Source organism: Cyprinodon tularosa, unplaced genomic scaffold (assembly GCF_016077235.1).
Source record: "Cyprinodon tularosa strain WSP-4 unplaced genomic scaffold, ASM1607723v1 ctg623, whole genome shotgun sequence".
Taxonomy (NCBI): domain Eukaryota; kingdom Metazoa; phylum Chordata; class Actinopteri; order Cyprinodontiformes; family Cyprinodontidae; genus Cyprinodon; species Cyprinodon tularosa.
In genome coordinates this window covers 164,751-453,108 of record NW_024039367.1, presented here as the reverse complement: position 1 = coordinate 453,108, position 288,358 = coordinate 164,751, and the positions used below count along the sequence as shown (strand labels likewise).

General features: G+C 38.2%; 12 protein-coding genes and 1 long non-coding RNA gene across 34 annotated transcripts; 7 read left to right on the top strand and 6 right to left on the bottom strand.

Annotated features, from left to right (window-relative positions):
• Window positions 1-12,415: 12,415 nt before the first annotated feature.
• On the top strand, window positions 12,416-20,831 carry rdh12l (retinol dehydrogenase 12, like). 2 transcript variants are annotated; one of them, XM_038307875.1, is made up of 7 exons: window positions 12,416-12,577; window positions 12,816-12,931; window positions 17,560-17,715; window positions 17,818-17,922; window positions 18,857-19,066; window positions 20,303-20,495; window positions 20,673-20,831. In XM_038307875.1, exons 1-7 carry the CDS (start codon window positions 12,564-12,566, stop codon window positions 20,770-20,772), a joined length of 894 nt encoding a protein of 297 aa, XP_038163803.1. In that variant the 5' UTR covers window positions 12,416-12,563; the 3' UTR covers window positions 20,773-20,831. The 2 variants fall into 2 exon arrangements, with proteins under 2 accessions (XP_038163803.1, XP_038163804.1); XM_038307876.1 differs by lacking the exon at window positions 12,816-12,931 and having other exon boundaries at window positions 12,417-12,577.
• A 15,041-nt stretch (window positions 20,832-35,872) lies between these two features.
• Window positions 35,873-36,934, bottom strand: LOC119798444. Its single transcript, XR_005282720.1, has 3 exons — window positions 36,670-36,934; window positions 36,094-36,275; window positions 35,873-35,988 (listed from the first exon to the last, which is right to left on the bottom strand). It is a non-coding gene; the product is annotated as an uncharacterized LOC119798444 (long non-coding RNA).
• A 1,906-nt stretch (window positions 36,935-38,840) lies between these two features.
• Window positions 38,841-40,806, bottom strand: LOC119798432 (serine/threonine-protein kinase pim-2-like). The gene is made up of 4 exons (XM_038307912.1): window positions 40,600-40,806; window positions 39,363-39,537; window positions 39,079-39,249; window positions 38,841-38,995 (listed from the first exon to the last, which is right to left on the bottom strand). Exons 1-4 carry the CDS (start codon window positions 40,804-40,806, stop codon window positions 38,841-38,843), a joined length of 708 nt encoding a protein of 235 aa, XP_038163840.1.
• Window positions 40,807-62,271: 21,465 nt separating this feature from the next.
• LOC119798425 (highly reducing polyketide synthase cm3B-like) lies at window positions 62,272-74,140 on the top strand. The gene is made up of 6 exons (XM_038307902.1): window positions 62,272-62,329; window positions 64,661-64,814; window positions 66,586-66,746; window positions 66,859-67,065; window positions 67,184-67,365; window positions 68,591-74,140. Exons 1-6 carry the CDS (start codon window positions 62,272-62,274, stop codon window positions 74,138-74,140), a joined length of 6,312 nt encoding a protein of 2,103 aa, XP_038163830.1.
• A 1,353-nt stretch (window positions 74,141-75,493) lies between these two features.
• LOC119798426 (highly reducing polyketide synthase cm3B-like) lies at window positions 75,494-87,863 on the bottom strand. The gene is made up of 6 exons (XM_038307903.1): window positions 87,729-87,863; window positions 87,496-87,649; window positions 86,843-87,003; window positions 86,561-86,764; window positions 82,825-83,006; window positions 75,494-82,085 (listed from the first exon to the last, which is right to left on the bottom strand). Exons 1-6 carry the CDS (start codon window positions 87,784-87,786, stop codon window positions 76,629-76,631), a joined length of 6,216 nt encoding a protein of 2,071 aa, XP_038163831.1. The 5' UTR covers window positions 87,787-87,863; the 3' UTR covers window positions 75,494-76,628.
• A 3,087-nt stretch (window positions 87,864-90,950) lies between these two features.
• Window positions 90,951-101,830, top strand: LOC119798438 (ATP-dependent zinc metalloprotease YME1L1-like). Of its 2 annotated transcripts, none has more exons than XM_038307921.1 (18): window positions 90,951-91,197; window positions 91,733-91,852; window positions 94,122-94,290; window positions 94,380-94,481; window positions 94,579-94,688; window positions 94,887-95,037; window positions 95,167-95,274; window positions 97,345-97,518; window positions 97,606-97,758; window positions 97,839-97,971; window positions 98,107-98,169; window positions 99,360-99,472; window positions 99,597-99,752; window positions 100,038-100,189; window positions 100,298-100,424; window positions 100,547-100,620; window positions 101,319-101,405; window positions 101,483-101,830. In XM_038307921.1, the coding sequence occupies exons 1-18, from the start codon at window positions 91,162-91,164 to the stop codon at window positions 101,621-101,623; spliced, it is 2,169 nt and encodes a 722-aa protein (XP_038163849.1). In that variant the 5' UTR covers window positions 90,951-91,161; the 3' UTR covers window positions 101,624-101,830. The 2 variants fall into 2 exon arrangements, with proteins under 2 accessions (XP_038163849.1, XP_038163850.1); XM_038307922.1 differs by having other exon boundaries at window positions 95,167-95,250; window positions 101,483-101,623.
• A 4,101-nt stretch (window positions 101,831-105,931) lies between these two features.
• Window positions 105,932-119,103, top strand: mastl (microtubule associated serine/threonine kinase-like). Of its 2 annotated transcripts, XM_038307905.1 has the most exons (13): window positions 105,932-106,226; window positions 106,326-106,463; window positions 109,337-109,476; window positions 109,558-109,646; window positions 109,742-109,848; window positions 109,931-110,090; window positions 112,404-112,552; window positions 112,640-113,671; window positions 114,238-114,379; window positions 114,494-114,514; window positions 115,684-115,797; window positions 115,883-115,984; window positions 118,530-119,103. In XM_038307905.1, the coding sequence occupies exons 1-13, from the start codon at window positions 106,059-106,061 to the stop codon at window positions 118,685-118,687; spliced, it is 2,520 nt and encodes an 839-aa protein (XP_038163833.1). In that variant the 5' UTR covers window positions 105,932-106,058; the 3' UTR covers window positions 118,688-119,103. The 2 variants fall into 2 exon arrangements, with proteins under 2 accessions (XP_038163833.1, XP_038163834.1); XM_038307906.1 differs by lacking the exon at window positions 114,494-114,514.
• An 858-nt stretch (window positions 119,104-119,961) lies between these two features.
• On the bottom strand, window positions 119,962-130,802 carry acbd5a (acyl-CoA binding domain containing 5a). Of its 4 annotated transcripts, none has more exons than XM_038307907.1 (14): window positions 130,647-130,802; window positions 130,303-130,435; window positions 127,697-127,817; window positions 126,968-127,040; window positions 125,783-125,900; window positions 125,652-125,684; window positions 125,148-125,360; window positions 124,896-125,060; window positions 124,489-124,568; window positions 124,214-124,409; window positions 123,692-123,888; window positions 121,334-121,390; window positions 121,151-121,260; window positions 119,962-121,051 (listed from the first exon to the last, which is right to left on the bottom strand). In XM_038307907.1, the coding sequence occupies exons 2-14, from the start codon at window positions 130,397-130,399 to the stop codon at window positions 121,039-121,041; spliced, it is 1,473 nt and encodes a 490-aa protein (XP_038163835.1). In that variant the 5' UTR covers window positions 130,400-130,435; window positions 130,647-130,802; the 3' UTR covers window positions 119,962-121,038. The 4 variants fall into 4 exon arrangements, with proteins under 4 accessions (XP_038163835.1, XP_038163836.1, XP_038163837.1 ...); XM_038307908.1 differs by having other exon boundaries at window positions 124,896-125,057; XM_038307909.1 differs by lacking the exon at window positions 125,652-125,684.
• A 2,891-nt stretch (window positions 130,803-133,693) lies between these two features.
• On the top strand, window positions 133,694-203,327 carry abi1a (abl-interactor 1a). 15 transcript variants are annotated; one of them, XM_038307878.1, is made up of 12 exons: window positions 133,694-133,975; window positions 156,293-156,460; window positions 176,799-176,975; window positions 184,795-184,809; window positions 186,732-186,835; window positions 188,330-188,482; window positions 191,666-191,763; window positions 193,297-193,440; window positions 196,764-197,015; window positions 198,816-198,902; window positions 200,814-200,996; window positions 201,378-203,327. In XM_038307878.1, the coding sequence occupies exons 1-12, from the start codon at window positions 133,859-133,861 to the stop codon at window positions 201,551-201,553; spliced, it is 1,674 nt and encodes a 557-aa protein (XP_038163806.1). In that variant the 5' UTR covers window positions 133,694-133,858; the 3' UTR covers window positions 201,554-203,327. The 15 variants fall into 15 exon arrangements, with proteins under 15 accessions (XP_038163806.1, XP_038163805.1, XP_038163807.1 ...); XM_038307877.1 differs by having other exon boundaries at window positions 133,695-133,975; window positions 196,761-197,015; XM_038307879.1 differs by lacking the exon at window positions 184,795-184,809 and having other exon boundaries at window positions 133,695-133,975; window positions 196,761-197,015.
• Window positions 203,328-203,376: 49 nt separating this feature from the next.
• Window positions 203,377-211,182, bottom strand: pdss1 (prenyl (decaprenyl) diphosphate synthase, subunit 1). Its single transcript, XM_038307892.1, has 11 exons — window positions 210,967-211,182; window positions 207,491-207,555; window positions 207,258-207,390; window positions 206,386-206,516; window positions 206,034-206,175; window positions 205,775-205,886; window positions 205,585-205,694; window positions 205,411-205,491; window positions 205,208-205,321; window positions 205,039-205,119; window positions 203,377-204,000 (listed from the first exon to the last, which is right to left on the bottom strand). The coding sequence occupies exons 1-11, from the start codon at window positions 211,120-211,122 to the stop codon at window positions 203,860-203,862; spliced, it is 1,266 nt and encodes a 421-aa protein (XP_038163820.1). The 5' UTR covers window positions 211,123-211,182; the 3' UTR covers window positions 203,377-203,859.
• A 122-nt stretch (window positions 211,183-211,304) lies between these two features.
• LOC119798418 (protein adenylyltransferase SelO-like) lies at window positions 211,305-222,608 on the top strand. Of its 2 annotated transcripts, none has more exons than XM_038307894.1 (20): window positions 211,305-211,586; window positions 212,765-213,020; window positions 213,105-213,223; window positions 213,293-213,421; window positions 213,682-213,746; window positions 213,832-213,888; window positions 215,988-216,086; window positions 216,343-216,410; window positions 216,481-216,568; window positions 216,665-216,734; window positions 216,816-216,888; window positions 216,954-217,037; window positions 217,135-217,243; window positions 218,820-218,864; window positions 221,457-221,538; window positions 221,618-221,710; window positions 221,907-221,983; window positions 222,055-222,098; window positions 222,173-222,252; window positions 222,339-222,608. In XM_038307894.1, exons 2-20 carry the CDS (start codon window positions 212,792-212,794, stop codon window positions 222,459-222,461), a joined length of 1,734 nt encoding a protein of 577 aa, XP_038163822.1. In that variant the 5' UTR covers window positions 211,305-211,586; window positions 212,765-212,791; the 3' UTR covers window positions 222,462-222,608. The 2 variants fall into 2 exon arrangements, with proteins under 2 accessions (XP_038163822.1, XP_038163821.1); XM_038307893.1 differs by having other exon boundaries at window positions 211,306-211,586; window positions 217,114-217,243; window positions 222,339-222,607.
• A 2,201-nt stretch (window positions 222,609-224,809) lies between these two features.
• On the bottom strand, window positions 224,810-259,641 carry LOC119798443 (amyloid beta (A4) precursor protein-binding, family B, member 1 interacting protein). The gene is made up of 15 exons (XM_038307928.1): window positions 259,391-259,641; window positions 250,325-250,384; window positions 249,338-249,425; window positions 247,751-248,049; window positions 244,036-244,113; window positions 240,996-241,155; window positions 236,081-236,202; window positions 233,879-233,953; window positions 233,653-233,796; window positions 232,349-232,459; window positions 226,888-226,986; window positions 226,687-226,813; window positions 226,460-226,590; window positions 225,926-225,931; window positions 224,810-225,762 (listed from the first exon to the last, which is right to left on the bottom strand). Exons 2-15 carry the CDS (start codon window positions 250,382-250,384, stop codon window positions 225,244-225,246), a joined length of 2,019 nt encoding a protein of 672 aa, XP_038163856.1. The 5' UTR covers window positions 259,391-259,641; the 3' UTR covers window positions 224,810-225,243.
• A 5,640-nt stretch (window positions 259,642-265,281) lies between these two features.
• On the top strand, window positions 265,282-271,581 carry si:ch211-37e10.2. Its single transcript, XM_038307916.1, has 4 exons — window positions 265,282-266,088; window positions 267,698-268,257; window positions 269,390-269,456; window positions 269,560-271,581. The coding sequence occupies exons 1-4, from the start codon at window positions 265,491-265,493 to the stop codon at window positions 271,089-271,091; spliced, it is 2,757 nt and encodes a 918-aa protein (XP_038163844.1). The 5' UTR covers window positions 265,282-265,490; the 3' UTR covers window positions 271,092-271,581.
• Window positions 271,582-288,358: the final 16,777 nt, after the last annotated feature.

The window sequence follows — 288,358 nt, the reverse complement described above, 5'->3', positions numbered from 1 at the left end:
GCAACAATACTCAGGTAGGCTGTGGCGTTGCAACGATGCTCAATTGGTACCAAGGGGCCCAAAGAGTGCCAAGAAAATATTCCCCACACCATGACACCACCACCACCAGCCTGAACCAATGATACAAGGCAGGATGGATCCATGCTTTCATGTTGTAGACGCCAAATTCTGACCCTACCATCCGAATGTCGCAGCAGAAATCGAGACTCATCAGACCAGGCAACGTTTTTCCAATCTTCTATTGTCCAATTTCAATGAGCAAATTGTAGCCTCAGTTTCCTGTTCTTAGCTGAAAGGAGTGGCACCCGGTGTGGTCTTCTGCTGCTGTAGCCCATCTGCCTCAAAGTTCGACGTACTGTGCGTTCAGAGATGCTCTTCTGCCCACCTTGGTTGTAAAGGATGGTTTTTTGAGTCACTGTTGCCCTTCTATCAGCTAGAAACCAGTCTGGCCATTCTTCTCTGACCTCTGGCATCAACAAGGCATTCTGGCCCACAGAACTGCCGCTCACTGGATGTTTTTTCTTTTTCGGACCATTCTCTGTAAACCCTAGAGATGGTTGTGCGTGAAAATCCCAGTAGATCAGCAATTTCTGAAATACTCAGACCAGCCCTTCTGGCACCAACAATCATGCCACGCTCAAGTCACTCAAATCACCTTTCTTCCCCATACTGATGCTCGGTTTGAACTGCAGGAGATTGTCTTGACCATGTCTACATGCCTAAATGCACTGAGTTGCCGCCATGTGATTGGATGCTTAGAAATTAAGTGTTAACGAGCAGTTGGACAGGTGTACCTAATAAAGTGGCCGGTGAGTGTAAGGTAACATCTACTTAACAAAGTGCTTCCCACCAGGGGGTACTCATACCCATAGTGGCCCACGAGTCATCGCAAGGGGTACATAAAAAATATTTAATTTATCAGGTAATAAAATAGGGCTTGGATCTGTCTTGAGGACTGTTTTTCTCTGAGGACCAAATTGAAAAATTAAACAAGCTTTTATCAACCAAGAAGTTTTTCTTATATGTTGGAGTTCATCTTCAGCTTTGAAACACATCCAAACCAAGCAGAGGAACAGACTGGATGTAGAGAACAGCCTGCTATCAGCTGTATAGGAGCTCAGTTGTTGTGATAAAAAAAAAGTAAAACTAAGTCAGTCTGACTATAATTTTGGTTCTGTATTTTGCCCCCAATTCATCAAGTTTAAATGTGATTATAAGGGAGTTACTTAGACGTGCTCAAGTTTTATAAATCCAGGTTTACAGTATGATTTTATTTTGTATTTATTTCGATTCCTTACTAACTTCTTTACTATTTAGGCATGGTTCTTACTAACTTAATTTTTTTATTTGAGATGGAAAGCACAAAATAATGAAAATTAAATGCTCAAATTAAAAGATTAAGTAAAATAGCATTTATTTCAGTTATTGTCTTTTCCACTCTTGATCAATCAAACCATTCCTTGACTGAGAGGGGTACTCATGGTATGAATAATGCCAAAAGGGGAACACAAGTCAAACAAGACGGGGAAACACTGACTTAACACTATAAACGTATAGATATTTAACACAGAAAGTCCTCAGGCTTGGATCAGAGCACTGATCTCAAAGCTGCAAGGCAGCAGCATTAGTCTTTGCTGGCGTCCAGGTTTCTTTTCTGACCTTTAGACAGTCAGAGCCACTGTATATTTGATGGGGCTGCACAATTAGTAAAAAAAATTGCCAGATTTGGAACTGAAAAATAAGAGAAAATAATTATGGTGGTTGGAGAACTCATTTTGAAACATCACACTGTTTACTTCTAGCAATAGTCTGTGATTCTCAATGGTTCAGAAGAGCAGTTACTTCCTAGCACATGCGCAAATTCCAATAAGCATTGTTTTTAGATTTTTTTTTACTTTCATTTTCTACTGTTAACATAAAAATTCAAATTATTTGCATTGATTCTATTTACCATTCAACCAGAATTATTTCTTGGAGATCAGGTCTACCCATCCCCATTTATTTTTATTATTATATTCTTCTTTCCAATGTGTTTATTTTGAAGCCATGGGGTCATTAAGGCCATTATTGAGTCATCAGCAGCAGAAGCAGCATCTATTTCTTTTACCCCCTGCCTCCTGCATAAAAACAATAACAGCATCCTCTTGCCTTCCATCTGCTATGGTAATATTAATACTCCCAATATTTCTAATCAACCATTTACATTGTTCATGCAGTGCATCCTCCTGCTCGCTATTGTCTTTGGCTTTCAGGAAGCTGCTACTGTGGCGCCGGTGGGGACTTAGGTAAACTGTGTTGTCCAATGATACGGCCAGCTGCAAACAAAAACAGCAAACACCAATGGGAAGTTGACATGTGAATAATAAACAAGTGCAGTTTTGGAATCAGAGGCTAATAAATGCTGGAACTGAAGTATTTTTTAGAGAATATAATTCTTTTAGTTCAGTGAGACATCTCTAACAATACCACTGTAACCTTTTGCTTTAAAACATACATTGAAGGCTTAAACTGGTGGTCAGGAGGGAGACTAGAAGAATAAATTTACATTTGGGCTCCAAATTTGAACAAACACAACAGCATAGGACTGTTCATATTACTTATTTACAAAATTAAAATCTGACGATTTACATGCATGTCCACCCTTGGTAAAAAGTAGTTTATTCAAGTATACTAAAAGTGCACAAATTTCATACTTAAAATCAGGCAGTGCACTTAGAGTTTACTTATTCTAAACTTTATTTCATATACTTAACAATTGTTTACTTTATTGTTTACTAAAGTATAGTTTAAGTATACTTTAGTAAACTTAAAAATGACCCAATTTAGTTCGAAGAAGTATTAGTTTAGTAATACTTCAAGTACAATAAAAGTACATTGTTTGGTATACTTTCTAAACTTATACTTAAGCATTCTTAATAGAATTGACTTCAAGTATACTACTTTTTGCTAAGTGCAGGGATGCAACCGAGTTTATTTTGTAACAGGAAAAAAATTATGTAAAAGAAAACATACATATATGTATACATATATTTACATATGCAGGAGTAACAAAAATAAAGTAATAATATATAACAAAATAAAATATCAAACAACAGATTTTGTAAACAGATCTAAAGATGTTCATATTGGAGCAAGAAGAAGTAATTCCTTATCCAGTCCTGCCCCTTTAACATTATAGAAGTTCTTAATCTAAACTAGTTCAATTATAACACATATGCATATGTGTGTGTACAGGTATATGCATGTATGGCAACAATATCAACACGTATCAAAATACCAGCAAATACAGAACACTCAGTCCTGTAACCACTTACTATGAAAATGTAATGTGCATATCAGATTTCTTCATCTGGACATGCAGATGAGACGCACAACCACCATTTTGCTTACTGATCTTGCAGGAAGAAAAGGGAAGGAAATGTTTGCTTTTGCACAACGATGAGCAGCATTTTTTATGTCCTGCTCTAATCACCCTGTGTCTGCAGCCCCCTATTACTGCTGCCAACAGTGTCTGAAGCTCATGAATGAGCCATTCATGACGTTTATTGGGATCTTTTTGAACAGAACTAATGAATAATTAGGCCTCATGCAAATCGGTGGCTGGAAGAAATTGGGGATCTGCGCCAAGGACACGATTTACCCAAATACCAACGTGTTAATCTGTCTAAAGACACAACACAAGGACAGAGCTAGCGGTGCGAAAGCAAAATAACCTTCCTCCGGTGGTTTAGACCGGTTAGTAGTGTTTTGCTGCCACCTGGTGGACAGATACTGCAGCACCTCTGGGTTTGTTTTAACACTTCATTATGAGCAAATTGCATTATGATGGAAGTGTTAGCTTAGACTCTTACAATCTAAAAGCATTTCTAACAATTCTATTGGAATTATGCAAGAAAAGCAAACAAAAACTAATAGCAGAATTACTTTGTAATGTTGCATGCATTGTCATTTAAAATCATATATGCTTTTATTTTTAATAGCTTAGATTAGTGTCATAGTGTCTTACTGGATTCTAAATGGCCTTTAGTATAAATGCATGCATGCTTGTATTTTCACTGATGCTCTAATGGGCTAGAAACCTTTTGAGAGCCAACAACCTCTTAACTAGTCGAGCCTTGTACCCTGATGACCCTGCAAAGATATGCAGGTATAGACTATAGATGGGTGGATTTTTTGCTTACTTTAACAAAATAAATCAACAACTGGAGATTTGATCACATTATTATACCACCATTTATTGGGACTTTTTTTTTTTTTAAGAAATGAATCATTGGTGTGTAAGCCACACAATGGGCTTTGGTTTAAACACATTTCAGATTGATTAATTAGGTATTAATCATACTGAACCCTTCAGGTTATGAACAGGTTCTGCTCTCCAGATGGTATCTAAGGTCAGTGCCTAAGGTATAAGATAAGTGACAATATATACAGATGTATTTAAGATTTGTATTTGTAGATTTTACATCTGTGAAAATATAAGTTCAGAAGTTACATAACAACTTATACATTTACAAAGGTTGTTCGTAACTGCCATCATTGCAGAGGGGGTGAGGAAGACGGAAATAATGGAATGAGCATTTTATCTTTGCTGGAAGGTTGTCTTCAATATATGTGCACTTTAAATGTTTGAGAGATGTATTTTTCTTGTTTTATTCTTCTTTTTTATTGTTTAAAGAATGTATTGGTGAATAACTTTCATATGTGTTACTATCACTAACTGGTAAGGAGTGTAATACCTTCATCCAAGGCTGTAGATTCATACAAAGTAGTGATTTGTACTTGTATTATTGTATCATTGCAAAGGTGTGACTTGTGTTTTATAACTTATAAACTTGTATTCTCACAGATTAAACCTTTTCTGTAACATGACTTACCAACAAGGAACACATACAAATCTTAAATATATTCACATCTGTTGCTTTATTTTTACAGATTTAGATGGCTATGCATATGATTTTATTGGCATTTACCTTGCCCCCTCTATAATTCTTCAATCTGGAACCAATGGCCTATAAACAGATACTACTGTTTCATATGAGGACAAAAAAAAAATGGTAATGTAATGTTGTCATTACTGGACTTTTTAAAGTGAGGATAGAAAATACTACTGCTTACTGTAGCTAATGGAAAAATAATCTCAATAATGAATCGTTTGGCCAACTTTGAATGAATGATAAGTATGACTGATGACAGCACTGCTCTTAGTAATAAGATGATAATAATAATAATAATAATAATAATAATAATAATAATAATAATAATAATAATAATAATAATAATAATAATAATAATAATAATAATAATAATAATATTTTTTTCTTTATTAGAGCCAGCATATAGACATACGTTTTAACATTGTTTGTTTCATAAATGCTCTTTATGTTTCCCAAACATCTTATTCCAAAGCCACTATGCCTGATGAGAGAATTTTGGTGGGGAGAGGATAAGAGTGGACTAAAATCTTTAAAAATTTAGAAGAAACTAAACTTAGTTTGCTGGGATAAGCTCTAAGTTTCAGATTGAAAATAGTTCTGAAATGTTCTTTAGATTATCCATGAATTAAATGTGTGAGTGTTTAAAACAGGGTTTAATGTTTTCAAAATATCTATAGGTTACAGCTTCAATAAAGGTCTTTAAATGAGATTAAGCCATATTAGTTGCGGTTATTTGAGCTTCTATGCACAAAATAATGAGCTGAAACATCCATAGGATGTTCAGACTGAATACATTCTGATGCAGATAACTTTCAACTGCAAGGCATTAAAAGTTGAGACATGTTTGATGTTTTCTGATTAGAACCTGAAACAATCTTTGAAAAAACATTCAGACAACAAATCATTTAAATGTAACAATTTTAATGCAGACTTTAGAGCTAAAATGAAAGTAATTTTGGATAAGAATATCTGGTTGTGATTGCACTTATGTTTTGAGTAAATGATTAATTAGTCAGTAAAGACGGTGCTAATCCTGATGAGAATAGGATTTGCTCTTTGTTGTGTGGCGAAGGATCTTTGAGAAACGGCTTGCTGGACTGTGATTTGAACACACCATGATGATAAAGCATCGAACTGCCATCAGACAACATGGAAACCTAAGGGGCTGTGGAGGAGACCATACGAGAATAATTGATAAATTATCTTGATGATTGATAGAGACTCTGAAATAATTTTGGGAACAATCAGTTTAAAGCTCAGCTATGTTCATCAGTTTCCTTTAACTCAGACCAGGATAATTCTTGATTTTTAACTCATTGTGATTTATGTCTTTGATTCATTTTGATTTGTTTTTATGAAGAACATGGAAACATTTTGCTCCAGACCCTCCAAGATTAGGATTTATGTAACATTTTGTTTTGATATAGAAAGACTCAGAACCGAATTGACTTAAGGGTTCTTAAATTAGATCTAATGATAATTATTGGATTTCAAAAGCAGTCTTCTAGCTCAGATTGCCCGAGAGCAGGATTTCCCTGGGGTCACCCCGGTTTTTGCTACCTTTTAGAGAAGGTAGGGCTTTCTGGTGAACGGCCTGGCCTGTCCTGTGATGTCCCCTTCTGTGACTGAATGATTGGTAAATGTGGACGGATGGTTGATCCATGATGAGCAGTAATGTTAAGATAAGGTGCGCATGATAAACTAAAACAGCCTTAATTTATTTGGATGAAATCAAAATTGTATTTAAATGCTGTAACTGTGGTCTTGAGTGAAAACACTTGGTCTGTCAAGTTTTGATCGTGATTACTTTCGATCCCTGATTGCTAAATCATCAGGGGGACTTTTGATTGTTTATTCCATGATTCTATGATGAAAGAAACAGCGCCTAACGTTTTTCTACTATCTTAATATCCTGGTCATGAACAGACATTAATGGGTTTGCAGACATACAAGAGTTTATTTAAAAGTGACTTTAAAAACGTCATCTTTTCAGTGGGAATTGTTACGATAATTACCATTGGTGATGTGTGAGTTTCTTAAGTTTGTGTGTCAGAACTAATGTTTTCCCCAATAGTTAATTATTCTATATACAATTATCATCTTCAATCTGCACGTGGCAAAGATTTGGGAGTGGTACGAGAAAGGTGTCCTTGATCTAAGAACATAGTGAAAAATTTTGATAAGGCTGAAGTCAGGGATGTCTCCTTATCTGCTAACATGTATGATGTAATGATGTGATGATGTGGCATACAGGAGTTGTATAAAATGCTTCTCTAACTGTAAATTGTGGCCACTTCACAAGATGTGAGCCCGGTTGGTAAGCAGCAACCTCCTGTAACTCTAAACAACTTCTCTGATCTGAGTAAGATTACAATTTCTATCAAAATCTGTTGCCATGTCTCCTGGTTATTTGTATACATATACGTTATGAAGTGTTATTTAAAGAGTTTTTCCCGAGTGATCTCTTCTCGGGCAAAGAACTGGAGAGAGAAAGCTTCAAGGTGCAGACACAGAGTTTTCCATAAGAATAAGTGGAATAAATTTAAACAATTCTGTCAGATCAAGTATTGCATCTTCCATAATAAATCCCAACCCATCTACAACGCTAAAAAGTGAGGTATAAAATAGGCATGGAAGGTGTGAAAGTCTTAAGATGTATAGATGGGTCAGAGTATGTCAAACATTTGTACAAACTTGAATGCTTTAATGATCTTTCTAAATGTATTTGGTACGTAAAAACAGAATAAGAACAGCTTCAAAATTACTGGCTACTGACAGTTACAAAGTAATTTCTTTAAACATCTTTACAGTTTAAACAACTTTTGATAAAATTTCAGCAACTTTTAAACAGCTTGAAAACATCAATCAAGGCTCACATTCTGAGGTTGCGACAAACAAATGTAACAACCAAGTAAAACAATCAAGTTTTAGTATAAAATATTATATATATTGAAGGGATAGTTAAAAGTTTTACAAAGTGAAACCGTGCGCCTAGTCAGTGTAGTCAAAATGTATGCGATATCTGAAATATTTTCAGCTCTTCACCTTCTCATCGGTCTTATGTTTTGACATTAAATGAAGACCAACATTGTGCAACAGACACAGGTGTGTTTTGAGATGAACAGAAATATAATGCCCAGAGTAAAACGGTTAATAACAAAAAATTGCCACAAGGTCAAGCATTACAAAATTGGTAATATGGTGAACAGTTAACATGACGTCTTCATGTTAGGTGGGGCTATTTAATTGACTAAAAGTATATTTTGTTGATGACCCTCTGCACAAAATAGATAGAACGTGCTACAGCATTAACAAAAGGAAAACATAGTTTACAAGGAGCTGTCATCATCCTTCATGTTAATGGTTACATTACTACATACACCCAATCCGTTACCCACACTGAGCTTGTGAGAATGTGTGCAGAAAATCTTTGGTTTCCATGAACTCAATTAGTATGGCTTTATCCAAGACATCAGATCCTGTACAGGAAAAACTGAACCCTGAAACAACTACCCTTTCAAGTGATGATAAAACTGTTGACTGGGCTGCTGTCAACACCTCTGGAAAGATAAGAAGTTCCTTCACTGTTGTTGCAGTTGTTGTTTTTTTTGTTTTGTTTTGTTTTTTTGCAATGAATTGATGCAGTCATTCTGGTGGTAACTACAGAAAGCATAATAGGACACCAGCACTCAATTACATACATTGGGACCTGAATTAATACTTGGTAGGGACTTTCTTGCATTCATGTGCATCAAGTACATCTAGCAATTCAGCTTCGCTCACAGAATCAAAGTCCTCCAAAGCTTTCAGGAGAACAGCTCTTTCCTCATGTGATACGTAGAGCCAAAGGGAGTTCTTTAAACTACTGAATGCTGAGATGTACAGCACCTCATCCTGGAAAGGTATTGCAAGTTTCCCTGTAAAGTAACCTGCCTCTTTCCATCCTGCAACAGCCTGCCATTCCTCCTGCTGAAAGTTATGCCTTATGAACGGAACTTTCATTTCCACTCCCAGTGTGCAGCTATTATATAAACATAGACTCAGAAAGTCTCTCAAAACATCACCTCCTTCCGCCTTTTTTTTTTAGTCTCTCCATTTTGTAAATGTATTTTGATGTAAACCTAAAATGCCATAATTTTTGGGTCCTTGAAGGCATTGATGAAGTCAATGAGACAGTGAACTCGTCTTACAACCAGTGTTACAGGAGCAGACTGGGGTTCAGGAAGTGCATGGGAAATATATGCCTCCGCTGCAAGCATTGGAACAGGGTGTGACTGCTATACAATTCGAAAAAGTCCATCCTCTATTTAAGGAGTGATTATTTACAGATTAGCTTCATCTTCAGTTACCTTCAGCCTGTCCTTACCCAACAAAATAACAACAGTATCAGAATCTTTGTTTTCACCCAGGGTTAACAGGCAATCTCATGGTAATGCGTCATTCAATCCCCAATCTCTACTTGTGGAAGCTCCACCATTTATCACATTGTGTCTGGTTAATTTTGCATTTCGGTGTTCCACCAACATATCCTCAGCAGCCTGATTTTGTTCATTGTCACTGAGATGTACCACTGAGGACCGGCCTGTTGCAGGCTGTTGTTCTGCTTTTTGGTTCTGTTTGTTTTTTTGTGGTGCATAGATAAAGTCTAAGCATTTTGACTTTGCTTTCACTATACAGCTTATCTACTGTAGTTACATCTTGATATGTATCTGTGAGCTTTCAATATGAGTTGAATAGTGTGAAGGACTTTTGGTATTTTTGGAACCACCTTTCGGGGGGAAAAAAAACATTTTCAGACAAAACTATGGTATCTGCCACAGTATCTTATTTATCAATTGTTCCTTTACCATTTACAGAATTCACTTGTTTGTATCTTTCCTCATCAAAATCCATCCAACCAACCTCAATTTGTCTCTTTTTACCTTTGGCATTTGTATTCCGTGCCCACTTAGAATATCTTTTTTTAAGTATTCCCTCAGTTCCAGACAGTCTTTGTTTTAGCCTTAAAAGTCTGGATTCTTTCCTGGATGTAGATGTTTTAGATAGTGTGGCTTGTCTGCAGAAGGCCTCCGTGGAGACTCTCTCTCCAACTTTGGGGATGTACTTTGTCAGGTCACCGTCTGTCATTAATGAAAGGACAGTTTCATCAATCTGAAAAATAAAAGATACTCCAGTCAGTGAATAAATTAATTCATGTACCTGTTGGAGCTATATTTAAGCATATTTAGTTGCTTTAACACTGTTGTTTCATATCCTGCTGTTTCATATCCTGCTGACATGAAACAACAGTGTTAAAATAATTAAATTAACTTTTATAAATCCTACAAATGCAAATACTTTTCCAAATTAAGATTACTAAAAATCATTTTGATTTTATGGGTTAATGTATAAAATGCATTTTTATTTAATGTTCTGGTGTGACCATGTTGTAAACAAATGTCCAATGAATAATAATCTTATGAGCGCATACACACACACACACACACACACACACACACACACACACACACACACACACACACACACACACACACAGCATTTAAAGGCATTACTTACATTTTCATGTTCAAGTTTCTGTACTGCATCTTGCAGTTGGAGCTCCATCAGAAATTCTTGCAGCTCAGTATCCACAGAAAAACACAGAACACAGAAAGCAACATTAATAGTTTCACAGCCTTAAAAAGTAACAGACTTTCCAGGTTCTCAATCTGAATCCAAATAACACTAAACCATCTTCTTGATTTTATTATTATTATATTTTATAAAGCACTCACTGTTACTGCAAATGTAGTATCATATTTCGTGTGATCGAATTAGTATTTTATGCGCATGCTGAATCTCTTTTCTCTCTCATGGTATTTCAGGGGTTCCATAATTTTGTAATTCAGATATCTAAAAATATAATTTTGTCAAGTCAGAATTACGTTTGAGATATCTTGATTGTAATTCCGGATGTGTGACACTTTAAATAAATAATCAGGCAAAGTAAATGAGATATCTCAAAATGCATTTTGACTCTCCAAAATGTAATTGAAGATATCTTGAATTGTTATTTTTACTAGTCATAATATAATTTCACATATTTAGTTTTTCCTAATCAAACTTTTTCTTTGATATCTTAAAAGTAATTACAGGTAGTCAGAAGAAGTTGATTTTATGATAATACGGCTTGCCGTTGAGGACTTTGTGTCGCAGATATCTAATCATGATAATTCAAGACATCTGAAGTACAAAGTCCAGATATCTTGAATCATCATTCTGACTCGTCGAAATGACATAGCAATTTGGGGGAAAGGTTAAGACGCCTTTATGGTGTTTGCTAGTTAGCGGTCTGCAAAGATATATTCAACGTGAACGACCTTTAGTGCTGTAGCTTATGTTGGAACTGGTTCAGAATTACAGAAAATCTGCATTTCACCTTGGGATTGTGTTGACAATAGCATATTTGGCTAGCTTTAAACTGTATATAGGATATTCAAGCACAGCTATGTCATTTTTATTCCATTTTAAGCCTTTTCATAATTTTTAGGATTTTTAATCATTCCAAATTTAGCACTATTCCTGTTTATCTTTCAGGTAATGTCTCCTGAAAGGTTTATGTTTTTGTTTATTTTATACAACAAATAAAAGTTGACACTATTAAATTGATTTGAAATGTGTGCTGGAAATGAAAAGAATGAAAAAATAAAAGACACTTATTAGAAAAGATTACATAATATATCCCACATATAAACCTTGTTCTGTGTTTTACACTACATATCAGAGTGATGTTGATGTCAATTATTTGATCAACTTAAGCACAAAATATTGATATCGTAAATCCTCTTAAGATATTTTAGATTATCATTCAAGATATTCAGAATTTATTTTTCCTAGTCAACTTTTTCTTTGATATCTTAAAATTAATTACTGATACTCAGAAAAAGTTGGTTTTAGTAGTAACCTAATTTTGTGTTTAGCAAAATTCTTCATTCATAAACAAAGAGTGTTGAGATCATCCCCAATCTTTAAAGTTTTCTTATCTGAATTCAAGTTATATTTGAAATCTCTAAAATATATTGAATCATATGAATACCTGACTGAAATACTGATGGGTTTGTCCACCAATGTTCATCAGTCCTAACATGAATCCCATTTTTGCCATGTTAATAATTATTTTATTATTACAGTAATTCCTTTTATTTTTATTTTTTCTTCCTTATCAATAATGCCTCGTAACCCACATTTTTTTTTTTATCTGCCTCTACTATGCCTTCCACAGATTTGTGCTGTTGCTATTGCCTTACTTGTTTGTACTTACTTCTTTTTAATAAAGTTCAAAACAAAATACAAAAATGAAGTTGGTTTTATGATAAAAGGGCTTGCCACACCCCTATTGAAGCGAGCAATTCAAGAGTTCAACCAATCGACTGTCTCTAAAAATGACTATGCCGCATCTGATTGGTTAGAACGCCTGTCTGTTTAGGATAAGTTCCCTGTCACAGCTGCGTTTTGGTTTTTAATTCACGAGCGCTCTGTTGGAAGCTGTAGAAGAAGAGGCGTCAGTTTGTCAAGTTTTTCGGGTTTTCCTGAAAGTTTTTCGGGTTTTACTGATCATTTAATCTCATCTGCCGACGGTGTGGAAGTAATATGCAAGCTATGAGGTGAGAGGAAGTATTCCTAATCCTTATTAGAGCATGTCTTTTAGTGTTTTAGTCTTAGTTGCTAAATGTTAGCGAGTTAATTTACACTAAACTTAAGGCTTAGGTTTGTAAGCTAAGTGCTACTAGCGTTTATTTTACATCATGTAAGCTCGAGTGCTAACTGTCATAGTTTAGTTTAGAGTCCGTTTTGTAATGGCTCACGCCCATTTGGTTGATTGAGATTTCTTAACCTCCTCAGAAACCTTTTCCGGGCTCCCTGGTCCTCTGACGTGAGGCTCGATGGTCAAACTGCGGTGATTACAGGCGCCAACTCCGGCATCGGCAAAGAGACAGCCATCGACCTGGCCAAGAGGGGTAACCGCTTCATCTAACTTTGTTTACCCCTTATTTTAAATATCATATTAAAATGGTTAAATTACAGCCACTCCCTGATTTGAAGGAAGGCCAACAGGGCCATCATCTAATACATAAATGTGCACATGTCATTATATAAATAAATGTAGGTTTTTGCTGTATTCAACTTGGCAAGACAAGACTGCTTTAATCAGAATCAGAAATACTTTAATAATCCCAGAGGGAGATTACTTTTGTCACACGCTCCAGTTACACTTTTACATGATATATACACACATCCAACTATACAATATAATAAAGATAAAAAATAAGTATAAAAAGAGATAAAATATATACACATATAGCTCTTCTGTATATATATCTGTACGTATATCTATGCTATATCTATATCTAATAAAGTATCAATACCTTTATCAGTCTGTCATCTAAATTACCCCCATCTAATAAGTTCAATAAAGTAATTCAACCTTGTTTAAATTGCAATAAAATATGGGAAACGATTGCCTCTATGGAGGACCAGGAGAGTCACTGAAAAAGGGAAAAACAGCCAAATTCAGTATTTAAATCCTACAAAAATCCAACTTGAAAAGCATTTTCTTATTGCACATTTTAAATGAGGTGTAATTATATTTATTTATCCATTATTAAATACTGGTATTTGACTGTGTTTTCGAATGATTTTCCTAAATGGTGATTTAAAATCTGACTTGAAATGCCTTTCCTAATCACACATTTAAAAATGTAAATGTTTCATTTTATGTGTCATCTTGCGTTTTTAATGAGAGCTGGTTACATGTCGGGAGAAACTGTGATTGGTTTAAATGTTCTGGTTGGCACAGGGACAAAAAAGGTAAAGGTCATGGAACAGGAGAGAGAGTAAAAAGGAAACTCGACTGCAAATGGATTTGACAATGGGGATAAGGAATAGGGCTGGGTTAGGGTTAATTGCATTTGCAATATAATCACAATTTACCAAAGTGCAATTTTATTTTTTATATACAGAGGAACATGTTTTTTTTTGCTAGTTGCAGCTAGCAGCAGATCCATGCAAGTAGACGTTAACACTTTGTCACACAAATATAGTTAAGTCCTGCAACAATGGATTCTGGGCAAGCAAGCTCTCACAAATTGAATGCTTGGAGTGAAACGTCTACAAATTTGGGGTTGGTGCAAAGGAAAATTGAAATAAAATCGCAATTGTGGTTCAATATAATCACTATTTTGATCTTTGGGTAAAATTGTTTAGCCCTAATAAAGAATTACCTTTTTAAGTGTTATTAGGAAAGGCATACCAATTCAGAAATGGGAATTGCTGTATTTAATAGTGCATTGATACATAGAAATTACAATTCCTCTTGGATAATTCAGTTAAAATGTACAATTGGAAAACATTTTTCGAATTGGATTTATGATTATGTGATTGTGTTGGGTTTTAACTTTTTCAGTGACTCTCCCAGTTCTCCATTGAATCCAGGTGTCAATAAGAAAAACCAAACCTGGGCAGCCAAGTTTTAAGCAGTCCACATGTTTTATATAATATTTGGAACCATTAACTTTTTTATTTTATTTTTTATCTTGATTAATTCAAGCAAGGTGATTGGAAAAAAGAAAACTTAGCTTGGAACTAAACCCAGTCTATCAGAAAAGAAATAAAAGAAGCACTGTTGTACCTTAGTGTGGTTTCACACATGGACACGGTTACTTACTGTTTCTGTTGATGAATATAATCAGCTGCCTTGATTTAGCTCAGCTGTGACGCCAGAGAGGAAGTGGCATCAAAAATGTCTGAGGAATGATGTTTCAAGATGAAAGGAACACTTGTTTGTTGACATTTGGGCAGTGTTGAATAACCTAAGCTTAAGAAGTCATCTGTGTGCTTTTCAGAGCTGAAGTTGTTTAACGAGCTGCAGATAACCACCAAGCTAAGATTATGTCATCCTTATCTGTGCATTTCTGACATTTCACACAAGCTTATGCATCTGTTGTGTGCTTTACATAAGTAGACTGACTTAGTTATGACTTATCAGTGTCTTAAAAAGGTAATAATTGATCTTTATTGATCTCTCATTGGAGAAATGTACCTCTTCATTTAACCTATCCCCTTGGGGAGCAGTGGGCTGCCATTGTGGGGCGCCCGTGGAGCAATCGGAGGTTAGGGGTCTTGCACAGACACCCAGAGTGGCAGTCTGTGGCAGTGGGGCTCGAACTCAGAACCTCAGGATTCCAAGCTCTATGCCCTAACCACGAGGCCACCCCTCCCCTTAAGAGCTGTTTTTTTTCTGTTAGGTGTGAAACGGTCTTCAAGAAGCTGTAATAAATTGCAAGAAAATATTCCCCCTTAGGGACTAGAAAAAACAAGTCTTATGAAGTTCTGTTTTTCTCAGAGTTGGTTTGTTCATACTTGTGATCTTTCAGTTATTTGGGTTAGGGTTATTCACGCAGCAGTCTCAGCAGAAATGCTCAAACTTTCCTCACCTGAGGTGCTTTGGACCAGCTGAGAGAAGAGTTGTACTCGCATGGAACTTTCTATTTAAAAAAAAAAAAATTTAAACCATTAAGTTTTAAAAACAAAACCAGTTTTGTTTTGTTTGTTTTTATTTCACCCTGAGAGAGTTTACATCCTTGGCATCATTTACTGCACCTCATTTCCACTCTAGCAGGCATGGAAGTAGTGATGTTTTACTTTTATGGGCAGAGGAATGATCAGATTTCATACTCGTATATCCATCCACAAGTTATTTGAATTATTTTGAGATTTTATTTCAAGAAACGTAAGTAATTAAGTTTCGCAGATTGACATTAAAGTACTTATTCCATCCAGAATGTGTAGGAAATGAGGCAGATATCTCTAAAGACTTGAGGTGCAAAAGGTCTCCCTCTGGAAGGTGAGCTACAAATTAAGAGAAGGAACAAGTTCCGTTAGGGGGGGGGTGCCTACATTACAACATGGGTGCAGCAGGTCAAAGATGAGGCCGTCATCCTCAGTCTGATGGTCTTCAGTTATGTCGGATGGACTCCCAGATGGTTGGACACAGCTTCCGTTTCCTGACTGGGTATTATATCCTATTAGCTTTTAATGATTCCTGGAGAACTGAAAGTTTGGAACCAGATCCTATCATATGTATTCAGTCCCAACCCTACGCATGAACTAGGTCCTGAGATACCCAAAAGTCCTCCACTTGAAGCAGGAACTCTCCTCTGACCAGAAAGGAGACAGAAGTAGATGCACAAAAAAGCAGATATAAAAAAGGTAATGGTTTTGTAATGGATTGGGCCTTTCACTCCATCTCCCTACTTCTACATACCCATCCTACTCTCATTTGGCCATGGATCAGTTCCACAGGCAGTAAAACCGCCTGATGGCAAGATGTCGACTACACCATCAGTGCTTAGCGGTATAACATTCTTTGTCTTTAGAAGAGTTTGTGTTGTCTGTGTACATGGTAACCTAAAGTTGTGGATAGATTTCAATGGAATTTTTACCAGAGGGGTGCCTCATACTAATGATAAATTCATAAAAATTTCGTAATGATCCATATCAATATGTTTAAGTTATAAGTGTAAGCCCCAATTTGAGGCTAAATTTGCTGCATGGCGAAGATGTGCACTCAATGGGTGCTTTTCTGGTTGTCAATAATAATCGCAGAACTTCATTAAACCTTTGGCATGTAAATGTGGCCAGCAGAGTCGTACCTGAGGCTTGTTAATGCTTCAAAACTTGGGTAATTTGTCTGCAACTGTCTAGGCAAAATGATGACGATGACTGCTGGGTTTCCTTATATGGGGAAAACGCCTTTAACCAATCTGTCTGTATAATTTGATTAAATTGTCTTTGTAATGTACCTTGAGGTAATGTGCTGTGAATTTTTGGTATATATGCAAACTACAATTAAATGTTTTCTTTACACTGTTTCAGGGGAGTTCAAATGTAGAAATTTAAAATGACTTCTTCGAGAGATACTTTTGCTTGATACGTTTATATTTGGCTTAATCTGTAAAAGATCTTTCATCCTGGAGCTTCTCTGTTTTTCCTCTAACTCAGCTGAAGAACCTGTTTGTCTAGATCTGACGACTTGTCATGCTTTAATTGTCGGAGGTTCTACCTGGTTGGCTTCATCCAACAACCAAATCCTAAGAGGATATTCTACAACAGTGGAGCGGCAGGTCATATCTTTGATCACAAGAGGGCGCTCTTCACTCTGTAGTAATTTTCTCCCAGTTATAATTGAACTTTGCCATAACAAAGTACAATCAGCTGACTGCACAAAATCTGGAAAGCCTAAGAGATTTGATATCTTTGCCTTTTTTGCATCAAATGTGTTGAGCCATGGCTGAAAATATTAATGCATGAAAAAAATCTTATTCAAATCAAGAACTTTGTGTGAGAAGTATTGAGAGGCTTGAAGGTGTCCAGCGACCAACAGAACCAGCTTACTGAATGCTGGCTGAATTCATTACACAAAGGGTAGGGGGGACTTGTGAAAAATGTGCTTGTGGCCGATTAAAATTCTGCATTAAGTCAACGGGTGGACGGCAGAAGTTATTTGCTCTAAGCAATCTCCTTCTGGTTATTCAGGTGGAAAAGATTATTGTCCAAATGAAATTTATCTGTTTTTTTTCCTGTTTAGGAGCCAGAGTGATCTTGGCATGTCGAGATATGGAGAAGGCACAGGCAGCTGTAACTGAAATCATCGAAAGCTCTGGCAGTGACAGTGTTCTCTGCATGAAACTCGATTTATCAGACAGCAAATCTATCAGAGAGTTTGCTGAAGCTATCAATAAAGGTAAACCTACCTGATTATATTGGATAATGAGAAAGTAATGCCTTAACTGCTATTGGAGCTGAAGATGTGACATGTTTGTGATTCCTTTTTTTTATCCTGCAGATGAGCAAAAACTTAACCTCCTCATCAACAATGCAGGTGTGATGGTTTGTCCGTATGGGAAAACTGCAGATGGCTTCGAAATGCAGATTGGAGTCAATCACTTTGGTAAGTTGAACTAATCAGGGATCAATCCTTAGTTCTGTTCAGATCTGGTTTTAACAGGAGTCCCCACTAATTCAATCAAATGTTAACGGCCCAGTGGCAAGAATTCAAGTGAACATCATGATATAGGATCCAATTGAACCCAAATTTATGTTTTAATTTTTAAATGCCTCATCAAACTAAATAAGTCATAACATAATGTTTATGGCCTACTCCGGAAGTCTTCAACAGGGGGTCTGTGGCCCCTAGGGCGTCCATGGGGGTACTGCATTGGGGTTGCGAAAGTTTTGGTTGATTAGGTTTTTTTTAAACGTATTCCTCCTGCAATTTTTTCCACTAATTGAAATATCTTTAAATGCACATTAACATGAATTCAACACACTGTAGTAAACGGATAAATGGAGGCAGAAGATGTCTTTCAGTCATCAATGCAAACATTCAGCAACACACAGGAGCTCTTTCAAGCTGGGCACCGTTTCATTTACAACACCTGTCCCATCAACCAGGAATCTATGCAAATATGATAAGGGATATCGCAACTGCTCCACCTTTACAGGTACTTGCCCCTGCACCATCTGTGGGCCAGTGGCATTGCTCTCTCTCTCCTTCCCTCATGGCACCACTAGGTCTCTCTGACTGGAATAGGAGTTGATTTAAGCCCACAAAACCTGGGAGGGGCTCAACGGCAGATCCAGCATCCTGGACCCACCCCCACTGAATACCACCCAACTCTGTCTTCAGTTCTTCCTTCACTCAGTGCTTCAGTTCTGCCAGCGCACCTCGCGTTGCATCCAAAATCCAGCGAGATGCCTCCTCCGCCCACTACTACTATACTTTAATAATCCCAGGGAGAAATTACTTTCTTTACATGACTCCATATGTAATAGAGTGACTATAGGACCAGTTTGATATAACACAAATGTTCTTTTTCCTTCAGGACATTTCCTGCTGACATACTTGTTGCTTGATCTAATCAAAAGATCAGCCCCGGCCAGAATCATAAACGTGTCTTCGATGGCTCATTCCTGGGGCTCCATCAATCTGGAGGACATCAACAGTGAGAAGAGCTACAACAAGAACAAAGCTTACGCTCAGAGTAAACTTGCTAACGTGCTCTTCACCCGCTCACTGGCTAAAAGATTAGAAGGTACGGGTCACAACCTCCTCTTTTTCTTTGTTTTTTCTAGTTATCCTTATAGTAATGGTTTGCAGCTATATGGACAGTTGCGTACAGCTAATTGGTTTAGTTCAATATGACCACTAAATCAGTGGTTTGTAAAAGTGAGAATTAAAAGAACAAATTTCAGGTTGTGCTTTTTCTCCAATCCAGAGGGTCAGAATAAAAAAAAACAATTGGGTTAAATATTAGTTTGCACGTTCAAGTTCAGCTCTGATTTTTTTTATAGGCATTATTGGCTTTCTGTCTAGAAACAGCCCCACAGCATGATGCTGCCACCACCCGGTGTTGCTATGAAACTAAGAATTCTGTACAGTTTAATAACTGTAGGTGTACTATTTCAGTTCCCTCTATTTTTATTTTTAAGATGTCATTATGGGCTGACGTCCTGCTACATTTAGGTGCTCCCCTGCTTCAACAAACTGACCCAAACATTAGCTGGTTAGCAGAGCTTCACTGCATGCTGATGAGGAAGTTTAGTCATTTGGTTCCGGGTGTATAAAGCTACTCTTTGTTTTGTTTTTCAGAGATCAGCATATTGCTGCCTGTTTTAAGGATAAGGTTGCTTGGAGAGTCAGACCTAGTTCTAGAATGAACTGCAAAGAACATGCACACATTTTTTATTTCTGCCAAATAAGCACTTGAATATATTTAACATATAGAAATTATGGTTTCAAAATATTTGTAATAGTTCATCAAAGAATTTAATTCTTAGTCTGTGAACCCCCTTTTTACTCTGTAAAAATTCCTCAAATAAGCCGGATCCATGTTTGTTTTAAACACACTATAAGTTATACAAGTATAGAAAATGCACAATTTGTTGGGTAGTATGATTGCAATAGTAAATGATTAAATAATCCTGGAAATGAATTAAATATGTATAAACTCCATAATTCTACTGCTTTGCTGAAAATTGGAGCATCAGTCACTAAACTACTGCTTGACTGTACCCCTACTTTTTGCTTTATCATATTGACTGTTTTTTGTAGTATTTGTTCCTACACATAATGAGATAAAAAAAAAAAATCTGCATGTTTATGATATTATCCTATTTAATCTTAGCTGGTGTAAGGAGATATTGGTGGCATTTTAATTTATTCTTAATGTTTAATATTTGCTCATTGGGGGCTGTTAACATCCTACCTATGATGGATGCTTGTAAATCTCTGAAGTTTCGTTTTTACAAAGATACCTGTTCCCTTCTAGGTACCGGTGTGACCACGTACTCCCTCCATCCTGGGGTCGTTCGGACAGATTTGTGGCGCCACCTGAGCGCTCCTGAGCGGTTCTTCATAAATCTAGCCAAACCTTTCACCAAAGACTCGACCCAGGGAGCTCAGACTACCATTTACTGTGCAGTGGAGCCGTCTCTGGAGAAGGAGAGTGGTGGATATTACAGGTACAGTTTGTTCCTGTTAAGCTGCTCGTTTGTTCAAAGTTGGACAGTTACAGTAGTAGTTAATGACTTCTGGGTTGGTCTCTGTAGGGTCTTATCTCCCCAAGTGATCCTACTTTAATTAGAAAGCTTGGACATAGTAAGTTAGAGAAGCTTATTTTAACCTTTGGTTGTTTGCAGTGACTGTGCTCCTGCCAACACCTCCGCTGCTGGGAAAGACGAGCTGGCAGAGAAGCTGTGGGAGCTGAGCTGCAAGATGCTCTCCTTGACATGGGAATAAGGCCTTCCCTCTGTTGCTTTACTGATTGTTACTTCATTCCTTTAATAACGCACACTAACTAAAATCATGATCTTATTATTTAACTGCTCCCTGTTGCACAGCATTTTCCCTGCTGGGTTTGTATATGTGTTTAATATGTTAATATGAGGTTTTACTAACCCCTCCCCGCCCCCACTTTGATGAATGATTTTAATATTTGCAGCGATAAAGTTTATAAAGTAATTCAGTCTTTTTTTGTTGGTCTTCCATGTTTCAGGGTTAGACTACATCCAGGTTTATAAAAGGAGCATCCTTTTATCCATGAGTTTGGTTATTACAGGTTTATCCAGTCACTTTGTGAAAATTGATTTCCTGTCATTTTGAATGCTTTTCTAAATTAAAGATTTGAATTTGCAAATGAGTCCAAATTAGAAAGCTATGAGATATTCACCTTGTTTATACTTTATTAGCTTCTCTGCACGTTGAGCTACATTCACTTAACCTATTCAGATGGGCAGGAGAGTATTTTTTTCATTTATCAAAATTAAAAGCTGAAAACACTGAAATATTTATTTTTCAAAAATACAATGTGTTTTATGTGCTGGACCAACACAAGAAGCATATGAGAGACATTTCCTTATTGCCCCTGCAGTGGTTAAATTCACATCTCACACAAGACTAAGATGACCGACTTCCAATCCTTTTTCTAAGTTATTCATCAGAGCTCATGTCAATTTGCAGCATCAAGTCTTCTCCTGTGGTCCAAGCCCCAAATAACTTATATAATGTCAATAAAAATCTTTATAATTGCAACTTTTTTGTGTGAGTCTCTTCAGGTTGGAATGCAACAGTATTAAGGGGTTTTTCAAAAAAAGGCAGAAATCCTGCAATGCTGCACAATTTAAAATAATTTTGATGCTGAGGAATAAAGCTAAACAGTTAAAAGTTAAGTATACTTTAAAGCAAATGAAGAAAAGGTCTCCAAAAATTTTGGATCTAAAAATAGCTTACTTTTTCATACGGTTGATGGTGACTCCTGTAAATAGTGGGTTTCCAATTTGACTCCTCGCTCCACTCGCCTTGATTGTCTCAAGCTTGAGCAAGAAACATATCCAGTTTTGCCTGTTAGTGGTCAGCAAGCCCAGTGGCTCAGACTGAATCACTGCCTTGCTTCCATCAGTTTGCCCCAGCACAGCTATGGCACAATGTAGCTCATCAGGATGTGCTGTAAAGTTATTTGGAGTCCTTGGGCTTGATAAAGCCTCGTAAGTAGAGGCCATCAGCAAGACAAGTTTAAATTATTTTAATTTTGTATCTGGGAAAAAACCTAAAATCGGGGATAAATTTTACGAGAAAGCATGCGTACTTCTGGTAAAATCTTTAATTTCAACACCAGAACAGAGATGCAAAGTATAAACAAAATCCAACACTACAGAAGAATCCAAGGCCACCAAAGCACGGCTTAGAATACGTTGATCCAACAGGATCTGACCAGTTTACTATGAACGTATCAGACGGTGGCTGAGGATCATTTGAAGCCTTATGGGAAAACTTCATATCTTGATCTAATCGAGATGTTTGGTGACTTGAAATGACGAAAGTAAAAGAATTGCTTAAAGGAATAGTACACCCAAAACATGATTGGCCTTCATTTTCTACTCACCCCCATGCTGAACAACACTCTGGAGTACTTTTTTGATATCTCAAATGCATCTGGAGATCTGGGAGGCTTCTTGCTGTCTGCTGACATTCAAATAATGGAGGTCTATGGCGCCCGAGGTAGAAAGGTCCATAAAAGTCCACAAAAAACGTGTCAATATTCCTCCATACTGCTTGTCCAATGTATTCCAAGTGTCCTGAGTGGGTAGCATCCAGAATTTACTCGAAACAAAGTCATTTAGAATGTTTTTAGAGCATAAACAGTAGTGTATAGGATTTCCTGAAAGCGCGCACATCCGCGTTCACGACACTACGGAAGCCGGCAGACCAAACCAGCGCATTCAGCTCGGCAAAGAACTCATGCTCTTCCTCAACACTGAAGTCCTCAGACATTTTTCTTTCGTTGTTTCTTTCTTTGCATAGGTAAACAGCACATTTCTTCTTCTACGCTTGCATTATTGGCAGAGCAGACGCTGAATGCGCACTTTCATCTGGTTTGGTCTGCCGGCTTCCGTAGCGTCGTGAACGCGCATGTGCGCGCTTTCAGGAAATCCTATACACTACTGTTTATGCTCTAAAAACATTCTAAATGACTTCGTTTCGAGTAAATTCTGGATGCTACCCACTCAGGACACTTGGAATACATTGGACGAGCAGTATGGAGGAATATTGACACGTTTTTTGTGGACTTTTATGGACCTTTCTGTCTCGGGCACCATAGACCTCCATTATTTGAATGTCAGCAGACAGCAAGAAGCCTCCCAGATCTCCAGATGCATTTGAGATATCAAAAAAGTACTCCAGAGTGTTGTTCAGCATTGGGGTGAGTAGAAAATGAAGGCTAATCATGTTTTGGGTGTACTATTCCTTTAAGCATCTCATGGTGTGGCATGGGTTTGAAACGGTGTGCGAAATACCTGTCAATATTTGGGGGGGGTCCCCATCTCCCGATTGTTGCGCAATACCGATCTAAATTTTCTCACTATGTAGTAGGCCTATGACATTTCAAAGACAGTCACCTTTAATGTCAATTCTTCACTTTCACCAGACATACAAGGACTCGAGAGAACGTTTCTCATTCACCAACAGTGAAACCGATAAAGTGCACGGGCACAACAGATAAGATCAGTTCCTAATACTAAAATTTAAACATTCAATTTCACAAAATATAACATGTACAAAAATATAAAATATGCAAAACTTATGCTAGTGCAAAAGAACAGTAAATAAATCTAGTATTAATAAGGCTCGGGCACATGACGTCACACATTGCGCGGCAGCCATATTGATAGCTGGTCAGCCCACTGTTTACACTTTGACTTCGCGCCTGTAAGGACTAGCTTTCTTCTGCTAGTAGTTTGCTTAGTTTTTTGCCGTTTCATTTTACCTCTGCTGTCGTTATGGTCGCCCGTTGCTGTGTCGTAGGGTGTAGTAGCGCAAGCTGTGACTGGACGGGGAAAAAAAATCCCAAATGGATTGTCTTTTTACCATTTTCCAACCTGGAGGCGTCTCAATGGAAAACAAATGTCCTCCATAACAAAGAGTCGCCGGCTAGCATGGGTCGCTGCTGTAAGACGGCCAAATATAACTTTCAACTCAATCCCTGCGTCCATGAGAGTGTGTTCCAGGCATTTTCATTCTGGTAAGTTACAGAACATACTGTTTTTATTCATGTATCATTTCAAGTTAACCGTTGTTGGCTGATCTAACCCTGCGTGGTAGTACGATGCTAGGACAGTCATATATCATCAGAATGTAACTACATTATCCCTGGACACGTACAGTCAGCACAAGATTTATTTAGATACATTTTTGATGTTTTACGTTAGTGCCAGCACCTAGTCTTATCACCACAACAAACACCACACCATGTTGAGACGGTAGCTTACCTTGGCTCTGATGACTGTGTTCTCATTCGGCTTGATAACTTCCATGTCATTAACTTTTCCATCTGTCAGCTGTTTGTAAGCCTCTAGCGACTTGTAGCAGCGAAACTCTTCATGTGTGTAGGCACTGACGCCACACACTAGATACGAAAATATGTCCTCCCTCGCAAACGGCGGTAGAAATTCTTCCCCAACGCACCACTCCTTGCTTTCTACTTCGTAGGGATCAAGTCCGTTTATGAAGCCCATCTTTTGCAGATAACGGTCCCTGGCTTCCCTCTGCAGTGTGTCTCGGTATATTCCGCATCCTTTCTTCGCTTTTAACATCGCTGTTTACTCTGTTTCTGCTCTGTCTCTATGCTGTTTTAGGTCTTTGTTTACCGTAGCAACTAGCTACCAATATGGCGGCGTACCCAGAATGCAACGCGCTGTGCCCGAGCCTTATAGTAGTGCATGGGGGCTCAGCTTCCTGACAGCTTGGTGGATGAAGCTTTCTGTGAATCTGGTGGAGCGGCAAGAGCCTGAACAGACAGTCTATGAAAACACCCACATGCACAAAGAGTGTCTCTCTTTCTGTCTGTGTCTCTTTCATGCGTGCACATGTCCTGCTTTAATCCAGTTTCTGACGAATGGAAATGGGTCGAATTTGTCCAGAGGAGGTCCGTTAAGGTCCACAAACAGCAGTGAAGACCTTATGTCTTAACGCAATCTGTTCTGCGTTGCCCGTGTTATTAACTGCGGAAAAGCACATGGCTAATTTGCATATGCGAACAGGATTGGCTGGCTCCACTTCGCAAAAAATAGAGCAAATCATTTCCAATAACCACACTGTAAGCCTTTTCTTTGGATTTATTGGCTGGATGAATGAATGGTAAAACTGCAACAAAGAAATAATGTGCGTAAGTCTTTGTGTAAACAGGCACAATTCTCCTAAATAATAAACTCAACATATTCCCTGAATATTCACAGAAACACATGACATGTTAACATTAGCCGCTAGCTAGCGGCATCGCTAACGGCTAGTTAGCGCGTATGCTAGCGTCTTTTTAAAGTTATCTTCTCTGTGACCTTTCTTGCAATAAACCTCCAAACACAACATGAAACATAGTACTATGTGTACATAAACGAAATACACCCTTCACATCAAATTACATGCTGTACTGGCCACAAACGCAGCACAGAGAGAACAGATGTAGCTATGCAGTGTTTACTCATTAAACAGAAAGATGCCACTGCTCAACTTCCGGTGCTTTCAAAATAAGACTATATCAAATATTGTAAATAAGAAAGCTTATAGTATATAACTTAGAAACAATATGCAAATATGAGCAATGGCTTCCTAAGGAGCCAGAACATTTTATTTAAATTTTTTTTGACACAATTTAAGGGGGTCTCATGGGTTAATTGGGGGATTCGAGCTCCCCCGGCACCCCCCCGTATTTCGCACTCTGCAATTATGCCAATTCTGACTGATAATTTTTAATCTAGGGTTATCTGGGTGGTATCTGGCGGAAAATCTCGCGGCTTTTTCAAATCACGCGAGAATGTGTACAAAACAACAAAAATGGCGCCGGTGTAGGTACCAATTGGGCGTTTCTCAATATGCGTTCTTGAGCGTTCTCGTGTGCTCGTGTACTCTTGACACGTCATCAGCCTCAGCCCGAGTACCGTTCCAATTCTCGAGAACGCCAGATCGAGAACGCATCAAATCCTCGGATGTTGTTCTCGCCCCGCCCTCTTTATCGAGCATGCATCAGAGCAGACTTGAGCGTTCTTCAGACTGACCGCTTCCCCAGAATGCCCCGCAGCCGCAGCTTGATTCGAGACAGCGCTCACAGTGTTAAGTTAAACATTCCCTTTTCTGCTGCTGTTGTTCTTCAAAAGTACGTTTTGAAATCGTTTGAGGCGATAACATTATACATTTAAGCCTCCCTGTGTGGTCTGTTTACAGAGTTAGTGCGAAATTTAAAAAAAAAAGTCCGACGTTGAGCGGACCAGAGTGACCAGCAGACCTCCGAGGGTAACTGCAGCCAGGGCTAAATTTACCCCGTCTGTAGTGCACTTCTCTCGGTATAGTTATGTGTGAACTACCGCTCGTTCTGATGGCGGTTTTTTGCGGTTCGGTAATTTTTTTTAATGTTTTTTAAGCTTTAGAAATTAAAAATATTGTTTTCAAAACAATATTGCGCCTGCGCCTTTTGATGACGTCATAATATGGCAACTCCGCCCGTCACTATATGGCAACTCCATTCAAACAAACTACATTGCGCCCGCGGTCTCTATTTGTCACAAATCTATTTTATTTAGCCAATAAACGGTAATCGTTTGGCACTGCCCGTTAATTGACCAAATACCTATAATACATTAAAACATTAATTTTTCATTATTTTTTTTTACAGATTACAGGAAATGGGTATATATTTTTTTCAGTTCAAACTTTATTCTCATGTAAACACAAACATTTAAACAAAAGAGCTGGTAAAAAATCCCACAGTGTCCTGGTGTTTTCTCCTCTGGACAGGCAGATCCATGGATGACATCCTGGAGATTTAGGAAGGAGAGGAACAATAAACATAGGTGTAATATCTTCATTACACTTGTATCTGATATGTCCATACCCTGTTTGACATTTGTAAAAAAAAAAAAAAAAAAAATATATATATATATATATATATATATATATATATATATATATATATATATATATATATACTAATTACATAACTATATGATCAAGAAAAGTAAAGTAAAACATTAATGACCATAATTTGATTTATGTTCAAGGTATTGTGGGCAACTTGCACATGCACAACAGCATCCCACTTCTGCTCAGAGGGATTGCTTTAAAGAATCTCCCAGTTACAAGGCTTTTCTAATAAATAACATTACTCAGTTCCTTTATATTTTACACTTTAATCCTTCTGGATAAACTTCAGTAAGCCAATTGAGTCTAGGCCAGGTATCTAACTTATGTTTACCTATTGCATTTGGCTGCAAAAGTGACTGCAGTATCCAGGGTTACCCCCAGATTCCACATACTCCGTCAGCGCTCCGCTCCGCTCCGCCCCGCTGACGTACGTCGTGCGGAGCGCTTGTCTTTCATGGAAATCAATGAGAGCTGTTCCACATCCACCGCTACTCCTCCGCACGTCTCCGTCCACGTACGTCTTCTCCGTCTGTCACCGACAAATTACGGAGCCGAGCTATTTTTTGCTCCGCTCCGGTCCGGCCAGGTCAAGATCCGCAATTGCAATCGCACCAAACAGGAAAAAGAACATCGACAAATTCCGGTTCCTCAAATTAAAATATAGCAGCAACAGATCGTGACTAGAAATTATAGCACAATTCTAATATATAAAAAAAAAAACTAACACCGTTTATTTAAATGATTGGATCCAAACTATTGGTTATTCACCAACGAGGAAGCAGATTTCTCATCTCCATCAAAATATTTATTTTATACCGAGGGACTTAAACTTTAATCAAATCCATTCAAAAGAAACTTCTTATTACAGGAATGAAAAGAGATGCTGAGTTGTAGAGAACAAGTTCATTAAAAAAAAGCAGTATTGAATTATCCTTATCTCTGTTACAAAAATCTACAAATATATATATATATATTTGGGCAGAAACTGAACATATGCTGGATGATGGTGGGATTTTTTTAATATGTCATATTAAATTAAGCGCTCACAGGGTTCATACAGGAATGAGGGACTCTAATTTATTGCTATTAGAAATGATTTTAATGCCATCAACAAGAACCATGTACACAAATTATTAGTGTACATGAAATATGAAGGAGCTGCAAGCAGAGTTCCATGACTCCTGTATGTATGTAAACACACACACACACATATATACGTACATATATATCCTCTAGCTTTTTCTCCGCCTCGAGCTTCCTTTCCGAACATACGGCTTTATAAACAGTTCCACGCAAATTAATAGCGATATAATATATCTGACGAAATTGTTTTTAGAAGCATTTTTATTTAAGAATCATAAATGCAACGATAAACATATTTAATTAATTTTAGTGCCAATTAAGGCCTTGATTAAAAAAAGAATTATGAATTGTAATTATTTTTAATGATCCGCGGAAACCCTGGTTCATCTGGCGCATGCCCTCTACGATCTCCAAGGAACTCAGAGCGGAGGGGACGGAGCAACAGCGGCGGCTGTAGGCTTTGCTTTGTGCAGGCGGTCTGGAGCGCAGCGGGGCGGAGCGGAGCGGAGCGCAGACGGAGTATGTGGGATTTCAGGGTTAGGGTCTTCAGAGTGAATACCTTGCAGCACTCCCCTTTTTCCTTTCCCAACATATCCTGTAGAAAAAAATGAAATAACAACAAAAAAACGAAACAAAACAAAAAGCACACTGATCAATGGCAATTACACTCTGTGTTAAATTACGAATTACAACAATACCGTTTGGCTCTATATAGATTCAAGACTATAAAGTCTGAAATATATATACCAGGTGTGTTTTATTTGTACAGAGTTCTGCATTCGCAGCATGTCTCAATGCTCTACATGGTGTAGAACTCCTCCTTGTATGACTACGAAAACCTGCCCCAATTAGCAACACCTGTAAAAAACAAATTATACACAAACAGTGAACATTTCCAAAGAGCTGGTGAAAATATGCATAACGATACCACTGTACCCTTAATTACAGCACTTACTGTCAAGCCACTGAAAATGCACCCGTCTCCTGAAACCTACAGTGGACATGATGTCTCTGAAGGTGGTGCAGACGAGCCCCAGTGTCATGTAAGCTTGATCTCCTTCCAGGAGTACCACTTCCCCGAGGATCTCAGAGAGCAGACATGCTGACAACTGTGAAATGTAAGTTAGGCAAAACAAAATATATTAAAAGATAATCATTCTGATCATCAAGGCATAAATTGGGAGAAATGAGAGCATGGAAAATTAATGACAACAAACATATTGTATTTCCCTTATGTTTTAATTCATCTGGTGTGTTGTATTCAGTGTTGTATTCAGCAGTGTTATGTGCGTGGAGTTTAAGAAAGTTATTAATAGATTACCTCCAATATGAAACATCTGTCATCTTTGGGAAACACAACCTTTTAGGGGAGAAAGGGAAGAAATATGTATGTTTATATGAAATAATCTGGATTTCTTTAATGAGTCGATCATAAACAGAAGAATAGCACTTGGGACCGTCACCAAGATCACCTCATGTTTCCTCTTTCTGGACTTTGGGATCCTGTATATTGGCTCCAGCGACCCTTTCAGTAATGCTGTAGCCTCGCTAGTCCAGTGTGCAAACCTCTGCCCATTGCTGTACATTCATGACAGAATAAAAGAGATTAAAGTAATGTGGAATTAATTTTGTTGTTTTGGGAACTATATTTACAATTGTTTTACCCTTCAATTTGGAATCGTTCCATCAGACTAATGCACCACCACTTCCGAATGTGTACCATGTCCCTCTAAAAGAAATTATTTTAATTACTCAAACAAATGGTAAAGCATGTTCTAGCTTATACTTAGCCTTGTAGAAATTGCAAACAAGTGGTATAGGAAATTTTATTTAAGATCCAAATAAAACATTAATTTAGATACTGCTCTAGAAACACAGTTTAATTCATATTTTTGCACATTTGTCAGTCACACTGGTACTTACTTTTAACAGTATAATGTTTTGATGTCTTATGAATGGTTGCCTTTCTGGTATCAGGACTTGAACAGGATGTAGTTAGGCTGTGGTAAGTCCCTTTTGAAAGATAATGAAGAATTTCTTCGTAAAAATGATCCATGGTTAATAAACCGCAAAACCGCTCTCGAAGAATACCTACAATACCTACAATACCGCTATAATTACGTCAGTAAATTGTCCGGACCAATCACAATGTTTTGCATGTCCGCGCAAACCACAGACATTATATGACGTAGACGCGTCATTGGGCGGGATCTGCCTATGCTGAGATGCGTCAGAGCGTCCGCCATCTTAAATGTGGCAAATCTGCAGTTTCCCAGTCACTTAAACAGTATCAGAGGGACTTTAATCTCTGAATATACTTTGTATTCGTAGTATTTTTGTTTTTGTAATATTACAAGTTTATTTTTTGTATCCCTTTAGCTTTATTCTCCTGAATTTATTCTCGTTACAAATGCAGACCGCGGGCTCAATGTAGTTTGTTTGAGTGGCGTTGCCATAATGTGACGTCATCGGGAGGCGCAAGGCCCATGGCGAATTCGGTGACGTCATCGGAAGGCGCAGGGACCATGGAGAATTTCTTCGTAAAATTGTCCGTTTACAAACCGCAATCCCGCTTTCGAATAAAACCTACACCCCGCTATAATTACTTTAGTAAGCTGTCCAGACCAATCAAAATGTTTTGCGCAATTGTGCAAACGTTAAAACAATTATGTATTGTGACGTCATCAAAAGGCGCACCCCCCCGAGTCAATCTGGCAGCCCGAGTCAATCTGGTAATCTACACCGGCAACGCATGTGGGTTTTTAAGCGAATGACGGTGATTTAAAAGTAATTTTCAGTGATAAATAATATATATTTTTTATCATTGCATTTGCCCGCCGGGTAAAAATTTATAAATTTGTACTCTCCCGACAATAAAAACTACTTGCCCCGGGCGATCGGGCGATGGTTAAAATCTAGCCCTTTCCCCCCTTTTGCACTAAACGATGGCCGTTTCTCAATATGCGTTCTTGAGCGTTCTCGTGTGCTTGTGTACTCCTGATACGTCATCAGCCTCAGCCCGAGTACCGTTCCAATTCTCGAGAACGCCAGATCGAGAACGCATCAAATCCCCGGATGTTGTTCTCACCTCGCCCTCTTTATCGAGCATGCATCAGAGCAGACTTGTGCGTTCTTCAGACTGACCGCTTCCCCAGAATGCCCCGCGGCCGCAGCTTGATTCGAGACAGCGCTCACAGTGTTAAGTTAAACATTCCCTTTTCTGCTGCTGTTGTTCTTCAAAAGTACGTTTTGAAATCGTTTGAGGCGATAACATTATACATTTAAGCCTCCCTGTGTGGTCTGTTTACAGAGTTAGTGCGAAATTTTAAAAAAAAGTCCGACGTTGAGCGGACCAGAGTGACCAGCAGACCTCCGAGGGTAACCGCAGCCAGGGCTAAATTTACCCCGTCTGTAGTGCACTTCTCTCGGTCTAGTTATGTGTGAACTACCGCTCGTTCTGATGGCGGTTTTTTGCGGTTCGGTAATTTTTTTTTATGTTTTTTAAGCTTTAGAAATTAAAAATATTGTTTTCAAAATGTTTTGTGTAGGGAAAAAATAGTTTTGACTGTTAAAGAAATGCTAAACAATGTTGCCTGTGATGACGTCACGAGTACGCTTCTGCTCCAATACACATACGTGCTTGCGTTCTCGTCAAGTCCGATCTTCCTGCGTTCTCGCCAAGAACGGACTTGAGAAACGCCGGATGTCATTTTTTATATGGACCATCTTCCCCAGCCTTTTTCTTATACTATTAATAACCTCCTGCTGTTGGGTAAATATCATATCCACTGTGCTAAATGGAGAAATGCTAAACATTCCTTTCATTCATTTATTAATTACTTTAAAACCTTTTTTTCATTATCTTAAAAAGATTTTAAAAAAAAGAAAAAAAAAAAGCCAAAAAATTGAGACTTGATTTTTCCAAACATCGGCTGTTCTAGGTGCGTTCACCTTTTTGTTTTTATTATTTCTATGGCTCTGTCTATGTTTGATTTAAATGTTTGCTGAGATAAATCCCCTGATAGTTGTCTTACTTTTTTGTATTTCGTTTATCGTAATTGATCTTCATCTCTTCATGTACACCCTTGTACGGAGCCCCCTAGGGGACATGGGGAATTTTTTTTCTTTTGCGTTACCTCGCAAAACTTTTGCGTTCCCTCGCAATACTTTTGCGTTCCCTCGCAATACTTTTGCGTTACCTCGCAATACTTTTGCGTTCCCTCGCAAAAACTTTTGCGTTCCCTCGCAAAATCTTTTGCGTTACCTCGCAATAGGGCTTGGTCGTCGTGACCATGTTGACGGCGCACTTTACGGCTTCCTTAGACTATTGCCTGTGTTCTCCCTCTCAGCCGTGTTTTATTTCGTTTAATTTCACCGTAACTTGATTTCAACCATGGTAAACCGTTGCTGTATTGTGGGCTGTAACAGCGCATCACATGATCGCCGAGGGAAAAACCTACAAAATGGGATAACTTTCCACCGCTGTCCTGCCTGGAGACGCAAACACGGAGACCAAGTTTCACAGATAACATAAAGTCGTCGGCTAGCTTGGATCGCGGCTGTAAGACGACAGAACAGAACTTTCCACAGTATCCTGATGTCAATGCGAGTGTGTTCCCTGCATTTTCATTCTGGTAAGTTAAAGATGCACGGTTTTATTTTATAGCCTACAGTGTTTCCTTCCTTCATCCGTGGCACCACATGAACGCGCGCCCAGTGACTGTTGATATAGCATTTTCATCCTCGTTGGTTGATATAGCATTTTATCCTCTTTGGTAGAACACACTGCCAGTTCCTACAAGGACAGGGACATCCCTCTCCATTTTCAAAAAAAACCCTGAGGTTGACAGCTGTCATAGCACCACTTATAAATTTTGCTGATCCTAGCGCTTACCAGCCGTCTTGTAATGTAATGTAATCATATAATACAATATAATAATGTGTATATTGAGGATCATTGATAACATTATGGTTCTATATGTGTTCAACACTGCTGCTGTGGATAATAATTTTAAATTGTGTCACCAGGAAAACCAGCAAATGAAATGTACACCTCGCATCCGGATTGGGCACCATCACTACACTTGGGCCACACTGAGATAAAGGCAACACAGACTGCACGCTATGAGAGACAGGAAAAGAGAAAACGGCAAAGGACTGACAGTACACCTGCGATGGATGAGACAGCTATTGATGACCTTGTTCCGCCCGGTAAGCCTTACAGAGCCAGCAGATTCAACACCGTATGTTGCTTCTGTGGCTTTTTCAGCTGCATGATGCACATTTAGCTAAAAGATGTCCTTATTTTATCCATAGTGGAGACACCAGCACCAGCTGAGGATGGAGCTGAGCAGACACCGCTGACAGAATGTGACTTCTGTCAGCGCCGGCGTGCTGAAATCAACCGGCTGCTGGAGGAGAACAGGACCCTGAAACGTGAGCTTGGCCAGAGAAAAATGGATGAAGATTTCCTGAAGGAAGACACCGTCAAAGTGAAATACTACACTGGACTTCCACACCTTAAAGTCAACCACTTTATTCTGGTGTTTATGAATTACTGTATTAAAGAAAAGATTGATGCTCAATATGGAATTGACAATTTCTTTTTATCAACAATACACTCTAAGCAAACATTTAACAAGTGGGTTGTTTTTTAGCCATAGGTGTGTTTTGCATCCATACCCAAAAGCAAGAGGTCTCAAACGATCAGATCCTTTTCAGTGTTTATTTGCAAGTAGTGAAACTTGAGAACACAGTGTAGCGCAGAACAGTGCAGTGCAGTTTGAATGCTTGTAGGTAAATGGTTACAAATAAAAAATGGACGCGATGAAAATGCAGTGCAATTACTTACAATAACATAGTATGTATTTATACAAAATGTTCAATCCTATTAATAAGTCGGTCTTAATGAAACATCAATGGAGAAATGGAAAGTGGAGGTATTGCAAATTATTATTATACAAATTGTAGTTATAGTAAACATTAACAGTTAAACACTGTTAGTGCAAATTCTTATATAAGTATTTATAATAATATGCATTACTCAAATTGTATAAATAAAGGCTGCGATGCAATATGTCATGATATACAATAATATAATCTATAATTGTATAATATAACAACGTGCAATAATATGCAAATATAACAATACAATCTAATAATACAAAATACTAATACTAATAAAAAATGTCTATGTATAAAAAAAATTCCAAAGTAATAAAAAATACGTATTTATGAAACATCAATTACAAACATAAAAATTGGAGGTAGATCAAATTAAGTAATAACAGATATCAATAACATTTGAAGTAGTGCAAATTATTACCGGTACTATAGTACACATTAAAAAACAATGTTAGTGCAATGTCTTATATAATTACTTTTAACAATATGCATTTCTTAAATTGTATAAATAAAGGCTGCGATGCAATATGTCATGATATACAATAATATAATCTATAATTGTATTGTAATATAACGACGTGCAATAATATGCAGCTGCAATGTCTTTCACTGTCTCACAGTGCTGGAGAAGGACAGCTGGTGGAGCATTTTCAAACTTTGGGTCGCGCAGACGGTCTTGCAGGGGTTTTGGGATCACAGCTGGCTGGACAGGAGCAGCATAGTTGTGAAAGTAGGGCTTCACTGTGGACATACAAACTGACCTATGGTTCTGAAGAACAGGGAACATTGACGATAAGTCGTCCAATGTGGCTTGGGCAGTGCGTCTGCTGGCCCGTGTCCGTAGGCCAGGCATGGGAATGTTGTCATCGATGACTCTGTCCAGAGCAATCCTCTGCGCTTTGGATGAAGTGAAGTCCATCTTGTGGGCGACTTCACCGCTGACTTTGTTGATACCTGCTGGTATTTTCCAATAAGCTGGCACATCTGTCACAGTCTTTTTCCCACGGATGCGGACTGCTGCCTCAATCATAAACAGCAGAGCCCCAACATGTGTACATGCCTCTGCAATTCCAGCCATGCATGTACAGTGTGCACAGCAAACCTGCCCATCGTCAGCAATGATGACCCATGGCTTCAGGGGAGTCTCATTAATGCGCTGAGAGTGCAAGACCTGAGGAGAAAAAAAATAGACATAAATTATGCAGGTAAGGACACCATTATATTTCATTCTATGCAGGAAAGCAAACGTTAACCTCAACCCCTCATGCATGTGTATACATATCATATAAATCACAGTTATACAACAGTAAAGTATAACAACCACGCTGTTATATTGTTATATCACTTAAAAGAAAAAGAAATGAAATGAGCACAGGACATTTAAACCTGCATAATACCTCTGACTGAATGATTTAAGCTCAAAGTTACCCGTTACAGTGTTTTATGAGGTCAGATTTAATAACCCGCAGTCAATACTGCACTCATTTTTCTAAATAGTTCACTTTGAAAGACTCTGATTCAAACTAGGAGTTAACTTGAATGGCCACAGCACTGCACTATTGTTTATTTTTTTATATTTTGCGGATCTTTGACTATTTAATCTGTTCCTTAAAATTTTATTAATAACAATGTTCAATAAATGATTTTCAACAAAATACAGATGTAACACCTATCCAGTTTCTGAATGATGGTAAAAAAATCTTGTTTCTACCAGCAGCTGGGGGAGACTAGATTAGAAATTTGGTTCAGAAAACCTGTCAGGACACATTTTTTTCTAACACTAAGTATCAAACAAATGCTGATTTCTATTTCAGCAAATTATTCTTAAAATTTTTTTTAATATTTTGAATAAATGTTTTGATGAAGATTTGAGATTCCTTTCACTGAATGAATGGTCACAAAGCTAGTGTTAAGCTTGAAGTCTCTGGCCAAGCTCACGTTTCAGGATCCTGTTCTCCTCCAGCAGCCGGTTGATTTCAGCACGCCGGCGCTGACAGAAGTCACATTCTGTCAGCGGTGTCTGCTCAGCTCCATCCTCAGCTGGTGCTGGTGTCTCCACTATGGATAAAATAAGGACATCTTTTAGCTAAATGTGCATCATGCAGCTGAAAAAGCCACAAAAGCAACATACGGTGTTGAATCTGCTGGCTCTGTAAGGCTTACCGGGCGGAACAAGGTCATCAATAGCTGTCTCATCCTCGCAGGTGTACTGTCAGTCCTTTGCCGTTTTCTCTTTTCCTGTCTCTCATAGCGTGCAGTCTGTGTGGCCTTTATCTCAGTGTGGCCCAAGTGTAGTGATGGTGCCCAATCCGGATGCGAGGTGTACATTTCATTTGCTGGTTTTCCTGGTGACACAATTTAAAATTATTATCCACAGCAGCAGTGTTGAACACATATAGAACCATAATGTTATCAATGATCCTCAATATACACATTATTATATTGTATTATATGATTACATTACATTACAAGACGGCTGGTAAGCGCTAGGATCAGCAAAATTTATAAGTGGTGCTATGACAGCTGTCAACCTCAGGGTTTTTTTTGAAAATGGAGAGGGATGTCCCTGTCCTTGTAGGAACTGGTAGTGTGTTCTACCAAAGAGGATAAAATGCTATATCAACCAACAAGGATGAAAATGCTATATCAACAGTCACTGGGCGCGCGTTCATGTGGTGCCACGGATGAAGGAAGGAAACACTGTAGGCTATAAAATAAAACCGTGCATCTTTAACTTACCAGAATGAAAATGCAGGGAACACACTCGCATTGACATCAGGATACTGTGGAAAGTTCTGTTCTGTCGTCTTACAGCCGCGATCCAAGCTAGCCGACGACTTTATGTTATCTGTGAAACTTGGTCTCCGTGTTTGCGTCTCCAGGCAGGACAGCGGTGGAAAGTTATCCCATTTTGTAGGTTTTTCCCTCGGCGATCATGTGATGCGCTGTTACAGCCCACAATACAGCAACGGTTTACCATGGTTGAAATCAAGTTACGGTGAAATTAAACGAAATAAAACACGGCTGAGAGGGAGAACACAGGCAATAGTCTAAGGAAGCCGTAAAGTGCGCCGTCAACATGGTCACGACGACCAAGCCCTATTGCGAGGGAACGCAAAAGTTTTTGCGAGGGAACGCAAAAGTTTTTGCGAGGGAACGCAAAAGTATTGCGAGGTAACGCAAAAGTATTGCGAGGGAACGCAAAAGTATTGCGAGGGAACGCAAAAGTTTTGCGAGGTAACGCAAAAGAAAAAAAATTCCCCATGTCCCCTAGGGGGCTCCGTACCCTCTCAGAGAGTATTTTTTTTATGTAAATGTTTTTGACTCAATAATAAAAAAATAAAAATAAAAAAAAGTATTCAGGTTTTATCCAAAAGTAAAAGAAGTAAAATATAAAATTATAAATAGTTATTATCCAACAGCAGAAACTCCTAAGAAAAGATTTGGATTTGAAGAAGACTTTTTTTTTTACTTTTAAAAACACTTTATTTACAAAATTCAAACATATAAACAATTGAAAAACAGTGATTGACTGAAAAGATTTGGCAACAAAATAGTCCAGGAAACCAACCATTTTAGTCCAGGCATCTTTTTAATCATTCTGTTGAAACATGGTTGGAAATTTATATCTGAATTTAATTTATTTATTTTTTTCATAGAATTCTTTATTATTTTTGTGAGACTGAAGTTATTTTTTTTATTATTATTTTTTCTTTCATCAAACGTAGGGGGGACAAGTATTTTTTTCCACCTACTTTGTAATTAATTTATGGAAATATTTATCTTTCATTTATTTTAAGATATATTTATGTGTTTGTTCATTTATTCATTCATGAATTTATTTCTAAATCTTTCCCTTTTTTATCTTTTATATTGTAAATCTAATATGATTTAATATTTTTTTATTGGCTAATTTGCAACACAAGTCATCTCAAGGCACTATACAGATAAAAATTTAGGATAGTATTACTGCTTAACCCCTTCTTTTTTTCAGGACTTTTTTATATCATCTTATGTTGTTATATTGAAATGCGGGGGCAGTTTTCTCATTAGGGCTGGTGCAGCTTATAGCTTTAACCACCATATAGATCATGTTTATCCATTCTAAATATTTAGTTTTCTGTAATATAAAAATACTGTTAGACATTTTGCACAAAGCTGATTTTTCCAGTTGAGTTTATCATCAATAATAAATCCAGAAAAATCTAATTTGATATCTCCAATTAAAGAGTTTTAGGATATAGGCTGCTCAGTGGCACAGTGTGTTGCACTGCTGCCTTGCATCAGGAAGGTTCTGGGTTCTATTCCCAGTTACTCCAGCTTCCTCCCACAGTCCAAAAACATGACTGTTAGGTTAATTGGCTAAATAAACTAAGTAAGTCTCTAAATTCTCCTTAGGTATAAATTATTATTTGTTTGTCTCTGTGATGGAGTGGTGACCTGTTCAGGGTGTACCCCGCCTCTCGCCCATAGACAGCTGGAGATAGGCACCAGCACCCCTCGCAACCCCCACTTGGGATTAAGCATGTTAGAAGATGGATAGTTTTAGGATTATAATATGATGGTTATGTACAGGAAGGTTGAGATCCTCAACAATAACCTGGTTTTGAACTGTAAACCCAGCTTTATCTTAATAACTTGTAAACAAAATCTTCTTGGTGCTAAAAGAAGCAAAAAATGCAACCAGCTTTATAAAAGATGAAAGTGGGATTTCCTCAAACACATAAAGTCGACTTATAGTTCCAGAAAATAATGAAGGATGTGGTTGTCAGGGTGCTAGACTGAGCTACAAACACGCACACAACAGTCAGAGAGAAATTTAAATATATATATATATTGAAATAATATAAAAAAATATTTTTTTATCATGTTTACAAAGGCCCAGTGGATCCATGAGGGATGGGGCTCAGTCACAGGATGGATCCCTGAGGGACGGGGCTCAGTGACAGGAGGGTTTGAGGGACGGGCCTCAGTGGCAGGAGCCAGGAATGAAAACGGAGATCCTCCAGGGAGGGTCGTCTCCTACTGTCCTCCTCCAAACACTGGTGCAGAAAAGCCAGGCACTCTGGAAAGAGAAGCCAAGGGTTAATGGTCAGAAGCACAGGCGGGCGGTAACTAGCAAGGCACTTGCTGGTTATGTTCCTATACCTTTCGAAAGTTTTCTGTTGAACTTAATGAGGCCCTGTGTGAAAAGTTTGGTGTCAAAGTGATGCCTGTTCAGCATTTGATACAGGATGACGCCCAGCTGCCAAACCGTGGTCGGAGAAGGTCTGTATTTTCTACAGCTGAACCACTCTGGGGGGGCGAATACAAGAGTACCTGGAATACAGGCATAGTCAGAGCAGACTGTTATGCTTTGTTCGTCCATTTGCTTTCTAAAGGAAATGACTCAAAGAGGATCTCAGTTAATGTTTAATAAAGAAGAAACCCACCACTAAAACGTTTGTAGACTTTCTTCATCTGGAAGCTTCCACAGCCGAAGTCAATAATTCGGATGCGAGGCTCCGGCCCCATTTCCACCAGTGTGTTTTCACACTTCAGGTCTCTATGGAAAATCTCCTTATTTTGGAGGTCTATGGCAGCGTCCACTATCTGTTTCATAAGAATCTGGAATAAATCAATGAAAAACGTGTCTTTATCATTAAAGATCTCATCTTCAGTTGTTGAGATTAAATAAAACTTTAACAAATTTATTCTCTCCTTAAAGATTTCTTTGGTTTTTATTTATTTATTAATTTTTTTACACATTAATGATTCAGATCATTAAGCAAAATGTATTATTAGAAAAAGATAAACTGAGTTATAAACAAAATGCATTTTCCATTGATCAGAGACAGAGAGAGAAGGTATCTAAACCCAGATGGATTATTTTCCCCTGAACCTAAAGACTGATGGTTGATTCTCTGTTTGTGGCGACAGCTGACATCAAGCCTTCATGATAAGAGGCGTTAATCTTTTGTATCGGCGCACAGGAATTTTATGGAGGGGATGTTGTTCCATTATTGTTGTAAGAAAAACAGATTTTTGCTAATTGAAATTGGGAGAAAAAAAAGCAATGCAGGGATGAAACTGAAAAACGTTTTAAGAAAAGGTTTTGAGGAAAAAACTAAGTTGTTTTCTTATATTCTTGTATTTGTTTTTTTTTTTTTCAAAGTTATATTTCAGATGTAATTTTTTTTAAATGTTTTATTTCAATTTTTTAAGATTTTGTGTTACTTAAGGGACGCATTATACAGGTCCGACTGTAATGAGCCCTGGGTAAGAAAATTAAAGGTGAAGTCCAAAAAATAGACTTAATAACAATACATTCTTTCACTCAGTATTAATACAATTATTGTCATTTTGGAAAATGCCTTTTGTATTTAATCAGGTTTCCTTTGTTTGATTGTACAATTTATTTCCTAATCTAAAAGGTTTGCAGAATAAAATAAAAACTGAATCTTCAAGTCAAACTAGGAAAGAAGTTTCCATCACATTTCCTCACTGTTAAGAACTCATTTAGTTATTATTAGTGGCTCCTTTTTATTATGTTACACATTTATTTAAGAAATGATGGTTTAACAAAGATAAAAGTTGTTGCTGCAGCTGTTAAATAGAAAATGCAGAAAAGCTCTTAGTCTGCCAGCGAATGCAGACGTAGCAAAAACATCCAACATCCAGCCTCCCTACCCTAGCCACGTCTTCCTCCAGGCGACCTCCTCTGCAGGACACGTATTCCAGAAGATTCATGGATGCTGGGGGCCTTTCCATCACAATGAGCAGGTCCTGATCCATAAGGTACCAGTCCAGGAGGGTGACGGCAGCAAACACCCCCACTGCGTTTGGCTCACCTCCGGCCTTCTGCATGAGAGCCACCTCCAGGGGAACACCGTCCATCTTAAAAAAACCCACAATGACCTGATTGTGTAACTAACAGCAAAGGACAAATACTGTCTACTAACATGACTGGGAGGCCGGCTGCTTCTAAACCAGTTCACTCACTTCACTCTGTCTGATGTGACCTGTCCTCATGTCCATTTACTTGATGGCCACCTGTTGGACACAAGCACAAGTGTTATCCTTTCTGCAGACATCGGCAGTGATGCTTTCAGGCTGTCTGCTTAGATTTGAGTCAAAGACAGACAGAAGGCCAAGAACACAATATAATACCAACCGGTAATGAATCCTCCAGGCGAAGGCCAGCGTAGACGGACCCGAAGCCCCCTCTGCCAATCAGTCCAAGCTGCTTATATTTTCTCTCAAACTCAGCTAAGAGTGAACAGAGAAATCACCTGATTATAATAAAGCTGTGAATACTGTCAGATTATTGATGTTAATTATGAACAACAGCAATCAGAGATGCAGACATCATGTCTGTTGCTTTCAATGAACCTCCAAACTCTTTGTTTCTGTTTGGGTTTTTCAAGGATCAGAAAATGTCTGCAGTTCCTTCTGTTTACATTCCTGTCAGGGGTTAAAATATTTTCCTTTTATATTTTTAGGATGGATAAAATTATTGTTGTGATTTCTTCAAATTTTAGTAAGCTAAACCTTCTTAAAAAATAAGACTAATATCTATGCTGACGACCTGATTGAATTAGAAATACTTTCATAAATATTGAAAAATTTTCAAGTTCTTAAACTGAGTTGAATTTAACTTTGACCATTTGAACCATTTGTGCAGGAACTCTGTTATTTTAACCTGATTATAGCAGCAATTATTCTCTGATAGTGAGCATTAGAAATGTCCAGAGGCTGTCAATGATTCAGAATCAACTTCTTTATTCATATGAAGATCATTTTCCCATAAATGGTTCATTAATACTGGATCAAGCGAAACTTTTCCCTCTTCTGGAACTTTTCACCTTCATTTACTCTCTAATCACCAACCAATGAGTTTTCCAGCTTCCCTGTGCCTGCTAAAGAGGAACAGTCCCACAGCATGACACTGCCACCATCCTGCTTTACACTGCGAATGGTTGATTAAGGGGGTTATTACTGTTAGCTCTAGCTTTGCTATTAAAAGCTGTCTGGCTTTGAATTACACCTTTAAACATAGAAGTTATAACATTTCCTCTCTTAACACTAAAACTGAGAAGGAGTAAAATAGCTTGTCTTTACCCTAAGCAGAAAAAGGAAGGATGTTTGTGTTCCCACTTCAGGAGTTGCTGAGGTGCATTTATTTCAGTGTTGGGCTCACATTTGTCAGAAACTGAGCTGCTGGTGCCTTGCTCTGGCTCAGAGACTCTCTGCCTCTTCTTAGAGGACTCTTCAGGGACATCGGCCTTCCTCTTCCTCTCCCTAATGGGTTCCAGCTCTTCCTCTGGCTCCCTGAGGCTGATACTGGGGCTGCTTATCTCTATTATGCTGGCTGGTGCCTGTCCACTAGAATTGCTCTTTCCCTTTTCACAATCAGAATCAGAAATACTTTAATAATCCCAGAGGGAAATTACTTTTGTTACACGCTCCACTTACAGTTTTATATATATATATACACACATCAAACAACACAAATAAAGATATATATATATATGTATTTTGGTACTTTTGGTATTTATTTTGGTACCTTTTGGTACTCTCTCACAAACTCTACGGACACAGACTGATCTTGTCCAGCGGTGAGGTGGCTGAAGTTGTTGCAACTCTGTTTGCATAACTTCTTGTTGTCCAAGTCTGTGACAGCCTCCGCCTTTCTCTTCCTGCAGCTTGGTTCATCCAGACGGCTGCTGGGTCCAACAGAGACGCTCTGGTTATCTGAAAGAGTTAATTGGACACATGTTTACACTCTATAGCAGATCTATTTAGGAAGCAATGGAAGAGGATGCAGACTGAGAGAAATCTAAAACCCCTCTTTTTAGTTATAAAACATGAACCACCAAATACTTTGACAAGAAAAAATGACACTTTCCCATGAATCCACTGATCCTGCATCACCAAAGATTTGATAGAATAAAAGCTTTGCACCAAGGAATTAGGTTTTTGCAATTTTTGGAGGAAAAATAATCAAAATAAATAATAACATTTTTACTTAAAGGTAACTACAAACCTTTAATTTTCAACTGATTTAATGTTTTTCCATTAAATGTAGTTAAACAAGTTTTTTGGATTTTACAATTTAATGAACGTTCATCAAATAACAGGATCATCAATGTGTTACTCAAACACGTCTAATGTTAGTATATTAATATAACACCTCTGCAACGTTTGGTTCCCTAAAATTTAACTCTGAATTTGAATTCCTATTTCTTTTTCATATATCTTAAACATCACCTTGTTTTCCAGAGACAAGAGCAGGGGTCTCCATGTTGCTGAACGAGTTTAAAGGCCTCAGATTTAAAAAACTCAAATTACGGTGAGACTTTCTGGGGATTTATACCAACGATATCGATCTAGAAGTGATCTGCACTCAGGTACAATGAAGTTCTTGCAGTAAAACCACAGAATATTTGTGTTTTAAAAAAACATCGTCATGGTGCCCAGCTGTTCCATCCTAAAAATGTTGACATTTGAGAATTTGGCAGTTATCCCAGCTGTGAAAAAAATAAATCATAAAAAAATCGGAGAAAACAGAAAAGTTACTCTCAAAACTTTTTCTAAATTAGCTTTTTAAAGTTTTATTCTTGGTTTGCATTTCTTTTTGATGTTTTTTAGCATTCCCATTTATGAAAGAGTTAATTGGACAAATGTTTACACTCTATAGCAGATCTATTTAGGAAGCACTAAAAGAGGATGCAGACGGAGAGAAATCTAAAACCCTCTTTTTAGTTATAAAACATCATCCACCAAATACTTTGACAAGAAAAAATGACACTTTCTCATGAATCCACTGATCCTGCATCAGCAAAGATTCGATAGAATAAAAACTTGGCAGCAAGGAATTAGGTTTTTGCAATTTCTGGAGGAAAAATGCATAATTATCATACTTTTTACATAAAAGGTAACTGCAAACCTTTTATTGTCAAACCATGTCATGTTTTTCCAGTAAATGTAGCATAACAATCTTTTGGGATTTTATAATTTAATGAACATTCATCAAATCACAAGAGGAAATGAACTGATTGTGTTTCTCAAACACATCTAATCTTAGTACATTAAAGGTACAGTGGTGGATTTTTGCATATTTTTAAAAAGACCTGCCCTCTGCACTTAAAAAAAAAATGCACATGCACAACCCTGAACTCAAAGGGGAACAACTATTAAACACATGCGAGAGCGTGCACGAGCCCATTTCTCCTCGCGCACGCCCTGTTTAAAAGTTTGCATCCCTCATACAAGCTCACTTTCCAAAAGAAGATTTGCAATTTTTCCACTATGTTAGACTGAAAATAATTGGAAATGGGTTCCAGCACGCAAGATGGCCCAACTTAAACATATCACCAGAATGATCAACAATTAGGAGGACCACTAACTTTGATGATCCACCTTGAAAAAGAAAATCCTCCACTATACCTTTAATATAAGGTAACATTTCTGCAACATTTGGTTCCCTAAAATTTAACTCTGAATTTGCATTCCTGGTTCTTTTTTATATACTTTAAACATCACCTTGTTTTCCAGCGACAAGAGCAGGGGTCTCCATGTTGCTGAACGTGTTTAAAGTCCTCAGTTGTCAAAAAAACTCAAATCACGGTGAGATTTTCTGAAGATTTATACCAACGATATCGATCTAGATGCGATCTGCACTCAGGTACAATGAAGTTCTGGCAGTCAAACCACAACATATTTCTGTTTAAAAAAAACCATCGTCATGGTGCCCAGCTGTCCATCCTAAAAATGTTGACATTTGAGAATTTTGCAGTTATCCCAGCTGTGATTCCAGGTAGCTGCCAAATTCTCAAAGCTGTATTATTGGGCTTGAAGTGAAATGAATGGGGTCTGTGACATGTGATTAGAGAAGAATGCAATTGATTCAAGTATAGCTGAAAAGGACAAATGTTAAAATTTGAAATCTGTTTAAAAAAAAATTAGAAAAAATGGGTGAAATATAAATTTTGAAAAAATAAATCATAAAAAAATCGGAGAAAACAGCAAAGTTACTCTCAAAACTTTTGCTAAATTAGCTTTTTAAAGTTTTTTTCTTGCTTTGCATTTCTTTTTTATATTTTTTAGCATTCCCATTTATGAAAGAGTTAATTGGACAAATGTTTACACTCTATAGCCGATCTATTTAGGAAGCACTAAAAGAGGATACAGACTGAGAGAAATCCATAACCCTCTTTTTAGTTATAAAACATGAACCACCAAATATGCAGGATCCACTGATCCTGCATCACCAAAGATTCGATAGAATAAAAACTTGGCAGCAAGGAATTAGGTTTTTGCATTTTCTGGGGGAAAAATGCATAATTATCATATTTTTTACATACAAGGTAACTGCAAACCTTTTATTGTCAAACCATGTCATGTTTTTCCAGTAAATGTAGCATAACAATCTTTTGAGATTTTATAATTTAATGAACATTCATCAAATCACAAGAGGAAATGAACTGATTGTGTTTCTCAAACACATCTAATCTTAGTACATTAAAGGTATAGCGGTGGATTTTTGCATATTTTTAAAAAAGACCTGCCCTCTGCACTTAAAAAAAAAATGAACATGCACAACCCTGAACTCAAAGGGGAACAACTATTAAACACATGCGAGAGCGTGCACGAGCCCATTTCTCCCCGCGCACGCTCAGTTTAAAAGTTTGCATCCCTCATACAAGCTCACTGTATGAGGGTGGAGGGTAAAATAGGTGGTGGGTGTGTAACCCTACTGACATATTTTTGCTTTGTTGTTGTTTTTTAGCCTGCCAAGTCAAAAAAAATGTGTCTGATTCACGCCGGACAAAAATCACGCCATCTGGCGGAAAATCGCGCGGCTTTTTGAAATCACGCAAGAATGTGTAAAAAGAACAACAAAATGGCGCCGGCAACGTTTCTGGAGAAGCATCCCGCTGCAGCCTGCGGGAAGGACCCACATCAGGGACAGCCATATTGGAAATGCTGACGTAACAGGGCAGGGAAGCACATAGACATATAAGAAGATATATATAAAGGTCAGTGTGCGAAATACCTGTCAATATTTGGGGGGTCCCCATCTCCCGATTCGATCTAAATTTTCTCAATATGCAGTAGGCCTATAACATTTCACAGTCAAAGTCAGCTTTAATGTCAATTCTTCAGATTCACCAGACATACAAGGACTCGAGAGGACGTTTGTTTCTCATTCACCAACAGTGAAACCGATAAAGTGCACAGGCACAACAGATAAGATCAGTTCCTAATACTAAAATTTAAACATTCAATTTCACAATAAAATATAAAATGTACAATAATGTAAAATATGCAATACTTATGCTAGTGCAAAAAGGCAGATGGTAATGGCAGCAGAAAAATTATTATTATTATTACCAATTATGTAAGATATAGCATTTGTAACAGTAACAGTGCAAAATAACAGTAAATAAATCTAGTATTAATAGTAGTGCAGGAGACAGTTTGTCCGGAGTGATTTATTTTTTTTGAGGGGGAGTCAGCTTCCTGACAGCTTGGTGGATGAAGCTTTCTGTGAATCTGGTGGAGCGGGCAAGAGCCTGAACAGACAGTCAATGAAAACATACACATGCATAAAGACTCTCAGTCTGTCTGTTTGTCTGTCTGTCTGTCTGTCTGTCTGTCTGTCTGTCTCTCTCCTTCATGCACGCACATGTCCTGCTTTAATCCAGTTTCTCACGAATGGAAATGGGTCGAATTTGTCCAGAGGAGGTCCGTTGAGGTCCACAAACAGGAGTGAAGACCTGCTGTCTTCACACAATCTGTTCCGCATTGCCCGTGTTATTAACTGCGGAAAAGCACATGGCTAATTTGCATACGCCAACAGGATTTGCTGGCTCCACTTCGCAAAAAACTGAGCATATTTGTGAATAAAGGTTTTGAATTTTAATACTGGACATGTTGAGCTTAAAAACATTTTAGTGACCATTAGTGACAAAAAAAAATATTTTTGTCCTGCCCTCACTCTAAGCTTAGCAGGTAGATAACCATCATTTAAAATAACCACACCGTATGCCTTTTCTTTGGATTTATTGGCTGGATGAATTTCATAGGGTGACCAGACGTCCGTATTTCCCGGGACATATCCGTATTTCACATCCTGTCCCGGGTGTCCCGGGTTTTTTTTAGAAAGTGAGGAAATGTCCTGATTTTTTATTTTTATTTTTTTGGAAAGTCCTGATTTCACTGTGCACGACGCTCTGTTCTTAATCAGAGGCTCTGTTCGAAAACCTGGGCTGCATCCTCCAAGGACGCGGTCTACCTAGGCTCTGTTCGAAAACCTAGGACGCATCCTTAGACCGGATTCGAAGGCCGATTACGTCATAGCGCGGCGCCGAGGTCTGGTTGGATTCCAAGAGTCCTCGTTATGCGGTCTTAAAATGCGTCCTTCTTTTTGCCCGATTTGAAGGACGGGTTCGATGTATCCTCGGTATTCTTGGATATCCCAGGATTCATTGCGAGACCAAGCAAGCCTTGATCAGAGGAAATGTTACTTGGCGCCGAACAGTGGTGAAAATTGGAAGTTCAGTTTAATATAATAAAACTCTGTGAATAGTTCCGTCTGAAATTAATGAAAATAGTTGTTTTAATGGTTATTGAGTCAGATATGTGGCGGTAATGTTTGGTTTATCAAAAGGTTTTAATCTGTTACTGTGTAAATGGGTTTGGCTGTAATTTAAGGACAGATTCTAATATATTTGCAGGGTGGGGACTATAAATCTGATAGGATTTTCATCTTTTTATTGCTATTTTGCACAATATGCTTAACTTCCTATTTTTTGTTGTTGAATATTAGAGATTGGGGAATAAATAACCAATATGCAACTATGGACATTTTTCCAGTCATGGATATTTGAAAATAGCAGCAACATCAGAGATATGCAAAATGACAGCAGCATGTTATTTAACTGACTAAGGTTTCTATCTTTACATTTGATTTTATTTGTTCCTGCTCCAGGTGGTTGGCACCTTTATTCCACTCTGGATTCTTGTGAGTGTAGTCTTTGTTCACTTCACAATAAAAAAGAAATATATAAACAGTTTTGAAAACTTCTGTATTCATTCTTTTCCTGCTTTGTGTGTCAACGTTCACGGTTGCTAAGCAACAGAGCATACGGCGGTAAAACCCGCCAAAGGGTAGACCTGGTCGAATTCACAGCCAAAACTCTTCCGGTCTCCTTATTTTCAAGGATTTCGAAGGATCCAGTCTAGGTAGACCGCGTCCTTGGAGGACCCGTCCTAGGTTTTCGAACAGAGCCCTAGACTGGATCCTTCGAAGTCCTTGAAAATAAGGAGGCCGGAAGAGTTCTGTCTGTAAATTCGAACAGGTCCTCCCTTCGGCGGGTACCGCCGTATGCTCTGTTGCTTAGCAACCGTGACACACAAAGCAGGAAAAGAATGAATACCGAGGTTTTCAAAATTGTTTGTTTATTTATTTATTTTTTAAAAAGTTAAAGTGAACAAAGACTACACTCACAAGAATCCAGAGTGGAATAAATGTTCCAACCACCGGGAGCAGGAACAAATAAAATCAAATGAAAAGATAAAAACCTTAGTCATTTAAATAACCTGCAGCTGTCATTTTGCACATCTCTGATGTTGCTGCTATTTTCAAATATCCATTACTCAAAAAATGTCCATAGCTGCATATTGGTTATTTATTCTCCAGTTTTATATTGTTAAAACACTTTACAGAATTTTATTTTTTATATTTTAACTCTTCCCTATTATGTTATTCTTATACATTTTTCTAAGGTCCTCATTTGTGTGACCATTTTCAATAATCTTTCTGCTGCTGTAAATGTGCCCATTGTGGGACAATAAAGGGATTTTCTATTCTATTCTATAAAAGGGTTAGAAATATATAAGTAAATCTAAACAATGTATCTACAAAATATATCTGCAAAATCTCTAATATTCAACAACAAAAAATACTTAGTTAAGCATATTGTGCAAAACAACAATAAAAAAATGAAACTCCTATCAGATTTATAGTTCCCACTCTGCAGATCTATTAGAATCTGTCCTTAAATTCCAGCCAAACTCATTTACACAGTAACAGATAAAAACCAAAAAAATCTAACATTACCGCCAAATATCTGACTCAATAACCATTAAAACAACTATTTTCATTCATTTCAGACGGAACTATTCACAGAGTTGTATTATATTAAACTGAACTTCCACCAACTTCCAGAACCACTGTTCTGCGCCAAGTAACATTTCCTCTGATCACGGAGCAAATCCCGATGATGAGACGTTTGTTCTTTCAATAAGGATGATAGCTACAACCAAATCCTCTGGTACAGGCAATCAAACGGAGACCTTCAGCTCCTGGGATACATGTATGCAGGGAAAGCAACTTTAGAGAAAGATGTGAATGTGGAAATCAATGGAAATGCAAATAAAAATGACATTTGCAAATTAAAAATTAAAGATCTCAACATCAAAAGTAGTGCAATGTACTTCTGTGCTGCTAGATACCACAGTGCTGCATACCTCTGCTCCTTAATACAAAAACCTCCTGCTTTCACAGCTGTGTGTTTTTTATACCGTGGAGGTGCATTCTCACCAACATTTAATCAGGGATTCAAATGGGAGGTTCCTACTACATGTACAGAGCAGTAGCTTAAATCCTCCTACCATCTTCTGTAAAAATTAAAATTACCATTTAGAATAACTCCCATATAAGTTCTCTTATAGGCATAGAACTGTTATTGTGGCACACTGGTTCAAGAGATAGACACTAATATATGTTTTTTATTCAACAATCGTCTCATGAAAACCACAATTCTCCTTTGTTATATATATTATTCAATGCTTGAAAAGGAAATGCCACACAACTGACTGTTAAATTGATTTAGCATTATTTAAGGTAACCTTCCTGAAGCAAACCTAACACAATAAGTACTTCATAAGTTACATATATCATGGTTTTTGTCATTCTAATGTGCCCCTTCAAGACTCGCCATTATCTTTTGTGCCAGCTTGATATAACCAGTGTTGGGCATGTTACTTTGAAAAAGTAATTAGTTATAGTTACTAGTTACTTCTTCCAAAAAGTAACCGAGTTAGTAACTGAGTTACTCCACAATAAAAGTAACTAGTTACTAGTAAAAGTAACTATTGCGTTACTTTTGTGTTTCTCGCCCCCGTAACCCTCACCACCCGGCCCCCACCTTCTCGCAGTGTGTTACAAAAGCCAGCTGGATGACAAAGACAAGTATCTGCAGAGAGTTTTGCATTTATTGCAACTAAACGTAAATGACATCAGGGGGGAAACGCTATCTGATGGGCCTCTAAACCCCGTCAGATAGCGTTCCTCCTGTTTAACATGGGGGGAACGCTATCTGCGCTGTGTGGAGATGCCGGTGGAGATGCTGAAGCCTTCCTCACTCTCCAACTCTCTGTGTGTGCTGTACGTTATCACCCGTAACAGCCAATCTCATCCTCCCTTCTCTAAGGACAAGGCGCGCACGAGTCCTATCATGAAAAAAAGGTTCATTGTGCGACCTGAGTAACGTGCAGTAACGGGTTGTCGGCAATGGGAACTGCGTTATAGTTACAGTCAAAGTAATTAGTTAGATAACTCGTTACTAAAAAAAGGTAACGCCGTTGGTGACGCCGTTACTATCAACGCTGTTAGTCCCATCACTGCTTAAGAAATAACGTTAAACAAAAAACAGAACACTAAATGTAAACAAAACATGGTCTCTACCCAGTAAGTATTTTCTAGTAAACAAGGTTAAAGAGGGTTCCTTTAAGATTATTCACCTTTGTTACACAGTTCATTTTTGATTAAAACTAGAAAGGATATTGATACCACCTGCACTTTCTGTAACAGTTACTCTGAATCTGTCTCTCACCTGTTTTGGTCCTCTGAGTACGCCAGGCGACAAATTTGAACTTTATTTTCAGGATGTTTTATTTGGAATTACAGAATATAGAAAAAACTCTCTGACCATTTCTTTTTATGTAATCTTTTGCTTCTATTGGCATAATTTTATATCCATTAATGTAAAATTTCTATGACTAAACTCATGTATCTCTTTTTTAAAGGAAGCAACAATTTATTTCTCTACATTATGCTCTTCCAATAACAAAAAGTCTGTTAAAACTTTATCTCTATGCTCTTAAATATTTATGTAATCCCCTTATATGCTTTTATGTCTTCTATGTGTAGCTTTATCCAATCACTTTACTATTTTTATGTTCGTTCAGTAATTTTTTATTTATAATTACTATTTTTGTTCAAACTAGTTGAAACTTCTGGCGACTGTTCTTTGGAAAATGTACCTATAAATTCTTGTAGTACAAAAATATTTTACTAAAGCTTAAAAAAAACAAAAAAAAAAACTTAATTTGGAGCTTCCTAAGGACACATAACTCCGCCCTCATAGAATGTGGGCGGAGTTATGCATAGACCTTCCCTTTGTGATGACATAGCCCCCATTCCATTGTGATGTCATAGCATATGATATCAATAGAATAGAACAGCCCAGCCATAAGCACATTTGTGGATTCCCAGTGGTTTGATCAAGAGCTCCACGCATTTCAAGTGGTGTTAACAGGAAAACCTCTTTGGAAAAACATTTTAGAGACTCATTTTAATTCTTCAAAATATTCTTCAACATTTTTTTAGAACAAGATATGGAAGATATGAAGAATTATTATTTTTTAGAATCCAAAACAAGCAAATACTGCATTGTAGAATATCTTGGCTTAGGAGGAACAGCAGAAGTTATGGAGTATAGAAACAAAGAAACTGGAGAGATTGTTGCAATAAAAACAGCAATAGATAACAATGAACTCCGTATACATGAGGAAAAAAAGGTCTTAAGGAAAATCAAGGCGCTTGGATCGGAAAACTACAACATAGTCAAGTTTTATGAAGATTTTTACTACAAAACAAAACAATTCCTTGTGTTTGAAAAGCTGGATATCGATTTAGAAAGTTTTACAGAAGACATTGTAGATGATGGGCTACATTTGAGTGATATTCGTGTTATTGCTCAACAGGTTCTGGTTGCATTAAATTTTCTACATAGTAATGGAATGGCACATAGAGATCTAAAGCCTAATAACATAATGCTGGTAGACCGCTCGTCACTAAAAGTAAAATTAATCGATATGGGTTTCACTGAGGAGATAAAAACAATGGAAAATAGTAGGTGTAATCCTCTGCTTTACATACCTCCAGAGGAAATTTTGCTCATAAAGCCAGATGCAAGTGTGGATATGTGGTGTCTAGCCCTCACTTTGATCTATCTCTACATTGGAGAAAACCTGTTCGACTATAACACCATGGAAGAAACATTGGCAGCAATTGTTAAAATGTTGGGTGAACCACATTGTAGTTATAAATGTTCCTCTTCTTGTCAAAATGATTTCAGGGATTATGATCCAGTGTTGAAGCTGAAGTCTTTGGATGACCTGCTGAAAATCCGACCACCAACACAAGACCCCATTGAAAGGGAGGATTTACTAAGTTTCATCGATCTTCTAAAACAAATGCTAGTTACTACACCGCAGGAACGTATTACATCAGCAGCCGCACTTAAACACAGCTTTATTACAATGAACCATTTTTCTGACTTTTCTGACAGCAACAGTTCTTATTATTCTGAGGCCTGTGAGGCGATGATAAATCACAAATCTTTGACGGCAGAAAGGTTGGGACCCGAATCATTATATCCCAAAGGAGTTGTATCCAATTCTGATGAATCTTCGACCCACAGCTCTGAAACTCAAAGCTCCCCTTCTGACAACAGTTACAGTGTCACTTCAGGCAACTACGACCCACCCAAAGGGGATTTGTTTCATGCTAAGACTGGAAAAACCCCAGAAAGCTTGTCAGTGCGCTCATATGACAGGACCTCATCAAGTTGGTACAGCAGGACCCTCTCTCTTCAAAGACACCCAGAATCCCTTGCTGTGACATCCCAACTCTCCTCTAAAACCTCTGATCTGGTAGATGAATCAATGACCTCCTTAAATCCTGATGGTCAACAGCAAACCGATTGTGGGAGATTTTTTACAAAATTATTCTTGGAGAATAACTTTGTTTTGGAATCTGAAACAAGCAAATACTGCATTGTAGCAAATCTGGGCTTAGGAGGAACAGCAGAAGTTTTCCAGTGTGTAAACCAACAAACTGGAGAGATTGTTGCAATAAAAACAGCAACAGATAACATGGAAATCAATTTACATGAGGAAAAAAAGGTCTTACGGAAAATTAAAGCGCGTGGATCGGACAACTACAACATAGTCAAGTTTTATGAAGATTTTTACTACAAAAGAAAACAATTCCTTGTCTTTGAAAAGCTGGATATCGATTTACGAAGTTTTACAGAATACATTGTAGGTGGTGGGCTACATTTGAGTGATATTCGTGTTATTGCTCAACAGGTTCTGGTTGCATTAAATTTTCTACATAGTAATGGAATGGCACATAGAGATCTCAAGCCTGACAACATAATGCTGGTAGACCGCTCGTCATTAAAAGTAAAATTAATCGATATGGGTTTCACTGAGGAGATAAATAGAATGGAAAATATTAGGTGTAATCCTCTGCTTTACATACCTCCAGAGGAAATTTTGCTCATAAAGCCAGATGCAAGTGTGGATATGTGGTGTCTAGCCCTCACTTTGATCTATCTCTACATTGGAGAAAACCTGTTTACTTATAACAGCATGGAAGAAACATTGGCAGCAATTGTTAAAATGTTGGGTGAACCACATTGTAGTTATAAATGTTCCTCTTCTTGTCAAAATGATTTCAGGGATTATGATCCAGTGTTGAAGCTGAAGTCTTTGGATGACCTGCTGAAAATCCGACCACCAACACAAGACCCCATTGAAAGGGAGGATTTACTAAGTTTCATCGATCTTCTAAAACAAATGCTAGTTACTACACCGCAGGAACGTATTACATCAGCAGCCGCACTTAAACACAGCTTTATTACAATGAACCATTTTTCTGACTTTTCTGACAGCAACAGTTCTTATTATTCTGAGGCCTGTGAGGCGATGATAAATCACAAATCTTTGACGGCAGAAAGGTTGGGACCCGAATCATTATATCCCAAAGGAGTTGTATCCAATTCTGATGAATCTTTGTCCTACAGCTCTGAAACTCAAAGCTCCCCTTCTGACAACAGTTACAGTGTCACTTCAGGCAACTACGACCCACCCAAAGGGGATTTGTTTCATGCTAAGACTGGAAAAACCCCAGAAAGCTTGTCAGTGCGCTCATATGACAGGACCTCATCAAGTTGGTACAGCAGGACCCTCTCTCTTCAAAGACACCCAGAATCCCTTGCTGTGACATCCCAACTCTCCTCTAAAACCTCTGATCTGGTAGATGAATCAATGACCTCCTTAAATCCTGATGGTCAACAGCAAACCGATTGTGGGAGATTTTTTACAAAATTATTCTTGGAGAATAACTTTGTTTTAGAATCTGAAACAAGCAAATACTGCATTGTAGCAAATCTGGGCTTAGGAGGAACAGCAGAAGTTTTCCAGTGTGTAAACCAACAAACTGGAGAGATTGTTGCAATAAAAACAGCAACAGATAACATGGAAATCAATTTACATGAGGAAAAAAAGGTCTTACGGAAAATTAAAGCGCGTGGATCGGACAACTACAACATAGTCAAGTTTTATGAAGATTTTTACTACAAAAGAAAACAATTCCTTGTCTTTGAAAAGCTGGATATCGATTTACGAAGTTTTACAGAAGACACTGTAGGTGGTGGGCTACATTTGGGTGATATTCGCGTTATTGCTCAACAGGTTCTGGTTGCATTAAATTTTCTACATAGTAATGGAATGGCACATAGAGATCTCAAGCCTGACAACATAATGCTGGTAGACCGCTTGTCATTAAAAGTAAAATTAATCGATATGGGTTTCACTGAGGAGATAAAAAGAATGGAAAATATTAGGTGTAATCCTCTGCTTTACATACCTCCAGAGGAAATTTTGCTCATAAAGCCAGATGCAAGTGTGGATATGTGGTGTCTAGCCCTCACCTTGATCTATCTCTACATTGGAGAAAACCTGTTCACTTATAACAGCATGGAAGAAACATTGGCAGCAATTGTTAAAATGTTGGGTGAACCACATTGTAGTTATAAATGTTCCTCTTCTTGTCAAAATGATTTCAGGGATTATGATCCAGTGTTGAAGCTGAAGTCTTTGGATGACCTGCTGAAAATCCGACCACCAACACAAGACCCCATTGAAAGGGAGGATTTACTAAGTTTCATCGATCTTCTAAAACAAATGCTAGTTACTACACCGCAGGAACGTATTACATCAGCAGCCGCGCTTAAACACAGCTTTATTACAATGAACCATTTTTCTGACTTTTCTGACAGCAACGGTTCTTATTATTCTGAGGCCTGTGAGGCGATGATAAATCACAAATCTTTGACGGCAGAAAGGTTGGGACCCGAATCATTATATCCCAAAGGAGTTGTATCCAATTCTGATGAATCTTCGACCCACAGCTCTGAAACTCAAAGCTCCCCTTCTGACAACAGTTACAGTGTCACTTCAGGCAACTACGACCCACCCAAAGGGGATTTGTTTCATGCTAAGACTGGAAAAACCCCAGAAAGCTTGTCAGTGTATTCATATGAAAGGGCCCCATCAAGTTGGTACAGCAGGACCCTCTCTCCTCAAAGACAACCAGACATTTGCTACAACTTATACCCAGAATCCCCTACTGTGACACCTCAACAGGCATCAGTTAGTGTCTCTGACCAGAAACAAGCATCGCCACCAAGTTCCACATATAAGGTGATAAATAAACAAGGCAATTCTGAGGAACTGCTCCTAAAAGGATCTGAAGACACCAAATCGCCTGGCTTATACCCAGAATCCCCTACTGTGACACCCCAACAGGCATCAGTTAGTGTCTCTGACCAGAAACAAGCATCGCCACCAAGTTCCACATATAAGGTGATAAATAAACAAGGCAATTCTGAGGAACTGCTCCTAAAAGGATCTGAAGACACCAAATTGCCTGGCTTATACCCAGAATCCCCGACTGTGACATCCCAACCGGCATCAGTTAGTGTCTCTGACCAGAAACATGCCTTGTCACCCAGTTCCAGTTATATGGTGATAAACAAACAAGGCAATTCTGAGGAACCGCTCCTAAAAGGACCTGAAGACACCAAATTGCCTGGCTTATACCCAGAATCCCCGACTGTGACATCCCAACCGCCATCAGTTAGTGTCCCTGACCAGAAACAAGCATTGTCACCAAGTTCCATACATAAGGTGATAAACAAACAAGGCAATTCTGAGGAACCGCTCCTAAAAGGACCTGAAGACACCAAATCGTCATTTCAAGATATCAACATCTTAACAACCTTTGATGATCCCTCACAGCTAGCTAAAGATAAAACCCAAAATAGTTGTTGGGAGAGAGTAAAGACATTTTTCTCCAACATGAACTGGTGTTGCCTTCGTTCCCAAGAATAAAATAATATCAGCAGCCTTACTGGAAATTAAATGAAGTTAATGGATTAACTTACGTCTGTGGACTTAAGTTAATCCATTTACTCAGTCTCTTCCTCCCTACATCCCCTCATTCCTTTCTCCATTTATCCCTCATCTCTCATCCCTACCTCCCTTCATCCCCTCACCCTTTCCCCCCTAATCGCCTCATCTCTTCCTCCCTTCACCCCTCTTTCCTTCCTCGCTTAATCAACTGATTTTAAGTTTTGCCATATTCCTTTCCATGTGTGGGTTTTCTCTGGGTATCCCAGTTTCCTTCCCACGTAAAAAAAAAAAAATTCAAAATTAATATCAAACATTTTACTGAACAAGTTTTCCCCTTGTTCTGGTCTGTATGCAAGATACCAATTTTATTTTATTTATTTCTATTTTATATTATTTTATTTTATGTTTTGCCCTATTCCTCTCCATGTGTGGGTTTTCTCTGGGTACCCCAGTTTCCTTCCCACCTAAAAAAAAAAAAAAAAAAATTCAAAATTAAAATCAAACATTTTACTGAACATTTTTTTTAAATAAAAAAACGACTTAAATTATGCTTAATTTATAAGAAATGCTAAACTAGTAGTGATAGATGATGGGATAACATGATAACTTGGAATATGTACCCCAGGTATATCCATGTATAAGAAAGAAATGTCTGGGTTATTTTGCATTTCAGAATTTGAAAGCTGCACTTTACATTTAACAAATAAGGATACTACAAACCTTCAACGCAAGAAAGGGAGTTGTTCTCCCATCCACAAACATTAACCTGCCTTTAGAATGGGTTCTTTCATTTCCAATTCCTTGATTAAGTCTTGCATTGATAGATTGTCCCGTATTGTTAGGAGATCAGGCAACAGTTATGTAGGAGATTAGATCTGCAGAGGTGGAAGTAAAGACATGCAGGTGAAGGCTTAATCTCTCTTTATTTCAAAAAAAAGTATTAAAGAAATCTTACATCACATCACTAGATGTGATGTGATGTAATGTGATGTAATTTTGATGCCTATCTTGGCCAGGTCTCCCTTGCAAAAGAGATTTTTAATGGGTATTACCTGGTTAAATAAAGGATAAATACATTAGAACATTAAGTCAATTTTTTTTTAAAAGACACTGATCCATTTAAAAATGTTTTACAGTTTCATACTATCCAACGTGTTGATTAGGAGCTAAGTTGTAGCAATTTCTAGTCAAAGGAAGAAAACTGTGTAGCATTCAAGTGACCTTAGTAGAATCACATTTGAAAGACAAAGAAAGCAGTGAAGAAACTCGTGGATACACTCTTATATGTTTCTCTATTAGTTTTCTATTTATTGCTGTGATTATTAATGTTTATGATGTTAAAGTTAAAACTTTAACTCAAACCCGATGGCCCATTCCTAATTTCAGCATGTGAGGGCCGGCCCTCCTTAAATTATACTGGCACCAAAACTTACTCTCCGGTCGAAGCACCTAACTATGACAGTAAATAACTCAAGGAGCTCAAGAAGTAATACAAGGTTAACTATTTAAATGATGCATGCACTATATGTAGCCCTTCCTTGTTATTCCCAAAAGCACTAATATTGACATACCTCGACTATTGCCCAGCAATTTTGTCCAATGCCACTGAGGAATATATAAATAAATTACAACTTATATGGAATAGAGCTGCTCGTGTAGCACTCAGGTGCAGCTACAGGCGAAATATAACATTAATGCACAAAGATCTTAATTGGTTGTTGGTCAAAGATAGATTGTTGTATTCATTGTTAATTTTCATAAGAAATATTTCTAATTCCAAATTTCCTTCTGTTTTGTTCAAGCATCTTTCTTTCAGTGTAGTAAATCATCAGTACAGTACTAGACATGCAACTAAAGGTAATTTCACTTTACCCATAGTGAGAACAAATGCCATAAAAAAATACTGTTGTGTTTAGAGGTATGAAAGAATGGAATAATCTGCCAAAACATATCCTACTTGCTAATAAAGTCAATAAATTCAAATTATATGTAAAACAGCATGTATCAAAATAATATAACTGAATGTTTATATTTATATATGTGTGTGAATATGTATGTATATGTGTATGTATGTTTACAGGTGTAAGTGTAGAATGTTTTTTATATTTGTCATATATCACACCCGCATGAGGGTACATATGTACGTTAACATGTGTATATATTGTATATGTATTTGTATATGTGTTTGTGTATTTCCTTTTTCTTTCAAATATTGGTTGTATTCTTGGTTTTGTTTTTAATGTATATATTTTTTCAGGACCCCAGGAAGAATAGCTGCAGCATAGCTGTAGCTAATGGGGATCCTTTCAATGAAACTAAAAAACTAATCCACAATGTGTATTCGTGTTGTGTTTCACATTTGAGACGCACGCCTTTGACTGTGTTTCTATTTGTTTTTTGGGGAGGGGGGGTCATAAGTGGGCCTTACTCAGAGTGTCCTCTGTCTCCGCTCTCCTTAGATAGGGTGACCAAACGTCCGTATTTCCCAGGACATATCCGTATTTCACGTCCTGTCCCGGGCATCCCGGGTTTTTTTTTTTTTTTAATGAGGAAATGTCCTGTTTTTTTAATTACCTTAATTGGACCATTAAATTTACAGGCACTAGGGCACTGCGCACGGGGCTGCGTGTGACGTAATCCCTGAGCCGCGTCAGTGCGGGCAGCCCTGTTCTTAATCAGAATATAGATTGCGTGGCTGTCAGTACACCAGAAACATGCCAAAACGCAAATGTATGTTTACCTACGATTTACAAAAGAGTTTCCCCGCTTTCACACCGGGTCGAGAAAAACGGGAGGCCTTGTGCACAGTGTGCAAAGCAGGCACATATGTCTCTGTGTCCAATGGAGGTGCAAGGGATCTGAAAACACACCTGGACACCAAAAGTAAAGATAGTCTATTGATATGTTTGTTCGTTTTTTAGTACATTTTGGAGTTTTTATTGCTACATAAGAGGTATTTTTTGTTAATTAGTTTATTTGTTAATTTATTTTTTCCAATAGCCTACAGAACAGACATTATTTAGTTCATTGCTGAGGCTGAGTATCATCTGTTATTGGGAGTTGAGAGTTATTGTTAACTTTTATTGTTAAGTGAGGGATGTTTAGATGAAACATTATTTGTTTCATTGTGCTATTCATTCATTACAGGAATTGTTAAGCATTATTAATAAATACATTTTGAATAAAATTATCATTTGTTATTGGAGTTATTGCTTTTGACTTTTACTGAAAAGCATGTTTTAATAAACCAACTGTAAATATCATGTTATTGTAGGATTACGTGGGCCTATCTTAAGTGAGTGCAAGTCAGAGACATCTTTATGCATGGGAACAGAGATCTCCCCTGCCGCCGTTCTCCCGCTCCAAGGTGTCCTGGTTTTACCAAATGAAAATATGGTCACCCTAGGATGAATGAATGGTAAATATGCAACAACAAAATATTGTGCATAAGTCTTTGTGTAAACAGGCACAATTCCAAATAAACAGGCACAATTCTCCTAAATAATAAAGTCAACATATTCCCTGAATATGTACAGAAACACATAATGACACAAACAACATGTTAACATTAGCCGCTAGCTAGCGGCTAGTTAGCGTGTATGCTAGTGGCTAGTTAGCGCGTATGCTAGCGTCTTTTTAAACTTCTCTTCTCGGTGACCTTTCTTGCAATAAACCTCCAAACACAACATGAAACATAGTACTATGTGTACATAAACGAAATACACCCTTCACATCAAATTCCATGCTGTACTGGCCAAAAACGCAGCACAGTGAGAACAGATTCAGCTATGCAGCGTATACTCGTTAAACAGGAACTAACTATATCAAATATTATACATAAGAAAGCTTATAGTATATAACTTAGAAACAATATGCAAATATGAACAATGGCTTCCTAAGGAACCAGAACATTTTATTTAATTTTTTTTGACACAATTTCAGACCCCCCTTAAATTTTGCTTTTGATGCTTTCAGGGGGGCTCATGGGTTAATCGGGGGGAGTCGAGCCCCCCCGGACCCCCCTGTATTTCGCACTCTGGTTTGAAATTTAGTATATATTGGCTTTTCTCCGAGGATATTTTATTTATAAAAACCTGTTTCGGTAACAAAACCATTTAAAGTGTTGCCCGTGAACAGAAAAGAACATGGCATTGCCATGAAAGAGGCAGGTAAATAAAAGTGCTACGTCTGTGTTTTTATCTGCAATTAAATCAATCTGTGCAATAGCTATATAAATACCAGTTTATGTAAATAATCATTTAATACCTTGCCCAATAAATCTGAGTAATGATCATTTTAAATAAGAGACTTCAGCTGTTATATATACATATATGTGGACCACTATATATATCCCCCAAGCACCTTTTCCCCCTTTTGGCACCTCCTTTCTGATTATGGAGCTGTCGTGTTAAGTAAATTTCTCAACTGTGAGATCAATAAAGTCAATCAAATCAATGATATGAAAGGAAAGTTAGACTCTTTAATATCTGGAAAGTCTTATAAATGAGGTGTTTTAATAGTTTAACATGACTGTTTTTGTCTTTTCCGTGACTGTTCTGTTAATGTTTGCATTATCGTGCAGCATGACACATGTTTGCAATGCTCCCTGTTATGTATGGCAGAGATGATGCAACCTAAATAAGTTAGAACAATCTTTGTTCACAACATTTGCAGATGTTTCTGGTGACCTGAGTCTGTCTAACTATTTATAGGGAGGTGTAGCTTCTCCACCCACATTTCCACTCTTATCGCCCTAATCACAGCTTCTGACGCCTATCGTGAGGTTGTAACATAATTTTATCCAACTGACCTGTGATTGTTTCATTGTTTGGTAAAGACCTGAAACTTGCATATTTGCTGTTATTCAGGCAGCCACTAGATTTGTTTTTGTTTTTTGAAAAGACTAACATACAAATCTGGTTTAATGCCCTGATGTGAGTAATTTTGATATATATTGCTAATAAAAAAATCAGTAATTTCATCAATACTGCATGTTTCTATGTATAAAAGTAATCATTGTTTTGTTGTTAGTTCCAGAAGAAAAGCAAAGAGGTCAATAACTAAATTTATCCAGCTTTTATTTAATAACTCAACTCAATACTGGCTCTTAATCTTTTATGTACTTGACTTGAAGTTTATTTTCTTTGTTTTTCTAAATTATTAGGAAATATGATAATTTCACACTGCATGTTTGCAAGGTGTGGTTTCATAATTTATTCAAAAAATTCTGATTGCATTAAAATAAACCTTTTAAAGCTTGAGTTCTGCTTTCAGTGCCACAAATTGTTTTCAATGAAAGCACCCATCACTCTGTGTGGGAATCATCAATAACTGGTTTATAAAGCTTTACTTAAATTACCAGACTTGAAACTGTTTAATTCATCAATTTAAAAACAATATTCTTTATATACAATTTGTACATTTAAATACAAGTGGCCTATTCACCTTTCTTATCGTATAACATATTGATTAAACACGGGTTAATTACTTGCAAGCTGTCATAAATGTGAGCACTGGAGTAATTCATCTCCATGGCCACATATACAATCAATCATTAATGTTTAATAATCAGAAGAGGCTGCCTATAAGAAGGGTCTGTGAGTCTGGTGGGCAGTGATAACATCTGAGGGATGGATGCTGCGATGCACTGAGGCATTACTAAACGGGTCTGTACAGTTTACAGGTGGGTTCAAATGCAAAGGAGAAGCTAAAATTAACATCTCTGGTTTTAATGCAGTCAAGATGCAAAATAGTTATGCAAACATGTGATAGGTTTTAGTTCTATTTTTGTTTAAATAGTTTAAGATGGACGAATCAGAAGATGAAGTTGCTGTGGTGGGGATTGGATGCAACTTTCCAGGAGGTAACAAGAATTTTTCAGCTCTTTTACCTTTTGTTTGCTTTTTTTTTTCTTTTTTTTTTATCCGATCCATGATAACATTAAGTTTTTTAGACAGAAAGGTACAGAAACATTTACAAAATCAAGGAAGGTTTTTACTAATTTTTTATGGTGTGATCTTGGAACATTTAATGTTGTTCTTATTTTTGAATCACTTGCTCCATAAGGACCCAGCATGATGTTTGATTTAGAGGAATCAAACTATTTACTGTGAATATAATATATTTCAATTGATTAATGCAGGGTTTTTCTTTTTTTTGAGAGATAAAAATGAAATTCTTTTGATGCAGCTTTTTACATATCTAGAATATTTTTTTGGAAAACTTGTAAATTTATTTTGGGGCTTTCTCACACAGGAATATGCTTTAATCCAGTCCAGTCAAATGTAGTTCAGGCTATTTGCTTAGATGGACTAGATAGACTTATTATATTGTTCTCATTTTTCATGTTAAAGGAAACTAAAATGAGTCTACTCTAAAGCATGTTTCAATGATTTCAATATATACTGCTCAAAAAAATTAAACTCTTTGAAAACATCAGATCTCAATGGGGAAAAAATCATGCTGTTTATTTATACTGATATGTACTGGGTGATGTGTTAGGAACAAAAGGATGACACATCATTTGATGGAAATAAAAATTATCAACCTACAAAGGGCTGAATTCAAAGACACCCCAAAAATTAGAAGAAAAATTAGAAAAAGAATGATGCAGCAGACTAGTCCATTTTGCTGAAATTTCATTGCAGCAACTCAAAATGGTATTCAGTAATTTGTATGGCCCCCACATGCTCCTAATGAGATTAACGGATGGCGTCCTGGGGTATCTCCCCCCAAATCTGGACCAGGGCATCACTGAGCTCCTGGACAGTCTGAGGTGCAACCTGGCCGCGTCGGATGGATGAAAACATAAATCCCAGAGGTGTTCTATTTGATTTAGGTCAGGCGAGCGTGGGGGCTAATCAATGGTATCAATTCCATCATCCTCCAGGAACTGCCTGCATACTCTCGCCACATGAGGCCGGGCATTGTCCTGCACCAGGAGGAACCCAGGACCCACTGCACCAGCATAGGGTCTGACAATGGGTGCAAGGATTTCATTGTGATACCTAATGGCAGTCAGGGTGCCGTTGTCTAGCCTGTATAGGTCTGTATGTCACTCCATGGATATGCCTCCCCAGACCATCACTGACCCACCACCAAACCGGTCATGCTGAACGACGTTACAGGCAGCATAACATTCTCCACAGCTTCGCCAGACCCTTTCACGTCTGTCACGTGCTCAGGGTGAAACTGCTCTCATCTGTGAAAAGCACAGGGTGCCAGTGGCAGACTTGTCAATTCCGGTGTTCTGTGGCAAATGCCAATCGAGCTCCACGGTGCCAGGCAGTGAGTACAGGGCCCACTAGAGGACGTCGGGCCCTCAGGCCACCCTCGTGAAGTCTGTTTCTGATTGTTTGGTCAAAGACATTCACACCAGTGGCCTGCTGGAGGTCATTTTGTAGGGCTCTGGCAGTGCTCCTCCTGCTCCTCCTTGCACAAAGGAGCAGATACTGGTCCTGCTGATGGGTTGTAGACCTTCTACGGCCCTGTCCAGCTCTCCTGGAGTAACTGCCTGTCTCCTGGACTCTCCTTCATTCTCTTAAGATTGTGCTGGGAGACAACGCAAACCTTCTGGCAATGGTATGTATTGATGTGCCATCCTGGAGGAGTTGGACTGCCTGTGCAACCTCTGTTGGATCCAGGTAGCACCTCATGCTAACAGTAGTGACAGTGACCCTAGCCAAATGCAAAACTGGTGAAAAAGAGTCAGAAAAGATGAGGAGGGGAAAAAATGTCAGCGGCCTCCACCTGTAAAACCATTCCTGTTTTGATGGTCATCTTGTTGTTGCCCCTCTAGTGAACCTACTGTTAATTTCATTAACACCAAAGCAGCTGAAACTGATTAGCAACCCCCTCTGGTACCTACCTGACCAAATCAATATCGTAGAAGTTTATTTAACCTGATGCTATACTCTGATTACAAAATGTTCCTTTAATTTTTTTTTTGAGTAGTGTAGTTTCACAAAATGAGCCCCATGTTAAGGACAACTTAAACTCTGTAATAAATAACCTGAATGAGGGCCTATAAGACCTCTTCTCCTTCAATCACCCAAAAACTCAGTTGAACATTTTACTCTTCATATTTAAAACTCTCTTTGACTGTCAACCTCTTGCATATCACTAGGTAAATAATCACCTTTGCCAAAACAATATATATATATTTTCTCCCCCATATATTGTTTTATACCTACAGGAGAGGGACTTGACAATTTCTGGAAGGTTCTGGTGGAGGGGAGAAACTGCTCTGTTTCAATTCCCCGAGAGAGGTTCGACATTGCAAGCTGGTGTGACCCAGATGAGACCAAACTGGGAAAATCCTGCACAGCCAAGGCCGCTCTCATTGATGGGTATGAACATAATAATGTTGTGGTCCAGATATGAGCCTGTTCATGTTTTCTCCTTCCAAATAGGTTTGATGTTAATGCAGCTCTAAATCTTACCAAATTTAAAGTGCTACTATAAATATAACTCTCGGGAGTTGGTTTCCTTTTATAAATGCCATATTGGTACTATAGTAAGGTAAGGCGATCGATTGTTCCTCATTGCTGCTTCCTCAGAGTAAGTTTCCTTATCTCCATAAATGGTACAGCAGCCCTTCACAGTCTGACAGGGAAATTTAATAAAGCAGCTGGAAAATTAAGATTTTTAACAAAAAGGCATCATAAACCTTCCACACCACTAAATTGATGTTATATTACCTGTAGCTTGCAACATAGTATTCTGAATGTCCACTTTAATGGTTCTTATCTAATGTTGTGTATCAAGCTATCTAGCTGTACTGTAGATATACCAATAGATTACAGGTAAAATGGTAAAGTTTAGGGGGTTTTTTTTGTTTGTTTCTCGCCTTTATTAAATGTAGATTTTTGTGTTTTATTTGTTTCAATTAAAAGTGTCACTTGAGTAACCTTACATTTGCCCCTTTATTTGGTACTCAACCAAGCTTTTTCTGACATATATAGAGGCTTTGTTCCCAACCTGGGCTACTAGTACCCCTAGTGGTCCACCAATGCGTGGCAGGGGGTACGTGAAAATATTTTACTTCCCAGATAAAGAAATACAATTAAATTGGGCAGTAATGGGTTATGCTTTGTAAGGACCAAAAAGCAAAATAAGCTAAGATTTTTATAAACCAAAAAATTTTGATTGATTTAAAAAAAATAAATAAAACAATCCACATTTACATGAAAGACATGAACAACATCCCACTGCTGGGGATTCAGGAGAAGGTCAGGTTTTTCATTAACTCAGTGAAGGATGAAAACAAATCCAAAAGGACAGTGAATCTTAATATTAATTTGTTACCGTAATTTTGATTTCCTTATTTGTCAAGTTTAGATGTGTGTATAGGGGACTTATTCAGAAAAGCTCCGTTCTTTGTTAGAAAACGTAGATTTGTAAGTTAATTTGAGTTTGTATTTAATTCAGTACTTTTAGTCACTTTCCAGGTAACATATTTATGTTTTTTTAATTCTAATTAAAAGGAATGACATATCTGAGCATTAAATGTTCAAATTAAGGAAATTAAATAGATGTTTTTCATTTTATAAACATTTATACTTTCTATTTTTGGAAAAAAAACACATTTGGCCAAACGGGGTACACAAGTCAAAAAAGGTTAGGAAGCACTGCTCTAAGGAATACAGTAGAACAGTTTATTATAAGTGCCATTAATAACCTCTCCATTTATCACAAACATGCAAGAATGTTTTGTTTTTTTGAAACTTCTTCCCTTTTAACTGTTGAGGTTCTTTTTCTTTCATTATGTAAATTGGAACAATAGAGTACAAGAGAAAATATCTTTAGTGCAAAATATTAAAACATGATATTTCTAAAGCTTTAATAAAATGGGAATGGGGTTAATATCACAGCAATACTCCTAATTGGACATTGTTGAAAATACAGCAGGATAGACACGCTAGCCTAATTATGTGCCTTTTGCATCAACGCAACTAAAGTGGTGAAGAAATAAAATGTAAAAATATATATAAAGTTTTTCATTAATTGTAATGGCATCATAAAAAATGTGCTGTACATTTTTACAGTAGAACCACCTTACATAAAAAAGTAATGTTATGTATGAAAATGTGTTTTATAAAATTCTATATATTTTTACAGGTTCAATGAATTTGACCATAAGTTTTTTGGCATCAGTGACAGTGAAGTGGAACAAATGGATCCTCAACAGAAACAGCTCCTTCAGTGTGTCTATAGAGCTTTGGAAAATGCTGGAATTCCCATGGAGAAAGCCAGCGGAACCAGGACAGGAGTGTTTTTTGGTAATCCAGGAAAAAATATTGACATTGTTCATTTTGAAGGTTCTTCTTTAAAACTATTAAAACAACCAGAGGCATAGCCTTAATATAATTTCATGTTTTATCTCAATTGTAGGCATAATGAACAGAGACTATGAGACAAATGCTGCGCATGTGCACCCATCTGTGATCAACCACTGGACTGGGACTGGGCTCGCCATGAGCATTGCAGCAAACAGAGTTTCCTATGTCTTCAACTTCACAGGACCTTCTCTTTCCATTGACTCTGCCTGTTCATCATCACTTGTAGCTCTTCATCTCGCCTGCCAGTCCATAAAGCAAGGTCTGAGCAGCATTTTCATATTACCTCTGTGACATACATGATTTGAATGCTGTAGAAAAAAAGGCAATTTTACAACTTTTATGTCATTAAAATTATAACAGCTTTTTATCTAATGTAGGTGATTGCGAAATGGCTGTTTGTGGGGGTGTAAATTGCATCATTGAGCCAAGAGTATTTGTGGCGCTTAGCAGAGCGAAGATGATTTCACCTGAAGGGACAAGCAAGCCTTTCTCCAGCAGAGCAGATGGTTATGGGAGAGGGGAAGGTTGTGGAGTAGTTCTCCTGAAGCCATTGAAAAAGGTCAGACACTAAAAGAGTGCCGAATGGAAAAACTAAAAAAAGATTTCCTGTTTCTAATCTATTTCTACATTATCTATCAATAATTAAATGTTATATTTATATGTAAATCTCAAACTTATATGTACATATCTAAATGTATTTTTATAAAAAAAAATACATTTAAAAAAATACATACAAATTTATTTTATTAAAAGGTATATCAAAATATTGCTATGAAATCTAAATTTAAATCTTATATGTAAATGTTAAATTTAAACATACATCTTAAAGTAATGTTAAATGCCTACCTACCTGCCTGCCTGCCTGCCAGCCAGCCAGCCAGCCAGCCAGCCAGCCAGCCAGCCAGCCAGCGAGCCAGCCAGCCAGCCAGCCAGCCAATGTGCGGTGCCCGGGGAGCAGTGTGGGGTTAAGGGTCTTTGCACAGGGACCCAGAGTAGCAGTCAGTGGGAGTGGGGCTCAAACTCTGAACCTCAGGATTCCAAACTCTATGCCCTAACCACTAGGCCGCCACATTCATATATATATATATATATATATATATATATATATATATATATATATATATATATATATATATATATATATATATATATATATATATCCATTCAAATCATACAATGAATTTTATTATTCTACTAACATAAAGTAAGCTTGGCATTCCCTTAAAATTTGAATTTAGAATTTAATCAGTAATGAATCTTTTAATTTATGCCTAAGCCATCAAATTAGATTTAATATTATTCCTATTCTCAATAAAGATATTGTAGCATTTAAGGTCTATGAAGTGTGATGATGAAATGTAAGCGTTCTTGGGAGGCCCCTGAGCACTGCTTTATTTTGCTTATGCCCGAGGCTAGCATTGTTGAAAGAGCTTTAGAGGCTTTAGAACAAAAAACAAAAAGGAGAAATAACATTTAAAATAGGATAAAGACACTGTTTATTTATTCAAAAAAGGATCATTCTGAAGATCTAAATCTTTAAAGCTACATTTACATATTTGATGAAAGCTTTTGGCTATAATGTGATTGGATTTGAACATTAAAGGAAAGGAAAAGAGGGGTGAAAATAAAAAAGGAAGGTCGCCTTACTCACTTTATCCTGTTTATATTGTTAATTTCAGACAGAAACTTTGTATCACCCAAAACTAAGTTTTTCTAACTAATCCCGCGTATCCTATATATGTTTTACCAAAAATTATCTTCTTTTTCTTATTTTGCATTTGTAGGCTCTTCAAGACCATGACCACGTTTGGGGGATTGTCAGCAAAACTGCAGTCAATCAAGATGGACACTCAGTCACTCCAATTACAAAACCCTCAATGACTCAACAAGAGGAACTGCTACACAGAATCTACTCAGACAACGAAATTGCAAGAGTCCAGTACATCGAGGCCCATGGGACTGGGACCCCAGTTGGAGATCCAACAGAGGCAAGAAGCATCTCAAACATCATTGCGAAAGCCAAACCTCCAGGGTCAGAGACTCTTCGGATCGGCTCAGTGAAGAGCAACATAGGACACACAGAGTCAGCAGCCGGAGTGGCCGGACTCATTAAAGTTCTGCTGATGATGAAACATGAAACCATCGTGCCCTCTGTCTTCTACTCCGATGAAACCTCCAGTATTGATACCAAATGCTTGAGCTTTAGAATTCCTAAGGACATTGAAAAATGGGAATCTAACATTGCAAGAGTTGCAGGGGTGAATAACTTTGGTTTTGGGGGAACAAATGCACATGCAATAGTCAAACAGTACATCCAGGCCTGTTCAAGAAAGCAGAGCAGTGAAAAGCAGTTGAAATATTTTATCCTCTCTGCAAATTCACCAAAGTCTCTAACTATGATGTTAGAAGACACCATACAACAGCTTGAGACTGATACCACTGTAGATCTTGATTCTGTTTTATACACATCAGCCTGTAGAAGAAGTCACCAAAGGCATAAATATAGAAGAGCCATTGCTGTTTCATCTCTTGGGGATCTTAAGGGGAAACTACTGATCAGTGTTGGGAACAAGGTGAGCCCAGCCCTCTCTGATCCAAGATTAGTGTTTGTCTTCTGTGGAAGTGGTGTGACTTACCATGGCATGTGCAAACAGCTGTTGAAAAACCATCCTGTATTCAGAAAGAAGATTGATGAAATTGCCCAAATGTTTCAAAAGATGAGCTCCTTAAACATCCTAAGCACACTTGAGAGTGAGTTTGAAAGCAGTGACTTCAAAAACCCAGATGTTGTCCAACCTCTACTCTTTGCCATTCAGGTTGGCATTACAACCCTTCTAAGGTATTGCGGCATCAAACCTGATGCTGTGCTTGGACACTCTGTTGGTGAAGTGGCTGCTGCTCACTGCTCGGGCCTCTTGTCTCTTAAAGATGCGGTGAAAGTGATATTTTTCCGCAGCACCCTTCAAAGGAAAGTTGCCGGTGGTAAAATGCTTGTGGTCAGCAACATGGCTGTGTCAGAGATGGCTTCTCTCCTCCATAAATATTCTGGAAGACTTTGCATTGCAGCTTTCAACAGCCCACAGTCCTGTACCCTTTCAGGGGAAGCAGATGCAATTGACAGTCTCCTTAAGGAACTAAACAGCTCCTCAATTAGTCAAAATCTCTTTCTCCATGTGCTTGATGTTCCTGCTGCTTACCACAGCCACATGATGGACCCAATTCTGCATAAAATCAAGGACAGAATAGGCAAAATACAGAGGAATTACCTTGATACTGAGTTGTTCTCAACAGTTACTGGAAAAGAGGCTGAAATTGGAAATTTCTGCACAGGTAAATACTGGGCAAGAAACATCCGTGAACCAGTTGCCTTTGAGCAAGCTTTGAGGTCAGCAGCAAAGGGAAAGAAAAGCATAGTCTTTGTAGAAATAGGGCCAAGAAGAGCTCTGCAGAGAAACATAATGGAAACTCTTGGAAACAACATTGAAGTTGTTGCCTCAGTAGAACCCAAGAAAGAGGATGAATCAGTCATCCTAGCTGTTTCAAAATTGTTCGAACTTGGGATTCAGGTAGATTGGAATATCTTTTACAAAGGATACGAGACAACACCTCTGTTTTTCCCAAGGTACCAGTTTGAATGCTCTGACAGAGATGTGATCATTGGAGCTGCCCACAACAATAAAGCATGCTCTCATCCTGTACTCTGTAAGACTGGAAGTGAAAGCAACATTTTCAGCTGTAACTTAACATCTGATGCAACATTTTACTTGAAGGAGCACAAGCACAATAACATACCCATCATCCCTGGTGCCTTCTACGCAGAGCTGGGTTTGGCGTCGTTCCTGGCTAGCACTAAACCAAAAGTGCCACTGAACTCGCTGCAGCTCAGTGTCAAGTTTCATAGTCCATTCATATTGACACCGAACTCTGTTGAAATGAAGGTCCAATTAGAGCAAAAAGAAAAAGAGAATAGCTTCAAGGTGTTCTCCTCAACTGCTACATACGCTTCAGGTACTGTGATTTCAAAGACAGAAAGACAGATTGAGGAGAAATTAGTCTCTTTAGGATCCATCTCTAAGCGATGCAAATCTGTCGTGAGCTTTCAGGAGTTTTATGGATATCTTTCTCAAGGTGGCTTCCAGTATGGTGATGTTTTTCAGAATAAAGCAAATGTTCACTATGGGGAGGATCTAAAGGAAGCCTTTGCAGCTGTTTCTGTTCCAGAAGAGCTGCAACCTCAATTGCATGACTACTGTTTTCATCCTGTAGTGTTGGATTATCTAATGCAACTTCTACCCGTCACGGTTGAGCACATATTTGCAGGCAGGCCAGGGTTTCCTGCCAAAATAGGAAGTCTTTCTGTGTTTGAACCCTTGCAGAATGAGATGATTATCTACCTGAGAGCAACTGATGTGGGTTTAGATCACTTTGAGGTTTGCGGGTGCTTTACAGATAAGGAAGGCAGAGTGTTGGCTGAGGTGAAGCATGTAATAATCCAGTACCTCGGCAGTCGGTGTCATGTGGTGGAACAGTACTTCTACCATAATGACTTTACTGCTGTCAGTGGAAGTTCCACATCTTGTAAGTCTCCAAAGGCTTTGGTCTTCTCGGATCGCTTGGGGATCTCAAAAGCTCTTCAACAGCATTTAGACCCAAGATCTAGGTATGTTTCCTTCATAGAAGCAAAATATATCTTAAGTCATGGATTTTCTTTTCTTCTTTCAATTCATGGTATCACAGATATTAAGGAAAACTTTGATGAGGTTATATTTGTGTGGGGGAAAGAAGATCTTACATCACAATCAGCTGATGTTATCATGCAAAACCTTGCAAGCTGTTGTGAGATTTTCCGCCAAGTAGTTCTGGAGCTAAAGTGGATTCAGTTCCCTACAGCCATCAGAGCAGTGACCTTTCGCTCATCAGAAATCACTGTTGACCACATAAGTCCAGGTTTTGCTCTTGCTGGTATGGTGAGATCATTTGCAGCAGAGATCCCAGATCTTTCTTTTCAGCTGATTGACATAGGATCCATCTCTACTGAAGACATTAAAGCTCTATCTGAGATCCTGACTTCACATCCTTGTGAAAAGTACCCAGAGTTAGTCATAAAAGATGGGCTGATCTTAAAGCCGTCAATTTGCCGAACTCCACTGGAAATCATTGACCATTCAGAAGGTAGATGCACCTTCACAGGTCCTAAACATTTTGCCTTTCAGACAGCTGATGCATACAAGGTGACTCAATTGAGTGCCATTTCTCTACCAGAAGAAGCATATCCACTCTATGACACATCAATTGAAATTCAACTTAGCAAGATATGTGTTCATTCATCTGATTACTTTCCAGTCAGTGCTTCACATCTAAACTTTGGTCAGACACTCTACTGGAACAAGTACTCCTCTCAGAATCATAAGCTAATCGCGCTTGATCTTAGCGGTATTGTTACTGCAGTTGGAAAAGATGTAAGGAAACTAAAAGTTGGGGACCAGATTGCTTGTTGTTATCCTGTTACAGCTAATAGTAGAATTCAAGTGCCAGAGGATGTGTGCTACAGCCTAAAAAAGCTGCCATTCTTTCAAGAAACACCATGTGTTTCCTATTTTGTGCTGGCATGGGAGATGCTTCATCGTGTCTTTCCAAAACCCAAACAGAACTTGGGAATAATTAGCCCAGCTCATGATTCAGCTCTTGTAAAAGTTTTGGCACTTACTGCAAACAAATCTGGTTGGAACGTGATTCTAAGCACAAAGTGCAATGCATCATTTGTAGATGTCAATCATCTGGATGCGTTCGTCGTCCTACCCCCATTCGATCAGTCCCTCATCCTGAAAACTTGCGATTTCCCTGCTGCTCAGCATGTTGTAGTCCTCTGTGAATCTCAAACGCAAACTTTGCTTGTTCAGGACCTGAGCCGATACATAAAGGAAACTGTTCATGTACAAACTGTTCAGATGCAAGCTGTTTTGCAAAAGGGTTATCTGAGAGCACAGACACCTCACATTTATCACTGGCTGAAGTCACTGAATTTCAGCAGAAAATTTGTTCTTGAAAACTTCACTTTTCAGTGTGGGAAATCTGAAAGCACTGGTGTAGAAGCAGAGAAAATATTTTCATATTTCAGCTCAAAGAAGCTTGCTGTGATCGTTTTGGGGGAAAATGATAAGACCAGATTGTCTGAAATTCAGCTGCTGCCAAGCAAAAGGCAGTTGTTCAGAAAGAGGGCGGTGTACATTGTGGCTGGTGGTCTCTCTGGCCTGGGCTTTGAAACAGTCAAGTTTATCTCACAAAGAGGAGGAGAATACATAATGATTCTTTCTAGGAGCAAGCCCACAGCAGATGTGCAACAAGAAATACTTAATATTCAGCAGCAGTGTGGGAACAGAATTACCAGTATGGAGTGTGACATTTCTGTACATGAGCAAGTAAAAAAGGCCATTGCTGAAATCGGGCAGAAGTTTAGAGGTTGTTCCATCAGAGGGGTGTTTCACAGCGCAGTTGTCCTGCATGACGGTCTGATTGAGACCCTTAACAGAACCCTTTATGAGAAGGTTTTTAAACCTAAAGTTAATGGAGTAATAAATTTGCACCATGCAACAAAGCACTGTCAACTGGACTACTTTGTGTGCTTCTCTTCCATCTCAGCGTTTCTTGGGAATGCATCCCAAACAAACTATGCAGCAGCCAACTCTTTTCTCGACTTATTCTGCCAGTACAGGCGCAAACTTGGGCTGCCTGGACAGTCCATCAACTGGGGAGCTCTGAACCTAGGTCTACTTCTCAACAAGGAACACTTCCATCGCTTTCTAGAGGCCAAGGGTATGATGGTGTTAGATGTTGCAGAAATTCATAAAAGCCTGGAGCAGTGCCTGGTCTTGAACCGTCCCCAACAAGCTGTTTGCAAGTTTCACTTCAGGAACATCAGATACAATATACTCTCTCAAAATAAAGCCTTGACCTTACGTCTTTCTGCATTAGTCAATGAGGCGTTCCAAAAATCCAAAGAGGAAGAGGCAACAATTGGACAAACTGAGTCAGTGTCACCAAAAGAATATGTCTTGTCACTGCTCAGCGAGACTATTGGCATTGATGAAAGTGAGCTGAGTGAAGACTCCCTTCTTTCATCTTTAGGCATGGACTCCATGCAGGCAATGACCCTGCAGAACATGCTGTTTCAGGAGAGAGGGGTGAATGTGCCTCTGGTGAAGTTGTTGGACCCCAATGCCACATTATCAACAGTGATAACCATACTGAGTGAGGAACCCTTGGGGAAAAATGACCTTGAAAACTCTCCTATGAATGAAAACCTGAGTGACTCTGATGTTTTAACAAGATTATAAAAAAATAATTTAAAGGTTAATATTAACAATAAAGGATTGTGTTTATGTCCAATGATTATGCTGCATTATTTGCTTTTTGAACCATTTCCTATGGAAAATCCATGTATTAATAGTAACCCTTGATAGTTACAGTGCTGTGTTAAAGATTTCCTCTCTGTGTTTTTTTTTTGTGTGAAAAACTTCAGATTGTCACACAAATATCAGTATCAGATATAAAGTGAGTCATCAATTCCCTGTTGGAGTTCCCTTGGTAGGCCACCAACTTCAACGATATTTTTTACCACTTTTCCTTGTTTTCTCAAATGTTATTATTCATAATTTTGTTGTGTTTCACTAGAATGAAAGGCAAGGCTCTCTAAATTAATGATTTTGTTTTTTATCTGTTGTTGAATTTCCCTAAATTGAGGTATGATGTGTGCTGTCCCTTTTTAGATATTTTGTTGATTCTTCAGCAGGTGTTTTAAAGTGATTGATTATTTTGATTATCTGCTTGTATTTATTTCAATTTTCTTTGTGAATATTTTGAATTTGTGTTTGAAACCTGCACTTTATTCACACTTACACAGGTGATATATGTCTAATTAAAAAAAGTATTTCTCCTCTTAATCATTTAAGAATGACCAAAAAGGAAAAAAGAAGTAAAATGTTTTTATACCTTGTCAAACTATTTGAAGATAATTTGTGCAGCAAAACACCACTGACTTAGCAATTTAACACATTTTAAAGTATAATATGAAAACAAAAACATTTGTAAATAGAAATATTTTGAAATTTTACACTTTTGCTGTATATGTGTGCCTTTCAGTACTATTTTATTGCATTTCAGCAAATGATATATTGTAAAGCTAAAAGTCTCCATAGATAGCCTTTTATGTACCTGTCTGTCTTACATGAAGCCTCCTCCACAGGTCATGATCATTTCTTATCACTGATCAATTAATTATTTATTCTGATTACTGGATTACTGGAAAAAATATGATATTGTGATCTAGTATGCTCCATAAATCATCTGTTGGCAGCAAGAAGGCGTCTTTAGTCTTTTTGCTATTTAAGTCATTGATTTATTAGATTGGAGAAAATCACGCTTTTTGTACCTCTACATATCTAAAAAAAAAAAAAAATCATGTAAAGGTTAACATCATGTTGCATGCAAGCAAAAAATTATAAGCAAATATTAACAAAAGATAAATGATATGAAAAATTTGTATAAATAAAAAAAAAATATTTGTAAAAATTTTGTATTCATCAAGGAAGGTCGTTTTGGGGGAATTTTTACAAACTAAACAATTTCACAGCAATTGCAAAAAGGGATTTTTATACATCAAGCCAAGGTGCATATTTTTTTAAGGGAATTCAGAAAGTTTCATTCATCATTTGTCGTTTCCACTACTGTCGTGTCTTCTTTAGTCTCAAATATTAAAGAAACACGTGAAAAGAAACGCACATTTTTTATCACAACAACTGAATTTTGCAATGATTTTATTTACATTTTACATTATAAAATAAACAGGAAACAAAAAGAAAGTAGACATAGTTCAATAATTGGGTTATTTCTCTTGGGTGATTCTTGTATAAAAAAGAAAAAAAAAATGAGAAAGAAAATAATAAATCATCCCAAACCCCACAACATGGTATTACTACATAATGACGATAACAGGTGATCTGCTACTGTTGAGCAAAGTCCTTGTTTAAGACAGAAATAAGCAACACATCTACTTAACTAAACAAGAGCAATATCAGTGTAACAAACGTAGTAAGATTATTCAAATCAACCTGAAATATATGTCCATAATGTTTACCTTACCACCAAAATCTTGAATCACCTAGAAATGTGATATGGAAAACCTTCTCACTTGAAATAAATACAAATAAATACGGCAAGAAAGAAAAAAAGATTTAAGTAAAACTTTATGCAAGAGCTACCATTGGCACAGTAGCTAGCTTTATTAACAAACATGATCTGACTGTCATATGCTTTTCACTATTTTCTACAGCTGGAATATTTATATTTTAAATCTCATTAGAGGAAAGAAGTGCTTTTGGTTTGCTCAATTGCAGTCTTATTTGTACATTCCTCAACTCATCTAGCAAAATCAATTTTAAAAAAACAACATACTTGTAGATTCAACGAAATGTCACACTTTATTTCAATATGTTTTATAGAAAAACTTCAAAGTCTGTAAAAATCAAATAAGTCCCAGAATATAGGACAGCAAATAATGAAATTTGTAATGCAGATCTGCTTGATCCCTTTTTGTTCATGAGCTAGCATTTGAGCTGTTGAAAAAGCTAAAGAAGCCTCTAACTATTTTCACTGAAAGTCAGGAATTCCACAATCAACAGAGGTCATTTTTACCAATCCTGACCGCTGAAACAGGGATTATGGTGAAACACTGTAATTGTTTTAGAAAGGCTCTGCAGTGAAACTTGAACAGCATTTCAGTTGTTTTCATCTTTTCGCAGATGACAAGAAGGCACAGGTAATAAATTAAATGTGGTTTTGTACAAAACTGACTAAAGTGTCAAGTGTGGTGTTGGGGTCTAGGATTGTAATCAAAGGTACATTTATTTCTGTCTCCTGGTAGATTTTATTCTGCAAAGTCATTGCTAACATTGAATCAATGCCCAGTGCTGAAAGAGAGGAGTCATCTTCCACTTTGCCAACATTTAAATTCAGCATTTCACTGACTATTATCCTTACTGTGTCATAAGTTGTAAATGATCGCTGAACTTTATTAGGTCTTTCAAGGATTTCATCTGTCAGTGCTGTTTCCACTAAAGCTCCCATTCGCTCTCTGAGAGACGGATTTTGTGAAAGGACATGTGAGCTGAGGTTCTTGAAGTTGAATTTGCAAATTACTTGCTGTGGCCTGTTAATTAACAGACACTTTTTAAGTGTCTCGTGAACTTCATGCACAGCCATCGTCATCATCCCCTTGGCCTCCAAGAACTTCTGAAAGTGGTCTTTGTGAAGTAGCAGACCAAGGTTTAAAGGACCCCAGTTGATGGACTGTCCAGCGAGCCCAAGGTTTCTCCGGTAATGACAGAATGTATCAAGAAAGGAATTGGCTGCTGCATAGTTACACTGTGAGGCATTTCCTATGAAGGATGAGATGGAGGAGTAGCAAACAAAGAAGTCTAACTTGTTGTGGAATGTTGCAAAGTGGAGATTCAGAGCACCACAAACTTTGGGTTTTAGCACTTTTCTGAAAAGAGACTCATCAAGAGATTCAATGAGTGCATCATGCAGGACTGCAGCACTATGAAACACTCCTTTAATTGGATTAGATGGAAATCTTTTTCCAATTTTGCTGATGGCATCCACCACCTGCATTGACACAGAGACATCACACTGGATGTTAAGGACAGTGACCCCGTTTATTTTCTGGAGAAGATCTAACTGAAAGCGAATTTCATCTGACGGAACACCTCTTGACAGTATTGCAATGCAGCCTCCACCATTTTGTGCGATGAACTTAACCGTCTCAAAGCCCAAACCAGACAAACCTCCAGTTACAATGTAAACACATCCCTTTTTAAAAAGTGCAGGTTTCATAGGCAAAGAGCTTTGACTACATATCAGCCCCTTGAATCGTTCTTTGTTGATAATGATATTCTGTACTGTTGCTGTTGTGAAAGAGGACTCAGTTTTAGCCTCTTTTTCATGAAATAGCTCCTTTCTATAACGAAGACAATCTGCATCAAGGCCTAGCGACTGAAGCCACTTGGAGACATTTCTGGTTTGTGCTTGTAGATTAGCTTTCTGGAGAACATAAGCCACATCAAGATGGTGCACATGAATGTTTTTATCCTTAAATGTAACATTGTTTGTGGAGGGTGACATGTGACTGCTAAAGACAAAAATTACATGCTTTACAGGGTCACCAATGTCGAATATTCTTTCAATTGATTGATCAAATGGAGGAAGAAAAAGCAAAGCATCAAAATGAATCAATTCCTTAGAGATATTAGCTTGACAGGAAACGGCCCAGCCTGACCTGTTTGCTGTAACGGCAAGAACTTGTATTAGGACAGCGGCTGAATCAGAGGAGATTATTGCCAACTTTTTCTGCCTTCTCCTAACTTCACACAGCAGCCTCTGCAGGATTTCCCATGCCAGGATGAAATAGGATACGCATGGTGTTTCTCGGAAGAAGGGCAGAGCTTTTGTACTGTAGCACACTGCTTCGGGAATCAAGATCTCTGATGCTGCAGGAACTGGATAACATGAAGCAATATGGTCTCCCACTCTTAGTGTTTTTACGTCTCTACCAACGGTTGAGACAATACCACTAAAATCTAAAGCCAGGAGGTCATGATTCTGTGCCACATATTTGTTCCAGTAGAATGTTCTGCCAAATTTGAAATGGGAAGTACTGACTGGAAAGTAGTCTGAGGTGTGCACACAGACATTATTTACTTGAATTTTTACTGAACTTTCCGGGACAGGATTTCTATCGGTGTTAATGGTAGATATTGGATACAAATTGGTTGTTCGATATGGATCAGTAGTCTGTAGGACAAAGTCTCTAAGCTGGCTGGCTTTTATTGGCTCTACACATAAGTCACAGTCTTTAACAGGAGTTTGAACTATTCTCGTTGTTGATGCCTGCCCTTTGCTGATCCTTATTTCGTGTTGATGGTTAGCTTTAATTACATGAACCAGGGTTTGGATGTCTTCCTCTGTCCCTGAAGCCAGATCAATATGCTGGAAATGAATATCTGCAATCTCAGCTGAGCAGGACCTCATTATGCCAGAGAGGACAAAACCAGGACTAACATGGTCTACTGTCATTTCTGTGGCTCTGTATGTGATGACCTTGAGGGTACACAAACGTTTGCTCTCTTTGACAGCCAAAACAATCTGACGAAATACCTCACAACAAGTCACAAATCTCTCCAGGATCTTTTCGGAGGACAAATGAGTAAGGTTCTCCACACCCCAAATGAAGAGAACTGTGTTCAAATGGAAATCGCTATTCAGTGATTGAAACACAAGGTTTTTAACTTCAAAAGGTCTTAACGTCTTTCTGATCCCTACAAACACTGAATCAGGGCTTATGTAAGGTTTTAGTCCTTTACCAATGCCAAGTTGATCTTCAAAAATAATTGCTTTTATTCCAAAGCCTTCAACATCTACCTGTTTTGCCAATTTATCTGTTTCATTGTGAAAAAACAATGACTGAGAGACTTCTGGATGAGGGGACAAAAATGTAATTCTTACACCCTTAAATTCTACTAAAACCTTCCCCTCTGTGGTTGCAAAGCATCCACAAACCTCAAGGAAATCTTCAGTTTGTTGGGCTATACAAAGGTACATGGTCATTGTCTCCTGCAGGGGTTCTGATATAGCAACACTTGCGATTTGTGATGGAAATCCCTTCTTGGCTCCATGTTGTCCCATTGCTACCACTGCAGCCATTTGGATAAAATAATCCAGCAGCACAGGGTGAATGTAATGATCATGGAGACTTGTCCAAAGTTCACCAGGAACCTGAAAAGTAGTCACAGCTTCCTTGTATTTCTTCCCAAAACAAACATCATCCAAATGCTTAAAAAGTGGCCCATATTCAAATCCAGCTTGATAGAGAACTGAATATATTTCCTGTCGTGTCAGAACCAATTGGCACCTTTGGTGAATCACATCAAGACAAATGGTTTCTTCCTCTAAAATTGGTGTTTGATTGTTGTACCTGCATGTGCCAGAGGCGTGTGTAGCAACCGACGACTGTATTTTAAACATGGCCTCTGTTTCTGATTGCTCAAGCATCATCGTCAGCTTCCTGGAATTTGAGTTTAGAGTAAGAACACTCTCAAATTTTATACCTAGATTGAGCAGTGAGACAGGCTTCTTTGGCTTCAGGTTTGCTATCACCAAGGCATAGGCTAAGTCAACATAAAATGCCCCTGGGACAACTGCAACGTTGTTGTTTTTGTGCTCCCAAAGATAGGGCACAGTCTTCAAAGAAAGTTCATATGAGAATTCTTTGTTGTCCTGCTTTATTTGGAACTCAAATCCATTGCAAAAAAAAGAAGAGTGTTCATTACCTCCTCTCAAGACTTCAAAATTCACTTCGCTCTTTGTGTTGTCAAACTGGTAGACTGGTACAGTACTAGGTATTGTCTCGCAACCCCTAAAGACCTCCTCCCAGAGTATGTTAATGCCAAGTTCAAACAGTTGCGTCAGAGTCGAGGAGATAGACTCACAGTCTTTCTTTCGGTGGACAGAGGGGAGAACCTTTGTTTCATCTCCAAGAGTTTCATATATGTACCTCTGGAGAGCTATTCGAGGACCTACTTCAACAAAGACCACATTTTCTTTAGCCTGTTTCTCCTTTAGGACAGACAAAAGAGTTTTCTTGAATAAAACAGGCTCCCTAATGTTCTTTGCCCAGTAGGCACCAGAACTGAAATCACCATTTGAAAATCTCTCTCCAGAAACTGTGGAAAATAATTGACAGTCCATGCTTCCAGTATTCAAAAGACCTATGCTCCTTTCAATATTGTCTAGAACTGGTTCCATCATATGGCTATGGTAAGCAGCAGGGACATCCAAGATGTGAAGGAACACATTTTTATCTGCAAATTTGAACCTCAGCCTCTCATGGAGGTCATCAACTGAATCTGCATCTCCTGACAAAGTGCATGACTGAGGGCTGTTGAAAGCAGCAACACAGATCTTTCCAACAAAGTCTGGTATCATTTCTAAGATCCTTTCTACAGCTATATTGCTGACAACAAGCATTTTTCCTCCTGTGACAGAACTCTGAAAAGTACTGCGATGGTGCAACACTTTCACTGCATCGTCAAGAGACAAAAGACCTGAACAGTGAGCTGCAGCGACCTCTCCAACAGAGTGGCCAAGCATGGCCTTGGGTTTAATACCCCAGTGCTTCAGCAGAGTCGCAATCCCAACTTGAATTGCAAAAAGAATAGGCTGGATAATACTAGGCTGACTAATATCAATATCCTGAAATTCACACTCAAGCAATTCGCTGATTCTGATGGGAGTGTGTTTCTGAAAGGCAAATTCAACTTCTTTGATCTTCTCTTTGAAAGCAGGAACTTGCTCCATGAGCTGCCTGCACATACCTTTGTAACAAACCCCATTTCCACAAAATACAAAGACCACCTGGAGGTTAGACTGTACCGATTGTACCTCTGTTTTTTGTGCAGATTTTAGCTGTTGTTGTAAATTTGAGGGGGAAGATGTTAAAAAGGCTTTTCGATATTTGTGTTTGAAGTGACTCCTCCCACATGCTGAGGTGTACGAAATTGCATGGAAGTCAAGCATAGGACTACTGCACAGTCTTTGGTAGGTGTCAATTGTGGTCAGTATCAGTGATTTCTCAGAAGCAGCTGACAAAACAAAGAGTTTCTGCCAAGCCTTTGTGGGAACTACTTGATGATTATCATCTCTTAAGATGACATGTGCATTTGTTCCCCCAAACCCAAAACTGTTGACCCCAGCTACCCTTCCCGATGGTTGATTTGCATCCCATCTTTCTATTTCCTTTGGAATTTTTAACTTAAGAGTTTTTGTATCTACACTTGAACTGTCACCAGAGTAGAAAACTGAGGGAACAATAGTTTGGTGCTTCATCATTAGGAGTACCTTGATCAATCCAGCGATCCCAGCTGCAGACTCAGTGTGTCCTATGTTGCCCTTCACCGAGCCTATCCGCAGCATCTCAGCGCCTGGAGGTCTGGTTTGGGCAATAACATTTGAGAGGCTTTCTGCCTCTGTTGGGTCACCAACTGGAGTCCCAGTCCCATGAGCTTCGATGTATTGGACATTTTTTATGTCACTGTCAGAGTATATTGTTCTGAGCAACTCCTCTTGTTGTGTCACTGAGGGTTTGGTGATAGGAGTCACTGAATGTCCGTCTTGGTTAACTGCAGTCTTTAAGATCACACCCCATATTTTGTTGTTTTCTTTTAAGGCCTGCAAGTATAAAGTTTGCAGTTAAAAGAAAAAGTAATTAACATTTTATACAAACTATATAAATGATGAAGACTTAAGTTACTCCAAGAGACACAATTACATCAAGGAAAGAAACAATCAAATGGAAGAATCAACAACTTTAAGGTTTTCAAGACTTAAACCCATCAAGGTTATAGTTCAGTTGTATGAAATAGCGATAAAACCTCATTTAAAATCTTAGAAAAACCGATTTGGTATTTTGATTACATCCAATTATTTACAGTTTTTGTAGGTTTCACCAATTTTCCTTTTTTTCACATTTTACAGATTAAAAATCCAGAATATTGTTTTATTGGAAATTTAAAAAATAAAATTAGGGAATACCCAACTAATTGTTTTCATTTTTAAAGGTCCCTCCCAAAACCAATATATACTGTTTATATCAACTAGCTGTAATATAAATGTGGATTTGCTGATCGGGTTTTGTTTTTCAAACAGTCTTAATGATGCTATAGATAGAAAACATCTTTTGTAATCAACAATAAAGAGTAAAATTAGTTAGTTTCATTTGCAAGATATTTGTGCTTGAAATCCTCCACGTTTTCCAGATATTTCACCCAAAATGTTCTATAAAGGTACTTAAAAAATAAACTGGTAGGTATAAGGGAGGTGTTTTTGCATGAATTCTATCTTAAAAATCAATCATTGTCCTATCAAAGAAACTACTGATAACGGTCGGGCAAAAAGGCCATGAAAATACCTTTTTTAGAGGCTTTAGGAGCACAACACCACAGCCTTCTCCTCTTCCATAGCCGTCTGCTCTGATGGAGAAAGGTTTACTGGTTCCCTCAGGTGAGATCATCCTTGCTTTGCTGAGAGCAACAAACACTCTGGGCTCTATTATACAGTTGACTCCCCCACAGAGGGCCATCTCACAGTCTCCTGTGGAAAAAAAAAAAAAGTTACAATTGAAATTTAGAAGAAAAATGAACTTAATTGTTAAACAATCCTAACTTTGATCCTTATTTAGCCCAGATCTTCTTTGAAATGCTTGTCATTATATGATCTACAGGAGTTTTAAAGGAGAATTCCGGTTTTTAACACTTTTAGCCCATTTTCTGTAGTGTCCAGGATGAAATCGAATGATCGACACCAAAATTTTGACAATTGGTCCTGTCTCTGCTTTTTGGCTCATGCAGAATCCCCCCCTGGCTGCTTCAGAATGGCTTCCATTGTGCATGTCCGATATTGTCCTTAAAACAACCTTAAACGTTCTTTTTTTTAAATATGCTACTCACCGGGTCGTCAGCGCTGTTCAATGACGTTCCAAAAAAAGTTTCGTAAAGAAAAAACGTTCCTGTAGTGTTTTATTTAGCATTTTGTAAATCCCATTGAGTTCTGTTGGAATAGTCAATATTCCCCTGCCACCGGAAACGGAAATGGGGCCTGTTTACACAGTTGTAGTCTTTTCGCTTCACTCTGTGTACTCCGACGTCGAGAATCAAGAATCCACCTTTCGTATTCCATTTTCAGAGTTTTTTAAAGTGTTTAACAGCAGTGATGGGACTAACGGCGTTGAAACTAACGGCGTTACTAACGCCGTTACCTTGTTTTAGTAACGAGTAATCTAACTAATTACTTTGACTGTAACTATAACGCAGTTACCATTGCAGACACCCCGTTACTGCGCGTTACTCAGGTCGCACAATGAACCTTTTTTCATGATGGGACTCGTGCGCAGCTGCGTGAAGCTGACACCCCACCCACGTCAAAAAACTCTGCAAATACACTGAATGGTTAGTGCAACGTTAATGCAGATTTGTGCAGAAAAAAATATTGTTTGTGCTACTTTTGTTTAAGAGATATTAAAGATAATTTTTTAGGTCATCCAGAGGTGCGCGCCTTGTCATGAGAGAGGGGAGGATGAGATTCCGTCTGTCAGTTGAATAGGTGGGTGTTTCTGCTGGTGGGTGTTAACGTACAGCACACACAGAGAGATGGAGAGTGAGGCAGACATGTTCACAAGTCATTTTTTGCAAGTCCAAGTCAAGTCTCAAGTCTTGAGAGCTCAAGTCCAAGTCAAGTCTCAAGTCTTGAGAAGGCCTGTCGCAATAATCAATTAATCGCACAAAAAATTCTAATCACTTGATTCATTTAAAAAAGTGCAATAATTTTCGTGCTTGCTTGTTTCTCCTTGTGTTTTCATCTCCGTCACTGAGACGGTAGCTTAAAGGTCGCTATTATATCTATGGAATTATCATTATCTTGAACTGCTAAATGAAAAATACAATTAAAAAAAGCACACGCAAAAAAAAAAGTTTCCAGATAAATTTTGCATTTTCTTACAGTATTTACCTGACATTTGTGGTTACAACTTTTTCTAGTTTTAGCAGTAAATGTCTGCTCTTTTTTTGAAAATGAGGACTGTGGGAAAAAAAAGCAATCACAATCCTGCCGTCCACGTACTGTTGCGTCAGTGACGTCAGTGTGTTGCACAGGGAAAAATATGGTTTATGGTTTTCTTTCATTTAAATGTTAGTTTTATGCTTTGCATGTTTGGAGAGGAAGATATGATTTGTTTTTCTTTGTATTTTCTTCTTGAGCTTTGCATGTTTTGATGTTTATTTTTTATATGATTGTTTTCCTTTATTTTAGACTTTTGAATTTTTCCTGCATGTTGGGTTGTTTTGGTTTGTTTTTCCCTTGTGACAATCCATGCGCACTGGACTGAAGTAGTTGTCTGAGGAGGCGGAGTGCATTAATTGCGCTGCGTAATTGCTGCGCTCAGGTGTGAGCAAGGGCTGATTAAAGCCGACATAAAAGGAGTCTGAAGGAAAGGAGAAGGAGAACGGAATCTGCAGGTGACAGAGACGGACGCGCTGCCAGGGGAGATGCAGGTGGGATCCGTGCGCCAGGAGGGCGCACAGATGGCCCAATTGTCAAAATTTTGGTTTCGATCATTCGATTTCATCCTGGACACTACAGAAAATGGGCTAAAAGTGTTAAAAACCGGAATTCTCCTTTAAATATCTTAAAAATTTTTTGTAAATTAAATCTATTTTATTTCCTACTTATTTTGGTGCAATATCTGACAATTTTCAGATTCAGAAGTCAATTAACTCTGGCATAAAATCAAGAAAATAAGCTATTTATCCCGAAGGATCACTAACTCCACATAACAAACAATATATACCATAAATTGGACACGGAAATCTTTTTCCCAAATGTCCCACATCACACGATGATAGTTTTGTAAATGCTACGGCTGCAGTGGGTTTCTCCACTTTTCCTTGCAGGGTTCTGGATGCAGGCCTTCTGCAGGTGTTCTGTTTTGCCCTAATTGGTGCTCATCTGCTTTAAAAGCTGTCATGCAAGCAGCAGACAAGAGGCTTCTCTCTCTTACCTCCTCAGAACCCTGTTTGGCTTGGTTTGGTTTGTATCCTGTCCTAAGGTTGGGTTTTGTTAGGTTTGGTTGCATTTGCTTATTTCTGTTTAGTTATTGGTTTTGCATTAAGCCATTTTCTGTTTCCTATTTTATTAATCCATTTTCAGGTATTGTTTCTTTAGTATAATTTAATAAATTCAATTTTCACTTTAAAGAAAATCCTTGTGTGGTCTCCTTTAATGTTACCCCCACCAAACAAGCCTGGTGGACATAACATAAAAAAATAGATTCTATTTTGGTTTACATATTTAACTAAAACTTTAAGCCAATTCAGTGTTTTGCTCAAGATGTCTATATTAATCTGTAACGCATGGTGAGGGTCCTACTATGGTTTGGGCCTGGGTTTCAATTAACCAACTTTAAAGTTTAATATAGTCATAAAGTTATTTTGTTCTGGCAGATACAATAAAAGGTACAGCGCTTGTTGTTTGTCCTACAGAGACAGCAGTGCTACCCAGTGGTGAATGGAGAGACAGAAATGGCAGCTTCTAAAGATTTGTTGGACAGTTAGTCTTATGCACAGAGGAGGATTAGAACCACTAAAACAGTTCACTCAAAATAAAAAAAGGCTGTTGAATTCTGACTTTATTCACAGAATTCTTACTTTAATTTCCGACATCTGATCTTAAATCTCAGAATTATAATAAAGACTCTTTACCAAATCCCAAGATTATCATCTCCATAATGTAGGAATGTTACAAGTAGTCCTAATTCTATGAGAATAATTCAGGGATTAAGGTCACAATTCTGAGAATAAACTCAGAATTTTGAGATAAACATCAGAAATCAATTGCCTGTTTTGTTTTACTTAGTGGCCATTTTTATGGCCCTAATCTTCTCCCACTTATTTTAGATTAATTTAAGACATGATTTGATTAATTAAAAACTTTTCAGAGATCAATTCAGTAAAAGACACTCAAATGGATTCAAGGGAATTCTTATCAAAGTGCAGAACATCTGAATACAATGTGTTTGGGATGTCCTACAAAAAGTATGGAAAGCTGATTCTAAACACAGACTAATTAGTTATTTAGAACCAAAGCATTCCTACCTTGCTTTATGGCCTGACAGGCTACATGCAAAGCCACCAGTGAGGAGGAACAGGCACTATCAATAGCCAGGGAAGGGCCGGTGAGGTTAAAGATGAAGGAAATCCTGTTTGCTGCAACACTCATGGATGTCCCCGTGGCATTGTAGTGGCTTATCGTCGCTGGATTGTTATTTCTGATCATCTCATAGTCTCTGTTCATCAAACCTGTATTATTAAATCAGAGGGGGTTATGACATAATTCATCATCTCTGGATTCAAAACGCCATATATCAGAGGAATTACCAATGTAAACGCCAGTTCTGCTTCCACTGATGCTCTCCATCGATAACCCTGCATCCTCTAAGGCCCTGAATGTGCACTGCAGGAGAAGCTTCTGTTGAGGATCCATGTTGTCTGCTTCTACTTCAGGGATCCCAAAAAATCTGGCATCAAACTCGTTAAACCTAAAAAAACAAATTCAAAATAGTTTTGTCATAACTCAGTCATGAGAAAACAGTGCCCTATAAAAATATCTGGTTCCTTTTCCCACTGTTGTCATGTTAGAACAGCAAACACGGTGGAATTCATTGCAAGTTTTTAAGAACTTAATGTTTTAAATGAAATTCAAAAAGTTCACATTCACTTGCATGGTGCTCTATTGCCTGCGTTCTTTAGGGGTGGTACTCTAAATGGATTGGAACAGATGATTTTAATTGAAATATGTTTATATCTAATAAGACTTAAAGAAAAATTAAAAAATTGTATAATTAACTAGTGTTGATTCCCCTTCGGTCTATTACCTTTTAATAAACAGAAGGAGCAGTGACTTTACAACACATATTTGTTACACAATACCCTGAAAACATCATCCTCACCACAAAACATGGTGTTTGAAGCGTCATGCTGGGGAACTGCTTTTCGTCTGACACTGTAACAGACCTGATTAGCTGCCTCACCCCTCTATAAGAGCTGCTTTTGCTGTTTGGCTCTTTCCAGGCTTGTTGACGTCCGAGTCCTGCCAGAAGGTCCCATCGAACCTATCAGCTGGAATATCCACCACACAGTTCCTTCCCTCCTTTAAGACCTTCCAGAAATTATCCAGCCCTTCACCTGACATAAAGTGCAAGGAGATAACATCAATTTATCCTTTACAATTGAATGAAACCTTGTGCAACCAGAAAAGTCTTACCTCCTGGGAAATTACATCCTATTCCGATAACAGCTACATCTCCATCTGTGTCCTCCATTACTTTGACACAAAAATGTTGTTTAAAAGAAGTTAAATGAAAGCATTTTCATATTAATGCTTCTTGGTTTCCAGTCAGATCTGAACCTTCTGCAGCTTTTCTTAAACCTGGTGCCGGCTTATAAATACTGGGACAAGTCAATGGAAAAAAACAAGGGGACATTGTTCTGGCTCAGTGTGTCTAACCTGGAACCAAATCCCTTAATTGCAGGTTAAAATGGTAGCAAGCAGAAATTACCTTTGACAAAGGGTCTTTTATTTAATATAAGCATTTAGTGTTTATTTAGAAACTTTGAAGTCGGCTTTTATTTTCTATGTTTTACTTTGTGTAGTAAATAGAAATAACATTTCTATTTATGAAAAACGATTGATTTTTCCTTCAAATAGGTTAACTCATCACCTAAACAGATTCAGTTAAATGTTTATGTGTTATACATTATAATATAGCTTATAATATTCAATGTAAAAGAAAGCAAAACATCGATGCATCCCCGCTATTTAATATTACTGTGGTTATGGGGTCGATTAGTTAAGGAGCCGTTTTTTTTTGTTTTTGTTTTTTTTTTAGCTATTTGGTGAATATTAACATAAATGCACATTTGTTTTCACTTAATGGTAACTTTTTCCTTACTCTTTAAGAGAACAGAGCATCTGTGTCAAGTTATATTAATGCACACAGGAAACAAAAAGTCATTAGGTATCAACTGAAAAAAAATAATTCAAAATAGAAAAGTGTTGCTCCAAATCATGAGTCGACTTTACAAAAAGTTTGAAATTTGAATAAAAAGTTGACTGGAGAGGGAAAAGCCTGTAAAGATGGTGCAGAAAAAGGAATTCTGTAAATTAATTAGTTGGGTTTTTTTCTTATGGCTTAAGCACAATTGTTATAACTATTTGCAATTTTTGCAAAACTCTAGACACAAATAAGAAAACCTTTCACCAAATCAGCAAAACATTTTAGGTTTCTTGCTAAAGCTAACGAACCTTGCTTAACTCTTTATACCTTAAAAAATATATATATATATATTTTCGTATCAGTTAACACAACCAGCTTTGGGTCCGGCCACAAGACTTCATGTCTTATCCAAGGCACCGGGGAAAATATCTCCTTGAATGCTGCATCCAGGCCTGACATGCTTCCTCCGCTGCCTGTAAAATGATGGGGATGATGGTCATAGACCTTCCAGCGCCAGGTAGAGAAGAACTCTTCAATAAGATTCCAGAATGGAGAGTATGGAGGGAGGTTGAATGCAGTGAAGAGTGGGGGATCTGTAAACCAGCTGTGGACCAAAGCAGCCCCGTGGAAACTAACATTTCCTCACATGATATCTGGTCTCCTCTTCTTCCCCTCCACATCCTCCTTCTTCTTGCTCCTCCATTGTACTCCAGACAGACAGCTCACCTGTGGCTTATTTATACAGGTGCTGGTCATAAAATTAGAATATCATGAAAAAGTAGATTGATTTCAGTAATTCCATTTAAAAAGTGAAACTTGTATATTATATTCATACATTACATACAAACTCATATATTTCAGATGTTTATTTTGTTTAATTTTGATGATTACAAATGACAACAAATGAAAATCTCAAATTCATCATATCAGAAAATTAGAATATTGTGAAAAGGTTCAAAATTGATGGCCCCTGGTGCCACACTCTAATCAGCTAATTAACTCAAACCACCTGCAAAAGCCTTTAAATGGTCTTTCAGTCTAGTTCTAGATCAGGTTTGTCATATTTTTACAGATGGATAATTAAAAGATCCTAAATAGTGGAAGGACGGGTTTTTGGGTTTATATTATGAGTAAGTAAGGTTCCAAAGTTAAAAAGTGATCTTCTGTGTATTCTGCAGTCATCTGCAATTTTGGTGCGCTTTTGGAATAGGTTCAAGTTAACAAATCACTTGTATGTCACAAATATTATGTTTTACAGCCATTGACAAGGGAATTCAAAAGGGGCATGTCCAGATCTTGGGTTAAATAGCTTGTGTTGTCTATGTATAATTGAGCTTGCTAGTTGTAAGGTTATCCTGTCCGGGACTCCTGGTCATTCTTGTATTTAAAAAATGAAATTACCGACAAATTGGCAAAAGATTCTTTATTGAAAAATAAAATATTTGTTAACATTCCTTAAGGTAAGCTTGAATTCATGAACTGATTTTTTTACATCCTTCCAGAGGAATTTCCTACTACCTTTCTTTGTAGAATTATTTGAAAGCAGCAAGGGTGGAGAATTTCACAGCATGATTGGTCTTTTTAAGGTAAAATCACAACACCTGGAATGGGATTCTCTTTCAGGTTTTTTTTCTCCATTGCATAATATTTTTATTCTATCAAAATCGGCAAATTCTCCAAGTCTCTACCTCAGAGCCTGCTATCTTTATTATAATATATACCAGTATATATATTATTGTTGATTCCTTAGCACCAATAGGGTTAATAGCAATGCTTTAGATGTTGTAGTTCTGTAGTCCTTCATGACCACGTAGAGGAGCCACCGATGCACCGTTGGAATAATTTTAATATGCCATCCAGCACTGGTAACTTTCACAGGTGTTCCATAACTAGTTAGCAGCAGAGCGTTTCATTGGTTCCCAAAGTCTAAGAAATATCACTCCTTGTATTTTGATAGATACAAGCATCTCTTTTTGTCCTTAAAATATGGAATTATCTGTAATTTTGTTTCATACCTATTTGATGATGTCAGAGTCTACTTAAGTGTGTTTTTTCTTTCTTCTGTTACTAGTGAAATTCAACCCAATGTTAATAATCCAATTTAATTCATGACTTAAAAAGAAGAAAAATGATGTCCATAGATTTGGCTATGTTAATCCAAATTTATTTTCCACTTAAAAAAAACACATCCTGGAATTAATTTCAGTATACATAATTGGCCAAATGCAACAACATGCCACTCACAATATGGCGACTACACTTGGGTAATATCTATATATGCCTGAGACGCTGCAGAAACCCATTTCTGCAGCAAAATTTGCTATGTAAAAAAGTCAGTCAAGAAGTAGGATATATTCAGGGGACACGTTCTAAAATATTTTAGCCGAACATTAAAAAACCGAATGTTAATTAAGCAGGCTTGATATAAAAATAAAAAAAAATCAATCAGGCGATGCAAGGATGCCACTTCTCTGTACCTGCGTCATTTTGTAGTCCATTTGACCTCAGAAGCCGGGGGGAGAATCCATTTGCCGATGTTAGCTAAAAGAAAAGTTGTGTAACTGTCGACAGTTGTGTAACGACAGAATCAAAAAGGACATCTCTGCGAGCAGGACTCGGTCGCCAACCTTTCATTGTGATTCTGTCCACACATCTAACCTCCCTAAAAGGCAAATTCTGGCTTATATTTGCGGGAGAAAAATGTTTTCTCTGTCGGCATCATTTCAGCTTCAGCAGGTATGTAAGCCGACTAAATGGGGATATATTGCGAACTTATCTAGCTTGTCTGCGTTTTTTCGACATTTTTTAACGTTTTTTTTATTTTAAATTGTTGACTTTATATTCAGAATATAACCAATAAGAGTCACATATTCGAGTACCGGTTGTTTTAGTTGTGTTTTTTGTTCTAATGCTAATGCTAACGGTGTAGCTTGTCAACGTTAGATTACGTCCAGATGAGCAGATGCTTACGTCATTTTGACCCTTTACAGCTTTAGGTTTTAATTTTTGTTTTAGTTATTATACTAACATATGGCAATATTAAAATCTATTTATTGAGATGTTATACAACTTGTCCATTACCTACAAGAAAAAATAAATAAAACGGGTGTAGTGACCTGCGGTCCTGTTTACAGGACCTATTTTAAGATTATTACACATTAACTAATATGAACGATTAATGGATATAAATTGCCTCGGGGTTAACCGTGTCACATTGAATCATCGTATGGTGAGAGTTGTTATTCAACCTCCTGTCTTCATGCTCTCACAGATGGTAGTGCCTATCAGCCAGGTCGTCAACGCCCTCCACTCGCTGAAGACCTCTGCTACAGCTTCTGTTCACTCTCTGCACAAAGACTTCAGGCAGGAGCACAGTTCATACCTGAAAGAGGTGAGCTGGGTGGTACACATTCACTTTGCACGGATATGTTTTGGGGTTTTACATTAATGGTTAGGATGATGCAATAAAATGTTGTTTATATAACATGGTTTATAATCAAAATGACAGAAAGGACTTCAAATACAAGTTTCAAACTAAAAAAAACAAAACAGAATATAGGTGATAGGCATATATTCAGGTGCTTCACAGTCATTTAACTTTGTAAAAACATCAGATTCAGTTCAAAAAGCTAACATTTGTATTTTTTAATCATTAGCATCACTCTACTTCAGTTATAATTGCTGGATAGTATGTCCTGCTGGCAGTTCAAAACAAAGTAGCAGAGTTGATTAAACTTTGTAACAGCAGGATGAGGGAAGAAAATTATTTAAAACAATCTTTTAAAGAGAAATTATCTTAGAAATCTAGCTACATTAAACCCTAAGTAATAAAGATTTTTCTCCATCTCTTGGACCTTGATTTTGGGCATCTGCATCGCTTACTGGATGATCAGAGCTCAATTTGGCAATGCATGGTGTCCAGTAGAGAGTGTCTTTAGGTTTTTGTGTTTCTCTTGTCAGATTTTGCCTGCGGCTTTGGTCATTTGGTTCTTTTTGTCTTCTGCTGAAAGGCACATTGATGTTTATGTATTTAGCATATGCATTAGCGTGAAGGGTCTTGCCTAAGGATTCACACTGGCAGCTCATTCCCCAGGGCCTCCTGTCTGCGAGTCAGGTGACTTCCACTTGAGCTAGCCAGCCGTGTTTTAAATGTTGTCTCACAGGTAAAAAAAAGATATTCAGTTTCTGAGGAAATTAGAATATTACACAACACTGTTGATACAAAAATATCAGATTAGTGCCGTTTGCTAGGGGCTTTTCTGTAATGCTTAACTGCTCAGTGGAACGGAGGCGGTCAGTCTGTGGGTGTCATGAGTTTTAACGGAGTACAGGTTGCTTCAATCTTTATGGAGTTAAGGTCAAGTGAGTTTGCTGGCCATTCAGGCTCAGTGATGCCGAGGTCATTAAAGCTGGCGAAGTACCTTTGGCAGTGAGGGCAGGCACCAATGATTATCAGCTTTTCAATAAAGCCTGTCAGCAGAGGTAAGCTGGCAGTTCTCTGCAGTTCCCTGGTTGACGGCTGACCCCACTTGGCTGTTGACTAAGCTTAAAACAGACCAACACCTGCAGATCTAATGGCTCCAAAAATGTCACTCCAAACCTCAGATTTCCCGTCTTGTTTTCCTCAACACTTTTTTTTCCTGATTCTGAGACATTCATTTCTAAATGTGATACAAAATATACTTCTAGGTGGCTTTTTCTGGTTTTTATGATTGAAAACCAAACTTTGCACCACTGAACAACATTCCTGTCCATTTTCTCCGTCTCTGTTCAAGACATTTTTGATGAGGTTTCAGTTTAAAAGAGGAAAATAAATGTCATAGTTGTACTTTCCCTGAAGATCCCTTTCTACTCCTCAGCTGTTTGGATGTAGCACTCTGAGAGAAGGGAGATTTTTTAGCAATGACCTTTGGTAACTTACCCTCACTGACACTGCTTATCAGTGGCTGTCTGCTGGACAGCGGCCAACTCAGCAGTCTTTGTTATTATTGTGCTATCACTTATAATAATGATATTATAGTGTATTTATATGCACTGTTCCGGACACTTCCGTCACCGCTCAAAAGAACTAGGGCTGCAACTAAGTTATTATTTTATGAATCGATTAATCTGTTGATTATTTTCCGATTAATAATTGGATAGCCAAAGCTTCCTTAAATAAGATTTTTTACTAAATTAAACCAGTTGAAACTAAAACCTTTTCACTTCAGGAGTTTTAAATAGAGTATATTTACATATGACATTTTTTTTTCTAATCTTAAATACAAAATGTTTATATATTTTATTCAATTTTGATATAACTACTGTTTTAAGTGGGTCGCTCTGTGAGCTAAGGCATGTTTTAGAGTCTCTATGCCCCAGTTAACGATTTACCAAACAGGAATAAATGCTTGAAATAGATCAACCTGTGTCCATTAATCTATAATATGTGTCTCATGTTTCCATTGAGTTCTAAAACTAAGTTTTTAATTATTTTGAATATATATAAGTCAGCAGATGTACGAGAGATTTATCAATTAGAAAATTGAACTGACATTCCAACTCGTATCCTTAGGAAACAGGGTAAGCTGTGGTCAGCTACCCATAAGACATATCAAAGCTATACACCCTGCCTCTTTGCGCCCCTGTTTAATCAGTTTTCTGCTCCTGTTTGTTTCCAGCCTAGTGTCAGTCTGAGGGATCTTGGTCTTTCAGAGATCCAGGGGAGTCAGCTGAATGAGCTGGTTAGCAGTTTACTGCCCACACCGAGTCCTGAAGAACCTCCTACGGTTACCTCTATATGGAAGACCAGTCACGTTTCCGCAGACAACTTCTTTCAAAACAAACATGGTGAGAATCTCCACTGATTGGTCTGCTGTTTTAGTTCAGTATTATTTGTGAAAAGAAGCCCTAAAACCTTTTTTTTCCTCCTTACAAAGGTTATTCACAAAGAAGATTATTAGGTTCTGGCTCTCAGTTATTCCACCGTCGCTACCATAGCCCTCTCCAGGAGGTTTGCTCTGACCTGCAGTTCTTGCCTGGTGAGAAATATTCATAAAGTGGTTCAAGATTTATTCTACATTGAAGGGATCCATTAAAGGTCATTACATCTGTCTTGTATTATTTTATTCCTTGTAGTGTTGCTTCAGAGCCGGGGGTTCAAAACTCTTAGAACAAAGACCAGACGAGTTGATTCTGGTTATGATGGTCCAGTGGAATCCGAGGCTTACACCCCAGCCTTCATGAAGGTATGCTTGGTATTAAACAGATGATTTGAACCTTTTTTTTTAAGCAGTGTTTGCACTTTTTTAAAAACACTCTTATTACAGCAGTGTTATATATTTTTTATTTTATTATTAGAGGTTAGGTTATTTCAGCCAAGAGTTCTTACAGACTTTCTGGCTGGAAAATCAAAGCGATTGACTTACTCTACTGCCTTTTTTCAGGGTTTGCTCCTGAGGGAAAAGGGGGCAGACATCCAGTCTTTGGACCAAGTGGTTAAACTGAGGAACCTTCCCGAAAACCAGCAGGAGGCGTTCAAGACAGGTTTCACTGACGGGTTCATGAGGTCTCAAGCTTTAACTCAGAGAACACAAGGTGTGTGGATTATTGAGCCAAATGAGAGTAACAAGAAGCACAGTATGTTCCGATGTCTGCTCTCTTTTTATTGAACTGAATGATGGCAATAAGAGCTGTTCTTCTTTGCTTTTTTTTTCTTTCTGACAGACTCATTGAGGAGAACCAGGCTGGTCCTGCTGGTTCTTCTCCTTATCGGCATTTATGGCCTCTCCAGAACCCCGTTTGTCTCCGGTAAAGCCCCCTTTTCTGACGCCGGTTTGTTTCGGTTTTCTTTCTTTCCTATGTATACAAATGGAAAAAGTGGCCTACATGCACACTGTTTATAAAAGCATTGCAATCCAACTAGTTGGTACAAAATAACAATGTTTATACATGTTGAATCTTTTCTATTACCTCATGTTTAACATTTTTCGGGCTTCTGTGAAAGGGACCAAAACAAATTAGAGAATAGTTGTGAAGAGGACATTAAGAGATGTTATTAGCAATATTAAAAGAAAAATTAAAAAACCAGAGGTCTGCAGAGTCAGTTCCTCTAGAGCACAGGTGTCAAACTGGTTCCAGAAAGGGCCATGTGGCTTTCCAACCAAACAATAGCACAACAGACTCCATTCATATCATCATGTTCAGATTGGACTCCCTTGATGAGTTGACTGGAGTCTGGTGTGCTATTGCTTGGTTGGAAAGAAAACCTGCAGCCACACAGCCCTTTCTGGAACCAGTTTGACACCCCTGCTCCAGAGGAACTGGAGGTCTTCAACAGGGGGTCCTCGGAGGTACTGCATGGGGGTCGCAAAAGTTGATTAGACTTTTTTTATATATTCCCTCCTACAATTTTTTTCTACTAATTGCAATGTCTTTAAATACAAATTAACATGAATTCAACACACTGTAGTAAACAGATAAATGGAGGCAGAAGATGTCTTTCAGTCTTCAATGCATTCAGCGACACACAGGAGCTCTTTCAAGCTGGGCACCGTTTCATTCACAACACCTGTCCCATCAACCAGGAATCACAATCAGAAATACTTCAATAATCCCAGGGAGAAATTACTTTTCGTTACATTACTCCATCTGTAATAGAGTGACTATAGGACCAGTTTGATGTAACACAACTTCATATAATCAGTGTAATTAGGGGGTCCCCGCTCCATATCGCAATCAGTTTGGGGATCCTTGGCCTGAAAAATTTTGAAGACCCCTAATCTAGAAGCTACAAGGCAAGATTTATGTAAATAACTGCAGCTCAGTCACTATCAGTGGAGAATATCAGTCTTTTAGTCTTGCTGCAGATTTAGGTTTGGACTTTGACTGGGCCATTCAAAGACACAAAGATCTTTGATCTTAGCAGTCCAGTGCAGCTTCTGCTGTATGTTTAGGGTTGTTTTCGTGTTGAGAATTGAGTCATGAACTTTCTCAAAATTAATGCCTACTATCAGATACATGCTTATTGAGCCTCTAACAGTTTTCATTTTAGGATTTTCCTAACTTTTGCTCCATCCATCTTCTCATAAGCTTTGACCAGCTACCCTGTCGCTGTAGCAGAAACTAATGACGCAACCAGCATTTTTCTTTAACAATGGTGTTCTTTTTGTTACTCTTGCATTAAGGCAACAGTTGCCCCACCAACACTTCTTCCCTCCTCCAGTTTGTTACTATAGGTTCATCATGTCTTGTTATTTTCCCAGTTATTTTCCTGTTTTTCAGTTTTTGAATCTTTGTGTACCTTTTTATAACCTAAGAGTGCTTTAAACATCCACATAACCCTATCCTGGACCCGTCTGCTGTGTCCCTTTGTTTTCATAACACTATCCTTTAAGAAAACCACTGCGTCCTTTAGAGAAAAGCTTAATTTATACTGATATAAAATGTCCTTCAAACGGCTCCAATTACAAATTAGAGAACATCTGATTGGTTGCAGTGGATTTGATTTATGGTTATCAAAGTAAAAGAGCAAGAATACACATATGGTGTTAATAAATATCCTTTTTAGATTCTAAAAAAAGTGTTTAAAATCCTATATTTCCATTTATAATTATGCTCTACATTTGGTTGGTCTTCTCATAAAATCCCCCAAAACAGGAAACAATATATGTAGTTTGACATGATCCATGTGCTGTAGTGTGCAAGTAGAGTCTGTTTATCTTGCTGCATGCTTGTCTCTGCTGAAAATGTGCATTTCTAAAGCAGGTCTTCTAGTTTTATGGCAGAATAGAAGCTAAAAGAGTAAATGTGGGAAATGTTGTTTGAAAGTAGCATAAGTTTGTATTTTCAGAGAATCCTCCTCTGGGAAGCTTAATGTTTTGGGTTTTTCCCGGGTTCCCACAGTGAGATTTCGCACCACATCTGGCCTTGACTCTGCAGTTGACCCGATCCAGATGAAGAATGTGACATTCGATCACGTCAAGGGAGTGGAGGAGGCAAAGAACGAGTTGCAAGACGTTGTAGACTTTCTCAAGAATCCACAGAAGTTCACAGTCTTGGGTGGGAAGCTGCCTAAAGGTATCAGCTCCTTTTCCTCCTGATGAGCCGTGTTGATGTGAATAGAAATGAGCCCCACTTGTTATTATAATGTCTGTTGTTCCGCAGGGATCCTTCTCATCGGTCCTCCCGGCACCGGGAAGACTTTGTTGGCGCGAGCTGTAGCTGGAGAAGCTGACGTTCCTTTCTACTACGCCTCTGGGTCAGAATTTGATGAGATGTTTGTGGGCGTTGGCGCAAGTCGCATCAGGAACCTGTTCAGTACGTTTACAGAATGAGTGAAAACGTGAGCGACAACGCGAAGAGGCCTTCAAGTAAAAACTCTCTTTTGGTATTTGCAGAAGAGGCCAAAGCAAATGCTCCCTGCGTCATCTTCATCGACGAGTTGGACAGCGTGGGAGGAAAGAGGATCGAGTCTCCGATGCATCCCTACTCCAGGCAAACCATCAACCAGCTGCTGGCTGAAATGGATGGGTACGTTTCAGCAGCAGGCTCTTGGAATAATTCACAAGATGGAGAAAATATTCACTTTAACCTCTTCAAAAATTTGATCTTAAGGGGCTATCCATTCAATTTCAAATAATCAAACACTACTTTGATGCTTTACAGGTTCAAACCTAATGAAGGCGTCATTGTCATCGGTGCTACAAACTTTGCTGAAGCTCTGGATAAGTATGTTTTTTAATTTTTTAAGTACGATGTTGAAACTGTGGTTCATAAAATACATGTAGCAGTAAATCATAACTCCAAATACTAAAAAGAAAAAAAGCCTGAAGGATAATTTAGATATATGCCGGAGCCTCAAACCACCAGTGTTTCTGGACTTGTTGTGGATTTCATGTCAAATGGTTTTCTATTATGCCAGTTCTCATCACGTTATCTAAAGGCACTTGGTTAAGTCAGTTCAGTTAAATCTCACAGAAAGATTGGTAAAAAGTTTTCCATCTAGGTAAATCTAGCAAATCAAGTCACTGACTCTGCAGGATGTGGAGATGTTGGACAGCTGCCTGCATCAGTTTGACTTTACAGCATACTGAGCATGCTTGTTGCAAACACCCTGCATGTTCTAGGTGTTTTCCTTCGGCTACACACACGGCCCCAATGAACAGGGTATTTTCAGTTTCGTTTAGCGCTCTATGGCTCTCTGAGAAGGAAATACAGTCATTTGGATCAGGTGGGGTCCGGCAGAGAAAATTCTAAAACATGAATAGATGTGGGTACTGAGAAAAAAAGGCTCCTGTAGCTGCACAAAACATCACATTCATGCTAGATAATCTTAGCTTCAGGTAGAATCATATATTCCAAATATCTCTAATAGAAATGAGCTATGACATCAACAAAGCAGCTAGGATGAAAGATGCTCTTTCTATTAGCTATCGCTAAAGTTAGCTTCTGATTCGAAAAAAGTTTAGGATTACTTTTTACACTTTTCCATCAATATGCAAAATTGAGTGTGGAATCACTTATATTCATTTATGAGCTAAAATGTAAGGCAAAACAGTGTGCTCTTTATATCGATTTAAAATCTCCTCCTTTATCTCTACTTTACCACATTTCCAGTTTCAGTCAGTATTAGTGGTCACTACTTTGGTCAGTATCTCAGAAAACGTTAGTTAGCTAAGAGCTTGATGAGGACCAAAGAACAGCAGGTCTGAACTAAGTAATGCATCTTTTAAATATGCAATAAAAAAAATATGTATTTTATTTTTTTTTTTTTAGGCTTTCTATTATGTTTATAGAAATATCTATAATTATGACTTTTTTTTTAGTCTTTTTTTTTCTCCATTTTTGATTTATTTCATGTCATAGAAACGATCAGCAGAATGTATGAACTCTAAGTGCTACCTGCTGCTGTTTTTCAGCGCTCTGGTCAGGCCTGGAAGGTTCGACATGCAGGTGACCGTCCCCCGCCCTGATGTCAAAGGTCGCAAAGAGATCCTCAACTGGTACCTCTCCAAGATCAAAGTGGACCCTGGTAGGTCCTTCTAATCATACTCAAGGGTATCTGATGTTGGTCATTAAATCTCTAAGCTACAAAGGACATTGTCTCTAAAAGTGAAGTGTAGAGTGCTTTAAAAGGTTTGCTTGTTCTCGCTCAGACATTGATGCTGAGGTCATTGCCCGAGGAACGGTGGGTTTTTCCGGTGCAGAGCTGGAGAACCTGGTGAACCAGGCTGCCCTGAAGGCAGCTGTGGACGGGAAGGAGATGGTCACAATAAAAGACCTGGAGTTTGCAAAGGACAAGATCCTCATGGGTGTGTTTACACACAGAACTCTGATCCGCTCATTTATCCATGAGGCACACAAACTTTCAGGCTGGATTTATCTCATCCATCTGCTATCTATCCTTCCTTCTGTTTGTTTTCAGTTATCCATCCACTGGTCCTTCCTTCCTGTTTTTTTCTGTCTTTTTACTTAAATTTTACTCCTATAGATCTGACAGAATATTAATTAACTTTTTATTCATTGATTAAAAAGAACTGGAACCAATTTATTTTGGCAATAAAATATTTCTTTATTTTGTGCTTATTTCCTGTTAGGTCCTGAGAGGCGGAGTGTTGAAATAGACAAACAGAACAAGACCATAACAGCATACCATGAGTCCGGGCACGCTATTGTTGCCTATTACACCAAAGATGCAATGCCCATCAACAAGGCCACCATCATGCCCAGAGGACCAACCCTCGGCCATGTGCGTTTGTATTTTGTTGTTTTTTTTTTTTATCTTGATGTGAATAAAATCTGCCTTAATTTAGATTGCCTGCATCAGAATCTGCTCTGAATTGTCATTGTGCTCCAGGTGTCCATGCTTCCAGAGAATGACCGCTGGAGCGAGACCAGAGCCCAGCTGCTGGCTCAGATGGACGTCAGCATGGGCGGCCGAGTCGCAGAGGAGCTCATCTTTGGAGACAACTACATCACCACGGGTAAAATGCTGCAACATCATCCAGCTTAATGCATCTAACTTAGCTCATGTTTACTGTGACAACATTGCGTGCTTAGCTTTTATAGAGCTGATTTATTCTCCTCTTCCTGTTGTGATTCTCAGGGGCTTCCAGTGACTTTGACGGTGCGACAAAAATAGCTAAACTGATGGTAACCAGGTTCGGCATGAGTGACAAGGTGAGTTATGCTTTAAGAGCATCTGGAGTTTGCTTTGATTACATGCATGCATAAAGTTCCCTATTTAACAAAATAAATTCTAAAACAACAAATTTACTCAGGCAGACTTTTTACACAGACCAGCTCTAAACAATCCTACCCACATGTGATAATGTTCCAGTTTTCAGCTTCTGGACATGCCCCCTATCGTTCATATTTTATGCACATATAGTTAAAAACATCTGAAACTCTCAAAAGTGGATTGTTAATGATTTTATGTTACTCATGGGATGAAAAACAGAAATGGTCAAAGTAGTAGAGTTAATCTAATGAGAACAGCAGCCATTTCGAATGAGGAACTACTCTTTGTAGAATTGCTCTGACTTTCCGACAGCGTTGAGCATTTATTTCCTACTTGGAGGCGGCAAATTCTGACTTTCTTTTCCATTAAATATGTTTCCATGTAAAACATTTATAGGTGTTGAAACTAAAGCAACAAGAAATCTGTAAGGGAGTAAACAGTTCTTCAGGTTTCTCTCTTTGTTTATGGCTTCAGAGCAGAGACAAAGCTGCCTTTTAAAGTAATGATTGTTCTCTGTAATTACACACATGAAAAGTCTTTTAATTCTGACCTCAACCAGATCAGAGAACTTTAACTGAAGCTCACAAAGGCCTCATTGTCGCTTTAACCTAAGGTTGTAATTTGTGTTTCTGTGCAGCTCGGAGTCATGACCTACACAGACATTACCAAGCAGAGCCCTGAGACACAAGCTGCTGTCGAGCAGGAAGTCAGAGCTCTCCTGAAGGTCAGATGATCAGCATCACTCAGTGGACATTTTCACCATCATTAAAAGTTCAGCTGTTAACAGTTTATTCTCTGCAGGAATCCTATGAACGGGCTAAGAACATCCTGAAGACCTACAGCAAGGAGCATGAGAAGCTAGCAGATGCTTTGCTACGATATGAAACCCTGGATGCCAAAGAGATCCAGATGGTGCTGGAAGGAAAATCTCTGGATCACTAGGACATTCATAGACTCCTGCATTCTGTAAATAAGCTGTTCAATTGCGCACTTTTATCTGTTTTTATTCCTTCTTTCTACCATGTGAAAAGCTGGATGAAATGTTTCAAACATGTAGCCTGTTTTTCTTCCACATGACTTTATTTTACAGGTAAATTATCACAACTCCATGTTTCAGTCCTCAATTTAAATTCTAGAAAAGTGTATTCATCAGAGTGATGTTTGTGGTCTCACTTCATCTCAATAAAGATGATGGTTAGCTGCAGGTTGTTAACCGACCCCAGGGACACCTTGAGGTTCCTCCATCCAGAATGTACCCATCTGCAATAATGCAGGTCTGCTTCTGTTGCTCACTGTGAAAATCACAGCTGAAAACTTGTGTATTTTATGTTTTCACCCACAGATTTCGTTGTTTTTAAGTTATTTAAGTGCCCAAAGGTGTTTGTTCTTTTTTTTTTTTTCAGGGAAATGAATAATGGGTCCTCTTATCAAAGAAAAAAAACTGTAACCTTTAATAGACAAGGCAGTTTTGCGTTTGTGTAAATATTCTGTAAAGAGTCTGAAAGGACTGATTCGGTGCTTCTGTTACTTTAGACAACGGCCTTTTTGAAGCTCCAATAAAGATTACTCTCTCAGGAAACGGATGTTTTGAATTATTTCTGTGCTAAAGGAGTACAGACATTTGCTGTTTTCTATGAAAGCTTGGATACATGTTTGATAAAGATTGGAAATGTGCAATCCGAAGGAAGTGCCTCCAAGATTTGGATTGGTGGGGAAAAATAATCGAATGCGTCGACTTTCCTGTTCTGAAAAGACAGGAAACTCCAGAAATGTTATCACTGCTTTTCCACACACACACATTATTTAGGTCAAATTAAAATGAGTGTATGAAATCTGTTCTTGTCCAATAGAGGGAGGGAAATAAATATTTTGTCTTTAAAAAAAGACAAAATTAAAATGAAATTGATTCAAATGAAAATGATTTAGTTGTGAATCACCAAATTAATACCTAGAACTTCTTTAGATCAGTGCTGCAAGGAGTCAATAACCTCTGGCTCATCATTCTAGGAAGATCAGAGCTTATTCCATCCATCCATTTTCTAACACGCTTATACCAAGTGGGATTGTGAGGGATTCTGATCCCTATCTCCAGCTGTCTATGGGCGAGAAGCAGGGTACACCCTGGACAGGTCACCAGTCCAATCAAAGGGCAACACAGAGACAACCATCCATTCACACACACTCACCTAAGGGGACTTTAAAGAAGCCAATTAACCTAACAGTCAAGTTTTTGGACTGTGGGAGGAAGCCGGAGTACCCAGAGAGAACCCACATGCACAAAGATGCCAGGAGAATTTCAATTGCAATAGGTTTATCATTAAATGTTTAATATTAAATTTTTATCATCCACAAGTTTTCTTTTGATTTAGGCTCCATAACTTTTTCCAGATGCTCTTTGCTTACTGGTGTGTTTAGGGCTATCATCCATTTAAAACTCCCATTTTTTTGATAGGTTTTTCCTCCTCAGTATAATGCAAAATTATTGCGTCCTCCCCTCATATGCTGTTTTCAAACTCAAAAGCTGCTTTGCCCTCAGTTTGCAATTTTGTAACACCCCATTTATCAAACTGTAGCTATCCATTGCACAGCACTCTATTTGTGGAACTGTAAACACACCCCTAGCAAAAAATATACACATATGGATATTATTGACACTATTTTGCCACCTGTCTGGCATGCTGTCAAGTGTTTAAACTGTTTTAGATAATTGGTTCACTTTGCAATCAGCCTAAGCATTACAGGTGCTGGTCATAAAATTAGAATATCATGAAAAAGTAGATTGATTTCAGTAATTCCATTTAAAAAGTGAAACTTGTATATTATATTCATACATTACATACAAACTCATATATTTCAGATGTTTATTTTGTTTAATTTTGATGATTACAAATGACAACAAATGAAAATCTCAAATTCATCATATCAGAAAATTAGAATATTACTGAAGACCAATAAAAACAAAGGATTTATAGAAATGTTGGCCAACTGAAAAGTATGAACATGAAAAGTATGAGCATGTACAGCACTCAGTATTTAGTTGGGCCTCCTTTGGCCTGTATTACTGCAGCAATGCGGCGTGGCATGGAGTCGATCAGTCTGTGGCACTGCTCAGGTGTTATGATAGCCCAGGTTGCTCTAATAGTGGCTTTTAGCTCTTCTGAATTGTTGGGTCTGGTGTATTGCATCTTCTTCTTCACAATACCCCATAGATTTTCTATGGGGTTAAGGTCAGGAGAGTTTGCTGGCCAATTAAGAACAGGGATACCATGGTCCTTCAACCAGGTACTGGTAGCTTTGGCACTGTGTGCAGGTGCCAAGTCCTGTTGGAAAATGAAATCTGCATCTCCAAAAAGTTGGTCAGCTGCAGGAAGCATGAAGTGCTCTAAAACTTCCTGGTATGTGGCTGCGTTGACCCTGGACCTCAGAAAACACAATGGACCAACACCAGCAGATGACATGGCACCCCAAACCATCACTGACTGTGGAAACTTTACACTGGACTTCAAGCAACGTGGATGAAGTGCCTCTCTTCTTTTCCTCCAGACTCTGGGACCTTGATTTCCAAAGGAAATGCAAAATTTACTTTCATCAGAGAACATGACTTTGAACCACTCACCAGCAGTCCAGTCCTGTTTCTCTTTAGCCCAGGCAAGACGCTTCTGACGCTGTCTGTGGTTCAAGAGTGGCTTGACACAAGGAATGCGACAGCAGAAACCCATGTCTTTCATACGTCTGTGTGTGGTGGTTCTTGAAGCACTCACTCCAGCTGCAGTCCACTCTTTGTGAATCTCCCCCACATTTTTGAATGGGTTTTGTTTCACAATCCTCTCCAGGGTGCGGTTATCTCTCTTGCTTGTACACTTTTTTCGACCACATCTTTTCCTTCCCTTCGCCTCTCTATTAATGTGCTTGGACACTGAGCTCTGTGAACAGCCAGCCTCTTTAGCGATGACCTTTTGTGTCTTGCCCTCCTTGTGCAAGGTGTCGATGGTCGTCTTTTGGACAACTGTCAAGTCAGCAGTCTTCCCCATGATTGTGTAGCCTATAGAACTAGACTGAAAGACCATTTAAAGGCTTTTGCAGGTGGTTTGAGTTAATTAGCTGATTAGAGTGTGGCACCAGGGGCCATCAATTTTGAACCTTTTCACAATATTCTAATTTTCTGATATGATGAATTTGAGATTTTCATTTGTTGTCATTTGTAATAATCAAAATTAAACAAAATAAACATCTGAAATATATGAGTTTGTATGTAATGTATGAATATAATATACAAGTTCCACTTTTTAAATGGAATTACTGAAATCAATCTACTTTTTCATGATATTCTAATTTTATGACCAGCACCTGTATATCCTGATATAAAAACTCACTGACTTGCCAACTGGCAATACCCTGATCCTTCCCTGATAAACGTAAATCCAATTCAAGCCATTGCAAAGTCAATAAGGCACAGGAGACAACACTGACCCTATGATCTTATTTCTCCAAATCCCCTTTTTGCAATTAACTAAACCTTAAACAGAAAATGTGATTTGTCCTTCCTTTTGATACATTTATAATAACCTTCCAAAAGACAGCTGCTGAGTGGTAGATAATCCCTGCTAACCAAGCCCAAAACTGCATTCCCTTCAAGCTTAAGAATTATTTTCCTTGCAGCATCAAACACAAAACATTCCTCTATAAATCATATACAAAGTTAGTCTTTCAGCTCCCCAACCTCTGCCAACTAGACTGCAAAATCCATTATTAAACTTTTTAAACCTTGCAACAACTTTTCATCCATCCATAAACCTAAACATTTAAAAACTCAAACTTCAAATTATTCGGAGCAACAAGATTGACAGTTGTGGGTCCTCAGAAGGACGTCTGCAGCTTTCGCCTGTCAAAAATGACCAAGTTCCGGCCGTTTTTCTGTTTTTTCCATGTTGAATTATACCGTTTGATCAAACTGATAAAAAGTACCTTCGTCAAATGGGAGGGGAAAAAAAGCCACAAAGGAGCTAACATCCTAGTATATATTTTACTTCGTTACTGGCGTTTTATTTTATGACTTTCTATCGTGGTAAAGTTGAATTACATCAAGTACAATTATGTTTAATTAAATAGGAGCATTTATAAATTGTATGATGCACATATATCTGGATACATTTGGCTTGTAGATAATATGTACGTTTTTTCTAAATTGCAGAAATGTAGCCTCTTTTATAACAGTTTTCATTCAGGCATTTATTCAAGCACCCATAAAAGTCACAGGACCCCGTGACAAGGCAGGGAATTCAAAAATTCAAAACAAACAGCGAGCTGTTGTTGTTCAGTTATGGTAATGTTTACTCTCGGCATACCTACGGATAAGTGACAATATTGTCTCTTTATAATGGAGGTAGGGGACAAACACGAAGCTGGTTCAAATGTGAAGTCAGTGGAGAAACCTAAGCCTCCTTCGATCGATGATTTCATCGTTTTGAAACCCATCAGCCGTGGCGCCTTTGGAAAAGTCTACCTCGCTCGGAAGAAGAGCAATGCCCGTTTATATGCTATTAAGGTGAGACGTTTCGCTTTGAATGAGGTTAATTTAAATTAAAATTACATTTTTTTTTGTATTTGAGTTTGGGTTTGTATTTTGTTGTTTGTTTTGCTTTAGGTCATGAAGAAGGCAGACATGGTGGATAAAAACATGGCGAACCAGATGAAGGCGGAGAGAGATGCCCTCGCTCTCAGCAAAAGTCCCTTCGTTGTCCACCTGTTTTACTCTCTCCAGACTGCAGCCAAGATCTTTCTGGTAATGCACAGTGAATGGGTGGTTATACCTACAAATTATACTATATATCAAGGCCGTTTTTGTGCCAAATAAATAAATGATAGATGCAAAAATGAGACAAGACTGTTTGTTAAAAAAGCTGAAATTTTTACCTATTTTAGAGTGGGTTTCTTTAGCTTTACTTGATGAGGATTGCACAGCAGTGTTTGACACTGACAGAAGGCTGTGGAGGGGATTCCAGGCTATTTTTATAATGCCTGAAAGCCCCCCAACATTTCCTAGTCTTTAATTGATCAACAGGGCCAATAGCTGCTGTTTTGTGTAAAGAGGACCAGGATGCTCCATGCAGTGACCTCCAGCGGGTCAGGGACCCGGACGTCTCTGACCACTTGAAGCAGACTCCTTAACATCCTCTTCTAGGTGCTGCGCTCCATGCCTGGCATCGTGCTGGATTTCTCAGAGAACATCAGAATTTTTGTGGTTCGGCATTGGAGCCTTGTCAGTTCCCCCAAACTGGAGCAGATTCACTCACTGCTTTCATAAAAGACTCAAACAAGTCTGGTGAAATGGGAAAGAACATTATGCTGCCTTCATCAGTTTGATTTTCATTCAATGTTGGTCTGGAGAAGCAGTCCAATGACAGCATTCTGTAATTGGGTATAAATGAAGTACTAAATGTTTACGTGATATAGACGTTTTGCTATTAAATTGTACAGGTTTGTTTCAGGTGTTATCAGGGTGGGGTGGTTAATCCATTTTTATCCAATCAAAGTTTTGGTTCATGGGGTTATCTTTTTTGAATATGTGGATTATTATCCTTCATTCACCAACATCCGCTCATCACCTTTTTTTCTTGGATGTCTGTTCGTAACTAATACAAAAAACTAAAAAGATCTTACTGTGTGATACCACTACCTGCAAACATTGAGAGTTCTATTTTCATTGTTTGGTGTGAAACATGATCAAGTCTTTAGCTAGGAATATTTCAGAGGGTGTACACCTTGGTGTATCACATCTTTAGGCTTTGCGCGCCATGTCCGGGGGTGTCCTATCCCAGAACATTTTGAAATTTAGATTCTGAAGCACTATTTCCTGCATTTTGAGGTGGAATGCAGCTAACCTTTTGTCTTTGTTACAACACTGCTTTTGTCCTGATCTTGGGAAGTATGTGTGTTATACTAGAGGTGGAAATTTCATAAAGACGATATGAGATCATTTTCAGGTACAATGTTATATTCCGTAGGTCAATTCAAACAATCAAAGAGTGTAATGCTACATCCACACTGCGATTAGAGGAGCAAAAAAAGAGCCTGCTGCCTCATTTTTGAATCTTGTACATTTTAAGGTTAGATGTGCCTCAGGCGCATCAAGTAAAGTGTGTCCAGATGCCTTTGATGCTTCTGCTGCTCCTGTGTTCAATGGTAGAGAGCGGCTTTGCTATGTTTGCTGTAATAAGCTGGTAAAAAGTAGTTTTAATATTTGCTTTATGTGAAAGTTCACCTCAAAACGTCTGTGCAGTCAGTTCATCAAGATTGTGATCCTTCCTTATGATATTTTTTTGCTGTCGAAGCCGTTAAGACCCCCACATAACGGCGGTGCTCTGTCACTGGGAATCCCCAGCGGCAGCTGCCCCAGGCACGGTCACCTCTAGGGGATTTTCAGCAACTGTTCATGGCCACTAGAAGCAGATGTTAGCATTTTTCAGGTATGTGGTAGAAACTTCAGGCATCAGAATAATAACAGTGAACACATTTTGCCGGCAGGTTTGAACATTTTAAGTTAATTTAGGCATTAATAGACTGTTTCAGGGGAGTGATCATAGCGATCTGCATCAGCAGTGCTGCGTCTGTCTCCCTGACGACCTCGGATCAGCTTCTCTGATTGGTTGTTGTGGCACGTTGAGAAGCAAAAGTTCAGCTTTTCCAATTGCTGCTGCTGCTTGTGAAATATTTAACATTTGAGTGAAGATTCCAGGCGGAATATTAAAGCCCTGCTTCCCAAAAACAAGGCATACAATTTCTAATATTTTTAGTAAAGAGCACACAATATACACCTGTGCACCTTGCTGGCTAAAAGCCTGAACATGATCATTTTACAGCCTTTAAACCTCCCAGAGGTGATGATGGAACTCAAAGCTAGTTTCGAAAACACTGATTTGTCATTTTTCTATAAAACTACAGTGGAGAAAAAAAAAAACAGAAAAAAAAAACGATTAATCAGATTTGGTTGGAAATAAATCAGAGCTTCGATGTTTAATCCCTATCACCCAGCCCTAGGTGTTCTTCACAGCATTTACAATTGTCCAAGTAGAAAATAATGCTAAATCTTCAGGATCTATGCATCCCTCCTCAGGTGAATATCTCTTCGCTTGTCCTCATGTTGATTAGGACACCTCCTTCAATCATTAAAATCAGTTGCTCCAGTCGCTTTTATTGTCATTGATGTAAGAAAAAAAGTCGGAGTGTGTAGCCTGTTTTAGTTAGAAAAGTATCAGTGTTTAGATCCCATAATTAAAAAACGTTTCATTGCCTAGCAGCTGCATTCAAGCCTGCCATCTATGTGTATTATTTGCATCTTTAAGGTCTGGTTTTAGAATAAAAAATACTCCTTTGCGCTTGGAGTTTATTTCCAGCATGCAGGTTTAGTGTATATACATTAGTGAAGGGATAAAGCTTTATGCTTAATGATATAATAACTGTTAGAGCAGGGTTTTCTAGTTGACTGACTGAGGATTTGCCTGTTGGCTTCTGGGTAAGTCATCTAGTTTTGCTGTGGTGTGATTCTACTTCTCAAGGCTGTTTCACCTTTTAATGCTAATTTCAACGCTCAATCAAAACCTCTAGATAGATTCTAGTATTTATTCTAACCATATATTTTAAAAAAATGTTTTAAAGGTGATGGAATACCTGATCGGCGGGGATGTGAAGTCTCTCCTTCATATTTATGGGTACTTTGAGGAGGACATGGCTGCAAAGTACATCTCTGAGGTTGCGCTGGCTTTGGACTACCTCCACCGCCACGGTATAATCCACAGGTACGCAACGTCATGCAGAGAGATGTTAGATTATTATCCAAGCAAGCGATCTGTGCTCAACATTTGCTCTGATGTGTTCAGGGACCTGAAGCCAGACAACATGCTTATATCCAATGAAGGTCACATCAAGCTGACAGACTTTGGCCTTTCAAAAGTCAAGCTTGACAGAGGTAGTGTGTCCTGTGAGATGAAATGAATCTGTAACCATCAACACTTTGTGTTTGCTTGCCTTCTTTTTAATATGTGTGCTTTCTGTTTGAAGCAGAGCTGAGTCTTATGGATATCCTCATGACTCCATCTTTGGCTAAACAACAAAAAGACTTCTTCCGCACACCGGGTCAAGTTCTCTCTTTGATCAGCTCCTTTGGATTCGTAAGCAGCGTTTATTAGGTTTTTGAAGTGTGCAGGATGTCCTTGTGCTTCAATCCCTGCCTCTTTGTGTTTGGATCTGCAGAACACACCTGCAGGAGAAAGCAGGCGGCACTGCAGCGCCTCAGCTGCGTCCAGAACGATGTCCTGCGACAAAGTCAAGCAGAAGAACAACTCGCTTAACTCTCCTTTGAAGAACAACTCTGATCAGCCGTTTTCCACAGCCGAATACCTTTTTAAACAGAGTATGTAGCTCTAGAATATACACTTGGACATCAATGTCATAGAAATATAGCGTCTTGAAGGATTCCTAGAAATGAAAAGACTATATCAAACATCAGTGAATCAACACACGATAATCAATGGCACAAATTTAGATTTCTGGTGGATTTTCTTTCTAATCCAGATTGGGTCAAAGTATACAAAAAGGCTCAAATACACTATATTGCCAAAAGTATTTGCTCACCTGCCTTGACTCACATATGAGCTTAAGTGACATCCCGTTCCTAATCCATAGGGTTCAATATGACGTCGGTCCACCCTTTGCAGCTAGAACAGCTTCAACTCTTCTGGGAAGGCTGTCCACAAGGTTTAGGAGTGTGTTTATGGGAATTTTGGACCATTCTTCCAGAAGCGCATTTGTGAGGTCGCACACTGATGTTGGACGAGAAGGCCTGGCTCTCAGTCTCCGCTCTAATTCATCCCAAAGGTGTTCTATCGGGTTGAGGTCAGGACTCTGTGCAGGCCAGTCAAGTTCATCCACACCAGACTCTGTCATCCATGTCTTTATGGACCTTGCTTTGTGCACTGGTGCACAGTCATGTTGGAAGAGGAAGGGGCCAGCTCCAAACTGTTCCCACAAAGTTGGGAGCATGGAATTGTCCAAAATGTCTTGGTATGCTGAAGCATTCAGAGTTCCTTTCACTGGAACTAAGGGGCCAAGCCCAGCTCCTGAAAAACAACCCCACACCATAATCCCCCCTCCACCAAACTTTACACTTGGCACAATGCAGTCAGACAAGTACCGTTCTCCTGGCAACCGCCAAACCCAGACCCGTCCATCAGATTGCCAGATGGAGAAGCGCGATTCGTCACTCCAGAGAACGCGTCTCCACTGCTCTAGAGTCCAGTGGCGGCGTGCTTTACACCACCGCATCCGACGCTTTGCATTGCACTTGGTGATGTATGGCTTGGATGCAGCTGCTCGACCATGGAAACCCATTCCATGAAGCTCTCTGCGCACTGTTCTTGAGCTAATCTGAAGGCCACATGAAGTTTGGAGGTCTGTAGTGATTGGCTCTGCAGAAAGTTGGCGACCTCTTCGCACTATGCGCGTCAGCATCCGCTGACCCCGCTCCGTCAGTTTACGTGGCCTACCACTTCGTGGCTGAGTTGCTGTCGTTCCCAAACACTTCCATTTTCTTATAATACAGCTGACAGTTGACTGTGGAATATTTAGGAGCGAGGAAATTTCACGACTGGATTTGTTGCACAGGTGGCATCCTATCACAGTTCCACGCTGGAATTCACTGAGCTCCTGAGAGCGACCCATTCTTTCACAAATGTTTGTAAAAACAGTCTGCATGCCTAGGTGCTTGAATTTATACACCTGTGGCCATGGAAGTGATTGGAACACCTGATTCCAATAATTTGGATGGGTGAGCAAATACTTTTGGCAATATAGTGTATATACATACAGCCCGACAAAACCCTTTAACTTTATCAGTGCAATTGGATGAACAGGCATATGATCTTTATTGTAACTTAGCTGGAGTCAGACAAGATGGTTTGCTTGTAATATTCAGTATGAAATTGGACAGTAACTGCCTGATCTGTTTTCAGTTGCTAAGATGCTGAAGAGGATGGGAGCTGTAAGACTCTGGGTTAATTGGAGCTGTTACTGACATCCCATCATCTCTAGAGTCTCAGTTAACGCCACGCCTGACAGTCGATTCTGTCTTCTCAGCTTCAAAAGGCTTACATTGACCTATTCTGTCTTTAATTGGGATTTATCTTTGTTGAAATCTTTGATAATATTTTCCTGATTTAATGTTTAATTTTAATTCAAATCTTGAATATTTTATTATTATTTTAGAAAGTTAATTTAGTTCACTCCTCTATTGAAATATAGTCACACAGGCTCAAGTTTTAAAGCCTTTATTTCAGTTATATATATATATATTTAATTTGAAAAAAAGCAATTTAAAAGCTTGAAGCTTTATAGCTGGAATATTGCTTCAAACCAATTTAGAAAAACATTCAGTACAGCAATGTTGGCTGAATGAAAAGAATGAGTAAACGCTGCTTAAAATGCTTTAAAAAGCTACTCTTGAATTGAGAAATGAGCCTCATCCAAACACTTATTCTAAATTACTGAGGTGTAATTCTCTACATCTTTATTATTCCTGTTTTCATTGGCCAAGAATTTGACTTTGCTTCCAAATGTTCTTGGCATATAGAGATTTAAACAGAAATATGTCAACCTTAGAGGAGAGATGTTTCCTTGAATATTAGCTGTAACTGTTGAATTCAAATGAATTTTTTTTAAATCCTTACAGGACCTAAATCCATTGTCTTTAATCCTCATAAACTGGAAAAAAACCTGACTCCCAGGTTACTGAGGACTAGGAAGAGGTTTGAGACAATGAGTGCAGGAAGCACCACCGACACAGAGTGCGGTATCAGTCCCATGTGGGAGTGTGAGGAGGTCAGTGATGGTGAAGCAGGAGCAGCCGCTACAAATAAGACTTTTTGAAAAATAATTTGTTGTTTTTTTGTGTTATTTATTATTTAGAAAGAAAATTATCACCAGAATGAGCAGAGGTCTAGAGGGCAGTCTGAGCTTAAAGGACCCCAACAGACCTGTGGAGGTTCTGCCAAAGCTCCCCACAATATGACTAAAATGTCTAATTATGACAGACTTATAGGGGAATGTTCCCCTCGACCTTTCTCCACAGCTGGGCTTGATGTTTGTCCAACAGTGAAGGAGAACTGCCAGCTAACAGTTCACTCATCTGTAAAGAGGACATTCTCAGAGTTGGATATAAGTCCAGAGCTACTGGAAACCAGAGCCAAGAAGACAAACGCAGACTACAAGAGATCCTTTGAGATTCCGGAGGAGAGCTCTCAGAGTCACACTGGTCTCACTGGGACATTCTCCACCTTCCAAATAGACAACTTCCTGCGCTCCACTAAAGGGAATGTAGCCGCTGAGCATCGGAGTCCCAGGCGCTCCAGTCCCATTCCTGTTAGCGTAGCGAAGACTCTGTTCAATGACCTGGAAGATGTGTTTGAAGATGGAGCTGAAGAGTTCCCACAGTCCACTTTCATGTCCCCGCCCCCTGGCAAAGCTGACATTTGCAGGAGCTTGAGCCTGGACTCTGACGGGTCCATGCATGAAACATCGCCCACCACCGACTGCAGCTCCGCTCCTCCATTGAGCAAGACGTCAGAAAGTAGGAATTTAGTATCATCAACGGAAAAGAAGAGAACAGATTCTCTGTTCCAGACCCCTACTGTTTCCACAGCAACACCTAAACCTGTTCAGAGTGAGCAGAGAGGCGGGTCCCAGTGTTCCTACGCTAATAAACTCCACAACGTCTCCGCTGGCGTCTCACAGTCGCCGTCTTTCCTGAAGCCACGGAACGCCGTCGTTTTCCGCAGCTACTGCAGCTCCATCAACCGCTCCAATGTTTCAGGGGTGTCCAGACTCAGCTGTGGATCTGTGGAGGTCATGGAGGTCACCTCCTCCTCTCTGAATCAGTCTGCGTGCGGCGCGGCGACGCCCGTGCAGAGGAGGAGACACTCCAACAATTCTCTTTTTCAGGTGGGTTTATAGGGATGAGGAACCAAGGCTGTTGTTTGCATCAGCTGTTCTGGTAGTGTTTCGAATTTTGTCTACCTACCGAATTTTATTTTGTGATTAATCTTTTTTCAAGTTATTTAATCTTTTTCTATTCTGATCACTTTTTAAATTAGCTTAATATCTTTCTTAATTTCTTTTTTATGCTCTTCCCTTTTTACTTTGATTTTTGTTTTAATATACTTTATAAAGCTTTTTTGTCACTTATCCTTTAGGTAAAGTTTTTAGATTTTGCTTGCATCCTTATTTTTAATCATGTTCGAAAATGTTTGTTTTATCTTTGACTTTTTATCTTCGTATTGTTTTTATGTGTATTTTTTGTTTATTTTTATTTTCCTTATGTTAATTTTTCTTAATGTTTGGTTTCGATCAGATTTGATCACATTTTTTTGATTACATATTAATGTTTGTCTTTCATAATTTTTTATTTCAGATTGATGGACACGCTGCAGATACTGACTATAATTATTACTGCTTATCCACTGTCCATATTTTTAACATTTCTCTTTTGAATGCTCCCCTTTTATCAGACTCCTCAGCCCATGTCGACCTGCCACACCCCTTACCGGACTCCAAAGAGTGTTCGAAGGGGTGCGCTGCCAGTTGAAGGTGCTCCGATTTTGGGAACCCCTGATTATTTGGCTCCGGAGCTGCTGCTCGGGAAACTTCACGGTAAATAAGGGGAAGCGCTTAATGTCACACATATCCTCCTGTCCGATCTGGTGCTGATAAAATAAACAGCCTGCTGATTCTCACTCGGGCTCTTGTGACGACATTCTCTTTTAGTTTCAGGATGGGCTCAGTTTGGTAAGTTTATAATAACGTTGTTCCTTGCAAGTAAGCTTGCATGTTTCCCCTGCCCGGCTGCTAATACTTTGTAGAAAGAAAGCTGATTCTTCCCCATATTTTCCATTCCCTCTGTTTCTGCGCTATGGATCTGGGAACAAACTGGGACTGATAATGGAGCAAGGAGAAGTTTCCAATTAAAACAGCAGGGGAATCTGGAGCCTGATGTGCTTTTAACTGAACAAACTGGTATCTGCTTCTAAGATCTGTAGGTTTTATGGGGAAAATACGTTGCAAAATGGTAAACAAAGTCAGTTTCACAGTCCAGTTTATTTTTAGCCTGATTTTATTATTTTTAAATTACTATCATTATATGAAATATTCAGAGTTGTAATAATTTTTAACTCAATTGATAAATGATCAAAGTTTTAATTCCGCAAACAAATGATTTATCTGCTGTAGAAGCTGAATTTTCAGTTATCCACACCTTTAGTTATCCTGTTGATACATTTGCATGTTAAAGTGAATAATTGTTGTGATTATTCTCCTCTTAATGTTAAAGTTAAGGCAGGGGCCTGCAACCTGCAGCTCTTTGGAACCTCTATAATGGCTCTTAATAGTGGCCTAAAATGCTATTTAAAACAACTCATGTAGTATAATAAAGCATAACAGATTTGGATTGAATTTTCACAACAGAATGACATTAAAATACCGGAAAAAAAAATGTTTTTAGAACTACTTTTTTTTTATTACATACAATAGTATCCTTTAGAGGAAAAGGGAAAATCTAAGCTTCATCTTTATGAAACGTTTTTTGGTTTTCCTAATTTTAAAGCTAGAAAATACTAAAAAAGATGTTGGTCGTTTGAAATGGAAACTGCAGTTATTTGAAAAAAATTTTAAGTTTTGTTTTATTTATATGGTCATAATTAGTCAAAAAATCTTCCATATTTGCAGCTCTTACCAACTTTTAATCAACCTGACTCGGGACAAAACGGATTTGGATATTAAAGGTTGCAGACCCCTGAGTTAAGGTGACCCTCACCATGCTCAGTCTAACATAGGCCTTCCTGCTTCAGCCACTGCAGTGCAGTCAGGTCACACTAACAGGAGTCACAGGGGAAGATGGTGGATGGTCTCAGTCTGCAGCTCATTAAAAAGCTCAATCCTTTCTGCTTGTTTCTGGCCAGACTGCATGGTGGATTGGTGGGCGCTCGGCGTGTGTCTGTTTGAGTTCCTCACGGGAGTGCCGCCTTTTAACGACGAGACGCCTCAGCTGGTTTTCCAGAATATCATCAACAGAAGTCAGTACACCAAAACAAAGCCTTTATGCTCATGGTTCTTTGTTTCCAGCCAGTTGAAGAGATTTCCTTTACCTCCTGTTTACAGACATCCCCTGGCCTGAAGGAGAGGAGGCACTGTCTGCAGAGTCAAGGAACGCCATTGAAATCCTGCTCACCATGGACGTGACGAAGCGTGCTGGCCTGAAGGGTAAGAATCAAACCTGGAAAACTGCAGCATGTCATGACCTGTATCTATCTGCTTGTTTTGGGGTTTTTTAGGGCTGAAAGAGGATTTACTAACAGACTATCTAAAAACATTTTTAAAAACTTTTTTTTTTCTTCCATTGTCAATAAATATTTTCTATCCAGAAGTTTTTAAGTTGTATAATTTTACCTACACCTTTTTTAAATTTGGTGTAAAACCCTTTTTAAGGCGCCGGTTTCTAAGCTACGACATAGTATTAGGGCCAAGCTAGACATTTTTTTTTCTTCCTATTTTGAGAATAAAGTCGTAATATCACGAGAATAAAGTTGCAACAAGAATAGTCATAAAATTACGAGAGTAAAGTCGCAATGTTACGAGAGTAAAGTCGCAATGTTACGAGAGTAAAGTCGCAATGTTACGAGAGTAAAATCTCAACGTTACGAGAATGAAGTCGCAACGTTACGAGATTGAAGTCATCATACCACGACCCGTTACAGAAAGAAAGCTTCGAGCTCTGACCAGCATATGACAGCTGACCAGCGCCAACAAACAGTAACCCAAGTCCACTTTGACCTGCTGCCCAATTTGATGCTGATGTACTAAAAGATTTCCTTATTTGTCAAACTAGAGCCAATATATAACTTCACATTATGCTTGACATTACTCATTTTAGAGAAGAAAGGGCTTCTTGTAGGAGTTGTCATTAAATACAACTTGTTTCTCGTAATTTTAGGACTTTATTCTCTTATATTACGACTTTATTCTCTTATATTACGACTTTATTCTCTTATATTACGACTTTATTCTAGTAATTTTATGACTATTCTCATTGTCTCTTTTTTTTCTCGTAATATTAGGACTTTATTCTCATAATGTTACGACTTTATCCTTGTAATGTTACGACTTAATTCTCGTTGTGACTTTATTCCTGTAATTTTACTTTATTCTCGAAATAGAAGAAAAACAAATCTCTAGCCTGGCCCTAACACTCCGTCGTACTAAGCCGATTGCGAATCGATTTATTTAAAAGATAATTAATAGATTAATCACCTAGTAATATAATCACTGCAGCTCTAGTTTGTCGAACCTAAAAGATTATCAGTGCAGCACGGCTGGGGTCTACAGGAAGTTTGAACATTAAACCCTCTGTGGATCCTTGCCTCAGTGCTTATGCTAATATGGATAAAAGCATTTGGGGAGAAAAGGTCCAACTAGAATAAAATGACTAACGTAAAAATTGTAAGATTATCAGACTGGAATGAATTTGTATTCTGAACGAGAGGGATGGTCATAGCATTTCTAGTTCTATAATGATCTCATAGTGGAGATACACTGATGACAATTTCAGACCCCTCCATGATTTCTAGGCAGGAGAACTTGCAAAATAAATGGGTTTTCAAATATTTATCTTCCTCACTGTATGAAAGACCTTATTTTCTAACATGTAGGATCAGCTTAATTAGTTCTGCAAATCTCTCAAGGTGGCCTTTGAGTTTTGATGCCTAAACTCTATGGTGATATTTAGAATGTCTAAACTTAGCCTAAAATATTTGAATATGTTGAGAAGAGCATGCAGTGTAGATTTTTTTCCCCATTTTGTTTTCCTGTGTTAATTTTTAAGCCTCAACAAGTCCAAACATTTTAATTTTATTTATGAGCTTATCAATTCTATTCTTTAACTTTATATACATCATTTCCATAAATGCTTTGAAATTCTTACTGATCATCATTTAAAAAAGGGAAAACAATCAACAGTGACATCTTTATAATGAATATGATGAAACCAACCTGAAAAGAGGAATTAGATTCAATGACTAGTGAACGTTAACCCTGGTTTATTTATAGCCTGTTTTTCTTTGATTTTCCACATTTGACCTCACTTTTAACATTTCACCCATTAGTATGACTTGGTCAGGAATCAAGGGGGGATTTCACAACCTGTTTGCTCACTAAACTTCAAATTCAGGTTGAGCTGGACCTTAGTTCTGGCCTAAAGCCAAACAAAACACTAAAACTGCTATTTATGGAAAATTTTAAACAGGATTAAAGATACCAAAGTTCACAAACAGCGCTTTTAGGAAGCTGCATTCAGCCTGAGATATGTTGCACCTCATTTGACAAGAGTCATAGATATGTTTAAAAGATTTTAAAAAGCAACTTACCTAAACCAGTCTTTTAAGGGCAGAAACTACATATTACGGTACTAAATGAGGAAGGTCATTCTAATGTTGAGTTTTTGTTTTTTAATCGTGGAACCCGTAGATATTAAGGGTCCTTCACTATTTTCCTCATTGTCACAAGTGTACAAAACTCCCACTTGAAGGGGCTCATGTTAACACATGTTCACTTTTATTTGATGATTTATTTCGAACATGTTTTTAAGATTGCAAAGTATTCAGCAACAATAGGTCTACCTAAAAGCACCCACACATGTCCAAATGGAGTAGGTCTGGAGTAACGAAGCTCAAAGGCCAGACTGATGCTTTGTTGTTGCCTTCTTCAATAACAATGATTTTGTGTCTCATTGTTCACATTTAACCTCGTCCAGAACTGAAGCAGCACCCTTTGTTTGAGGGGCTGGACTGGGACAACCTGCAGAACCAGCCGATGCCTTTCATACCTCAGCCGGAGGATGAAACCGACACCTCGTACTTTGAGGCGAGAAACGACGCTCAGCATATATCTGTGTCTGGCTTCAGTCTATAGCCTCTGGCCTAAACTGCACTGATTTAAATAAATAAATGTTCTGTTAACTGGTTCTATTTGAAAATAAAAAAATGTTGATGCATGTGCAATCACTGTTTATAGGAGCTGGTTGTAGAAAGTATTTTAAAACTTTGTTTATTTGCTGATTCAAGAAGTTTTAAATTATAATTTTTGCTTGTTAACTTTATCATCTGCAGGTTAAGGTGTTACTTTTGCATGTAGATCTGTTCTCTCTTCTGCCGCCATGTTTTTCTCTAAAATAATCACCAACTTATCTGTGACTTGGCAGGCGGGCCCCTCTCTATTCAGAGGTTTAATAAAACGAAGGAAGACTTATTATTATATAGTGCACATGTTGATTATATTGTCTGATTTGTTTTTAAGTGGGACTTCAAATTAAACAGGAATTTCCCGCTTTTATGTCTTTTGATCTTTATTTCTTTGCTCCCTGCACTACTGATTCACCCTCAGGCGGGTTTGATTTTATTTGCTTTATTAAACAGGGGAAAATACAAATAAAATGTTTATGTGTGTTTGTTATTTTTCCCTGAAACAAAAGAATTTTAATAAACTCTTAAAACTTTAAATGTTTCTGTTTTTTCCAAAAACATATTTTTATGAAAGATTGATCGAAAAGGACAGACAATCCAAATATTACCATTTAGGAGATGACAGAATTCTTAAAGGTCAATTTAGGATTAGCAGTCAGGCTAATTAGAACTTAATTACAGTCAGCATTAGCTGAACAAAAGACTTGAAATTAATTTAGTTAGCATCTAATAATTGTATTCTTTTAGTAGGAAACTAGTGAAATAATTGAAAGGTTGTTGGTTTTATACAATGCAGGCATTAATGATGTAGCACGGCTAGTTGCTGCAGGATGTAGAATAGGATGTTTAAATTTCTGAGGTACAGCTGCAAAGTTGTATGATATGTTCTAATTTCTTGAAATATCAGGAAAAAATTTTTCTAAACTTATTGATGCTACTGCAGATCTGTGAAGTGTCTAATTACTCTGTTTTGAGCTGTGGAAAAATCCCTGATAAACCATTTCAAAATGGTTTCTAAGTGAGTTATTTACAATTCAACTCACTTTAGAGGAGGATATTGGAAAACTTAAATACAAATTTTATACATAAAAAGTGTAGCAGTCATGGTAATAGGGGTGCTAGCATGGCAGTATCATGATTAGAGCCAGAATTAACTTTCTTGTATGAAATTATCTGGATGATCCAAATCAATGGAATAAAATTGATTCATCTGCAATCGAAACATTTCCTTCACACACTCAAACTGCTTGGTCAAAACTTTATTTCAGGCTGTGATTATCACATGCATACACCTCTGCACAAGCAGAAGGGGTGAGAAATTTTTCAGTACATTATAATAGAAAGGTAAACCAATTTTCTCGTTATGAAAACATATTTTCTCTGAAAAGATCAGCTTTAATTAGTGCGCCAATCTCTGTAAATATTACATATTAATCTACAATTAGTACATAAATGCAATTAAAATATTGCATTAAAGGTCTGAACTGTACAGCTACTGTATATAATTAGTTTTCACTGCTTTGCAAACAGAGGATTCAATCCAAATCTTTAGACAACAATTAAACACAACCATAAAAACGATGCTGCATTTTATAAATGATTAGAAATCAGAGTGGAAGATTCTCTTGTTTAACGTTAATTTGGCCCATACCCGGAAGAGCTAACTTGTAATGTAACGCCATCTACTACATGATGATGAGGCACTTTTTTCTAGAGAAAATGAAAAGTGGAACATAAACTGGCTTCTGATATAAAGCAGTGCACATGAGACAAATTTAGATCAGTTTACAACAAAGTTATACATTTTTTACAGATAAAATCTTGTCTGTTGAAAGTAATTAAAAGCAATAAATATTACCTGGAAACACTCACATCTCAATGCGATTTTACATTCAGCATATATATTCTACAGTTATTATCACACATTTTAATATAGCAGCATCACCTGGGCAGCTAATGAAATAACCAAACTTTTGTGCAACAAAGCCTAAGATAGGGAAATAATCAAGTAGCTACGGTAGTTGGTCTACATCCATACAACCGTTTCGTCACAGACCGTTATATTTGAAAGACAGATTCTAGTACAGTTTCACGACTAAATCAAAAGCCCGTTCAACATTTCCCTTCCACGACGTAGCCGGAGTGCGGCTCACTGCATACTTCAATGCTCCACTCATCCTTTGCTCCACGGTTTCCTTCTTCGAAGTGCAAAAGCTAATTACTGGCTGTTGAGTTTAATTAGGATGATGAGGCTGCAGCCGGACTGGATTGAAGACAGTTCAACTCCTGTCCTTAGCTGGATCAGTTGATGCGTCTGGCAATAAAAAAAAGAGACAAAAAATACATAAAACTAGTTAGTCCGGCAAAAAAAAAAAAAAACTCCAAAGAGTGCATGTGGATGCAAAGGTAATACCTTCCTCTCCTCTGCAAGAACAGACGGATAAGCCACTGAACCACAAAAGGCCAGACAATGGCGAAGGCCAGACTGGTTGGTGAAATGTTAAAAGGCCACCATGATGGGTTCTAGGAGAAGAACACACAGATGTTTCAAGAAGAGCATTCCGTTAATAAAGCACCCATGCAGTCTAAACTCTACCCGATTCTTCTTGTTGGTCTGAGGCGATCCATAGGTAGGCAGAGTCACTGATCTCGTCTGCAAAAAACAGGGAAAAAAAGAAGGATTTTTAAAAGCAGTCCAATTTATCTTGTTCATATGAAGCAGTCTGACAGAGAGAAATGTACCATTCCATCAGGTTTCTCCTTTCTGTGCAGAGGTTGCTGACATTTACCACCATTGTTGTTTTTTTTATCTTTTTAATTTAACATTATCTGAATAATCTAAAAGATCATCTATAAAATGTTTTTTTTTTCCAGAGGACTTGAAATTAAAATGTCCTGAAAAAGGCTGCTTATCTTTTCATTACCTTTTATTATTCATATTAAAATTTTATTTTTAGTTATGGATACACTTAGGATGTTCCCAGCGTCGTGAAAGATTGAGTGTTTGCTCTTTAATGTAAACAACCACATTGGTTCCTAATCTGAACAAATAGATTGATTTTAATCACATTTTTCAGTGTTTGGTCAGATAGCCCAACGGTTTAAATGTAGCATTAATTCATCTACAATTATATAAACATCAATTCAATACTGAAATATTGTGTCCATCAGTTATTAGATATATCAAACTGAAGTAGCTGTTGCCAACACCTCAATATTTAGAGATAAAAATAATTCAGATTAATAAGGGTGCCCAAACTTTTTCATATGAATGTATCTCCACCCTGATCGTCTATTTTCATCGTTCGAAGTGTTATTTTTTTCGCCTGTTAAAGCTACTTGATAAAGACGGTTTTATTTCTATTGGAAGGTTTTTTTTTCTGAGATATTTTGGGAGTTTTCCCCACTGAAAATAAAATTGTTTAATATTCTTTGCTACATGCCCTAATAATTGCATGATATGTTACATGAGGTTTCCTTTATTTACCCCCAGTAGCATCTATAGGATCTATTAATTGATGAGGCAGTGATTTAGGCTGAATTCTCGGGCAGCGTCTTTGGGTGTTAGCTGTTGTGCTGCTTTGTTGGGTCTCCACCTTAGCGAGAGAACAAGGGTGGGGTATGTGAAGATGGATAACAAAAGACAAGCAACTAGTGCACCCCAAACCCCATCACAAGTAAGAGAATAAAACTAATGAACAAACAGACCTCTCTGCCCTGGAAAGGAGTTAAATGCAGTTAGCCTTCTTTTTGCTAAAATGGTGGTATCTGTTCAAACCACTTTAATATTTATACTTTTTTTTTTTACCCCAGCTGATATAAGTCCTCTAAACTAAAGCCCTTTCCAGCTGCAGACTGCTGGGCTTTTTCTTCTTCTCCCATGTGTGAGCACAACACTGCAGTCATCACCAGTGAAGGAAAAAGGTCTGGAAAAACTCTGGAACTTGCACTAAGCTAAAACAGATATTGGGGCCCATAAATAGATAATGTGTTAAGGAAATAATTCCTTTCTGGAAACGCAAACATTTTCTTTATAAAAATAGCCTAAATGTTTGTGGCCTGTATCTGTATTCTGCCCCAAATAAAATAAAACCCAGCATATTAAATTTAGATGTCAACTTATAGGTAATCACCCCTGTTCTGGAAAAAGGCCTCGGAGGTTAGTTAGAGAACATCAGTGAGCAAACAGCCTCATGATGTCAGTCACCTTCAGCCCATGATCTACACAGTGAAACATAGTGGTGGAAGTATTATGCTGCGAGGTTTTCCTTAAGCAGACAAAGGAGGGTGAATGGAGATGAATACAGCTTGGGTTATTTTTTGGGTACGGAGAAGCAGAGCTTTGGCTGCTCATCAGAGCAGAGTGAATCCTGGGGGAGGTGTGTTAACGCACATATTTAAGTTTGGATTGTAGGCGGTTGCGACATCTTTTCTGGGGCACTCTGTGTCTGTTAGAGGGAAAATGTGTTCTTGTGTGAGCTTGTCAAGTCAGAAATCCGCACAAACAACACAAATAAAATGGTTTAGTCTGTTTCATAATAGGACAACATGAAGAACTGCAAAAAACTGCTGTTTTCAATATTATGGCATCCCGCTTATATAACGACAAATCTTTTTGTTGAAGACAAAAACATATAAGATAAGATTTTCTATTTTTGGACACAAAAAAAATTCAGATAAACTCTGAAAGTAGTTATTAACCTGGAAATTCACAATAATCTATTTTGGCTAGACTAGTAATAAGAGCAGATGAATAGAGCATGTTGGAGGTTAGTAGGGAACTAAAATTATATTTATGATTTATTTAACCAGTTAAAAATAAAGCCTGAAAGGCTGGAAATGTTTGCAAATATTCTGTTTGATGAAATGAAATAAAAGCTAACAGTAAGAACCAGTATTCCTGTCTAACATTGTTGTTGTGAGGCAAGGAACCGACAGGACTGGCTGGTCTGACCTGGTTGGCTGTTAGAGCCTCCAAGGTTCTTAGTCTTTCCAGAACACTCTGCATGTCTTCCTGCAGTCTGGCCAGCGCCACCACAATTTGCTCGTTCAGGCTCACTGCGGGTGTAACAGCGCCTCCCCAGCGCTCCCCGTCTCCATCCCCACTGCTGTGCATGGGGACCTGAGGTCCTGGACCTGGGGACCTAGAACCTGGAAAGCAGAAAAGGATTTTATCAGCTGTTTTTTTTTTTATCTTAATTAGGCTCATATGGTTTGTATTTCATAACTTTAAACTGATTATCCAGTTTAGTCTTGAAAAACCCAACAAAAATACTTAAAGAGATAAAGCTGCTTTCATTACTTAAACTTGAAGACATTTCATAAATATCTTTTGTATCATTTAAAAAAATCTCATTTGGGACAAATGTGCGAGGCTTTAATGGCTCAACTATTTCTTTTAAATAAACTGCCTTAAAGGCCTTTTTTTAAAGCTTTATATAATAGAAGCTTTAACATCCTGGAGGTTGGTCCTCACCTTTTCCCCTTCTGGCTGAAGCACCATCTGGCATTTCCACGTCCAGCCTCTGTCTCTGTGACCCCGTCCCACCCGTCTCCCCCTCTTCTCCTCCACACCTGACGGCCTGTGGAGGATCCCGAACGTCCTCCTCTGCGTGTCGTAGTTGACTCTCCTCTTCTTCCAGGTCATCCAGAGAGCGGTTATGCTCCGAGTTCTGGAGTAAAAGGAGACATCTTTAGGGGAGTGATTTAGAAAATCTGATCCAGGCTCATGTTTGTGAGGCTCTGACTTGCCTCTTCTTGGCCAAACTGGTCCACAGAATCACAGTAGACTTCACTGTCTGAGTCACTGGTAACCAGATTGGGTCTTGCATCTAAAATAAATACAAAGAGACATCATATTTTTTTGTGCGGCTTGTTTATGGTTTTCAGACTTTCTACACAGAAGGAACAGAGAATTAATGGCTGCCTGTCCTGTTTATTCTGACTGATCCAAACCGGCCCAGTAGCAGCCAAGGTGTGAATCTTTACTGGTTCAGTGCGTGCAGATTTGCTGCAGCTCTGAGAATAAAGCTTAGCAGATTATCTGGTCACATGCTGCTCTTAAACCCCAAGCAGGGGCAGGCAATGTTGGAGGAGTCCTCATCACGCTGCAGTTCTAAATGCAGCAGAGCCAATATGGAGGTTTGAGGTTTTCCTACCTGCATGGTGTCCATTCAGCAGAGGCTCCCCGGCTGAGACCTCCTGCACATCGCCGTCTCTGGGATGACCCCCGTTGACCACATGGGAGCCGCCATTAGACAATTTACCGTTCTGGAGGGACACTCTGTGTCTTCTGGTGGAACTTTTCTTCTTGGGCTGTGCTGCTAAAGTAAAACACAACAGTAGCAGTGATAAGAAAAAAAATCAGCAATACAAGGGATAATCGTCTCACAATAGGGAGAAATATCAACCTTTTCTGATTTCTACTATGTCCTCCTTCTCTTCTTCCTCATTATTATCATCATCCTCCTCATCATCATCATCATCGTTGTCTTCCTCTTCGACTTCTTCACTCTCTCTGAGCCTGGCAGGCCGAGTCTCCAGAGTGCCGTTCATCTCCATGTTTCTTATTACGCTTTTTGCAATACTTTTTGATCCCACTGTGTCCAGCATCGTTCCAAACCCTGAACAAAAAAAAAAAAAATAATAATAATAATAATACTGGGAAACTCCACACAAAACTAAACTTTACTTAAACTCCATCTTTATCTCGTTTCTGTACTTTAAGAGGAATAACAAAGGAATAACTTTATGAAATAATCAGCAGCTAGAAAAAACGATTTCTTTATCCTAAAACCAGCCTAAAACGTGTGCGTAACAGAGGGAACAGTGCCGCCAACTAACACTAAAAGCAGCTGATCTGAAGCAGCACACAGACACTACTCTATGTCATGAGAGCACAGTCAGATACTTGCCTTCCAGTTGCCTAGCAAACTTGGTTAAACGGGCTGAGCAGATAAGAGGCAGAGAGAGTTAAGCTTGGTCGTCCCGTTTCTGTCACCAGGAAGTAGAAGGTAGAGTCGGCGCCGTGGGCCACAGACCTTACCTGTACTCAAGTCTGATATCTGCGTGACTTTTTTCTTCTCATCAATCAGCTCATAGAAGGGTCCGAGGACGCGCAGCAGCTCCTCCACCTCGTCAGTCATGGGCATTCCCTCCAGGATCTGCAAACGAAAACCAATAAACCTTAAGGATTGTTCCCAATGGAAAATAATAATAACCTTCACAATAAATGTACGAAGCAAATAGAATATTTTACTTCATTGTGTTTTCTAAAGCAAGTGAACATTTTAAAATCCTTCTTTGTCAGCAGGAAATGAGTGAACTTTAAGGGGAAAAAAGAAAAGACTTGAGGAGGAAGAATTTATCTTCACTGCATTTTACAAAAATAACTCAATCGTAATGTGAAGAAGACCACAAAGGAAACCAATAGTTGTTTGTGTGCCATAAATGGTAGCCAGAAAGAACTGCTTCCTTAAAGTGTAGTTTTCAATTGTGTCTTTTGTTTCCCGAAAACTACATGATGTCTGCAGATGACCTTAACTGCCACTTAAAGATTACCCTGAATGGACATGTTTGCTTTTATTTTGGTATTTGCTTTATTATTGACCCTAGAGAAGCATATGCCTGAAAACATATCAGTATTTTAACTTCTGTTAGACTTACTACATGTGCAGCATTAGCTTGAAGAAATCACCTTGGACCAATCACTGTGTTCTTGCAGTAAACTAAGAAGAATGAGTGCTATAAGGGGCTTTTCCCTTATAACATGAAAACTATTTTGCTGTCGTTAAACACACATAATGAAAACAGGCTGGTTATGTGGTTTAATTGAATACAGAAGGATTATGAGGCAAGTTGTGTGTCAGGGCATCTAAAAATAAAAATGCTGATCAGAGCTGGAGCAGAAGAGACATCAAACTGAGCATTCTTGTGCTTTGAAATCCTCCCATAGTGTGCTGGTTTGTTAGGTCTCTAAATCCCACCTCTCAGCAGCATTCTAACGAGGACCCTAAATGGAAGTTGTAGACTTTTCTGTGGGTCAGACCTGCTGTAATGCTCCAGCTCAGGTTCGAAACATTGTTCTAACTCTCCCTCAACTTTCAGAAAACACCTTAGCTTTTTTTAGTATTTGCTTATCCTAATGTTACAAATGAAAACAACCATCATCAGCTACAACACCGAACAGACAAGTCTTGATCACAAAATTTGAAAAATCAAGAAGACCAACCAGCTTCATTTGGTCGACATAGGCTGCCATAGCTTCTTCTTCAGGCATCTCTCCAAGGGAATTCCACGCATCCCTATTAAAATTAACGTAAAAAGGAATTTTTTTTTTTATTAAGAATCAAAGTGATTAAACTAAAAGATAAGTATCAATCTAATTAGAATGTTTTTACATAAGACATAAATATTTAAACAATATCCCCCCCGTTATGTTTGGTAGATGGATATCATGCTTCTGTTACTCGTCAGCCTTTAGCACAGTCAAAGTTCAAAGTCTGAACAGAGTCTGGCATTGAACATGTTTACTTAAATGTGTATTTTTTTTTCTTCACATCTCCAATAAAACATATTTATTAAATAGGATCTATGTCACCTTTGTGCTAGTTCCCTGCATTTCAAACAGACCCAGTTTACCCAAGGTCAATGTGTTCCCTGCAAGCCTTCGGCTCAAAGGTTGAGTAAAACCCCACCCGCTGTCGGTAGCTATGATTTCAAACATTTTCAAGCAAGACCCAACAGAGAAAGCTGTCCGGCTCTGTGGGTAAGAGGTCACATTCCAGACCCAGTCCAGAGAGCATAACTTAAGAAAAGACACAAAAAGATCATTCCTCTGCCTTCAGTCTGGTTTTACATGAAAATGAATCTAATATTTATAAAATACATTAATGTAAAGAGTTGAAATATCTAAACACAGCAGAAACAACATAAATGGAGATGAGAGAAATCTACAAACCATTTAGCTTTACCAACTACATCCCAGAACCCAGGTCGTGGGATATTACATGGTCCAACAGTGGCCTGTTTATAGTAGCTGTAGAACTTGAGCATCATGTCATTTGAAGGCTGAAAGGGACCTGAAGAAAAACAGACACAAACACTGTATGCAAAATGTCTGCTTTATTCAACAACAGGGTAGGAATCTACACACTGGATGGGGCCACATGAACAGACCGATTCTGCTGGTGTCTGCAGCTAAAGCTGATAAAATCACTCAAGCTGCTGCGTTTCACCTGGCACCAGCTGAAGTTGGCATCTGATAGGGTACTGAGCTTAAGAGCCATTTCAGAGCTTTTAAAGAATAAAGTTTCAGATCTAAAACACTTAGATGAGTTGGCTTCTCCAAATTATTTTCTACTTCCACCTCCCACTTTTCAAATAGTTCTGATTGGACTCATCTCTCTAACCAGGTTACTTTTTTTCCATAAGAAAGGTAACTTTTTTTTCTTTGGGGCATTGCTCATCAATCCTGTGTATTACATTTTATAAAAACTGCTGGGCGCTTAAATCTAGGTTACAGAGTTGCAAGGTTTATGATTTTATTATTTTTTTTATTTAAAAAAACTCAGAAAAAGAGGACTATGGTAACTCTTTGGTGATAAGGTTGAATCTGTGGCTGCTCCTTTTAACAGGCTGACTAACAGAAAATGTGTCTTTTTTAAATTTTATTCTGCTATTGTAAAATCTCTAAACTCTAATAAAGCCATTACTGTTTTTGACAAATCAAAAGTATTAAGACCTCAGAGGTTAATGAACAGCAGTGAAAAAACAAAACACTAGGATGAAGTTTTCTAAGGTGTACATTGTGTGACCACTTCTGCTATAACCTTTTGCTGCTGTAACGCCACAATTTTCCCATTGTGGGACAATAAAGGGATTTTCTATTCCATTATATTTCACATAAACTACAACCCCAACCTGCAGAAAAGTCCCCCAGTCACTGCTTAAAACAAAAAAATTAATACACACACTGAAGTGTGTGACAGTATTTAAAAATATATGTATATATACACTCACCGGCCACTTTATTAGGTACCCCATGCTAATAACGGGTTGGACCCCCTTTTGCCTTCAGAACTGCCTCAATTCTTTCTGGCATAGATTCAACAAGGTGCTGGAAGGATTCCTTAGGGAGTTTGGTCCATATTGACATGATGGCATCACACAGTTGCCGCAGATTTGTCGGCTGCACATCCATGATGGGAATCTCCCGTTCCACCACATCCCAAAGATGCTCTATTGGATTGAGATCTGGTGACTGTGGAGGCCATTTGAGTACAGTGAACTCATTGTCATGTTCAAGAAACCAGTCTGAGATAATTCCAGCTTAATGACATGGCGCATTATCCTGCTGAAAGTAGCCATCAGAAGTTGGGTACATTGTGGTCATAAAGGGATGGACATGGTCAGCAACAATACTCAGGTAGGCTGTGGCGTTGCAACGATGCTCAATTGGTACCAAGGGGCCCAAAGAGAGCCAAGAAAATATTCCCCACACCATGACACCACCACCACCAGCCTGAACCGTTGATACAAGGCAGGATGGATCCATGCTTTCATGTTGTAGACGCCAAATTCTGACCCTACCATCCGAATGTCGCAGCAGAAATCGAGACTCATCAGACCAGGCAACGTTTTTCCAATCTTCTATTGTCCAATTTCCATGAGCTTGTGCAAATTGTAGCCTCAGTTTCCTGTTCTTAGCTGAAAGGAGTGGCACCCGGTGTGGTCTTCTGCTGCTGTAGCCCAGCTGCCTCAAAGTTCGACGTACTGTGCGTTCAAAGATGCTCTTCTGCCCACCTTGGTTGTAACGGGTGGTTATTTGAGTCACTGTTGCCCTTCTATCAGCTCGAACCAGTCTGGCCATTCCCCTCTGATCTCTGGCATCAACAAGGCATTTCCGCCCACAGAACTGCCACTCACTGGATGTTTTTTCTTTTTCGGACCATTCTCTGTAAACCCTAGAGATGGTTGTGCGTGAAAATCCCAGTAGATCAGCAGTTTCTGAAATACTCAGACCAGCCCTTCTGGCACCAACAATCATGCCACGTTCAAAGTCACTCAAATCACCTTTCTTCCCCATACTGATGCTCGCTTTGAACTGCAGGAGATTGTCTTGACCATGTCTACATGCCTAAATGCACTGAGTTGCCGCCATGTGATTGGCTGTTAAGTGTTAACGAGCAGTTGGACAGGTGTACCTAATAAAGTGGCCGGGGAGTGTATATATATATATATACGTAGGAAAACCTTATAAACTAACCATATTTATTTAACATGAACAAGAGCTAATTTGTTAGAACTGTAAATTTACAGTCATATTACTGTTTTTATATATATATTTAAGATGAAATTGTTCAGAGAGCTGTTCCAAACGAAATTTCTTTTTGCTTTACACTTGTGTAAACAAAATGACTAATAAATTAGCCTACGTCTAACCTGATGACATGTGTGCAATATCCCTTTAATTGAGCAGTATATCAGATGTAAAGTGAACGTGGTTCATGTGAAGCAGTTGCTGAGGCTGTCAGTGTCTCCCAGGAAGTGATGGGTCTTACTAACCGTTGGGGGGTAAACTCTTGATGACTTTAACCGCTGCCTCGAACCTTTTCTGGGTCAGACGTGTCTGTTCCTGTGCGCTGACACTCTCCACCTCCATAATGCCAATCTGGAGACAGCTAGCAGGAATATCCGCCTAACCAGAAGTAGAAGAAACATAAAACAGACGCTGGTCTTTGGGTTCGCAGTTTGTGTTTTGACCGACAGTAAGAGGATTGAACCAGCTGAGAATGTAGGACACAATAAGTGCCCTGCCGCACAGGGTTAGCTGCGGCCAGCATTTACGCCAAGTTACACAAATGTGTGAAAATATTCAAAGTAAAAACACTAAAAAAGACATTACTCACCTTTAAACTATTTGTTTATCTATCGGTCAGAGCGTAACTTGCCCTTAGCTCTGAGACTGACGCCATAAACAGCAGATGAAGCTAAACAATAATGCATCATGGGAGATGAAGTTTTCTCCTAACGGTAAGTCCTACAGACTCCACCACCTTTGGGGTTTGACCCCCAAAAAAGTAACTGAAAGGGCAGTTTGAAGGGGTGTTATGAGACGATTTCATAGCTCTTAAATTTATTATTTCTGTGAATTAAAAACATGGTTAAATATACATGGTCGCTAGAGTTTACTAAGCATGGAACTACAATTCCCAGCATGCGTTATCACTTATCCCACTTTTTCAGAAAAAACCGTAGGCGAATTTATGAGCAGTGAGAGTTCTTACTCTGTCTATTTTAGACTTGCCGAATTCGTTGTGACATGCAGAAATATTGACACAGATATAAAACAATTAACAAATTGCACACGTGCATGCCTAAGCAATGCACACTTTGATATTTAATTATTTTAAACATATCGCTGTTTAGAATGTTTAGAATTTCTCTATGATAATCAAAAAACAACAACAACAATAACAATAACTTAATGTTATTATTATTATTGGATTGATGAATGAATGGTTGGGATTATAGCATTAGGACAGTATTGATTTTAGTCTGTATTTAATGTTAGTCTAATTATTTTTTATTCATATCAGTTTGCATATGAATATAAATATTAATCTGGGTATTCTATTGAAATTGTAAATATAATTTCTCTGTTATATTAAACTATTATTCAATTCATAAAGTTCCATATTTAAATTTCACATATTTCACATTAAAATGACATTTAACCTAATATTTCATCAAATAAAAAAATTACACTGATGGTATTCCACTGTAAAAGTTAAGAACCTGTACAAGAACATTTAATTTAAAATATATATATATTATTTAGAGATTAAAAGATGGAACAAGTAGTTGTTAACTGTTAAAAGGAGTCCATAAATATATCTATAATTGGAAAAAAGCATAATATTATCTAAATAAATGATAAAAACACGTTTAAAAAAAAAAAAGCAGTACTCGAAACCTTGACTCTAGGTGGCACTCTTTCTTTGTGTTTGGTTTTCTTTTAACCACACTGTAAACAGGACTGAATAAACAAATAGATACATAAATAAACTAGCAATACTCCAAACATTTTTAACGAAAATCAAAATAATTCTCTAAGTTTTTATTTCACTGCAAACACATTAAAACTTCAGAAACGTCACAGAAAAAAGCCATTCATTAAAACAATATACAGGTGCTGGTCATAAAATTAGAATATCATGAAAAAGTAGATTGATTTCAGTAATTCCATTTAAAAAGTGAAACTTGTATATTATATTCATACATTACATACAAACTCATATATTTCAGATGTTTATTTTGTTTAATTTTGATGATTACAAATGACAACAAATGAAAATCTCAAATTCATCATATCAGAAAATTAGAATATTACTGAAGACCAATAAAAACAAAGGATTTATAGAAATGTTGGCCAACTGAAAAGTATGAACATGAAAAGTATGAGCATGTACAGCACTCAGTATTTAGTTGGGCCTCCTTTGGCCTGTATTACTGCAGCAATGCGGCGTGGCATGGAGTCGATCAGTCTGTGGCACTGCTCAGGTGTTATGATAGCCCAGGTTGCTCTAATAGTGGCTTTTAGCTCTTCTGAATTGTTGGGTCTGGTGTATTGCATCTTCTTCTTCACAATACCCCATAGATTTTCTATGGGGTTAAGGTCAGGAGAGTTTGCTGGCCAATTAAGAACAGGGATACCATGGTCCTTCAACCAGGTACTGGTAGCTTTGGCACTGTGTGCAGGTGCCAAGTCCTGTTGGAAAATGAAATCTGCATCTCCAAAAAGTTGGTCAGCTGCAGGAAGCATGAAGTGCTCTAAAACTTCCTGGTATGTGGCTGCGTTGACCCTGGACCTCAGAAAACACAATGGACCAACACCAGCAGATGACATGGCACCCCAAACCATCACTGACTGTGGAAACTTTACACTGGACTTCAAGCAACGTGGATGAAGTGCCTCTCTTCTTTTCCTCCAGACTCTGGGACCTTGATTTCCAAAGGAAATGCAAAATTTACTTTCATCAGAGAACATGACTTTGGTCCTGTTTCTCTTTAGCCCAGGCAAGACGCTTCTGACGCTGTCTGTGGTTCAAGAGTGGCTTGACACAAGGAATGCGACAGCAGAAACCCATGTCTTTCATACGTCTGTGTGTGGTGGTTCTTGAAGCACTCACTCCAGCTGCAGTCCACTCTTTGTGAATCTCCCCCACATTTTTGAATGGGTTTTGTTTCACAATCCTCTCCAGGGTGCGGTTATCTCTCTTGCTTGTACACTTTTTTCGACCACATCTTTTCCTTCCCTTCGCCTCTCTATTAATGTGCTTGGACACTGAGCTCTGTGAACAGCCAGCCTCTTTAGCGATGACCTTTTGTGTCTTGCCCTCCTTGTGCAAGGTGTCGATGGTCGTCTTTTGGACAACTGTCAAGTCAGCAGTCTTCCCCATGATTGTGTAGCCTATAGAACTAGACTGAAAGACCATTTAAAGGCTTTTGCAGGTGGTTTGAGTTAATTAGCTGATTAGAGTGTGGCACCAGGGGCCATCAATTTTGAACCTTTTCACAATATTCTAATTTTCTGATATGATGAATTTGAGATTTTCATTTGTTGTCATTTGTAATCATCAAAATTAAACAAAATAAACATCTGAAATATATGAGTTTGTATGTAATGTATGAATATAATATACAAGTTTCACTTTTTAAATGGAATTACTGAAATCAATCTACTTTTTCATGATATTCTAATTTTATGACCAGCACCTGTATTTTCTCTACTTTTCTTGGCCAGAATATATTTTAATTTTTTTTTGACTACTTATGTTTAAAGCTAGTTTCTGATGCGAGAAGTGAACCACTAATAAGTTCACGGACAGCGTGTGCAAAACCTAAGCGAGTTTTTAACGGGTTAGTGAAACATCTTCGTTTTATCAGACGATCTTCGGTTTGAGTTCAAGCGAAATCGGGGCCAGGAATCCCACAATAGCAGGCGGAGGAAGATAGTTTCTTTTTCTTTTTTTTCCTGTCAGTGCTGTGGGCTGGTAGCTGCTTCAATCATAGGGAAGGCAGAGAGAGGGAAGGGAGGCTCTGCAGGGAGAGATGTAAGATGGCAGAGCTACAAATGTTGTTGGAGGAAGAGATTCCAGCCGGGAAGAGAGCGCTTGTGGAGAGTTACCAAAACCTGACGAGAGTAGCCGACTACTGCGAGAACAATTATGTCCAGGTAAGAAAGTTTATTTAAAAAACGGACCTATTGGATTTGGAAAACACTTTTAGAGCACTCCCCCGCGGTGTGTGAGGTTGTTGGGACAGGAAATATGGATCTACTAACTACTCTCTGGAGCGAATTATATCTTGAAAAGCTTTGAGTTCAGTTAAGAAATCTAAAGGTGGTGCATTTAGGACCGTGGGACATTCGAGCTCTTTGTGATTCTTGAGAATAAATGTTCTCAGTTTAGGCACGGGGTGTGTCTACTTTTTTTTCTTCTTGTCATTGAACCGGTTGAGTAAAAAAACTGCCACCACTCTCACCATGGACGAGGCCCGTTTGTTTTAACAAATCTTACAGGCACGGTTTTCTAAACGCCTCTTCCCGACATGTTAAAGTGTTTGACATATTTTATCTCTAGTGGATGTAGTGGTGAATATTTCACTAGTCAGCAAAATTACGAGCTTGCATGTCAGCTCTTTTTAGGGTCATTAAACACACCATTTAATACCGCAAAAACAGTTAAAGTGTCCACAGGGAACCCATTACAGCAGTGGCATGATAATAATGTCTGCACTACTCGTGGCTTTTTTTTTGTTGCTGCATTATTTTAATGTGAATTTTAAAGATGTTTGTTTGACTTTACTGCAAAATCAACCACAAAATCCTCACATGGAAAAGACCACTTTCTAATTTTTTTATTTTTGTTGGAATTATTTTATTTATTTATTTATTTTTAGTATACCTTTTCTAAGAAAACAAGACTTCTAGAATTATGTGGTGACATGACATAAGACAAGATGGGAACTTATTTCAATACAGCCATTGGTGAAATTCCTTATTTTTGGTTTTTTATTTTTTTTAGTATATTTTTAATTAAATCTCGCCTTATGGCGTATGTTGTTGTCCCTTCTATTAGAGGCTATAAAAGGTTTGACAATTGATTCCTGAGTAAAAAATGTCTGCCCTTCCCACACCTGTTGCTGTTCACTGAGACTTTGCTCTTTTTACCAAGCTGGTGCTTCCACTTTCTTACCCAATACTGCTTGCCGTAAATCAGTTGAATCAAAGATGGTTATTGCTTTTTTCTTATTGATTCAAGGAACAAAAAGACAAACAAAAAAAACAAAATAAATTAGCCTCTTCATTACAAATAATATAGACATAGGAATAACCCCATCATCAGCCAGAGATCTAAATTAACCAATTGGAGCAATCTCAGCTCTAATTGGTAAAGAGCAATTTGGTTAAATGTAAATAAATAAGTAAAAAATTACCCTCTCTATCCTCTGTTCTTTTAAAATATCTAAGAGCTGCAAACATTTTTGGTCTGCAATGCCTTAACTAGGGCTGAAACAATGAATCGGATTAATCGATTGAAATAATCGTCAACTAACTTAGTAATTGATTAATCCTTAACTTGAGTTTAGAGACTCTAAAACAGGCCTTTAGCTGACAGAGCGACCCACTTGGAGCCGTCATTGTTAAAAATTGTCAAGAAAATATTTAAACATATTGCATTTGAGGTATGAAAACCTTTTGGTCTGTCAATATTCTCTATCCAGAACTTCTCAGACGTAAAAGCTTTAGTTTGAAGTGGTTTGATTTTGTAAAAAGTCTTCTTTAAGGAACATGCGATTAATTGAAGAAATAATTAAAGGATTTGCAAAGTAATTGTTAGTTGGTTAATGTTGAAGGATTTTTTTCCTCTATAAAAATCAGAGAAAGTTAATATTTTTATGCATAACAAGGGATAATCTTGTAATAATTCCTCAAAATAGTCAAATTTCAAACCAAAATTTTTAAAAATTCTCCTTTTTTACATCGTCACCATGGCCATGTGTTTTATTATAAAAACATTAAACCTGGCACAGTTTTTTCGTCAATGACTGCTGATTTCTGTGATCTAAAATGGTTTCTATATATTTTACACTTTTTGATGTATTAATCAAAGTTCAACACAAAGTTTTACACATCCTTTACAGTTTGAATGTTTTTTTCTCTTTCTTTAAAAAAGGACTGCGTCTTTAAAAAAATATTCACAGTTCAACATCTGTCAACTTCCAGGTTAAGAAAAGCTTTTAGACTTTTTTTCAGGTTCATTTCAGGAAATGTTCTGCTTTTAGGTCGAGTGTGTTTCTGCCATAATTCTGCCAAATGATTCTACCCTAAAAAATCTTCAGATGATTCAATTGTTTTCTGTGGTTTGAAGTTTCAGATTACTTCATATCACATTTTCACTCAGCAGAAAAAAGCATTCTTACTACCATTATTGTTATTATTGTTTGTTTTACTTCTGGCTTAACTGGTCAGACCTCCAATTTAACCAAATGTTAGTAAAACCACGGCAGACTGGAAAGGACAGACTTTATTATCAAGGATGTTTGGTGATATTTTAAGCATAGTTATTATGAAACCCTCAGCATTTGGTCAATAGATCAAATCCAGACAAAGTTAGCAGCAGAACTGCTGCATTACTTCCCCTTATAATCAGCCTACCAGTAAGCCCCAGTGGGCATGACCCCACTCTGCAGCCTGCACAGTTCTAACCATTCCTGACAATCCTGGAGGGAAGAACTGAGTGTGGGGGGAAAAAAAACAGACTGGTTGTTTGGGTGAACTAGTTTACTTTTAGACTAGAGATCAACAGATATTTTTGGCTGATATTAGTGATTTTTCTTTTGTTATTTTGTTTATTACATCAGCTAATGTGTGCTCGGTTTTCTTATTCATCAGTGCATTCATTACCAGGTCATCGTGTAAATTAAAACTTCTGTAACATTTAATATCATTGCGTTAGGAAAATCCAGCTTTAAGAATAGGTCCCAAAAAAAATCAGCATAAAAAAAACAACCTTGGATTGTTTGATCTCTAATTTAGACTGCCCTCAGTGCCAGTTAGGGGAAAATCATACAACTATATATAAGCCTATGAAATCGGAATATATCATTTACTTGTTTTAGGAGTGGAGAAAATGTGCAGAAGCCAATCAGATGGAAAAATTGAAAGAAAAAAAAGAAAAAGCCTGGTCTATGTTTAGTTTTGTGACCGTCAGCCTAATTTTTGCCATCTTTTTTTTTTTCCATAAAGCTTCCTTAAAACATGTAAGACTGAAGCTCCCTTAAAATGTGACTCTCAGCATTTCAGAATCTAATCAAATAGATAGAAAATATTAGATATTTTCTTAACGGCCTTGATTCTTGTACATGCTGTGATATTTGGTGCCAAATACAAGCAGAGAAGTTTAAGTTGGCTTTTAAAGACCGGTTTCATTCAGTCCTGCGGTGGAGGCATTTTGTTGGAAAAAGATAAAACTCTGGATCTAGTTTTAATGCATTTTGAAGATATGGATTTGTTCTGTCAGCTCTCAATTTTTATTTTATTTATTAATGTAAACCCACATATAGATATTTTTACTTTATATTAATTATAGAAATCTTGTTAAACCAAAACATTTCATTTACTTCAGTAGATTTTTTATCTAGGTTTCAAAAAAATCTCTGTTATATACTTTGTTCATGAAATCTTGGACTTAAACTCAAGCTATTGCTAGTTGAAGGGCATTAATTGGGGATCTGAATTGACTCTCAGGGTTTTGGGATGGCAATATGAAACAGGAAGGAGTGTAAAACATCTCTGTTTGGTTTATAAAAGGTTTTTATCTTCCCTCATTTATCCAGGCGAAAAAATTTTTTCTCCCCCTGTGAAAAAGTTTGAGTTAATGAGTCTGTACTTTTAATTTTATTGCAAATCTGAGGCCTAATTTAGTGGTTTTAATGTTGATCTATCAGTCGGCTGACTTTTGGTACTGCGTTAAACTTTTCATTCCAAACAGGAACCCAACATATCGGCTACAGAGGGAGTGTCCATTCCAGCGGTAGTCCCCAAGGACTCCCTGTAATTTAGTTTCCTTCCTCGTCCTCGGATCGTCTTTTGTTTTGTTTTTCTCTATTTGCAATTTTTGCCCCATCCATGCCTCGCAGGACAAACCTGAAACAGTTTTCTCCACATTTTCCAACAGAAAATTTCTTGTTCAAGCTGACTGTAACGTGAAACTCAGACGCCTCTCTCTGAATTTCCCACAATTATTACACAACTGTGGGAAAACAGGCGTGTGTTTTGACTCCCTGTTGGGATTGTTTGTCACTGGCTTGCTTCACGTTTAACAGGGAGTGTTATCTTGTGCTATATGCTGCCTAAATAATCTGTTGATTTACTGTGAGTTTAAAATCAAATTTTTCTTTTTTTACTATATCTGCAAAACCCTGAACTCTTGTTTTGTCAAGTTATTTATGAGGATCTGAATTTTTTTTTTAATTAAGGGAATTAAAGGGAATTATTTTCTCCTTTCTTTTCTCTTATTACAGTAAGAATTGTTTTAAATGAAAGTATATAAAAATATCTTAAACAGAGGTATATTCATTAGCAGTGTTAAAAATGAAATAATTTTTTTAAAGAGACAGGAACTTTTTTACTAAAATGTGTTTAAAATGGCTTTTTTATTTGACCATTTAGGATCAGAACATTGTTTAATGAGCAGACACACCTTAGTAGTTCATCTTTGATCCACCTATAAGGCTGAAGCCTATTTGTCCCACCTAGCAAAATATTGAAGCAGCATATTAAAGATGGGCTTTGTGGATACTCAGAAGAGACCGGCATACAGCTCGACTCAGACACTGATGGCAACTAAGATGAAAAAAAAAAAAAGTAAAAAAAACAAACTAACGTGAACGAGCAGAAGAGTACTGTAGTTCTGTGTTTTGACCACAGGTGGCAGTGTCAATAGAAAACTCAGTAATGTCTCTTTAAAGGCACACTATGTAACTTTTGGCCACTAGGGGCACTAGACCTGTAACTTTCTCTTCTAGTGGCCTCAAGCTTGGCATCACTGTCGCAAAAGTAAAAAAAACAGCCAGCCAGCCTCCTGTGTCTTTTGATGGCGGATGGCGCTAGGCGTCTAGCTACAGCTCGGAGGGCGTGAGAAACGCTGCTCTTTGGAGAGCGCCGCCAGGACAGATCCAGGGGAAAACCACTGGGTTGGACGGGGTGTCTCTGTTAGCTTTTGTTTGTAGCCTGCTTTCTTTCTCTGAATGTATTTTGCTTCTAATAAACATCGAAAATAATAAAAAAGATATAAATGTATACTAGGAGCAAAGTTTTAACTTACCAGTCTAATAATAAAGTTGAGAAAAGCAAATCGGTTTTACATCCGGCTTCTTTCAGCCTGCACCAACGAACAGATTCCTTTCCAAGATCGACTCTTGTTTTTCCACGTAAACGATCCTCTTCGTGTTTTCACTTTTTAGCGTCCTCAGATGGTTTAAACTTTTTCCTTGCCTCAGCCACGACTAGCAGCCGAGCAGGTGGAAAGATAGTAGAGCAAAAACTTTAGCTCAATTATTTTATAAGAGCCTGCTGCCATGAAGAGATACCTTGTTCCATGTCACATGACCTGGCCAACAACGGTACGTCTTCTCCCAAGTAACTTCTCCCAACTTACGTGGTCAAGATTTCAAGAGGGCTGCCCCGCTCGTAGCATCAATAGTGTCAAGCGCTGTATATTGGCCTGAGGAATCATTTAAAATAACTCGTTTGCGTCAATTATTTAGGGCACAAAGTCCACAGTGTGCCTTTAAGTAAAAGGGGGATCAGACACTCAAACCTGTAAAAATATTGAAAGTATATCAATTGAATTTATTTATGAAACCTAATTTAAAAAATGCAATCGATTTAAATATATATGGTTCATTTAGCTTTTATCAGCATTCCCTGACTTTGTGTTTCCCTGAAGTGTGCATGGCGTGAGACACAGACCTGTTTCTATCTGCTTATCAAAATGGGTAAAGGCAAGAGCACAGGCCTACCATGTCGCCACGACCTTTAGACACCATCTACGCTGCTGGTTGCTGAAAAGTAAAGGCAGAAAAACACACCTTGAGTCTTACCATCACAAACGTAAACTAAATATGAAATTTAACTGGAACTGAGAACTTCAAATTCAGCTCTTAGCAGCAAATGGTTTAGTTGAGTCGGCAATCAAACAAAGGATGAACCTATGTTTTATTACGGTGAAGATATGAGATGCTGTTGGCCTGTTAGTAGCTTTGGAGAATCTTACTTTTTATCATTAAATTTACAAAATAATTGTCCATGAAAAAAAAAAAGAAGAAGAAAATTGGCACTTCTAAAGGTTAAAATCTAATACAGAGAAGTCTGCTGGCTTTGTTAGTCGCCTACTTGGAATAAGAGAATCATAAAGCAATAAAAGGTTGAACGTACTCGTCATAAACCTGCATATTGTTTGTATTCCTGGATGTTCGGTAGGAGTTTACATTTCGCTCTTTTTTTAGAGTTGGCTCAGAGTCAGAGACCGGGTTTTATTCTCTAAATGTCACCACTTAGATCCTGCTGCAGTTTTGGTCCAGGAATAGAAAACCCAGATCTCCCCAGAGAGCTCCTGTCGGAGCTGAGAAATATAAAAAAACTCGTCTCTTGCTGGCTTCAAATGGAGCCCAGGATCAAGTGCAGAGCAGGAGGGGATCTTGTTCCAACTGATGTATATTTAGGTGCAACTTTTAGTTTATTTACATATATACATTTTTTTTTATTTTTTGCAGAGCTCCTTGTTGCAAACTGACGGTTAAAAGCAGTATTTGGAGCTCACTGTGTGTCAGTCTGCTGAAACTCCGCTCTGATCTACATGTCTCAGCTTGAATCAGTGCACGTTCAGCTAACCCCTCCCTCCAGTGTTCCCATCCCTTTCCTGTCATGGATGCTCAGGTGCAACGTTAGCAAACCTGTTCTGCTCCTCAGCTGAATCTCGTGGGTTTAGTTCTACTGGGGGCAGATGTGTGTGAGAGGGACGTATGACACACAGACTGGTCAGAGTTCTGTTTCCTGTTTGGCTCCCTGGAAATGCCTCCTGTCTTTGTCAGGAAGTGGTTTAATAATAGAGACAGACACACTGGCCTGCTTTGAGGCTCTGGCACTTGGCTGTTCTGAGTTTAGGACGTGTGTGACACAGACGAGCAGACGGCATGCAAAGTGGGCCACTGGGCTCTGTTGGCCAGACAAACTGAGGACTTGTTTAAATTCAAAGCAGAGTTTTTTTTTTCTGAATTAATGTGAGAGGCGTTTTAACCAGCGTCCTGACGGGGCTTCCTTCTGTACCCTTCCTCCTAAGTCCCTGTGTTTGACATTCTTACCCCCTTCTATTCCCTTTGCTTGTGTTTATTTCTTCCCTGTGCCTCTGCTTTCTTTCCTCCTTGTCTTTCCTTTCTTTCTTGTGTTCTGCCTCGAATTATCTCTCGTCTCCTATTGATCTTTTTTCATTACTTACATTACTATCCTTCAGCCCTTCTAAACCTTCAGTCCTCTATTTCTTGAATTTTTCTTCTGTTTCCCCATTTTCAATTTTCCCCTCCTTTCTTCAATTTTATCCTGCCTTCTGTCCATCCTTTCCTAAGGCCTACCTTCCTTTTTCTTTTTTCTTTCCCTCTTTCCTTCCTATTGTTTACTTCTAACTGTTAATTTTCCTTCCTAAAGCTCTTCACCTTTATTTTCTGTCCAATTCTTAACTTCTGTCCCTCTTCCTATCCCCTCCTTTAGTTTTTCTTCTTCTGTGCTGGTTTTATGCCTGTACTTTCCCATCATTAAAGCATTGATCACTTAATATAAAGCTTATGTATCTTTTTTCAGTTTTTTTTTTGTTTTTAAATGAACATGAAGTAAAGAGCCCGATTGATTCATTCAGGCTCCACATACTTCGAGCATGAATCAGTGCTGTTGTCACATTACAAAAACACTCATCAAAGGCCTTGGGGAAAAATATGATCCCATAGCTGTGCTTCAGGGTTCCTACTGGGGACACGTATGAGAGTCTAAAAGGATTATTGAAGTAAGATATAAAGACGATTAAAGTTAGATTTGGAAAATCTACTTTAGGGTTACAAAAAATATGCTGCACATTAAGATTTCTTCATTGATTACCCTTTTTTTTTAACATGGCGATCACATTAAAGGAATCTGTCCCTAAAAGACAGAATAAATGCACCCTTTTGTTTGATCATCAATTAGATATTACTAGGCCTGTTTTCTAATTGCTGAAATCCATTTTACTTAACACGCCCTGACCTGTAAAATCCAGAAATCACTTCAATTGAACAACGTCGTATGTCGTACACGTCGCTGCATTTATTAGTCAGAAACATTTCTGTTTCGAGGCTAAAGCTTCTGCTGGTTTTTGGCAACATGTATTTTCAGGCGTTTGTTAATTCACAAATCTCAAAACAATTCGTCTTCCTTGCAAGGAAAGATGATTTTGTGCAGTTCCAGTGTTTATTTCTAGCTTTATGCACAGAACAGAAAACAGTCAGTTCTGCTGTTGAAGGGTTTTTAAATCCACAAGAAAAATAGAATATTTACAGTATTATCAATTTATAGCCTTTTATCAATTTCTTTTTATCAAACTCCTGGTGGTTCAAAGTAGCACTGCAACTAACTATTATTTTGCAAATCGATTAATAACTGGATAGGCAAAGGTTCCTTAAAGGAATAGTACACCCAAAACATGATTAGCCTTCATTTTCTACTCACCCCCATGCTGAACAACACTCTGGAGTACTTCTTTGATACACTATATTGCCAAAAGTATTTGCTCACCCATCCAAATTATTGGAATCAGGTGTTCCAATCACTTCCATGGCCACAGGTGTATAAATTCAAGCACCTAGGCATGCAGACTGTTTTTACAAACATTTGTGAAAGAATGGGTCGCTCTCAGGAGCTCAGTGAATTCCAGCGTGGAACTGTGATAGGATGCCACCTGTGCAACAAATCCAGTCGTGAAATTTCCTCGCTCCTAAATATTCCACAGTCAACTGTCAGCTGTATTATAAGAAAATGGAAGTGTTTGGGAACGACAGCAACTCAGCCACGAAGTGGTAGGCCACGTAAACTGACGGAGCGGGGTCAGCGGATGCTGACGCGCATAGTGCGAAGAGGTCGCCAACTTTCTGCAGAGTCAATCACTACAGACCTCCAAACTTAATGTGGCCTTCAGATTAGCTCAAGAACAGTGCGCAGAGAGCTTCATGGAATGGGTTTCCATGGTCGAGCAGCTGCATCCAAGCCATACATCACCAAGTGCAATGCAAAGCGTCGGATGCGGTGGTGTAAAGCACGCCGCCACTGGACTCTAGAGCAGTGGAGACGCGTTCTCTGGAGTGACGAATCGCGCTTCTCCATCTGGCAATCTGATGGACGGGTCTGGGTTTGGCGGTTGCCAGGAGAACGGTACTTGTCTGACTGCATTGTGCCAAGTGTAAAGTTTGGTGGAGGGGGGATTATGGTGTGGGGTTGTTTTTCAGGAGCTGGGCTTGGCCCCTTAGTTCCAGTGAAAGGAACTCTGAATGCTTCAGCATACCAAGACATTTTGGACAATTCCATGCTCCCAACTTTGTGGGAACAGTTTGGAGCTGGCCCCTTCCTCTTCCAACATGACTGTGCACCAGTGCACAAAGCAAGGTCCATAAAGACATGGATGACAGAGTCTGGTGTGGATGAACTTGACTGGCCTGCACAGAGTCCTGACCTCAACCCGATAGAACACCTTTGGGATGAATTAGAGCGGAGACTGAGAGCCAGGCCTTCTCGTCCAACATCAGTGTGCAACCTCACAAATGCGCTTCTGGAAGAATGGTCAAAAATTCCCATAAACACACTCCTAAACCTTGTGGACAGCCTTCCCAGAAGAGTTGAAGCTGTTCTAGCTGCAAAGGGTGGACCGATGTCATATTGAACCCTATGGATTAGGAACGGGATGTCACTTAAGCTCATATGTGAGTCAAGGCAGGTGAGCAAATACTTTTGGCAATATAGTGTATCTCAAATGCATCTGGAGATCTGGGAGGCTTCTTGCTGTCTGCTGACATTCAAATAATGGAGGTCTATGGTGCCCGAGGCAGAAAGGTCCATAAAAGTCCACAAAAAACGTGTCAATATTCCTCCATACTGCTCGTCCAATGTATTCCAAGTGTCCTGAGTGGGTAGCATCCAGAATTTACTCGAAACGAAGTCATTTAGAATGTTTTTAGAGCATAAACAGTAGTGTATAGGGTTTCCTAAAAGCGCGTTCACGAGTCTACGGAAACCGCGGCAGACCAAACCAGATGAAAGTGCGCAATCAGCGTCTGCTCTGCCAATAATGCAAGCGTAGAAGAAGAAATGTGCTGTTTACCTGTGCAAAGAAAGAAACAACGAAAGAAAAATGTCTGAGGACTTCAGTGTTGAGGAAGGGCATGAGTTCTTTGCCGAGCTGAATGCGCACTTTCATCTGGTTTGGTCTGCCGCGGTTTCCGTAGACTCGTGAACGCGCTTTTAGGAAATCCTATACACTACTGTTTATGCTCTAAAAACATTCTAAATGACTTCGTTTCGAGTAAATTATGGACGCTACCCACTCAGGACACTTGGAATACATTGGACGAGCAGTATGGAGGAATATTGATCTTAAATGCAAAATGTTAACATATTTTTTTTAAATTTTTTTATATTATTACTGCTCTAAGTGGGTCGCTTTATTAGCTAAAGACATATTTTAGAGTATTTTTTTCTAAGCTAACGATTAAGCGATTACTGAATAAGTTGATGAATATTTCGATAATCGATTAATCAGATTAATTGTTTCTGCCATAGTTTAAAGACTAACTTTTTTTTATTTTTTATTTCTTTTACATTAATACCGCAGTATTCTGTAGTTTATCAGATTACTATTGCTAAATTTAGCTAATGAGTAAAAACAACAAAAGTCTTTGGCTTTTCAAAGAAGTGTTCATCTTATTACTAATGAACTATCATTAGATACTTTTGTGTGTTTATACATGACGTTTATCTGTTTTTATTATATCTAGAGACTGATCTCAGTCTTTTTCATTTCAAGCTTAGGAATGAGTGCAGTGTGTCTGATGTGGGATGAGCGTTTAGCGGGTAAGGTGGAGGAATGGGGAAATGGAAGTGTGATGTGGTAACTAGAAGGTCATAAGCCTCCGGGGCACGTGACTTCGCCGAAGAAGCAGGATGGTCGGGATTTGTTTGCCCAATTTGAGCAGAGCAGTTTAAAGCCGTCTCTGCATCATTGTTGCTGATCTGATTTTTCCATATCATGTTTTTCTGAGATCTTTAATTTAATGCAGATGAGTTTGACCAACTTTGGTGATTGTTATTCATCTCAGTGGAATCCCCTTTGTGAAACGCAGCAGAACACCCCCACCCTCAATTTTTCTTATTATTGATAAATATTTAAAACTACTGTGGAACAGGACACGCTTGTTTTAAAAGAAACCTGCCCTCTCAATGAATGAGGAGTTTAAAGCATTAGGAGAATGAGGCTGATCAGTTGGTTCAACCCTACTAGAATCAATTAATTTATGAAAGAACTAATATTTTCATGGAGATTGTTTGATCAGATAATCTCCTAGTTTGATGTTTCGAAAATGAAGACTTCACACACTTGAACGAATTAGCAGTTTCTTGGATATTCTCAGTGATGTGTTGTTGAATCCAGCGAGTCTTGTTCAGGTGGGCTGAAAAACATCCTTATTTGCTCTTTTCTACAAACAGCATTTTTATTTCTGTCTGCAGTCAAAGTCTGGATTAGTTTGACCTCTTCTCCTTCCTGATCAGGATCTCCTTGCTGTACCCATTTAGGGCAGTTTTCCCAGTAGATTTCATGCAAGATTTCAAACTTGGAAATGTGCTAGAGTTGCCTAAACCTTACACATGTAGCCTCTTCCCTTTTTTCTCTCTTTTTTTAATCCTTGCTCCTCCTATCTTATTTGCCCTCAGCTCTTTATTTGTCCTTCCTTAGTCTCTTTCTGCAGAGTGGCCTGTTTTTCTTATTGAGCCCTGCGGCTCTTGGCTGACCGTTCAGAGCCATCCGTCTTTTCTGCCCCCACCCCCTCCGCAGCCACCTACAGTTGGTTTGGTCCAACCTGATCCATTGCTGCCTAGTTAAATGGTACTTGTGTGAGCCTGTAGTTGTTTCATTTCTTACTAGAGTGGAAGTCCACAATAAAATCTGCAGCGCTCATTTTAATACAGTCGCTTTCAGCTTTGTTGAACCAATTACCGAGTCATTTAGTAGAGGTTAATGAGCAGGCTCCACGTCCAAACGTCCCCTTTGTGTGTCCTCCTTGACACAATGAAGGGATTTTTAATGCCGTCAGGTTGAGCTGGACCTTATGGCCTTTCACTGAGCCGCCATCTGCCCAGGAAGCGACTCCTGAATTAATGTCTTTCTCAGGACAAGGTTGAACTGAAGTTGTTTTATCTTTATAGAGTAACTTTTCTCTATCTCACCCCCTCAGGCAGTTTGTGTGGGTGTCAGCAGTCCCACAGTCTGATGTTTTTTTTTTCTCTCTTTACCTTCACCTTGCCTGTTCTTCAGATTGAAAAGGCAGAAGGGAAAGGTAGTTAAGAGGCGTTCCATTGACACGTCTTGAGGGTAAATTATACCTACTGAATCTATATATAAGAAAAATGTATTCGTATTAAAAACGCATACTGACACAACTGTAAGTAAACCAACTAAGAATCAATATATGAAATTGAGGTTCATGCGGCTTTTTTGAATTCACTTTTTGGTCATAAGCTGCATTATCTTTTGATGGATCAGCTTCAGTGGGCGGGGCTAGCTCAGCTGTACCTGCTTTAATTACTTTATGCTGCACTATACACAGTATATGCAGCATGAATCTAAGGCTAAAAACATTTTGAATGGATTTTTCCCACATTGTGACACATTGAATTATATATGGAGTTTATGAATTATTCCCTCTTTAAATTATAAATACATTTATCTATTCTTTTAATATTTAATTCATGATATTAACTATTTATTTCCCACTGTATTTTTTACATGCATATTCCATCAGCATTTTTATATTCTATATGGGCAACTTTACTATTGTTCAGTCCTTTTATTGTGAAAAATGGCTCAGCTTGATTAATTGGCTGGCCTATATGATGACTTAAGTTTGAGGTTTAAGCAGGGAGAATATAAACACCATGTAAGCCAGAGGCCATCACTGCTCCTATACACAGCACTCCACACCACAGCAATGCAAATTTGCTAGTAATAATTAGGGCTGAAACAATTGATTTGATTAATCGTGATTAATCCATAATTGAAATAATCGTCAACTAATTTAGAATTGGATTAATCGTTAACTGGAGTATAGAGACTCTAAAATATGCCTTTATCTGACAGAGCGACCCAATTAGAAGATTAACTATATCAAGATATAGTTTTTAAGATGAAAAAAAAAACTTTTTCGTCTGTCAATATACTCTATCCAGAATTCCTCAAGTGGAAACATTTTAGTTTCTCCAGGTTTAATTTGGTAAGATTAATCGAAAAGATAAATCGACAAATGATTTAATCTTGATAAATAATCCTTAGCTGCAGCCCCTAATAATAATATTTAGAGACATTCTGTAAGCCTACAGTTCCACTGTGTTGTTTTGAACACTTTCCAAACTTTTAGTGGGAGCTTTTTATCACTGATCGTCAATTATAAATTACAGTTTTTGACTTTATTAGGTGAATAAATTAACTTTATTAAATTTGTAGTTTATATCCTTAAGATTTCTGGAGCAAGAGAATCAGTTAACGGCTTGTCCAACCCTTGGTCAGATCATTAACACGTCTGTCTTGTAATCTCATTAGTTGGCTCCACCTCTCAGGCTGGCGGATGGGTGAATGTTTGACTTCCATGTCGATAAATCTGAACTGTGGCTGTCTGCTGCCTCCTAATCCCCCCCTCCGGACGGGATTGATGCATAACAGGCGGCCTAGTGCCGTGTGAGCCTTTCTGCAGGATTCATACTCCGTCTGAAGCTTGGCGCTCTGCGTGTCACTTATCTGACTCCTCTTCCATCCACGATGGTTGATCTCTGCATGAACATTTCTTAACGCCTCTTATGTAAAAATCATATTGAAGGGTTCCAAAGGTTTCTCCCCTTTTTGAGAAATAGGAGCGAAAGAACATGTTCAGCAGCTGATCAAGTCCAGCCAGACTGAATATCAGAAACACAAACTGCATTTTTCATAACTTACTCGGTTCTTTTACTTGGCTCCAAGTTTTTCTTGTTTTTTTTTTTTTATTTTATTTTTTACTTGTACTGTAACGTCTCAGGTGGAACTGCTTCTTTGACACAGCTTTCACCAAAGAAACCCGCATGAGAGAGCTTGGTCTGCTTATTGGTCTGAGGCGCCTGGGGCGGGAGAACCAATGTAAAAGCAGGAATTAGTCGCTGGTTTCTAAACTCTTGTTTATGAACCGTATCATTTGTCTGTTTCAAGCTATTATTTCAAAAGTATCCTACAAATGTAACATTGTTTTTATCTACAAGGTAAAATGGGACTTGTTCCTTTATGAAAAAGATATGCCACCGCTGTTTATAATTTCGTTAATTATACCAAATCCCACTCTGCAACTCAACTCTTGGTTGCAGGAATGCATTAAGCTGCAGCTTGCAGATTACACCTCGCGCCCACTCTTGTGTTGGTTTGAGGTCAAATTCACACCTTAAAGAAACAAGTACCAAGACCATCTCTGAGCGTTTTTGATAAAGTTGTTTTGGTTCGCAGCCTGGTGTGGTTGTTGTCTTAACAACAACATAAACAAACTGGACCAAGGAAGGAAAAGAACCTGAGTTTATTTCAATAGGATTCAACACCTCACCCTAAACGCGGTTTAATTGCCCATTCCTCACACGTGTTCGAGCATTCTGGGCACTTTCTTTACCTTTTTTTTTTTTTTTCTTTTTTTACTTTTTCTTGATTTGAATAATTTTTTTTACATAAATCAAATGAAGCCTGTGTTTTGTTAAGATTGTGTATGATAGACTAACATTGACTAGTTCATAACTATGAAGCAAAAAAAAACAACAAACGGATTATTTATCAATGTAGAAGGAATTGAAGGCTTTTTCCAGTTTTGAGTCCTGCTTATATGACCATCATTGCTCATAGAAAACTTTTAGCAGATTCCTATTTGCAGAAAAACATCTCTAAAGCTAGATCTAGAAGTATTTCCTCTAATTTTCAATCATATGGTATAACGAGGTTGAAATGAAGCCATTAGTTGTAGGGATGTACCGATATGAAAATCTGGGATGAGATTGATGTTACCCTTATTATTGATAACCAATGTTTGCCAATATTATATTCTTCCTTAACCACGATGGACTGATCACAGGGTTGACATCCCTTCTCTGCTTCAGTCTAACACTCACAGCCCCTGAGGGGCATTGCAATCTCCGTCACATGACCAAACAAACACAACATGACCAATCCCCTCCTGGAACGAATCCAGCAAATACATGGAAATATTGGTTTTTTTGGTATTGACCCAATTTGACATGCTTTAAAATAGCCTACAGTGGCCGATTCTGACATTAATGCCAATATATTAAATTATTCATTCAGATATGTATTTTCAGAGCTAGATCTAAAAAATTCCTGGTTGAGACCTAAACTGTCCCACTGTAGCTCAGACTGTATGGTATACAACGAACCTAACCACCATCATAGTCTCAAGCATCTAACCTTTTCTAATTTTCAGGCACCTCATGCCTTTAGAGAAAATGGCTCCCACAGTATGATCCTGCCACCACCATGTCATAGCAAGGAGGTTATATCATAAGGACAATGCAGAGTTCGATTTCTTCCAAGTTAAATTTATTTTTAAAATTTCTTTTATGGGAATACTTTCTTCCTCATGTGGGTTGTGTCTCCGACATGGCATGAATGTAAAAAGGACTCATGTTTTTCTTTAAACAGTGGCTTTCCTCTGGATTTTATCTAAAGGTTTTAGATTAAAGGGGCTAAAACTAGATGTGCGCCCTACTTAAAAGATTTTTGATGGCAAAAAAAAGGTGAGCTCTTTTCTCCTCTTCTCAATTATGCACTAACCTGTAATGATCTCTGACCAAAGGAAATACATTAACCCAGAGGTTCCCAAGATTGGGGCTGTGCAACACCAAGAGGGGGGGGTCATAAGATGGTTTTCTCTCGGTTTGTAATCTGAGTTATATAGAGGGCCAAAATATTATAATAGAACAAATATTTATAATATTACAAAATGCATATATATGAATGTACCCAGCATACATACCGTGAAATAAGTAGTTTTTTTTTATTTATTAATCTATGTAATACATGATTCAAATATGATTTATACTAGGGTTTCTGAATTATTTTGCCAAAAAATCTAAATTGTGATAGTTTTAAATCGATGTTTCGATTTTATTTCGGTTTATCTTTGCACTAAACACAAGCTTTAAGATGTTTCCGTTTTTTCCATCACCTCGAAAGCTTGCTTGTCCTGTAATCTTTTTTGGGAAACGTCCTAACTTCTACCTGCATGTATAGATCTGTGTTCTAGCTGGAAGCTTCTTTCTTTTTTTTCGTGGAGGAAAACGCTGCCACTTAAAGGGCTGCAGTGAGAAAGATCACTCTTGTTAAATATAATGTGACCAAAATTGAGATTTGAAAATGTCCTTAAATTGAAATTATGTTGCAAAGGCAGATAAATAATTAAAATCACATAATGTTAAATTAATAATTAATTCAATTACCTCCTTTTATATTTGCTAATTACTCTACATTAACATGTTTTGTTAGGCGGTCACCATTATGTTGCATCATTATTTTTTGGGTTGAAGGCTGAGATGTTTGGGAGCCTGTGCTTTCACTGAAAAATACCTTAAGTTTGATTTCTTTTTTTTCTTTTTTTATAAGATAATGGGACAAATATGACTGAAAATGAACTGACTTTGTAGGTAGGTTTTATTTTCAACATGTCCTGTTGCGTTTATATTTCTGCTCAATCCTTTTTGGGGCGACTCTTGGACTCTAATTGTCCTCAGGGACAAAGTCTTTACAGTGTCTCAGTCCAACAGGTCGGTCCCGACTCTAATGCAATGCTCCAGCTTGCCTTAAAAGCATGGCTTCACATCATTGGCTGTTATCTCACCAGACTGGATGGATAACAGTCTGCAGCCACCCTTCACTCCCTGCATTGTGTTAAAACTCATTACCTGTCTGTTTTACTAATCTTTTTGTTCTCTCACATTGGGCCTACATGTTTTTCATTTTTACGCAGCTGTTGGATACTTTTGCTTTTGCTCCCAGCTACCTGTTTATTTTGCTTTTCATTACTAGTTGCATTCCTCTGCAGTCCTCTACTACTGTCTGGATACTACGTAGCGTAGCTGCTCTTGCTCTGTCATTACTCTGCGCTGAAATATGAGCTCGAATGCCCCAGGAGCACTGAAGCTCTCCAGGAGCTCACCTCATTCTCTGCCTCTCCTGCTGTGTTTCTTGGTTCTGATCAAGCAGACGTGTTTTTTTTGTTTTGTTTTCCTATGCAACTGTCTCTTACCCTGCTTTATTTGCTTCACTTCTGACTACAAAGCTGGTCAGGCAGAGGATTTCTGCAGAGGGGCGAACAGACAACCAGGGGTTGAAACTAGGATGCAATCAAATGTCACATCTGTCCTCTTAACACCCACAGTTGACCTCGCCTCACATTTCTAAAAGCAGCTTAAAGCGCTTTATTCATGACTATGAAAAGAACCTTAATAGAAACTGCAGAAATGCACCATTCTTCTTCTCTCTATATATCATGTTTTCTGATTTAACCAGGTTTCTGCATGTGAAACTCAGTCTTTCCTGTTAGATGTGTCTAATTTTATTGGGGTTTTGAGCTCACTTTTAAAATCAATTTATTAAAGAATGCGAGACATTTTCTGCCTGGAAAAGCTTGGGGTTAAGATGGGGGGCCAAGAAACATCACCAAGAATCATCATCCCGTATGTGTGATGGTTCATCAGCTGGGAGTGTGATCTCTACCAATGAGAACTTTTGGATGTCAGTTTCTCTCTGATTTTATCTATCAGTAGCTCACATCAGAGAGGAGGAATTGTTTGGCATTGCTTTAGTTTTTCTGAGGTTTGCAGCTGTTTCTTTAAGTCTGGGTTAAGGTTTTACTGCCCACATTTCAATGAAAATGAGAACATTGCAACACCTTGTTGGGTTTTCTTTTTCAGCCATTATGTTACTTATTTGCTGCTCTTTTTGGGATCACTGTGATGCTGAAAACCCATGCTGGTCAACTTTTAGCTGTTGTAATGATTACCTAATGTTTGACACTAAAGTATTTTGACATGCAGGGTTTTTTTTCTTTTAGCCTTTATGGATGATTCAATAATGGAGGTGCCCAGGTGTCCTGGCTGATAAACAAGCCTAGGCCGTCATCCCTCCACCACAGTTGATTTGACATGTTTGGTCACAGCTTCAGCTTCTGTCTTTATTCTGTTACACCACATGCAAGTTTGCATACTGGCGTCATGGTGCCACATGTGTTTTCAGAGATATAAGACATCTTGAAACTTATCCACACAAGATATGCTTGTTTATTTTTTGTGCAGTTTTCTGAGCATAGGTTGTGCTGACCTTAGCGTGGATTGAAGATCACCTTATTGCTTCATAGCCTAAGAAATCATGGAAAATCTTTTAAAGCTTTTACACCACAAAAAGTCTGTTTTATGTTTCTCCTTCAAGTCCCCTTCATAGAGTAACCATAGTTTCTGCAGAAAATTAGATTCAAGACCTCTTACCTGGATTGAAAGAAATAAACATGATCTAAACTTAGAATTTGAGACTTAAGAGCAGATTATACTTCTGCAACTGCACACATCAAATGTCGCTTGGGTCTGGTCGCAAAGTTTTTGCTGCAGTTTTACCGGTATGCTTCTGCACCGTCTGTCTGGAATTTCTAGGGACACACAGCAGTTGCCCGCCAAAGCGCAAGGGGGAGCCTACTCCAGAACTCGCGAGAACTACGGCGGATGGTCACGAGAACTTCAGCGGCACCGGCGGGAGTGTTTATCTTCCAAACAAACAATGGCGCGTCTGCAAGATGTCAAGGGGATGGATCTAGAGTTGCTAGACATCGAAAAGGATATATTTATTTACAAAATTTTTCTGGGGCATCGTATATGTGGTTGTACTTCCGACCTCCTCGGTTAACCTTTCATCGTAGTTGTCCATTGTTCCTCGGTTTTTAAAAATTCATGAAGGACAACCACACAGACAGCCGGAAAGGCATACCAAGGACCAATCGCAGCTGCTTTTTGTCTGCGCACTTCCGCTTGATGTCTGCGTGGGTTTGCGACCATCTGACACGTAGTCAGGATTGTTTTGAGGTGTATGACAACGGTTCAGAACCTCGGTGCAGGGGGCGTGGTCACGCACAGAGACAGATTTGACAGTTGCAGAGGCTATGCGTCAGAAGCATAAATTGGCCTTTAGACCGGTAAACTTGTAGTTTCCTTCCATTCTGGCACACGTTGTTCAGGAAATCTCCTAACAGGAAAAAAATGCTTTCTCTAGGTCAGGAGAGAGACATCATTGTTCTGGTGTTTAGATTTGTTTTCTTCCAGCTGCTGCAGCATCTAGGCCAGAACGGTCCTCCTGTGGCAGTCCTAGGTATACACATGTAGAGGCGATTATGTGGTTTCGACACGATGGCTTTTTGGAACTGAGCCCTGAGGAGAGATTCTCTTTTCTAAGGCCGTTATTGTTCAGCTTGTGTACTGCTGATTCCCATCCCAAAGGAGAGCAAAGGATGTTGTCACCTACGCATCTGGCATTAGTTTGCCAGAAAAGCCGTGGATTGAGTCTGGATTACTGACGCCATGTTTGCTGAATAATTATTGTCTCTGGTTGTTCCATGCTTATTTTCTTTTTCTCCCTCTCACCAAATGCTCCTTTCTTTTTCTTTTTTGTCCCCTAACCACCACCAGTACCATTAGTAATCTGCTCTGCAGCCACTGTTGGCACCACCCACCTCCTGCTACAGCAGCCTGTTATCAAAGCCCAGTGTTGCTCCTCCAGGCGGTGCTTTTTGGACTCTGCTTTATGAGGGAGCTGCAGAGGACAGGGTACAAAGAGATCAAACGTCATAGCTCGGCTGGAGCTCAGCTTTTAGCGCATAGTTCACTTCAGTCTCCAAATTCTCACCACAGTCAATGCAGCCGTTTCAAATCAATAAGTTAGCATTTTAAATAACTTGATGGTGGTGTCAAACAAATATGCATCTGTCAGACTTGACATGCTTAAAATACTGTCTCATGTAACTTAGTTTCAGCTTTATTTTGATCCAATATGAGCCCTAAGTTTATTTTGTAAGCACAGTTTAACATCTTTTAGCTTAGCAGCTATGGTTCTGTGCTATCTTTGCCATCTTCATAAAATAAAAATGTTGGCTGTTGTTTTAATCTTGGCCTTTTAAACACTTGTTTTCTTTTTATTAACTATTGTCTTGGAAAACGTTTTTGTATTAGAATATTTTTGTTAAATGTCACATACCCAAATAAAGAGGAGTGATTGGTAGTAATTAAGCTGTTAGACGCTAGCTAAGCAGCTTAATATTTTAGCATATTGAATCACATTGCTGCTAGAATACTTTTAATGCATGCTAATTTGATTAGTTTAGTAAATCATTAGCATTTTAAAATACTAAAAAATTGTATTTTATTCAGTCTTAAATGAAAAGTACAACAGCTAGGCAGCTAATTACCTAGGAGGATAATTCCTGTACACTGTGTGCAGAATTATTAGGCAAATGAGTATTTCGACCACATCATCCTTTTCATACATGTTGTCCTACTCCGAGCTAAATCGGCTTGAAAGCCAACTACCAATTATGTAAATCAGGTGGTGTGCATCTCTGTAATGAGAAGGGGTGTGGCCTAATGACATCAACACCCTATATAAGGTGTGCTTAATTATTAGGCAATTTCCTTTCCTTTGGCAAAATGGGACAGAAAAGAAATTTCACACACTCTGAAAAGTCAAATTGTCAGATGTCTTTCAGAGGGGTGCAGCTGCAGTTTGGAAATTGCCAAGCTTTTGAAGCGGGATCATTGCACAATCAAGTGGTTCATGGCAAATAGCCAACAGAGGCGCAAGAAGCGTGTTGAAAAAAGAAGATGCAAAATAACTCTCCATGAATTGAGAAGGATCAAGCAGGAAGCTGCCAGGAGGCCATTAGCCACCAGTTGTGCCATATTTCAGAGCTGCAACATGTCTGGAGTGCCGAGAAGCACAAGGTGCTCAATACTCAGGGACCTGGCCAAGGTAAGGAAAGCCGAAAAAAAGGCCACCTTTGAAGACAAAACATCAAGATTGGGCCAAGAAATATCTAAAGACTGATTTCTCCAAGGTGTTTTGGTCTGATGAAATGAGAGCGAGTCTTGATGGGCCAGATGGATGGGCATGAGGCTGGATCAGTAAAGGGCAGCAAGTTCCTTATAGACTCAGACTCCAGCAAGGTGGAGGTGGGATAGTGGTATAGGCTGGTATCATCAAAGATGAGCTTGTGGGACCTTTTCAGGTTGATGATGGAGTCAAGATCAACTTCCAGACCTACTGCCAGTTTCTGGAAGACACCTTCCAACAGTGGTACAAGAAGAAGTCGCCATCATTCAAGAAAAACATGATATTCATGCAGGACAATGCTCTGTCACACGCATCTGGATCGCAAACAAATCACGACAGTGACAAAATCTATGGATGGAAGGCTTTTGAGCATCATGGTGAAGAAAGGTGGCTATATTGATTACTGTTACTGGACACTCGTTTTTTGTTTTTGAATGTCGCAAATGTTTATTTCTGAATTTTGAGTTGTTATAGTGGTTTACCTGATGAAAATAAACAAGTGAGATGGGTATATATTTGTTTTTTTATTACATTGCCTAATAATTTTGCACAGTAATATTTACCTGCACACATAAACATCCTCATAAAATGACCAAATCTAAAAAACAAACAAAACAAAAACAGATCAACTTCCAAAATTATGAAATTTTGATATTAAGGAGCCTTATAGGTTGATTTAGAACACAATTATTCCTTAGCTTTATTCTTTTCGTTTTGGCTTGCAAAGCATTTCTAGTGGCCAATCTCACCTATAAAGGGTTAGCCTCTAGGCTGGAAACTGCTCTAAAGTTGCAAGAATTCTTAAGTTATTGGATCAGATTTGCAAACTGATCTAGAGTTCAGTTGGCTGTTTGTAGGATGTTTCTTCTTGGCATGTAAGGAACGAGAGCCTGGGAGACAGCTGCATGCCTTGTCCGGACTGTTGACCTCATGCGACTGCTGAACTAAATACCAGCTTCAAGAGTGTCTTTTAATAATATTGTGAGTTAACTGATTTGTATTCCCAGTTTTTATTCACGGCTCTGTTGTATTTATTGCAGGCCCAAGACAAAAGGAAAGCGCTGGAGGAGACCAAAGCCTACACCACCCAGTCCCTGGCCAGCGTGGCCTACCAGATCAATGCCTTAGCCAACAATGTCCTGCAGCTGCTGGACATCCAGGCCTCGCAGCTGCGCCGCATGGAGTCCTCCATCAACCACATCTCTCAGGTCAGAAAAACCCACCGCAGGCCCAACAGCTGCAAAAAGCTGTGCCCTACCGTTTCTTAGTATCTTAGTTTATACGCAGACGTTGCTGTTTTTAAATCTCAGCTTGAACCACAGTTCCTCTTACTGGTGCATCATTCTTATTCAAGACTTGTCTGGCTGTTTATTTATGTCAGAGGAAATGCTCTCTTTCCTTTTTTTTAACTGATGCGACTCAAAAAGGTTTTCATTTGCAATTATTGGCCAGTCATTTCCGGTGCTAATGATAATTAGTTTTTTTTGTTTGTTTTTTTTTACTTGTATGTAGCTGTAGAGAAGGAGTCACCAACATAGCAGCAGGTAGCCCACTGGAGCAGCATCACCTCATTCTATAAAGGGCATAGCTCACCAGTTAACTGTTCCTATAATATGATTTTATTCTATTGCTCCTCTTTTTATGACACTCATCAGTGTGATATATGTTTTGTTATACATAAACTTTTATTAAACTTTAACTCGTCCGCTTCAAAGTTCAGTACGCATTTACTGCATTTATGTGGGTACACTTATGACTCTGTACCTACTAAGCACTAAGTAGCAGTGATCCCTGCGGTGGAGTGACGGTGTTTCATAGATCCTAACTTCAGTGCATTCACCAAACTCTGAGCAGTCGAAAATAAATTCAAACCTTTATAAAAAACTACAGATTTAGTCATACCTTTGGCTGAGATGGAGAAACCCCTGTTCAGTCACCACAAACATGCACATCCCTTTCAGGTGAATATAAAATCCTTTTCTTGAGGTAATTATAGAGGTTAATTGTGGTTTAGAAAAGATGAGGTGTTGTATCTTAAATCCTATCAATGCTAAAGGATTATAAATAAAATAAGAAAATACAGAAAGTTTATTATTATTAATTTGTTTTTCCAGTTACATTGAATTCATTTCCTGCTCCACTCTCCATGACAACCACCATCCGCATGGTTGTTGATGTAAAAAAGAGTCTAATTTAGCTCGGTAAGGTAACCCAAATGGAGAACTTCCAACCTAGTTTACATTCTTACACATTTGTCCTCGCTTATCTGACATGAGTGGGAGTTCCACTGTTCCTTCGCTATATTTAAACCCCTTCTTGTGACCTTTGTAGATCTGGAGTTAAACATGAACTAGTAGTATCTTTTTGGGTCAGATGAAAATTGTTGATCTTTTTCTATTCTTTTTTTTTTTATCAATTCCATGCATTTTAAAAGTACAATTTCCATTTAACCAATGGGAAACCATGTCAACATTGCTTCCTTTTATAACATCATCATCTAGTGGTATGTTTCTTTCGTTTAAAGCTCATCTGAGCTTTAATGCTGAAGGTCAGCCTGCATACTTTAGTTGCAGGCTGACCTTGTAGTTGTTACCATCTCTTTCTTCTAATGTGGAGTATTGCCACCCTCTCCTTTACTGCTTATGGAAATAAAATTAGCAGAATTAATTAGACCGCAGTTTTACACATGCCTAAATCACTGAGTACATTTAACATAGGCGTAAGTCCAGAGTAACCAATAAAACTAAAATGACCATAATAAAAACTCTAGTACAAATGCTTTCCAGTATTTGCATAAACAGGATGGATAAGGTAGGAAATGTTGGTCATTATGATAAGGGCCTATGTTTCCTGTGGTATACACACATACTCTGCTGTTGTATTACTGCCAACCATGCTAACATAAGGATACAATCCAAGATGTAAACTATGTGAGGATAATCTCTTTAATTTGAAGTAGTAAAACACCAACATACTACCACTGAATCTCACAGTGACATCACCTTCCCTTATTTTTCCATGGTTATAATTAATGCCAGAGTTTCGTAAAAACTATTGATGAAGAACCAACCACAAAGGTATCGTATCATTTCTTTCTTGATATATAAATAAGTTTTAACAACCTCACAATTTACATAATAATAATAATAGTAATAAGTGCCGTTTTACCTTTTCTTGTATTGTTTCAATAAACCTTTATTTTATTAATGGGAGATCTTAAAATCGTAAAAATTCTAGCTAGTTTTTGGACATTTGTTTCCGTTTCTAATGTCTAAAGTGGAGCTCTTCAACAGGGGAGTCTGCGACCCCTAGGGGGTCCACGGAGGTACTGCATGGGGGTCGTGAAAGTTTTGGTTGTTTAGACTTTTTTTTTTTTTTTTTTTTTTTTTTTTATTCCCGCTTAAATACACATTAACATGAATTCAACAAACTGTAGTAAAAAGATAAAGTCATCAATGCACACATTCAGCGACACATGGGAGCTCTTTCAAGCTGGGCACCGTTTCATTCACAGCACCTGTCCCATCAACCAGGAATCAGAAATACTTTAATGATCCATGGGTGAAATTACTTTCGTTACATGACTCAATCTGTCATAGAGTGACTATAGGACCAGTTTGATATATAACACAATTTCATTCAATATATATAATCAGGGGCTCCATCTCGCTCATCACCGGCTTCTTCAGTTTCCTATATTTTCCTATACGTGAGTCCTCCACTCAGTGGGACATTCTACATATAAAAGTCTTGATGCCTGTGCATTGCTTCTTCATCTGTTATATGTATTTTTGTCCATCCAATATCACCAATTCTTCACCTACTCGCCGACGAGCTCATGTGCCAATTATCCTTACTTTTATCCTTTATCTATTCATAAGTTTGTTTTTTTATTCATCCATTCATCTAAAAGCCGATCAGTCGATTTATTCTTCCACCCAAGCCATCCATTCTGGAGATTTTTGAGTCAGGCTTTAAAACTCTTCATAGTACAGAATCTGCTTTAATAAGAGTTTTTAATGACGTTCTTCTTGCATGTGATTCTGGACACCATGTTGTTCTGATGTTACTTGACCTAACTGCTGCCTTTGATACAGTAGACCACAATATTTTAATATCGCGATTACACCACATTGCTGGTATTGATGGCACTGTTCTTAAATGGTTCAGGTCTTACCTGGAGGAGAGAACTTTTTCAGTGAATATTAGTGGCTCTAAATCATCTGTTGCTTCAATGTCTTATGGTGTCCCACAGGGCTCAATTCTTGGCCCTCTGCTTTTCTCTCTTTATATATTGCCTCTGGGTTCTATCCTTAGGAAATACGGGATTTCTTTTCATTGTTACGCTGATGATTGTCAGATTTATTTGCCCATAAAGCAGCAGGATGTACATTCAATCAAACATCTCCTGGCATGTCTAGGAGATATTAAAGCTTGGTTGGCCTTAAACTTTTTAAACTTTAATGAAAACAAAACAGAGGTGATGGTGTTTGGACCCAGTGGCTCCTGTGAGTCCTCCTCTGTTGACCTGGGACCTTTGCAGGTACATTTTAAACCTGTTATTACAGATCTTGGTTTTAAGGTGGACAGTGATTTTAAATTGGACAGCCAAATTAGAGCCGTGGTTAAGTCCAGCTTTTATCATTTAGGGCGATTGGCGTCAGTGAAATCTTTTCTTTCCAGGCAGCATTTTGAAACACTGATCCACGCTTTTGTTTCAACTCGATTGGACTACTGTAATGCACTTTATCTGGGTGTCAGTCAGTCGCTGCTCTCACGTCTGCAGCTAGTACAAAATGCTGCTGCACGACTTTTGACAGGTACTCGAAAGAGAGAACATGTGACCCCTGTCCTGGCCTCACTTCACTGGCTGCCTGTATATTTTAGGATTCATTTTAAAATTCTTATGTTTGTTTTTAAATCATTGCATAATCTTGCCCCAGCTTACCTCACTGAGCTTCTTCATCCTTACGTACCCCATCGGTCTCTCAGGTCAGCAAATCAGCTGCTCTTGGAGGAACCGAGAACAAAAAGGAAGCTCAGAGGGGACAGGGCTTTCTCTGTTATGGGTCCCAAATTATGGAATGACCCCTTCTTTGCCCATTTTTTAAGCTCGTCTTAAAACCCATCTATTTTACTTGGCTTTCAACACCAGTGGGATCTAGTTTTTAAATTGTATGTTTTTGTTTTTTAAACTGTTTTCAAATTACTTTTATTATGTTGTGTTCTTAAATTGTACAGCACTTTGTATCAACTGTGGTTGTTTTAAAGTGCTTTATAAATAAAGTTGGCATGGTATGGTATGGTACCCATCTGTTCACACCTGTGTATATTTTCTTTGCCATCTCGTTTTCCCTGTCCATCACAGAGATCAGAGTGAGAAGGTTTTTGACATGGTCATTGTGTAATTTGTGACAAACATGGTGTGACAGCCCTGATTCAGATCTAGGCTTATCTGAAAATATGTCATACCAGTTTGAACTGTAATTTCCACATGACTTTGACATTCAACACCCCTTCAACACACACAGACATCCACACGCTTTCAGTGCAAGGCATGCTTGCATTTACCAGAAAATGCATCAACTGCTGCATATGTGGCCTTTCGTTTTAGTTCTGTTGACACCCTCCCCTCTATCATTACCCCTCAGCGTCTCTGTAACACTAAGGCAGGAAGTGCTGCAAACTGAATGGTGTAGCCAGCAGGGATTTCTACCTTGAGCTGTGTGTGAAGTGGCTGCTAAGAGCCTGGGAACAGGGAGCTCTTTGTAATATCCCTATAATGCCCCGGACAGAGGGGGAAGACGGGATGTGCATGTTTGTGGTGTTTGAACAGTGGTTTCTCCATTTCCTGCAGCTTTTTCACCTCATTCAGCTTCACCAAATCAAACCCACAAACGAGCATTCAGCTGTGACTAGTCTTCAACCTGAAGGTAATTAAATTATGAGATGCAAAAGAGGAGGTTTAACTTCTGAAAGGGAGTATTAGAACAAACTCTTTTACATTTTTGTTTTTGTGTTTATTAAAAACCAACATCCTTTGCTCTATTCCCTTTGTGCCAAAGTATTCAGTATTTTGCCACTGATGGGGCTATTAGAGCCAGGCTGTCATCAAAGGAAAGTAAATTGGCTTTTATGGTAGAGGAACAACCCTAGAACCACAAAGAATCAAGCCGATCATAAACAGACTGCTGATGCAACACCTGTATTATAGTCCATATTGCCGCATGCTTCCCTATACCTACATTTAATGGAAGGAAAGCTCCCTTTATAGTCCGACAGTGGGGTAGTTTGTCTTTTGCATTTAACCTTTCCGTTAGGTAGTGTTGTGCTGTCAAACTGATTAGCAGACGAGCAGTGTTGTGCGGCTAAGGGCTTAGGGACCCACAGGGACAGACTGAGGCTTGACCCAGTAATCTTTCTGCCACTCTAGGAAAAAGATGCTCAGCTCTCCACTAGGCCACCGCATACAACCAAGAAATTAGCCTCTGACAATTAAAGCTCAGTGGATTATTTGCAACTGGCCAAATTAAAGTAAAGTACCTTTTGAAGAAAATGTTTTTATTTCATACTTTGTAAATGTGCTAACTGTAACGCATGGTGGTGGCAGCATGACACTGTTTCGACAATGATCCCAAGCAAGCATCAAAACGGGTGTCGGAATGAATAAATTATTATAGTTTTCTGAAAGACTTTTCGGACAGATGGATAGACGGATGGATAGATATGAGAATTCAATTAACGAGTAAAAGCAACAAATTATTAGTGTCTGTTAGGAGTGGATATAAACTTATCATTGGAACTTTGGATTTCTGAAATCTATGCTAACTGGTTGATAATATAGACAAAGAACAAGTCTTAAAGACATGTGTGGATTGTATGCTCTTTATGTTGCAGGCCCTCACAGAAAGACTTTAAAACATGGCGTTCATTTTAACTCCAACTACTTATTTAGAAAAAGCAGCCATAGGGTGACGCCCTTCTGATTTAACCTTCTGCCTCAGCCGCGCGCTGCACAGACGCAGCTCATCAGAGTCCATGGAGGCCGGGATCCTGCTGGACTGATCTCGCACTTTTTTTGGGCAATAATAAACTCAGAAGTCACCATGTGGCTGTGCAAGCAGGTACAGCCTCAGTAGATGGCTCATTATTTGATGGTGCCTTTAAGTTAAATAAACAGATTTTCTTATTATAGCTAATGATGGTTCAGTTGAAAAGGAGAGCAATATGCAGATGGTGTAGCTTTGGAGTCAAACTTGATAAGTGGGAAAATTTGCCGTATTCTAAGAAAACATTTACACCTAATTTGTTGTATATTGTCTTTTTCTTTCAGGTTAGAAGTTAAAATTGTGTTTCAGGGTTTTTCTGCAAACAGAAATCAAATAAATCGAATCGTAGTTATCGAACTGCTTATTTTGTTTGGAAATATAATAAACCTGCTTTTTTTTTTTTAGGTCTAATCATACTTTTGTTTTCACATTAAATTAAAATGTTTATTAAGAATGGCATAAAAAATATTAAATGTTAAAAACGTGCGTTGCTTAATAACTTTCAGTTTTGTTCAATTTTGGCTCCGCCCAGTGGACAAAAGCTTTGTTTAGGCTGAAATAAGACCGCATTTCCCATGAGCACCAGCGTGGTAAAGACCATAGCGTGGTAAAATCCTGTTCTCCTTCAGTTAGATTAAATTACATTTCTGTTTCCAGTGGTTGTTTGAAAGTTGAATAGCGATGTGGTAATGATTCTGTGGCGAAATGTTTGACTTTGGTTTTGCACGGTAATCCTGCACCTCGAGCCCCTGTTCAATTTGCCCAAATATACAGTCTCTCAGGGAAACTTAATAGCATTGTCTTCTGACTTTATATAGAATGGGGAAAGGGGGCAGTGACGTATGGGGGAAGGTCTAAGAGTGTGGTATTTTCGATGATACAAGACCAAAGGAATCTATTTAAAGAATTTTTACACATCTTTGGCAAGGAAGCCATTAAATGTGTTTTCACTGTTTTCTATTTGCTTGGTCATGGCATCTTTGACTACCCACATCTCAGGAAATTCCCCTTTAGTCTGGTGGGAAAGTGACACATTAGATTAGATTAGAAAGGGGAGAAAATGATTCAGACTGCTTCAATAATGAGTCTTATTCATCAGGCTTTTACAAGAGACGATAAATGCAAAATAAACTGTTCTTAGACAGGAAGAGATCCGTATCTGATTTATTTGGGTCTGGATGGGTATAAAGAGAGAGAATAGATTCCTTCCATCCTTGCTTGCTTTCTTCGCTGATGCATTTTTCTTCCCCGTTTCCCTGAAGTACGTCTTTTCCTTACTTGCTCTCTTTCCTTCCTTACTCTCTCATTCTTGTCTGTTTCCTTTCTTGATCATGTTCTTATTTTTTGTCTTCTTTAAACGTATCTTTCCTTCCATGACCCTTTCCCTCCTTCCTCCGCCTTTTTATTACTCATGTCTTTTTTTACACATTCGGATTTTCCAGCTTTCATATTTATAGAAATATCTTCCACAACTTCATAGTTAAATTTGTGTTTTAGGTTTCAAAATGAGGTCTGAGACTTCAGAAAATTCCATCCTTTTATAAGTTTTGAATGTTGACATGAAAAAGTGAAGAATCCCTTCTAGAAACGTACAAGAAATGAAAGCTTGAAATTTGATGGCTTGGACAAGTAAAAGGAAGAATGATTTCTGCTAGAGGCTGACAGAATACATCCTGCAACACATGGTTTTTATCTGTATGGATCCATTTAGGATGATGTAAATCACTCCTTGTTCCATTTGGATCTGGCCAGGGTTCATATTGAACCCGGTGACCAGAGCAGCAGAACAACAGGATGGATACAGAAAACAGCTGACACACACACAAACACACCTACTGGTTTGTTCCCACAGCCATGAGGTTCACAGAGCCGCATGCTGCTCTTATCTGATCAGTCAGGAGTTTGATTTACTCTCAACATATGAGCTCATCGCAGCTCTTTCTGTTATTTGTCGTTCCAGTTTGCATTCCCAGGAGGTGCAACTGCCTGCAGCCCGTGTGTTTGTTTCTGCATTGCTTTGACAAAAAGACACACACACACATACAGACACACACTTTAGAGCAGCTTGTTAAAGTTTCATCTGCTTGCTGCAGAGATGACTTGCTGACCTCCTCTTGAGGAAAAATGGGCACATACCCAAACAGGATACAGAGCGTTATGGCTTTTTCAGAGCCTGTGTGTTTGCTCCTTGTGTTTCCTGCTGATTCCTCTGCGTTTGGCTGTTTTGGTCTCTGCCTCTTCCTGTAGAAGATATCGAGCATGTCTTTCTTACATCGGTTTATGAAAGTAATGCGTCTCTATGATCTCCGCTCTTTCTTAGCGCTCCTTGCTTCCTGGCAGAAGCACATCAGAAACATTCTGGCTTTTTTTCACTCCTGGATTTAGCAAGTTTGGGAAAGTTTTAAACTGTAAGAAAATGTTTTTCTCACAATATAAAACCAAAAAAGAGGAATGATTGCTATATTTAAAACATTCAAAATAAAAATGGTACAATAGTTTTCAATATATGATGGGTAGGAATTTGTTTACAAGTAGATAAATATAGCTCATTGTATATTCTGAGCTCTCTAAAATAAATCCTAATGGTTTGGATTAAAATAATAAATCCATAAAGGATAGCTTGAGGCAGAAAGAATAAAAATAAAACTCTGATTAAACTTTGCGTTGTCTTTTTGAGATCAAATCAGCTTAATTTTAGCATTAAAACATATTATCTTAGTGTAACTGTCCTAAAATCCTAATGAGGAACCAGCAGCTTCAGAATAAATTAGGTTCAAAGTTTAGTTGAAATTCATCCAATGTTTCAATTTCAAAATAGTTTTATACAATTTTTTTGACTTCTTTTTAACTGCTCGGCTTTAATTAAATAAATTATATAAATTCTGTTTTCTAAAAATATTTTTTGCCCTGACCAGGGTAGAAATATGTCTTATAAACCTGAAACAAACATTTATATTAATACGTGGAAAATGGACAAAGATGGAGAGCTTTACAAATTCACGAAGGAAAAGTTAAACATTTAGATGTAAATCACATGCAAAACTTCTACTTTGAAGCTTTAGCTTCTGATATTTTGCCGAAATAATCTATTCATTGTCAGTCTCTCCTTTCACCTGAAAAATCATTTGATTGTCCAGTTTTTCCTTCCATTTGTCCATCCATCCAACCATCCATTAAATTAGCCTTCTATCCCCCTGTGTTTTCTTCCATTTATCTACCGGTATGTATTTGTCAGTGTGTTAATCTGTTTTTATTTTTCTCTTATCTCCATTCCTTCTTTCGCTTAGATGTTTTTTCCAAATAAATTCCAAGCCTGGCCACTAAAATATCTGCCACTCATTTATTGTGATTTTTTCTATTTATACTTTCAGAATGTCCTAAAAGATCAGAAAACGATGGACTAGTTGGGAATCTTGACATCAAACATGTATGAAAACTGAAACCAGCAAATGACTCTCTGAAGCGAGGGAGATTTGGCATTCTAAGATTTGGCAGCTGTAGCCCGATTACACACATGCTCCATCTGTCCCGCATGAGGAAAGGTTACAGAGCCAGCCCCAATCATCAGCCACTTTTCTTGTTAGTTCCTCTGTCCTTCCTCGTCAGTTTCAGCTCAGTCTTTACCACCTAACAATCCCCTGCAGCTGCATCTAAATAATCCTCATCTGTTAACTTTTTCTCAAAAAATTTAAAGGGGGAAGTTATTAAACCCTGACGTGGTTATTTTAAACTCAGATTTCTTCCCTCAGATGCGTTTTTATTGCTGAAATTTGGATTGTTTTTGGTTGTTTCTATTTTTCTCTGACTCTCAGCCTGAGAATGATTGAGGATGGTTCTAAGCAGATATGCAAACTTTCAGGAGGCTGCATTGGCCGCAGACCAAAGTGAGATTGGAAAGAGTCAGCCAAGGTGTTTCCATATGTGCTGCGTAAGCAAACAGAGCTCTGACCTTGGCACGTTGTCCTGACTCTAAATTTTCTGTTTCTTTCTGCCATACGAGTGGTAGAGATTATCTCTCCAGGGTTTCACACCTCCTCTCTTGGCTTCATCATGCTTCACAGGATGTTGGGTTTACCAGAGGGATTTTTTTTCTTTATGGACAGCTGACCTTACCTCTAACATCCTCAAAGTAGCACCAGAAGCTCTAAGAAGCAGCTCCACCAAGCAGTTGGACTGTCCAGATGAGGAGCGTAATTATTACCCTGGCTGAAGTCATGCTGGCAGTCGGACCAGATGAAGTCTTCTTGGCCCAGGGCAGAGTTGGAAGTCTTGGTTGTTCAGAGTTCCTGGTTTAAATCCATGATGATGAACTTGCGGGTGGTTTTTCCTTAAGGTTTGGGTCCTAATTAGAAAATCATTGTTTACAGTCATGAGAATAATTATTAAACATGTTGGAAATTAACTTTTTTTGCTGAAAAGTAGAATCTTACCACAAGCATTTTTGTATTTTGATGCTGCAAATTAGTCAGTATGGTTTCATAAAATTGAATTCTCTTGGAAATGTTAATAAAGACATCTGTTGAGGAATACCTTGAACTGTGGGGACAGTGAATAGAGGTGGATGATAGATAACTTACTCTCGTTAGCAATAAGTTTTTATCTATTCAAGAATTATCAAAAAATGAGACGGGTAAGTATTTAAAAATGTTAGTCTTTTTCTGTTAAGCTTATCAAAGACTGTCAGATCCTAAAATAAAGCAAAACTGCTCTAAAGATATACCCGCTCATCGTCAACAAAGGTTCGTCGTTACTCACGCCACATTTATTCTAGCTGCTATCCTGATAAACGGTGAAGTTGCAAACATCACTTTTTTTTGTATCACAGTAATTTTTTTCTTTAAACTCGACAGAGTATCACAGCAAGGGGCTGCAAGATATACCTCAAATGTATTGTTATGCATGCATTGCTTATGGCAGTACTATATTTGGTGACAGTCAATGCAGCATAAAATGCTTTAGAGGGTTAAGTAGCACTAAGGTAGTCATTTGTTTTCTATTCACTAAGTTTTCAGGTTTTTCGTCCTTTCATAGTCATATCCATCATCAAACCGGGTTTCTGTCACCACTGCATGTTTCACAGCAGTAATATGTCACACTTGATCCTCATAAACAACAAACTTTTTTTCAAAACAAAGGACCCTCATGTAATAGGTTTCTGAAAGGAAGTAAGAGAACTAATTATAGAGGATGTGTTTTCTATCAGTTTATCTTGCATGTGCTGTTTATACATGATCCTGCTCAGCTGCATGTTTCTTTCACTCCTGTGTGGTTTTCATATTTTGGTCACCTAACTAGCGTTTGTGGGCCTGGTGAACCCGCAATCTTTTAATGTTAAAAATGAAACACAAAAAATGGTTGTACATTCAAACAGAAACCAGATGTTCAGTTCATGACAATTGCATCAACATAAACTGCATATACGCTTAATTTTTTCATATGTTTTGTCTATAACAGCAACTGTCCACCTTTCTTAAAGCTTTCGTGGAGGATTTTAGTGATTTTTATTTTATTTTTTGGTAAAAATCTGCCATATCCACTTTAAAAAATGCACACGCACAACCCTGTACCCGCTTTTAAAAGTGAACGGCAATTAAATGCGTGCGAGAGCATGCACAAGCCCATTTCTCGTGCACTTTCTGTTTAAAAGTTGCTGTTTGCATCGCTCATACAAGCTTACTTTCCAAAAGAAGATTTGCAATTGTAAAAATGGGGACAAGCATGTAGGACGGCCTTATGTAAACATATCACCAGAATGATTGACGATTAGGAGGACCACTAATTTTGATGATCCACCCTGAAAAAGAACATACATTTAAGATGCACCCTTATTTTGCAACTTCTCATTTCAAATAATTGCAAAAACAATTGTCCAGATTTTTTGTTCTTCACAGATAATGAGCCAAGTTTCTAAAAGTGGTCACTTCAATGTGTTTTTCCTTAACTGAAAAAAGAAGGGGGGAAAAAAAAACACCACAATTCACAATAAATAAAGATTTAAATAGCTATGTTTCCATTGACACAATTATTCGTATTGATGGCCTAATCAGATCAAAAATGTTTGCTGTAAATATGTCAGACTGTAGATTTTAATATGATCCGATCAGAAATAAAATTCATTCCGAAATAGAAAGGTGGTTTTTGCTGATCACCGTCCAATTGGTGTCCATGTAAAAACACCCATTTGGATATTTGGAGTAAAATAATCTACACTGCTTATGAGTGCAACGTCAGCGTGACGTTTTTCTCTTTCACCTTCACCAACTGGCTCCTTGTCCTCCTCGGTGGGAGGAGGGGGCTCTAAATGTGTGAAAGAACAAACCACCCTGCCCTCTACTAATGTAGCCAAGGAGCGTACTGCTGGGCCCTTAACTAAAATGACCAAAAACAAAAAAGACCAAAAGTATGGATACAAAGATGCAACAAAGGTCCAATATTAGAAAAGAACCCCAACTACATCAGTAAACAAGACTGTAGAAAACTGAAGAAAAACAGAAAGGTGAGGGGCTGGTAGAAAGTGTAGCTGTAGCTAAGGATGTGCGGACAAGTAAGGGTTGGTTTACAAAACGCGCAGTTTCTTCTTCTAATAGTAAAGCATTGCTGGAAAATGAGGCAATTCCATGCATGCTCAATTGATTAAATCTGATCAAATGCTTGGTACATATATACACACGCCATGATGGGATCCTTTCATTCAGTGTCCATGTAAATACAGATTTTTGAACTCGTAGCTAATTTGTAGCTAATGACATAGCAATTTTTATGATACTCTAAATTTGTTTTAATTGAACAGACTTCTATTGCTTTAAAAAAAAAATATTTTTTTTTTTATTACTGTTTTGAATCTGCATGCTTCCATTAAAACAAAGTCACAACAATTTAATGTTACAACGGAAATATTTAGGTGTGCTACAATAGGTGTGGACAAATTATCAGTTTATTAATCTTCCTCCCCAGCCTGAAACACATGGTCTGCATGTTGCTGTGTCTCGCTGAAACAAAGCTGACCAGCTCTTAATTGTGTTTCAGTCAGCAACACATATCCAGCATCGGTTAGACTGAAACCAAAATAATCAACCTTAAATACACCTGTATTGGTCGATCTCTAGAGTAACGGGCGACATTCAAGTCTTCAGTCAACATTTTTACCCTGAACTGGAGTTTTTTCACTCAGCCAATCTGTTTTTGTTGCATGACAGAAGTGTATTAGGTTTCTTTCAGCCAGCTGACCAGCAGCACACAGAAAATCCAAACAGCAGAAAAACACTCTCTCTCCTGTTCTGTAATTTAACTTTCAATCAATAAATTCTATCATGAAATACTGCACTGTTTCTAAAAGATGGTAAAATCTTGCTAGAAAATAAAAGCCTTGATAGGAAACTTGGTGCGATCCTAGTTTATATTTAAGGTCTAGTTTATATTTAGGGTTTTGTTTTGAGTGAAGTTCAGTCAATGGAAACTCCAAACTGTCTTCCAGGCAGCAGTAACACATGATGGGTGTTACTATGTTCCTACGTAATCTGGAGCCTGGTGAAAAAGCTGTTATTTTTCTAAATGAATAATGTGAAGGAACCCTGAAATGACCTTTTAAAGCATTAATGAAACCTTCCCAGTCATAAATCATATGTCACCTTGTTGGATCCCGTGGTGTTAAAGCTATAGCTCTAAAAATAGCCCTCAGTTTGTCACATTTGAAGCAATATTTCCAGGCAAACCCGATGGGAACAGTCTGCCTTCATATTTAGGTTCTTGTAACCACTGACAACACAACAATCAGCCACAGAGCTGACTAAATCGTAACCTAAAATGATGAAGTCCAAAGATCTCTTTAATCACTGATCATGACTCAAAACATAAACATGGACATTCTGCCAGTCACTTTTAATTTAAAGGTGGGGTGTATTTCTACTAGGCAAGTCGAATGATTCAGAAATAGGAACCATCTAAGACTGGAAAGTCTGCATCTGGTGAATAAGGGAATAGAAACAATGTTCTGGAAAACAAGCCTACCAGTCTTGAACATATTGGTGTCATTCATTGAGAGACCTTATGAATCATCTGCCTTTTAGTGGTCTGTTGCTCTTCAGTCTAATGGTTGGAGCTCTGGAACACTTTGTGAAAACACCGTTTCAGTCCCAGGGATTAGATGTTTTTCTGCCTTGGTATTTGCATTTGCATTGTATTTATTTACGCTGGCTTACAAATGTATTCGTACCCCTTGAATTTTTCCACATTTTTTCACATTACAACCACAAACTACTTATTTAACTGAGATCTTATGTGAAAGACCAAAACAAAAAGGAAGTGTATAACTTTGTGAACTATAAATTTTTTTTAGCACGATAAAAAAAATAATAATAAAAAAATGTTTTCCAAATAAACTACACAGTGAGGTGTGCAAAAGTTTGTATACTACTTTTCTGAGTGCAGCCAAATGAGGAGCTAACGGGTTCACAAAGTCCAAGAATCAAACCAAAGAAGTTTAAAACGGGCTTTAGCTAGAAAGAAAATTAGCTTAGCTTTGAATATCTCACAAATAGGAGAGCACTGATCAGAGATGCAGCAGTACAGAGGTACCATGGACCTTCAGAGGTCCATGGTACCTCTGGGAGAACTGCAGAGATCCACATCTCAGGTGGGGAAATCTATCCAAAGGGTGACTATCAAGCTATGTTCACACAGCAGCCTGAAGTGACCCAAATCCATTTTTTTTTTGTCCATAGGCAATCCGTATTAGATCTTTTAATGACAATCTGAACAACACATATCAGTTTTTTTCCCAATGCGACCAAGGCCCCTTGGCTTTGTGGTCCTGAATCCGATACGTATTTGATCTTTTCAAATGCGAACTGTGTCTGAACAGCCAGGTCGCGTTGGTCCAACCTGAACGTCATTAATACTCAGCAAAGGTCCCTGTTCTGCATCTTGCTGTGCAAAAGTGAGAAGAAAAACAACAACCATGGCAGATAATAATGAGGAGAGCAGTCTTTATTTTTAACCGTCTTGAAAAGATTGTGGTAAGGTTGGGAAAGATCGCAAGATTCGCTCCACCACTACCATCCATGTTTACTTCCGCAAACACAAAGCAAGCTTGCTTGCATCCTTTACTGCGCATGCGGGACACCTAAGTTGTATGAATGCAGTTCACATAGGAGATCACATATAGGTAGCATATATTTGTAAATTTTAACGGCAAAGCAAAAAAACTGAATTGAGCATTGATGCTGGCAGTGTGGATGTAGCCTTAGATTGCACAAAAGAGAGCATAAGAAGAGCAAAAGAGAACCGTAAGAAGTTCCATTTTCAGTTTGCCAGAAGCAATATTAGGTACCAAGTAAACAGGCGGATGAAGGCGCTTTGGTCAGATGAGACCAAAACTGAACTTTTTTGGCCAAAACACAAAACATTGCATGTAGTAGAGTATGAAAGGTATGTTCACACCGAACGTGTTGTGGACGTCAACTCATTTGATATACATGCAAAGTCAATGGTGGATGGCTTCAAGCAGCGTTGAGAGATCCTGGTGTCTCAATTTCAGAGTACTACTACTTTGGTAGCTATTCAAGGAGTTTTCTGAGAGGCTTATTCAATATTTCAGTAGGATCATAATCCTGATTAACTGACTGCTCAGATGACGTTTAGAGGTGGACTTTGTCGCCGAAAAACGTGTTAAAACAATTTTCTCCAACTCATCAAAGTAAATAAAGCCCAGCTGCTCTCTATCTTGTGACGTCATAGTAGAGAAGATAAATAACCCAAGTGCTGATCATCCAGAGCATCAACGGATCAAAACGTATTGACCAGCATTTGACTCAGCCTCCAAGTTTCGCATATGACTCTGAACAAACCATCCCCACTGTCAAATATGTTGGTGGGGAGTCGGAGTGCCTATATTCTCAAATCTGACTGAGCTTGAGCAAATTGGACAACAATTTTAGTCACTAGAAATACAAAGCTGGTAGAGACATACCTTAAAATACTTTTGCACAATAGCCTTTTTCAGTTTGTTAAAGATATTATAAAATACAATGTGGAAAAGTACAAGGGGTATGAATACTTTTGCAAGGCATGGTAACTTTGTTTGGACAACCATCAGTAAATCGTGAAAGTTCTGACCTCTTGTGTGGAAGTGGTTTTGCACTGACCCATACGCTGAGTAATGTGAGCTGGCATTGAAATGAAAGCTGCAGCTGTTTTCTTTGCATGCAGGAAGGAGATGAGCTCTTACCGTGCCGCCTTCTCACTTCCCTCCTTCTGCCAGCTGCAGTGCTGCTTGTGCTCTCCTGTTTGCTGATCAAACAAGACGGCTTTCAACTTGGATATTGATATTTTGTGTCTTGTTGACCTTTTCTTAGGGTTTTGACTGGAAGCAGCTGCTTCCTCATGGTGTCTAGTAGCACCATCTTCCAAACTGTCAGCTCTGATTTTAGTGCCGATAATAAGGTGAAAAGAAGATGGTGCGTTTACATTGCTTGTAAATAAGTCATGGTTAAATTGAATAGGTGGGGTTGAGTGTCTGCAGTGATGTGGGTGTTATTCTATTCTGTTGTGGTTAAGTAGGTGCTGAGCAAAAGCTGAAGCTCCAGACTTATTGATCAATCAGTGCGTCAACCCGTACCGTTCACGATAGAAAGGGCAAGACTGAAAACAGCATTCTTTGAAGACTAATGGTTTTTAAATCTTAGAGTAGCTCAGAGTAGTCTCTGCTCCTCCTAATTGGATGATGAAGACAGGAATTTTGCGATATTTAGATTGAGAAAATAGTTATGGGAAATAAAAATGAACTTATGATTAATTATCAATGCATAGTTCTTTAGAATAATATTTGTTTTAGCTTGAGTAATTGATAACGTCAGCTTCTAGGAAATTTCTTTCAGTGTTGTCATTTTGACACAGTCCACTAGAGGGTGCTACTGTACATTCATGAGCTGAGGTTCACTGGTATTTGCAAGAGAAGTAATGCCAGGGCGGAGGCATGTTGGAACAGAAACTGAAATCGATACAGTCTGGTCTGGGATTATTTATAGTTTTCAATGGCGAAAATGATGCAGAATGGACTTTATGTGGTTCCGTTTGTAAATATATGCTAGCGCTGCAACTAACAATTATTTTGCAAATCTAATAAACTGTCAATTATTATTAATAGATTACTAATCGGATAGCCGAATCTTCCTTAAAGTTGGCTTTTTGCTAAATTAAACCAGCTGAAACTAAAACTTTTCCACTTGAGGATTTCTGGATAGATCGTATTGACAGACAAAAAGTTTTTTTTTTTTTTTTTATCTTAAATGCAAAATGTTTACAGATTTCTTTTTACAATTTATGTAAAATTACAGCTCAGCGTGGGTCCCTCTGTCAGTTAAAGGCATATTTTAGAACCTCTATACTACAGCTAACGATTAATTGATTACTAAATTAATTGATTATTCCAATAATCGATTAATCCTGATTAATCCTGTTGATTATTTCAGCCCTAATATATACACACTAGATAAAGTCCTTTATCCATAGCCTAAATAGTGCTCTTTTAGCCATGCTGGACACCATGCAGCGTAACTTCTCTGTTGTGCTTGGAAGTTGAGGATGTGATGATAGAAAAGCGAAGGAGCTTCAACCAAGAGTTGATTGGATAGAAATTAAGAAGCCTGAATTTTCTAGTTAAACATCAATATTCATCTTGGATTTTATGCAACAACCTAATTTTCTAAGACAAAGATCTAAAAGTGATCATTTTCTGTAAGATATAATAATCAAATCATGTAAAAAAAAAAAGGCTTCAAACTTTTACTCTGAATCTCTATAATACACACCTTTCACTTTCTGTAATGAATGACAAAAAATATTGACCTTTTTTGCGGCATTTGAACTGTTTATGGGAATCATTTAAGCAAACAGACTGAGGGACATAGGAATGGATTCATGTTGGAGTTAGTCAATTGTATTTACACCATCCTTGGACTCACAGCCTCCAATATTTTATATATCACTTTTTTTTCCTTTTCGCATACATGACAAAATACTCTTATTTCGAGCTAAAAGCTGGATTTAATTGGCTTGTTTTATTGTTGTTTTTTTTAACACATACATGTTCAATATGGAGACACATTTCAAAAATTTCTGACATCTCAACTTAGTAAAACTGTTCGTCCGGCTGATAAAATTTCTCTTATCAATATTAAAAAGTCCCCCTGTTCTGTTGAAATATCTGAGGTTGGATTAAATGGCTGTCATGGATTCTCAGGCATCTCTTAATCCAAACAGACTGAAATGGGGATCAGAAAAGGAGGGATGTGTCTCTCTTTTTAAGAAAACTCTCTGTGGGAGCAATTACACAGGACCTTCTCTTCCTGTCATAAAATATTAATTGTTCAGGTTGGCTTCTCATCCCCAGGATATCATGGAGATTCTGTATTTATTTTTTTATATTTATTTAACTCTTAAATTTGATTACATTGACTGTAGGTGTATTCCCCTCTAGATGACTCATTTTAATATGTTATTGTTGACCTAATTTTAGCAAACCAGGCAATGTCAAACTTGGACACAGATGGGTAAAAGGTCGGAGTTCAGTCCAAATCCTGTTGGTCTTGGATGCTTCTGTTTAACTGGTCTGTCTTTGAGATCGATTGGAGGATTTTTTCTAGAGCAGCTAATTCCCATTTGGCTCTCAAATACTTTGCAGTAAATTAATCAAAAAAGGAATCAATATTTATCAAATTTATAGGAGACTTTTAATTTAGGAGAGAGTAAACAAACTTTTTTAAACTAGTCCAGGCTGACTCTTCTCTTTTTTTATTATATAAACTCTCATTTATTGTATAGCATTTTATTTAACTGCCAAGAAAAGATTTCCTGTTTCCTAAGCAGATGCTCTTGTCTGTTTGTGACAGCATACGAAAATAGATCTCTGGTTTTCACCCAGGTAAAACACACAAAACCTGTGTAATCATCTGCGTATATTTCTCATAGTTTAAAAATAAGATCAAACTTAAAAGACATGAGGTAAAAAATAAAACCCCGGTTTGTGGAAACGATGTATGTAGGCCAATAACCCATGCAACACATATGGCCATCTTGTCTACATCCTCTTTTGTAACATGTCAGGTCTCAGTAGTTTAGTTTTTTAGTAGAAAGTTACTTTTAGAATTTCCTATTTATTGAATCCAGCATCAAAATTATTTCTGTATGTTTCTGGCTTATTCTAAAACTTCTTCATTAGTGTAATAAAACATCTTTGTCCTGCAGTGAGGAGCAGATCATCAGTAAGATATTTGCTTATGCATCCAACATATATGCTTCAGAACTGTCTTTTGTTTTCTAATTGATTTTGCCAACATACAGTATTATTAACCAGGTAATTTTGCACACATGTTAATACTAGTGTTGCACCGATACCGATACCAGTATCGGACGGGGCCCCGATACTGCCCTAAAATGGTGATATCAATATCGGCGAGTACCAACAAATAGGGCACCGATACCTTTTTGAGAGCCATAAGTTTATTCAACTATTGTCACCCATTCCAGGTAGACAATAAAAAGTTCTACTGGATTCACTTTGTATTAGATTTTTTCCTGCTTCACAAAGGTAGGCAGCAGCTTGACAAAGCCATGATGGCAGTTATTTTACATTATTATTGTATCGGTATCGGCCGATACTGCACAGCCAGGTATCGGGTATCGGTATCGGGGCCAAAAAATGGCATTGGCGCATCACTAGTTAATACTCATGTTTACATTCTCCTTTCACTTCCTTGTTATGCTCCGTTTGCTGTTGGTGTATAATGTATAAAACCAGTAAAATTAACCTAAAATTGAATCTCTGAAGTGGCAAAATGTAAAGAAACATTTGAACTGTTCTGGCTTCTGTCAGTTGCTGGATTAAGAAATCCTGTATTTTAGACAATTAATCCCACAACGGTGCAATATCTGTAGGAAAACAATGTAACCTTGACATGCATTAATAATATATTTGTCTCTTTGCTAACGAATAACCCACCTTGAAAAGTTAGACCAATTTAATTTGTTTGAAGTATTTATGCATTTCTTATTTATTTTCATTTTGGTCCAGCGTTTTATTACCACTGTCACAAGTACAGAGCAACAAAATTTACCCTCTGCATTTAACCCATCCCCTTGGGGAGCAGTGGGCTGCCATTTGCGGCACCTGTGGAGCAGTGTGGGGGTTAAGGGTCTTTTTGCTTAGGGACCCAGAGTGGCAGTCTGTGGGAGTGGGTTTCGAACTCACATCCTCAGGATTCCAAGATATATGCTCTAACCTCTAGGCCACCACTCCCCCATTTTATGTCTATGATTAAAACATTTCCTGATATTTGGCCATAAAATTGATGCGTGGAACATATCAGATCTAAAAATATTCACCGATTCCAGGGATTTGTTTAATTTCATTAAAGCTTCTCTAGTTCATGACCCTCTTCATTGTGTTCATTTTACCTGAACCCTTGATCTCATCACCTTTTTCTGTCTTTGCTGTTTTCAGACGGTGGACATCCACAAGGAGAAGGTAGCCAGGCGGGAGATCGGGATCTTGACCACCAACAAAAACACAGCAAGGACTCATAAGATCATCGCTCCATCTAATGTAGAGCGGCCCGTCAGGTACATCAGGAAACCTATAGACTACAACGTCCTTGACGATGTTGGCCATGGAGTGAAGGTGAGCACGTTTCAGGCTTGCTTTAATGTTGCTAGGTTTTTTAAGATGTAAGTATTCTCACCAGTTAGGCTGTTGGTTCAGGTCCGATTTTTCCTTCTTTTTTTTCCCCCCACTTTTTTTTCTCCTTTTAAAGTTTTGCTTCAAAGTCAACCTGGTGCCGTGTCACAAAAAAACGGTAGCTCAATGCTTCATCCTTGACATAAAGACCTTTTTCTAGACTTTTGATGAGTGTTTTGTATTACTGAGGGGTTTTTAGTTCATTCGTCTTTGCTAAACCGTTTGACAACATCCAAACTGGAGGGTTTTTATTTAGCATGTTTGGCCTGTCAAACATCATGCCGACCAGTTTGAAGCCAGAACATTGACTACGTCGCTACAAAACATTAATTTCATTTACTGAGCCATTCCTGTTGGACTTTGGTTGATTTGCAGTAAAACCAAAGTGTGGTTGGAATCAAGTTCCTAAAGTGAACATCAGATTCTCCATCTGGATTTTCTGCCAGAGGGTAGGATTGATGTGTTCATCATGATGGTCGTAAAGAAACCGTCGCCCAGGGTTAACAAGGTATCACTGGAAATGTGATGCTGCTCCCTTATTTACTCTTTTTGGTCAGCAGTGTTTATTGTCTTGGAACCCAGTCACCCACCCCAGTCGATTTTGCTTTTGCACACTCATTGTTGAAGCATGAAATGTGATCTTAACTGAAGCAAGTCGCACCTGCTGCTCTTCAGACACTGGGTTTCTTTCAGTGACCTACTGGGAGAGTCATGGATGAGCTTTTGGAATAACTGTCCGTCTGCAGGAACGTTCGCCACTGATCCGTCTCCATGGTTCACTGGAGTCCCAACCCTCCCAGTACTTTCATACCGGACTTTCAGAGAGATTTTTACTGTGCCAGAATCTGGTTTCTGGAACTGCTCAAGCTGGTGTGGCCCGTACTCACACTCTAAAAGGAACCAGAATGCCGTACCTTGTCATTGTTAGATCGGCCAGTCTAACATTTTAACTGTTGCAATTTGATTGTATTGAGAATGTGAGCCTGGTCCAGGCGCACCAAAAGTATGACTTAAGTGACACGCATTTGTTTAGAAGGTAAGGAGGATATACAAAGTAAGATATTTCTTAGTTGATTGAGTTTGTGCTAAGTTCACACCACATGCTATTGAAGCAGCTGGTTTACATGCAAAGTCAATGGTTGTTGCACATCAAGGCACATCAAAAGGCCCTGCAGCGCATCTTGATGCATCTGAGCAGTGAAGCAGTGTCTCATGGGCTTCTGAGCATCTGAGGCGTGTGACGCGCCCACAAGGAGCAGCTGCTGGAGTTGGAAAAATTGAACTTTTGCTGATCGACGCACCACATTAACCAATCAGAAAAGCTGAACTGCAAGATTGCAGGAAGATACAGCACTGCTGATACAGAGTGCTATGATTACTGTTGCAAACGGTTTATTAAAGCCTTAATTGACTTAAAATGTCAGAACCTGCTGGTAAAATATGTTTGCATCTATTATTCTGGAGCCTTTTGTACCAAATACCTAAGAGACGCTAACTTCTACTTCCAGCCGCCATGTACTGTAGCAGAAACCCCCCAGTTGCTGAAGATTCCCAGTGACAGTGCATTGATGGTATGTGGGGGTCTGTGCAGCTCTGACAGCGCAATACTTTAAGCCAGGACCGTTATCTTGATGAAATGACTGCACAGGCGTTGTTTTCAGGTGGACTTTATTGCTTTAAAATCTATTAAAACTACTTTTTACCAACTTATCACAGCAAATATAGCAAAGCCGTTCTCTGCCATTGAACTCAGGAGCAGCAGAAGCTTTGGACATATCTGAACACACTTTACTGGATGCGCTTCAGGAGCATCAAGTCAATGCTCTTGTCTTGAGGCGCATCTGACCTCTATGTGTACAAACATCAAAAACGAAGCAGCAGGCGCTGTTTTGCTTTCCAAAGCACGTTCGGTGTGAATGTAACATGAATGTCAGGTTATTTTTGGTAGGTTGAACAGTTTTTTTTGTTAATATATTCATTTCTAACATTGTAGTGTGACAAAAAAGAATCAGAATAGCTTTGCACTTGGGTCGGTGGAGATGAACTGTGAAGGGATTACATCATACGGCTTCCAGAAAATGGCTCAGTTTTCAGAGCTTTATGAAAATGGTTATAGAGACAAATATGTGAGATTTTTGAAAGCACTTAGGCTCTCATAATCTTGTTGTAGAGTTGTTTGGATATCAGTCCGCTTGATCTAAAATGTAGGCAAGAAGCTTTTTGATGAGATAAACCTCTCTCCCATTAGGGTGGTCTGTTGGGGTCATTAGTTTACCCCGTCAGTGACATAATTCCCAATTTTTCCCGCGTCTGTCCAGTCTCTTGAGTGTCGTCTGCCCCATCAGTCAGACAATCAATGGCAGCCATCACATAAATTCGATTAACAACCGGCCACAGTTTCATTCTTGGGCTACAGAGTTACTCATGTCTGATAAAGAACAAGCACAAAAACAAGAACTATTAAATCTGTGATCCTTAAAACATTATTTTAATATTCTCTGGAATTTTCTTGCACGCTTTTAATGAATGGTTAACATTATTTAAGGATGATTAAATAGTTGTTTAGCAGTGACTTACAACAAATGTTTTGTCTTAGTAATGCCTCGATCCGCTTAAAGGCCGAAATCCAGTTAATATATCCAGAAATTTACCTTTGACCTTTTTGTCCTACATAGAAAATCTGATCTCATACCAGGAGGATCACTGTAGTATAAACTAAAATAAACACACGTTAAACCGGGTGTAATCTCTCTGGATTTTCTCATGCACGCTGCTGCTGAAATGCTAGATTTCATTAGCTTGTGTGTGGAAACACGAACGGCCTCACATGTTGCTGCTGTGGTCTTCATGATAAAACACCTCCTGGTCTGTTTACGTCACCCTCCAAAGAGCCAATCAATACACAGTGCAAGTACTCCGTATTAGTTCATGTTGCATGCGGGGCTTTCAGTGTCGACGCACTTTACTTACCGGCCAGAATCAATGATGTGGAGGCGGGGGTTGTTTAATCATGTTTACAGGCTTCGGTTTATGGCTAACCTTACTACATCTGCCCCAGGGTGGATTTTGGCCTAAAAGTTGGCAGAAGGTCCTGTGATCCGATTCAGAAATTAAAGGGGCAACAAAACAGGAACATCAGGGGAAGGGAGTATAAAGCTTGAGAGTGCTGTCATCTTTAAGGCGCTCTGTCAGTGACGTAATGTGATTTCTGCCTCCCGTCAGATTATGTTTAATCTAGTCAGCAAGGCATTCAGGAATCCAGCTGTGATGACGTCAAGGTTTTACAATTAGACATCAGATGTTCCCTGCGTAACAAAATCCCCCGAATGAAGTGAATCAGTGAAAAACAAGATTTAATAAATAATCACAGAAGTGGCCCCTTTATAACAGAATGGTTAACATTGTTGAATATAAACATGTTCCCAAAATCAGACATCTTGTTCTTAGTGTCCTGAAACGTTTACATTCTTATTTAAACCAGTACACCTATACCAATATTAGCATTGTTCTGACTAATGAGGAGATAATTCAGTTATTCGATTCACGAAGTTGGACTAAAACTTCCAAACATTTAACTTTTCCAAATCTAATATTACTCAATATCATATTTTTGCAACTGTTAAATATTAATTTGTGTGTACAATATCACAAACGATTCCATAAATGCAATATATTGTAGTTATATGTGAAGTAATATGCTTAGATTCTTTTTAACAGGCCTTGATGGACACACAGCATATATTCTTTTATTAGCCAAGATGCTAAATCTCAAAAAGACGGAAAAGTAAATTAGCCATGAAACCATGGGTTCATTGCTATCATTGTTGCATATTTGCCTAATATTGTTTAGTCCCAAAATCCCCTAAATTTCATGTTTTATTAAAAGCTAAAAAGGATAAAATAGTAACTTTGCTTTATTCTCTACAGCCTTCTTATTATCTGCTGTAAGTCTCACTCTCACAACTTAAATAATCTTGTGTTACCTATTGTCCATCCTGAGTTCATCTTTAACACCTTGCTAGTACTTAGAGAGTGTTGTTCAAGGCACTTATTTATTGGACAGTCAGAGATTAAAGAAAAAAAAAAAGAACAAAGCTCAGATGTATAAACCAATGTGATTGGCTTGTTGTACAGGCTGCCTTCTGTGTGAACACTTGATACAGATGATCCTGCCTGGGGTGATTAATTAAAACTTCAAGATGATTGGAAAGAGGCGAAAGTTTAAGGAAATAAGCAACAATCTATTGATTGCAATGTTTACATTATGTGTTTTAATGGCATGTTTTTTTTCTATACATTGATGCCTACAAGTGTAACTTGAAAGATTAGGTTACCAAGATTGCTAATGTTCAATTTACTTTTAATATGGAGGGAGCTGTCATATAGTCACTCCATTAGATGTTTTGGACAGTTCTTCTTCATGTCATGGATTGCTTATTCTTAGCCAGTTTGACAGATCACACACAAAGGCTGAAGGAAAGCTAAGGAAATGTTTCCTTTGTTTTCATCCATTGACTGTGGTTAGGCTTGAGATGTATTCTACTTTATAAACTCACTAAATAGATACTAGTCCGTTTTCCACTTGACTTGATGGTCCTAAGTGACGTTAACTTGGAATCAGCTGAGCATCAGTGCAGTCATGATTATTATATTTTTTAAAGGATTATGAAAAAGGAACATTAAACGGAGCATCTCGCCAAATAACCTGGAGCACATTTACATAAAAAAGGTAGTAATTTGAGTAATAATTAAGTTTTAATTGCCTAGCAGTTGCAATAAACTGATTTATAATGATTTGGGAAAATTCAGCTAGCTACTAAGTAGGATTTTCAATACTGATGTGATATATGGCAGCCCCCTGTGACAGCTGGGAGGAAGACCTAGGCAACTATACTGTAAGTAGTTTTTTTCTTAGAAATATTTGTTAGTGTAATCTCATAAAGCAAACATTAAACTAGAAACTTCAGCTTTCTCTTCATCAGCCTCCTGCGGCTGCGTCTGTCTGTTCTGCTAATTAAAGCAGTACCCACAGATGATTAGAAACACATCCATCCACAGATATATAGGTGAGCTGATGGTTAGTAACAAACAACTGAATCTGCACTCAGTGGCATTTCTAGGTTTTCCTGTTTCCTCTCTGAAAGTGTTGGTCAGATGAGGAGGTCTGACGTCACCCTTAAGGGCATATTAGACTTCTGCAACCGCACACATCAACTGTCGCTTGGGTCTGGACGCAAACCAGTTTTGCTGGTATGCTTCTGCACCGTCGGTCTGGAATTTCTAGGGACGCACAGCAGTTTCCTGCCAAAGTGCTAGGGGGACCCTATTCAAGAACTCGCGAGAACTTCGGTGGAGCTGGCGAGAATGTTTATCTTCCAAAACAACAATGGCGCGTCTGCAAGATATCAGATATAAGATGGATCTAGAGTTGCTAGACATCAAAGAGGAACAGGTTATGTTAATGGAGCGAACCTCCTCGATTAACCTTCCGTCATAGTTTTCCATTGTTCCTCGGTTTTAAAAAAATGGCGCGCCCCGGTACAGAATCGAGAATGACAATCACACAGACAGCCAAAAAGGCATACCAAGGACCAATCACAGCTGCTTTTTGTCTGCAGACTTCCGCTTGAGGTCTGGGCGGGTTTATGAGCATCAGACGCGTAGTCAGGATTTTTTTTGAGGTTGCAGAAGCTCTGTGCAGGGGGCGTGGTTGCGCACAGAGACAGATTTGATGGTTGCAGAGGCTATGCGTCAGAAGCATAAATTGGCCTTTAGTCCCTAAGACCCAGTGTCCTGCATGTTTCCCTGCTTCAGCACACCTGGTTTCCATTGATGCTTGATAAACACCCTTTTACTGAAAGGCAATCCTCTGATTTCGGTATGCTAAAGCAGAGAGCTGCAGGACACTAGCTCTTGACTTTTTTGTATGTTGTCTGTAACTGATGCTGTAAAATTTAATACCCACAAAAAGTGCCTCTAACTGGATTGATCTCCACCGTGTAGCACCAGTCTAGCAGTGTTTCATTAGCTTTAACTGTAAAAACAACATTACCACATTAACAGCTCCACTGACCCTTAGTAGTGTCTGTAACTTTCATTGCATCTCAGTTAAATATATTCAAACTCAACATGCTTGTTCCTTGTGCACCCGATAATGGTTTTAATCTTAGCCTGTCTGTCCCTAATTCATCACTTAGACCTATCCATCAAATTCAGAGGAACAGATGCAGCATTTCCCAGGAAGATGAGGCATCAAGGCTTCAGCATTTCTGACATGACCTAGATAGTAAATTGAATCTTTTTGTGCGCTGATGAGAGAGATAAATATGACTGTGAAATCTGCAGCTCACAGCTGAATAAAACGGCTTTTTGTGAGGAAACAGAAGATGCTGCTGGTTTCTTCAGTTTTGTCTCTCTCTCTCATTCTGGTGCAATAATCCTGATAGAAGAGGCTCTTGACGAACTACTTACCTCTGTTTTTCCCAATCTACTAATTATTGGCTCTTCAGCCAACAAATGCACCAGGATTTATCCTGAAGCTGCCAACAGTGTAACATTCAGACATAATTTCCCGGTCTTTTTATTCCATCGCATTAGTTGTATATTTATAGTTAACAGTAATGTTTTATAGTAATGTATTTACATGTTTTCCTGATATCGTTAAACCATTAAAGTAATGACGGTTATTGCATTCTCATGTCGGCAATTCTTATCGGTAAATAAAATATCGGTACAGAAAAGCCTATGCTGAAGATTTTTTTTAGAAAATCGTTCAGGCAGTGTATATGATCTACAGCCGTACCTCTTTAGTGTTTCCAGCTTATTTTTGTTTTAGATTTTTTAGGATGAGCTGCTTTTGATATATATATTTTTTTTCTATTGCTTTATTGGCAGAAAGAGAGGCTAACTTTAAATGTTTTAATGTATAAAAACATCAACAACAAAATGCTCCTTTGGGTCCCTTTTTATTTCTTTTTCTTTTTACTTATGGTGAAGGAAAATGTTTATTTTTTGCATATCTGACCGGCTGCTCACAGGTAACGTCATTAACTGAGTAATCAGGTCTTGTATCCCTCGAATTGTTCGGATCTAGGTGGGTTAACCCTTAAGGTTATCCCCTTTTAATGAGGCTGTTTATTCAATTTGAGTGAGATTTTTTTAGGGCTGCAGCTATCATCTTGCTAACAGCTTAATGTGTTAGTCATGATTATTTTTTATATATATATATATATATATATATATATATATATATATATATATATAATCTAATCGCCAAAGGTGCTTTTAGGGAATGTTATTGCTAGATCTGAACATGATGAATTTAGAATATGCTTCTTGAGGAGTTCTGGATGGAGCATGTTTATAGAAAGTATTTTTTAATGTAAAATGCAAAATATGTATTTGTTCAAGTCTGGCTTTTTTCCTCATAAATGACTTGTAGAGTCTATACTTCAATTAACTGTTAAATATTAAATTAGTTTAGAATATTTTGAATTATTAGTTGTTCAAAATTGACACCTAATTTTTTAGAGTATGACTTTTGGAATTGGGTATGATTCTGAATAAAGGGACTTATGTGTTTTAGTCTGGTTTCAGAGCATCTACCTGCTCACCCAAATGTTTACTAGGAGTAAATAAAGCAAGGAATTAATTATTTTCCTCAGTGGCTTGTACTTTGACTTCTGTCCTTGCAGACCTGGCTATGTTGACATGCCCTCTCTCTGTCTCTGTTTTTCCTCCTATTTTCTCCTTCCATGCTAAGTGGCTAAAAGCCAAGGTAAGTCTAGTCTGTTATATGACCCGTTTTATGGTTTAATCATTTACTCGTTAACCTCACCTCCACTTCAGATCCCTCTGACTGTGAGTAATGTTGTCTTTTCCCATGTTAACCAACCCATAGTCCTCCCTGTGGGGAAGAACATCCCATAGTACCCTGCCTGTCCCTGTACCAACTGTGTCATAATGTAGCTGTGATGTAGGACTTCTCCACCATAAATGTTTCTGTGCTAAACTAGTATTGGCACAACAGCCTGGTTCTAAAGATAACATCAAATAATAGATTTGATCCTCTTTCATCAAAAAGCCAAACCAAATAGGAGCCAAGGTAATTGGTTAATTGGTTTTTGACTTCTGTGGACCCCCCACCAGTGTTACCCAGTGAATTATCCCTGTTTTTAAATTCTTGGACCATATTCACACCCTTGGCTTTCAAACCTGGGCTGCAGTTCCTGTACATTTTTTTCTGGTCCCTTAAATAGACAAATGTGTCAGACTTACCAGAAATTTGAGACTGACACAAATAAATACACACTTCCTAATGAAACCTTAAAATAGTCACTTCGTTCATCTAAAGAGGAAGTTGTCATTATTCAGTAATGTTGCTCAATTTGATATCCGTGACCTTTTAGGTTACAAAGCATGTTTTTTATTGGAGCATTTCTGGCTGCCAGAATCTGGGAAAAAGGAAGTCAGATCAAGTTTACTAAAGCCTCTTTCCCACTGAAAATACCAGGTTAATGTTTGTTTTTCAAACATGGGTCGACCCGCTAACCAAAAATGATCGGTGTCTTAAGACCTAGCAGGCAAGCTTCATTGCCTCTTTCCCCCCGCGGCAGCGTGTCTGCTTAACCCAGATCTGGTGTTTCCACACCCAGGCGATTTTAACGCAGGTTGCTTGCTAAGTCGTTTACCCAGGTAGACTCCAGCAGTGAGCTGTTCCCAAGGTCACTAAAAGCCAATTGTTCCCAGGTTTATACGTTTTTTTTCATCCAGTGGGAAAGGAGCATAACTAGTACTATGGATGCACATGTGTGGACTTTAGCTAGGTAAGAAATCATATAAAGGATCTCTGTATTCACACAAACATTTCAAAGAAAAATGTAAAACCGGGTTTAATTGATGTGATCTAAAAGATAAAGCTAATTATTACTCCTATTATGTAATCTTAGCCTTTTATTTTGAAAAGCCTTCAGTTTTAACATGAGCCGATATTTCTAAAGATTGAAACTTGTCTTTGTGAATGAGAGGAAAGTATAGATGCATCCTTTCAGCTAGCTAACCAGGTATTTATGGCAACATGTGGGGGAGGGGCAGCACCGTGTCCCGCCATGTTATATACAAACTTTCTGGAATCTTTTTCATTAAAAAAATGTTATACTTAAGTGGTTTTGAAGCTAAACTAAAGCATTAAAAGACCTTATGAACCCTGATTTTTGGCCTTGCCTCGTTAGTACACAGAAATGCACTAAATATTCCTCCTCAAATGTCCAAAACAATCAATAGGTAATCTGTGATGGTAGCATTCATCTGATTAAAGTTGATGCCTTGATGATGGAAGCTGACCTGAATCCATGTAATCGCAATGTACTAGCTTAGCACTATAACTGCTTTGGTGGAAAAAACAAAAAACAAAAATTCTCCCTGAATGTTTTGTAGATGACGTAAATCTTACAGGCTTCTCAGATGGCTCAGATACACTCCAAACATGTTATTAATATTACAAAACCACACTGTTACAAGCTTGGTTGGGATTATGTAACCGCAGGATCATACGGAGTAAAATATGTCTCTATGGAGATGTCGTCTGAGCAGCCTGTAATGTTTCATTTCACTCACATAAGTACTCATCATCCAATTTTGGTTGCAGGAATCTGTTTGTAAAATGAATGAACTGTTTTGTTTTGTCTTCTTTAACCACAGCAACATGGAAACAATCAGGCAGCCAGAGCTGGAACCCTATCGAGGACCAATCCGCCGACACAGAAGCCGCCCAGTCCGCCGATGTCAGGGCGTGGCACGCTTGGGTAAGAAGCCCCGCTTTTTGTTCCCTCAGAGTACCACTAATCCTTTAATTACTGACTGGCCAATGAGTATAAATAGGAGCAATCTTCTGCAAAATTTCTTTTTTTTTTGTGCTATTTTTCGGGATCTTTTCTGTCTGAAGAGTTCTCATCAGCACTAATCATATATTTATCATGAAGCAGTTTGGTTCCAAAGGGAGAAACAGAGCTGATAAATCCGTTTATGTCCTTCAGTGTTCTGACGGGTGGGAATAACCCAGCGGGCAGGACTCGCATCATTTGTCATTGGTTAGAATATGCGGTGATAATGTTTTTGAGACTTTTATGGCTCATATAAAGGACGTTTTTTTTTTTTTTTTTTTTTTTTTTTAGGGTTTAGCAATGATATGAGTCAGTGATTTGTCCTGTGATTATCATAAGGTTGCAGTAATCCATAGAGGCTCAGCAGAAAAATATGTTCACCCTTCCAAGATACAACTGATGGGATACTTGAGGACGTTTCTATGCAAAACTTGTAGCACTTGTTCGAATATGTTGCCCTGGCTTACCATGCTCTTGATCAACACACATTTTTGTCAAATTTTCAGCCATTGAGCTGTTGATTTGAGATGCAACTAACACATTTGGAGGTAGTTAATTATCCTACCCATCACCATGATATTCATTAAGCTATTTTAAAAGCCTTTGCAGTAATTTTCCTGTTTGAATTGTCTATTTGTTGATTCTAGCTAAAGTACAACAACATTGAGCTCACTGCTTAACCCCAGCAATAAGAGCTCAGCATGATGTTGCCACCTCTATGCTTGGCAGAGAGTTATTGTGAGCAGCTCCAAATCTCAGTTGCACTTCGAGATGTTGATTCGGAAGCAGATGCTCTGGATTTTATTTGCATTGGCTTGAATTCAATTATGCTTTATTAATTCCCGAAGGGAAATTCAGTTTCCCTGAAGGGTTTGCTCCCTGATGTTCCAGCAGTTCCCTGTTCCTGGCAGGCTAGCCCTGGATGTAACTGGTTTCCTTCCATCTGAGAGGGACAGTTAGTCTCAGATAGTAGAAAGATGGACAAAGTTCGATGTTCCAACAGGTGTTCAAACACGTCAAATAGGAATCTTTAAAACCAAGGCGTTTAGATAAGATCAATTAAGCTTTTCTATCATAGGCCTAGAATTTAGCTAGAAGTTTTTTGATGGATAGAAGGAGCTGTTGGTTTTAAGTTTAAGTTAGGTTTTATAAATACATTTTCACCATGTCTGCACTAGTTGTAAAAGCCTTAATACAAAACATTTTACATCAAATTCTTGATTTTCCAAAATGATTGACGTCATACCTTGTATTTTCTGGCCTCCCTTATAAAAAAAGAAGCTCATATTAATCATGAAATTTCCCTAAGATATGGTGGTTTAGAAGTTCGTTTTTAGCAGTAAAATCCAGACTGTTTTCATTATTTGGAATTAATCTTTACCTTTTCCTTTACTACAAATTTTCTGGCCCCTGTAGACGCAGCACGCCCTACAAGACGCTGGAGCCAGTGAAGCCGCCGACGGTACCCAACGACTACATGACCAGTCCCGCTCGACTGAACAGCCAACACGGCCAGCAGAACAGCCCCGGACGCACAGCGTCACTCAACCAGAGGCAACGCACGCACAGGTACATGACACAAGGATGGGTAGAGGGAGAAAAACCTGAGGAGGACTGAAAAGACTATTAGGTTCCCCTGTGAATGAGAATCGTTGCATCTTAGATTCTCAGAAGCATAAAATAAATACATGATAAATTAGACTTAAGCACTAAGCAGGAGAGGGAAGCAGTTTCTTTCAGCAAACACTTGATGTAAACCGTTTTAGGGTTTGAATGTTCAACATAACTATTGCTGTTTTGTTTTCTGTGTATGATGTAGTTATCGAAGGTGCTGAGTTAGACTTTTTATATCTCTGAATAAAGCATTTCCTTTGAAACTTTCCTGATTCAACTATATATATATATATATATATATATATATATATATATATATACTCCATAGTGTAGAAAAGAACAAGTACATGTTTTGACACAATCTGAGTTAACGTTAGCCCAAAAAACTTTCTCTACTTAATAAAAATAGAAATGTAGCCAGGGTTTCACTGCTGTGTGAAAAACATCTCCATGTCAGGAAGTTTTAATCTCTTCATTTGCCTCTGCAGCTTAGTTCCCTTCTCACCTCTTTTCCCTTTTTTCCTCCTCATCTGCTGCACTAAATCCTGTATTTGTCTGACAAGGCTTGGAGTGGCTTTTACCGCGGCCAGAATCGCTCCGATATTAATATCTGTAAAAGCCTCAGATGCGAAACGCTATTTGATATGAAAGAATAAAACTAATGCAGCGTGCACACCCTCGAACGCTGCAGCTCTCCCTGGAAAGACGGCTGCACTTTTATTAAAATTTGACTTATGAGTGAAAGAATTCATCTCATTAGCTAAAAAGCTGCTTATGCTGACTGCGATGCTAATAAATACCGCACTACTCATTTTCTTTAATCCATCCCTCTCGTTCTTCTCCTGACTTCACATTTTTTTCATGATGAACAGAACAAATGTGTAGAACTGCTGTCTGTTCAGCCTGAAGCTGCCGTAGCTTCCATTTAAAAGCCTGCTGCAGCTAATATAACCGTGCTAGGGCTATTTGATTATTCTGGCTTGAGGTCTGTTGGGCTTATTCACCTCATCAGTCTCAGTCAGCCTCTGCTGAGTTCTGATTGAACATAAGCTCCTGGTGCACCTTAATATGAAGCGCTGGGGCCATTACAGTGTCACATAATGTTGTTTACAGAGATAAGGCGTGTTGTGGCTGCAGCAGAGACGCTGCTTGGCAGTGGCTCGGTTTCACTCCATGTTTATCTGTAGATTCCTGCTCAGCTTACATCCTTAATGACTAAAATATTTGTATCTAGTAAATCAATTACAAGTCATAGATATCAAAATGTCCAGGCTTTAAAGAAAGAAGGAAAGAGTTTTTTGTTTTGTATTTTTGCACAGAATTTCTTTTCGAGTGGTTTATTTTTTTTCTTTTTTTTTCCACATCCGTAATTGATATACGATTTTAAATTTTAAAAAATTAAAACAGATTTTGTTTTAGACATTAAGACAAATTTGATCTCTATCCCAACTGAATTTCCCCTCGGTGGGATTGCAATTGAATTGAAGTTGGTGCAATAAAAATATAAAAAATACATAATTCCTGTATTCTATTCTATTTAAAAAGCGTGTAGCCAACGCAGCAGCAGAACCGCTCAGGACGTCCCTGAAAATTGTATGTATCTTATAAAGAATTAAAGTTGAATGAATGAATTAATATAATGAAAGTTCTCCAAGTAATGCGCAACCTAATCAGCTGTATTAATTTTCAAAATTTTTAAATAATACAATAAAAAGGGGTACTTCAAGTTACTTCTTAATTGTTTATGAATGACTTAATGCTTCTATCTACCTTTTCTTTCATCTTTGCGCATCTACAGGGTATCCACCCATTTTTCCATTTCATAACCAATGTGTCTGTCAGTTTGATCCATTCATATTTCCCTTGTTTCCATCCATCCTTTCATATATCCACTTTGTCCATCTATCCATTGCTCCAGCCCGCTCTTGTGGTTTAAGTCTAATTTCTGTTGCATCAGGAAGAGCATCCGGTGTAAAAACTTTGCCAAATCTGTGTAAGGGCTATGATGACCCCTGAATAAAGGAGCGTCCATCCGCTGATCAATATATTTGTCAGTTTTATCTCTATTAATGTTTTTTTTATGTCCATCTCTTCTTCCTTCCATCCATTTTTACATATATCCCTCTGCCAGTTATTTCTGTTATCCATCTGCTTTTCTGTTCATCTCATCTATTTAAAAAGCATTTTTCCTTTTTAATTGGCACCCAAAAATCTGTTGGATATCTGAGTATGTAAGGCAAAAAATGGGTAATTGACATGGAGTATACAGGATTACTGGATAAAAAAAGCGCAAGTTTAATGTTGACTTCAAACGGGGTGACATGTCACCGCTCTGAAGGAGGCAGAGGGGGCTCTGCCTCCTTCAGAGCGGTGACCCTGTTGTTTGTGCGTGATTGATGTCAGTCAAGTCGGGGGGGTGGGTAGCGTTGGTGGGAAAAGAGAGTAAAGAGATGTAGGGGGGGAGGTGGGCAGTGGTTCGGAGAGATGGAAAGAACCATGAGAGTCCAGGGAAACACGCGAGGAATCTCTTCGAAGACGATGAGGATGTGAGAGCAATGGGTCAAGCAGCGGTCAGAGGGGTGAGAGGCAGGGAGGCTCTGCTGAAGTGCTGGGATGAAAAGGGGATAGGAAGGTTTGGATGTTGGATAAGGGCAAAAAAAAAAATGCAACAAAAAACTGGGATCAAGGCCAGGCTGAAAGGGAGAGTGAGGGAGGGGGATTTAGTTTGCCAGACTGCTGATCTAAAAGCCCTGAGGTCAAAGGCAGGGTGTAACAGAGCTACGCCAGGGCTGACATACATCCTTCAATCAATGCCCTATATATCACTGAGGCCAGAGCTTACATCTAACCCTCCAATTAATCCCTTCCTAGGATTCTACTTTGAAGGCAGAAACTTTACCGTTAGCTCTTTAACTGCTTTACTGAATTGTTTTTTTAGAGTAATTAGATGTGCAAAAGAAAAAATACTTTTAGTCCAAATTCATTTATAGCCATTCTGCTTCATTATAAAGCAGTAAAAATTTATATTTTTGGTATTCTTTAGGTGGAGTGATGTTTCTGCGCTGCAAAAACATTTTTAAAGATGAAAAATAGAGGTAGTCTGAATTAAACAATATCTTTTATTTGTCTTTTCCTTAGTGGAAGCAGCGGGGGCAGCAGCAGCAGGGAGAACAGCGGCAGCGGGATCGGCATTCCCATCGCCGTGCCTACGCCCTCCATCCCAAACTCTGGACCAGGTGAGCAAGGCAGCAGCTGTAGCACAGGTCAAATCGTCTCGCTCTCATTTCTGTAGTGTAGCCTAAAAAATAAACACCAGATTGTAAAATGGTTACAATCTGGTGTTTTTCTCTCCTGTAAGAGTGTTTTAGGTCTATACTAAAGACGTTAACCTATAAAGGTATGAATTGACCTATTTTAAATATAACTTTGTACAACACAAAGCTTGTGTTAAGCAGACGGGGATTATTAAGAACCGTGGTGTTCTGGGCACAGCTGGTTCCCTATTACTATCTACTGTATAAATAGGCCAAGCTGTGAGAGGCCTTCTACTTTACATATTAAAGGACCACAGAACTGCCTGGTCAGGATACACACATCAAACAGGTGCTTCTCCACAGGGTAAAATATCATTAAAAGGCTCATTTGTTTAATTCCATTCAATTATGAGCTCAAATTCTAAACAAAATACACTGATTGATATATTTGTGTTAATATTTATGATTAAAACCATTTCCAGGTTTGGAAAATGAATAAAGGAAAGGTTTTACTGAGTACTCTGTCCATGTAAGGCATGGCAGAGTTTATGGACTCAGTGCTTGGTCCCGGCAGGAATGATTGCATCAGTTAATGAGACCCAGATTGGGTTAATGTCAGCATCCAGCTCATATGCGGTGTTGGATCTGGTGTCTGTCATTTTCCTCGTAGACAGTGCTACCTAGGTTCTCTTTGTGGTTTAGCTCTGGTCTGTTACCATGGTGATTAATTTTAACTTATTATTTATACTTTTGGCAATGTAGGCAGGGGGGTCCTGATGGGAACAAAAAAAAAACAAGCAAGCCAATGGAGGAAAGCATGAAATTCAAAATATATCTTAGAGGCTTGCTGTTTTCAGAGTTATGGGACAAAGCATATTCACGGAAAGTTAAGTGGAAGGAAAAACTGTGGTAAAAAGTGGTACATTGTTTTCATTATTCCTCATGCAGCTCTGATCATGCATTTCTTGACTCTGAGACATTGACTCCAAAAATTCTCCACTGATAGGGTTAGCGCTCTGAGAACAGCCTCCTTCCTTAGGAATGGTGTTTTGTGGCTAGGCCACCTTGTGGATGACTGGATGTGTAGTCCACAACATTGTGAAAACATCTATAACACGTAATAATTCTTATTCTTTTATTCTGAGGGTCTTGTATATATTTTTTGTTCTTTTATCTGTTGGGGCTAATCATCAGAACAAAGTTTTTGAAATGAATTAATGAAATGAAATGTCTTTTCATTGATATTCTAACTTATGAACATGCATCTATTGTTTGGAATTACACCACTACCCGATGCACGTCGGGTTTCTGTGTAGAAGGCAACATTTTTGTAGGTTTCTACCGCAGAATTGGCTCTACGCTGTAAGCCGGTTGCCATGGAAACGCTCCCTCTCCCCACAGCGAAGCGTTCTCCTCCTCTGCCTCTAGAGTGGTTCTGATGTTATGTAACAGAGGGGCAGAGGTTCCTCTCTCTCTCTCCGCTCCCGCGTCCATTAATGCTAATCCTTCTTTCAGTCTCGCCCATATCGGCTCCTCCGGGAGCCCCTCCACCCCCACCTCCTCCTCCTCCACCACCTCCTGGTGTACCTCCACCTGCTCCTCCCTTGGTTGGGATGGCGCCACCGGCACCACCTCCACCCCCTCCTCCTCCTGCCATAGGTGAGACTCATCGACTCCAGGACTGCTTCCGTCGTTTGTCTGGTGGTGGAATCAAGGCTGCGTCTGCTGGAAGACATTTCTAAACACTGGGTGGTGCTGGTGTGGGGGATCTTCTGTCTGTACGCACTCCAAGCAAAGAGTTTAATCTGTGGTGTTTTCTAATGACATTATATAATCTGATGAAGTAAAAGAGATGTTTACTTCCATATTTAATTAGGTGCAGAGAACATCCCAACTGCTGGTAAACTTGGTGAAATCAGCCAATCATATTTATGCTTCTCTCTTTTAAAAGTCACATTTTCTTTTTACATGAAGCGATGTCTCCTGTGGTGGTGGTTGTTTTAATTAATCATTCCTTTCTGATTAATTATTCAATACATGCTTTCCAAAAGCCTCCGTGTTCTTTGTACTGCTGTCAAAAATTCTGGGTTTTCATTGGGATGTTATGTGGCAAAGTTGTTTGACTTATTAAGACTTATTCTGACAGAAGGAAGAAGAGGCTTGGTTGTTCACAGGAAAAAAGAAGAATAAACCCCCAAAACATGCTGCTATGGTGGCAGAAATGTTGCCCAACACGATATGAAGTTTAAAACCTGCACTGCACATTGGTTTTTACACCCTACAACAAGACACGTTGGTGGCAGCATCATGCTATATGTCAGATTCAATGAACGGCTTTGTAAAGATAGATCCTATAAAACTGGAGGGTTTAAACTATGTGGCAATTATAAAGTACTTAAAGTATCTAATGTAGCGAGGGTTTGTCTTGAATACATTTCTTAAAGGACCAAATCTTTCTCTAAAATACTGCTCCAGCTTTTTTTGGAGTATGTCATCACTTTTACAACTCTAGCGAGTAAAATGTCTGCCTGTTTTTTTTCTTAATTGGCAAAAAAAGAGCTGGTCTGTCTTTGTCCCACAGGATGATGCTACCACCACCATGCTAACCAAATGGGTGTGTTTAGAGTGATGTGCTTTGTTTGTTTTCTGACACTTCCCGACTGTCTGTCGGATTATCATAAGCCCCATTTACACTGAAAACCGAGTTTGGACAGAGCTTGGATCAGTTAAACGTGCCGACCTCGGTTCCGTACGACCGTTTACACATCATGCTAACACGGTTCCTCGCCTCCTAGTGACGATCTACGGTACTACTGCTCTCTAGTAGGAAAACTTTTGTGATTATGTTTTGTTCCATCCGACGTAACCTTGATGGCGCCCTCCGCCCAAATTCGAATAAGAGCCTCAGTCTCGGCGTCATCCCAGGTCGCACCAAGCTCTTTTGAAGCCATTTTAAAAAATGTAAAGTTGAGAAGATTTCAATTGTTTACAGTTCTTCTTCTGTTTTGTGGTGGTTGGCAAGCAACTTACTGATGTGCATTACCGCCAACTACTGGAAGCTGACTGTGAATAGAAGATAAGGTCTGCTCATGCGCTCTTTATCAGAGAAACGTGCCACAACTGAACCACACCGAGCCCTTCTGTTGAACTAGTACCAGTTTAGCACGGTTCGTTTGTGTCTGGTACGGTCTGGTTCAGTTATCTCTGTTACTGTGCACGGATCAATCTCGGCATGGTTTCAGAAGTGTAGTGTAAATGGGGCTATAGAAAGTCAGCTTTGGAGTTGCAGTGTAACAGACTGTAAATAATCGGTAGGTATCAGTACCTTTGCCAGGCTCTGGATGGAAGAAATCTGAAGTCACTAAAGTCTTGAGTTGACTGACCTAACTTAAAACTAACCAACCTACTAAACCAAATATATTTTAAAGGAGATATTCTGTAGAATATGGTCAATTTGAGACTTCTTCTGTGGGGTCCATTTGTTTTAATTTCTTTCTCCAAAAAATGATGCTTTAAAAGCTGAACTGGAAGATTATTTTTCTTGGCTTTAGTTATAAAACGACTTTTTTTACTTGTATATTTCAATGTAAGCATCTATTAGCTGGGGGAAAAAAAATCAGAAGTTAAAAAGCCAATGTTTAAAGAATATTAAGAAAAAAATAAGTGCATATTTGATATCTAATTTTATGAAATTACTAGGTGAGACTTATTTATCATACAATTAGTGTCCATCTGTTGTAACTCTGAGCACAAACTGCACAAAACCAGATGACAGGACATCTGGTTGGATATAAAATGTATGTTTTCATCTTAATACAAGAAGAAAAAAGTTAATGAAGTTATTACAAATAATTTTATCTGTAGCTTGGATGCTTAAAAGGGGGTCTGTACTAGACACTTAATTTTTAAAAGCTTCCCATTGTGTTTGCCCTTTGTGACAGAAGATACAGGAGCAACAAGAATTAACAAAGCTGATTGGTCAAAAACCAAATGCAGGAGTATCATGCAATTAAGACCCAAAATAGGTTTAATTAACTCAAATTCTGGCCGTTTTCTACTTTAAATCTAAGTAACACTTTGTGGTTTAAGTCCTAGTTATAAGTTAAGTTATCTCTCAAATAAATTGTCCCTCTAAGGCCTCTTTGGGATCGTCATGTCCCCATTTAAATCCTTGTTTCAAACCAGCTTGTTAAAAAACAAGCAGTGGAAGTATCCAGAATATTGACTCCATATCTGTGAGTGCAGGTGGGTTATAATTACTGAGATGTTTCTGCAGGATGGAGAAGCTGCCTTATTAGTGCCAACCTTTGTTCATTTGGGATCGTGTTGCAGCCGTTTGTCGGATAAATAAAAACAATCAATCTTTGGACTCTCCAGTGAGATAATCACTTAAGTCATGCAGGTTTTGCCTTCTGAATATCACCGTCCTCCTCCAGCTGTAATTACCTCCGCTGCTGACAGTACGGAGAGGTTTGTTTGTGTTCTTTCAAAGATTAACTTCCTCTGGTTTCCGCCTTTTCCCAGTTCCACAGTTTGTTAGTCTGAGCTGAATTATTATCTAGAAATATGAAACAGGAAATGTCTGAGATTTTTTGGCTCTGCCATACACACCCACACTGGAATAAAAAAAGATATTTTTAAATCTGGTTCTTCTTAAAACCTGAGGGATCAATCTATTGTGTTGCTCCTCTGCTTATCCTTCTCTACATCGTTCATTTTCCTGAGCTGCATTTAATGAGATGATTCCTTGATGTTGGCTTCGATAACAGCACTATTGTCCACTGGTATTTTTGCTGTCAGCTCTTCTTGCTCTGCTAGCATTTTAATCAAATTTGTGGCACTAATCGGTTATTAAAAGCTCTTTATAACCTTGGTGTCGATAATTCATGTCTTTTTTTCCTCTCCTCTTCCTCTCCATAAACACCCTTCCTCCCTCTTGGTTCCTTCCTGCCCTCTCTCTGTCTATTGGGTGTGTCTAGCAGTGGCCTCTGGGCCTGGTCTGGGCCCTGCTCCAATGTCCCAGTTTGGAACCATCTCGCGGCAGATTTCGCGGCACAACCCCTCCAACTCCTCTGTCTCTATGGTTTCGGCCACGGGCACCTACCGCCGGGCGCCATCGGTCACATCACAGTTCTCCTTGCAGCAGCAGCAGCTTCAGCTACAGCAGCAGCAGCAACTGCAGCAGCAACAGCCTCACATTAACGGAGGCACTCCTGGCTATGTCCAAAACTCAAGTAAGGCCCCTGTGTCTCCATCTTTAACCCTAAAGCCTGAGCTGACAAAGATGCTTGAATGCACACTATTGTTTTTTTTGTTTTGTTTTTTTTTTCCCAATCACACACAGTCACAAATTAATGAAAAAGTAATTTCTATATACACCTTTTATTTAAGAACAAAAATAATACTCTTTAATCAAAGACTTTTGACTTAGAAGGCTAGTTTGGTTTTTAAATTCAACCTTTTTAGAAATTCCTGATACTTCATCTTTTATGCTTTAATAAAAAAATGTTTTTTTTTTTAACTGCTTTTAGATTTTAAATAGTTTTAAAATTAGTCTGATTGCAAGTGCCTTAATTGCAACAAATGTTGAATCTTTCCATAATGGGAGATATAAGTAAAAATATAATGAGCTGTACCATTTTTATGGACAAGGACAAACAAAAACAAATGCAGATAGATATCTGAAATAAAGGCCAAACTACACAGCTAATTGCAAAAAGAAGTTAGAAAACCTGCAGTTTACAAATTTATGGAATGTTTAATGACATTAAGTGGCCATATGAAGACAATATGATACATTTTTTACCTTTCAGTCAATTTCAACTTTAGCATTACGAGTTAGCAGTTTGAATGTCCCCTTAATTAGTGGCTTTAAAAATGAATGGGATAGTTTATTACTTATTCAATGTTAAGGCAAAACGTAAAATGTTTTGTAGGAAAAAAAGAATCTCCACATTTGTTGCTTTAACATGCAGAGCTAGCATTAGCTATTCAGCATGGCTTGCTGCTATTAAAAGTTGGAGAAGGATACATTTATAGATCCTCTGAGCTGCTGCTTCAGAGGTTCTAAGAAGGTTTAAAAGCCTTTCTTGTTGATGAGAAAATGAAAGACAAGACTAGATCTGTGTTTTTTTTTTTTTATACAAGCTAATGTTAGCAATGCAGCATGAGGAGAAAAGTTAAAATATAAAATTCTATAAGTCAGTGCTTTAAACCTCATGGTTTAGTTTTACCAGAATATTGATGAGAGAAAAAAGTTCAGAGTTTCTTTTTTTTTCCATTTATTACAAGATGGTGCTACTGCTTCAGCATCAAAGAAGGTCCTTTTTTAATTTTATTGTGTTGCATAAGCTGCAATTCAATTTATATTGCAGCTTTATTGTGAACCTAAAGGATTCTGGTTGTTAAAATTTGCAACAAAGTTGCCTTTAACAGCCTTTAACTTTTTATGAATCCTTAAAGTCTAATGTGAATGTCTCATTTTAGTCCGATTTCCTCCACTATCTCTGATATTAAAGTTTTTTTTTTGTGGCTAAAAAGGGCATCCCACATCCATATGGTCCAGATTAAACTGTAATCAACATTTATATCTGGCAGTAAACCAGCCAGACTGAGGAGTTCAGCTGTTCTTTCTTAGACATGGACAAACAGCGCCTCCTTGTGGTCATTAGTAAAAGTTGTGTTGTGCTTTGAAGGCGTGGGAACAATCAGACTGACAAAATTCCAACATAATCTGCAGTTTATCCGCCAGCCTTGGTGATCCTCAGATGAATTGGGAAATCAACAAAATGTTGCCAAATATGATGCACAGATTTAAAGGAGATATTTGTATAAACAACGTTAAATCAGAAGTGAAATAGTGACTTCTTTGCAGTGTGTCTGCTTTTTCCTGCAGAGCATCGATGTCGGTGGGTTTTCTCAGTAGCGGGTCACTCTCTGAACTCTTGTCTGTATATTCTGGATGACTGATGGGGTCCTGACTCTCTTATTTTCCCCTCTCTTTGACTTCCTGTCCGCTGTCTGCTGGCTTTCAGTGTCTGTTGCACCTCCTCCTCCCCCCATGCCCCAGCTGACTCCACAGATACCTCTCACTGGCTTTGTGGCCAGGATGCAAGAGAGCAGTAAGTGAAGAGGCTTCACTCAAGTTACGTTATTCTAATTCTGCATGCACTCTGCATTTTATTCCCGTTTGCAGAATTACTTTATGGACGTTTCTCTCTTCATTTAGCCTCTTCTTATAAACTCTTAGTTGTTAGATGCATGCAATGCTTTGGAATGCTTTAGTTTTGAATAATTGATGTGCTAGCTATGGGTAAAATGTTGCCCTTTTCTTGTGCTAATTTATTTTTTTAAGCATAAACTAAGAAATCTTTAAAGCTACATGAGTGAAGCATTTAACATTTTAAAACACGTTTTTATGATATTTTTGATGATCAATTTACACAGAAGTGGCAAATAAAGTTAGGATGGTTAATTTTGGGCAGTATTGGCTGCATCATCCTGTGGGGATGCTTTTCTTCAGCAGGGACATGGCTGTTACTAAGAGTTGATACAAAGATGGATGATAGTAAATACAGTCAATGTTGAAGGAAAAACTGTTAGAGGCTGCAAAAAATCGAAAGCCGACGCAAATGTCTACTTTAAATAGATTATAACAGCAAATGAAGCCAAAGCAACAAGGAAAAAGGATTAGTCAAAATTCATACATCTAGTTCTTGATCATTAAAACCAGGGCTTAAACAAATAATTGATTATTGAAATAATCGTCAACTAATTTAATAATCGATTAATTAATCGAGTTAATAATTAACTGGAGTATAGAGATTCTAAAACATGCTTTTAGCTGACAGAGAAACCCACTAAGAGCAGTATTTTAACCAATATTGTAAAAAAAATAGATATAAACATTTTGCATTTAAGATTTAAAAAAAAACTTAAAAACGTTTTACTTTCACCTGGTTTCATTTTGTAAAAAAATATTTTTAAGAACATTTTGCTTAAAAAAATAATAGGCAGTTTAATCGATTTGCTAAAAAAAAATAATTAGTTGCAGCTCTAATCAAAACACAAATAAGCATTGTATTGCATTTTACTTCTTCAAAATTACAGAATAGTGTTTGTTGTTCTATGGTGTGAAATCCCAATAAATATTTAAAGTTTATGAGGCATCATGTTAAAAACTGCCCTATGGCTTCTTTAATGGCTGATTTGAACCTGTTTATATGCATCTAGACTTTTCTGTGGTTAGATATTATCATGCATCTTTTCTTGTCGCCATTTTTAGTGCTTCTTAAGATGAAGAAGGTGATTTATGATTTAGACCAAAACATTCATCCTTATCTAGATTATCTTAAAGGTTTTCCTAATGTTCAAGGTTCAAAGTTAAAACGGTTTCCTTGAAAAACAAAATATTCTAACTTGAGCCACATCTGACATCACACTGATCAAGAACAGATAAAGTGGCGTTGCTAAAGTCGAGAACATTTATTCTAGAGGAAATCTGTTGAAAGATATTTTTAAAAAACATGTGCAAGAAGCCTATAAAGGTCTGGGAAATGATCCAGAAGAAGAATAGTTGTTTTGGTGGGAAATAAACCCAACAATTGTTCTGGATGTGATTTTGGTTCCACTCTGACAATGAAGGGTTTGATTTGATCTGCAAGGAGCTGGCAGGTAAAACAGTCTTGGAGGCTTCCTCAAACCATCCACTGTACAAGGTGAAATATTGTAACTTTAAAGCCATAAACATGATTAAACTGTTTTATTACTCTCATTTACTTGGAAGATAAAAGTCTTTTCTGTAGTTTTCATGTTTCTTAAAAAGTTTTCATTAATTATTGTCTATAAAGCTGTTATTGTACCTGCATGCCTGAAAACTTAAGGATTGTTGAGCTGCATCCTGCTCAATGAATGAACACACCCTCCTCTGCATGTCGGTGCATTCCTGATTAATACTGCATGATCCCGCCGCCGCCATCCTTTCTGAAAACTATGAACCAAGGTTTCATGGCGGATTTCTGACTGTCCAACAGTAGCAGACACTCCCACTCCACCGCCGCCTCCGCCCCCGGATGACCTGCCCATGTTTGACGACTCCCCTCCGCCGCCGCCACCTCCGGTGGATTACGAGGAGGAGGACGCCGCCGTCGTCCAGTACGACGACCCGTACGCGGATGGAGACCCGCAGTGGGCCCCCAAGAGCTACAAGGAGAAAGGTTTGCTTCAGAATTCCTCTGATAGTCGTTACTGCAGCAGGTTGTATGAATACCAACTAGGATTCCTGATTAACGTTAGGAATCATCTACCCACGCATCAGTTCATTCATTCATCCAACATCCATTCATTCCATTTCAGTCTGGTGCTCCAAGCACACATCTTTGCATCCATCAGTTGATTTTGCAGAGTGTAAAACTATACCCATTGGAGACATTTGTTTTTCTTTAAAAGCTACAAGAAACAAGCTAAAAAATTAGATTTTTAGTAAAATATTGTAAACCAACAGAAGTAAGACTCCTCTGACTGTTATGAGCCAAGCGCCACATTAACAAACTCATTTAAGACCATCATGTCCCCTGTCTCTGGTCCGGTCCCTGCAGTGGTGGCCATCTACGACTACACCAAGGACAAAGACGACGAGCTGACGTTCATGGAGGGCGCCATCATCTACGTGGTGAAGAAGAACGACGACGGCTGGTACGAGGGCGTCTGCAACGGCGTCACCGGCCTGTTCCCCGGCAACTACGTGGAGAGCATCATGCACTACGCCGAGTGAAGCAACCTGGCAGTAACCAGTCCTATTTATTCAGTCATATCCTAACTAGGTGACCAACTGACCGTATGATCCCTTTTTTTTTTTTTTTTTTTTTTTTTTTTTTTAAGAATGGCATAATGTTTTCTCTCTTACTGAATGCAAATAATAATTGATATCTATGTAGTCGGTGTGATAGGGATTGGTTTGTGGCATTTAGACATTTCTCCGGTTTATTAAAGCATTTAAAGAACAGCAGAGGACGTCGCCGTCAGTCCGAGTCGCGGTCCGTAGAACACCGCTCTCATTATGGAGAAAAAAACCACTGTAAATTACATTTTAAGGATTAAGTCTTAGAAAGCATGCAAATGCAAATCTGTAATTTGAAATTTTATGCCACTTTTCTTCAATTATGTTGTAAATTTCTTTTTTTTTTATTTCACTGTCGAAATCACTGAAGTTTTTACTCCAATTTAAAATCTTTTCCATGGGCTTTCTCTCTCTTTTTTTTGTACCTAATCCTAAAATAAAGAAATTGAGTTTTTGTTTTTTATGAATTTGAATCTTTTCACTAAGCATTAAGATCTGATTATCCAGTTAAAGATAAAACAACAATCCAGCAGCTGATCGGTGTAAAATGTGTTTTGATCTTAAAATAACTTAGTAGTAAAACCACATTCAAGAAAAGATCAAAATCAGAATTTTTGTACAGTTTTATGCATTTTCTTTAGACTTTATCAATTTACTAAAGTCCTGAGTCAATTCAGTGTAGGCTGGGGTGAGGGAAAGGATTTCTGCAATATACTCGTTTAGATTTCCAGTGATAAACTAGGGTAGGAAAAACATTAAAAGCTGCTCAATTGTAGTTTTGCATCAGATGGGAATCATTTTCAGGGCCTTAATTGGAATATACAGCATTAAAACGGGGGCAAAGACTAGTGCTGTTACTACCTTCATCTCCTTACGTTTCCTGCTGTGATAGGGTGGAACATTTGTGAGTTTTGAAACCTTGATACTGTTAACCAACCTCTATGACTAGTAGATCAATTCACCAAGTTTGCATTTTGATCATTTTTTACACCCACTTTTAGTCTTTTTCCTTCATTAACTTTTAAATAAACAGATGCACTGATAAATGACCCGACTTTCCCTTAAACTGAAGTTATCCCAGGAATATTCTGTATTACAAACTAAAAGGTTTGAACCCTGCAGTATGTTTTCTATTGTTATAGTAATATGCCGTCTGTGACAGGATGAAGATCTGAAAGTAAAATGAGTTTAAAACAAGAATCCAAATGAAAGCAGAGTAAAATCTAAAGAACGGATCAGTTCTGGTAATATGTGGGGGTGTATGCTGAATTAATAAACTGGGGTCTCCTATGCCTGCGGTTAAAGCAGGTATAGGTGTTCATGGAGAGATGTTTAATGGAGCGTCGGACTGAGTCAAATTTAGCAGCTACACGCCTCCATCTCAAAGGCTCACAGCCTGACACTGCCGTGAGACAATTCAGACGTAATCCAGGCCGAACAACTAATACCTCCTCAGTTTCCTCGAAGCATCAATGTCTGCGCGGCCCCCCTGGCTGGGCCGGTCTTCATAGAACCAGGCGTCACTCAGGAATCAAACGGTTCAGGTTTCGCTGCAGCCTTTATTCGATCTTCCCTCTCATCTCTCCAACTTCCTGACCCAAAGTACTGAAACTCACCTCTTTCTGCTTATTTGTAGATATATATATATAATATGTTGACTCAGAAATGAATGTACAGTCTTTTATAATAAACAATTCTCCATACAGCAGCTTTTATGCATTTGTGGTTATTTGGGGGGGAAATAAGCAGAACAAGAGTTTTAAATAATAAAACTTGATCAGGTGGTTTATTGAGCACATGGTCATGTCAGATGTTAAGGCCTTCTGCTGTTACAGGACACTTAGCAAAGTTCAGAGTGTAAAACAGAAAAAGTTTGGCCATTGAGTTTTGGACGGATCCATGGACGTCACATCCAGACAATAACGACTCCATCATGTTTTAGAAATTATTTTTTTCTCCAACATTCTCAGCAGCCCAGAGAGGATCCGATAACCCGGTCTGAGACGTGTGAGGCCGCTGGTTACAGTACAGGACGAACCTTTTCTTCAAGGTGATCTTATTCCTCTAAAATCACCTTAAAATGGTGATTTTTCCTCTTTCCTCCCAAGATAAGACGACTTAACTTAATTTTCTTTTACACGCTGTGCAGCCAGCAGACATTTTAGTCTCATAAGGCAGCAGGGTAAGTTCGTTTCACATCGAGCTGCCAGAGGAGTGAGTCAGAAGGCGACTGAGGAGCTTCACTTGTTCCTGTTGAGGACGATCTCTGTGAGCCTGATGAGGGCGTCCCTCTCTGCAGACGGCTGGAGCCGGCTGATCTGTTTGATGGCCTCTTCGCAGTATCGCTGCGCCAGGTAGGTGGTCTGCTGCACGCCGTCGCTCTGAAACAGGAAATAATGGAGCCGTTCAAATAAAACCTGTTCCACTATTACTGATTTTTCTTAACTGTTAGAGAATGTGAAACTTTAAATTGCTGAAAATAATCAGCATAAAGTGTGTATTCTCATTCACCCCCTGTACTCTGATGCCCGCAACTAAACTCAATTGAACTATTTACATAGAAAAAATATATTTACGTTTAAAGCCACAAGATTGTTCATCTAAACTGATGGATAAAACAAGCAGAGAATTAATTAGAAGCAGCTAAACAGCCTGTGGTATCGCTGGGGGAGCTGCAAGGAGCCACTGCTCAGGTGGAAAGAAGATGACAGAAGAGTCCTGTTTGAAAACCCTCCAAGTCTCCCTTAACGTCCACAGTGAAACACGGCAACGGCGGTATGATGCTGTGCTTCAGGGAAGACTAATCTGCTGAGAACAATATAGGACAGAGGTGCACTGCAAAAACGATCTAGGAATAAGTCAACATTTCTGAAATTTAATTTAACCTTAATTTGAATAGGTAAATAAGATGATCTGCCAATGGGATGAGTATTTTTACCATTAAATTAGATAATATGCAATTAAAATAAGGCAATGCAATTGTTCTTATTTTTTTAATGTAACTTGTCTTGTTCCATTGACAAAGAGTCTCACCTAAATTCAATTAAGAATGCACTGATTTTAAGTAAAAATGACTTATTTAGATTAACAATTTTTTTGCAGTGTGGAGAAGAGGCTAAAATTGTCACCTACCATTAGGACAAGTTCAAACTCTGGAGCTACAGAGGGTTGGTTTAGAATTAGGATTGAAGGATATTTTATTTAAAAGTTTAAATAAAATAGAGACTTAAAACCTAATTTCAGATGATTTCCATCCAGTTGATGTTGACCTGCAGCTGTAACTACTAATTATTTGACCACACTGTTTGAAACTGTCTCATTAAAGGAAGCTGAACTTCATCTCTACTCCGTTTGCTCGCTTTAAAGCCCCTGAATGGATTCAGGATTGTGGAAAACAGCAGCTGTGGTTTTGGTCATACCTGAAGGACGTACTGCCAGGCCCGATCCACGTCTCCCTTGGAGCTGAAACGTCTCATGATCATGGCGTGAAGCTCCGGGAACTGGAAACACAGATTAAACAGTTTCTGTTCAGTATCACCGACTGTATGCATTTCAATGGAAACGCTTCATCCTGCGTTGTTGGCTCACCTGCTGACAAGCGAAAAGAACCGGCCCGGTGGCCAGGCCCAGTTTCAGATCGGCGGCCGCAGGCTTCCCCAGCTGCTCGGCTCCTGAGGTGAAATCTAAAACATCGTCCACCAGCTGCAAGAAAAAAAAAAATGATGTACTTAATATTTATTCGTTAAAACTTTCTGGACTAAAGTGAAAGAAGCAGATCAGTTCTGGAGGACCTGAAAGGCAATGCCGACATTCTTCCCGTACTGGTAAGCTATTTCATGGACCTCAGGGTCAGAGTTCACCAGGATGGAAACCTTCAGATGAACAGAGAGGGATGGCAGTCATTGAAAAACACACGGAGCAGAAAACGTCTCCGCCTCATTGATGCTAAGACAGAACGTACATACTGCTTTACAGCTGTGTGCCATCAGACTCGCCGTCTTCTTGTAGGTTTTCTCAAGGTAGTGTTTGAAACGCTCGTTCTCGTTCTCTTTGGATCCCAGCTGCATAAACTCACCTGGCAGATGAAAAAAAAAACAGAAATGGATCAAATCAAAAGATGGAGCACAAAGAGGTGCTGTTGATGCTGTAACGCACCTCGCACTAGGTCCTCTATGACCTGGGAGAGGACCTTAACCACGGCGCAGTTCCCAATACGAGCCAAGGCCTTGGTGGCAGCCGAGAGGATGAAGTCTCCAGCTAAGATAGCCTGAAAGGGACAAAAAAAAAACAAACCAAAACCATTTAATGGTGGATATACAAAGAGGGGTGTAAAGAAGGAAAGAGGGATATCTCAATCCTATTTATTGAACCCTGCGTTGGTTAAAGCACATCCAGCCAGCAGTAGAAGCCACACCTTTTTCTCTCCCCACACTTCATTGATGGACCTCTTCCCCCTTCGCTCATCCGATCCATCGATCACGTCATCGTGCACCAAGCTGGCAGTGTGAATCATTTCAGAAATCATTGCAATCGTCCTTTGGCCTGGGAGCAGATCTCTGCAACAAACAATCACACATGGATTTGTAACAAGGGAATGCATAACACGACTCTCCCCACTAACTGTATGCACGTTTCTGTAAACACATCTTATTTTTTATTATCTCTCAAGGAGAAAAAAAAAAGAAAACCTGCTTTCAGCTGTCTGAAGATAAAGAAGGATAGTGCTGCTCCAGTCTAAACAAGCAGAGTTGTGTTGATCCTCTTACCCAGCTCTGTTGCTGTGGATGTTCATGGCCCGGGCCATCAGGACCACTATGATCGGTCGGATAGCTTTGCCCCGCCCGTCAAAATAATAATCACAGAGGTAATTTAGCTCCGTTTTGGCCACAAACAGCTCCTATAAGACATAACAAACGTCATGGCTTCATCACAGAGACAATAATACGCAGCGCATATTCGCAACAAAACCTAAACTGCTCATCGTTTTCTAATTATTAAAGAAAAACTAAATATTTAAAGACAAAATGATTTAAAATCTTTTATGGCAGCAAATAATCTGCCACTTTGAAAACAAAAAGGACCAATCCAGCTAAAACATAAAGGAAGCTCGAGTCTTTTATATAAATTAAAATTTTCTTTTAAGATAAGGATGAAACAGAGAACCATTTTCTTTAACCTCTTTTTATAATGGGAAAGAGAAGTAAACATTCTATTTGACACCGTTTACAGGCTGATTATTTTATTTGATCGTTTTTAAAGCAAACCAGCAAGAAGAACATTTTCTGTTCCAGCATAAAAAAATTGAGAAATCTAGTTAAACTAATGTGGAACGGTGTGGTTTGGTTAGATTAGAATAAATCTGAGATGAAAATGAAGTCTGGGCAGACAGCTGCATTAAACACCACATGCTGAAGGGTATGGTGGAGGATGTGTGAAACTATGGGCCTGATTCCCTTCCAAAGGTCCTGGGAACTGAGTGAGGATATCTTCTCTGAATTATAAAGATCTTTCAAAGTTTTCATTTTATTTATTCAGTGTAATATTATTAAACTGCAATAAAGATGATTTTAAATCTAGCTTTTAATGTTTTAAACAGATAAATGTAGACCGGGGGTTATTTTGAATATTTGAAGCTCACCTTTTTGATGTCATCATATAAACTTGTAAGGTCTTTCTGGGCTAATGTAAAAGGGTCCCTCAGTTTTGCGTCGCTGTGCGTTGTCCTGCAGCTGCAGGACTGTAGTGTTGGATACAGCAAACTAGAGCGGTGTCTCCAAAGAGAAGAAAGCACAGACTTTACAACCTTAAACACGATAGAATAACAACAGAGCCAACAGAAACAACACATTGCGACAATATAGGGCGGCTCACCTGATTCCAGATGGAATAAGGTGAGAAGCTTTGGAGTGGATCTGTGCAGGAAACAGTGGCTTTTTCTGAAAGACATTATGGAGACAGACACAAATAACAATCCAGCTAAACTGACAGATATCAGAAATCAATTAAGACTTCTTGTGAATAAAGTTTTTTTTTTTTACTTGAGATTAATCATCAACTGTTACTTTGATCAAAATCCCAAAATGTAACCCCCCCCCCCCCATTAATCTACAATAAGAAGTTGGAGGGACATTGTGTGTTTTTGTAAAGATGCTCTTAAACATCTACATATCTATTCATGTAAATCAACTATGGGGCTATTAATAAAAATGCTAAAAACCTGTAATACAATTTTTTTCTGGTTAAGATCGCCCGCTGATCTAGATAAACTTTAAATATGACAAATTCTAACATCAGATGAAGCTGAAACACCAACCAGAAACCTTTTGCTGATTGATATTATTCATAAGAGTTATAAATCCATGTTTTCTTACTATATTTCTATGTGTAGACTATGAAAAATGTAAAAACTGACACATGATCAGAACTAGGGCTGCAACCAACGATTGTTTGGCCAACTGATTAATCTGTTAATTAAAAAAAAGCTCTCTGATTACACTTGATAAGTTCTAGAGAGAGTATTACTGATACTTTTTATTCTGGTGTAATTACAGCTCTGAGTGGGTGTCTCTATACTCCTGTTAAGGATTAATTGATTACTAAATGAGTTGATCATTTCAATAGCTGATTAATCTGATGAATTCCCAATTAGAACGATATCTCCTGTGCGAAACCGGGGCTGTATTTCATGTCCAACAGGCTGGGTATGAAAGAGAACCAAGACCACACACATAAAATGGCCCACTGGGTTGCTTTGCACATAAATTTATTTAAAGGTACACTATGCAACCGCTGTTGATTTTCCAGCGAGGCTCCCCCCAGAGGGCGAAAGTAAAAGTGCACTGTCGTAAATATGCACAGCTGTTCTCCTGGTTTCTCCGTCAAGCCAGGCGCGGTTGTTTTGAGCTTAGCAGACAGGCGAACGCAACGAATGACTAATGCTGCGTTCACACCGCAGCTGGCGCGACAGAAGCAGCGAGTTTACATGCAACGTAACGTCAAGGCGCAGCAAAAGGTCCCGCGGCGCGTTTTGAGCATCAGGCGCAGCGCGTCTGAGCAGCTTAAGCAGCGCGTCGGGCGCGTTTAATCATCTGAAGCAGGGAGAGAGACACAGCGCTGATGATCACTCCTCTTAAACAGTTTGACGCCTAAATTAACTTAAAATGCAGAAATCTGCCGGCAGAATATGCAGTTTGGATTATTTAGATGAAAAACACCTACCAGCTGCCGCGGTGAACCGCGAGGAGGCGACCCGGCCAGAGGCTGCTGATGAAGGGATTCCTACTGTCGGCGCACCGCTGGTATGTGGGGGTCTGAGCGGCTCCGACAGAAAAAATATTGAAGGCAGGATAATAATCTGAATGAACTGACTGCACTGATTACGTTTTCAGGTGTATTTTCTCACTTAAAAACATATTAAAACTACTTTATTCCCACTGATCACAGCAAATATAGCTGCAAGGCAGAGAAAGGATAGTGAAGCTCCGCCCAACACGTGTCAGACACACTTTTGCACCACGAAGCCAGAGCAGCAAAGCTGCTTCAGCCGCGCGTCAGAACTAACTGGTACAAGCAGCAAAAAGGAAGCAGCAGACGCGATTTTGCTGTTTTTGCTGCGTGAACGTAGCATAACTGCACAAAGATTGCCACTGTGCTAGCAACGAGCATGCTTTTAACTGGGGGCGTCTAGAAGTTCTCGCCGTAAAGCAAGACTGACTCTCACGAGACTTCTGAGCCTGTGGGTGCGGGCCGAGGGCTCCTGCAATTGCAAGTGCTGTATTTCCCCCACAGACCACCAGGGCGGCAGAGAATATCTTTGTTCAACCTGAAATGACTCATTTAATCATCCAAAACGATATGGAACACATTAACTGAAAAATGTTGCATAGTGTGCCTTTAAGAATTATAGCAAACAAAACTCTATAGAACAGATCTGCAACCTTCTAAATTCAAAGAGTCATTTTTTGTCCGAGTCTGGCTAATCAGTCGCTTAGAGCCGCAAAATATGACATGACCTTTCAATTAAACTCAGTTTATTTCTGTTAAATATTTACTGTAGGAAAGCCATCATCTTAATCAGCCAAGTTTATCTGCATTCCTAGATGCATAATTTCTAAGCTAATTAAAAGACAAGTAGCTTAAAAAAAAACACAAAAAAAACATACTTCTGGTTCTTTTAATGTAATTAACAAAAACCTATAAAGTTTCTATACCTATGTTATTACACTATATTAGCTGGTTCTTTATAACATTTACATCAGTTTTTAAGAATATTGTAAAAAAAAAAAAAAAAAAAAAAAGGCTGGTTCTCTACAGGGTGCTGCATATTAATAGAAAGTTTAGTGGAAGGACAAAGTTTGATTTAAGAGAAGTCTATATGATCTGATTTTATTCCAAATTGTTTAGATGCATCGGTATAAACGGTAGCAATGAATCTTAAAATTAGGTGGAAAATGGTGTTCTGAATTAGTCCTGGGTATTGATTAAAATTAAAGAATTGATTCAAATTCTTAGGATTTTTAATAGATCATTTTCGATCTGGTCCAATCTCAAATTTAATTGTTATTTTAAACATTTTCTATGTTTTTAGCTGTTGCCTAAAGTTGATACTATATTATATTTACATTTAACAGCGGATTTATATAGTAATGGTAGTTTAACGGCTTCTGTAAGGACAGTGGCAAATGCTTTTTATCAATATTTAGTTATTTGAATTGGAAAAAATTTTCTCCCCCCCCCCAATCTTTTTTTCTTATATATATCCTTATTCTAAATGCCTCATAAGTGTCAAACCTGGTAATTAATTAACCAGGCAGAAAGGATAAGCAAGTTTAATTCTGTATTAAAGCATAAGAAAAATATGTCAACTTTCATTCAAGCAGAGAAGTTTGGAAGCCTAAAATAATCAACATAACTTCAAAACGATAAACAGAAATTAGTATTGAGTATCTTGAGTTTTATCAGTCAATATTTTTTTCCTGATGTCCCTGAAGTACTCAATGTGTGTCTCCACTTTAAATGAATGAATGAGAAGGTGACTATAACTGGATTATAAAAATATAGACATACCACAGAGTCACACCTTGGAGTAATGGTTAATTAAGCTCTGGATTTTTTTGGATTATCAGATTAAAATAATGTCGAGAAAATCGAGAATATAACCTAAAAAGTCATTCCTCATTAAGAAACCCCTGCAAATACCAATAAGATTATTCTCCCAAACAAAGAGCCATAAAACCCTCTAAGGAGCAAGCTGTAACTTGTAGATCCAAACCTCCACTGAAGGAGGACCGGGCTGTCTCTGTGACCTTCCCGGCTCTTACTACACTTCCTGTCAGCTACAAACTCACCTCCTTTCCGGCTGCGGAGCTCAAGAACGGCCTGCCCGTCGATGACGCAGGAGAGTACGGGGACCTTCCTATGAAACACCGAAGCGTTTCAGATAAACCACAGGTGGTAAAGCCTGTACTGAACCTCCGGCAGGACATCCACCAGGACCCCGCCATGATGCTAGCGGAGCCACTCGGCGTGCAGGGGGCCGGTTATATGAAAGTGCGGAACCGGAAACTTGATTGAGCAACCTTTCACAATAAGACAGGCCACACGCCGCTCGTTGGTTAAGTTGTGATGGGGCGGAACCGGAAACACCGGTTAGTAACCTTTCACAATAAGACATGCCACCGGATGTAGCTTTTTGGTTGAAGTAGGAACCATTTAATCTGAGTCTTTATGGAAACTAAATGTGTAATAACCAGAATACGTCTTTAAAGATAAAGGTTATAACGTTTTTATCCATATATCTCCAGGAAATATATTGTTTAGGGTATGACAAGCAGCTATTAAATCGGACGCTGAAGTTAGCATCGGATTCGTGTTTTTTTATAGCATGCTATTTTTTCATGACAACAGCTGATGATCACATTTGATCAACCAAACTTTGACTAAACTAATTTTTACAAATACTTTAAAGGTGAGTAGTGATTTAAAGTAGCATTTACCATATTTCTAAAAAGAAACACAATGTTTAAAAAAATATATATATTACTATTTTTTAAAGATACTGCACGTATTAGGCTCCTAAATCAAATATGCGCATTTTAAATCCTCTGTTTGCACCTTATAACAATTTTATTCAGGTTTACTGTAGATTTTGAACTTAATCAATGTCTTAGTTTTTCAATATAAATGGTAAACACATCCTAAAAAAAGCAGAGTTGCAATCAGACACCAGCTTTCGAAATGTCTTTGCAGACTTGAAAATAAATATATCTTTCTTTGATAATCTAATAATGCAGGAAAAATAAAATCTGATCTCTGCTTAGTTTTGTACAATGTCCAATGCAAACCAACTATTGTTTTGATAATTTTCTGTTATCAGAACAGCTGCAAACTGGGAGGATAATGATACAAAGTTTTAATGGCAAATAAATCAGAAAAAAAGACACACATCATGTCTGAAGCCCAGTGTAACATGAGTTCAGATGCATTTCCATTGGAGAAGAGTGTTTACAAATCTGCTAAATGTAAGATTTTATCCATGGTAGGTTGTGTATCATTTAATATTCAATTTGAATTCAATTCTGTTTAATTCGATCGCACCAAATCACAATGTTTGCCATCTAAAGACACTCTAAAGAGACAATTTAATCAGATCAGAAGATAAATGATAAAAGTTTAATGTTTCTGTCACTTATTCTCTGACTTCATTGGGGAAAAAATCTGAAATTTATATGGATCCATTCGTATATAACATTAACTTTAGTAGGCATCATAGCAGGTTTTGTCATACTTTTGTCTTTAATCTCTCCTGTGACCCTATTTTTGCTGCTGTGTTTCATCACATGTGGGATAAAAGTTGTGATTGGTTGAATATGATGGTTTTCTTATAGAGCTCTTTCAATCATCCCATCAATCATGATTTGCTTCCCTGTTTCTACTAAAGAAAAGCATCCCTCATAATGATACAACTGCTACAATGTTTCACCACGGGGATGGCCGGATACCGAGTGTTAATTTGGACAATTGCAACACTCATAAATTTGAGTAAAAAATTTAAAATTGATCCTTTTTTCTCTGAAGAAACTACTAATACTTTTTCAAGAAATAGAAAATCAAAGTAGTTTTTAGTTTGTTTTTTTTAATTCACAGAGCAATCAAATCTCTCGTTTGGTAGAAATGTGGAGCTCCTGTTCAGCGCTAGTCTTTGCTGTGGCGGCATCGACCTTCACACCAGTTTACGTGCTGGAGTCCTGCCAGACTTCTGATCTGGACTGCGGCCGCCATGAGGGCGGCGCATCAGACAGTCGCTCCTCAGCGGAAATGGCCCAGATGAGGTGGAAAGAGGCTGGTTCAAATCTCACTCAGCACCTGGAGCTGTTCAGGTTATCCTCCCAGAAGCTTATTGGTACAACAGATACTTATCTCTCTGTTTTATTTTCAAACATGCAGCCGGTAGTTTTTATTCTCGCCACCCTTCCCTGTCCTGCAGAGGCATTACCAGTGGATGAGATCGACAGCAACCTTGTTCGCACCGTGAAGAGCTGCGTCTTCTCCAAGTCCAACCCGACTCCACTGAGAGGCTCTCTGAGACTGGCAGCGGTTTCCAAGGTGATGGCGACAAATTCTTGAATCTTCAACATCTGAGATGAATCTGTATATCTGAACGTCTCCAAACAGGACGTCATCGAAGGGATCTTGGATGTAGACATGGAGGCGACGCGTTCTGAGGACTTCCTGCTTTATGTGAGTGGAGCCAAACTGCTGCCTGGTTCTGTCCCACTCGCTCACAGATATGGAGGTCATCAGGTAAATAAAAAAGAAAAGAAAAAAACCACCCTTTGTTTTTGTTTTTTTTAGAGGTTGTATTGCAGCACTTTACAAAGTTAAATTGGTCACACATTTCATCGCTTTTATTTGTGTTTTTTTACACGACGTAGTGGATGATTGAAGGAAAATAATTCCAGTTTTCAAAATTATTCACATATTAAAATCTGGAATTTAAAATTTTCTGTGGATTTCTGTGCGAAATTCAAACTCTTTTATATTCTTACCCACCCATGTCAAAGTTTGGCTACTGGGCAGGACAGCTGGGTGACGGCCGAGCACATTTACTGGGTCAGTATTTAAACAGGTGAGGAGCTTATGTGCTTTGTTTTCATTTCAGTTTAAAGTGTTGCTTTGTGCTTATAGTTTTTAATACAAGTCCAACTGTACAGGAAGGGGGAAACCTGGGAGCTTCAGCTTAAAGGATCTGGGAAGACTCCATATTCAAGGTTAATGTTATTATGATTATTATTAACAATTACCATTGGCTTGATATATTTGCAGTCCTGTGCAATAGTATTGATTTATCCCTGATTTCTTTATATTTATATTCATTTTGTGTGTTATATCATGAAGTCTCACTTTTTTCCAAAACTGGCTATTAAACTATAAATATCTACATCAAAACATTAGAAAACAATTTCATTTAGATGTTTTATTAGCATGCTTTTATTTTGGTAGGAAAAGCTGTCTTAGATTTGAAAAGGATGAACCTTTTTATTCCTGTTTTAGTGGATATTTATTTCAGTCATGAAAAAATCAAGTCAAATTAAGTTTGCCCAACTTGTTTTATTCAACTTGGCAACTTATAAACTGAATAAATTAAGTTCAATCAACTTGATTCAACTACCGTACTTGTTGCCATTTGAAGCAGTTCATTTGAGTTGGAGGTTCATTCTCTTTTTACAGTTTACATTTAATCCTGTTAAATGGCTAAAATCACACATGCGCTGTATGACATCAGAACAGCATTGCTATGTATTTTGACAATAGATCATCCTTTTTCAGCATCAGACATTTTATTTAGACAGTTAGAGTTAAAGTGATCCAAAGAGCCGTCTGAGTCCAAAATAATGAATAGCAGGGGAAACTAAAGCAATAAAAGGGTTAGTAGTGATTTATCCTTTAGTGAAATAATTAACTAATTTAATAATTGACTAGTTGTTAATTTGAGCATAGACTCTTAAAACTGCCAGCAGTGTATGTGCATATTTAGATAGTTCAGTTTCTGTAATTATACTGTGTTCAGAGCTCATTAAGTAACAAAGTTTTAGCTTTACCTGACTCAAATGCTGCCATAAAGCACACCTGCTATCCAGTTATTAACTGATTACCAAAAATAACTTGCAGCCCAAGCAATCAGCCATCATGACTTAGTGGAACCTACAGCAAACTCCTGCTATTACTAACATAAGAATGCATTTCTGGGCAATCAGACAGAGGCTGCTAAGTTTACATGGCATTAGTGGTGATTGTGGAGCTCTCTAAGAGAAACATAATGGCCTGCTTAAAGTTTGCCAGAGAAAATGTAGACAAAGTGCAGCACTGTTGGAATAATGTTGGACAGATGAGCTTAAAGCTTATTATGATTAGATGGTATGTTTGTTAAAAATCAATACAATATTTCAGGGAAATTATCCCTTAGGTAAAGCATGGAGGTGGAATTGTGGTGGTTTGGAGAAGCTTCAGGACGCATCTGTCTGACAGTCAGAAAATCCTGCTATAAAATCCGTCGTATCAGAGGATGTATGAGGAGAATCTGTCAGAAATGTATTGCCAAGTAGTTTTCTTTTAAGGTGTTACACGTAGACAAGCAAACAAGCATTAGCACAAATAAAAAAGAGAATATAAAAATGGGAACAATCAGATGAAAGTTGTATATGAAGCAGAACTGGACTCAGCAGGACATTACCAGCCCATCCACCAAGAATGTGCTGAGATTAAAAAAGGTGAGGTTCTGGGAGGAGTTAAAGAACCAGATCTTGATCTCATGAAGATGTTTATCAAATGAGCGGAACATGCAGGAAACCCTTACCGACACTTCACAGGTGAAAATAAGATCTGGGTCAAACATTTCTCAGACTGATGTCAGAGATGGCAGATGGCTACTGGAAGCTTCTCACACTGGAAACACAATCTAGAAATAAGTAGAAATGTCTTAAATTAAGTGTATTTACCCTTAATTTGAGTGAGTAAATGAGATGATTTGCAGATGGAATGAGTATTTTTACTGTTAAAATAAGATAATTTGATAATATGTACTTGAAACAAGAAAATGCAATTGTGTTTTCTTATTGTAAGTGTAAATTGTCTTGTTGCATTGGCAAAATGTCTTACTTACATCCTCAATCCAAGAACAAATACACCTATTTTAAATAAGATTTAGATTTTTTTCCAGTGCAGTGACTTATTTTAGCCACAACCGGCTAGTCAAGCTTTCTTTTGAAAGGTGTGGCAGTAGTTTAATTTCCAAATCACTTTAGAAAATCTTGGTACTAGATGTATGTAGAATAAGCCACTAAAGAACACTGTTTTAATCCCATGGCAGGTCTGGAGATGGCCGAGCTGTGATCCGCTCCTCGGTCAGAGAGTTCCTCTGCAGCGAGGCCATGCACTTCCTGGGGGTTCCCACAAGCAGGGCCGCCAGGTGAGTAAACATGCCCATCCACTAAACCTTAATTTCGTCTCCTCATCACTTGGGAATCTGTTTATTATCGGCTCAGTTGTTACAGACAACAAATAAAAGCAGTTTGAGATCCACACCACTAGGGGGCTCCTACATCTGCCAATGGACTCTTCTACTAACAGATGAAACCTTCTCATTCGGAGGGAAACACCTCAAACCTTGGTTATTATTTCAAAGTGTCTGATGACTCCCCTGATCAGCTTTTGTTCTGTTTCAGCCTGATCGTTAGTGAGGAACCAGTGCTGAGGGATCAGTTCTATAATGGAAATGTGAAAACAGAGAGAGGTAATGTGAATTAATCCCAGGTGCTGCTCACTCTGTCCTCCTCCTGACGTTCCTTTTCTCCTCTGAGCAGCAGCTGTGGTGCTCCGGGTGGCCAAGTCCTGGTTCCGATTCGGATCCTTGGAAATTCTGGCTGAAAATGGAGAAATCCATATTTTGAAGTGAGACAGACCGCTTCATCTTGCTTTCTTGTTTTTTTTTTTTCACTCTCTTTCTTTAAAACTTTGTAATCTTATCTTTTCACGATTTCATTGTAGAAAGCTACTAAATTTTGTTATTCGGGAACATTTCTCCTGGATCCCTTGGAATGACCCAGATAGATATTTGGTGAGCTGTTGAACAGATCTGCCCTGTCGGGTGTGTGTGATTACTCTTGGACTCTAGCGTTGCCATTCTCTGTCCTTTCAGGTGTTTTATTCAACAGTTGTGACTGAAACAGCCCAGCTGATCGCTCAGTGGATCTCCCTGGGGTTTGCTCATGGTGAGAACTTCTTCTTCTTTCCCACGGTTTGCCTTAATAACCTGCTAAATCAGCTGTTATCACAGGGGTTTGCAACACGGATAACTTCAGCCTTCTGTCCGTCACCATAGACTACGGACCCTTTGGCTTCATGGACTCCTATGACCCCAGTGTGTACACGGCATACAGTCTTTTTCTAATAAAATACAGAAACATCCTTCTCCTGATGAGTCTTTTGCTTCACAGATTTTGTTCCCAACTCCTCAGATGATGAAGGAAGATACAGAATAGGAGCTCAGGCTGAGGTTGGCTTGTTCAACCTAGAGAAGCTCTTGGTGGCCCTGAGTCCTGTGCTCACACAGGAACAGAAGAAACAGTAAGAATGTCTCAGAAATGCTTCTGCTCTGAGGTAATAGTGTTTAATAAATTAGCATTTTAGACAGAAGAGGAGATCAATTGAAAAAACCTGCAAAAATCTGTTGTTTTGATGTGTGGGACATTAAAACTAATGAGTCTAATTCATATAATCCCATTAAATGTCAGCCAATTTTAAATCACAATTCTGAAAGTTAAAAATGAGGAAGCTGTTTGTGTCCTAAGCCATAAAACCGAGTAAAATCGTTCCTTTTCAGGTGTGACAGCGGTTAGCTGTCACATCTGACAGATCGACTTCATTTATACACAGTCAGTTTTGCAGTGTTAAAGTAACACTTTCAGAGTGCATTTGGTCCCACTCCGAATTAGTGTTAAATTAGAACTCCCTGTAGTGTATATCTTACTCCAGTTGTTGTTCGAATAACTCTTAAAGAGTCAATGTAATGTACAGGGTTTATGCAGGATTTGTAACTCAAATTTAATGCTCTTAAAAATAATTTTAATGTCATCAACAAGTATCCATTCCTCTTCTATATATATATATATATATATATATATATATACCTTTGCAAAATCTTTTGTCATCTTTACCGTGGATAGGTTGCAGCCATGTCCCGAATTCCTCTTTTTCCAGCCACTTTTTTCAAATTTGCATTTTCCCATTCCCTAGCTTTATATCCGCCTTGAGCTTAATTATCAAACTTACGGTTTTACGATCCATCGGAAGCTGTTCCGTGCAAATATATCGCAATATAATATATCTGACGAAACTGTTTTCATAAACATTTTTTTTAATAAAGCATTTTAATTTAAAAAATAATTATTTAATGATTTTTAATGACCCGCGGAAACCCCTTTACTGTGTAAAAACAAACCTGAACTTTATAAATTCTGTTCAATGCAGTTTATTTATATAACGCGTAATCACAGCACATGTCACCTCAAGGCACTTTACAGAGACAATTAAACCAGATCATGCATTCAGTCTTCTAAGGAAAACCAGCTGATTGCATCGAGTCAGTGACATTGCAGGACACGCCCTTCCTGGATGAACATGTGGCGACAGCAGTGATTTGCTTGCATTGTGTGTAATAGAAATAATACAGTTCAAACCAAGATTAATCTAAACATTTAGGAGCAAAGTGGCAAGTAGACCTGTAAAAGTGCAAGGGTGTTAAAATAAATAAATAAAATACGCTAAAATGGGTCGGGCCGTTAGTAAAGTGAACTTAACTCAGGTTGTGTTTAAGTGAAAAGACGTTCAGCAGAATTTGGCACCGTCTGACGCAGGTGTCAGATCAATGACTGAAAGATCAAGTTAAGCTTTGATTGGACACTGGAAAAGATACAGCAAAGCATGGTGAAGGAAGTGTTATCTGCTTCATTTAGTTGATTCATCAGTTTAGTTTTTAATTCTGCATTATATCACTAATAAAAGAGACAAATGTGTTATGCTCAATAGAAAGACTGGGGGGGAAATCACAGAAAAGACTAAAATGCTGTGGAAAAATCTATTTCTGTGTTTTGCTTTTAATACATTAAACTGAAACTTAATTGCTTCATTTTTATCATTGTAGGGCAAAAACTGTTCTAAAAGGGTATCCTGACATCTACAGGATGAGGTGAGCTCTAGTTCCAAGGTTGTCCTCTACCTCAGTGTAACATCTGTCCCTGGGTGTTTTTATTTCATTCTATTTATTTGGTGTTATTGCTCCTGTTTTGGCATCAGAGTGTAGCCTGACGTAGTCCGACTCAATTCTAGTCAGAATATGAGTCTGATACTGCTCCATAGAGCTGTGATTATGGGGCGTGTTTCGAACGAACCAGGAAAAAAATGCCTCTGCACTCAATTGGATAGACCTACAACCAATAAGAGCAACGGAGTGCGTGACGTATGTTAAGCGAGGCATAGTTGTTGTCAACAAAAATCAAAGCGTGCAGTTGCACGCCTATAATAAGAAGATGAGACTTGATCGCGTTTCTCTGTTCCTCTTTTAAAATTAATTTGCTGTCGATATCTTCTAGAACAGACCTAATAGCAGAATCTACTCACCTAAACTCTCCAGCGGCAGCCATTATTGTTGTCACCCAAGTGCGCTTTGGTCACGTGGTTGATTACGTTACTGTTGGTCATCTGTCCATCATCGTATAAAGCCCGCCCTGACAATTTGATTGGATCGCCTGATAGTGGGCGATAATACTCGCGCTACTATGGAGCAGAGCCAGACCGAACTTCCCGTCCTCAAACTTTGTGGGCGGGACTAAGTTAGGAATGGCACCCAGGCTAATCAGAGTGAGGACCAACTCTACTATCATATTGAGGAGTGTTTGTTCCAAAGTGAGGGGAGTGTTGGCCTAGTGGGCTGCAAGTACCCAGTTCGATCCCCACAGCGTACACTGGGTTCCTGAGCAAGACACTTAACCACACACTGCTCCTCGGGAGCTGCACAATGGCAGTCCACTGCTCCCCAAGGGGATGGGTTAATATGCAGAGTGAATTTGCCCATTGTGGGACAATATAGGGATTTACATTTATATTGCTTCCTTTTTTGGTAACGTTTAGGTTTAGCACTAATGTGTGAATTGGTTTTAGGTGGAGCTTAGGTTAGGATTAGCTAGGCTCTAGTTAAGGTTAGCTATTTTTTGGTTGGTTTAACTATGCTTTGGTTATGTTTAGCTATGCTTGGTTAAGGTTAGATATGCCCTGGTTAGGGTGAGCTAGGCTCTGGTTAAGGTTAGCTATGCTTGGTTAAGGTTAGATATGCCCTGGTTAGGGTGAGCTAGGCTCTGGTTAAGGTTAGCTATGCTTGGTTAAGGTTAGCTATGCCCTGGTTAAGGTTAGCTATGCTTGGTTAAGGTTAGCTATTTTCTGGTTAGGTTTAACTATGCTTTGGTTAGGGTTAGCTATGCTCTGGTTAAGGTTAGCTATTTTCTGGATAAGGTTAGCTATTTTCTGGTTAGTGTTAGCTGTGCTTTGGTTAGGGTTAGATATGCTAGCAAGACACTGGAGAACCCACCTCCTTCGTAATACAGCAAATTAACAAAAGACACTAAAGCAGAAGTGTTTCAGGCTCCATGATAAGTGCTATCTGAAAATCTGGTGGTAATAAAGCAACTAGGAAGAGGAAGCAGGATGCTTCCTATCACCAATTAGTATAGATATTTCTTGATGTTCCTAGCCGCCTGCTAGGAGCTATAGATTGGCCCACAATCCTTTGCATCACAGGAAGTGAACAATAATACATTATTTCTCCAACTGTTTTCTGTATTACACATTGTAATATGCATACAGTCATATTTTGGGGGTTTTATAACAGAGAACTTAACCTGTTTGCTTCATTTGTGTAACTTTACTTTTTAGATGCTCTTTCTTGAAGTCTCTAGTTCCAATTTGACAAACCTCACCCTTAGCGTAATGCTGGATAAAGTTTTAACATTGATCCCATGATAGGGTTAGAAACTAGAAACAGGAGGTGGGAGCTACAAGTTTAGGTGTTTAAAAGGAGCCCTTAGCCTCATACTGAGGAGATAATTCAGCCATTTGATTTGAAGTGTGTTGAATCAATGACATATTTAAAACTTACAGGACGTTTGGATGGATGTTTGTTGCCCCTGGTTTAGGGACACTGGGTTAGGGTATAGAAAAGGTTAAATATGACTGTGAATCAATGGAAGTCAGTGGGTTTAAATACATGGTCCTCACTACATATAGGAAGACAAGAATGTGTGCGCTTTGTCATCTTTTGTGTTTTATAATGTTATTTAGTTTGCTTCATTTAATTTTCTTTATTTCTGTATTTCCTGATAGTTTATTCAATAGTTTTATTATGATTTTTTTCGCATTTGTTTTAGAACTGTTAATTTGTTTTAGTTTTATCTTTTTTGTTTAATTTTTTATTTTTCTGTGTATGTTTATCCTTTTCTACTTGACTATTTCTATTTGATTTGATTTTTTTGTTATTTTGCCCCCTTTGTCTCACTTCATTCTTTCCTCTAATATGTTTTTTTTTTTTTTTTTTTTTTTTTAGGATTTCTGTTTTTCTTTAATAAAACTAGTCTATTTTTCCTTGGAATTTATTTGGCTTTAGAGATTTTTCTCACTTTCTAAATTTTCCAGATGCTGTATTTTCAACATATTCACCTTCATTTAACATTTAAGAAATTATAGGTAGCTCTCTATATTGTGGCTATTTCATCATGTTTGTCCGTTTCAGGATTCACCAGTTATTTAAAGCCAAACTGGGGCTTCTTGGAGAGGAGGAGGAAGATGAACACCTTATTGTCTTGTTGCTTAAGGCATGTCATTCATACATTTACCCAGTATATCATCATAAACGTGTGTTTTATGTCTCTGATAAGTTTCATGTCGCTTCAGATGATGGAGGACACCAGGTCAGACTTTACTATGACATTCAGGCAGCTTAGTGAAGTTTCATTTGATCAGCTTCGCATCAGGAACCTCACACAGGTACATAGGAAGATGATCAGATTTACTTTTCACATTTTAAAAACTATGTTGATTAATTTCGCATCCCTTAGCAACCCAAAACATAAATGTTAATTTCTTATTTAATTAAAAACCCACAAAAAAAAATCTTTCCAAATGTGAAATCCATTATAATTAAAAGCTGTATTCTCTAAAATATTGATGTTTTTTGTGTTAGGCATGGGCTCTTGAAGACCTGTCATCGCACAAGCTATTTTCTGATTGGCTCATTATGTACCTGCAGCGGCTAAGCAGGTAAGAAGTCGTGTCTGGGTTTAAAAATGAACAGAAAACCGAGACAAAACCCTTCTTCTGCCTCTGTGCAGGCCACAGAGGGAAAATGATCTTCATCGTCAGCAGAGGATGAAGGGTAAGTCCCTAAACATTCATGCTGAAGCTTGGCAGATGCAAAATAGGAATGTGTCACATGTTCACACCTTCCAGGTGTGAATCCCAGATATGTGCTGAGGAACTGGATGCCAGAGTCTGCAATCAGGAAAGCCGAGGAGAACGACTTCTCAGAGGTTAGCAGCTGAACATTTTCTCTAAAAGCAGCCATGCAGCAACCCTAATGATGCACTAACTATGTAATTTTCTGGTTTGCCACTAGGTGGAGCTGCTGCACCACATCCTGTCATCTCCATATGTTACACAAGTCTCTGCAGAGAAGGCAGGCTATGCAGCAAGGCCTCCTTTGTGGGCAAATAGGTTAAAGGTCAGCTGTTCATCATAAGTTGAATTGAGAAAAACACAAACTCCAAATAAATTAGAAGGCTACTTAAAAAAAGAACTTTACGTCAGCAATTCAGTTCCAGATGTGAAACACTGTTTGATTGATACATACTGTGATATATTAATCTAATTGTATTTGTTGACATTTTTATATTTCTCAGAAAACAAGCAATGCCACATGAGAACTAAAAATAATTGATATGCATTACAGAGATTCCTGTAACTGCTGATTAATTGTGCAGCATTGCAGCCATCATTAAAACTCTCCACAAGAAGAATTATTCTTCTGTACACCGGTGCTTTTCAATTAATTTATTTGCAATATTGTATTGAGAATAAAATCCTGTTCATGCTCTTGCAAACTGTGTCATGTGTCATGGTTTTCATACTTGCTGTTTTTTTGTTGCTCTACTTGTCTCAAAGTCCTCACCTACGTATTAAAATACATCCATTAAAAGACATCTATAAATCTTGATCATTCTCATGAGCCGCCTGAAGCGGCAACATGTTTTGTCATTACACGTAGATTTCAATCTGAAAAACTAATACGAAGAGAAAAGACAATTAGGAAAAATGTATTGATACAATTACTTGGTCTTTGGTGCTCAGACCTCAGCAGGAAATATAGCGCTGAATTTTAATAGATATGCATGAACAGGAGTAAAGAATATGGCTGTTTCCCTGCAGGCCTGAAACTGGTGTTGGAGTGGAGATGGGGTTGGTCAGTCTGTAGACTGCTGGTTAGCGAGACAGTATACTGAGCTTAATGGGGAGATCCAGTGGACTGCATGAGCTGATACTAGAGCTTCACTCAGGGTCCTGGAAGATGGAAGTCCAGTTTGGATAACACAGGTTGAGAGAACCTGTCCATGATGAGCAAGCATGAGCGACAGTGGAGAGGAAAAACTCCCCGATGGGAAGAAACCGTTGGCAGAACCAGGCTCAACATGGCGGTCTTCTACCAGAGTGGTTGAAATGAAACGCAGAATGCAGTAAGAGTCCAGGAGGAATAACCCCTGATGAATTTTTAGCTATGATGGTGGAGGAGGGGCTGGAGGTGGGTTAAAACAGGGTTATCTGAATGAAGTCACAGCGCATCCACCGCCTTCGCACCAGGAGCAGACAAGTTGCGGATCGGAAGCCTTTTAAGATGAGCTTCGGATGCTGATTGGCTTTCGAGGAGGTGTGTTTGAAAGCTGGCTGTGTCGTAGTTGGATGTAGGAGAGCAATGAGTTTCTTCAGTAGAACTTCCGCCTAGGCTCCATTATAATGGGAAATAAGTTCTCAGGGGCAACAAAAAAATAATGTGTTCTTCAACAAAGTTATAGTGAAACCTAACAGGAATATATGTTCCCAATTCTAAACCTGTTTTCTATTCATGTGTTCATAGATACAGCTGTGTTTTTTTTGTTTTGTTTTTTTAAATACAAGGTTATTTTTTGATAGGATTTAAATGTAAAGTTTAAAGTTAATGTATATTTATCTTTTTCACATTTTTATCATTTTCTTTTCTGGAACTTTTACAATAAAAATTACATTGACAATGTAAATGATAATCCAGTGCATGTTCATATCATGGGTAAATTCTTTTTTCTTGTGGGAGGGGGCAATATCAATGTCTTTCATGGGGCCCCAAATTCCTGGCAGCGTCCCTGCTCTCTATAGTTAGTCCAAAAGATTTATTTAAAATATGTGGAGATCAATTGTGAGCATAAAGTCTTCCCAGAAATTAAACAATGTTGGGTTATTTCAAGAATAAACTCACCAGCAAGTAATATCACGGAGATTGCAACCTTTTAAATTATTGTTAACTTGCGTAACATATTGATATATTGGCATGTTTTACTTGATCATTTTTTACCCAAAAAGCCTCATTTGCAAACGTTACACAGCTTACACAGTTTGTGTGTTAAATACTGTGCTAAGTTGTAATGGATGTAAAAAGTTTGGGGGACAGGTAGGGATTACTTTTTCCTTCACTGAAAAAATCGAGAGATTAGCAGAAGAAATTGCTGATTGGGAGCACGGCGGGACATAACATTAAAATCGTGAGTCTGATGAGTAAATAGGAAGAGTTGGCAAGTATGCACCTTAAAGTTCTTTATGGTCCAGTTTACTGATGTAATAAGTGCTGTGGGGCCATTTGACTGATAGCTGCTTGCAACTTTTCGCTTGAAGCATTTATTTTGCTCCACTAAGTCATACTCTGCTATTTAAAATACGTGGATTTCTTCCCAAAAATATCTGTTCGTTAGATTAATGCTGTGATTTCATCTGGACACTTTCACAGCTTCACCCGGATTTCATTGTTATGGAAAAACACAGTGGAAAACAATTTTTTTTCATCAATTTTTTAATTTATTTTTAATTTATTAACGTTTTTGCAGCAAATCATTGGATGCATTTCTTGCCTTTGCAAAATAATGTAAAAGCAGGGAACTGTCAACACCAAAACAAACATTGCAAAGTTTGTAAAACACACTTGTTTCAAAGAGTCCAAAGCCTTTGGCCGTGACTGTAACAATATAACCTCTCATGTCTCTCTTTAATATTTACAGTGCTGTAATTCAAACTTATATACATGTCTTTACATAAGAGTGTCTGTAAAGCGTGTTACAGCTTTAAGATTACACTGGTCTCTATTAAAACACACAGGGAGCCTTTATAGATTTACTTCAAATGATTATTAAGATAATGTTCAGGAAAAGTACAGTGAATGGATGATTCTCTCCAGAGACGGTTATATGGAATAAAGGATTTTATTTCCCCGTTTTCTGCTGAAGCTAATTATCAGTACGCTTCTTCATAGCTGACATCAGTTCTGACATGAAGTCCCCACCGCCTCCTCCTCCACCGCCTCCTCCTGTCAGCGTTGGTGTAGTCCTCTTTGGAGGAGCTGGAGGCATTTTTCTGGGCTGTGCAGCAGCTCGTGGAGTCGCAACTGGAGGAGGAGGTGGAGGTGGTGGAGGAGCTCCTGGTGCTAAAACCACCGGGTCAGGTGGAGGCGGTGGTAGAAATTCTGGTTCAGGGGATGGATGAGGAAGGGATCGGGTAGCATTTCCCCCAAAACTAGCTGGATGTGAAGGAGGAGGAGGAGGCATTGAACTGTAGCCGGTAGGAGGAGGAGGTGGAGGAAGGAAGCCTGGAGGATCCTCAGAGTTGTCCATGGGTGGAGGCGGAGGAGGAGGAGGGAGGCTGTCCATGGAAGGAGGGGGTGGAGGGAAGTTGTTGGACCTCTGCTGATGTGGCGAGGGCTTGGAGGTCAGCGACGGTGGAGGAGGAGGTGGGAGATTAGCAGTGTCCTGAAAAACACAACAAAATGAACAAAGAATATAAGCAGTAGTGGGGACATACTGTCAATAATAGAAGGACATTTTGTGTAATTCTGGGAACAGTCACTGGGATGCACTTCAACCTCAATGTGGGGAATTTTACTACTGGAAGCCTAATTTAAGCTGCAAATACTGGAGGCTCTGTTGAGTACTCTGCACCTGCAGCTTATTGGAAAAGCGCTCGTTCCATCCTCCCCTGTCCACTGCAGCAGGAGTGAGTCCTTTGCCAATTATTTGCATCATGCCTGTTATGCTTCAAAATCTAATTTTGACCCTCAAACACCAGTACAGAAATAAAAAAAGGACCCAAATCTTTGTCTGTAGAATGTTCCAGCACCCTAAACACTGACATACCCCCCCCTTATTCATGTATGTTTTCTGTAATCAAAGATTGTCAAAATGTCGGGTACTCTTATTAAATCTTAATTAATTAGCTCTTCAATATCAGCCTTTAAAAATCTTCTAATGCTAAATTCATGTTTTTTCCAAACAACATTTCTGGGTTTTCTGATATTTTAGCCAATCTTGACAATATTTTCACAATATAAAAAAAAAAAAAAAAAAAAAAAAAAAAGAAGAAAGATAATAGGCTGGAAGGATGGACAGAAGAATGGAACAAAGAAAAACCACAAGCAATAAAAAAAAATTGGATGAATGAATGAAGAGCATCTGGAAGAACAGAGGACATTGTTTGATTTAAAAAGAAAAGTCTTAAAGTTTCATTTTGAAGGTTTACCAGATGAGGAGGTCCTGCTTGTGGTTTTGGAGCGTGGCCGTTTGCTTGAGTTGCTGTTTTGGCTGCAGGAGACAAAAAATGCGAAACAGTTTCAGAACCAGAACAGGATTGAACTAATATCCCAGGTGAATAAAGCAGAGGATCGTGAGCCGTCCTACCTTTGATAGTTGGTGTCGGTGTCGACGGGCCAGAGCTGGATGGAGTGCTGCGGTTTGTCCATATAGCAGAGCTAACAGCAGCCTTCCTCTCTGCTGTTTTGAAGTTCTCGTACAGGGATGCACCGTACTGAAAAAAAGGGAGGAATCATTGTGGTAAAACATCTGAATCTTAAATTAATATATGTGTTCTTCAAATATTACCTTAGCGATCCTAATCCCGGTCACCCACAGGTTCATGGTCCAAGCGTCATCACAGCAGAGATATTTGATGTACTGAGACTCTTTCTGGATCTGAGGATGCTGCACAGACAAATCCACATTATAGTTGTTGAGTCGACCATAGACTATTCTGCATACCAAAACTTTCTAGAATTAAAGTGTTCAGTGGCTAAAAGCTTGATGCAAACATCATCAATAAGAGAGTGGCCCCAAACACAGCAGGAGGTCGAAAATAGAATGCCTGAAGAAAAGATTAAACTGGCTGCAGTGGCCTAGTCAAAGTCTGGATTTAGATGCTGTTTTTGGACTCAAAACAGAGAAGTACAAAAAGAAAAGTCAATAAACCAACAATCTGCAGCAATGTTTAAGAAGAGCTTCAGGTAACTACTAAAGTAGGTTGTACGGGAAAAAAAGGGTCGGACTCAATTTTTTTTTTGCACAGACCTTTTAAATGATGACTTATTTCCCTTTGGTAAACACTGAAGAGGTTGATGTAAAAGGTAAATATATGCTTTAGAACCTGCTATATACCAGCTCTGTTTAGAGATGCTGGTTTACTGAACTTTACCTCAGAATTTCTGCATTATTTCAATAAAAAAGTTAATGTTCTTCAGTCTGAAATATTGAGACTCCACCGGAAGCACTCCTCTCTCTCTGACCACCTCCTTTTGATTAGCTCACACTCAACAAACGGAAACCCTTGTGTCCTTGTGTTGAAAGAAATTTAAAAATGCATGAAGGTTTCTGAGTGGGGGACCACATGAGAGCAATATGGGGCTAGATGCACGGACCTCGAAGTGATTTTGAACTGATCTTCTTTCCCTGACAGACCAGCACACATTTAACACAGAGGATCAGGCGAGTATAAAGCAGCCCTGTTCAAACATGAGAACAAAACCAGGAGTCATGGTCTGTTTGCATCTGTGCTGGAGGACCCCTTCAGGTTGACAATAACCATGCAGTCTGTTTTTCCCCAGAAGAGGAAGTCAAATTTCCCTGTAATGGTTCATCAAGGGGGTGGTTCTATAACCCCCTTTTAGCAGCCTCTATACACACCAGCTGTGATGAAGCTTGACTGTTCTGCTGATGTTTTTCTAGGCGTTGCGGGTTTTTGCGATTTATCTGAACACACCCTTATTCACTACACAGTCAGCTAAAGTTAGCTCCACTAGTTACGTATTCATTTCATCTGAGCTGTTGGCGATGATGCATCCTTTCCCCTTGATCTTGAATCTGAACTGATCTTAAACTTGTAAGATATTTAAATTTAAACTATGATAACTCATAGATAACCCAACAAATATTGTTACTACTGGTTGCAGCAGCACAATAAACATTAAAGGATCAAGATAAATCCAACATTTTTTTAAAATGACACTTTCAGTGATCAAAAAGTTAAGAAATATTTTTTCTCCAGAGATTTTAAAAGAGAGACAGGCCCACAGCATCATAGATTCCCTCCATACTAGTTGCTTTTCCTCTTATTTACTCTTTTTGGATGTTTTTTTTGCTGAAATGCTCAATCTTAGAGTGTTTTCACACCTGAGGTTTTGACGTCGGTTTGAAACAAACTCTAGTTAGTTACCTCCTTTGGTGTGGCTTGTTCGTGTAGATGTGAAGATAACAGTCAAACTAGATCTTTATATGGTTCCAAATAAACTCTTGAGTGGTTTGCTTATGATGTAAACGCGTTCCATTCTCGATTTAACTCAGCTACCATGTGTTTGCTGCAGGCCTAAGATAAATGCCTCCCACTAGCTAGATATGTGCTTAATTGTGGGATACATTAGCATTAGCAAGCTTATAAAATATAGCTGGGCTTCTTTTTTGTAAATTAAAAAGGCCTATACAACTTTTAAGTTGTCTTCTCAAAACCAATGTGATATACTTGGATAATTTCGCCTGAACATTCTCTATGTTTTCTACTAGCTCAGAACAGGAATTTCCGTTTTTCCACTAATGCCCTGGACTCAACACAGAATAAATGTTTACATCTGATTGGAAGTGCAGTGATCAATTGAGGGCGGTCCATCTGAATGATGCTGTGCAGCTTGAGAAAACAATTCAAGAATGAAACAAGATTTCTCCAGCACATTCAAAGCACACAGGTAAGACACATACAGTGCTGCTTGAAAGTTTGTGAACTAGTTGAGTAGTTTAGATTTTTCTTTATTTTTACCATGATTTTCTTATTTTTTCATCACCAGTTTTTGTATATGAAATGTCAGGTTTATGTTCATCAATTCCATTCATTTGTTTTTTTAGGAAAATGTGGGAGTTGAAAGCAAACTAAATGAAAAACGGAATCAGAGCATCTGCAAAAGTAAATGAACCACAGCTGCACTGATAAAGACAATCAGGTAAAAGACTCAGGTGAAGCACATGTTAGTGCTTGAGTAATCAATTAAGCAGACCAATCAAATGAGACATTCTTGGGAAAAGTTTGGAGGTGCACTGGTTAAAAGGGAGACGAAACCAAACAAACTACTGTTGTGTCAAGGCATAAAGACCAGATCAACAATGCCGAGAGGAAGGGAGACATCTGAGGACGTCAGGAAGAAGGTGGTGACAGCCCATCAGACTGGGGAAAGCTATAAGACCATCTCCAAAAGATTCCAGCTTCATCCATCCACTGTAAGACAAATCATTTACAAATGGAGGGCACTAGGCATCACTACAACTCTGCCCAGATGTGGACGGCCGTCAAAACTTTCACAAAGAAGCACCAGAAAAATAATGATGCAGGTAAAGGCCAACCCACGCATCACCTCCAGAGAATTGCAGACCTCTCTGTCAGCGTCTGGGATAAATGTACATGCGTCTACAATCAGGCGAAATATCAATAGACATGGCATTCATGGGAGAGTTGCTAGAAGGAAGCCTCTGCTCTCAAGAAAGAACAAAGCTGCACGTTTAAAGTTTGCCAGAGAACACTTGGACAAACCAGAGGCTTTCTGGAAGTCCATTCTCTGGACGGATGAGTCCAAAATTGAATTATTTGGCCACAATCACAGGCGCCATGTTTGGAGAAAAGTAAACACTGAATTTAAAGAGAAGAACCTCCTCCCAACAGTGAAGCACGGTGGTGGAAATGTGAAAGTCTGGGCCTGCTTTTCTGCCTCTGGACCTGGACGACTCCATATTATCCAGGGAACCGTCAATTCCCAGGGCTATCAACAAATTCTTGATCAGAATCTCTTGCCATCAGTCAGGGAGTTGAAGCTGGGACGGAAATGGATTATGCAACAAGACAATGACCCAAAGCATTCCAGCAAAAGTACCAAAGAATGGCTTAAGAGAAAGAAGATTTGCACTCTGGATTGGCCCAGTCAAAGTCCAGACCTCAATCCCATAGAAATGCTGTGGCAAGATCTGAAACGAGCAGTACATGCCAGATGTCCCTCCAACATCTCTCAACTGGCAGAGTTCTGTAAGGAGGAGTGGACAAAAATCCCAAAAAGCAGATGTGAGACACTTGTTTGTGGTTACAGAAGACGTTTAGTTGAAGTAATGGCTGCAAAAGGCGGTGCCACAAGGTACTAACTGAAAGAGTTCACATACTTTTGCACTTGGCATTTTTTCTGTCTTTGACAGATAAAATACTTTTGTTGAATAAATAATAAAAAGATGCATCTTTTTTGTCTTTGTGTTCCTTATCTGGAAGGTCCGCATTACAATTTGAGCTTTGGATGTTCATTTTACATGATTTTTATAATTTTTCTTTAGAAAACAATGGCCATGTTTGGATGGTTCACAAACTTTCAAGCAGCACTGTATGTTCCCTGATGAGAGGCCTTTGAAAAAAGATGTAGAAAAATCTAAATCTTTAACCCTTTATAGGGCAAGTTACCGTTTTTGATCACCTGCATACCCCTTACAAATGGAGTCCCCACCATCCCTCAGTGAGGTCCAGAAGCACAAGATCTATATCCAGACATTCTGTAAAGATGCTGCTACATGGCTGTGCATCTTATTTTAGCATTTGATCAATTTGATGAACCCTTGAATGATATATTACCTTCTGTAAATTCAAGTCAAAAAAGTCGAGAAAAAAAGGTAAAAAGCTAATTGAAAAGTTAAAAAGTAAAGTTAAAAAGTTAACAAGCCGAGTTAACAATTATATTTAGGTTTATAAACTAAAAAATGTAACTGCCAGTATCAGCATAATGCCTCTAAAGTTATGTTGTACCAAAAAATAATGTGTTTCTTTCACTCTCAGAATGTTTTTCATGAATTTCTTATAGAAGCACTTTATTATTGTTATTATTATTATTTTTACTGTTATTTTTCTTAATAAATTGGGGCAAGTTGGCATTTCTTGTTATTACATTGACATTCATTTTTGCCATCAAAATATCCATATTTTTTGAATGTTACAAAGGTAATAAGGTCTTGTCCTGGATTTCAATAACACTATTGGCTTGAAATTTGGATTTTAAAAGCATTTTAAGGAGTTCCCTACAAAGAGGAAAATTTTGATTAAAACACTAGGATGTCTAGATAAAACTTATATTTCTGATACAATATCAGCACCTATCAAACATACTTTTATTCTGCATTTCTGCAAGGCTTGAACGAGGGATATTTTTTAAATGGAGAACAATAATCAACTACAATAGGTCAGAGAACAACTAACTCATGTATTATTAACCAGCTGGTTACATACACAGAAACAGATAGAAATGCAGAGTTCCTATCAGCTTACTTATATCGATTTTTGGGTCATATCTGACTAATTTCTGATATCAGATTAGGAAATCCCAATAGAAATCAAGGTATTTGTCTTTTTACTAGCCATGTTTCTTATCTTCCAGTGTTATCGGTGAGTTAGTCAAAAGCCGACTTTGCTGGACAGATTTCATTAGCTTGGCTTGAGGAAGCTTTTTATGGGAATTAGAGACCAGATCCTGATTTTACTTAAACCTTTTGATATAAACTTTAACTGTTTAAAGAAAATCTAACTTTTGTTGCTCTTGTGTACTTTCAACTTGACGTTTTTTGCCCATGTGGTAAAGGTTTGGACATCACTGATCTGCAATGGTCTGGTGGTTCCCAGATTAGATAGGGGAAAAGAAAGAAAGCTGACTTTCACATCCCTTTAGCTGTTACCAAAAATTCCTCTAACTCCTCCTTCAATGCATGTCAGCATGTTTCTGTCTATCCTGAGTCAATATTCACTGATGCTATTTTTTCTATAAACTGTTTAGAAGCATTTGGGTATTGATAAAAATAATAACAGGCAAATAAATAAGGAACTATTTTACAAAAGATTTCAGCTAAACTCGATGAAAATGTCTCCTTTCACTTCTTCAAATTCAAATATCTTCAACATCTGTGTTTCTCCATAAGCTAACAGCTGCACAGCCTGACCTATAAAAATCATCCTTTCATCAAAAACCTCCAAATAATGGAACAGCGTCTTGCTCGTTCAAAATTAACTTACCTTTAGAACGAAGCAAAAGTCGGTCGGGGCCTTGTATCTGTTTTTGACGTCCTTTCCGTAGTAAACATTTACGTTGTCAAACTGGACATAGCAGACGAGATCCCGGGACGACTAAAAAAAGACAAAGCGAGGGTTTAAGGGAAATTAGACGTCCTCATTTTCAGCAGATTTTATATTTAACTGAATGCCATTTTAACTCCTCCAAAAGTACTGTAATACCAAGGGATGTGTTCAGACTTGTGGTAAAGTGCTAGGAGATTACGATCAATTATTCTAAATCTTTTTACACATAAATTATGATGTGTATTTTGCACAATTCTTGTAATTTTAATTCAGTGTCAGCATTCACTCTCTGTTGGTAGGAAATCAGCATCTAACATCTTTACATGCCCATCACTTTTAAATCTGTCTTGCAAATTCTTTCAGATTTAGACCTCTTGTCCATAACCCTCTTTAAGCAATCCCATAGACTTTCTGTCGTATCTAATTAGGGGCTTTGACTAGGCCATTACAGAATTTAAAATTTACTCTCATGGAGTCTTTGAGTCTTTTCTATGTTTGTTTTTTTTAAGAATTCGACCTAGAACCCTAAAGGTTTTGGAGCAGTCTCTAGTCTTTTAAACTTTGTCAAAATTCAAATTTCAGTAAAGGACCATCAGACCATGGTGCCACCAACACAATGTTTTAGAAGGAAATGGTGATGCTTTTCATGTTTTTCTGAATAGGGGTCAAATTAGAATTTGAAATTTTAGCCAAAAGTGAAACATTAACTCCATCTGATCCCATTAGGTTTTCATCATTATAGCCAGATTTGGGCGCTTTCTTTGGAAGAAAGTTATTAATTTATTTGAAAAAAGAAAATAAAGGAGAAAGATTTTCGATATACATAGATTATAAGTAATTATAGTAATTATAATCTAATAACTGAGAGGGAGAACTTGAATATTTTCTCTCTTCTCTTCGCTCCTGCTCTGAATCCTGAGTGCCAACCTTTTAAACTCTTTTGAACTTTTATTGTAGGTGCAGATCTATCTAAATAGGATGCTACTTCTTTGTTTTACATTTAGTCCAACATATCTATGTTAAATGTTCTTAATAAATCTTAAATACATTTTTGACAATCCACTGTTCCATTCAGCGTAGCATATAAGAAGCTGCTTGCTAGAGCTTGATCATGTATATTCTTAAGTCCATTCAGAACCACTGAAAGGTGGCTAAATTTGAGGGGGGAAAAAAACTACAACAGAAAAAAAAAAAAAAAACAATAGATGACAGCAAGTGACGGTGAATCATGATCCATTTACCTTAGTTTTTCCTTTGGGGACGTAATAAATTCCTGAGGCTCGTAGCTGAAAGAGCCGCTGCTTCCAAGACTTCTTCCCATCTTCTTTCAGGAACAGCACCCCTTCCAGGTCGGGAACAATGATAGATGAACCACAGAAGTTCTCCTGCACAAACAAAAACAGATTACAAAGAGAACACAGGAAAGGAAACAATGCTTCACTAAAGCACTTGAAATTTTTCATTTACCTGTACCAATAATTCCTTGTCTTTGTCTTTCATATCCTTGAGTGTTTTCTTATCCTTTTTCCAAAGATAAAAGTTCTGCAAGTGATGAAAGATTTGGATTATTGCTATTTTCATTGTCACAGCTTGTGGTTAGTCTTTAGAGCTGACTATCTTAGCCTGTTGACTGCTACTTTTCTAAAATAAGATATTGTGTAGAGATTTTTACTACCGTACATACAATAACAAAACGAACAAATCTGCAAATCCTCTTCAAGCTACTATAATTTGATGCCTTTGTTGAAGCAAAGTAGCAATTAGTTCTGCACAGAAACACATTTGTCTGCAGCCTGTAAAGATATAGTGGAGGATTTTCGTGACTTTTTGAAAAGTCCTGCCTTATTGCATGCCCGCCTTCTCCACTTATAGCTCATACATGCTTACTTTCCAAAAGAAGATTTGCAATTTTTACAGAATTTTATCACTTTATATAAACATATCACAAGAAAGAGCCAAAACAATTATGAGGACCACTTATCTTGATGATCCAACCGGAAAAATAACATCCTCCACTATACCTTTAATAGTACTAATAGTCAAACTGTTGGAGTTTAATTCCTAATTGAATGGTCCAGGTAGGATTTAACAGATTTCAGAATATTTATCTAGATTAGAAGTTTATCAATTAGTCAAGTAATCCAGTTCTTAACTAAGAAAACCAGTCCCTGATTATAACCCTACTGCCACCATGCTTTAATGCTGGTATGTTTTTCCACTGAAATGCCGTTAGTTTGAGCCTGCTAGATTTCTCTGCTGCCTCACACCAAACCAAAAGAATGATTAACAACCTCTTGCAGCACTTGACATGCTGAGGGGGTAATGCATTCAATTAAATCAGGTTTGCTGGAGCAGAGACACATCTAAAACATGGATTGTGGGCCTCAAGGACCATGGTTAAGATATAGTGTATTAGATGTTGATCTGGGCTCTTTAATCTCCTGGAAGAGTCATTTGATGCATTCTTAGAAATATTAAGGTAACTCCTTCTCAGTTTGTGGATAATAGCCTACCTGTGCCTCACTGGAGCCCAAATGCTTTAGAGATGGCTTTGTGACACTTACCAGACTGATCTATGTCATTTATCCATTTTTTTCTCATCTTTTTTCACATCTAGCCAACAATGTGTTAATTTTTGAGACTTTTTAAATTTAGGTTCTACAATTCAGGCCAATATCAGGCCTAGTTGTAACATAACAGACTGTTCATTCAGGATTTCACAGCAGCCTTTTTTAAAACACAAAATCAGATTTGTCTGGAAAGCTGTTTTCTCTTTGCAAATAAAAAGATTTTTTTTAACTCAGATTTTGTGACCAAATACAACATTTGTTTGATAATCTAAAGCATTCCAGTTTGGGACAACAAACCAGTAGACATAAGCCATGGTATAAAAGATTTGTGTGTTTATTAGGTGTTGGTCTGAGGCATCAAGCAAATAGTGCATAGGTAGCAGGATTGCCATGAAAAGATGGCAGGAGCAAAGAAGACGGTGCAGAAATGTCAGGGAAAAACCTAAACGCTGATGGAAGTTCCCCAAATTCCCTGTAATCCTTCTACATGCTAATGTTTCGTGTTAGTTGTAAGGGGTTTAACTAACCCTGCCAAGGCAGCATGCTAAATTACATTTAGGAATTGGCTTATAGCTCAACATCTTGGACTCTAAATATCTCCATAAATTGTATCTTTACTTTTCATGTCATTATCAGTGCCTTATTTTATTTATTTTTTTTATCAAATACAGATCTCTCAGACTGTCCATAAAAGAAAATACATTTTACTATCCACTCGTTCATTGCAGCAGACTCCCAAGGAAAAAGCTTTGGATATAGTTGTCAAAAGGTAAACATGTAAATGAACAGAGATGTTCTGTCTTTTGTTGGAGCCAGTGATAGAGTGCTTCGGTCTTATTTCAGCCAGGCTATTTGTCTCTGCCAACAGACTGAATCCATTAAACTCTCTGAGATTGTTAAGTGGCCCATTATAACAGCAAACATGCCAAGATCTCATTGGCTGCAAACTGTTGTGTCTGATAGATTGCAGCTATGAAAAAAAAATGTCTGCCTAAATTGAGGTAACCTATCACACAAATATCCAGTAATTATATGATATCATGCTGCTTGCTCCAAATAGCTGGATCTGGTCTGTTTTAAAACTAAAAACTTGACCAACCTGTGGGTTTTTAAAAACCTCAAATTTATCTTTTCTCTCCTGGAAGAGGACTTTGTTTTCGCTGTCCCTTGTCCATGCAAGGAGCGGCTCCACCAGGTTCTCATGGTCCTCAAACGTCCGTTCTGTCAGAAGAGAAGCAAACTTAGGAATCAAAAGAGTATGATCATATCATCTGCATATGGGTAGAAGTTCTATAGCATTACAAGGATTATTGACTTATTAGCATTAAGTCAAGTTGAGTGCCTGTCTCTAACCTTTTTAAGACCAGATAACAAGAGGTGTGTTGTAAGCCATTGCCCTATTTATGGTACACAAAGCTCGGGTTAGCATGTGGAAATTAAATTTAAATTGACACAAGAATTAAGTCACATTTGATCTTGCTCAGCTTAGTCCTATAATTATTGAGTTACACGTAATATTTAATCTAATTCATTGCCGTAAAATACAATCCCTTTGCCTTAAAATTTGTTCAACAGCTTCTCAAATAAGTACTATGAATAAGTAATATCAGCATAGATGTTTTTTAAGCGCTACTGATGTGTTTTTTTTTCAAGCTAATATAAGTGTTGCCTTAATTGTGGGTGAAACTTAATTAGGATAACTATTTATTATTAAATTGTCTTAAGATAAACCAAAATACTTCATCGACACTAAATAGAAAAACTATTTACTAAAGTGTATTTCTATACTATCCTACTGCACTTCATCAGTTATGCATTTAAATCACCCCCCACACACACACTCCCACACCCCAAATCAGGAGATAGAGATGTTTAAAAACAGAACCAAAACCACAAAGGGAGAAGAGTTTAGAGGAACTTACTTATTGAAGTAAAACTGTAATTTTGTATAGGAATCTAAAAACCTACAAAACAAATGCTTTCCCCTAAAGTAGGACTATTGCTTTGCTCTTAGCTACAGCTAAGGCCCAAACTATGCAAAATGAAGTTATAGCTAAGCTGCAGCCAAGTTAAAGCTATATATGCAAGGATGAAAACAAGCTAAAAGTAAACCACAGCCCAATACAGCTAAGATCTGCTTGGATAAAGTTCAACTTCAACAGTGAGCTAGGCTTACTTTTAGCAGCAGCCATTGCTCATCTTATTTGCTATAACCTAGAAACTATATTAGCCAGGCATTGTATTAAAGGGGTCATAGAATGCAAAACCGAGTTTACATTGTCATAGATGAATACCAATAGTTTAGTGGATGAAATGAACATACAGAGAGGTTCAAACCCCATCTACACCTCCTTTATCTGCAAATCTCACAATTCTAAACTTCCACCGTAAAACGGGCGAATCCAAACGAAGCACCAAATTGACGTAAACTTGGGGATGGTGCCTTATTTGGTTCTGACCTGTACTTTTGTCATGCCCCGAAACTGGGGGGTTCGGGGTATGAAGTGTCAACTGCTGGGCCGCTGAGTGGACCTGACCTCAGCATAGAGCCATGAGCCGCCCGTCCTCAGCTGGAGGAGGAGGGGCTGGACGCCGGTAAGGCAGGATGGGGGGAAGCATGGGGCGGCAGGTGTCCAGGCTATCATCACCGAGTCGGGTTCGGTTGCTCCGTCCCCCGCTGGCTCCCTGCCCCCGTCCGCCGGGGTTAACAGACCAGCCCCGGAGTTGAGGGCTCGGTTTGAATACCCTGTGTGTTTTGAGTATGTGTTGCACGGCCAAAATCGACCAGAATCCCGGACGATTTTTGTTTCATTCTATGCCTTCTAACCAGGCTTGCATTAGGGCTCATACAACAGCAAATATGCCATTTTCAGCCCAACCAATGTTAGACACCTTATTCAGAGACCTTAAGGACCAGCACCAAAAACCCTATAGAAGCATTCCATGACCCATTTAAAACCAGTCACTTAATTATCAAATGTCCTGTGAAAGAGTTTTGTTTTGTTTCTCATTTCTATGTATTTTATTTGTTTTGTATTTATGGTGGTACTTTTTTTATTTAATTTAGATCCATGTAGATTATCTAATACTGACATAGTCTTTATTAAGCGCTAGATTATTGTAATTGGATATATTGCTAGTGCACAAAAATACTTCATAAAAACTGTATTGGATAAACTAACTGAAAAGTCAAAACAAAATAAAAGGACTGAACAAGAAAGTTAAGGAAATAATTTTTTGATTCAGTTTTAAATTTCAGATGTAATGGTTCTCTGAGGCCAGAAGAAGCCCTGCAATACTAATAAGCTAATAGTTCAGTTTAAAAGTTTCAAACTTTCCAGTTGGAGTTACATAATCTCTCCATCATGATTCTGCACTTTTTGGTTCTGTTTAAGTTTCCTTTTTGAGTTTTTCAGTTATGCTTTGACTCATGTATTTCTGTGTTTTCTAATGTACTGGTTTAATGTCCATTTTGTGTTATTCTAGTTGTTTTTGGTTATATTTTTTGAGTTCTTATATATTTCTTGTTTACCCTCTCTTGCCCTCTTGTGTCAGTCTGCTTCTCCTAGCTCCCTTCTAGATTCCTCTCTCCACACCTGCTCCCAGTCTACTGATTAGCCTGGTCTTGGTTCAGTATCCCATTTTTACACCTTCTTTTCCATCACTGTTTGCTGGTTCCTCGTGTGTGTTTTTCCTGATGTCTCTTGGTGTTTTGGTATTTCTGTGTTTTTGCTTCATTTGCCACCTTTTTGTTATTAAATCTGCTAGAAACCACCTCCAGCTTCAGTCTCTGCATTTGAGTCCTCTTCAAACCTCCACTCAACCTGACACTGAGGTAAATGTGTTCCAGTTTTCTGCTTGTGGACCCAATTGGCTGCTGAAATTAACAGCAGCCAATACGGCCAATTTTACAACCATTACAATGAGATTGGCCATAATAAAGAGTAGCCTCCATTTTGAATGTAGAAGCAATGTATGGTCTTCTTGGTTAAAGTGGGACTTAAGATTTCACCGTTTTGGAGCACTTCAGTTGAGTTATTTCCAGAGATAAACTGAACTCAGCATAATTTTTTTTTGCACTAAAAAAAACGACAAGCAGCTGATATATAGTCTAGTCATGTTAGATAATTTGACACAGCCTGTTTTTTATCCCTATGCATATTTAGCAGTAGATCTACTTCAAAATTTTTTTAAAAATTCTCTAATTCTTAAAATCCACTACTGTTTCAAAGGGTCTAAATAAAGATGAGAGGTGCTTGTCTTCATAATAAACAAATAAACCCTTGGCCCACCCACCAACTTAGTCTTTCAGATCTCCGTCACACGGTTGGCATTTGAACTCAGTTTTGCCACTGTCTCCAAATATAGCTCACCAGCAGGGGAAAAACTGGGAATTATATAAAACTGCTGCCATGGTTCCAGACTACAGCTAGACTTCTGCAATCATTAAATTAGCAGCTGGAAATGAACTGTTAGGAGTACAAATCCCTTTGAACTCCATTTCAGTAGTGTGCATGGTAAGCACATGTTGAAGTTTTGGAGCAGCAGAGATTTGTTTGAAGATGTGTTTCTGTTGAGTTCTACGGGTGTTTATTGGGCCTGATTCATCTTTAGCTCTGTGAAGTTGAAGTTTAAATGTAAGCAGAGCTGCTCACATTCAGATCAAATATAACAAAGTCAAGAAGGAGGTTTTGACACGTTTAAAATGAGCCTTCTGTGAAAAGACTTTTTTTCTTTGAGGTTGTGATGGTGTGTAGAATGGCTGACATGACATAAGACAATTTCACTCCACATGCTTTTGTGTCAGGGCAGCAACGGTCATTTTTTTGCAGAGACAGCATTTTGGAAATAGTCATCTGTGTGTCAGAGAGTTAAACTAAATAGGAAGGCAGGGTTAAATGTTTGGGAAAATAAAAGTAGCACAAAGGTTACTGCTTCCCATTCGCTTCGCAAATAAATTAACTGCAAAAAGGGAAGCAAATTCAGGTCTTGACCCATAAAACAGTTGATAAAAATGCAGTTTTTTTTTTTTAACAACTGATAAAACAGATGGAGCTTAAGTAAAACTGTCTCTTCTTTCAGCAAGTTAAAATGAACTTGAATGACGTTTCTTTCCAACCACACATATTGTGCTCTCAAACACCAACATAACCCAACAATTTAATGCTGCATTGTGCTGCAGGTCTTTGCCTCACATTTTCATTGCATAGGGGGTTTCAGGAACTACTGATAATAGCTGTATTTAACATTTCCTGAAGGAGTTAAAGTAACATTGTAGCACATGGCCTGGATAATGTGATGCTGGCGAGGTCCTGAAATTGCAATAAATATAGCTCGGGCAGACAATCATGAGGCTTTTATTTCCGCATGACAGAGGGAGATGACTGATGGTGTCTGACGCAGCACCTGTTCGCACTAACTTATGTTAGAATATAAGCAGGAAATGACATAAAGTGGTTATGGGGAAATATAAGATGGGAGAGAACTGATCATCTAGATAGAAGAAAAAGATTGAATAAAAACAGTAGTCTTAGGTATACTGTTAAAATATATACATATCTGTAGTCCGTCTCTATATAGCTTCATATCTGTCTCTTATGTTTCAACGTTAATTTAAAACAAATAGACTTTTCTTTATATAACTTTTAAGGAACTTCAGCTTTCTTGCTTATTATTGACCCAGTTTAAATAGACGTTAGAGGAATTCACACGACAGAAATTATTTAAATCACAAAAATGCAAAAGTAAATGCTATTAATGGCTTTCTCACTTAGATGTAACATACCCAACACTCTACTTCTCGTAACTCTTTGGGGTGTGATTAAGATGTATTGCAAGGTGTCTGCATTGCAGCTATGCCTCTAGATGACTTATAGTTTTTGTAATCAAACCAAACTAGTTAAACTTTCTTACTTTGCACCATTTCGGTGGTTATTTTGACCACCCCTGTCCCCCATGTCTTTTGGAAGATAATGATAGCAGCGTCACTTGATGGCGGCCATTTATGCACTCACCTAGCTGCAGCTCGTGGTTCGTCTCGCACAGACTCCAGTCTACATTGCCGTCACAATGCGTCTTCTCAAACAAGTTGTCCAGAACCTCCCTGACTGTCTGTCTCTCGTCAACCATCAGAGTCTTGGAGCTGCCATCGTTCATCAGCACCTTCACCACCAGCTGTCGGAAGAAAACCCAAAGAACATAAATGTACTGTTCTTTCTGAAATTTATACAGAAATGTAGAAAAGAACGAAGGAGAAAATACCTAACAAAAACAAAACTTGGAAAACTGAGGCTTTAGTAAATGATTATGTTTTTAAAACATATAAATATAAAAAATATAACCGCGGATGTCTGGGGGACAGTGATTCGCCTACGTTATGAATGCTGGCGTACCATAAAGAATAAATTATGAACAGTTTAGTTTGTGCCTTCAAGTCGACTGCCCATAGGAAGACGTTTCTTGGATATAACCTAACGGAATATCTTCAGAACAGCTCCAAATGACACAAGACTCATATGTGTGAGTAGAACACGTAATGTAATAACGTAAAATCAAGGGCCCAACGTAAAAAAACCCCAAAACAACGGCATTCCCCTTTAAGAGAAGCAGCTTCCAGTAATTAAAAGCCAAATTATAGCTAGGTTACAAGCAGGCAACACCGTGGTATTTCTTTGGTTATATCTGCACCTATTAAAAAATATATCAGAATTTTTACTAAGGCTGCAACTAACGATTATCTTGCAAATCGATTAATCTGTTGATTCTTTTTTCGATTAATTGATTATCGGATAGCAAAATGTTCCTTCAAGAGGATTTTTTTTCCACAAAATTAAACAAGGAGAATTTAAAACTGCCAATTGAGGATATTGACAGACGAGAAAGAGTTATTATTATTATTTTTTAAAAATCTTAAATGCAATTACAATTTTGATATAAATGCTGCTCTTAGTAGGTTGCTCTGTCAGCAAAAGACACATTTTAGAGTTTCTATACTCCAGTTTACAATTAATTGATTACTAAATTAGTTGCCGATTATTTCAATTAATCACGATTAATCCAATTAATTGTTTCAGCCCTAATTTGTACTGTAATTAGCAGCTCCATCCGTCTCAGTTGTTGTGTCTTAAGGTAAGACGCTTCACCCACTTCGTCCACTGATGGCGGACATAGGGCCCTTTGGTGCCTCTGCGTGCGATCTCTCTTCTGTGATGGAGTCCCAGGGCAGCGTTGGCTGCGATGTAGCTCACCATCAGTGTGTGAATGTGTGAGTTAAAGGGTGAACGACCAAATGTAGTGTAAAGCACTTTGGTTTCCTTGGGCTTGTTAAACTGCTATACAAATACAGTCTATTTAGCAATGGTAAACGAGTAGCTAAAAACCAGCTGTGTTTTTGCGTTACATCACTGCATGTAAGCCGCCATGGCACCAGACATGCTGACAAGTCAAAGAAAATAACCAGCTGTATGAATGAAGCATCACAGGCCAAGACAACCCTACCCATTTAATGGAGTAAATGTAATTTTTACACATGTTGCATATTTATGTCATAACTAACACTTCAGTGTTTTGTAAACTGCAGATACACATTTACCGTTTTTTTTTTTTTATGGAATGTAACCAAAAACAAAGGGAAGCAGATACAAGAAGTTTGTATCATGTGTCTTAATTGATCTAGTTCAAAATACAATAGATATAAGGGAGGGATTTCCTCTGACCCAACAGTCTGAGTGGACTCAGTTCTCAGTTATGATGTGTATAGCACTAGGCTTCCAGAGTAAGACTAAATCCAGCCTATAAGTATATGCAGCTTGCTTCTGTGCCTCTTTAATAACATGTACTGCACATAAAATGACTGTTTTTCTTCAAAATGTTAGCTTTAATGAAATAGCTGTGAGCATCATCCCTTCAGTAATTCATTTCAAAGGTCTGTATGTAATGGAGGGTCCTCAGCCAAAGCGCTGACTAAGATTTATTTTAATCTAGGCCAGTGGATTTACTCTTCCTGTCATATGGAAACAAGTCCAGCTTTGGAACGCTAAGGACTTCTCATTAAATCAGCTGACTTCCTGTCATCATGCACATATGTTTTTTTTTGTGGATCTTATCAAGGCTAAAGAAGACATAATAGGTCTGGGTTTGCTGTGCTTCATATGGTTTTTAATAAAAATCAGATATCTAGCTTTTCTCTACTTGTATTGCACATTTCAATTGTCCTCAGAGACCACTGTATACATCTGGAATTAAGACGGACCAAAGGAAGATCTGCTGAAACAATAAAAAAATGTGTCTGGATGTTTGTATGTCACAACTCATACTCTTATGTTTATGCAAAAATTTGTTCACCAGGTTTCTTTTTGGAGAACATTGTTTATATATTCCTGGGAAAGCATTTTGTCCAAGTTTTAAACATTTGACTCAAAAAATCACTCTAAAATAAAAGGACTTTTTTTTATTATTATTATTATTATTGATCAGCATGCAGGAATCACCAAAGCTTAAGCCTGGACTAAACTGGACACAATTCGAAGACCAAGGACAGGGAAGGAGCCAAATACAGGAAACATCTGCTACAGCTAATTAAAACATGTCTGCTTTTGTGCATGTCAAAACTCAGGCACAAACTGTATGTTCTTGCAGAAGTGCTCATGTTATTTTTGATCAGCTACAGCATGGAACTAGGCGACAAATAGCAAAAAGGTCAAAGGATGACCTCCAAATAATCTTAAGACAGCAAAGAAGCTACCACTAAGCAATGTGGTCTTCCACATCCTGCTTGACAAAGTTACATTGTGCCACCAGATGCAAACTTGACTATATTTTGATGCAAAGCTTTACATGCCAGCCTATGTTTAGCTGCTTTGTGACACATTTGAAAATGAGTAAGTGTTACTCAGAAAACAAACTGCCACCCTGAAGGATGTTTGCTAGATAAAAATAACCATCTGTAAATGTTAGTAATTTCACCTCGAAAAGCACAGAGGAAGATAACCATGGCAAAACTCACAGCTCGTCTGAATATAAAGCATTTTCTATCTAGGTAACTGTAAATCTTACCTTTTTAACTTTGGCCTCCTTAAGCTTCTCCAGGGCAAGCTTGATTTTATCCGCCTTCATCTGAGCTTCTATTTCTTCCTAAACAGAATAAAGGAACTGAATTAGTTGATGTTGGTTTGAATTAACACTTGGATGTTGAAGGATACATCATCCATTTTCAGTTCTTCCTTTTCTGACCTTCAAAAAAGCCTTTTAAATTATGAATCACTTTAATTGTCCTATACTCTAAACATACAGTGGTTAACAGCATAATCACATCTAAGATGTTACTTTCTTTTTTAAAAGCGACATTCTAAGTATCATTGGTTACTTTTTCTAAGACATTTTCTCACTAGTACTCAACTATTTACAAAGAATGTTTTGTTTTTCTGATCCCTACTACAGTGATTCCCAACCAGAGGTACGCAAACCCCTAGTGGTCAGCAGGGCATTGCAAAGGGCACATGAAAATATTGTATTTCTCAGGTAGTAAAAGAAAATAAGGGTTGATGAAAACAATGTAAAACTAATTAAGTCAGTCTGACTATAATTTTGTTCTGTAACTTGTTCCCCATTCATCAAGTTTATAAGTGATTATGAGGGAGCTCAAGTTTTATAAATACAGGTTTATAATAGGATTTGATTTTGTATTTTGTATTTTTTTAATTCCTTACTAACTTCCAGGCCACGTACATATGTTTTTCATGTATTTTAGATGGAAAGAATATTCCTAAGAATTAAATGCTCAGGTTAAAAGATATAGTAAAAGTGTTTTTATTTTATAATCAGTTATTGTACATTCCACTTTTGGACGGTCATCAATACTTTTGGCTGAGTGGGGGGTACTCCTGGTAAGACAAAATGCTCAAAGGGGTACACCGGTCAAAGGTTGGGAAGCACTGCCTCACTACATCATTTAGACACTGCAGATTGTGCTCAGGGGCGCCTGTGCATAGCAGCCTCACATCTGTCAGTGAGCCCTAGGGCAGCGTTGGCTACACCACAGCTTACCACCATCAGTGTGAAGGTTTGCATGAATGAGGGAATTACTGAATGTGGTGTAAAACAATTTATACAGTAAATAGCATCTACCATTTATTTTATTGCAATGAACCAGTTTTGTTTAAACTACTTCAAACAAGACACAGCTTGTTCCTTTTTCGTTTGCTATATACATATGGTTAATATGGACCTGACATCTTTAATTTTAAACTTCATCTTTATTTTTTTTTATTGCTTTTCTCCACATCTCTTTCTCAGGTACAATTACCTGTCATGAAATAATAAAAAAAAGGGAGTTATAATCCAAAGGAAAAAGCATAGAAAGCTTTGAAATGAGAAAAAAAAAACTACTGATCAAGAAAAAGTGTGGTTTAGTTCCTTAGGAGTAAATTGTTAAATATGTTATATACCCATATATTAGTTAAGCGCTAGACATTATTTTAATCATACCTTAGCTATCTCTTAAAAAGGAAATAGTGTTGTTTTCAGTTGAATTTTTTTATAGATGGAATTAATAAAATTTTCCCTCCAGTCTTTTAGTTTCAAGCAAACAGAACTATTATTTATTTCAGGTATGCAGTAATGTCACCAATGAACATTTAAAGATTGCCTGTAGCTTAAAATGAACCTGTACACATCTCGCTTACCAATGATGCAAGCTTTGCCTCAGCACACTTGGTGTTTTTTACCACGATAAAATGAGGTCACAAGCTCTGTTAAAGCAATAAGCATCCGTCTACCATACCTATATCCAACCATTCAAGGACTGACACTTTTTTACCTCCACGGGACCCCCTGATCCTGTTACAGTCTTCACATGGTTGTGTGTTTGATCTGTTCCAGACAGGCCCTCATCTGTTTGCCCCCCCCCATAACTTCAACAGATGGATCTACTTAGCTTTGACCTCAATGTGTGTGACAGTTAGAGAACCTCAACTGCTTATTAGAGGTTTACAGAGAAAAAAAAAAGAGCAAGAGCCTTGTCAAAATTATCTTCAATAAGTTAGATGTTTTTTTTTTTATTACCTCTGGTTATGTTTTGTGTTTGTTTCTCTGCCTGTCCGTCTGTGTACAGGATAACTTAAAAAGTTATGAATGAATTTAAATGACTGTTTTACCAAAGGTGCACCTCATTCCAATGAACAATCCGTTACATTTTGGTGATGATCCACGTTGCAATCCGGAAGCAGTGATTTTTTTAAAGGATTCTTTAGAATATAAAATCCCTTTAATGTCCCACAATGGGGAAATCCTGGTGTTTACAGCAGCAAAAAGATGATAGAAAAAATGGTCACATAAATGTGGTCCTTAGAAAAATGTATAAGGATAACATACTAGTAAAGAGTTAAAAGATAAACAATAAAACACTGCACTGTAAAGTGTTTTAACAATATTAAACTGTGCACCTGGAGAATAAAATAACCAATGTACAGCTATAGCCATTTTTACAGTAATGGATATTTGAAAAATAGCAGCAACATCAGATATGTGCAAAAATAACAACAGCATATTTTACTAAGGTAGAAACTGCACAAAATCAGCATGAATGTAACAACTTATTGAGGTTTTTGGGAACAGTGGCGGTTATAGAGTCTTACAGCTGCTGGGAGGAGGGATCTGCATCGACGCTACCTGGTGCATTTAGGGTGCACCAAATAACATTTGGCTGACAGCCTCGGCATCGGACCCAAAAAAGTCCACAACTATTATACTGAAAATAAAAAAATAAAACACAGGAAAGGTGAGCCATGCCTCGCTTAAAGTCTCAATCTGCTGATCAACCAAGAAAGCAGAGTGCAGAGTGAATGGAGGAGAGAGCAGAAGAGAAACCAGAGGCTGCAGAAACACACGCCTTGTTTATAAACTTATGAAAGGATTTTAAGGAAATTGTTACCAGAGGTGCACCACATACCAAGGAAGAATTCATTAAAATCTGGTAATGATCCAGATCATGTGTGAGTTTCAGCTATACAGTAGGTGTAAGTCACAATTTGGGGCAAAATGTGGTACTAGGCAGAGGTCTGCGCTCTCTGAGTGTTTTTCAAGTTTATTTAATAAAAAGATTCATTAAAATCCAAATACATTTAAAAAAAAAAAAAACGAAAACCACAAGTTTAAAATCATTGTGGGTTCTCTGATCCAATGAAATGTATTATTAGGTGCTTAAACAAAGATAATTGGTTAATTATCTTTTTGCAAGTATTACCTTGACCTGATGCTTTTTGTGGCAATATCTATTTATGCATTTATTTATTAATCTGCTGTATTGGTAGAGTTTATTTAAATTTTCTGAACTATATGAGCCTTAACTGGCTTTTAAGCATACTTCCAGAGTTTAACAGGGTTGAGATGGGGACCAAAGACGAAGAAGAAAATTAGACCGTGATTAATTCCACCCAATTGGAACAGCCATTTATATGTCCATGTTTGTACTGACCCAAATTATCACCAATAGAAAAAGTAAACAATAAATGAATGACTTAAACGATAATAAAAAGTGCCAAATAAAATGCCTTTCAAGCCGGTGATAAATGTATGTAACCTTCTCAGTTAAAAGGACAAAATATGACAGCTACGTTTCTGTTGTTCAGCCGTATACCTAAACAGAAAACTCTTTCAGATGTTTTGTTACCTTCATCTAAACTCTCACTTCTTTTTAAAAAAACCGGACCAGTTCCTGTTAACCTACTGTAAAAAGGTCATTGCTGATTGTATTTAAAATGAGGCGCTGTACCATTGTGGGCTTTGCTGACTGAGGAGGAGGAGGCGGCAGAGGCGAGGTGTTGGAAGAAGATGGGGTGGTGACGCTGCTGCTGGTGTTGTTATTTCCAGGAGAAGTTGATGATGATGTAATGGAGGAGGCAGGCTGGAAGCTAAGCCCTTTAGGTGGAGGCGGTTGGTCTGATGAAGATGATGGTGGCACATCCAGACCTTGTATTTCTGCTGCCAGTTTCTCTTCTGTTGCATTGAGGTCGGCCACCAGGTCGGCCATGAGGGCGTCCAAGTCATTGTCTTCTAGTTCGTTTAGGGACGCTGAAAAAGAAGAATGGAATTATCAAGACATAATCCAAATGTTTCAGAATACTTAAAAATTAGAATAAAGACTGAGAAATAATGTCCAGTTAAAGAAAAAAAGACTATCTCTGTATAACTTGTTTTATTTAGCTTCCAGAAACATGGTATATGGGAGGTTTTCTTTCATTATAAACACTGTGATTTACTTTGAATAAAGAAACCCAGATAAGTCTGCTGATGCACAATTTTGTCATGTGATGCATTATTTTCCCTTCAGATGCTATTTTTAGTTTTACTTCCAGTTCTAAATGTCATACACTAAAGAATAAACAATTACTGCATGAATCAGCAATGATGAAATAAACTCTTTTGATCATCATCATTAGTTAAAGAAAGATTTACTCCTGCGTTATAATTTGGGTGTGGGATTATAAGCTTTTTTTTTAGAGCAGCTTTTCTACACAAATCTAAGCATTTAAGTTTTTTCACATGTTGACTTTCAATCAGGTGTTGTTAAATGCATAATTGCCTATTTCTAAACTAAAACTGATGCATTCTTTTCACAAAATAATATAAATTTTAACACTTATTTTCTTCATTGTTTTAATTATTCAAGTTCACATATCTATCTATCTATCTATCTATCTATCTATCTATCTATCTATCTATCTATCTATCTATCTATCTATCTATCTATCTATCTATCTATCTATCTATCTATCTATCTATCTATCTATCTATCTATCTATCTATCTATCTATCTATCTATCTATCTATCTATCTATCTATCTATCTATCTATCTATCTATCTATCTAATCTCTAATCTAATCTCTAATCTAATCTATCTATAATCTAATCTATCTATAATCTAATCTCTAATCTAAAATATCTATCTCTGAGTTGTTAATTTTTTAGTTGCAGTTTTTAATCTAAAAATGATTCTGTAAGATCAAGTGAAGAAATAAAAGAGGAAGGGGAGAACAAAGATAGGAGTTGCTTGTCATATCTGGGTGTGACCTTTCTGTGAAATACTACTGGTTTCACAGCCTGTTTAGGACACAAACACAAAGTGTGATGAGGCCTTTTTTTCTCAAAGGTTAAACATAAAAGAAAACAGAGCAGAACAGCTAAGTGATTCTCTTTCTCTCTAGATATCATTGGTTACTTTAATTTTCCATTTAACTGATAAAACTGATGACCATGTCCTGTCTTTACTCAACTTTAGACATCAAATGGAGCGCCGTTGTGTAAGTTTTCTCAGAATAGCTCACAGTCAGAGAGAATGACACTAAAAAGTAAAGTCACCATTCAAGTCATTGAAGCCGATGGAGAGGTTGATTTCTTGCTCAGCGCTGGGGAGTGGTTTAGGAGGGACTGTTTCCTGTCCAAGACTCTGCAAAAAATAAAAAGAAAGAGTGTATACTTTTTTTTTTAAGATGTATTCCTTAGAGGTTCAATGCAAATCAAGTTTCTATGTACATCATCCAGTTCTAAAAATAATTCTGAGCATAGAAACTGTATCTCAGTTCTTTGAGACAATGATTGAAAGATCTCTGATCAACTAAATGATCGGCATCTAATAGGCAACTGAAATATATCTAGAGTCAATATCATGATTAACTGATAAATCATTATTTAAAAATGAATATATATATATATTTTATTTTATTTTTTGTATAATTTATAAAAAAAAAATTTTTCTTTACACTACTACAATAAATCCTCACGCAGTAGTTATTTTGTTTCATATTTTGTAGAAAACCCGTTTTATCCTAGTCCTGTTTTAAGATGGTGGAAGGTTTATTTAGTTATACTCATTATTTCAATATTAAATTTAAGTTTGCGTCAGTTGTGACTTTCAACGTGATTAAATCTTGATAATGCATCTATACAAATGCTAAATGCAAAACTTTGTTTTGCATTTAGCTCAATTTGCCCCGAAAAAAAGCGATGTTAATTAATCCATTTCGTAAAAACGAAATATAACACAGTGATGCTATTGGAATCAACCACATGAGTGGAAAACTCTTTTACTTGTATTTGAAAACATTAAATGACATTGCATCACAGCCATTGATGTCCTTCTTTATATTTTTCTTTCCGTGTATTGATTTCTGCTCACAGCACTTGCTGATAATGATTAACTCAACTCAAAGAGAAAGCAAGAGAAATTGAAAAAGTTAATTGGCTCATTAAACAGTAAAAAAAAAAAAAATCTATCAAACTGGTCAATAATTCCAAGAGAATAAGACCTTATACTGAAAGTCCAAAAAAGTTACAAATATTTCTCACCTGCGTAAGGAGGTCCATTTCCCCCAGCAGGTCACTAAACATGGCATCAATATCATCCATCTGAAATAACAAAAATGATTGGTTAATTGCTAAGCTTTTACATGGATAGATTTAAAAAAAATCAGCAAACTTTCGAAAAATAACATAATTCAATAAAGGAAGTGTGACTACAGCCCAACTGGGATTGTCAAAATAGAAAGGGATTCGAAATATTTATAACATAAAACAGGAAGCAACATTGTGTTTTATGAGTAAAGATGCTAATACAATCATTTAACTCTAACACTGCTATAAAGAAGAACAGAAATAAAAATATTCAATTTCAACCAATTTTTTATTTGTTAGTAATGTGCCGCCATAGCAAGCTGCTTTTTAGTTAAGTATCCACCCACCATACCATTGCTTCAGAGATAGGCTGAAGGCTTGTGCGATATGTATAAAGTCATATTCTTTTTTTATAAGGGAAAAAATTAAATATGAAGTAAAATCTTGCATAATGTTCCTTTTTACACACAAAGCACCACCGAATAGCTGGTTGCAAAAAAATTAAAAACAAGCTATAAAGACTAGATACCATTACTTTGTAGGTTGTTGTTAATGGGATCCTTCTAGAATTAATATAGAATTCAACTTTATTCTCATTCCACTGTCACAAGTACAGAGCAACAAAATGAGGGGAGCAGTTGGCTACCATTTTCCAGCGCACAGGGAGCAGTGTGGGGTAAAGGGTCTTGCTCAGGGAGACAGGGTGGTAGTGGGGGATCAAACTCACAACCTCAGGATTCAAAGCCCTAGGCCCTATAACCACTAGGCCGCCACTCCCACTACTATACATAAGAGAAGGAGATACATCAGAAGGACATATGAGAACTAAAAATATTGGGAAAGTGCAAAACAAAATGTGCAAGAAGTAGCAAAATATGTACATTCATCAAATATTACTTTCGTGTTATACTTAAAAAGTACTATTCTACCTGATGCAAAGTTAAAAGTAGTGTTTTGCCAGTGCCATTTTTGGCCCAGATACCGATGCCTGGCTATGCAGTATTGACCGATACCATCTGTTTGAAATTGATATGTGTGTGTATATATGAAGAACTGCATAGTACTTGTATGTAAAATATTTGCCATCATGGATTTGTCAAGCTGTTGCTTTCCTTTGTGAAGCAGGAAAATGACTAATACAAAGTAAATCCAGTATAACTTTTTATTTCCTACCTGGAATGGGTGACAATAGTTAAAATAAACTTTTGGCTCTCAAAATCGCTGCCCTATTTGTTGGTACTCGCCGATACTGATACCACCGTTTTAGTGCTGGATCGGGGCCCTGCCCGATACTGGTATCCGTGCAACACTATTTTAAAGCAACTGGATGGTTGGAAAGTAGTTATCTAAAACTACTCTGAGGTTTTTCTTCAGATTCATGTAAAACATTTTGATATTTGTGTGCCGATTTCTGCAAAGTGCAACTTACTTTCTATAGCTTGTAAAAGTGGTGTTGCTGTGGATGTAATACTAGAGCAATACCAGAAGACAGTAGAAGTAGATAGAAGAAATCCGTGCATGGATTCTTCAGCTTGCTTAAAAATAAAAACATTGCGATAATTTTGAACGATAGAAACGTTGAACACAGCTTTAGTTTCTTAAGGCCATCAGGGATAAGTGGTTAGTGTAGTGATTGACCAAGACCAGAACCTTTAGAAGAACATAAAGACAATTACAAAGTTTGTCTTTCATCACCAGAGAAACAGTTCCAAGTTTAAAGGACTAACGTCTAAACAGGATTGAGAGTCTTAAGTGTAGATCAAGAATCCTGCTGCCTGCTTCCTCCTGAAAAGTAGGAAAGTGGAGCACATCATCTCAGTTAAAAACCTATAGTCCCCTTTAGCTGTTCAGTCTGACAAACCTAAGACACGTAACCACTTTAAGTCTGTAGTATAACTCTGCTTTCTTCTCTTTTTTTTTCTCATATGTTCTGATCATGTACACCATTGTCTTGTTGATGACATGTGCTCTACAAATAAACTTCCGAGACCTTACAGGGGATTTAGAGCCTCCATGTTGATAGCCTCTATATCCATGAGGCATGTGCTTACATTGGAAGTCCAAACATGTTGTAAAGTCAAATTAAATGAGCTATCATCCAGCTATTGGGTCTGCTAGTGTCTATTATTAGAAATCAATGAACAAGGTGGACTGGTCACCCATGCAATAGCTATATAGAAATCCTATTTAGCTATGAAGGTAATGCTGTTTATTTTTTAGATTGTATACTCAGTTGATTGACAGTGTTTTCTAGACAGCAGCTCGAATGTATGCATGACTTCAGAGCCTCAAACCCTTGCTTTTGAGGTTGAGAAATTAGATTTTGTAACCAACTGAGCGTAATATCTGGGCTCAGTGGAGGAAGTGGCTGAGATGAGGGTACTGTCCAAGCTTACATCCATCATGGATTACACCTTCCACCTTCTGCACCAGACTGTAAAGGAGCTGATCAGCTCCTGTAGTGAAAGACTTTTACACCCTGTTTGTAAAAAGGAGCACTACCGCAGTAAATGAATATTCTCAATATTACAACCCTACTAGATTACTAGATTAGATTAGAAAGATAAGAAAAATGCCTGATTTACAATAGCAGACTACATCACCAAGTCTCATCTTTTGCAGATCCACTTTTCTCTACAAGACCGTAACTCCTGGACTGCTTAAGTTATGGTGTTTTAACGCTGCCATTACAAGAAACGTGCGTAAAATGGTGACCATCCAATCACAGACCAGATTAAGTGGCATTTTAGATGTTTGTAAAGTGAGCTTGAGCTGCTGTTTTCCGCTTGGTCCCAGGGCTTGACGGGTGTCTGTTTACTGTAGTGTAACATTGTTTCTGGGCAGTAAAAAGTGCAGGGGACATGTCCCAATGTGTCCCCCTCCAAAAATTACGTCCGTACCTTAATAAGATGTTATTAGATTTCCTTACTGAAACACCATTTGGTGCGATTTCCTTTAAGGAAAACCTAAATTTGATTCCAGTATTCTGGTCGTCTTCTGGCATTAGCTACAAATGTAACAAAGTATCCTTTCTTTGAAGAAAATTAGGCTAATAGTTCCACATTTAAGCAAAAACAAGGGGCAATTGAAAACCACAGACAAGACTTGAAATGTAGTTAACCAAACAAACATATAAGGAAAGGCTGAATGCACATGCTTTCCACACAGCACATGTTGACATGTAAGAAACACTCCTCTAAAATATGTGCAGGAAAGTTTTCCCTGCGGCTACAATATCTTGCCAAACATCTTTAACCCACCTTGATAGGAGAGAGTGCATGCATAACTTCAGGGTTTCGATATTTGTCAAAACCTGCCATGTCATGTTGTGCATGTTAAACCAGTGAGTCTCATTTTGTGTCAGTTTTTCTGTAACATACAAAGCAAGCTAGAGCTGTTAAAAAGGTGCAGGGCACCAGTATCTCTTGAAGCGACCTTGATTTACATCTGCCTTCACACAAACACCACATTCTAACACCAGTTTATATAAAGAGATGCAGTCAACCCTTTTGAAACTACAATATGATTTCAAATGCATGGTTCTAATTATGGTTTGTGAAAGTTTAAAGAGGGGGTAGCTGAAGACAAAAGATTATACAATTTTTAATAAATACAAATCAAACAACCACTTTGAAATCTAGAAAACTATTATCACTATATGATCAAAAATAATTATTAGGACAAATAAAAATAGCCCAAAGAACCACTATAGTTAGAGTGTTTTCCCTGCTCCATAACACACTGTAATTATATACAGTCAGCTGTACCTGTAATGTGTTTTTTGCTGCCTCATTTCTCAAAGTGAATATTATGCTAGTCCTGAAGGTGCCATCAAAACAAGGCACTGGTTGCAATTTCTCACACTGCAAAATAGGCATTAGCAGTAGAAAAGGGTGGATGTGTTGTTTGTTGCCATGATGCAGGCTGATGGTGGTTTGCTCATGGCAGAAATCCACTACAGTTTGCCCTTGACCTTTGACCTTGTACAAGCATCTAACTTTTTCCACCGAGAGGCAAAATGATGATGCTTTTATTTGTTTGCTTGTTACTCTGTAACTGAATGACAAATGGTTGTTGGATGCTAATGTGGAACAATGACTTATACTTCCTAAATTTGATTAACGGAAGTTTTAATATGGCTGAATTTAATCCTCTTAGGGGGATTATTAAAGAATGACAGACCCCTAACTTTAATTGTAGGGTTTGAAGTTTCTCTAGTATTAGTTTTTGTTGATTTTTTAAAATTTTTTTTAGTTAGGGTTTTTTCCTTGTTAGGTTTTAATTTTCTACTTAAAGAAAATTGTGTTTTGGTATTGTCTTAAAACTGTTAGTAGTTTTGCTATATTCTGTTTATTAACTGTTAAGGGTTGGCCAAATTAATTTGGTTTGTTTACCTTTTGCCAGTTGTTTTCTAGTTTATTTCTCTTGCTTAGTTCTTAACATTTTAGTTTGTTTTGTTCAGACAGATACAGTACTCTTAGTTCGTTTATTGCAGTGTTTACGTTTTACGATTTCTTCCTCAGCCAGCGACTTCTGTTAATCAGTCAACGATCACTACGATAAGTGTTGTATAAATAGTGCTGGCAGAAAGGAAGGAACTAGGAAGAAGAAGCAGTGTGCTTCCCAGTGCTAATTCAGTTAGCATAGGGACCTCATGATGTTCCTAGCTGTCGCTAGGAGCTTTAAGGTTGCCCACATTCCTTAGCATGACTGTATTATTTGTAATAATTGTATGTAGCAGTATGCAGCTCTTACAACAAGAACTTTAAGGTACCATTCACGGTCCTACAGCAATCCATTTTATTCCTCTGAGAAACATCAAGATAAAGAAATATATCTGGCTGGCAAGAGCTCACAACAGGTATATCATGTCACTAAATAGAGGTATATGTCCTTTTGAAGTGGGTAAAACTGCTGAATATATCGGGATAAAGTTATAGTACCTGAGTATTTTACTCTTTTTAAGTTAAATAATTTTGCCGTTTATGCCCCCCAATGCAGCTTAATGTATTTCTGATGCTTTATTAAGCTTCTTTACAGACAGCTTAGGAAAATAATTCTGATTTCAATGTGTGGCCAACTAGACAGCCTCAACTCTGCAGGATGCTTCCCATTCTGAGGCAATTGAATATTGAGCCATATATTCCAAACAATGTGCATAGTTAGGTTGTGGAGAGTTTGAGCCGACTTCTTTGGGGGTTTTCATCATATTTGCGAAGGGCACGCTGACTGGAGAGGAAGTGGTAATAGGGTTAACTTCCTGTCATTCTACAAACGGAAATTCTCTCGGAAATGATGTCAGCAACCACCTGCAAGCTTTATGGGCGCTCCTTTCTTCATTCTCAGCACGCCTCTTGGAAGGCGATACTTTAGGTTGAAGTTAAACCCTGACCAAATTTCGAAAAGCCATTTCTTAAGTAACAGCCCTAGATTTACTGCAGATTTTTCCTATTTTCTTTACCATGCATTATATGTTATATTTTGTCATGGCGACCATAAAGCAACCAGTAGGATTTTCGAACCCAGCTCACATAAAGGAAGATTTACTCTATCAGTCAAATGGCTTTGAAATGATAATCTCAGAAGCCCGAATGGGTGAAACAAACACTTTCTCTTACAAAAAGAAAAGAAAAGCGATTGCATTTGGAAGAGTTGAGAAAACATCTGCCAATGAAGACAACATTTGACCTGATCCTTAAGACACTTCCTCCTCAGATAAGGCTAAAATTGAGTCACATACGCAATGGTGCATGCTTTAGGAAGCGTTGCATTGCAGCTGAGAGACAACCACGAAAATGAGTCTCGAGTGAAGAAGGAATACTACTCTAAAATACTCTGATATGATGATAAACAAAATTCTAAAAAAGTCAAACTTAGAAAAACTTTTGATAAAATCCTTAAAAGAAATATGCTATTAAACAAATACCTTTTTGTAGTGCTATGAGGCTACCTTGTACATTTTTTGTTTATTAATAAAAAAAAGACCCCCCGCCCCAAAAACGAAAAAAATCCAATTGCAGCTTACTATAATTTTTTGTTGTTGAGTATAATTTTTAAATTCAAATGAGTTCAGTATTCCTAGATTATAAAATTCTTCTAGTAATGTTAAACGTTGCGTGTTTAACAAGGTTTTTATTGAACAGGGTTTTTAAGTAAATGGCCATAATAACCATTTTACTGTTTTTTGAGGGGTGACTCCCTGCAACTTTTAGATGTGCTTCTGCTTCAACACATCTCAGTGAAATAATCACGTCATAAAGCTCTGGAGGACTTCACTGCATGCTGAGGCAGTTGTTCAGCTATTTGATTCGGCGCTTTGACCCTGGATGACTTGTGTTTGACATCTCTGGTTTTACATTTTGCTGGTTTACAATATATAAAGGTTTTAAAGTTGGGTGTTTAGGTTTAGAAAGACTGGAGCCATGTCAGAGCCAAAAACAAAGACCATCATAAAAAAAATGTTTATAGATGTTTGTTTCTGAAGTTATTAGATGAATTTACTACAAATTATTAAGTTGAACTTATAAAGTTACATTTTTAAAACAATGTGGGTATAAATTCACATCATAACAGCCCTATAAAGCTAATAAAATGTGTTCAACTGAACTGACTAAATTTTGCAGGAAACCTGGCAACCTGCTCATCATGTCATGTTTGTTTGGGCTTGTTGCAGAGCATACCTCACAGTTATTCTTGCATTTTGGTTTTAGTCTTAATCTTACAACATTTCAGCAGTTCTGATTTTCTGCACTTGAAATTTTTTACTCTCTTCAGTTGCACTTTTTAACCAAAGTGAGTTTATTTTCTGAACATCTGGAACTAGGGATGCACGATATAATCGGCCCCCTATCTGGTATCGGCCTGTATCGGCCTTAAAACTGAATATCGGACATCGGCCACCCCACCGATATTTAACCCGATATTTGATCAGCTTCTGAGTTTCTAAAGTCTAAAAAAATAAAAAATAAAAATACTACTTCTTCTTCTTCCTCAAAAATGTCTAAACACGGGGGAAAAATATTGATACATTATAATATCACAATATCTTCATATGCTGATATAATGCCATTTAAAAACACCATATCAATCTCTTTTACTAATGAAATATTGCTAGATGTCTTCGTTATGCTACGAAATCCCCGGAAAATTTACAAAATTTTGCCATATTTTTATATGTTGGTATATTGACGCGGTATCGATCTATTTTACTAACAAAATCTCACAAGAATTTGCAAAATATCACGAGAGTTTGTAACAGAACGATGAAATTTCACAAGATTTTAAAAAGTAAAATAGATCGATACCGCGTTTTTAAAAATCAGTTTGATATCAGTATATGAAAATATATTTGAGTATATTATTTTTCAAAGTGTCAGAAATGGATAACAAAACTGCTATTTTCAATGACTACTTATTTTTGTCCAGCTTTAACATCGATATCGATATCGGTTATCAGCTACATGAGTTTTAAAATATCGGCAAAGCGGATATCGGCCAAAATCCCAATATTGTGCATCCCTATCTGGAACAACCAGCTTTACTCTGATAATAAAAGCGTAATACACTTTAACCAGCTCTGATTAAACTCCAGTTTAAACATGACTCCTTTTTAATAAGAATATTAAATAAGTTAAATCAATTAATTTGGCAATGTGCTTCACCTTTGGTTTTCTTTTGCTTTACTAAAACTACTTCACATTGTGTAAAATATACAGTAGTTGAAAAAAAAAAGGTGATTTATCTGCTTGATTATTCAGAACTTAAGTGCATATGCATAATGTCGGTTAAGTGGCTGTTTTCTCGGTAGAGCTACTGCAAAAAGAAAACAAGCAGTTGGAAACTTAGGGCTATGTTCCCTGTGAGGAGAGATGGAGAGAACAATGACAGTTTTCACTTCCTCTTGCACTGACATCCTTCATGTTTCTGAACTTATATTCAGATCTGAACATAGAGTGAAAATGCAGAACTGCACAACAATTATAAACAGAACAATCTGATAAATACTCATGCAACCTGTATCTACTACTTGTCAAGCATGCTGCATGTTTGCACCACTTTATCCAGTAAGTCTTGACAAAAAGCCTTTAAGATTCAGCTAGTCAATGCAAAACAGACATCTGCTCTACACACCAGCAACTCTGTATTACCAGGATGAGATCTCAATACGTACTTCGGTGACTTAAGCGTGTTTTTTAGAGAGCTGGATTGACTGCAGAGCAAAGTAGAAAAACTCAAAAAAGATAGCGCCTCAGGACATAAAAATCAGCAAACTGAACTGACAAGAAACAAATCAAGATTTCTTATCTTTTTTTGCAAAGTTTTTTTTTAATATAGTTTAATACAAAAGAACCTAAATTTTTCTGCAAGTTTATATATCTTAACACAGAATCCCCCGTTTGCATATGACTCACAGACAGAGTACACAGTGACTAAAATGGTCCCTGACAACACAAAAAACTAAACCTTTACTTCATCCATTTGAAAAGATGAATTTAGTTTACATAAATAAATGCAGATCTAAAAATCGAGATTTGAAATGTTTCTTTTATAAGTAAGCTGTCAACGTTAGAAGATTTTAAAAAACAACCTATCAGTTTTATGTGGTTATTGTGTAAGCACATCAAGTCTCAGGCTGAAGAAGGTTACACCCAGATGGAAATAAACACATATGAAGATAAAAACCCTTTTTATCACTTCATTGTATAACACATGGCAGCTTTATCTCCACAAAATAATGGTGTGGTTTACTAAGCTTAACAAACATTATTTTCTCATTTTCTTAAAATTACTCCTGTCTCTCAGTTGAAGCAAATGTGTAAGATTTTGTTTTTATTGCATCTCTTATAAAGAATCTGTGTTTTGTCAAAGAAAAAAAAGAAAAACCAATTCCCTTCCACAATATAAAGTAACTGAATTTAATAAATATTATAATATTCTGGGTTTTATCTACAAAGAAGAGCAGCTCTGTGTGTTTACCATTACCAGGAGGTGAAACCTTTACCCAGTAGAGATGTAACTCACCTTTTCAAATGTAATAATCCTCAATTCACCAGTTAGTTTCAATATAAAAGCCGCATGGACATTTGCTCCCCTCTGAATTATCGCTCTCTCAAGAAAAAAGCTTAACAAGCCAAAGATGACGGCCACATGCACGCAGATCTGGGTGTGCTGATGTGGATTGCATTTGGGCTCTCTGATTGTTTCTTCCTGCTTTATGCGGAAGTTCAGGTCCAGACCTGTTACTGCATTCCTACTGAGAGCAGAAAACTTTCACAATCCTCTTGTTTAGATCAGTGCTGGACTGATCCGCCCCGCCCCTCTTCACCAGTACTCGTTATCTGGAACTGTCATCACAAAACTTTCTGAAAAACTGAGTTTGCTTTGGGTAGCAGAAAAGATGGTGTCTGAAAAATGCTGAAGTAGTTGAAAGAAATTTTCTGAAGGAGAGCAAAGCTGAATCAGCCATCTTGGTTAATAATTGACCACAGTGAAGCTGATTTACAGCAGGTCTTCGGTCAGGAGTGGTAACTCTGAGCTGTCTTTGAGTCTGACTCTGAATAAATTCATGTACTCAATGTATCTCCTTAAATCAACGTATGATATATGTTATACCATATACTGATGTCTGTGATGCCTTTCAAAATAACAACAGAGTAATACATAACAACAAAGTAAAGGGAAAAAATAGCTGAAAACAGGGGTCCTCCACTTTTATAGAACCACAGCCTTTACATGATCACAGCTGCAGGTCTTTTAGGCTGTATCTCTACCAGCTTTGCACATTTGAAGTACAAATTTTAGCCGATTTTTCTTGACAGAATAGCACAAGTTCATTAAGTAAACTGCATATGTGAACACCAGTTTTTAGGTCTTCAAGTTATAGAGTCTTTATAAGATTTATTTAGATGGTGGCTACACCATTCAGAAGCTGAATGCATTTTTGACCAATGTGTTGAAACAATTTCTGGTAGCTCTGGCTGTTTGTTTAGAATAAGTTTCTACCCATATATCAAATCTTTTGCAGCTTCTTTGGGGTGTTCTTCCCGGATCAACCCCAAAGTAAACCACTACCACTCCATAATGCTATGTCCCACTGTGAGAATGGGGTTTTCAGAGTGATATGCAGTTTGCATTTAGTAATTTTGCATTTAATAATTTTGTCCTTACTTTGCTGGCAATATATTCATAACATATTTATAAACAGTTGTTCTGGAATTGCTTATCTTCAGGGGAACCTGAAAGATTCTAACTGTCACTCCATGAATACGCTCTGGCTGTTATCTCTTTCGTGCAGATGCCGGATTTCTTCTTCTGTCAACCTGAGAGGCGCTATCAAACAGTATTTCACTTCTGTTTTTGAAGTATATATACACACTTTTATGCAAAGGTATTGACTAAGAGACACATTTTCCCCACAGCTTCCTATGTTCTTCAAAAAAGAGTTTGTCCCTGAGTTATGTCACTATTATTAGCTTACTTGAATAGATTTTTTTTTCTCAGCTCTAATGAGAAAAACAGACCACCCTCTCTGTGGCAGAAATCTGTCATAATGGGGAGATGTTGAGCACCACACAGGGAAAATGAGTAACCTCAAATGCCTTCAAGAACCTTTCAAGATGTGTGATGAATTTAGGAAACACCATGGGTGCAGGCGCTTGTCCTAACCACGCTCATTTCCTCTTTGAGGTTGACAAACAGATGGACACCCAAGGCATGCATCCAAAGCACGAATCATGCTGATGCCTTGGAGAGCATTTGCCAAATAAATACTCTGATGAACGGCTGTGGAGTTCAACAGCAGGGAGTGAGGTGATTTGTTTGTTTTGTCTTTGCAACCTCATTTCTGACAAGGAGGGTGGTCCAGCAGTGTTGTTTCTGATAGATGTGATTTACATCTGCTTATCACATTACAGTTTTCTAGTTCTTTATTTAAAATATGTGTTTTCTAAGTCCTTTAAATCTAAATTTGCTTCGGCAATCAGCTGAATATGGTCTGAGGCTAATCACTCTGAAAACATTTAATGTGGCCTTTGATGTTAGACCAATCAGGATCAGATCAAACACCATTAGACCTGGTTGGTTCCCGTTCGGCAGTCCATCGGATGGATCCTGCCTTCCAGGCAGAGAATGGACTGTACTGTTAAGACAGGTAAGTGACTCACTCTGCTAAACATCTCCTGTCAGATGATCATGGTCCTTTACCTGTGTTTCTTCCTCCAGAGATTGTCAGTGATTGGGAAGTGCCTTTCCCCGTAGTTGCTGCAGGTCCACAGATCCACAACAGCCGGTTTCTGTTCCGTTTGTTTTAATAAATGTTTTGAACTTTCCTACTGGCTGTCTCACCTTGAATACTGGGTCCATCGGTCGCGTTTTTATGATATGGTCTGACACTGATTGGTCCCCTTTGACCTTTTTAAAGGATGTAAAGTGTACCTAGATGCAGTTTTAGACAACCACATTCATAAAAGCTTTAAATGCTACTGAAGTGTACAATCAATACAATGTACCTTTGTAACTTCTATATATGTTTCTCTGTTTTTATTTTATATAATTTTTTCTTTGGTTCTCTGGTTCGTAAAATAAAATATGAAGCCCATGTGCGATGACACAGATGTCATTGCATTGTCATTGCAGCTAGGCTGCACTTGCAGCCTAGCTCACTTTCCAATGCGTCACATAGAAACTTAGCTTGGATAATATGTTACTGACTCTGGTTGATGTGATTCTGCTTTATCTGATGCTATTTTTAGTTTTCACAATCAGTATCAGAGCAAAGAGGATAATGCTGATCAGACCAATAATTATAATCTGAATATGACTGGATGAGGCTGACTGGAGTAAAGCTCAGTGATCTAATATTTATTCTGACAACAATATCTGATCTGAAGGTGTCCTTTTGGGGTATCCTAGCTCCCTTTTATGATTCGGAAAATAAAAAGAATTTTAGGTTAACTTGTAAATTAAAGATCTATCTCATGTTCATCTTGTTTGCTTCCACTTTACAGTTACTATTATGAGAAAATTCTAATAAAATGCTTTAAATCTCAAGTGATATGACTTTTTTGGCAAGGTGGTGTCCTCATGATCAGTTAAGCTGTTCAGGACTGTTTAACTACTGAATGTCGCTTCACATTTTGCTCACTGTTGACTTTTCTTTGACCTTCTGACCATCCAGGCAACAGAAAGCTCCTGTAACATTGTGTTAAGCACATCTTGTATGTTGAGACAGCTGCTGGACACTTACACTGACCTTGTGAACAAAAGTCTGCTCTTGACATAGGTAGCTACAGGAGAGGTCAACCTTTTCCTGAAAAAGCAGTTCCTGAATGGGAAACACATGAACTTGTAGGTCATCTCCTACTCCGATGTTTGTGGGAGGCAATCGGAGGTTAATGTAAAGAGGTGCTCCATTATTTGTGGCTTTCTGCATGAAGATTAAAGGTCAAAATATGTTCTTACATCCTTGCAGAAAGAATTACACCTTCAATACAACACTATTTTATTTAATAATATTTCAAGACAAAGAGTCAGTTCAACCAAACCATGAAGACAGATTGTTTAAAAAGTTTTTTTTTTTTTTTTCATAAAACCCAGAGGATTACATTGACCCATTGACTTGAAACATTCCCTCCTCCTGGATAAGTGTTCAGAGACAGTATGTGCTTATGTGGTGTCGGTAGCTCTGTTTTTGTTACAAATGTACAATATCCTGGTAATTCAGATATTGCAAAGTTTCACAATGGGCTCCATGCACAACTCCACTAATTCCTGAACTCTAGGCACCTCTTTTGTTTCCTGTCTTTCATGACTAGGTGAACTGCTTAATCCAGGTGTGTCTGGCCATTACTGAGGTCAGGCACACCTGGATTAATCTTGAGTTCATTAAGTAGTAGAGTTTGCCAAGAGCCTATTGCAATATTTCCACTACATAAAAATATAATGAAAATTTCACATGTAAAGTTTATTCACACAATAACATGAAAGTGGCAGATGTAAACAAATGAGATATATCCATAGTTCAGCCAAGGCACCAGTGGGCGCCATCATCCTCCAACTACCAGACTACTTCTTCTTCTTTTCTAAGGCAGTAAGATCCAGTTGCAGATCACATAACTTGTGTGATGGAAAATAAAGTGTTTTCATTTCAGTTTTGCGAAATATAAGAATTTGATGTGACTACCTCTTCTCAGCATAATAACTTTCTATAAAAAATGTGAGTTTTTTTTTAATTAAATGTATTTTTTCATAATTGGAATTTGCACAATTTGATGGTGAATGGAAAAGCAGCTATTAACTATGCAGAAATCCCCGATGCTAAGCAGGCATTTAGTGGTAGTGGAAAGGAAAATCCCACTTTAACAGAAAGAAGAAACCCTTTAGAAGGACCAGACTCATTCGACATGTTTTAGTCAACCTTGTTTTTTGCACTTTTTAAAGTATTGCATTAGAACATAACGGAAACAGCAGAATTTAAATAACTTTACTAAATTCCACGAGAAAAAATTTAAGTTAACTTGAGGTGTTTTTATCCAAAAAAGCAAAAATGTTATAAAGAGGAGATGGAAACACACTTCTGGCATAAGAAATGCTAACCTCACACAACTGATCAGTTGTTTTTTGCCCCGCTGGTATCATGAAAGCAGCATTAAAATCAGATTTCACTCTCAAAGTCTGGAGTTGGCATGAACCCTTGCTAATACAAATTGACATAATAAAGTAAGAACAACCTGCCTGAGCAAACGGAACCTCTACCATCGGGGAGGGCCACCCATTTCATCACTTCACCATATCATTTCTGAAAGCTTAACAAAGTCAAAGACCTCTCGGGGCAAAAGAAAAGATTTTTAGGGACAAATACATTAGCTAAAAAAACGAGGTTGCTGCCATTAGCTGCTAAAATAGACACTTCATCTTAACTTTAAGCTGCATTCATTGCAATCTGCCTCACATCCCCCCCTCACATATCAGAGAAAGAAGATTTGTTTACACAGTGGGACCCTTTGAAAAATATTCTCTAACAGCTCCTTTTTACAGAACAGAGTGGGGCTGTTACTCAAACAGCAGAACCAATCAGAACCAGAATTACTTTATTAATCGCTTGGGGTAAACTATTTTCTTGCAGTGCAACCGTTTACACAAGAGAGAAAGATTGTAACTACAGAGCAATTAGGATAACTTAGAGATCAATCAAAGGAATTACCACTTTGTGCATGATTGTGTTAATGGATTAACATCATAGCAAAGTTAAAAGGTCAAAAATAATTGTGCATGAATATAAGCCCTTTAGCAATGTGGGCAGTTGGCTTTTCAAATTTGCTAAGGTTGGTTTGGATAGCTTTCTTTCCCTAATTTAGAATAAACTTTTGACTACTTTCTACTAATGCTATCTTTGTCCAACAATGATATTAAAGATCTATCAGATAACATGAAAAGAAAGAGTATACTTTTTCTAAAAGCATCTTACAAAACTGGACAGCTTTTCAAGCACCAAAATGGTGCTTCCATGAGATGTTCAAAGGATATGACCTCTATATTTAACCTCCTGGTAACTATTTCTATGACCTTTCTACTTTTTTCTTGGTCTTGGCCATTACAGAACAACTGAGTTTAAATGACACAAATCATTAAACACTCTTTTGATTATAAATTAACCTCTGAGAGTGGTTGGTTTAGGATTTAGATGAATACAAAAAAGCAACACTTTTTACATTTTAATTTGTAAAAGCTATTGTAAACCAGATATTTAAGAAGGTGCATTGCATTTTGAGGTTGCAATGTGGCACCTAAATGTTAACGTTTAAAAAGCTTTTTTTAATTACCATGAGGAGGAGGGGAAGATGAAGGGTTAAAATGTGGCCAAGGAAACCTGACGCTAATTAAGCCTCAGGAATGCCACACTCAGTGCTGCAGGCTCTGAAGTGCTGCAGGGTCTCACAGAGTGGGTCGGACATGGAAGCAGCCCACTAATGCCTGCTTCCGATCCCTTTTATTCTTCAGAGAACAAGTCTGACCAAACCCTGGAGCTGAAAGCAACACCATGGTCTTGTCTCAGCTGCGTGTGTTAAGGATTTAACCTGGAAAGCTGCAGATAATTTGTTATTCTTTTGGTGCTACATGCAACATGGTTTTACTGACATTAGTTCTGTCGCTGTTGCTCTCCATGCACAGCATTACGCTCGCATCAGCGGATATCTGCATTGGTGCGCACTGTTTTGGCGGACAAACAGGCGATCCAAGACCGTGCACGGGAGCGCACTGTCCAGGGAGCAGATCCTCCAGGCTTCCCCGGCAGTTCAACCCAGGAATGCAGGGGAGAGATGGAAACGCAGCGGTCAGCCACCACCATGCGTTCCCTACCCCTCAGAGAGCGCTTCTGGAGACCGAGCAGTCGGTCCAGCTGCTGCCGCGGCACGGTAACGCACAGATGGAAGTGGGATGCACGGATGGGGACTGCAGCGTGAGACAGATCCATCATCCCAGGAATGAAAGCAGAGACTGCAGAGGGATTGAGTGCAGATTACCGCTGAGGATACGACCCAAAGCTCGGGGGAGATCCTGTGTAGGAGAGGGGTGCCCGGCTGCAGCAGAAGAAACGTCCCCGGTCTACCTGTCGGACAGAGCCGCGCAGTTTCTGGGAGACTTTCCAGAGTTTGGACACACAGCTTCAGAGCTTGGAGGGGCACCTTTAGGAGTCCAACTGACATGTGACATAAAGCCAGGTCTGCTTCTGTAAAATGTATTTGGTCAACTCTTCAAAACCAAAACTAGATTATTGTGATAAATCTTCAAAACAGGGGCTAAAAAGGTAAAACCAGCAGGTGAGATAAATTGATAAAAAAAAAAACACCAAAAGAAATAAAAAAAAAAATTTCTGTAAAGAATAGTTAAATCAAAATCTGTTATTTATATATTTTTTCTTTCCTCTCAGTTTATGCAGATATGAAGATATTTTTTTGTGATTATAGTGAAAGCTTCGTTTTCACCTTTTCCTGCACCAAATGCTTTGAGGACAGCTTTTTTTTCTAGATAACATCATGATTGCAGTGGCATCCCCTGATAAATAGTTTACAGAGGGGCCAAGTTGGCCTTTAAAACTCTTGGGATGATACATCAAAATCAATATCCAACTGGATGCTGTGATGATTGATTATTACTTTTTTATAATGGGAACTAGATTGCTTTCTGTTTACGACTGACTGACTATACAACACTGACATTATACATTTTTAGCTTCATATTGTATAAAAAGCAGAATGAGCATAAAACATGTGTGTCACAGTTATATTTTAAAGGGAATAGCAAAGTAAAGTATTGCACCCTTACTGTGGGTAAACTGCTGCAGCCATGTTTTTTGGGATCCTTGGCTGTTGGACATTCTGTTGATGCTTAATGTTTATGGTCTGTTTTTCTCATATGGTGAATGGTTTGAATTAATTAGACATCTGTCTTGTCACTGGCCACCTAAAGTGTTTTATGCTAGATCTACATTTAGAGTTGCACTCACAAATGCACATAATCGATCACTGATGTGCAGATTGGTAGGTGGCTTGAGGGGAACTGACTTTACTAGGGGCACATCAACATATGGCAGAAGGATGCTGGAACTAAAGTTTAAATACGATACAGGAAACAGTATTTATAAGGCTGGGCAAATGTGGAAACAATTGTTTAAGATTGGACTTAAAGTTGTTTTTATCCATCCTGTCATCACATAATCGGCAATAAGCCAACAGTTTAATTCGGTCTGACTGTAAAGGTTATGGGCTGAAGATGTTCAATTAATGTTTTGGACTGTATGTTAGTCATTGTAAGCTATGCAGAAGGCAGACCTCTTAACTAAACTTGGAAGAAGTTTAGGATAAGGCAGATTAGTGGAAATCATGTGTTGTAAAGGCCTACCTTCAATTAATTTCTGGAAAATGCTGATCCCTAATCTAACTGTATTTTAATGATTAAGGTCAACCATTGATAACTTCCAAAGAATTAGACCATTTTTGATTTAAAAAAAAAAATCCTAAATCCAAGTTTTTTTGATTTTCAAAGCAAAAGTTCCCTTTCTTTAACATGTAAGAAAGAAAGATACACGCAGTGCAGCTGTAGCTGAGCTGGAAAAATACCTCAAAGTCAATTAGCTGGAAAATGTAGACTGCTTTGATGTTTGTTCACATAGGAAGCTTTCTGTGCTCTTAAATTAGCTTTGATAAGCACATGCAGGAGGCTGCTGTGTTTGCAAATGTAATTGATGTTTAATATTATGAGACAAAACAATCATTAATCTTGCCTAAATTTGACTGTCCATTTATTCACTCTGCATTACTTTCTCCTCAGGGGAGAATGAAGTACCTTCAGAAGACGCCCTTATTTTGCACCTCCAGCTGGCCAAGGGGCAGGAGAAACTGGTGGAAGCCCTTCGTGCCCAGCAGGTCATAATCCGTGACCTGCAGCAGAAGCTGGCTGATCAACAGGAGGCGCTTCTATCACAGCAGCGCGAAGTCCTGCAGCAGCAACGGCACATGTATGAGCAGATGGATGCAGTTAAACAACAGTTTGCCCAACTCCTGGAGACGGTCAAGCAGGTGTCCTTCCAGGGCCTGCAGGGAGAGCTGCAGAGCTACTTCGAGAGTCATTTGGCGGGACTGCAGAGTCAGGCCCGCAGCCATCTGCAGAAATCCTACGCTGTGCATAAAATGGACATTGACTCAAAGGTGCTGGATGTTGTGGGAGAGACTCATTTTCCGCAGCCTCTGCGCGGATGCTCTTCACCCTGTGGACCGGAGGAGTTCTGTGATTTTCAGAGGGATTCACCTCGGTGTGAGAAATGCACCATGTGTCCACCAGGCTTCTTCCTCATCTCACAGTGCTCCCCAACTGCAGACAGAATGTGCCAGGTAGGAGTCTTTTTGTGAGTGCTGCTGCACTGAGCATTAATGCCATTTACACTTTACTCACATTTTATAACAGCACAACCACAAACCACAAAGTACTTCATTGGAATTCTTGTTATACACCAACAGGTGGTAGGGCACATGGAAAACTCTTGGAAAAAAAAAGAAATAGGGATGTGAAACATGCCTTTAATCTACTATCCCTTTAGGAAATCCTGTGTAAAATGTATCTTTCAAAGTCAGTAAACAGGACATTAATGCATAATTTAGCCTCTGTATAACCTTGGCTGCTAGAGAACAATAGTGACAAGCAGCATCATGATGATCAGGGAACATAGCTAAAATAGTCAGGGGAAGTTGTGCATTTCAGATCAGTCGTGTTAAAACAATGTACACAGCGTTGAAACTCTGTTCTGTTTATCAAATAAAAAAACTGCAAGCGCTCAATTTGAAAATTTGCCAGTTATGGAAATATGGCAAAGCGGCCACAGCAAACATGTGAAAGAAAGTCAGATGAGACCGAACTGGTGAAACACTGAGACATCGCCTTACATTAAAGGGTCCTCACATAGTGCAACATGGAGGTGGCATCATCAAGCTCTGGATGCCTTTCTTCAACAGGGACTATGAAGCTGGTCAGGTATAGCATATTTTGCCAAGAGGATCGAGTAAAACACTTAGTCTCTGGATGTGCAAAGCATTGATTGGCTGTCAACTGTTACTGTGAATGTCTCAGGGGGGCTGACTAAAAAAAACAAAGCACATTTTTTGATATTGAGTTTTAAAAACCTTTTGAAAGCCATTTTCTTTTCCTTCCATTTCCCTGTTTGGCAATAATTTGTGTTTCTCTGTTGCATGAAATCCATTAAGAGGTTGAGGTTGTAACATGATAAAATAAGAAAAAGTGCAAGAGCTATAAACAGCATCGCAATGATGTGTACCTACAGAGTATTAACTGTATATCATACCTAATTCATTAAAACCAACCTACAGTAATCACTGAAGTGATAGATTTGGGTTTCATTGAATATCTGTCAAGAAAATACAAGATTAATTTGCAACACAAGAACAAACTGGAACAAAGAATTAATTTAATGTAAGTAATTAACCCCAATGCTAATTGTATGGATTACAGGACCGAGATGAATGTCTTGAACTGCCACACATTTGCGGAGAGAGGGTGAAGTGTCTCAATACTCCTGGTTGGTTCATAATGTCTTTGTTTCATTTTAGATTCCCCCAACCAGTGATAACATTAGCAGAGCTAATTTGAAACCTTCTTTTCTGTTGTCCTCTTTCTTGCAGGTGGATTCAAGTGTCTGGGGGTTTCGGAAAGAGAAGCAGTTAAAAACCTTTGCGGTCATGAATACTTCTACAACCAGGAGCTCCAGGAATGCCAGGCCTGCTCAGAATGCGATGGTGAGCCTTTGGTCGTCCCTTGCACCGCCGTCAGCGACACAGTCTGTGGACAGATTTCAGAGAACAGACTCTCCCAGGCCTGGGTGGCAAAGGTGGCTCTTCCCCCAGCTGGTACGTCTGGCGCTTACATCTATCCTGGTCTGCAGCTCAACATACGCGGGAAAGAGAGCAGTGATCTTCTGTCAAATGAGGCCGGAAAGGTGACGTTTCTCCAGCATGGACTAGTGTGGTTGGATCATAACTTTGCTATAAAGCATAGCTGCAGGAACTTCCTCCAGGTCGGAATGAGACTTAACAGGAGCCAGGAGGAGGATGGTCAGGACCTCAGCGGAGTCCGCATCGAACAACCGGATGGAAAGTACATCCAGGGCGTTAGCGTCAGCTCCGGCGTGGAGGTGGAACCCAACCACATCTTCACTCTGCTGCTGAGGAGTCCTAATCAACACTGCAATCAGAGCAAGGATCTTCACATCTTTGATGTCCCCACACCTTCTCTGAGTCTCCTCTGGCTGTCTCATGATACTGGTGCTGTTGCTATGACAGCCCAAATGTCCCTGCTGGCGCACTACCAGACCAGCTACCGCCCGACTTTCCGCATCACAACAGTGTCCGACCCCTACATGATCAGCCTCACCCATGACAGCCGTGGTGTGCGCTTCACGGAGAGCGGAGTCGTAAAGTTTGTCATCCAACAAGCGCTTTACTCCATGGGTCACACCTGCATTCAAGAGGGTTTCTCTCTGATCGCCTACACCACCTGGAACACCACTGGACTGAAGACTATACAGGCCTTCAAGACGGGAGTGAATTACAGGGACACCTCCATCACCCTCTCTGGTGCAGTGATGGTAGAAAGCAGAGAGATGCTCACTTTCGAGATCACGTCTCCGTCTCAGTGCAACATCCGGTATTTTGGGGACAGCACTGGGATCAGTATCTTGAGTCTAATCTGGATTCCCTCCGCTGTGTCATCAGCCTTGACTGCCACAGTTTCGCGGACCGGTCTGCCCTCTGGAGCTGTCAGGAATAAACCATTGCTGTTTCAACAGATCAGCCCAGACACACCGCAGGTTCACCTGGCTCGATCTGGGGATTCAAACCCCCAAAAGAACTTCATCTTTCATGAGAAGGGGACAGCAAACATCGCCCTCAATCTCAAAATGATCCATTCATGCAATATAGTCAAACTGACTCTGCAGAGGGCTGGAGGGAAGGGGCACCAGGCCGGTCCTGTGGCTCAGCAGGTGTCTGGATCAATGCCCGAAGGCAGCGAGTGGACTAGCATCGGACTGAGAGCCTCTTTTCAGGTCCAGAACGGCACATCTGTTTATGTTACTCTGGATTGCATCAGAGGACGTGTAAACCAGATAACGCACGAGGGCGGCACAAACATCTCGATTCTCTGGGTTGCACTTTGATCCAAGAGGTTGGGGCATCCATTTTAGGGAGCTTTGTGAAAACGCAACGACCGCTTTGGGCGGTACTTTTTACACTTGTACTTTTTCCAAAGTATAAGTCCTGACTTCATTTTTGTTTTGATTATCCTCACTTGTGCAGGCATTTGTTACATGTTTTGTTTTCAGACTGTGTGCATACAAAGGTACTTGAATAACTATCTCAGTAAGCACACACACACATATGTATGTATATATATATATATATATATATACACATTTTTATTCTCGAATTTATTTAATATATCTTATGCATGTATGGCTTTATAAATTCAGACCTTTAAAGCAATAGCACACTTACAGTTACTCAAGAACACCAGTTCTACTCTTCAACTAGTAAAATTATTCCAGCAGAACAAACTTAAATCAATTCACTCTGACCAAGAGTAATTAAATCTGTATTTCTGCACCTCCCATCTTTTTCTTCACACAAATAAATTCAGGTTTTCTGTTGGACTGTTGTTCACTTATATTACAGTGAAGGAACATTTGGTCCCCTTCTGATTTCTTCAGTTTTTCTTTCAAGTAAATACAAAGTGCGATTTACGGGTGATGATTTCTTTTATGGGCTGCTCAGTGGGACAGTGGGTAGCACTGCAGCCTTGCAGCAAGAAGGTTCTGGGTCGATTTCCGGCCCGCGGTCTTTCTGCATGGAGTTTGCATGTTCTCCTTGAGCATGCTTGGGTTCTCTCCGGGTACTCCAGGCTTCCTTCCACAATCTAAATCTGATTTTTTTGCTCACTTCTCGTAAGTTTTTTTTCTGTTGAGCCACACTACTTTGAGCAGAAACTGTCTGTTAAGGTCAGCATCTTGACTAAATTTTAAGCAGAATTTTCTCCTGATTGCTCAAAAACCTTCAGGTTTGTTGGTTATAGTCATTCCCAAAATTAGGGTCAGATATTTTCCTTTGGGTTTTCCTGCTTTAGCAGAACTCTAGGTTCCGTCAGTACAAGTCCCAAAGAAATATATTTTGTTAATTCACGACTTAAGAAGGCTTTGGTCAGTTTTATTTTTCCCTATTAAAGGAAATCATTTAAAATTGCATTTAGTATGAACTTTGACTATCTTAGATGTTAAATATGTTCTATAATTCGAAAGAAAACATGTAATGAGACAAATATGTTTTTTAGAGCAGATGTGTTTATTTTGATATGCGGTCATCAAGATGAAAAAGGGTAAAAAAAATTGAATAACATTACCTGATATGAATATAAAGAACAAAATAAACAGACTTAATGTCTCATCTGTCAAATGTGACATTGTTTAAAAGACCATATATATCTTGTAACAGCAGCTTATTAAGTATCCTGTGGTTTCGCTTGTATTATATTAGTGTTTATTAAACTCTAGTGACTGTTGCTACATTATCAAATATGGCAGCTAGTGAACTAGTATGTACAAATTATTAATTTTATTTGGTTTAATAATATAATCGAATCATAAAATATGTCACCTGAAGGGGAGGTTAACTCATACAGACAAAGTAGTTAAGACATTTTGTTATGAAGGAAACTCAGCTGACTTCATAGTCATTAACTCCTTCTGGATTAGGATGTAGCAATAGTGGATAATGGCTTGCATCATGTAGTGACAGTGGAGAGGAAACACCAATTTAACATGAAGTAAGCTACATTAGAGCCACATGACAGGCAGTGAAGGATGAGTGCTTTCTGTGTGGGAGAAAAAAGACATACTTGCACAACTTGCCATCAGCAACACACCCTCAAGTAGGGGCTAACTCGGATTGACCAAAGTACTTGCTTTGATTGGCACCTGTTGTTTTTTTATTTGTATTTTACAGATAAACTCTGTAAAACTCTGTTTTAGAATTTTGGAAAATGTAACTGAGGAGACCCTTGTACATTTTCTGCAGTTTATGTCAGAGGAAAAAACTTTTACTCCTATAAAAAAATGGGTTACAAACAGTGCTCAATGTGAGGGGGGGGGGGGGCATTATGGCATTCCCCTTCTTAAAAAAATCCCCCTTCTTAAATGACCATCCCTCTATACCATCCCCTGTGACATTTTATTACTGACTGTTTTAAATTTCAAATATACATTAACAGTAATGGCTATAATATTGCCCTTTCAACATTTGGCCGGCTGCGGGCTTCAAGTAGCTTGAGCAAAATAAATAAAATGAAAGAGGTGATCTACCATGATTATGAAGCTGATCCCAGTGGGATGCATTTGTCCATAACTATGTAGGGCCTGTTAAAGCCAAGCCAGTCCAGGGAGTGACTGCAGTTCTACTGAAAGGTACCTTGGTCAAAGTGAATGACGGCGTACCTCACATTTAACCACCATACCATGCATAGTGCTTTGGGTTAATAGACTATATTAATTAGGCTATGTATGCTTTCGAAAAATAAAATAATAATTCCACCATCCCCTCATTTTTCTTTTGGATATTTTCTTTTTGACAAAAATGGTGTTTTAAAAATCTTTTTAAACATAAAAGAAATAAATGATATTTCTAAACAGATTAAATAGTGTTAATGTCAAACATGCAGCCATATAAACTATATAAGGTAAATTTATAAAAAAATATTTTTTACATTAAAAAAAAAAGCTTCTTTGTAAAGAGCTGTTCAATCATAGAGTTCCTAATTGCTTCTGCCTGTATTCTGCTCAAACAATTAAGTATGATGAAGTGTTGCAGAGCCTTAGCAGCAGTTCACACTTCATCATTCTTATTTCCTTCATTTATTATCGTTCACCTCCAAACTATAAAGCTTCTTTTACTGAAAAACCACTACAGTTAATATTTCTTCTCATTATAATTAACATTAAAAGATTGAAACAACAGCACAGGAGTTCCTTCACAAATCTTGAAGATTTAATTTGACTGCTGATGACCAAAGGTAAAAATCTTCATAAAACTAAGATACAACCCAAATGCTTCAGATGATCAGTCAGAACTACATAACAGCCAACAATTGTCCTTAGAGTTGACTTTACCAGAACTTAGAGGCTACCTTTAGGAACTGGTGTGGTTCTTTTTTAAAACTATTTTAGAATTTATTAGATTATGCTGGAAAGTAAGCAGTACATTCTGGAATGATCATTAGCGCCTTTCAAAGAATGTTAAAAAAGGTATTATTTGCGGCTGGCTAGCTCAAGTTGTAAGTCACCCATGTTGCAAACAGGAGGCCTGGGTTTGTATCCTGGCTTGGAGGAATGAGCTACCAGTGTGAGACCTAAAGCAAGACCCTTCACGCAAATGCCTGCTTAAGCGTGAAGAAGAGGTTTAAATATGCAACATTGCAAAGCACCCATTTGATATTTAATGTTTGTTTAATGTTTAATGAAAAAAAAAAGACAAAAGCACTTTTTTGACCGATGCTCCAGTGGCGTAATGAGTCAGCGCGCGGTACTTATATGACAGAAGCCTGCAAAGTGATGCAGAAGTTGTGAGTTCAAGCCTCATCTGAAGCAGCAAGGTTTTGGGGGAATGGCAGCCTTGTGGTTAGGGAATAGAGCTTGGAATCCTGAGGTTCTGAGATCAGGCGCAACAGCTGACCCAATGCTATACAGGGGCAGAATAGGGCACCAAAAAAACTTGCACGAGCAAAACATATTTTGGGTCATTGTTATTTTCTGCATCATTAAATATCTACCTGAAATAAATTTAATTGAACTGGCCCACTTGTTAACTTAATTATATATCTAATCTACTACTGATGAAGGCACACTTTCTCTTTATTAAATATTTGTCAGCAAACATGAACTTCAAAACTGAAAACTTGAAATGTGCAACTGTAAAAGGAAAACAAAAACCCCACCTCTACATACGTGTCTGTGTTTATCAATTCTGTTTTGGCTCATCCTATGATGGTGTGATGGTGATGATCCTATGAGGTGTGTATATCATGGCCAGAAAGATGGGAGAGCTGCAAGTTCATTTTTTTTAACAGTAAACGGTAGTGTCCCGGCCCGGCTTCATATTTGCGAAGCTGTCGATCAATTGTAACTGGCTTATTTTGGAGAGTTCTCTTCTCTCAACTCCGCTGTGAGAGCAGAGCTGTGAAAGCGGAAAATTAATTAATTAAAAAAATCAATGCCCCAGGCATACCGAGGCACTGCAGATCCACAACGGGGCACGTGCCCCTGTAAAAAAGGGTCTGCTGACGCCGATGGCCCCACTCTGACAGACTGCCACTCTCGCTCTCTGAGGAACAGGCCCTCAACCCCACTGCTCCCCAGGCGCCGCACTGGCAGCTCACTGCCCCCCAATAGAATGGGTCTTTAATAATATCTGGATAAATGATACATTTAGAGAAAACTCAATTTTAAAAGTCACCTCATAAAAAAAAACTTGTCCGTAAAAAGATGCCTCCTACATTGGTAGGTTCTAGGGCAGTTCCTGCTCAGTTTTAGGGAATTAAGTTTAATGAAAGTTTTAGTAAAGTGCTATCTTACACTGATTTTTTAAATTTCCCCAAAAATACCAAAATAATACACAGTAAAGCTCTTGATATGGTTCAGAGAAGTACCTGATTACTTCAATACAGTAACCTGTAAGTTCCAGAAAATTGAGGTAAAGTACTCTCCAAGTACAGGAAAAGTATGCGATTAATAATATAGTGCTATCGATAAGTAGACATCAGGACCGCCCACGAGAGCAGCCCTGTTCTCAAAGAATAAAGATTTTAATTTGAAGGTTTATTCTCAAACATACTGAAGCAATTTGAAAGCAGCTACAATCAGCAGTAAAGGTGCCAAAATTGCTCACAAATCACCTGGAAAATAACTCAGTGTAATTTGCACAGACTTCTTGATAATCAGGTCTAATTATTCTCCCATACATTACCTGCAGAAAATCTGTTTTTGGACTTAAACATAAATAGTATCCAAGGCAATGATTGAAGGAGCGAACAAAGAAAATAAGGTTCTGGTTGCTAGACACGATAGACTGTTTCTGTCTGCTGCTTGAATTGAAACCAGGTGTTTTTTGGGGAGCGTTGCTCCAGATGTCTGATGCTATAGATCAAATGATGGCCTCGGCACATGTTATGGAGAGATCACAGAGAAAGAAGAGACAGGGGGAAAAAAGAACAGGAAAGTGACTAAAACGAGCGAGGGATGCGTGTGACTGAGTCTTAAACTTCCCTCTAAACTCTGTAACTGGCTGTGTACTCTATGTTAACTGCACATTGTTTATATTTAAAGGGCATATGGGGACGCAATCCTCAATGATTGGTCAAAGTTTTTATGCAGCCTTTTTGGTTTTAAATAATTACAAACCATTAATCAACTACAGTTTAACAGTGTGTAAAAATGACTCACAGAAAGTTAGCTTTGGGGTAAAAGGTAAAAGGGTGACTAAAGGGTTCTGTTAGGTCTGTGTGTGTAGAGGGGGGAACAGTCAGACTGAGGAGGGTAGCATGAAAAGGGATGCTCAGAGGTGATCCATCATTCCAACATGCAGTCACTAAAGACATGAAGTCTAAAGCTGAAAACACTCTTTTTTTTACATCAGGACATTACATTTGTTTTGGCCCACTTTATCAGAGGTACTGAAGCTGTCCAATTACATTAGCTGGAAACATTAGCTGGAAAGCTGGTCTCATAGGGCCGGATTTATCAAGATCCAATTTTGCGTGCAGTAATTTGCGCTCGCAAAGTGGAATTTTGCGCGAGGGGCTGAACCATGGTTTGCGGGTGATTTAACAAGAGCGATTGCGTAACTGGTGGCAGGCGCAAAACTGTTGGAGACGCCCTATTTAAATTATGGTTTTGCGCGTTTTGTGGTTTGCGGCAAAGTAGTTTGTGCAAACTAGTGCATTAAGAAATTTTAATCTTACAGTGACACCACCCCCTCCAAAAAAAGAAATATATATATATATATATATATATATATATATATATATATATATATATATATATATATATATATATATATATATATATATATAAACTTTGGCAACCTTTATTCCCTAAGGTGGTATGTGGCTGAATTTCTACTTCACCGCAGTAAGAAAAAAACACACACAAAAAAAAAAAAAACAGGTGTTTTGTATCGGCCTGTAGAACAATGCACACACCAAATGGCTCACAAGAAGTGACTGTGGATAAGATGACTGCATTGGCATGTTGCTCCACAGGCGCAGGGTGTCGGGGTTCTCCGATAGGGCGTCAGGGCGACATGGCATTTAGAACGTCGGACAGCACTTCTGAAAAACGAGATTGGGAGATCCCAGATGCAAAAAAGTGCAATGTTGCGAGGAGTTTTGTGATATCTGCATGCGTGGGTCCTCCTTGTGGCTGGCTCCAAATCCATTCGGAGTTCCCCCAACAGCTCCAAAATGGCAATGCCGGATAAACGATATGTTTTGATGATCGTTTCCTCGTTCATTCCAAAAATATTCACACGGAGTGAAAAAATGCGTTCTCTGCGTCTCATTGCTTCATTTCGATGTCTCCTTCTTGCGACAATAACCGCTGCCATGTGTCGCAATTACGCATACAGACCATTTGCACCTTCTTTTGAAACGTGTTAAATATAGAGTCAGATACCGTTAGCAAAATTGCTTTCAGGTTTGATAAATCACTTTGCAAGTGCTAAATTAATATATTTACATGTTCTCCTCCCACAAGACGCACTTTTGCGTGTAAACGCCCTATATTGAATATTCATTGCAGAAAAAGTACTAAATGGATAAGAGGCGCTATTTAGCACGTTTTAAAGACCAAATCCTTTTAGCACGCTGTTGATAGATCAGTTTGTACATTTTTTAGCGTGCGCAGTGAAATAGCTCACGTTTTAATACACGCAAACCTTTGATAAATCCGGCCCATAGTGTCCAATTCTTTAAAAAGGAAAAGGTCAGCTGTAAATAGTGCAGTAAAATTTGACGCCTTGCTTTATTTACATCATTTAATCTTTTACACATTTGGTCACATAACTGACAAAAAGTGTCAAGTATTTTATTCAGATTGTATATGAAATCAAAATATCAAATAGGATAGAAACCTATTTGATGTTTAGAAACCAAATTGTCTTGCTGATATTTAATTGGATTTTAGTCTGGACTTTGACTGGGCCATTCTGACACTTGAATATGTTGAATTCAAGCTTTTTTGATTGCAGCTCTGGCTGTGCGGTTAAGGTTATTATTCTGCTGAAAAATGAACTTTTACCTTTTTAGTCTGTAACGTGTTTTCTTTCAGGGCCTTTATTTAATTGCCACCAAGTGTTCATTAACTCTCACAAACTCCTTGATAACACTCCAATCATGATGCAACAACTAATAGAGTCTAGTTCTCTTTATTCGTGTGCCAGCTTGATGCAAATCAAATTAATAATCCTTTTCATTGCCCTAATGCAATGATCAGCTCTAAAACTGATTACATTTTAAGTACATAAAGCACACAATAGATTCCCTGAACAAAAGCCAAGATGGAAAAAGCCACTTTTGTTCTTTCTGCTGGGGTATTTTAATTAATTATTAAACTTAAGGTGTTGCACTTTTAGTTGCAGTTGTATTGAGATGAGGTCACAGTTTTGATCTGCCAAGTTCTGGGATCTGTAGAGCCTAAAATGGCCTTTGGTTCTGCCTCTTGTACAGAAGGATGACCCATTGCCTTGTTTTTGCTCTAAAGTGTTATAATTGATGCTAAATATAATAAACTGTAATGAATTAATATAGAACTTTTATTCTAAATAAATATAGTGGTGTGATGGCTAGTAAACTGACATCTAAGTTGAGCTAATGACTTTTGCAACAATGTCCTTTAGGCCAATGAGGCCAATGTAGAAACAATGATATTTTGCCATAAAGCACATTTATAAAAGTGGCGACTGTATTTTTTTTTTAGCCAAAACACCCAGGTATCTTGCAGTTATTTAACTGATCATTAACCTTTCTCTTTCTAAAGTAACTTGTGAGAATTATCCCAAACTAATCTGCTAATCTAAAACAATGGCTTCGAAAACCTATTAAGATGCTGCGAGGTTTAAGTCAAAGACCATACCTCAGCACAGTCGTATTCCCATGAGGATTTGCACAGAGAAACGGCTTCAAAAAACAGAATTCAAATGTTTTAAAGAAAAGTGGACCAATATTCCTCCAAAACAATGTCAGTGACTGAGAAGTCTGTCTAAATGGATTTCTACAAACTATTGCACCTCAGTGCCTTGGGTGTTTCTAAGGATAGATATAGATAATTTTAGGACCTGAAAACTTTACAAGAAATATGTTGACTGTAAACTAAGACATTCACATTTTCTATAAAATAAAAAAGTAACCTTAAGTATGGGGCTAAACAATGGGACAAAGCACAAAGAGAAATCTTGCAAATAAAAGGGAAAAGACTGAAAAAACACTATGAACCAATAACTGTATAGCCCAAAGAAATCTGGATAAAAAATGCATTGAAACTCCAGGAATTACCTCCCAGATTACTTGTGGCAAAGCAAAGAAGAATCCTTCATCACCACATGTGCATCTGTTATGAGTTTGTTAGCTTTCTCTGGGTTTTTGTATTTATAGTTTGAGAGCCTCAAATAGTGAATGGCATGCAAAGAAAGCAGGAATGTTATTGTTTTAGCACCTCAGAGTGAAACATAAATACCCACAGTCAGTAAGTGTCTCAGAAAATGAGTTTCTGGATCATTTGTTAATTTTGGCTAAAGAAAACCCCAATGTAGTGTCACTTTAACAAACTTATTAGTCTCAGTGATTTGTGGTAAAGGCAAACAGCCCTTCTGAAATCCAAACCCTGGCCCCAGAGCGCTCAATCCAGAGCTGACTTAAAAAGGACAAAGCGGGAGGCAGACTTGCTTTAATCAGAAGCGGATGTTACTGTAGGAGCCAAGGTCTCTAGTCTGCAGGGGAAATGTTTAGACTATGTGGGAGAGTTTTGTTGCTAAAAATGTCCACAGAGTGTTTTAGAGCAGCTCAAAGCATTGAAAAGGTGAGAGGGAAAATACTGAGAAGGTTTTACAGTGAAGGGTGTAGTTTTTTATTATTAGACACATCCATATAATTAATTACAGTGAATACAGAAGTTTTTATTTTATTGAAAACATTTGATTGAATCATTCTTTTCTGTTAACTCTCTATGTTGCCCCCTCTGGTCAAGATGGATGACCACCCTTAAAATAAATACAATTTACTCAAAATACAGGGTTTAACTTTGCTGCAGAAAAAACAACAATCCCATATTAGAAATTACTGTCAGATTTACTTTGACAATGATGACAATGAAATCTGTTGTGAAGTCCAAGTCCATGAAGTCCATGAATCTTGATTGCTATGCAAATTGAACTGATATACCAAAGATCTGCTGATTCAAAAAAATCTTATTGGCAAAATCCTCATAAAAGGTGTCAAAAAAGATTTTTTGGTCTTACAAAACATCTTGCTGAACAGGAAGTATGAGGCAGGAAGACTGATTGTGGTTGTCTGCTCTATAAACAGGTGTGCTAGTAAGTAGTGTCTGGATTTTTTATATCAGCTTCCAGTTAATCATAACTATCTGCTCCATCCATCCATCCATCCATCCATCCATCCATCCATCCATCCATCCATCCATCCATCCATCCATCCATCCATCCATCCATTCATCCATCCATCCATCCATCCATCCATCCATCCATCCATCCATCCATCCATCCATCCAGGGTGAGAGGCGGAGTACACCCTGGACAGGTCACTAGTCTATCACAGGGCAACACAGAGAGATACAAATACACACAACCATGCACACACACTCACACCTAAGCACAATTTAGAGAAGCCATTTAACCTAAAAGTCGGGTTTTTTGACTGTGGTAGGAAGCCAGAATACCCAGAGAGAACCTACGCATGCACAGGGAGAACATGAAAACTCCATGCAGAAAGATACCCGGGCCGGCCGGGAATCAAACCCAGAACCTTCTTGCAGCAAGGCAACTGTACTACCCACCTCCATGAAACCCATTTGTTTATTTAAAAAAAAAAAGTCCTTCATGTACGTTTAGCTCATAGAGTTCAACCAAGATGGTTGCTTGGCCCAGTATTTTCTATGGTATTATTATAAACAGATATGGTTTTGTGGCCATGTCCCTTACAATAAAGAAATCAACCTAGCATCATTTTGTATGTCTAAGGCCCACCCCTCAAGATAATTCACTCAAACCCTAGCTTTTTTGTTCTTCCAGATCACACGGAAGACAACCTTTATCATAAAATAAAAACATTTGGCTCTTGGTAGAGAATCTGCGCTAAAGTAAGAAGACAAAAGTATCATTTAAATATTACTGTGAGACACGTTGGTATGGTATTTTGGGACTAAAAAAATCTATGTTTTTTGTGGTAAATTATTAGTGTATTTAGTAGTGTTGTTCTTTCTAAATCACCACCATATATGTGCTTTCAGTTCCTTTCATTAGGCTACCAGAAATAGTTTTAGGTTGATAAATGAAAAGTTACTATAGATCTATTATGAAACCAGGCCTGTGTAAATAATATGTTTAAATCATTATGTCCCTACGTTTGCCTATAAGAACTTTGAAAAAATAACCTCTTATCAGTCTTTTTTTTGCCATTTAACAAAACTATTGCATTCAGTTGTTCCTTGGCTGTTTTGTTCTCAGTCATGATATTACATCCTCCTCTTCCTTTGCATATCTCCTCCCATGTCGCAGCCATCTGCGCCGGTGTTTCTCCACTCATTATAGAGGTTAGTGATGAATGATAGAACAAGCTGGCAACATTTAGATTTATATTCTCCATCTGATAAAAGGAAAAAAGCTAATTACCAGGTTCCTTCAAAGTTTCTTTTTTTTATCTTAAGACTTTTGAAACTTTCTTGATTCGTCAAAGCCTGTCCCAGCATTAAAAATATTTTAAAAAATAGTCCTTTCTACAGTTTCTGCTTCAGTTCCTGATAAATTTCCTGATCATCAGGAATGCAGTACTCGATTTTCGTCCTCCCTACTTGACATGAATAATGTCTGTTTCAAGGGCAATCTGAAACCCACTAACCAAGTAGACCATTCCTCCTCCATATGGAAATAAATACCCATGTGTATGTGATATACATTATATTTACGTATGAGGGCTGTCTTCCTGTATGAAGGGACCATTTAAACCCTGAGGTGTATTTTTAACTTTTGCTGGGATACTCTCTCTATCATGTCAGCTCCTCAGTGGTCGGTGAGGTTAATTGCTTTCTCTGGCAGGAGGCTTCAGATGCTTTCTGAATGCATTCATACAAATGACTTTGAAAAGACACCATTGACTTCAGATGACTGAGCTGTGCATCTATAGAAGGGTTTCTGCCCATGCAGAATTCATTATTTCCTATACCTTTGCTGAAGTTTTTTGTGCTGCAACCATTAATGTTTATTTTTTATTTAATTTAACAGGTCACATTTAGATCCCTTTAATGTAACATCACTAAATAAAACCCAGAGAAACAATTTGGCTGCAGAAGGGGATGTCTGAAGAAGAGGTTAAGATTCAACCTTGTTTCAGTCATTATTAACTCAGCAGAGACGACAGACTATAGCTCTTCACTGGAAAAATGATCTAGAAATAAGTAAAAATTTCTTAAATTAAGTTTATTGACACTCAATTTGAGTAGGTAAATGAGATAGCATTCTAATGGACTGAGTATTTTTACTCCTAAAATTAGATAATAGGATAATGTGCACTTGAAATAAGACAATTTCAATTTTTTTTATTTTAAATTTAAATCATCTTGTCAATGCTCTTTCTCATAGTAGTTTTGCCCCATCTGTTCCTGTTTGGCTGTGACTCCATCCTGGAGAGAAATATAAGCTGTGCTGCTGCCATCAACACCTTTGTTTATAGATGTTGGAGATCGGCCTGTTTTTCAGTGTAGTCCTGTTTCTCTGACTGTGACTGGTTGGATGTGCTCTCTTCATCCTCTGACATGGGAGCTGGCTCGGAGCTCATCTGACTGGCTGTGTGTTTCCTGGGAGGGGCCGCCTTTTACAGTTGCTTTTTGTATTGCTGCTTCTTTTTGTATCTCTGCTTCTGTCTCCTTGAACCCCAGTCAGCCTCTGCAGATGGCCGCTCACACTGAGCCTGGTTCTGCTGGAAGTTTCTTCCTGTTAAAAGAGAGTTTTTCCTCTCCACTGTCGCTACAAGCATGTCTAGCGCGAGGGATTGCCTTCAAGTCAATGAGTCGATGCAATCAACTGGTTTTCCTTAGATAGAAAACTTTGAATCAATTTCACTGGATGATCTGGTGGACTGTAAAATACCTTGAGATGACATGTGTTGTGAATTAGCGCTATAGAAATAAACTGAATTGAATTGTTTCACTGGCAAAATGTCTCACTTTCCTCCTCAATTCAAAAATGCACTTATTTTAAGAAAAAAATGACTTTAGATTTAAATTTCTGCAGTGTAATAGTTGTTCTCCAACTACCAAGTCTTTTTTAAGCCTCTAACAGGTTTTCTTCGAGATATACTCGAAGAAAACCTGGTTTAATGTTTATTTTTATTCTACAGATAATAATAAAAGTGTTATTTAGTGTAAAGTGTTTTCTGTTATAAATGGCTTTCTTCGCCCTGCGATGGACTGGCGACCTGTCCAGGGTGCACCCTGCCTCTCGCCTGTAGACAGCTGGAGATAGGCACCAGCATCCCTCGCGACCCTGCTTGGAATAAAGCGTGTTAGATAATGAATGGATGGAAATGGATTTCTTCTTGTCATTCTACTTTAAAAACAGTTTGTTTTTTGTGGGATTTATGCATGACTAACAGTTTTATCTACACTTTCTCTCAATCCTCCAAATGAATCTCTTGGCTGCATCTTAGGTGACTTTTTGCAGCTGTAGCACTGTCTCTCCGTCATCAGATGGTGGGCTGAACAAAGGTCTGTGAAATGTTCAGAGCTTGAAATGTTGTTTTTATGACCTAACCAATCTTCAACTTCATCCCTGACCTGTTTGCTTTGTTCCTTGTTCTTTATGATGCTGTTGATTCTAATGTTCTGTAGTAAACCTCTGAATCCTTTACAGAACAGCTGGATTTCTTTATAAGACCTGAATAATTTCAGGTCAGTTGCAGAAATGTGATCTCTTTCCTTTCCAAAGGCATACGCTCAAACCATCTTCAACTTTATGACGTGTTTGCTACAATTTATCTGTCTGTGTTTTGAAACCAGCAGCTCTGCTTTTCTTTTTGTTTACACCATGAGGATGCAGTGCCATCTAGAGAGAGGTTGGATCAGGGCTACTCAAAAATAAAATCGTTTTTAATCGCTGTTCATCTCCTTTTAGTTTCCACTGAGAAAACATCAGGATGTTTGAAGGTAACAGCTGAGGATTATATTACAAACACCCATCAGGTAAAGAGGAGAGAAGGTAAATCCAACATCTCTAAGTTTGCGCCTCACTCCTATGGCAACCCTGGTTAGAAAGTGATAGAAGATAAATTCAATTTTAAGATTACATGTATTTTTTTTTTCAGTTTAATGTTTGTCTATTAATATTCTTCAAAGAAACTCCACAACACAGATGGATTTATACTCAGATTAAATCTCTAACATGATGGCTATATTGACTGAATAGGAGATATCAGAAAGCATTAGGGTTGCCTTAGGTTTTAATTCAGTTCATTTGTAGAAAAGTTTACATAAATAAAGCCTTAAAGTCTCATTTTTTTTTTTTTTTTACGGTGAATCCTTTCCCTGCTCCTTATAATGATGCACCACTCTAAAATCCCAAGCTTGTGGTCGTAAAATGAGAGAAAATGAAAAAGTTTGAGGCTAATGAGAGGCAGGAGCAGTGCATGACCTTTTAACTTATAAAGAAAAAAATGGCACACATTTAAAACTGATGTCTTGGTAATATTTATTTCTTCTTTACTTAGAGTAACATGTAGTTTAGGACAAATGCATGTTTAAAAGCCAGTACAACAGTTTGCAGAGTACAGGATTAGAAACTGCACCATATTTATTGGGTTTATCTCCTCTTTGAGAACTATATCAGTGCTTTATTTGTCCTCATAAAAGAAAAAAAAGGAAAAAATCTTTAACCTAAACAAGAAACCAGGGTTTGTTTTTCATGTTTAAGTGATTTTTAAGCCTAATGCAGGGTTAATGTTCCGTTTCAGACACAAAAAGAGAGCAACATCAGGTAGCCGAGACACATTAAGAGGGAAGCGCGAAGATACTGCTACCAGAGGGCGAAGCAGGAGAAAGACAGAAGAGATCATACAAGTGCAGAGCAGAGTAAAGCTTTCAGAAAGACATGCTGAAGGACTACATTTATATATACTTGTATAAGACACTGAAAGCAGCGACAGTCTTCAAGCAGAAAGAGGGAAGAGAGAGAAAGTCAGATCAAGCACTGATAGGGATACGATGCAAAGCGAGGTTGGCATGCTTGCAGCACAGAGAGACTTTACAGGAAGCCCAAGACACAAAGATTACATGTAAAGGCTAGAGCGACAGTGCACTAATCTACAAGCTAAGCTATATATATTGTTATATGTAAGACACTTAAGCTAATTACAGGAGCAATACATACAGTATACATATATGCACATGAATATATAGGAGACTGCACATGAAACAAGCTGGAAAGGCAAGGAATAGCATGCACATGCAAGGGAAGCAAGTGTAGCAGCAGCAAGAGCAGCAAGAAGAACAGAGCAGAGGTGGGACTGTGTCACAAGTCATCTTTCCACTCAAGTCCAAGTCGAGACCTTGCCTTAAAGTACCTGTTCCTGTCTCAAGTCCAAAGAAAATTTGTGTCACTCTGCAGTCACATCGAATTCAGAGTTAAGATGCACAAGTTATGAATTAGGTTTCAGTTTGAGTCTGAAGTCAGAATAAGTAGTTTAATAGTCACAAGTCCAGTCCCAATTAAAGTTTGGATGTGCTAAACTCCAGTCAAGGTCCATGTTAAACCCAATGTAAAGCCAAGCACCTACTTATTTGAGTCATAAGTTAGATCCTGGATCAAGATCTGCAAGTCCCAAGATCTTGCAGGTCTTGCAGGTCTTCTATAATTCTTTGGATGAGACTGTAATCTTATCTGCAGGCATCCGTTGGGAAGCAGCTTTACAGCCAGGGAGTTATGGAAGCTAGGCTGATACAGCTGGCTCCGCTCAAACAAGGATACTTGATCAGATAGAGGCATGTAACAGGATTATGCATATAACAGTAATTCAGCAGAGCATCTTCAATCAGAGGCTTCTTTAAATCAGCGGCAACACAGACTGCTGCAGGCCAGCTTTCCAGCCTATAGCCAAGCCATTTTCATGAATGTTTTAACAAACCTTGATTCTGTAACTCCTGTGAAGTAAAGAAGTATTATTGAATTGAACCAAAGTTTTGTCAAAGGTCCAACTTAAGCTCCAACAATTTCACTATTTTATCGAGTCAGAAGTCATTAGATTGGTGACTTGAGTTAAAGTCTTGTGACCAGAGTCCACGCCCCTGAGGAAGAGTGTCTGGCTTTTCAAGCTCACCACAGTGAGATTAGTTGGTTTGAATCTGATGTTGTCTCTGTCAGTGTACACAACAGGTCTGCTTAGGGAGAGAAAACCAATTCTGTCTGGAAGCTTCACTATAGCTACAGAATGAGGTGAAATGTCCTTATTTCAAACTGATTCTTAATTCCTTTCACATTCAGACAAAATAGCTTCAGTTACAGTTTTTCTAGAGATTTTTTTTAACATTAAATCATAAACAACAGTTAGACATTGCACATTATTAAGATCATATACTCTAAAGAACACAACCTCCTCCCTTTTTTTCCCCCAGGAGGAAAACTAGATGATACTGAAAAAAACTCTACTAAGGCAACACAGTTACAAACACACTAAGGTACACGTCGGCACATACAGTCAAGTATCACTTGTGCACGGAAAAAACACGGAGCTTCAGAGTCAAAAAAATGGCTTTGCATAATCATTTAAAACTCAAACGCCAGAGTTTCACACTTCCTGGTGAATTATTTCACGGTGAAATCTGTCTGTTCTTTTTAAAGCCAGTCCCTGAAACAAGTTATCCTTGAAACAGCTAGAAGAGTCACATACATACATACACACCCACAGTGGAGATTAAAGCCTTTTGGCCTGACTAGATGAAAATACAGGGCATCTATATCAGATATAGAGAAAATATGAACAAGTTTACCTCACAAATAGTCTCTGGTTATATATGTCTTATATACACATATGTATACACAAAGATATGTACTTAGGACATCTTGAAGTTCTATTTACAGTCTATGTTTAAAAGTGATTGTTCAGTGAACGATCGTGTCGAGTAAATTGTGCTTTTCTACCTCAGTCTAATGAAAATGCTACAAAACGTCTGATTTTTAAATAAAATCAGAGTTCACATTTCAGCAGCTAACTCTGCCTATGATAAGCATGCGTTTTATACAGATTATTTATGCTTTTCATTATCATCGTGTGCTTATTTTGGGGGGGGACCTGATTATCTTTCACTAATGTGCGCTAACGTTTTATTGGTTCATTTGCCGTTTTGCTAGATATGGAGATTGGACCCTTAAATATTGCTAGAGAATGAATAAAGAAGCAATCTCAGTTGCAGTGCCTTTCTACCTGCTGCCTCAACTCTTTGATTATTTAGTGCAAGTGATGTCTGGTGTTTAACAGATCTGTTAAAGTACCAAAATCTGAACAAAATGGTAAATCCATCATTATTTCTCTACAGTTAATTCTGCTGGGCTTCTTGTTATTAAGTACGAAACATAAGAAATGTCACAATGATAATATTAGATTTGGCACTATTCCAGTTGGAGAATGCACCTTAAAGCAATTTAGTTTATAACAACCTGTTTTTTTTACACAAACAGCCCAATAGAAACCCTGTGAATTTCATAACGCATTAAGTTTTTTAACCATACATTCTAGCTTTTATGCTCAGGTAAGGGAAAAAGTGATAAAGTGCAACTCAGAAACAGATTTAGCAAATTCATGAAGGGGAAATCACCTGGTTAAAATGATCGATAAATCGATGAATGATAAATTTGTTCACTGTACTTTTTTTCTCTTTTACCATCTATTTTTAGAATTGAAAGTTTTATATATATATATATATATATATATATATATATATATATATATATATATATATATATATATATATATATATATATATATATATATATATATATATATAATATATATATATATATATATATATAAATATATATATATATATATATATATATATATATATATATGATATCCCAAAACTTGCTAAATCCCTTTGAAAACAGATCAAAA

Excerpts from the sequence above, each read along its gene's own strand:
- rdh12l (XM_038307875.1), top strand. Across the intron at positions 12,932-17,559 it reads CATCGACCTGGCCAAGAGGG|GAGCCAGAGTGATCTTGGCA; the intron begins GTAACCGCTTCA and ends TTTCCTGTTTAG. Across the intron at positions 19,067-20,302 it reads ACTGGCTAAAAGATTAGAAG|GTACCGGTGTGACCACGTAC; the intron begins GTACGGGTCACA and ends GTTCCCTTCTAG.
- LOC119798432 (XM_038307912.1), bottom strand. The coding sequence starts at position 40,806 with ATGGACGGTGTTCCCCTGGAGGTGGCTCTCATGCAGAAGGCCGGAGGT. Across the intron at positions 39,538-40,599 it reads TGGAGGAAGACGTGGCTAGG|ATTCTTATGAAACAGATAGT; the intron begins GTAGGGAGGCTG and ends GATTTATTCCAG. Across the intron at positions 39,250-39,362 it reads AGTCTACAAACGTTTTAGTG|GTACTCTTGTATTCGCCCCC; the intron begins GTGGGTTTCTTC and ends CCTGTATTCCAG.
- LOC119798425 (XM_038307902.1), top strand. The coding sequence starts at position 62,272 with ATGGACGAATCAGAAGATGAAGTTGCTGTGGTGGGGATTGGATGCAAC. Across the intron at positions 64,815-66,585 it reads AAGGCCGCTCTCATTGATGG|GTTCAATGAATTTGACCATA; the intron begins GTATGAACATAA and ends ATATTTTTACAG. Across the intron at positions 67,066-67,183 it reads CTGCCAGTCCATAAAGCAAG|GTGATTGCGAAATGGCTGTT; the intron begins GTCTGAGCAGCA and ends TATCTAATGTAG.
- LOC119798426 (XM_038307903.1), bottom strand. The coding sequence starts at position 87,786 with ATGGAGGACACAGATGGAGATGTAGCTGTTATCGGAATAGGATGTAAT. Across the intron at positions 87,004-87,495 it reads AAAGCAGCTCTTATAGAGGG|GTTTAACGAGTTTGATGCCA; the intron begins GTGAGGCAGCTA and ends TTGTTTTTTTAG. Across the intron at positions 82,086-82,824 it reads TCCTAAAGCCTCTAAAAAAG|GCCTTAAAAGAAAACAACAA; the intron begins GTATTTTCATGG and ends TTATACTTGCAG.
- LOC119798438 (XM_038307921.1), top strand. The coding sequence starts at position 91,162 with ATGTTTTCTCTGTCGGCATCATTTCAGCTTCAGCAG. Across the intron at positions 94,291-94,379 it reads CTTCTTTCAAAACAAACATG|GTTATTCACAAAGAAGATTA; the intron begins GTGAGAATCTCC and ends CTCCTTACAAAG. Across the intron at positions 95,038-95,166 it reads TTTAACTCAGAGAACACAAG|ACTCATTGAGGAGAACCAGG; the intron begins GTGTGTGGATTA and ends TCTTTCTGACAG.
- mastl (XM_038307905.1), top strand. The coding sequence starts at position 106,059 with ATGGAGGTAGGGGACAAACACGAAGCTGGTTCAAATGTGAAGTCAGTG. Across the intron at positions 106,464-109,336 it reads CTGCAGCCAAGATCTTTCTG|GTGATGGAATACCTGATCGG; the intron begins GTAATGCACAGT and ends AATGTTTTAAAG. Across the intron at positions 114,515-115,683 it reads TTCAGGATGGGCTCAGTTTG|ACTGCATGGTGGATTGGTGG; the intron begins GTAAGTTTATAA and ends GTTTCTGGCCAG.
- acbd5a (XM_038307907.1), bottom strand. The coding sequence starts at position 130,399 with ATGGAGGTGGAGAGTGTCAGCGCACAGGAACAGACACGTCTGACCCAG. Across the intron at positions 127,818-130,302 it reads CAAGAGTTTACCCCCCAACG|GTCCCTTTCAGCCTTCAAAT; the intron begins GTTAGTAAGACC and ends GTTTTTCTTCAG. Across the intron at positions 125,061-125,147 it reads CATAGTAGAAATCAGAAAAG|CAGCACAGCCCAAGAAGAAA; the intron begins GTTGATATTTCT and ends GTTTTACTTTAG.
- abi1a (XM_038307877.1), top strand. The coding sequence starts at position 133,859 with ATGGCAGAGCTACAAATGTTGTTGGAGGAAGAGATTCCAGCCGGGAAG. Across the intron at positions 191,764-193,296 it reads CATCCCAAACTCTGGACCAG|TCTCGCCCATATCGGCTCCT; the intron begins GTGAGCAAGGCA and ends TCCTTCTTTCAG. Across the intron at positions 200,997-201,377 it reads CAAGAGCTACAAGGAGAAAG|TGGTGGCCATCTACGACTAC; the intron begins GTTTGCTTCAGA and ends CGGTCCCTGCAG.
- pdss1 (XM_038307892.1), bottom strand. The coding sequence starts at position 211,122 with ATGGCGGGGTCCTGGTGGATGTCCTGCCGGAGGTTCAGTACAGGCTTT. Across the intron at positions 207,556-210,966 it reads GCTCCGCAGCCGGAAAGGAG|AAAAAGCCACTGTTTCCTGC; the intron begins GTGAGTTTGTAG and ends AATGTCTTTCAG. Across the intron at positions 205,120-205,207 it reads TTCTTTTCGCTTGTCAGCAG|TTCCCGGAGCTTCACGCCAT; the intron begins GTGAGCCAACAA and ends CTGTGTTTCCAG.
- LOC119798418 (XM_038307893.1), top strand. The coding sequence starts at position 212,792 with ATGTGGAGCTCCTGTTCAGCGCTAGTCTTTGCTGTGGCGGCATCGACC. Across the intron at positions 213,889-215,987 it reads GGGAAGACTCCATATTCAAG|GTCTGGAGATGGCCGAGCTG; the intron begins GTTAATGTTATT and ends ATCCCATGGCAG. Across the intron at positions 221,984-222,054 it reads TACCTGCAGCGGCTAAGCAG|GCCACAGAGGGAAAATGATC; the intron begins GTAAGAAGTCGT and ends GCCTCTGTGCAG.
- LOC119798443 (XM_038307928.1), bottom strand. The coding sequence starts at position 250,384 with ATGGATGATATTGATGCCATGTTTAGTGACCTGCTGGGGGAAATGGAC. Across the intron at positions 236,203-240,995 it reads GAACCACGAGCTGCAGCTAG|AACGGACGTTTGAGGACCAT; the intron begins GTGAGTGCATAA and ends CTCTTCTGACAG. Across the intron at positions 232,460-233,652 it reads TCCCCAAAGGAAAAACTAAG|TCGTCCCGGGATCTCGTCTG; the intron begins GTAAATGGATCA and ends GTCTTTTTTTAG.
- si:ch211-37e10.2 (XM_038307916.1), top strand. The coding sequence starts at position 265,491 with ATGGTTTTACTGACATTAGTTCTGTCGCTGTTGCTCTCCATGCACAGC. Across the intron at positions 268,258-269,389 it reads CTGCAGACAGAATGTGCCAG|GACCGAGATGAATGTCTTGA; the intron begins GTAGGAGTCTTT and ends TATGGATTACAG. Across the intron at positions 269,457-269,559 it reads GAAGTGTCTCAATACTCCTG|GTGGATTCAAGTGTCTGGGG; the intron begins GTTGGTTCATAA and ends TCTTTCTTGCAG.